This window comes from Rhineura floridana, chromosome 3 (genome assembly GCF_030035675.1).
Source record: "Rhineura floridana isolate rRhiFlo1 chromosome 3, rRhiFlo1.hap2, whole genome shotgun sequence".
NCBI lineage: Eukaryota > Metazoa > Chordata > Lepidosauria > Squamata > Rhineuridae > Rhineura > Rhineura floridana.
In genome coordinates, this window is record NC_084482.1 from 58,772,461 (window position 1) to 59,049,585 (window position 277,125).

The 277,125-nt window shown below is 43.5% G+C and overlaps 5 protein-coding genes across 17 annotated transcripts; 4 read left to right on the forward strand and 1 right to left on the reverse strand.

Annotated features, from left to right (window-relative positions):
- The first annotated feature begins 8,624 nt into the window (after positions 1-8,624).
- RAB37 (RAB37, member RAS oncogene family) lies at positions 8,625-100,082 on the forward strand. Of its 10 annotated transcripts, none has more exons than XR_009761304.1 (11): positions 8,770-8,811; positions 50,889-50,999; positions 73,777-73,887; positions 83,772-83,813; positions 85,500-85,566; positions 86,075-86,127; positions 87,334-87,399; positions 90,585-90,641; positions 90,825-90,901; positions 92,451-93,603; positions 93,711-100,082. XR_009761304.1 is itself a non-coding variant. In XM_061616074.1 (11 exons), the coding sequence occupies exons 2-11, from the start codon at positions 36,954-36,956 to the stop codon at positions 92,554-92,556; spliced, it is 693 nt and encodes a 230-aa protein (XP_061472058.1). In that variant the 5' UTR covers positions 23,757-23,927; positions 36,862-36,953; the 3' UTR covers positions 92,557-93,694. The 10 variants fall into 10 exon arrangements, 9 of the variants coding, with proteins under 9 accessions (XP_061472057.1, XP_061472056.1, XP_061472055.1 ...); XM_061616074.1 differs by lacking the exons at positions 8,770-8,811; positions 93,711-100,082 and adding exons at positions 23,757-23,927; positions 36,862-36,956 and having other exon boundaries at positions 92,451-93,694; XM_061616071.1 differs by lacking the exon at positions 93,711-100,082 and having other exon boundaries at positions 92,451-93,694.
- CD300LF (CD300 molecule like family member f) lies at positions 23,746-41,741 on the reverse strand. 3 transcript variants are annotated; one of them, XM_061616068.1, is made up of 8 exons: positions 41,640-41,702; positions 40,731-40,791; positions 37,660-37,992; positions 32,960-33,038; positions 31,980-32,086; positions 28,092-28,126; positions 26,389-26,544; positions 23,746-25,017 (listed from the first exon to the last, which is right to left on the reverse strand). In XM_061616068.1, the coding sequence occupies exons 2-8, from the start codon at positions 40,732-40,734 to the stop codon at positions 24,931-24,933; spliced, it is 801 nt and encodes a 266-aa protein (XP_061472052.1). In that variant the 5' UTR covers positions 40,735-40,791; positions 41,640-41,702; the 3' UTR covers positions 23,746-24,930. The 3 variants fall into 3 exon arrangements, with proteins under 3 accessions (XP_061472052.1, XP_061472053.1, XP_061472051.1); XM_061616069.1 differs by lacking the exon at positions 40,731-40,791 and having other exon boundaries at positions 32,960-32,990; positions 41,640-41,741; XM_061616067.1 differs by lacking the exon at positions 40,731-40,791 and having other exon boundaries at positions 41,640-41,741.
- A 10,591-nt stretch (positions 100,083-110,673) lies between the features above and the next one.
- NHERF1 (NHERF family PDZ scaffold protein 1) lies at positions 110,674-172,585 on the forward strand. Of its 2 annotated transcripts, XM_061616080.1 has the most exons (6): positions 110,677-111,461; positions 150,325-150,486; positions 158,778-158,931; positions 162,211-162,251; positions 166,695-166,793; positions 171,061-172,585. In XM_061616080.1, the coding sequence occupies exons 1-6, from the start codon at positions 110,994-110,996 to the stop codon at positions 171,226-171,228; spliced, it is 1,092 nt and encodes a 363-aa protein (XP_061472064.1). In that variant the 5' UTR covers positions 110,677-110,993; the 3' UTR covers positions 171,229-172,585. The 2 variants fall into 2 exon arrangements, with proteins under 2 accessions (XP_061472065.1, XP_061472064.1); XM_061616081.1 differs by lacking the exon at positions 166,695-166,793 and having other exon boundaries at positions 110,674-111,461.
- A 24,110-nt stretch (positions 172,586-196,695) lies between these two features.
- On the forward strand, positions 196,696-231,426 carry LOC133378744 (polycystin-1-like). The gene is made up of 16 exons (XM_061613371.1): positions 196,696-196,707; positions 197,842-197,983; positions 202,584-202,764; positions 204,627-204,853; positions 205,949-206,067; positions 207,044-207,191; positions 209,103-209,377; positions 210,740-211,501; positions 212,585-212,716; positions 213,474-213,649; positions 218,326-218,462; positions 219,407-223,071; positions 224,334-224,489; positions 227,450-227,587; positions 230,511-230,793; positions 231,197-231,426. The coding sequence occupies exons 1-16, from the start codon at positions 196,696-196,698 to the stop codon at positions 231,424-231,426; spliced, it is 6,783 nt and encodes a 2,260-aa protein (XP_061469355.1).
- Positions 231,427-236,910: 5,484 nt separating this feature from the next.
- LOC133378746 (polycystin-1-like) lies at positions 236,911-272,136 on the forward strand. Its single transcript, XM_061613372.1, has 19 exons — positions 236,911-237,253; positions 239,345-239,504; positions 239,960-240,218; positions 242,153-242,348; positions 243,870-244,037; positions 247,754-247,897; positions 248,686-248,896; positions 249,188-249,311; positions 249,650-249,793; positions 250,637-250,701; positions 252,155-252,339; positions 253,398-253,512; positions 254,384-254,556; positions 255,924-256,126; positions 258,035-258,226; positions 260,590-260,744; positions 269,429-269,559; positions 270,079-270,226; positions 271,944-272,136. The coding sequence occupies exons 1-19, from the start codon at positions 236,911-236,913 to the stop codon at positions 272,134-272,136; spliced, it is 3,309 nt and encodes a 1,102-aa protein (XP_061469356.1).
- The last annotated feature ends 4,989 nt before the right edge of the window (positions 272,137-277,125 follow it).

Below are 277,125 nucleotides of genomic sequence, written 5' to 3' on the forward strand. Positions count from 1 at the left end.
AATACTTTAAAAATCCTCACCTGAAGTGGCACAGTCCAGAATGCTACCTCCTCATTCTGTATAATGCATAGAATGATTCTTTTTATGCCTATTTTATTATCTTGGTATTGCTCAAATCTGTGTTGAAGCTGAACTACCAAGACTGGTTATTAAATAGTGTTTTGCCAAATGCCTAGCCCTGGCCAAGCACAAGACAAATTAGTTTGAAATTTCAGAAGGCAATGAACACTTCTGGTGGTGAAGAAATTAAACGGTTTATTAAGAAAGCTGTTTACATGGAGCTGTCATCTGCAAGCAATAAAGCACTAAAATGAAACTAATGGCTAGCAGGTCTCTGCCTACCCCCACACCCCACCTGTGCTCCTATCTTATGTTTCTCACTGGCTGGAAACCTCACAAACAGCAGCAGTGAGGATCTCTTGTCTGGGAGGAGTTACAGCTCTTGAGTCTTCTTGATGGTACCTTGAGGCTTAATCTAGTTGTTACTTTGAGGCTTAATTTAACCAATCTAGGGGCCCTTTGTTTATACCCAAAAGACCCTCTGGGAGGGAGCACCTTATACCTATGAGATCATTATCTTCCCAGCACCTAGATTGCTGGGTCTCCCCCTCAGGTGACTTTGCTGATCTCTCCTGACCCTATATTTGTGACACCTTGGACTGGGAGTGCAGTTGCACTCTCAGCTTTCCCTTCATAGGGATAACTGCTTGTTTTGACTATCGAGAGTTTTGTTTACATAAGCAGAGTGAGAACATTCGTAAACCAATTACACTCACTGTCCCTTCTGAGCTTGAGAAAGCCACAAACAAGCCCACTTGGCAGAGCAGGAATGTGGGACAAGCTGGATTGTTTTGGTTAACTGAACAACTTTCCCAGGTGCTGTTTTTGAACACAGACAGAGTGAAAACTTCTTTCTTAGCTTATTATCAGAAAGTCTGTGCTTCAAGCTCTCCAGATTCCAATACATTGCAATTACAGTGTGCAAAACAATAAGCACCCCAATAAATCAAGGGTATGAGGCATGAATTATGGCACAGGGCCATGCACATGCCATTCTAAGCCTCTACATCTAGATTCTTCTAGAGATACGTGGTGCTATAAATGGTTATGCCCTAGCATTGCATATTCCAGGATTCCAAGTTGTTAATTCTGATTTCTGGTTGATGGTTATTAGGTTTCTGTTGCTTGTCATCTCCATGCATCTTCCCCTTATGGAAGGAGACTTTATGGCAGACTCTAATGTAGCTGCTTAATCTTGGGAAATGATGGAGTCTTCCTTCTTCCCTCCTTGCTAACATTGTTTTATTATTTTGTGCTGCATTCACTGGTGAGACCACTCATATGAACCAAGCAGTTTATGCTATCAGAGGGAAGCAGACATAAATAACTTAGACAAGGCAGTCAGCAAACCAGCAGTTCACAAGGGTAGAAATGGTTCTGGGAATCTGTGTGAGTATGGGGGGGAGGTGTCTTATAAAGAGCCCTTTATAAATAAAGTATAAACCAAACACTGTCATATATTAGTGTGCTTTAATTTTTTAAAAGATTAATTCATATTAAGGTAATCTATTACTTTTTCAAAAGAAGCCATTCATAAACTTATTTGCCTTAATCACTAAGGGAAATTCCCTTGCCACATCTGGAATTGTGCATGCAAGTTGCAATAGGAACGCTGCATTGTGATGCCCTTGGCTTTCATGAGGCTTCCAAATGCAGTTTCCATATGTACTACATCATGTGGTGTGTGTGTTTCCCTCTGCACTGCATCACTGATGACAATACACACACCCCCGACTACTGATTTCAGCTGCCATTGTTGTGTGACTGTACTGACTCAGGGCCAGCCCTACCATCAGGCAGGGTGAAGCGGCTGCTTCATGTAGCAGATGCTGGTGTGTGTGTGTTGTGTGTGGGCAGCAGCCTCCCTGCCATTCCTCATGAGACCCCCTAGCTTTCACCTCTGTTGGAGGAAGGAGCTGGGTGTGCCACTACCCAGTCTGCTCTGTGCCCCCAGAGCTAGCCTGCTGCCCTCAGATGTGGTGATGAACATTGTCCCATCTCCAGTGCTGAAGTATGTGAACATTTTGTTCTTCACTTTGGGCCGCAAAATATTTTGGGCTGGCTCTGCTGAGATTGAGACAATTGTCATAGAAAACAAAAGCTGAAAGAGAAAGTATTGTATTTTCATTATAGACAAGATCCTCTTTGTGGTACAACATAACTTCTGTTATCTGGATCTCAGGAGCCTCAATCTGATATGCAGGGTAACATTCACCAGTGCAACTATAGCTGTACCCTAGACTTGGCATGTGGAAAAGTTCAGTTTTGTTAATTTGGCCTGTGCTCCTGCCATTATAGCTACTGTGAAGTACTGGAGCAAACTGGACAGGGTTTAAAAAGCTACAAAAGTAACTAAGTGCAACAAAGTCCCAGCCCTTTCTGCATATGAAAATAAAAGTGGCATGCCCGACAGAATGGAAACATAAGTGATAGAAGAGCTAATTTCCCATGGCCTTAGCTCCCCTCTTGTGACTCATTTGCAGTTTCGCTTTAAGTCCTTGTTCATGAAAACAAATTAGAAACCGGAGAGAGTTAATGTTTTATCACAAGATAACTGGTTTTCAAATAGGATATGGGAAGCCACATTCATGCTTGTACAGACTTCTGACTAGCCAATTAGGATAAATTATGTAGGGCTGTGTAAATAAGTAACTGAAATAATTCCATATCCTCAAGGAATGAATAAGGCCTTGACCACCTAATCTCTGTTCACCAGAAGCAGGAAGCAGAGCAGAAGTCCGGGAGATGTTAGCAGACAGAGACATTTTAAGCGAGGGCTATTGCACTAGATCAGCTTTTGTCAGCCTGGTGCCCTGCATATGTTTTGGACTATAAAATCCACACACACTTTGCATTCAGAAGGTCCCAAGTTCAATCTTTGACATATCCGGGTACAGGGAGGAGAGACTCCTGAGTCTGAAACCCTAGAGAGCCACTGCCAGTCAGTGCAGACAATACTGAACTAGATGAACCATTGGCCTGACTCAGTATAAGTCCTATGTTCCTAAGTCTGCTGGCTGGGACTGATGGAAGATGTAGTCCAAAACATGGTGAGGGCACCAGGATGATGAAGGCTCCCCTATATCCAGCACCCAGTTCATTGGACTATAAGAGTTGCCTGCTTTTAAGAGGATTCCGACAGGCAGAAAGTTAACAGATGATACTTCTTGCAGATTATGTGACTGGGAGAGCTTCATCAACTTAATTTCAGTGTGCTGAGTCACTAGTAAAGGAACAGGAACGAGGTCAATATGAAGTTGGCAATCCTAGAGTACAATCTCCTACTAAAAGTTGCCACTGGTTTCACCAATAGAAACTGTAGATTGAATGTGTTGGAATATATGGGGTTCAACTCCAACTTGGGTTGAGGCTGCATGGGGTTAAAAAGGGTAGCTAGAGAGGAGACCTCTTGGTTGCTAGGCTATACCTGTCCTTTGATCTCCTGCTTGTCTCTTCCTTCCTGCTAGACTGATATGCAGAGGATGTTGATCCCAGTTCCTTCCCTCCTTCCCAGTCGTCTTCTTTCTCTTGAGAGGAGAGCAGACATATTCCTTTGTCTCTCCCTCTCCTCCAAGCATGAGGGCAAGCACTGGGCTCAGTGTTTGCTTCTCCAACTTAGCTAGTTAGCTAGATATAGGACTCTTTCCTATCAAGTATATACTTCCAGAATAAAGTAGTTATTTCTTATTTTTAAAGCTTAAAGTCTCTGTCTGACTAATTTGCAGGGAAGGTATAATCTTTAGCAAAGATTCAAACACACACACATAAGCATGCTCAGAACTCTCTGTTCCCAGCATCGCAACTCCCTGACAGAATGTGCAAAGCAAGTAGCATCAGCAATCCATAGGGTTAGAGAATACACAGATGTGGGCACTCCTACCTCTGCAATAATGTGTTTGTTCATTACTTTAGTATTGTACAAATCAGGCAAGTATTCCAGCACCATAGCTGGAAAATGGACTTAACTGGCTAACACAAGGGCACAGAACCCTGCCACAGTTGACTAAAATATCCTTTCAGTGCACTGCATTAGTCTGAAGGTCAAGTAAAGCTAAGAAAGACAGGAAAGGGATCAATTCTGTGACTGCTCTTATAGAGAACCAAGGGGAGTGTCTACACCTTGAGTAACGCATGCAGTTCTAGATACCCTAGAGCAAAACTAATAAAAACTAGAGCACTTTTTCTTTAGTTCAGCAGGCCATATAAAATCTCAGGAGGAAGCAGCCTGACCAAAATGAAGGCTATTCTTGACTGTAACAAACACTTTCAGACTCAGCTGAATTTCAGACCAGTATTCCTGTTTTCAGCAGGCCGTTGGTGTCTTTCTGGGCTCCTGGACTAGGGAGGGCAGCTATGAGAGAACTAGAAAAGGTTCTCAAATGCAACAGTGTATCACTGAAAGTCAGGATCATTCAGACCATGGTATTCCCAATCTCTATGTATGGATGTGAAAATTGAACAGTGAAAAAAGTGGGTAAGAGAAAAATCAACTCATTTGAAATGTGGTGTTGGAGGAGAGCTTTGCGCATGCCATGGACTGCGAAAAAGACAAATAATTGGGTGTCAGAACAAATTAAACCAGAACTATCACTAGAAGCTAAAATGATGAAACTGAGGTTATCCTACTTTGGACACGTAATGAGAAGACATGATTCACTAGAAAAGATAATAATGCTAGGAAAAACAGAAGGGAGCAGAAAAAGAGGAAGGCCAAACAAGAGATGGATTGATTCCGTAAAGGAACCACAGACCTGAACTTACAAGATCTGAACAGGGTGGTTCACAACAGATGCTCTTGGAGGTTGCTAATTCATAGGGTCACCATAAGTCATAATCGACTTGAAGGCACATAACAACAACAGTGCATATGTCCCTTGTTGTTGGTTCCTTTCCCTGGTACAGCTAATCCACCCTTATTCTGGCTGTTCTGACAAATCTATAAACAAAGGATGGTCCCATTTTGTTTCAGTCTCTCAGATAGTATAATGAAATCCTGCAGAAGTAGAGATGATTGCCAGGGAGAAATGTTGTTTTGAGCATAGGCTAGCAAGGTGGGAATTAGACATGCTTTGTTCCTCAAGAGAACTGAAATTCTGCAAATCAAATCTGAACAGTTTGCAATGAGACAGCTGTGTGTGGGATAGGAACAAATTATGCATTGTGCAACTGGTCATGATGATGTGAGCTTTAAAGTAAGTGGAAGCACAATTCATATGTATTGGGATGTGCCACACAGAGAATGAATAGGAAATTTGGATAACTAACATTTTGAAATAAAGGGTTCTGCTGTGTGTTAAAATCACAGGAGTAGTTGTCTTTGGAGTCCTTTTATTTGCTGCCTTGGGCTCTTTCAGGAGGAAGAGTGGAACCTTTAGTGTTGTGGCACCGTCCCTTTATAATTCCCTCCCCTTAAATATTAGACAGGAGCATCTTTGTTACCTTTTCAGCTCCTACTGAAGACCTTCCTCTTTCAACAAGCCTTTTAAGTAGAGACCTTATGCCAGTCTGCATCTGTGTTGGAATTGCTTTTAAGATTTTTTTAAAAAAAATCTTTAAATATGTGTTGTTTTAATATGTTTTAAAGTCTTTTGTTTTTAAAGATGTTTTAAAGTGCTTTTAGTGTTTTGTTTGCCACCCTGGGCTCCTTCTGGGAGGAAGAATGGGATAAAAATAAAATAAAATAAATAATATAAATCTAATTAATACTAATAATACTGAATATAATGTTGAAAATGATTGTGCCTTCCAAAAAAGTCTATGCTTCTGGATTCTTGTCATACCTTTATCTGTCTTAGGAATGGCTACGAATACTATTAAAAGCTTGACTGACCTATGAATGAGCCTATCACTATGGTTTTACATCAGGGCTGGGGAACCTGTAACCGTCCAGATGTTGTTGGACTCCATCTCCCATCAACCCCAGCTAGCATGGAAAATGGTTAGGAATGATGGGAACTGCAATTCAACAATGCTTTGAGGACCAAAGGACAAAGAAGGGAGAACCCACACTTGTTTTACTTGAACAGATACCTGATAATAGATAAAGAATGCTGAATGGCTGGATATTTCTCTCCATCTCTTCAGTGTATACCCATCAGAGATTGGGAGAGGAAACATGCAATGTAAGCAGGAAATAGAGGGCTATAGCTTTAATCTCCAAGCAGGACTAGAAAAGAGCCCTGTCCAGAACCCTGAAGAGCCAGTACCAGTCAGTATATACAGTACTGAGTCAGACAGACCATGAGAGATAGAGAGGGAAGCTGTTTGAATTTGAGCAGAGAACAACAGAGTGATGAAGCTTAGCTGGGGTGCAGCTGCAGGAACCATCTTGTTGCTCAGTGAGAAACTAGTACAGGATTAGTAGCTGTACCATCTGCTTACTTCCAGTGTGCTCTGCTTGTGTGTTTGTTAAAAAAGTACAAATACAAAGGCTCCATAAGTCTTCAGTATTCAATCTAATTAGGAAATAGATCCTGTAAAAGGTCAGCTCTGGAGCTTCCCCTTTTTTGTTACAACTTCCCTCCAGAACCAGATATATGGGTAAACTCTTCTGTTTTGCTATAAACTGGCATGAACACTCCCATAATCTAATAACATAATTCAGAAAGATAATCAAGATCTGGATACGTTTGATGCTCTGGTCCATGCATTTAGGAATAGTCGCTGATTGCCTCAAACATGAAGCCATACTGCCCCTTTCAGGGTAGAGAGAATGACTAACTGTGTGTAAAGAAAGTTGCTGCCTTAAGTCATGCTCAGAAGGAAATCTCAACTGCAGAAATCAAATCCCATTTGCAGGGCTACTCCTATCTTCTAAAGAGGAATTACATTTATGTGTCAAATTATGTCTTCCCAGACTCATATTGTGTATATGCTGTTTAATGCATCTTACATCTTACCCATTATTTTATTTATTTTATTATTACATTTATATCACACTGTTCCTCAAAAGAGCTCAACGTGCAATGTGTGGTTCTCTCCTCCCCTCACTTTATTCTCACAACAACCCTGAAAGGAAGATTAGGCTGAGAGACAGTGACTAGCCCAAGATCACCCAGCAACCTTATGGCCAAGTAGGCATTTGAACCTTGGTCACCCCAGCCATAGTCCAACACTATAACCACTACACCATGCTGTCTCTTACCATTACTCATCAGGCAGGGATCTGATGGCAACAAGCCTCTTTTTGTAAGGACTGTCAGTTATTGTTTAGGAGTTTCCTGGTTATATGAAGTCTGGAAAATGTCAACTTTTTGCATTTGTTTAATTAGAATAATGATGATACTTTCCTCAAAATTTTGCTCCAGGTTCTTTCTAACTTTTTCTAAAACAATGAATTTTTGAAAACTTCTTTACATTTAAAGATGGCACTGAGCATTCCAACCTTAGAATTTAGAATCCCCAATGAAACTGCTCTTATTATCCACTGTTTCTGAAAGCTAAATGGATCCTTCAAGGCTGTAAACACACTAGTAGCCAAATCAAAGTGTTTCCATTTGCCACACCTGGAGGGGAAAGAGGTTGATCTGCCGATCAGTTGCAAAATCTCTTTGAAGCTGATTTAAAAAATAATTTTAAAAAAGCACTCAAACTGATCCCACCAGGTTTTACAGTAAAAAGAGGCAGGGTTTGAGTAGCGTCGTGGGCCCCGTTTTCAGAAGAGAGAGGTGCAGAGTCACTGGAACCGTTTCTACCCTAAGTCTCTACCTTAAGATTCTACCTTTCGCTTTGAAATGCAAATAGAGGAACTAGAGAAAAAGCTCCAAGTGCCTTCTTGGTGAATAATGGTTGCTTCCAGCAGTTCCCTTTTATTCGGGAATAGCTGATAACTTTTCCTTTCTGAACTGCTGGCATGAATTTAAAAAAAACGGCCTCCGTTGAGAATCTGACAACGACGAAGAGGCTCCCACCCACACCCTACACCCCGGACACTAAAGAAACACTCTAGCTGCACATTCTGACACTCACTGACACTGTGGAATCTGCGGTGATAAGTTCGAAAGTTGCTGGTAGTGCCGGAAAAGGAACCGGGGGGCAGTGTGATGTAACAGGGAAAGCAGAGTGTTTATTTAAGTTTGGACAATTGAACGGCCACTGTCAGAAGCTTTATTACAATGCATTAAAAAATAATAACCTGAGGGTTGGGTGGGGCTGTCATACGATGAAGCCGCCTTCCTCGCCTCGCAGGTATTGCCGGAGCTGTCCTTGGTGCTGATCCATGACAGACGAGCAGCGGTCACGGCGGGATACCGTGGAGAGGTCTCCGTGGTGCTCCTTTGCTGCGTGCAAGAGGGTCTTCTTGGGCGATCGGAGCTAGCCTTAGTGCTGAAAACCAGCCAGGCGCTGCAGCCTTGTATGGATCTGTAAAAAGCTCCTTCGCTCAGCACTTTGCGGCCCCAGGAAACCGAACCGCCCCCCACCCCCGCTCTCGCTCACACACCTCTAACCTAGCTCACTTCAGGTCGAGCTCTCTTTAGATGCGTTCCGTTCTCACCTTTGCCTCTTCCAGGAGAGGAAGAAAATGTAGCAGGCTTGAGCAGGGGAAACTGCTGCGCTCCCTTGCTGCATTGAGGCCTGGCCCGGAGCCGGAACTTTTAGCACTGACGCAAGAAAATCAGTCTGGAGACAGAAATGGAGACTCACTGGGGATATCAAAGCGGGGCTGGCAGCTATTGTGCCTACTCGGGGATGGGTGCCAGTGGGACGGGCATCCAAAGCAGCATTTCCTACAATGAGGACCTTCTGCACAAGGTACAGATGTGCTCTGTGAGTGTGTGTGTGACGGGGGAGCGGTTGTTTGTGGCATGTAAGACTGAGCTGAACAAGAGTTTAAACGAGAAACACTGCATGAAAGAACATAAACGTGGGGACAGAGCCCTTGTCGTAAAAAGGGGAGGGATGGAGGCTTATTCGGGGTGATATTTGTCCTTTGTACATGGTGCTTTACAAGTTGGATATATGGGAGAAGGAGCTCCTGCAAGTGTTGCTGTGCTCAGGTCCTGCTCAGGCGTCTGGCTGGCCACTATGAGCCAGAATGCATTGCCGGACAAGATGGGCCTTTGGTCTGATCCTGATCTTCTTATGTTCTTTTTAAAAGTTTACAAATAAAGCAAATTAAAAAGGGGGGAGGGAAAGTACTGGTGTTACATGTCAAATTAAGATTCGTTGCAATTGCACATGCTTTTATCTTATTGGGAAGAGAAGGAAAATTTAAACAAGATTTATCAGAGGACAATCAGCTGTGGAAGAATTTTTCACTGCCTTTCTAAAAAGGACCTCAACTTTCATCTTTTCATATATACTAGTTCTTCTGAATTCCCTCTTAACCATAGAAATAAATATCTGCAATGTTCCGAGAGCCCATAAGATGGCGAGAATGAGTCCTCAACGTGATGGGACATTAATGCCAGGCTGTGGCTTATTTATAGAATCCCATGAAGAACAGCACTGCAAGAAACTTTCAATTTGCCAGCAAATTAGGGGGAATGGGTCTGTTTTTGTCTAGCGTGTTGTTAACACAACACAGCTGTTGAACAACTGCTAGTTACACCCCTTGTTTATTTCCAAGTACTAATGAGGATAATTTGGAAAGGAGATGCAAACATTCAATGAATTTAAAGAGCTATGTGGCATGTTTACTAAAACAGACATTAATGGGAGTTTTTGGGAACTTGCCATATAAACTATGTTATTCCATCCTGCAATCAGAGTCTTTTGGGGGAAAGTACTCTCTGACAGTGCTAGGGCAGCTTTTATTCTGGTTGACAGAATTTTTGTTTCTCTCTGTCATCTTTCTATTCTCCATCTTTCTGTATTCTTTCTCTCTAGCAATCATGCAATCCTCAAGCCACTTATTCCAAACCACTCTACTAGTTCCTGAATTTAATAAGATTTCACCTGTATTAACCCAGCTCAATTAGTTTGATGGATGCAGATTGCAGCCATGCAAGGTTCTTTGTGTGTATTAAGTTCTAAATGCATCCATTTGTACCAATTCCCATTATTCATTCCTATTTACTTCAGAGGTGTGGCTGTGGCTTCCATATGATCAGCTCTTGGGGAGGATTGATGCTGATATTGAGCCATTTAATGCTTTGTGTGGTGTGGATGTCTGTGCGCAAGGTGGATTCCCAAATTGCCTTGCTTCCATCTTCCTGTCCCAAGGGTTTGATTTTTTTTTTTAAATCAAACTTCCAGGCAAGCAAACTTCCAACTTCTAAAAAGATCTCCATGATATTGCTGCTGGTGTGGGAAGCAATTGCCACATCAGCATCATGCACACCCATGGTGCCTAGTTCTAGGTGGTACTGACACAGTGGAGTTCTGACTTGACAGAAGCAGCAAACATTAGGGAAGGCCCATAGTGGACCTGTTTTGCTTGCATAAGGTTCCAAGTGATATTTACATGGTGATATTCCTGGCAACATCAGATTCCTTGGATTTTCATTAGCAGTGACTGCAGGGATGGGTCACCTGTGGCCCCTCCAGACACCTATCAGCCCCGGCCAGCATGGCGCAATGCCCATCTTTGTCTTACTGAGTTGGCTCTTCTTAAAAACAAAGAGTTCAGATTGTTATTATTCAGTGAGTTTTCCTTCACACAGAAACATTACCATATATGGACCAGATCAAAGTGGAGGGTCCAATGGCAAGATATTAATTAGTTGATCAGTTGTTGGTGATGCCCTCTCTGGGGGGAAACCCATATAAAACAAATGATTTTTTTAAATATAAAAATTATTTCTGTAACATTTTACTGAGTTTTATATATTTTAAATCTTGCCTTGTGAAAACTAGTGTTGGGACAGTTCTGTGATGTGTGAAAATACTGAGTCATATCCCATGTTAGTCATACTCAAAGTAAACCCACTGAAATGAATGAACATGACTAACAGGTCCATTAATTCAAATGGGCTCACTCATTAGTAGATCTTAGTTGGAGACAACATACTATTAATATGCATTTACTGGTGATGGTGTCTGTTTCCTGGCCCCTTGCTGTTTGGTCAACAATTACATCCCTTGAAATTTACACATTAATGTGTCTGCTGTGTGATATGATCAGTTGCTTTTCCCTAGGACAAAGACATCAGTTCGGCTTAATCCTTTATTTGGAAGTAACTAATAAAAGCAGGGTTATACAGCACATTCATTTCTTTTTTGCTTTTGGAGAGCTATTCAAGGTGATTATATATAATCAGAAGAGGATGGAGCTCTTGTGCAACAGCAAAAGTGAAACCCCAAGCAGACAAGTTTATGTTTAATTACCTGGACTTCTTTGGAAACTGGTTATTGTCTCAAAATTAAATTGCTTCCTTTCATTGTCTGGCTTATCTTCTCTACTCTGTCTACATCAGCCCTATAAGTCTTGCTATAAATGAGTTATTAAAGTCTGTACCTTGTCAGAAGCTTGCCAGACCAATTACAGAAGAACCAAACTTTGAAGGCTTCATTCAACCCTCCACACCCCAAACCTTTCTGAGGCTTCTACTGACTGGGGGGGAGGACCAGCTGTCAACTCATTACAATGTTGGCCTAATTCTCTGGAAAATCCATGATCAGATTTCCTGTGATTTTTTTCTAAAGTGGTAAATGCAGCCATCTGGTTGAGAATGGTATTTAGACTTCCCCCTTTGTGCTGATTTCCCAGTTTGACTTGTTAATCTGCTATTTGCTGCATCAGAGAGGGGAAATTACAGGTATCCATATGGTCCCTGTATGCCCCCCCACAAATATTAACTGTGGGGGCAGACAATTCATATCAGTAAAATGGTATGGGGGGAGGTTAAAAATGTTCACCCTGTGCTACAACCAACATTCCCAATAGAAATCTAGTTCCCTTGTGGCTCTTTGGCATGTTAAAAATTGGGAGAGATCCATTCACAGATTACATATGTAGTCTGGCTGTCACTGAGAGGGTAAACTCATGTCTGGATCATGCCACTTCAAATTGCAGATGGAGGCCTACATGTCTTGAATGCTCCAGCCTACATACAAAAATGAATAAACAAATGTATCCACATATTAAGGTAGCATTGCAGTGATGTAAGGGAGAAAAAGCTAGGGTAGAAATTGTTATGTTATGTTACGTTTTATTTCTAGGCCGCCTTTTGGCCAAATAGGCCCCCAAGGCGGCTAACACACAAATAAAAATACAAAACACAAATAAAAACAATACAATTTACCCCAAAAAAATCAAACTAACAAAATGCTAACATTTCTAAAAAAAACAAGAACAGCAAACCAAAAGCATTCATTGTTGGAAGTGGGGCAAGAGCAACTCCTGTTTTGTTCTTTTATGTTTGTGCTCTGAAAGGGAGATAGAGTTAGGGTCCTCCAGATGGACAGGCTTGTTTACCTTTACCTGTGATGCTCTGATTGACTTCCTTCTGTCGCTAGACTGTTACATCTTTAGGGAAGCTTACCTGCCCCTCCTCCTTCCGCCCTTTCCACTCCTTTGTCCTCTGACTGTCCGGGAGAGAGGAGACATTCCTTTGTCTCTCTCTCTCTCTCTCTCCAAGCCATGAGGCTGACTCCCACACCTGGGCGTTATTCCTCCAACTTAGCTAGTTAGTTAGAACTAGGTATGCTTTTCTATCTACTATGTATTTCTATAAATAAAGTAGCTTTTCCTATTTTACTAAGTCTCAAGTCTCAGTGATGCTGATGCAGGGTAAAAGCTTGCTTTCTTAGGTAAACGCACACACACGCTGGCACACTTGCATTTCAACATCTGTTGTCACTCTCTGCTGCTGTTGTGTTGCTTTAAACGAAATTAAGCACACAAACTACACACAGCGCAACAAGGGTTATGGGCCCAGCAAACTAAGTTGAATGCAAGTTGTAGCTGAAGCGAAAAGTACTTGTGTGTAATTTACAAGGGAGACTTTAAGTTAGAAAGAAAAGCAGAACAGAGATAGAAAGGATGGCTGAAGTATCTTTGCTCGAGATTGTTGCACAAGCTGAAACGCGTTGGGCTTTGAGCTTCTAAGAGCATCTTGTAATATAATTTCTAGCTTTTGCAATTAGTTTTCAAAAAAAAATTTTTGCAAATACTTTTCCAATATATTTTTAATAGTACCTTTGTACAGAACAATAAATATCTTTTCAGCATTCTGGTTTTTTACCTCTTTCTCTTACAGATAAGCCTGGCCACAGTAGGAGATGACAGTTTTTTTCATGCCCCTCGAAATCTCTTAATTCCTGTTATTTTTTCTCCCCTCCTACAAAATCTCATTCTTGCAGGGGAAAAGACTTCATGCTGTAACTTGCTTAGCAAGTTCAGTTAATATCCATGGCACTAAGAGAGTATTTGGATTAAAGGACTACAGCATACAGACGTTAGCAGAATTTTCCCACAGACTTAGGCCTTTAAATACCCCTTCCATCTCAGTATCTGTCCAAATTGATTAGGCTGTGGATTGAATCGTGGTATAGAATGAATGAAATTTTTTTTGTAGTCTGTGGATCTTAATGCAAGATTCTAATGATCTTCTGAAATGCAGATTACAAGTGAGAACACCCATCTGCCTTCTAAACAGCTAAAGGGATTATTGGAGACACCAATATGGGGAGCAGTAACATGGGTGCAGTGTGCAGTCCTGGTGTTGTAACTCTGCTGCATTATTTGTTTGTAGTAACTTAATGCTAGTGTAAAATTGGCACATTGATGCCTTTTGTGTAGGCATCTGCCACTCAACAATAGCAATGAGCAACCTATTAATATAGTTGTCCCCTCCCAAGGCTGGAACTGATCTGGAATGTAGTGGGGGCACTTTCTAAGGTGGAGGCCTCCTGGACTATAGTGCTTTCATGGGAGTCTCTTATGGGCTAGCAGATTAAAGCATGTATGTAGCAGCAGACATGGTTTGAATTGTGCCTTTTATTTGGGATAGTTGGTGCCATAAAACAGCTCTCTCATCCCTACAAATGTGACTTTTAGATAGTGCAGGCAAGAAGGCGTTGTTATGTGCCTTCAAGTCGATTATGACTTACGGCGACCCTATGAATCAGCGACCTCCAAGAGCATCTGTCATGAACCACCCTGTCCAGATCTCGTAAGTTCAGGTCTGTGGCTTCCTTTATGGAATCAATCCATCTCTTGTATGACCTTCCTTTTTTTCTATGCCCTTTTGTTTCTCCCAGCATTACTGTCTTTTCTAGTGAATCATGTCTTCTCGTTATGTGCTCAAAGTATGATAACCTCAGTTTCATCATTTTAGCTTCTAGTGATAGTTCTGGTTTAATTTGTTTAACATGGCTGCAACCATATCTACTCAGAAGTAAGTCCTATTGAGTTCTATGGGGCTTAGTTCCTTAATAAGCATGTTTACAGTTGCTGCCTTCAGGGGCATCCATCTGTGCTCCCATCTAACATCTCTGCAACACTAAGCTCCTTTCTTCCAATAATGGCCTGGCCTGAGGGCACGTAAACCCTTCTTGCCAGAAGCAAGTAAACTAGATTAAATGTTCCCTAAAGGTGTTGAACTGTGACCTGGCAGACCAGGGTTTGAATCTCCACACAGCCATGAAGCTCACTGGGTGACCTTGGGCCAGTCACTGCCTCTCAGACTCAGAGGAAGGCAATAGTAAACCACCTCTGTCTGAATACTGCTTACCATGAAGACCCTATTTGGGATCAACTTGAAGGCAGTCCATTTCCATTTTGCATCACCCTAAGCTTGTGAGAAAGAATGACCTTGTCACTTCAGATGGACCTAGGAACACCCTATTTTAGGTAAGATTTCTATTTTAATCTCCAATCAGAGAAATTTTTTTTGAATGGTATGCTCCAAGCAACTGTGGTTGATACAATGTATCATGTTTAATGATGTCACTAGGGCTGGCCCCGTGACGTCACTAGGGCCCGCCCCGTGACGTCACTAGGGCCGGCCCCGTGACGTCACTAGGGCCCGCCCCATGACATCACTAGGGCCCGCCCCCATTTTCTCAGGTTTTTGGATGGTTCCAACCTGGCAACCCTACTCCAGACGCTTTCACGAAGGCACTGGGCAAAGTCAAACATTGCAAGGTGCTAGACAAGATGAATCTCATAGGCTGAACCAAACACTCGTTGAGAAGGGGTGTTGGAAGTGGGGCAAGAGCAACTCCTGTTTTGATCTTTTTTGTTTGTGCTCCAGAAGGGAGATAGAGCTAGGGTCTTTCAGATGGATGGCTTGTTTACCTTTACCTGTGATGCTCTGACTGACTTCCTTCTGTCGCTAGGCTGTGACGTCTTTAGGGAAGCTTACCTGCCCCTCCTCCTTCCGCCCTTTCCACCTCTTCCTTCTCCAACTGTCTGGGAGAGAGGAGACATTCCTTTGTCTCTCTCTCTCTCCAAGCCATGAGACTGACTCCCACACCTGGGCATTATGCCTCCAACTTAGCTAGTTAGTTAGAACTAGGTATGCTTTTATATCTACTATGTATTTCTATAAATAAAGTAGCTTTTCTTATTTTACTAAATCTCAAGTCTCAGTGATGCTGATGCAGGGTAAAAGCCTGCTTTCTTAGGTAAATGCACACACACGCTGGCACACTTGCATTTCAACATCTGTTGTCACTCTCTGCTGCTGTTGTGTTGCTTTAAACGAAATTAAGCACACAAACTACACACAGCGCAATATTCATCTCCTGGTAAAGGGCAGTCCCCAGAAAAATGTCACTAAAAGCAGGGGTGGGGGGCAAGGCAGGTGGACAAGCTTGCCCCTGATGGTCCCAGCACAGTCTCACCCCTGTAGCAAATTGTTTTTGTTTTTGAATGGTGGGGTCATGCAAGTCCCAACTTGAAGCCAGAGCTTGGAAAAGTCACTTTTTTGAACTACAACTCCCATCAGCCCAATCCAGTGGCCGTGATGTCTGGGGCTGATGGGAGTTGTAGTTCAAAAAAGTAACTTTTCCGACTTCCGGGAAGGGTGACTTAGCCTGTGCCTGCTTTTGAGACGGGCTCCTGCCTCAAAAGAAGCTTATTCAGATATATCAGTCAGGTTTTTTTTTTTTTTTGACTGATTAAACTTCTCCCGGGTAGGGAGAAACGAAGAGATTAACCTCAAAGCCTATTTTTGTTGGGACGACCAGATCTCATTAATTTATGGGACGAGGTCCAGCCGACGAAGGTGGGACGGATTTTCAACAACAAGCTCTATCTGATAAAGCGAACGTTCATCTTATCTTCTAAGAGAGAACGCACTAACAGGCAAGCACCCTTCTTTCTATATTTTTCTTTTATTTGACTTAAATTGTTGCTGTTTAAAAGAGATTTGCCAGATTGATCGGTTTTTGACATCTCACTGGGGAGCCATAACTTCTCTCTGCTACTCACTAATTAATAGCTTATCTCTGTTTTTGTTGCAAAAAGCTGTCCTGGATTTGCATTCTAAAGATATACACAGAAGAGGGATTTCTATTCCAGATTTTTATTTTGAAGAATATTATATTGTCTGAGACTACTCTCTTTTTGGTCTATTTTATTTTGACGAATCTGTTTCCTGACGACCGCCATTAATTGTTTCGATCCTGGGAACTGCATTTTGTTTACTTAAGCATGGAGAGATAAGGCTGTCTGCTCTGTTTATACTGTGATGTCACCAAGTTTGGAGTATTAACCCAATTGTTGCTGAAATAAGAAGTGGTTTTCCTATATTTTTCTTTTAAAATGGCAATTAAGAAAGTGGCTGAGAATCTGGAAATAACTATGTTTCAGAAAATAATGGATGAGATTGAGATAACGAAACAAAACCTGCGACAGGGTTGTAAGGAGCTGAAAATTGAATTGAGTAAAATGAAGCAGGAGATTAAAGATATAGGGGTCCCTGTGAGAGAGGTGACCCTGGAAGGGGTCCCTGTGAGAGAGGAGACCCCGGAGATTGGAACAAACGTGGAACAGGAAAAAGATTTGGAGTCTATGGACTTTAGAAACAAAATCTATTGTTTGGAGACACAGGAGATTAAAGACATAGGGGTCCTTGTGAGAGAGGAGACCCTGGAGACTGGAACAGGGGTCCCTGTGAGAGAGGAGACCCTGGAGACTGGAACAGGGGTCCCTGTGAGAGAGGAGATCCCGGAGATTGGAACAAACGTGGAACAGGAACAAGATTTGGAGTCTATGGACTTTAGAAATAAAATCTATTGTTTGGAACTCAATGTTATCTCTGAAGAAATTAATGAAGATTCTAGAGATAAAGTTATCAATGGCATGGATAATCTTCTGGACTGGAATGATGTGATGGAGCCCAATATAGAGAAAATCTATGGAATTAACTGCAGCCATGTGACAATGGAAAAACTTTCAAGAGATGACCCAGTGTATTTTGAAAAAAAGAACAGAGATATGATTTTACAGCAGTATTTCAGCAACCTATTCAGAATGGATGGCAAGAAAATATTTGGGATAGAGGTAATTCCCATCAGACTCTTACTATATGACTATGGCTTTGACAGCAAGATTATTATGGAATACTGATAATGGAAGATTGGATATTGAAATTACTGGACTTAACAAGACTACTGAAGATGGAAGATGGAAAATGGAACTAATAGGGATAATAGAACAATGGCTACTGAAATTACTGAACCTAACAGATTCTGATGTGATGGATTAATTGAAATGTTTATTTTGACTATGGTTATGACAATAAGATTATCATAATTAGTAATGAGATGGATTAATCGATATGCTTATCTGGAAAAAAAAATTGATAGATATATTTCTTAAAGAATTGAAACCTCTCTTTGACTTTTTGTGGAAAGAATAAAGTAATGTTTATGAGATTTGATGATTAAGTAAGATAACTACTGGAGGAAAGTGATTTTATAATATGACTTAAGAGACAGGATTGTTATATATTATAGACTTATAACTGATTTGATCTTTGACAAATGGGAAGTCAATATTTTACTCTTTATTCTTTATTTTTTTTTTTTTTTTTTTGTTTAACTATTTTTGATTTTGTTTTTTGTCTTTGAATGTTTTATGATTTCGTCTTGTATGTTTTATGAAAATCTGAATAAAAATTATTGAGAAAAAAAAAAAAAGTAACTTTTCCAAGCTCTGCTTGAAGCCTATAGCTGAAGCCTGTACACAACTAGGTTGGCCATTGTTTTCCTTATGTTTGTCTCCAGATATTCTTCTGGGTCACCCAAAATGTTTTTCTCACTCAGAACTACTGATAGGCAAGTGATATTAAGCCACCGTTTTTTTTTAATTTGGGTCTTAGGCAAGTAGAAGCCACCACCAAACCATTTTTGAATATCTGACACTGTAGGGTTTCCTGGAGATTTCCACATGCCTTGTGCAAGTGGCAACCATTGCTTGGAAAAGTGGTTAACACCTATATGGAAGGGTACTAAAAGAAGTCATCCCCCCCCCAACACCACTTCCATCACTGGAATATAAAGGGAGACCATAGGGGGAAATAGCAAGAGTTGCTTTAGTCCTTTCATAACTACTTAATGTATTTTGAAGACAAGCAGGGTGGAGATACGAAAACCAAGGGTGAGAACCTTGTTTGCAGGGATGTGAAACCTGAGGCCCTACAGATGTTGTTGGACTCTTAACTCCCAGCAACCCCAACCAAGATGGCCATTGGTTAATGATAGGAGGTACAATCCAAGAACATCTGGAGGGACATAGATTTGCCATCCTGGTTTGTGTTCATTCAGTTGATATGTGAAAGAGTCAGAGAGCAGAAACAGGACAGACTAGACAAGCAAACCATATGCCATGCTCTACAGGCAAAGCAAATATGAAAATGTTCTGAGTCATCAGCAAATCCTTCCTAATACTCAATTTGGTAAACAGATTCTGAACAGGAAGAACCTGATTTCAGTTGCTTTACCCTTGGGATATTTTCTTAGCGTTTGGCACCAGTCCATTATCCTTTCAATAGTGCTGGCAATCCTTGAGGCCCTATTGAGTAGCTGGGATTTCAAACAATGGGCAAAGGAGAACATCTGAGATGGAAAATCCTTTTAAGTATCTCTCTCTTGCCTTCCCTCTTTGAATGGTTTTCACATTTGATAATTAACAGGATATTCTGTTTTTAAACTGCCACTGAATATTTCTTTAAGCAAAACTTATATAGCACTGATTGTGGTGTTTTTGCCCCTTAACTAGTTCCAGTGCTGTAGGCTGCTTGTTTAACTCCCCCCCCCAAAGCTCACAAAATGGCTGAGTGAAATGCCCTATTTTACAGGTCAAGTGAGATTTGACACACTTCAGGAAAGCAGTCCCCTAGCAATGGTGATGCCAAACAGGAAATGGAGCAGGAATTATATACTGCTAGGAGATTGTTGCCAGTATTACTGTCCTGCTTGAGGCTAGGGAAAACCTAGCAGTGTGCTATCAATGATCTGGGCCAGGAATTCAAGGCACCTGCAGGACCTTGGAGAGTTCCTGCTGTAGCAGCTATACAAAGTGATGTCTCTGCAAGCATAAACCTTAGATAACGTTACTCTTAACTTAGTGTTATGTGAGAACCCAGAACTCTTCTTAACTATTGTTAAGGAGCTGTCACTGCCCAAAAGCTACAGAGCCATGAGTGAAGAGCAACAAAAAAATCACACTGCTCCCAAGGTTTTGCTGTTCTCTGATGTTATAAACCTAGTGATTAACTGCCAGATACCTCAGCTTTAACTATGGTTGATGTTAATTATGGTTAATGTTGACCATGGCTTAGCATTATGTGAGAACCAGGCCAGTGTGATACACTCATTAGCACAGGGATGGGGAACACTGCATGGCCAGTGTTCAGGGATGATTGGTGTTGTGCTTCAGGAACAGTTGGAGGGCCACAGGCTCCCCATCCCTGCACTAGTGGCTTTAAATAACCCATTACTGATTTAATCATCTATGAGTGGGGATAATACTGGCCTACCTCCCAGGGTTTCCAATGAAACATTTGGAGCTCTTTGAATGCCATTTAACTCATTAGCCTTAGCTAGTGATGGTGCCCATTCATATGAAATGTGAATTGTGCATAAAAACCCTAATGGGAAGAATAGCCTTATATGGACAGCATCCTGAACATTTTTTTAAATGGAATTCCTAGAGCTTCATAATCGACTATGCTCTATCCTGGCTAGAGTTGCCAGGCTCAGGGCCTGAGAATGATTCTGTATCTTTAAGAGAAGAGAAAATTCAGCCAAGTGCAGGTTTTCTTGCAACACTATAATGGGAAAGGCTGGGTCTGGCAACCAAGAGGTCTTCTGTATCTTTAAAAGTTGTGCAGTGGGAAGGGAGAATTTCACCTTGTGATTTTTCCCATTGCAGGGTTGCAAGAAAACCTGCACTTGGCTGAATTTTCTCTTCTCTTAAAGATACAGAATCATTCTCAGGCCCTGAGCCTGGCAACCCTAATCCTGGCATAATTTCTTTCACCTTGGGGCAATCATGTGCCCTGCTGGGAGACTACAGGCAGGGTTTTTTATGATGGCAACATTCTGCAGATGGGGAATTTCCAAAATAGAAGTATGTACACATTATACCTTTAAAGCACATCAGCACATTTCCCCCCTCAAAGAATTCTGGGCACTGTAGTTTATCCCTCACAGAGTTTTAATTCCCACCAACCCTTAACAAACTACAGTGCCCAGAATTCTTTGACAGGGGAAAAATGTGATTGAAATGTGCTTTAAAGGAGAAAAACAATTTGCTTTAATTTACATCAGAAGCTGATAGATCTGAATCACAGCCTTTCTATTCTGCCTTTGGCTATGGTCAGTTTCCCAGCCCCAGGTTTCCAGCCATTAAATTTATACCTTCTGAGAACATGCTATCACAGAGGTGATAATTCTTTGACATGCAAACTCAGAATTTGTTTCAAGTAAGGGAGAAAGCCTAAAACTGGCTCATACAAATTCCTTATGTCTCATTTTTGTCAATTGTTCAGTATTAAGCCAAACAAGAGTGTGAGTGCCACAGTTATTCCACTGCAATATATCTGAGACCTGCCATCTGCCTGACCATCTTTTCTGTTCAGAGTAACTGTATTGGATGTTATGTCAATATCAGTATTACAAATCTTCTGCTCTAGTCATTGTGCCTGCTAACAGAAAATGTATGGGCCAAATATATATATATTATTGATGTCCAGGAATAAGTTTCTCATCTGTTCCAGAGAATTTATGGCTCCTGTGTGCATGTCATTTCCATTCTTTTGAGAGTTAATGGTATTGATTGATATTTAGGTAGCAGAACATTGAAAGCCTACCTAGTGATTTGGCTTATTTAAGGGAACTACAGGTAAATGATGTGGAACTGACCCCACACCATTCACCATAGCTGTGCAATATTTCCATCTCTTAGTGGTATCACAGCTGGAGACTGGCATGTTGATTTTCATCAGTCCTACTGAATATGCAACATGTTGCACAAGGGAACATGCAAATATCAAGTCCCTCCTGTCACGATTCCTTTCTTAGGAACTGCATAGCTGGAAAATCATCAAATGTTTGGGTAGTCAATAATAGGTAGAATGAAAAGGAGGCCAGGCTGTGGTTTGCCACTTTCTCATCTCGATCTTCCTCTTCTCTTGGAGGCCTTGGCACCAAGGAAAGACACACACCCCAACACACACACATTATCATCCTGGTACCATGCATTACTTTCCAGAGGTCTTTGCCTATTCCAGTGCTTGGGAACCTGTGGCCCTCCAGATGTTGTCCCATCAGCCCCAGCCAGGATAGCCAATGGTCAGGGATGGTGGGAGCTGTAGTCCAGCAACATCTGGAGAGCCACAGGTTCCCCACCCCAGCCTATTTCTCTTCATTACAGTTAAGGATGGAAGGATCTGTCAGTTTTGGTTTTCTCAGTTTCTCATTTTCCCAGTCTTAAATTAAGTTCTCCACATTTCTGCAGCAATTTCCAAATTAATTTTGTTTTTAAAAATCCTCACAGAAATCTTCAACATTTTGTTGTGAATTTCTCCTAATAAACATATTTTGTATGCAGTTTTGACTAATGTACTGCATTAGCAATTAGAAATTAGCAATTTCTCCTAATATAATGTGTTTTAATGTTATTTTCAAAATATATCCATTTTCTTGCGTGCTTTCTCCTAATCTATGAAATTTGTAAATGTTAGTTGGAGAACTGCATCACAAAGTTTAGACGTATGGATTTCAAAACATGGCTGTGCTTTGCTTCTCACGTTGTTTCAGAACATGCAAATCTGATAGATTTGACTTTAAATGTGAACTGAATTGACTTTCTCCCCTATCCCTATTAGTAGTTCAAAACTCTATTTCCTGGCCTGTCTACCTTCTCCAATCAGCTTGTTGTACTAAACATTCCTCCAGCACTTTGTGCACAAGAATGTTTCTGCCTTGGGCTGTTTCTGGACTGTTGCTATTTTGAAGGTGGGATTCAATTTCATACGAGGAAATTAGGTTGGGCAATCAAAGTGGATCTGTTGCTTTTGTGCAACAAACCTGCTTCCAAAAAGCAAAACAAAAAAAGTCCAGACTTTTTCCAGTAAGAGCTGGGAAAATACACTGGAAAGTGTGCCATAACAGTTTCGCCACACAATGTCATATAACCTCCACACAAACAAATCAGAACAAATACTCGATAAACAGTGGATATAAAACCTCCTCACAAGCTTTGTGAAAACAAATTAAGATGAATGCTCAATAAACAGGTTGTCTGGAAGGGCCCTTGGAGTAGAAATATGCCCCACTGGGGTTTTTTTCCTTGTAGAAAGAAATATGGTGGACAAAAAGGGCTAAGGAAATAAGCCAGTGTGATGTTTCTAATGCATTTGAGGACTTAAGAGTTTAGTTTTCAGCTCCAGCTGCTTGCAACATATATATTAATTTATGTAGAGAAACAGACAGCTATGCAAGGCAATCCATTACAAGTCTACTCCTCATCTGTGCTGGAATTGCTTTTTAAGATATTTTTAAAGATATTTTTAAGAGATGTTTCTAAAGATGTTTTGTTTTAATATATTTTAAAGTCTGTTTTATGATGTTTTAGAGTGTTTTTAGTGTTTTTGTTTGCCGCCCTAGGCTCCTACTGGTAGGAAGGATGGGATATATATTAAATAAATAAATACTCAGAAGTAAGCCACATGGAGGTCAGTGAAACTTACAGGTATAAGGCAGGGTTGAAGCTGTAATCTTGATTTTCTCTGTGATTAGGAAACTGTGAGAGTGAGCTGAGTATTGCAGTGCAGGCTGTGTGCTCAAATGGACCAAGTCCTGAAGGTCCAAAGCCCAGCTTGTCAAGGGGTAGCAGCTTTGAGCTGGTCATTGTCTGCCAGAATCAGACTGGAATCCTAACACACTTACTAGGTCAGGGATAGCTAATATGGTGCCCTCCAGATGTTATTGGATTCCAACTCCCATCAGCCTCAGGCGGCAATGATCAGGATGATGGGAATTGTAGTCCAACAATATCTGGAGGCCAGCACATTGGCTACCCCTGTACTAGGGAGTAAGCACTAGTGAACACAAAGAGGACGGCACTATCAGTGCCTCATATGTTAAATGGCAATAACAGATAAATGCTTTTAGTAAGCAAGATAAGAATATGTTATCACTGGATTTGAACCTTAGGGTGTTTTTAAAAGTTAATAAGCGCAAATGATATGCACAAGCAAAGAGTTTGCTAGAAAGAGTGTCATAGAATTGCCTGAGCAGGAGTCTTGGCCCTTTAAGAACTGCAGTACTCAGCTGGTTCAGTTCCACATGCTTTAATGAGGACTTCTGGGGCCATTCATAAGATCTAGTGTCCTCTTCAAGTAAGGAACAACTTAACAGAATTCTGTTCCCAATTACAAAAGGAAATTCAAGCCCATACAGTGAATATTTCCAAACAGCCTCTTGAGCAATAGTGCCTGGATGCTTCCACTTTTTCAGCAGAACAGGTCAGTCCCCCCAGCCACTGAGCACGAAACAGTGAAAAGTGTTATGAGGAGGGGAAAGCCTCCAGGCTGAGTTCTTCCTCTTTCTTTTTTCTTTCTTTTTTTCAAGCTGCAGTTCTTGATTGGTTCTCACCATCAGAAGCCACTGGCATCCTGTTTCTTAATTTCCCAAACAGCAATTCTAAATTTCTGATAAGGCCTGCAGTAACAATCCCACACAAATGCACAAAGATTACAAACAGCTTTCATACTTCATTGACTCTTAATCTAAAAGGTACCTTACAAAAACAATGGGTTCACAGGAGGACAAAGGCAAGGACTTGGGGAAGCACATAACAGCAGGAGTACGTTATTGCACAACGTAATATTCCTGATATAAAGAAACAGTGCATGGAGTTAGGAGTGCTTGAGACAATTTGATCCCTGTGAATTCCAGCATGACCTGAGCTGATCTGCCCCATCCAGACTAATATGCAGACTGGAATGTGACTGGATTTTTAGTTAAGTTTAGAAATGTGTACGTTGAGCTACAATATGTATCTTGTAATTAAATATTTAAATATGATTTTCTGCCAACTTTTTAAATTGCAGATAAATGTGGAAACAGTATGAAGTGGATTTATGAATGAATATGTGCAAGGTGGGCATGGACTGGAAATAAACTGGCCACCCCTCCCTAGCAGAGACCCGTAAAAACACCACACAGCTGATTAGACAGCTGTTTACATAAGCAGAAAGCCAGGTTTAGTTTAAGATAGCTTCTTGACCATAGCTTTCTCTTTGGGTTCCTACAAATGGTATAGAAAATAAGCTACATCTCATCATCGCAGACCCACTGCCTGGAGCTGGCATCAGGTGGAGGGTACACCTCTATGAGTGATGAGGTGTTACAATGGCCCCTTAGAGGAGGAGGGGCAAAAGGAAAGTGTCCCATTGAGAAGGTTCCAACTATGTTTCCTTTTCGATTCACAGTGCTCTATTGTCGTCAGGATTTTTGACTGGATGCCTACTGCACATTGGCATAAGTAGCTTCCTCATGTAGGGCAGTAAAATTTAAGGAAGCGTAAGAAATGTCTTCTGTAGTTGTAGGAACCTAGAAAGGGAGAACACAGCGCTCGTCAGTGGTCAGTAAGAAAAAAACGACAGCAGGAAAAGGCATTACTGAGAGCCGGGGAGCGGGGGATAGCATGGTTTTGTGCAGGGATAGGGAACTTCGGGCCCAGGGGCCAAATGTGGCCCTCCATCTGGCCCTTGAGACCATCCCCAGGCCACCCACCCCCACTAGCCCTGCTCTGCACCCTCCTTGATAGTTTTTGCCTGGCTGGAATATGTCCATGAACTGTGACAATGCCTCCTGCTTGACGGGATGCAGGAGAGAGTATACAAGCTAGCCTACTGTACAAAGGTAAAATTCACAATTATTGTTCTGCCCACCATTGTCTCTCGTCCTGCCCACCACTGGTATCCAGCCTCTGGAAGGTTGCCCAGAAGGGAATGTGCCCCTCAAGCTAAAAGAGGCTCCCCACTCCTGGTCTAGTGGGTGGTATGTTAAACCTGGACAGAGGAGAGCTGGTCCTGAGGTCCCCAGCAGACAGGCAGGATAAGCATGTGAGAATTGAGAAATATGTAACCAAAGTGCACATGCCCTTAGTTTGTATAACTTATTGCAAGATTTGGACCTTGGCAGAATTTGATGGTAGTGGCTTGAAGGATCTAGATATGACCGCTGTGGTGCAGAGTCACACTGTAGGATCTTTCTGCCATGAGGATAAGACAATGTGTAGTGTTATTCCCATGGAAGTTCATTCCATTTGGTATCCCAGTTCTAGCTATGGCCAGACTGATGCCTCAGAAGGAGAGAAGACCCAAAGGGATGGTGGGGATTTTCTACTGTTATAAAGTGCAATGAACTGCCATCAAAATGAGCTCTGGCCCATTGTTGTAGGAGCTTGCTACATCTTGAAAAAAACCCTCAGCACCATATTGTGGCTTGAAGATGCAACATGAATGTGCCTTCATGACACCACAAGTCCAAAACCATTGGCAGACACATTTTAGAGCACATGCGTAGTATTTTACCTACTTTTGCACTGGACTAAAGGGAGACCGTACCTTTCCCATTATGTGTGCACTCCTGGCACTGCTAAACATCATGTGGACCAAAATGAACTAAGACCCACTTTGCACTCCTAACAGAGGCATCTCTTTGAGAAGCCCATCACTACTGGGGGGTGGGGGGACTGAGCTGTAATTTATGGTGCATACATTTCCCCAGACCTCTTTGTGAGAAGTGTTTCCCCAACCCAGTAAATCCGTTACATAAAGCAAGAAGGTCAACTTTCCAAAACTACCTTCTTTGCAATGTGCTCAATAAGCATAACGCTTTTAGGCATTGCTCTTAATGAGCATGGAGATGAAAGGCAGAGTATAGAAAGCACTGGCAAATCCTACTAGTGAAGAGAACCTGTGACTGAGTGAAAGTTGGAGCTTCAATCATGGATGCGTATTCCACTTCTGTGTTGTTTGTGGCTGGAGGACTGGGTGGAGCAGTCTTGTTGTGCGATCTCTGCTTTGGCTTCACAGTTGTACTGGAAATATTGCCTTCTGTCTGATTAGGAGCCTGTAATTAAACCATAACAATCTAGTGTCCAGTTTGGTGTATTTGAACAGACCCCAGTATCCTATATATCTGTAGCATTATCTCAGGATATGTTTCCTCAAGAATTGAGGACCAGGATATCTGCACATGACAGAAAGAGGAAGCTATTATCTGGAATCCTAATTCATACCAGGCAGAACTGCCTGAGTATAGTACCACCATCTGGTACCTGAAATGGAACCAGAACACAGACTGACCATCATAAATGGCCCCCTATAGCAATATGGAGCAATGATGTCAATAGAGGCTGTAAGGGAATGTTCTGGGACTGGATTGGAGGTAGATCAAGGGAAGGAATGGATCCAAAGGATCCATACCTTTTTCTGTCCCTCGATATACCTCCCAAACCAGAAAGAAAACTGCGAGTCCAGGAACTGGCATAACTTATTTCCCTCCCATTATTTCCTATGGGAGAGAAACTATTTAAATACATACACACACATATACAAAGAGAGAGAGAGTTTAAGTATACACACACAAGCTCTTACTTCTGCCCTACTGGCAAGAACTAGACAGGGCATTGGATTAGGTGGATCAACCACCATTGTCTGCCTTTAGGTTTGCATCCTTAACTTCCTTTGCACATCTTCCTTTGGGTTAAGCTATTTTATATATATATATTTCTCATTAATTTTAATCAGTTTTTTTTTTAAAAAAAATTGATTGTACACCCATCCTGGACTGTATTTATTTTTCTTGAAGAACAGGATACACACAAGAGCAGGATAAAATTATATGTCTGTCTCAGGCTAAAGCTCTGTAGCTATTGTATATGAGAACAGTTGCTGTTTTTGTCATGACAATTAAGGTGGAAGGTGCATGCAGCCAATCAGAAGCATAGTGTGGGTAACTCAGGATTCAAGGTACGGGATGGAAATAAAAATGGGCCATTGCATGTGTCCCCCAAAGCAAGAAGGGAGAGCAGTCAGGGCACCTTACTCAGGACACTGCTGTATTACGCAGTTCTTATATAGTTCACTCCGTCAGGCACATTCCTGGCATCCAACAGCCTTCCATTGATTTTCTTTCCAAGGTTATTTTATTTTTAATCACCTTTACCAAACTCACAACTCCATTTATCCATTGACTTCTAAGTACTTAGGAATGTGTCCAGATAACTAGAAACTGAGATGCAAAGATGTGAAATTATGTCTCTGTAACTTACCGGTGGATCTAGGAGTCCTGACCACACGGTCAGCCCCACCACCTATGGCCCATCCTTTCCCTTTCGTACCCCTGGTCTGTGGCTGTTGCTTGCTGCTGACTACATCAGTGGCTATGTTTGCTCATGTGATTGTGTACATAGGGAAGACTGGATTGCTTGTGTGGATGAGAAATATTTTGTGAGTTGGCGCAAGTGGCTTTTAAAAGTGATTTTTCTTTGGTAGCCACTCTTGGCATTTTGTCAAAGGCAGTAAGAATCAGTCCTTTGGCTTTGCAAGCCTGCTGTTGGAGGCATACCTGTGAATTCTTCAAGAGGGGAGGGGAGCAGTCCTTTTGTCACTTACCATAGACAATGGAATATCCCCACTTGCTTTGGCAGCTGAAAAGACAGCAAAGAGTGTTAAGGTACTAATGCAAAATGGCAGCACATCCATCTATAAACATATAATATTTTTGTAAGCCATCACGCAGCATGACGGTAGCCTTCCATGGGGGTGGGGGCGGAGAGGTGCTGGCTATGAGGCAGTATGCCAAGGGCATGTGGCTCGCATGGTGACATGTTGGGGGGGTAGGAGAAGAGGACGCTTGGTGAATCATTTGGGGGCCAACATGTTTGGGAGTGCGTGTGTGTGTGTGTGTGACAGAGAGAGAGAGAGAGAGAGTCCGTCCTTGGGGGCAGTCTGTATGCATGCATTTGATAGCCCCTGGCTGTATGTGTTTGGGAGTCTCTGTGTGTGTTTGGGAATTCCTGGGAGGTTGGGTGTCCTTGTGTGTTTAGTAGCTCCAGGTGTGTATTTGGGGGTCCCTCAGTGTGTGTGTGCACGTGCGTGCATCTCTCTCTGTCTGGGAGCCCCTCTGTGTGGGTGCCTGAGAGTCCAGGGGGAAGGGTTGAGAATGCCTGTGCGTGTGTCTGTTTGGGAGTCCCGGGGTGGGGGGTGGGAATCCCTGTATGTGTGTGTATAAAGCATAGGTCAGGGAAATAGGAAAATAAGCATTTGGAAAGGAAAAAGCCCATCAAGAATCTCCATAGTTTAGTTCACAGAGCAGGAAGGAAGTCTCTTAAAGAGATGTGGCTGCTATGGAAAGTGGGTGCAATTCTTCTCATTCCTCCCAACCCAACTCCTGTATCGGTCTGGATTGAGCCAGATTGGCAGATGTTCGGCACATAGCTATGTTCTTTCAACTCCTTCCTCTGCCCCAGCATAACCATCATTCCCCAGCTACCAATGTTCTTTCAAAATCAGGTTTATCTTTCAGGAAGCTGCACTTCTGCTATCTATGCTTCCACGGAACTCCTCCATTTTTAAAGCCCAGTAAGTAGCTAGTGGGTGAGATAAGAATGAACATAGATGCACTGAGTGGCTGTATTTGTAGAAATGTGTCACCTATCACTATACAGTAGAGCCCCGCTTTTCGGCAGTCTGCTTTTCCACGTTCCGCTAATATGGCTGCTTTCAATTAGAGTAAGGCCCCACTCATATGGCTCTTGTTCCACTTTTACGGCGTTTTTCGGGCATTGGGCGCCATTCTATTGAATGAGTTCAGCTTTTTGGCAGGTTTTGCATTTAGGCAGGGGTCTGGAACATAACACACTGTATGAGTGGGGCCCTACTGTAGCTGTGTCTGTAGTGCACACATGTTCAACCACAAAACACGTGTATTTATTTAGTTAAAATATTTTGAACGTGCCCTTCATCATAGTCAATGCCAGCATGGGCTACAAATGACAATATAATAGTGGATTCAAACTTCAAATTCCATACAACCTGGTTAGGTTAAGTTGTATATGCAATTTATACACTGCCCACTAAAGAAGTCCCAAATGGTTTTACAGCCAAGGCTGCGTACACACACCATATATTGAAAGCCCACTCAAAGCACATGGATTCCTTCCAGAGAATCCCAGGAACTGTTGTTTACCCCTCACAGAACAACAATTCCCAGCACCCTTAACAAATGACCATTTCCAGGATTCTTTGGGGAAAGCCATGTGCTTGAAATGTATGGTGTGCAGCCAAGTAAAAAAGGGTGGGAAATGGTGACACCCCACTCCGATGCCAATCCAGTAGGGTAGCTCACTAGCAATGAGTGGCTTGTTCTGCTTATCTCTTCCTGCCACCAGCCGCTTCTTTGTCACCTAAGGCAAAGAGCATGGGACGCCCACCACCTTATGATGGTCTACTCTGGAGTAGGATGGCTGCCAGCAGAATTCCACATCTCCTCCCTGGCAACTTCAGCCCATTATCCCTCCTGCTCTTCCAGGCACTTTAAACTAGTAGCATAGCTCAGAGGGTCTAAGCAATGTCTTTGTGTGCATGCATGTGTGTGTGCGGGAGATGAGCAGTTCCTCAGTGTGCCTAGAAAATAGTACAGCTCAGAAATCCAATTCATTTTATTTAAGTGGAATATTACAAAAAAGGGGGAAATGGGAGGAACAGGGAATAGGTGCAATCAAAGGCAAAACAAAACACTAAATCAGAATATTGGTCTATCTACTCCTATATGAGAAAACCTATCACAGCAAGAACTTACTGTTATGGCACCTCTGCCCTCAGAAGTTTCTGGAGTTGGTTGTAGGACGAGGGACAAAGAAATACAGGGACCACATTGGATATTTATGGTCTTTTGTGCCCAGGTGGCTTTGCGTGCCAGTTGGAGGATGGGCACTTGAAGTAAGGAAGCTTAACATAAATTTGGGAAGTTTGGAGATGTGGCTGTCAAAGTGCTAACTACTGCCAAAGTTGTTCAACTTCCCTACTAGACAGCAAGCGTCCTTCCGCTTGTGTATTAGAGGGGAGACATGTCCTCTCTGTTTTGACATGATGAAGGACTAGAGAACTTGGAGTTAGACTAAGGCAGGTCAGACTTTTGGGACACTATGATCACCACCAGGAATAAAAACATGATCCACGCAATAAACAAACAGCAGCCAGTTTTAAAAACTGGCTGTTAATGCTTGGACTGCCCAATGTAACAAGGGCGGGCTTGTTTGTTTGTTTGCTTACAAAGTCTGGTTATGATTTGGGAACCACTATGAAAACTGATATAATAGTAAAATACAGTAAAAAAACCAAAAAGAAGCCACCTCTGAATCTGTTACCCCTAGGTGGGTTTCTGTTGGTTGAAGCAGCACTGCTGAGCAAGCAGTGGACCAGAAAGTGGCAAGCAAGTATTTCAGAGATGACAAAAACAATTGGATGGATCAGTATATCCTCAAAACACTTGAAGATGCATGAGCAGTTTTTAAACCCTTCAAAATGCAAGCCTGTACATATATGCAAGATTAAATTTCCAAAACAATAACTAACTCTCCAGATATTTTAATGGCATTTATTATGATTTTTTTATGCCTTGTATATAAAGTATTTTACTATATTGTAAACAGCCCAGAGAGCTTTGGCTATGGGGCCGTATATAAATACAATAAATAAATAAATAATAAGAGACAAACAATCACCTTCTTTAGAACCAAACTGAACTAGTGCATCAGCTCCTTTATTTGCTTATGGCAATATTCATTCAATGCACAATACCAGTGAGCTTGCCAGAAATATAGAACATCCTGAGGAATAATCACCCCTTTCTGTGAGAGACAGCTGTCTGTTAGCTACTCCTACAGCATGCTATCTTTAACTCCATTCAAGATTATCCTTTTGTGAGGATTGTAATGATTCCTCTATTTTTAAAAAGCTGTGAATTGATCAAGCCCATACAAGGAATCAGTGGCAGAGTCAGGAGTGGCATTGCATTCTACAATATAATGGATCACCAACAAGACTGTTCTTTAATCCTGGTGTAGATTATATGTCTTGCTGTACCCTAAAAGATCTTAGAAATAATAATTCTAATATTGAACCATATAGGAGTAACTGTGGCTAAATTTCTTCAATGGATTTTCTGATGCATAATTTTTTTGGGGGAGACTCCTTGATCCTTACTGAGCCAAAGCTGCAATCTAGTACGCACATACCTGGAGGTTATTCCCATTTAATTCAGTGGGGCTTACTTCTGAACAGACGTGTACAAGATTGCAGTGTAGATCTCGTTAGGTTTTCAAGAGAAGCCTAACCAGATTTCAGGAGTCTGGGGTCACACAAAGGTCAAATGACTTAGGAATATGGAGGAAACCGGAAATAGTTATGGAGAGACATGGGTGATAGAGAGGTGAGGACAGCTAGAAAGGATGAGACATGGGGAAAAAATGTAGGGATTTCCTGCCAACATCCACTCACCTTTTTGCTTCTTTAGTCTCCACATTAGCAGTAAAGCTGCTACCAAAAGGATCACCAGCACCAGAAACACAACTGGTAGCAGGATTGTGGTGACAAACGGAGGAATTCTGGGACAAAAAAGGGCAAAGTATGTGAGACACAGCTTAGTGGTGCTTTGCTTGCAGCTTGTTCATTGGCATATAACTTGGCAATGTGAATGAATTGGACTTTACTGGACAGAACTGGGAAGCTCAGGTTGTTCCTCCACAGGAGAGAAATCCCTTTGGCCTGTAAAAAGGGGGAATGATAAATGCCGCTCCCTACTTGTGCTGCTGCATGTCTGGGTGCTGCACCTCCACCGCCCCCTTTCCCTTCTACCTGCAGATCCCCTTCCCTCTACATCAGGTGGTGGTGGCCCTCCAGATGTTGTTGGACTCTGGCTTCTGTTGGCCAGCATCGGCAGTGACTGGGGATTATTTATTTATGTATTACATTTATATCCCACCTTTCCTTCAAGGAGCTAAGGTGGCATACGTGGTTCTCCCCCTCCCAACTTTAATCCCACAAGAACCCAGTGAATTAGGTTAGGTGAAGAGTCTGTGACTGGCCTAAAGTCACCCAGTGAGCTTCACAGCTGAATGAGGATTTCAGTCCTGGTCTCCATGGTCCCTAGTCCAACACTCTGACCTATACACCACACTAGACTTCATTGTAGTCCAGCAACATCTGGAAAGCCACAGGTTCCTCACCACGGCTCTACATGTACCCCGCCCAAATTCCCAATTTGCATTTAGGAGAAATGCTAGAATTAGGGTGACATGAAACACTTCACACTGACTAGTTGGTGCTTTTGCTCCTTGCACAGAGCAGCATTATGTCGCAGACAGCAAAAGCTCACGGAAGTTGGAAACCACAAATGGAAATGACGACCTGCACGTCTCAGATTGCCCTACATTAGCATTTCAACATACAGTTATTGTTATGTATGTGTTCATTCTTACCTTGTTGGTCTTAGGGTAGAGGAGTTTGGAACTGTGGAAAAATATCCAGTAGTTATTGCTATTGTTGTAGTGGGAGGCTCTAAAACAGAAACCAAAAAGTACAGGCAACTGAGGACTTTTGGGTTACTCTTCTATATACCTGTATACTGTTAAATCACATTTTAAAAAGCACAGGTGCGAATGTTTCATGAGTCCACCAATTGATGACTCGTGCATCTGTCATCACTGAAACCAAGCCTCATGCAGCTTTTAAGAGCTAGGTCACTGTTTATTGAACATTCATCCTGATTTGTTTGCACAAAGCGAGCACTGTGTTTATACAATGCCAGCTGTTTACTGAACCTTCATTCTGATATTTTTTGCACAGAGGTTATATGATGCTGAGCCAAGCGATTGCTATCCCACACGGTCCAGTGCGTTTTCCTGTCAGTATCCTTATCACAAAAAGTCCAGTTTGGGGGGGAGGGGAGGGCTTGTTGCACAAAAACACCAAATCTATTTTCATTGCACAACATCATTTGTTGTATGTGTTTGAATCCCACTCACAAAATAGCACAGTCTGGAAGTGATCCTAGTTTGAGGATGTATCAGTCTGCTTACAAGAATGGTTTACCTATGTGAGCAGTGTAATGCCTCAGGTTAGGGACTAGCATGAGTTTTTTTGTTCCTGAACTGCATCTTGTGATCTTTCTGTTCACAGAGCAGAAACTGCAATCTTGTGAAAGCTCCCTTCTCTGTTGTTATACATGGACAGCTGCTTGCCCAAGTAAAGCAGTAGCCAATAGATTGCCTGAAGCAGATCTCTGCCTCAAGATAATACAGAGTTGAATAACCTACAATCTGGCCAGGTCTGGCACCAGAGGGTGGCTAGGTTAGACACTGGACAAGGGCCCTGTGATTGACTGAGGGTCCCTGCCGCTAGCCTGGGCCCCTGAAGCTGGGAGAGTGGAGCTCCCACTCTGCGATCCCCACCAGCTTTCCCAGCTGATGTCATCTCCTGGTGATGGCAGGCATATACACTGATGTATGAGGTGAAGCGACCAGGCCCACACAGGGGCGGTGGAGTCTGTGGCGGGTTGGTGCCGACCCTCAATCTGGCAGCAGCTTCAGAGTATCAGGACAGAAGCTTGAGAAACTCTGTGTAATCCATTCCCTGCCCATCACAGGGCCTACCTCTTGCAGTGTTTGAAGTCAGAATCAACAAAGTACAATTTACACAAAGTTATACATGCAAGCTGAGTATTATTATTCCATACAGAAGTGAGGTAAAGGAAGGGTCAGATTAGAACAGCATTAGCAATTGTCCTCATCAATATGGATCCAAGTATGACAAGTAGACAAAAGGAATATGCCAACAAGATTTCCTGATTCTGGTACACTGTATGTTGATTGGGTCACTGTATCCCTACCCCTGCATCCCCCTGGCAATCTGTTGGCAAGAACTGTTTATTCACATATAAGTACATATATTAACTTAGCCTAGCTTACTTCACAGGGCTGTTGACTAGGTAAAAGGGGGGAGAGGAGGATAATGTACACAAACCTGAGCTCCTGGGTGGAAAAGCAAGATAGAAATATATAATGTCATTCACAGATCATATAATGAAATCCAGAAAAGTGCCCCCCTTGCTTTAACTACAACATTTCATTGTCCTGGTATTTAAAGCAAAATACCACCACAAAAAAGTTTGCCAACCCTGGTAAATAACAACAAGCAAAAAATACTCTGATTATACTGTATTCTGATTTCATAACTTTGGTGTCTGAGCTACCAACTCTCAACCTAGCCTACCTCACAGGGCTGTTGTGAAGATAAAAGGGGGAAAGCAAGGCAATCTACACAGTCCTGAGCTTCAGGGAGGAAAATCAAGATACAAATATACAACAACAAGCAACAAATGTGCAGTCTCACAACTCTCAGCAAACCTCACACACACAAAACATTTGATAAAAAAGTATACTTCTGTTAAAATACAGTCTATAGGAATTTTAATCTGCGGCAGCTGTAAGGTGTTGATCATTTTATGGTTGTATTTGCTGGTTCATTTTGTATTTTATATTTTTGTTTTATGGTTACTGCATATGAATAAATAAAAGCCCAGTGATGACAAATAAACCAGTAATGGCTGTGTAGGAGATATGGAAAATGGGTTTGAGGGAATGCTGCAACATCACTTTTTTTCTGGGTAGGAAGGAAACCTCATTTATTTCAAAGGAGTTACTTCTGAGTAAAACACACCAAAGCCAGCCTATTATGTTTTATTCTGGAAAAGCAGCACACTTGAGAAGTGAAAGAAATGATGTGGACATGGACCTAAGTGCTTAAAAAAATACCCCAGTATAGTCCAGCATCAGGCTAGCAGCAGCAGCAGCAGCAGCAACAACAACAAGCTTCTGCTGCTCTGGGGGTTGCCATAAGAGTTGTATTCATGTTTTGCTTTCTAAATTACTTCAGAAATGTCCAATTGACTTGTGTGTTTTTAAATGAAAGCTAAGGGACTGGGGCCCCTGCTGGTTTTGGGCCTGGTACATGTGTACCACCTGTTGGCAGCCCTTGGTAAGTGTGAATAGGATTGCACTATTAATGTCTTTTAGTGCCCGAGTTCAGTAAGGCCTGCTCCTCAGTAACTGTCCATAGGATTGCAGCCTTAATGTCTTTTCATGTGCTGTCCTTGTTGTTGCTGTGAAGCATGCTTCAGGAGCTTTGACCATTTTGGCCTGTTTACAATATACAGATGTTCTCCTTCCCCATCAGCTGCTCCCACCAGATTTTACAATAAAAAGGGCGAGGTTTGGCTAGCATCATGTGCCCGTTTTCAGAAGAGAGAGATAGAGATGCACTGGAACCAGCAGAACAGTGAGTGCATTTCTATCCTAGATGGCATTGGCTATTTGATGAGCATTCTTTCTGATTTGTTTGCAGAGAGGGCATGTGACCTAGTGTCAAAGCAAGTGCTATCCCACACTGTCCACTGCATTTTCCTATCACTTTCCTTACAAATGTAATTCAACTAGACATTTCTGAAGTAAGTTAGAAAGCAAAACATGAACACAACTCTAAGGCTAGGGCTTTTGGAAGACAGCACCATTGCTACGGATGCTTAATCAGTGTTGCTAAGCAATCAGATGAAGGAATACTGACCAGCAGGAGAAGCTCCTCCTTGTTACTTCCGCTAGTCTGATGCTGGAGGATACTGGGGTATTTTTGAGCACTTGTACCTGTGTCCACATATGTGTGTGTGTGTATACTATTTTATGTATTTTAATTGTATTTTATGTAGTTTAATGTTTTTGTGATTTTACTGCTTACAATTTTATTATGTACATGTCTGATTTTATTTTTGTAAGCCGCCCTGAGTGCCCTATTATAGGGTAGAAGGGAGGGATAGAAATATTTTAAATAAAATAAATAAAATAAAATTTCAGCCTCAAAAGAGATTTCACAACTGATCAGCAGTTGTAAAGGCTGCTCAGAGTTATTAGGAGACCCCTATTCCCCTCACAGAGCTACAGTTCCCAGAGTTCCCTGGGATGAGGGACTGACTGTTAAACCACTCTAGCAATTGTAGTTCTGTGAGGGGAATAAGCATTTCCTAAGAACTCTCAGCACCCTTCACAAACTACACTTCCGAGGATTCTTCGGGGGAAACCATGACTGTTTAAAGTGGAATAAATGTGTGGTGTGAATGTGGCCTAAGTATTGCGTTGGACTGGGGTGACTTAGCATCTTGCGGGCCTATTCTTTAGTCCAGGTGTGGAATCAATCATAAGGGGTATAAATATGTCTACCCTTGAGCATGGATTCAGAGTAGCACAGAACTGAGAGTCATTGGTGAGTAAAAAGTAAATAAATAAAAATTGTAATTATTGCTTTTTAACAATTTTTTAAATGTTTTGTATAGTAATAACCTGGATGGAATATTGTCCATCGAAGCTTGGGTATTGCTGTATTGCAGAAGAGCCTTAGAAAATCTGCAGCAGCATACTATATCACATGGTGAGCCCAAGCTTTACTGAAGAACAATTTGAATTACTGAGTTTTTTTAGAACATGATATATATGAAAAAGCATTCTTTTTAAAACATGTTTTTAGCAATTTGCCTCCTGAGCTCATTAATAAGGAGATGCCCCTTTCCAGCTATATGCCACTGAAAAAGACTCTAAAAGCTGTAATGTGCCATCTAGCATATTTTCAGAAATACATCTGTTGTATCTCCAGGATATGAAGGGTTTGGGCAAAGATATCTTTGTATTTCATTGCTGTGTTGCAGTCAGCACTTGACAGATACATCCAGTCACCACAGCTAATTTTTACAGCACACTGATGTGATATACACACTATCTGCTTTTCAGTGTTGTGAAATCACAAAAGACTTGGTTATTACTGTATACTCTATAGGCTGTAGGCAATAGACTTATTGTATATAAAGTTTTAAAATCCTTTCATATTTATGTTACAAATGTTACAAATGCATGATGTCACAAAAAACATCATGTTCAAATGCATGATGTTCAAATGCATAATGTACTTTGACGTTATTTATTCTTTTGCATCTATTGATTAGTCAGGGAATATATTCTCTTGGTTTGTTTTTTCACTCCATAAAGGTGCATAGGATCAAGTTTAGCCCCTGACGTTTTCTTACCTTTTTGCCCTATTTAGCTCTGAGTTTCCTGTAGAGTTTGGAAAAGAGACTCACCTAGGAGAACAGTAATATCTACAGAGAACCCGGGATCAACACCTGCTTTTCTTATGCCACACCAGTAACCCCCAGCGTCTTGCTGGGTGAGGTTCTTCAGGCTCACTGTGAATTCCAAACGAGTCTGATTGTCCTTGATAGAAGTTCTGCCAGCCTTCACTTCTGCCTCTGATCCTCTGGTCTCAACAACTATGTGACAATCACTCCAAAAGGTTCCTTTGCACCAATATTTATGATAGTCCAGATACCCAGCATCATACTGACACATCACAGACAGCGACCTGCCAAGAAATCCACTCAGTGCTTTAGGACCTGTCAGAACAGATGCACAACCTGAAAAAATAGAATGAACCTGAAGTCAGGCATTAGCTCCAACTATTATCCTGTCTTTATAACAGAAAAATATCAAATTCCACATGCCCTCTACATGGCTGGTTCCGAACCCGAGGCCTTAGCAATAGAGATGCACAGCTGGAGATTTCTATACAGCTGTTCACATGACAAATTCCTGCTGGTAATAATCACTTAGTAGAACCAGAAAATGAAACATATGTGAACATGAGAAGTCATTTTTTCCTTATTTTCACACATGAAACTGCTTCTCCTGCTGAAGTCTCCAGTCAAAATATGGGGATTCTGATCAGGTCAGAGAAGGTGGAGTGACTAAGTCATTCATACTGAGGTCTCTGATTAATGAATAGATGGCATACATGTATGATACAGCTCCAGTCACTTTAAATCAAATTACTGGTTCATATAGCGAGATATGTTGTAAATGTAAAGAAGAAAAGGCATCTGTTTTCACATGTGGCAGAGTATGGTGATCATATGAATTAACAGAACTTTTGGGCAATTCTTAATATACAATTTGAAAAGATGAGGTGGTAATTAATGCTAATCCTACTCAGAGTAGACCCATTGAAATTAATGGGCATTTCTTAGGTTCATTAATTACTCTTGAGTAGGACTTAGCTGAATACAACCAAATGAATGCTAAACTTCTTTTAGATCAGGGGTGGCTAACCCTTGTTAGCTTGGGGGATGCATTGATGGTCACTCAGTCTTCCAAAGGCCACATGCCAGAGGTAAGGATGGCCAATGTAAGTGCACATGCACATATGTACACACATACTACACATACAGATCACACACACATATACACTCACCACACATTCACATTTAGCACACATAATCACCAGACATGCAGCCACACAGCACTCTCTGTCTCATACACACACTGACATGCACAAGCAGACACAGGGTTGGGCCCTTCTTCTCTACTCTGCTTGCCGGGCCAAGTCTTCATCCTGCTTGGTGGTGGCAGCATAAGGTGCAATGGGGAAGGTCTAAGGGGTTAGTGGTGGAATAGGGAGGTTGGCAAGGTCTAAGCAGGGGGGTTGGTGAGATCTGGGGGGTGTAGGAGGTTGGCAAGCACAATATAATATATAATATTTGCAGTATAGCTATGCTATGCAAGATACCAGAAATTATCAAAAATATTCAAATTGAATAGGAAAATAAGTTGCATGAAAATGTGATAATGTCACAACGAATAAATTATCTGTGTGTACTAAGAAGGAGAAAGGCATACAATACTTTCATTCAAAATTTGTTGATGTTTTATCAATTGCTGGAAAAACAATCCATAAGATTCTTTGTTCTTCAAATAATGTGGTTTGTGCTTTTTATTATAAATTGTTCATTGTACATTCAATTTTTAAAAAAATAATAATTAGAGTCTTTGGTCTGGTGAATTGGATCATCCCATTTCTGATATTTTCCCCATTTTCTGTTGACCCAAAGATTGACTAAGTATTATGCCAGAGAACCTAATGATGTTGCTATTCTGTGTGAACCGAGCAACGTGTACACACATAGAACTTAAAACCCAATATGATATAAGAACCAAATCATGTTTCTTCTGTGTTTGACCTTTATCCAGGGTTTAAAGAATGGCAAAGTTCTGTCCTTTCACATTACAAAGAAATTAATAAGAATACATCAAAAGAACTACAATCTAATTACAGTATTTTGCATGCCATGCCAATTGGTACTGATGTGAAGTTTGTTGTTACTGTTTCCAGAGAAAAAGGAGCTATAAAATGGATACTTTCTAAGGCCAACTTCTTTGACTGTAGGGGATGTCAAGTTTCCCAGACCCACAGAATTTTTCAGTGAGAAACATGAAGGCAATCATTAACGGTCATAATCTGATTATGCCTTGTGAAAAAGCTTGTGTCACTGATGCTCCCTCTACACCAGGGTTGGGCACCTTGCAAGTTTATGTGGACCTCAGCCTCATTTCAAATGCCCTTTGCATGTGATCAGTTCCGACTTCTGGCAAGAGTGGCCTACCCCTCCCTTGGCAGCTGCTGGGTGGGAGGAAGAGGGAGAGAGAAAAGGGGGTTGGCAGATGGGAGTTGGAGTCCAGCAACATCAGGAGGCCAGAAGTTCATCATTCCTGGCCCAAACGGTGACCAAGCCTACAAGAAGCAAAGGCTCTGAAAAAGCAAAGTGATGTGAAACCAGCAGAGAAAGGAAGCTGGGGCCACAACTCACCCAGCCCCCATCTCTACAGCCACATTTCAATATTTGTTCCAAACATTTGGTGGCTGTCTTGCTAACACGGCCGTAAGCAAGGACCACTGAATAGGGCTGAGAAGGGGAAGGAGACAAGCACCACAAGTAACAGTGTGGATGAGGCAGTGGGCAGAGGCAACATTGCCAAGAGATGGAGAGAGGCAAAAGGCAGGGTCTGAGGGAAATAAAGATGGCGAGCACCACCAGCGGCAGATCCTTTATTACTCTATCGCAAATGCCAAGGGGCGATCCATTGCTGGTTTTTAAGTAACATCCCTTTAGGTAAGAATTCAGATTGTATGCTGACAAAAGTTAAATCTGATACATAACTTTCAAACAGAGGAATAGCTTTAAAATGTTTGAGCTACACAGAACACATCTGGACCAATGTACAGTTGGGAGATCAATTGAACAGCAATATCCCTCCCAATGCAGCAATAGGAGAGTGTGAATTTGTCTGGAGCAGCAACAGGAAGAAGGGGACACTTAACCCATTTCCTGCAGGTCTGTTTTCCAAGCAAAATTGTCCTCTCCCCAAGCAGCTCTTTTCACCTGCAAGTGAAAAGATATGGGGATGCTTAGCCTGAAGAATGCTTAAAGGTCCCTTCTCAGTAGTAGAGAATCCTCACTGATAAATTGGATTGTTTGCTCTAATCAACTATACATTTGCAAGAAAAAGCTACATTCTTTTGTTGCTCCATAGAACAAAGAGCAAGTTAACTACCCCAACATTTTCTGAACATTTTCTTTCTTTTTAATCTCTGAAAGGTGTGTGCTTCTCTTATCAAGATTTTTTTTTTTAAAGGGAGGTTTCCTTGGGAGTGGAATCAAATGGAGCCCAATTGCTTGCGATCTGGTCTAGTTGATTTTTTTTCACCCTGTCGCCTCTTATAGGAGATGGGGAAGTGGCTACAATTAGGAAATAAGGGTGGGGTGGGGGGAAAGGAGAGTCTGTCCTGAAGTGAAGCTTTCTCTGCCTCTGGCAGTTACACAGATGCCGTTATCAAGTGACAGTTGCTACTGCATCAGGACTTATGCCATTGTGATAAGTGAGGACTTGCTTACATTATGCTACAGAAATTCTTGTCAGTGGCAGCATCAATTCCTTTCTAATGGATCTCCTATGCTGTCCTGACATTGTCAGAATGTGTCAAAATTCTCAAAATTCCCCGCAGTAAATGAAAGGTATGAAGTCAGTGCAAAAATGGTTCATTTGCATTGTTGCAGAATATGTAAACACAAACTCCTTGCATCTTGATAGAAAAATAGTCACTGTGATTTTTAAACTGAAGGCACATGCTATGGGCTAGGCTGCATCTAAATGGCAAGGAGTCTCCCCTTCTTAGTGCCCCAAATTCCCATTTCATTTTAGGGTAAACAGCCAAATATAAACCACTCACCTTTGAGGAGGAGAAAGAACATTCCCACAGTGAAGTGCCATTGCAGCATGCTGACTATCAGCACAGGCTTACATGATCCCGTTTCTACTATTCCTGCTCTTCTGAATGCCATCAGAGAAATCTACTTCCCTTTTAGAGGGCTGCGTTTCCCCCCTCTAATATTTGCATATTATTGGCTTACGATATGTAACTTCTTCTGCTTCCTCCCCTTCCCCCCCCCCAATTGCAGCAGTTTCTCTTCCTCATTACTTTGGGGGAAGAAAAAAACAGAAGTGTCAGTGTTGCCCAAATCCTGTACTCTTTGTCTGCAATTTTTCAAGCTTAGTAGAATAATGAAATATTGGGGGAAGGTTGTTATAACTCAGTGGAAGAGCATCTGCTTTGCATGCAGAAGATCCCAGGTTCAATCTTCGGGATCTCCAGGTAGAGATGGGAGAGATGCCTGCCTGAAACCCTGGAGAGACACTGCCAGTTAGTGCAGACAGTACTGAGCTAGATAGACTAACAGTCTGATTTGGCATGAGGCGGCTTCCTATGTTCCTAGCGTAGAAGGCAGAGACTATTGGCAATATGAAGGTATAGGGAGGCAGGGAAGGAAAAAATGGAAATGGACTGCCTTCAAGTCAATCCCAGCTTATGGTGACCCTATGATAGGGTTTTCACGGCAAGCGGTATTCAGAGGTGGTTTACCATTGCCTCCCTCTGAGGCTGAGAGGCAGTGCCTGGCCCAAGGTCACCCAGTGAGCTTCATGGCTGTGTGGGGATTCAAACCCTGGTCTCCCAGGTCATAGTCCAACACCAGAGAAAAGGCCAAGGGATCAGTGTGCTGACTGCTGAAACTGACCCTGAGAGAATTGTGCTGGGAACGAATGAGGGAACGAATGAGGGAACGAATGAGGGAACGAATGAGGGAACGAATGAGGGAACGAATGAGGGAACGAATGAGGGAACAGCCCCCTCCCCCCCTTTTTTGGTCACATAAGTAGAATTGCTGCATCTTCCTGGAAGAAAATCCAGTAAATGAATGTAAAACTGAGCTGCGTAATTTAGAAAAGAAACAGGTTGGGGCAATTTAAAAAACTAAACGGGTGGGCAGTATTAACCACCGCTGTGCAACCGGTCATTTCCACACCCAAGGCAGGCTTCCTACTGAAAAGCTCTTTACCATCCCATGTTAAGAACCACTTTAGAACTTTACTGCTCATATAGACTGTTCCGTCTTAGAAGCTGTTCATTTATTTCAATTATTTCTATTCCACTCACCTGTTGTTTAATTAACAAGGTGGCTGCACTTGCAAGCTCAAGGCAGGATGTTAAATTTCCTGCTTGTAGTTTAAAGGTAGGAGGCTGCCTTATTCTCAGGATGGTGATGATGGTTTTAATATACCACTTAATTGTCAAAGCGGCTTCTAAGCAGTTTACAGGTATCAAGACAGCTACAAAAAAATAGAAACATGTATAATTAAAATAGCAACAATTCTTTCAAAACATTGAAATCAATAGATTAGAACCAGACTAGGCTCTCCAAGACCTCAGGCAGTGGTCCTTCCCCACCCCTGCTGCTTGGGATCTTTTTGACTGGAGAGGCCAGGGACTGAACCCGCAACCTTCTGCAGGCAAACTATAGCCCCACCCCTTATGTTAGGGAAGTTGCTGAGGAATAGACGTTTACAGGGTCTTGGATAATGTGGGAACAACCTGACATGAGTTTCAGATAACCATTTGGCACAACCCATGGGGCCTCTCCCCACTACTCACATGCTTCAGACCCATGGAAACCTGGGGGAGGACTGTGATGTTCCTATATTAATGTATATATGGTAAGTGTTAGTTGTTTAGAAGATACATGGTAAGTGGAGTGAAAGAGGGGGAGTGAATGGGCAGTAGAATGCGAGGTGATTGGCTGAGTGTTTAAAATGGCTGAATGTATAAAAGGAAGAGTGAGAGTGGAATCTAGGGGGGAGAAGAGAATTGAGTGGGTTGCTTGGTGGGGTTTAGAGAGTTGTTTACCAGGAGGGAGGTGGAGTTCGGATTAGTATTGAGTAAAACCATATGCTTATGTGCCTTAAGAAGAAATCTTGTTAATCTTGTTGGCTTTGTTATCTGTAATAAATACTTAATTTGGTTTACCAAAGGCCTGATCCTTGGCTGGGGTTTCACAGACCAGAAGGGAGGGTAAGGTAATGACCAAGGCTGAAGGGGAACTGTAACAAATGGTGGCAGCGGTGAAGAGAATAACAATACCAGTATTCAGAGTCTCTGGGAATACTAGTATTGGGACGTTACTGGTGGTTGCCTAGCAGGGGGATCTGTTGAGATCTGTGCTAGAGCGGGGAGAGAAACCATAAGAGAGAGCGGTCCGGACTGGTGGAGTCCCTGGTGGTGCCTAGTGACAGGCAGTAGCCACGCGCAGGTAGGAACCTGACAGGGAGAGCCAGGGAAGGATGCCTCACACGTGGTGGCAGTAGCGGTGGGATACGAACAACAGAGAATCCAGATACGAACCTTGTGAGAGTGTCTGGCAAAGAGTGTGTGGCAAAGAGTGAGTGAACTCAAACACCATGGCTGAATACATAAAAATGAAAAGAGAGGAGCTGGTGGAGAAGAGCATAACATTCAATTAACCTCACGAGGGTAAAGGGGTAGATGAATTGAGGGTAGCACTTATAGGATTTGCAACTGCCCAGCAAAAACAACCTGTCAGGGAAGAGATCCCAGAAGGATACTTAAGCAATCCCACTTATATAGAGTATTTGAGAGAGAAGTTAAGATGGGAGGCTGAGGAAAAAGACAAGCAGAGGGAGTTGGAAGCTGAGAGATTGAGGATGGAAGCTGATGGGAAAGACAAGCAGAGGGAGTTGGAAGCTGAGAGATTGAGGATGGAAGCTGAGAAGTTGAAGATGGAGAGAATGAGAATGGGGTTTGAGAAGAGGGAGAAGCAACGAGCAGTGGATGCCGAATTACAAGTAGAAAAGTTAAAATTTGAAAGAGAGAAGTTTCATTCTGACGAAACAAGAAAGGACAGAGATGGAGCAAAAATAAAAATTACTCCAAAGGACTTTGCTGTCTATGAGCCTGGTCAAGATCCTCAAATTTACCTCAGCACCTTTGAAAAAGCAGCTCAGTTGTGGGGGCTACCTGAAGATAAATACATGCAGTATTTATCAAACCTGATTAAAGGGGAATTGGCTGAGGTATACCAATATTTCCCCTCAGACAGGCCCGTCACCTATGCTGAATTCAAAGAAGCAGTGTTTAAAAGATTCAGATTGGGGCCTGATTATTTTAGAAAGCTTTTCAGAAACTGCCAGATACAGACAGGGAGGTCTTTCGTGGAGCTGGGGGCAAAACTGATGGACATATTTGGGAAATGGCTGACAAGTGCAAAAGCTCAGTCTGTGGAGGAGGTGAAAAACCTCATGATACTGGATCAATTATACCATCAGTTACCACCAGAAATAAGGCTCCTGGTCAAAGACCGTTCCCCTACATCGGTGCAGGAGGCCGCAGAGATGGCGGATCACTTCGCCTCCAACAGAACTGGCTGGGTGGGGAAAACATCAAGAGATTTTAAACCCAGACCATATAATGCTGGCAGAAGGGATGTGGTACCACAGAGAGTGAGTCCTCCAGTAAAATCTGAAGGGCACAGGACACCCCAGAGTGGATCTGTGTACCCTGAAAGTGAGGAGAAATTATGCTACAAATGTGGTAGACCGGGGCACCTACGTTTTCAATGTGAGGTTGCCAACCCCATTAGTAATCCTGCTCAGACAAGGACAGTGAAAACAGAGCCCAAGGCTTTAGAAACAGCGAAAAAGGTTCAGTTCTGCCAGATAAACTGGACAGAAGTAACAGACCTTGATTCAAGTCTGAGAGAGGAAGTGAGTGTACAAGGGGCAAATTATTGGGCATTGCTTGATATTGGTGCCACTCAGACATTACTGAGGCCAGATTTAATAAAATCTGAGGTAATATTACCAAAGGAAACTGTGACTATCCAAGGAGTGAGGGGTCAACCAGAAAGTTTGCCTGTGGCCCTGGTGGATATGACTTGGAGAGGCCGAGAGGGCCGATATAAAGTAGGCATTAATGCCCAGCAACAAGAACCAGTAATACTGGGAAGAGATGTAATGGGCGCCCAAGGAAAGATCTATGTAGTGACCAGACAGCAAATTGGCAGAGAAAAAGAAGCCATATTAAGGGGGGCTGAAACAAACAGGGTGGAATCTGTTAACCAGCCTCAGGTCACCATAGCAACCACTAGCAGGCCTGCTGAAGAAGACAAACTGTATCAAGTGGTCTCTGATAATGATGAGGCAGATCAATTCAGGGAAGAGCTGCAAAAAGATATAAGTTTGAAGCAGATAAAGGAACAAGCTCTGACCCAACAGATTCCTTTCACTGACAAACTGAGGAATCAAGTTGTGTGTGAGAATGGGATTTTATATAGACTGTGGATGCCTGCTGAGAGAAAGGATGAATGTGAACCAGTGAAGCAATTGATAGTACCTAGCAAATACAGAACCAGATTGCTAGAGGTAGCCCATGATGTCCCATGTGCAGGACATCTGGGAATAAAAAAGACCAAGAGGAGATTGGCAGCACACTATTATTGGCCAAACATCTCCAAAGATGTAAAACAACATTGTCTATCTTGTGGAATATGCCAAAAGGTGGGAAAAAGTGGAGTAAAGATTAAGGCACCCTTAAAGCCCCTTCCTATAATTGGACAACCCTTTTATAGAGTGGGAATAGATTTGATGGGCCCTTTTTCCAAACCCACAAGGCATGGCAAGAAATATCTAGTGGTAGTGGTGGATTTTGCCACCAGGTACCCAGACGCAGAAGCACTAAGATCCGTGGAAGCCCCTGTAGTGGCAGAGGCTTTATTAAAAATCTTTATGAGGCTGGGTTTCCCTCATGAAGTGCTGACGGATCAAGGCAGTGTATTCATGGGAGAAGTGATGCAATGTATGTGGAAATGTTGTGGTCTAAAACATCTAAAGACCACTACTTACCATCCCGCCACTAATGGGTTAACAGAGAGATTCAATGGCGTTTTGAAGGGCATGATCAGAAGCTATGTTCAAGATCACCCACAAGACTGGGATGAACGGTTGGGATGCTTCTTGTTTGCATACAGAGAAGTCCCTCAGGAGTCAACAGGCTTCTCACCCTTTGAACTCATGTTCACTAGAAAAGTGAGGGGACCTTTGGAACTATTAAAAAATTCATGGGAAGGAACCCTGGGAGAGTACAAAACATCTGTAGTAGATTTTGTATTGGAATTCCGCAATAAATTAACATCAATGATGGAGGTGGTGAAAAAGAATTTGAGTCAAGCACAGGAGAAGCAACGTTACTGGTATGACAGAACAGCCAGGGAACGTGTGTATGATGTGGGTGATATGGTTATGGCGTTCATACCCAGGAAACATGACAAATTACAGGCTAACTGGGAAGGACCATATACCATCAGAGAAAGGCTTGACACAGTGACGTATGTAATCACCACAGACCAATTAAACAAAAGCAAAGTGGTTCATGTAAATATGTTGAAGCCTTACCATACCAGGGATGCACAGGTGTTGCAAGTTACCTTATTCCCTGAGGGAAGTGGGCCTGAACTTCCAGATTTGGTACAGGAAAGCAAAGACAAAGGAGGGGTAGATCAAGTGGAATGGTCAGAGGAGGTGAAGGAGGAAGTAAAAGAAGAGATTCTGAGAGTTTTGAAAACCTATAGGAATCTCTTTAGCAACAAACCTGGCCGAACCAGTATAGTTATACATTCCATTGATACTGGAGATCATGCCCCAATCAGATCTGTTCCATACCGTGTGAATGGGAAAGTTTTGAATGAGATCAAAAAGGAGGTGGAAGATATGCTGGAATTAGGAGTGATCAGGGAATCCATCAGTCCCTGGGCCTCAAGTATTGTCCTGGTTCCGAAAAAAGATGGAACGACCAGGTTTTGCATTGATTATCGGCTAATCAATAAAATTACTGTCCCAGATGCATATCCTATGCCTAGGGTAGACGCAATGTTAGAGTTATTGGGGGCAGCAACCATTAACTCTACACTAGATCTCTGTAAAGGATTTTGGCAAATGGAACTAGACGAGCAATCCAGAGCCAAAACTGCCTTCAGTACACCAGATGGGTTATATGAGTTTGTGACCTTACCCATGGGACTAAGGAACTCACCAAGTTCATTTCAGAGGCTAATCAATGCTGTGTTGCGAGGCATGTCAGATTTTGCAGTGGCCTATATGGATGACGTGGCCATTTTTAGCAAGTCGGTGCCTGAGCATGTCCAACACCTGACAACAGTATTGGAGGCCTTAAGAAAAGCAGGCCTCACAATAAAAGCTAAGAAATGCCAGTTTGGACTAAAGGAAGTATCTATTTAGGACATAAGGTGGGGAGTGGGAAAATCACCCCCTTATGGAGCAAGGTGGAGGCAATACAAGCGTGGCCGATCCCCTTAACCAAAAAACAAGTAAGGGCATTTCTGGGTGTGGCTGGATTTTATAGGAAGTTTGTGAGAAATTTTGGGGAAATAGCAACCCCCTTGCATGAATTAACAAAGAAGAAGTGTTCTGAGAGTGTGGTATGGACGGATGAATGTCAGAAGGCTTTTGATCTACTGAAGCAAGCCTTGTGCCAAGGACCCATATTAATAGCACCAGACTATGAGAAACCATTAATCGTGGCTACAGATGCGTCGGACCTGGCGCTGGGAGTCGTCTTGCTACAGGAGAGAGAAGGCACCAGACATCCAGTGGCGTACCTGAGTCACAAGCTGACGCCAAGGGAGAAAAACTATTCGTCGGTCCAGAAGGAGTGCCTAGCGGTCGTGTGGGGACTGAACAAGTTGCGCCCATACGTGTGGGGACGAAGATTCACAGTGACTACGGATCATCGGGCCTTGTTATGGTTGCAGACTATGAAAAACCATAACACTATGCTGCAGAGGTGGTCCTGGGCCCTACAGGACTATCAAGTGGACTTCCAGTTCATAAAAGGCAAGGACAACGTACTGGCTGATGGACTTTCCAGGCAAGTGGCCGGGACTGCAGTGACGTGACCAGATGAAGGAACAAAAAAGACATTTTCCCCATAGAGACTTTTATTTGTTAACGCGACGTATAAATCCTGGAACAGGAATAATACTCTGCTGTTGTTTAAGGGGGGGGAAATGTGATGTTCCTATATTAATGTATATATGGTAAGTGTTAGTTGTTTAGAAGATACATGGTAAGTGGAGTGAAAGAGGGGGAGTGAATGGGCAATAGAATGCGAGGTGATTGGCTGAGTGTTTAAAATGGCTGAATGTATAAAAGGAAGAGTGAGAGTGGAATCTAGGGGGGAGAAGAGAACTGAGTGGGTTGCTTGGTGGGGTTTAGAGAGTTGTTTACCAGGAGGGAGGTGGAGTTCGGATTAGTATTGAGTAAAACCATATGCTTATGTGCCTTAAGAAGAAATCTTGTTAATCTTGTTGGCTTTGTTATCTGTAATAAATACTTAATTTGGTTTACCAAAGGCCTGATCCTTGGCTGGGGTTTCACAGACCAGAAGGGAGGGTAAGGTAATGACCAAGGCTGAAGGGGAACTGTAACAAATGGTGGCAGCGGTGAAGAGAATAACAATACCAGTATTCAGAGTCTCTGGGAATACTAGTATTGGGACGTTACTGGTGGTTGCCTAGCAGGGGGATCTGTTGAGATCTGTGCTAGAGCGGGGAGAGAAACCATAAGAGAGAGCGGTCCGGACTGGTGGAGTCCCTGGTGGTGCCTAGTGACAGGCAGTAGCTACGCGCAGGTAGGAACCTGACAGGGAGAGCCAGGGAAGGAGCGTCACAAGGACTCCCCCCCCCTCCAATGAGCCCTAATCACAAGAGCGTAAGAAGTACCATGCTGGATCAGGCCGGGGGCCCATCTAGTCCACCATCTTGTTCTCACACAGTGGCCTACCAGAGGCCTATGGGAAGCCAGGAAGCAGGACTGGAGCTTAACAGCAACTATTCTCATCTTTTTTGTAAGAAATTAGCCTATTCCTGCCTTTCAGTGTTTTTAGCCAATGAATGAATGAATGAAGTCATGGTAATGACTGACTGACAGGAAAGCACATCTGGCCAGTTGTTTAGAGAAGGAACTCCTTGGTCCATTTTTAAGGCTGTTGTTTTGGTCTTCCCTGCTGGAGGAGTGATTGCTGCCACATGGGGGGAAATCAGATACCCAGGATTTTAGTGTAGTTGCGTTTATTACGCAGTGCCCAAAACCAAAGGGTAGCAGCAAAGACAGGGGTTCTTGATCTTTCTAACTCAGGTCTCATTGCATTTTTAATGAGTTTGTAAACATTAAAAAAAATCACACTGCCAATGCAGATAAAGGTCATCATGCATTATCAGGGGGCAGGGCTGAGGCTGAGAGAGCGTGAATTATAACAGCCCTGCAAAAGGACGGAAGGCAGAGAGGCGAACAGTAGGAGCCAGAGCCAAGTAATTCTAGTTTTACCCCATCCTCCCCCCTGATGAGTTCTACAAAGGGCAACACTGAGACCAAGCAGTGCCACCCTCTGGACTAGTTGTAAGCAAGTAGGAAGTCAGGTGAGGACTAGTCAAGGGCAGACGGAGCTTGGTGGGACAGCACCACATTTGCCCTCACGGACCAGCTTCTGCTGCTGTGAAATGTAGTTCAATATTGTTATCATGGCATGTTGGGGTTTTCTTTAGGGAAAAGGAGCATGTGGGGTGAAGTTGATGGTGGATGCAGTGTCAGTAATTAAGTGATCAAACGGGTGAAGGGAGCCAAGGGAAGAATGGAGGGTTTCAGTGGTGGGTAGAAAGACATTGTCTGGATGCTAGGTCCACCTGTTGTTGGGCTTCAGGTCTGCCCACTAAGAAACAACAGTTAGATTGACTTGGAAGGAACACAGGTTTCTCAGATGTGAGGTCTATCCAGAACTCACCACTACTCAGTTACCACATCTACCGGAAATGATAGGCCTGTTCTCAGATGCTGATTATGTGTATTTATTTATTCATTTGGAGTATTTACTCCCCCCCCCGAAATATTCCTGTGGACATCATACTCACACCCACATCTAACAATTTCTCTCCATTAAAGCATTACACATTAATTCACTGCCCGCATTTGTACACTGAGAAGAGAGAGACAGGACATCAGTTTTAATTTGGATGCTAACCAAGAGATACTAACATGTCTTTTTCTCTGATTTCTGCAGACCATCCTGGTTGGAGACAGTGGAGTGGGGAAGACGTCACTGCTGGTTCAGTTTGACCAGGGCAAGTTCATACCAGGCTCTTTTTCTGCAACTGTGGGCATCGGATTTACCGTAAGGCTACTCTAGGCATATTTGGGAATTGTAACTTAAATGAGGACAGACCTTTACTTGCTACAACGCATGGTGTTCAGAGATACCGGCATTTGGCTTCACATGCAATGACTTCAGAAGATGGTGGTAGTTAAAATCGAACAGAACATCACAGGGAAATTGGCCTGAACGCTGGGGTGGTACACTTATTCTGTGGTTCCCTATATGTCTAAACCACAAGTGGGGAACCTGTGGCCTTTCAGATATTGTCACACTCCAACTCCCATCAGCTCTAGGCAGCATGGCCAATGGTAGGGATGATGGGAGCTGTATCCTAGCAACATCTGGAGGGGCAGAGGTGCCCTGACCTTGCTCTACAGCAAAAGTTCCTCCAGTTAAGGGAAAAAATCCTTCTCAGTAAACCAAATCTGTGGGTGTCCTGGATTGAAGTGCCTGGTTCTCTACACTATTCCCTACCCCACCCTGAAACTCTGTGCTGTTCCTGCTGTTTTTTTCCCCTTTTCTGCTTTTCCATCCTCTCACCTCTGTAGCCACTACTGCCATTGATGAAGATGATGCCTCATGACCATTTTGCTAAATCCTTTAGAAATATGGAGAAGTATTTTGAAGTTGCCAGCCAGTCAGAGTACACTATGACGATCCCACCTTTGGCTCCACCTGTCAGGTTCCTACCTGCTTGTGGGTACTGCCTTTCACTAGGCACCACCTCAGGACACCACCAGTCAGGATCGTTGTTTTTATTTTTTCTCACTTCGCTCTAGCACAGATCTCTCAAGATCCCACTGCTAGGCAGCACCACCAGCCACTCCCTGTAAACAATACTGCTAGAGACTTCGCCTTAGTCTCCCTATGGCTTGTTCCTTTGTGTCTGGGTGCCCTTGCCGTCCACAACCCCCCTGTATCTTTGTCTATAAAGCATACAATCCTGGGTTGCTCTGGATACTTGACGATGCTACACTTTCTTCCTTCACCGCTGCCACCATTAGATACAGTTTCCCTTCAGCCTTGGTAATTACCCTGCCCTCCCTTCTGGTCTGTATATCCCCAGCCAAGGATCAGGCTTTTGGTAAACCAATAAAAGTATTTATTTGATAACACTAGGAAATAACAAGATTACTTTAGGAAAGTTTAAGAAGCGTATGATTTCCTATAGTGTCACTCTTATGTTTCCAGTTATATATATTCTGTCCAAATATCAGCCTAATAGAATCCAAACCTCCCTCAGAACTCTGTCAACTCAATCCCAACTGCCTCCCACTTCAACTCCTTTCCAATCACTCTCCTCTCAACTTCCCCCAACCAACCTCCCCAACTCAACTGTCATCCTCTCATTTATACCTTCAGCCATTCAAACCCTCAGCCAATAATCATTCAACATTCTCCCGCATTCTAGCCCATGTACTCCCCCCTCTTACTCAATTCACTTACCATATATCCCTATATAAACCCGCACTTACCATATTTACAGTTTTTAACATATAAGGACATCACATACACAATGTACTATTATTTTCAGATCAGCCCAGTCTCAGCACAGGTGGTTGACCCAAAGAAAGGGACAGCAATAAGAATGGGAAAGCTTTTGTCCAATTCTTTCCTATCCGCTGTCAGCCCTCACAGATGAGACAGAGTCAAAAAAGAGTGGGGCATAAACAGGACCCATCCTACCAATACGCAAGGCATATATGTATGTTTGTGTGTTTGTAGGGGAAATGTACAGCACATGGTGCAGCACATAGAATCACAGAGTTGGAAGGGGCCTATAAGGCCATCGAGTCCAACCATTTGCTCAACACAGGAATCCAAATTAAAGCATACCCGACATGGTCAATTATTTTGTTTGTTATTACCATTGGGGATGGACATCAAATCAATCTTCTGTCTCAGGCACCCAAAATATCTTATTTAGTTGTTTATTTATTTGAAGTGTTTCTTTACCACCATGCATCAAAAATATCAGGACAGTTCACAATAATACAACACAATACAATTCCAGGAAAATCAACACAATAAAATGCATCACAATCCATGGTAGACGAGTCAGATACCATCCAGATAACCCACAAAATGCCTAGCGAACAGATGGACCATTAGCAAACGTCCCGAACGCACTCCGGCATCTTCTGGGTAAAGTTACAGAGAAAAAATGGAGCTCAACAAGAGCAGAGAACGTATGAAACTGCCTGATACCGAGTCAGACCACTAGCCCATGTAGCTCAATATTGCCCACACTGATTGGCCGCAGCTCTCTAGAATTTCAGGCAGGAATTATTATTATTATTATTTATTTATTTCATTAATAAACCGCCCATAGCGAGTAGCTCTCTGGGCAGTGAACAAAGCGAGATTAAAATACAATGTTACAATAAAATCAATAGCATCAATAACAAATAACAACAAGTTAAACTAGAAACATTAAATATAAGACATTGAACATTAAAATGCCTGGGAGCCCTGCCTAGAGATTGAATCTGGGATCTTCTGCATGCAAAGCAGATGCTCTGCCACTGACCTACAGCCCATCCCCTAAAAGGGGAGGTCACTATCAGGGTAGGTGACAGAGAGGCCATTTTGTTTCTGCCTAAATGGAACTTTGATGGCTGCTTCTGTGGAGAAGTGTTGGGGAGAGGCTGCTTAACCTTTTCACTGCCACCACTTTCCCCCCATAACTCCTCCCCCCCTGCTTCCCCCCCCCCATAGTGTTCCAGGTGCATGTTTACCCCTACCAACATCTATCTGGATCTCCACAAGAAAAGGAGCTCTCTGTGTGTTGGGGGAAGAGGAATGTGTACCCAATAATGTTATGGAATAACTTCCACTCATGTAGTGGGGTTCCCTCTTCTCCCCCTGCGCCTCTCCCCTAAATCTGCTCTGGGGGTTCTGTCAATACAGAGGGCACACTCTGATGCCTACTGTAGTTGTCACGGTATGAGAAAGGGACCAAGACACAGACTTCAAAAACCATCCCATAAAGCAGCTGCCAATAATGAGGTGAGGTCTTCTCCCCAGCCACTCCAAGGAGGTGAAAGGAAAGGCAGGGCTCAGCAAAGAAACAAGCTGAAGAACAACCTAAAGAACTATATTGGGTCTACTGAGAATTTTTGACCTGGGGTCTTCCACAAATCCCTGAGAATCAAAAAATATGTGGATATATTTTATCTGTACATGGAACCGACAACAGATTTTTCAGCCATCAAAAAGCAATGCTGCCTTGCACCTTTGGTTTTGCCTTCTCGTCTGCCCTCCATTACCTGCTTTCCTGTGAGCAAGGGGTAAATCAGCAGTCATGTGCATGAGCCCTTACGGCTATGCACTTTTAGGGTACACACACAACGTGCTTGTGTGGGAATGACCTTTGCTGCTGAAAAACATGTATGGTGGCCTTTTGTGTGAAGCACTGGACCCAGAAGAGGACTTAAATGAGGAGCCCAAGGCTTCCTAGGCCAAAACTAAGCTGCTTGTGCATCACCATTCGGGCCTGGTTAGGGGTTAAGAGGCCCATCCTCCTCTTCTTTCTCTGCGCCTGATTGGCTAGAGTCAGCCATGTGGAAGTCTCCCACTTCCTAGGTAGGGCTCCGCTGTTTGGGGAGTTCTGTTTAACTGCTGCTCACACCATGTGCCTGCCTTGTGATCCTGCCTTGCCTTGCCCTGCTTCACCTTGTCCATGCCTTTTGCTTACTGCCTTTCCTCCTCTTCTGACTGCATGGGTTCCACTCAGCCTTGGACTCCATCTGTTGCTTGCAAGCAAGCATCGCTCCATCACAGATGCACCCTGCACAGCACCACACCCAACCAGGTTTGTAGCATTCCTCTTCCTCACCCTGACATGGCAGCACTTCGCACGATACTCTTGGAAATACCTCATGATTGTTGGTTTTCTCGTCCCACAGCTTTATAAAGAGGGCCTCAGGGATGTATGAGTTCAATATTTTAGGGGAAACTTACCTCCAGATGTTTTGGACTACAACTCCCACGATCCTTGACCATTGGCCACGCTGGCTGAGGCTAATGGGAGCTGTAGTCCGAAACATATGGGAGTTACCACATCAGGGAAGGCCTAGCTGCCACAATCCACAATCTGTGGCACCATTTCTCATAACTGCATAAACTGTGCAAATGTTCTATGTATGCAACCTGCTTGTAGGTAGTTTCTTCAATTATAGTCATCCAGATACAGTTCCCTATATCATGCCACATGTTCTTATATGAGAGGGTCACAGGAGTCACTCCAAAAGTCTGTCAGAGCTGGCTATAAATAGTTACCTTGGAATTTTATAGTCTTACTGTTTGGTGAAAAACAAGAGCAGAAATACTATCCCCCCCCAAACCTGGCTGATTGAAAAGAATACAATTACCAAAATAACTAATAACAACCATACAATAAGATTGTTTACTGGAAGGGGCTGATGATTTTGCCAAAATATTTTTCCCCTGCGAAAGAACGATAACTTTTTTATGATGGAATGGACAAGCTGTTGTCACTATTAATTAAATTCATTACTTTTAAAAGGACTGGGGTTATACCATGAATCATTCCTGCAAAAGCACTGCTATTTGAGATAGGCAACAACCAAGTGGGATCTGGAGCAAAATGTTGCAGCATGGAGTGCCCCTGTCCAGGGTATCAGCCAGCCAGCTGTGCCCTCTTCTAGGATACCCCATTCCCTCTCTCCTCTTCCCCCTCCCCTGGGTTTTCCTTCCACCATCACCATCATCAGTCCTCATTGGGGTGTTTCTGGGACCTCCTTCCTTCTTGCCTGCTTTTCTAAAAACAACAACCAAAAACACCACTTCTGCAACCCTTGGACTTCCCTTCTTGTATGCAGATGATGCTATTTTAGTTATGATCCCTGCTCCCAGTAAGTTTGCTGTTAGTATATATTGGATAAATTCTGACAGGCTCTAAAGTGCAAGTCTGCCCCCTTGTGGCAATTGTAGGCAAAATATCTTGTCTCTTTCTGGGCAGAATTGGTGTTTCATCTTGAAGAGTGTATTTTCCATACGTTTGAGGGTATGGAGGAAAGATTGGATTCAAATATATTTATTTCATTTTTCAGTGCATACTGGGGATGGGAAAAGAAGGCTAGCAGGACATAAACTTATCCCATTGAGCATGCCTTACATAACTTTTTGATCCCCCCCATATAGCATTTTACTTATATAGATATACATTGTTAGGGGTGGAGGGAAACGACAGCATTTCTCCACATTTGTATGCAATGAAAATCATTTGTGACAATCACACAAATGTAACCTTTCCTTTATGCATACATTTTTGGAAGGTATGGAACTCATGAGAGAGTGATCTGAAGAGCCTTGCTATATAGAGGAAACAATAGTGTGGAACTTTATCAGATAGGTGCCGTCTCTGTTGTCTTTTTGGTGCCTTCTAACAACCTTAATCTTTCAACAAGCCTTGTAAGCAGAGACCTTTCCCAGTTTGCATCTGTATTGGAATTGTTTTTAGATGGTTTAATTGTTTTATCGCATGTGTGTTTGCTGCCCCAGGGTCCTTTGGGAGGAAGGATGGAATATATGTTGTTGTTGTTATTGTTGTTGTTAATATTAATATTAATAATGATGATGATGATGATGATAATAGGGTCTGAACAAAACATGACTGAGCTACTTGCTCCCCTTTAAAATGAAACAAGCTGTTCAAGGAGGAGTATTTTTTTTTACCACTCTCTGGAGGAAAGCTATCAGGTATGGAGAAGCATATGATTCACACCAGCTACTGCATGGTAGATTCTCAGGAACAGCTTAGTATTGATTGACAGCACTTCAGCTTACGTTCATTGCTGTCCAAACACATTTTTAGTTGCCTGAGTATGTTGAGACTTCGAAAACATATCGGCCTTAGGAATCTCATATATGTGAATTGTTTCACAAGACCTGGAGGCAGATCCCTATCTTGGGCTAAGTACAAGAAGCTATCTAAGTGGGAATGGGGAGCCACGTATGTGTATTCACTGTGAGCACCATCAATTTTCCTGGTTTTCTGTCTCCTGAGAGTCTCCAAGGGAATGTCCATTTGTGTACATTCCTGTCTCCAACTTCTCTTAATTGATCACTTGTCAAGAAATAAAGGGTCTTTCCTTAGCAGCGAGAAAGGTGATATTCTGGGCTAAAAAGACTCATGAGGAAAATGCAGCCCTATAGTTTTCTGATCCTTCTGAACAAAACAAAAGCCCACCCCATACATTTAAAGGGCATCCCTAGGAGAAGCCATATATAAACATAAAAACACATACAAGTGCTCAGGTGGTAGGTTTTTCAGTAGGGAACTTGGCTTTTTCAATGACAGATGCCAAACTATGCAAGAGGAAAGGGCCTACTACAGCCCTTTGGATCTGTAGAGACACTTCAGGCTTGCAGAAACTACTTTGTTGTTTTACTAGAATCTCAAGGTCCACCAGTGGGAGCCAGATGTAAAATAGTGGCTTGGGTGGGGGGAAAACATCTAATTAAGGACCAGAATGCCTCTGAGCACATGTACAGCCCATGAATTTGTTTTCAGCACCAGAACTGAGCTCATAATCCTGTCACACAAAAATCGACTCCTGGTTTCTCCCCTAAACTTTCTGCATCTCAGCAGCCTAATGCAAAAGGGGAAAGGGCCTTTTTGTTGTTGCTGTTATTTAACAATTGGGAGTCAGGCTTCTTACTGATCTACTGCAAATCACATGGAGATTTACCAGCAGATCCCATTCTACCTTCTGCCCACTCCTGTGCTACAGAATAAAGACTCTTAACGTTAGAGTGTGTATTTATTTATTTTATTTATTTGTTTATTATTTGATTTATATCCCGCCCTTCCTCCCAGCAGGAGGCCAGGGTGGCAAACAAAAGCGCTAAAAACACATCAAAACATCATAAAAACAGACCTTAAAATACACCAAAACAAAACAACTTTAAAAACATTTTTTTAAAAGCTTTAAAAACATCTTTAAAAAAGGGTTAAAAAAATACTGGTTTTTTTTTTTTAAAAAAACATATTAAAAAGCAATTCCAACACAGATGCAGACTGGGATAGGTCTCAGCTTAAAAGGCTTGTTGAAAGAGGAAAGTCTTCAAAAGGCACCGAAAAAACGGAGATGGCACCTGCCTAATATTTAAGGGGAGGGAATTCCACAGGGTAGGTGCCGCCACACTAAAGGTCCGTTTCTTATGTTGTGCAGAACGGACCTCCTGATAAGATGGTATCTGCAGGAGGCCCTCACCTGCAGAGCGCAGTGATCGACTGGGTATATAAGGGGTGAGACGGTCTTTCAGGTATCCTGCTCCCAAGCTGTATAGGGCTTTGCACACCAAAACTAGAACCTTGAACTTGGTGTTATACAGTGGCTAAGGCTGCAGCCCTGTAGCAACTTACTTTGGAATAAACCTCACTGAACTCAACAAGGTTTACTTCTGTGTAGGCAGATATAGGATTGCACTGCATGAAACTGAGCTTGTGGAACAGGAAGTCCCTGTTCAAATATTGCATCTGCCATGATATTGTCAGGAGGTAATTTTAGGCAGGCTACTAAGTCACAGCTTTCCCCAGATCTCCAGCTTTGGGATAACACTGATTTGTTATACAGGATTTGCGTCCCTTCCTATACACTGGATATCTGGTTTGGGGTGAGTGGATTCCGAATCTGACCTACAGTCAACAGATAGCTGTAAACACATCATGCAACTCAATGCAGGCAAATTCCAGAGCAGTACCTGTGTGAGTCTCTTACCCCAAACACATGAAAAGGACTCTTGAGGCATCTTAATGACTAGCAGATGTCTTGTGGCTGGGTAGGGGCCGAAAGGCCATGAAATGCAAGAGGTCTGTGCCATATCTAAGCAAAGCTCAAATGTAGACAAGATAAGGGCAGTGACCATTCACATTGTCTGCAATTGACAAGATAATGGTATACATACGTACACCAGTGAATGGTATACTTATCTTGTGCACATTTGAGCTTTACCTAGAATGCCACAGGCGGTAGTTGCAAAAATTAAGTTATGCTAAAAGATGGAAAGTGATCCAGGAATAATTTATATAGAAATTTCTGTTCTGCCCATCTACTGCCTATGCACTACTCAGGAGAGCTTAGAATAATGTAAAACTGCAGTACAGTAGGACCTCACTGCTTGGCGCTCTGCTTTTCAGCATTCCGCTAATACAGCGCCAGCGGTCGATCAGCTGGAGGGGGGGCTGGATCTCCCCATGCTCCAGCTGATCTCGGAGGAGGGGAAGATCAGCTGTAGAGCGCTACAGCTGATCTTCTCCGGCACGATCAGCGGGTTAGGTTCCAGACCCCCACGCTACAGCTGATCCGCTTTTCAGCAGTTTTCGCTTTTCGGCGGGGGTCTGGAACCTAACCTGCCATATGAGTGGGGCCCTACTATATCCATATGCAACTGTAGAAAAAGTCATTAAACATGTAACAAAGAGATCAGATAAAACATAACCTTTAAATAAAACAGCAGATACTTAGCAGGCAAAAGCCTGCTGTAGGTAGGGGGGTGGGAAATGACTTTACCAACCAGCAATAAGACAGCCAGAGAGAGGGTGACCTGTACTTCATGGGACAAGGTATTCCCCAATATTAGTGCAGCCACTGAGCAGACTCTGTCTCTTGCAGCCATCAGCCCTGCCTCCACCTTATGTGGGACACAGAAAACGGCCACCCCTTCTGATCTTAGAGAGCAGGCAGTATCCGGGCTTATCCGCATGGGAGCATTACTTCATACTAAAGATGCTGTATTTACCTCCATTTTCTATTTGCACTGTCCACGGTAAGGGCTCAATGCCAGCTGCAAACACAGTGTTTTCTATTCATACTGAGAGTAAGGATCAATCACACAGTTTCCTAATGACTACATCCTCTAATTTAACATTTCCATTCCTTCTGGTTGCTTGCCAACTGAGCTTGCTCAGTTTGTTCTACCAGTTGCAGTAAGTTCCATTTAAAAAAAAAACAACCCCAGAAATGTGATTATTTGTATTTTCACTGGTACAATACAACTGAAAAACTAGTTGTAAGGGTCTTACATGTATCTTCTGCCATGAGAAGGTAATTTCCCGTTTCGGCTGACACAGCTAGAAGACTTCCCATGTCCCACACCATTTCTTTAAGCCAAGGTTTCCCAAACTGTGATCTGCAGACCACCGGTGGTCTATGTGCTTCATTCAGGTGGTCCATAGCATGTCTGTAAAAATACAATTAAAAACCATACAGCATCTAGCACAGCACATTCCAATTGCTACAACAGACAGGAAAATCATTAAGTGGTCTGCCAGCACCCTCAGCAACTTTCAAGTGGGCCATGGTGACAAAAGGTGGGGAACCACTGTTTTAAGTGAAGAAGCTTCTTGATATTAGAGTTGGAGTAGGACGTGGGAGGCCAGGATTCAAATCAGTCATGAAGCTCAGTGGGTGCTCTGGGCCAGTCACATCCTACTTCACAGGGTTGTTGTGATGATAAGGTGAGGAGGGGAAGAAGCGGAAGAAGGTGGGATATAAATGTTAATAAATAACAACTTTGAAAACCCTGCTCTGATGACCTTTCAACAGCTAAACCAAATAAACAGTAGGGAAAGAGAGATCTTGGCGAAGTTTAAAACACTATCTGGTTATTCTCATAACATAGCCCTGGACTTCTACTGGGAGAAAGGGGAGAATATAAATCTAATAAATAAAATAAAATAAATAAAAATACATCATGGGTGGGAAATTTTTAGCCCTCTAGATGTTGCTGAACTACAACTCCCATCAGCCCTAACAAGCATGGTCAATGGCTAAGGATGATGGGAGTTATAGTTCAGCAACATCTGGAGAGCTCAAGTTTCTCTTTCATAGCATACAGAGCTGGAACCATCAAGTTCCTATGTCCAGAATTGTCATTTAATCTGTTCAAAAGCCAGGGCCAGCCCAAGATATTTTACTGCCTGAGGTGAAACAGCAAATGCCACACATACCCAGTCATGGTACATTTGGCACCTGAGGCAGAGATAAGCATCTCCCTGCCTCCCCCATGGCAGTAAAAATACAATCACAATTTGGGACCCTTTCGTGGCACCCAAAATCAACTTTCTGCAGTGGCTGCCTCACTTTGCCTAACGGTAGGGCCAGACCTGTCACAAGCACAACTAATCCACACAGCAATATTTGTCAGACTACTAATGAAGTAGCATACTGATCGGAGAGCTGTGTCCCCAGCCTATTCTGTGATGCTGCCAGACATCTTGTAGGCATAGATTGTTCGGGACAACCACAGGAGGCATCAAAATGTTGAGTTGACTTGGTATGATGATGACTCGCAGTTTGCATCATTACTTCCAGAGTTTCAAAGATTACAGTTGATGATTAATAGCTTGGAGATAACTGGTTTTAATTCATTCCTCTGACTGCATGAACACAATCAGTGTGCTATTCTCTTCCTTTGTATTTGGTCATAGAAATGCACCAAATAGTTGTACTATTGCCATTCTAAGAAATTTTGTGGAGCTTGAAAGAAAATGTATGCCAGCAGGAATAGTGCCATTATTCAAGATCAGCCTCAGATACGTACCCACCATAGACTATCATACTATCCCTTTTCTCAAAAGGCCACTGCTTTGCCATGTCTGAATGGATTTTTTTGTATGGACTGCCTTCAAGTCGATTCCGGCTTATGGAGTCCCTATGAATAGGGTTTTCATGGTAAGCGGTATTCAGATGTGGTTGACCATTGCCTTCCTCTGAGGCTGAGAGGCAGTGACTGGCCCAGGGTCACCCAGGGAGCTTCATGGCTGTGTGGGGATTCGAACCCTGGTCTTCCAGGTTGTAGTCCAACACTCTAACCACTACACCACACTGGCTCTTGGATTCTTTTGTAGGTGACAGCAAAGCAATGCTTCCTCCCTGTAGTGATAATTTATAACTTACAGACATTCCCTTATTTCAGCCCTTTCTTAAAAGCTGGTGGTTTGTGGACATGCTCTAAGGTCATATGGGCCTGCTAGAGCGAAGGAAAGCCTGAGACTGCCCCACAGCCTGTTGACTTAACCCTGCGGTTTAAACCTGTGTTTTATGCTAGTCCTAATTCTGTGATTTCATGGACTTTTAAATCATTTACATGCTCTTCCCCATGGGAAGTGCCAGGCCAGAAATAAAAAATAGCCTTTTTGCTGCCGCCCACTCAAGCCAGAAGGAAGCAAACTTCCTCATGCTATCATGTGGAATGATGGTCCCGGACATGTGCAAATGTATCTTCCTTCATATGCACTCTTCTCAAAGAAGCAATCATGTGGCCTTCAGCCATCTTGCCTTGAACTAGCAGAGAGAAGTTGTTACTCGACATCCTTTTCTTCTACCTGTATAGACAGAGTTTTGCCATGCTACATATCAGTCTTATAGGCCCTTGGGGCAAAACCCAGCACCTGTTTGACCTCACAGATGTCAGGAACAGAAAGCTACTTCTCTCATGAAAATGTAGGAAAATTATTTGCGGGCTCAGAGTGAAGGGTATAGTTTTTTTCTCTGCATCATGGACTCGTTCATCGTCGCCACTTGTGAAATATCCATTAGAAACCTTCAGTTGCTTTGGACATTTTTAAACACACCAAGCCCACCAAATGATCTAATCCACATTCAGTTTTCCTGATCTGATGCATTTACCTTTCTTGAATATTTTCTGTGGCATTGTTGCAATGGCTGGAAATACAGGTTCCTCTAGTGAAGGGTAGTGGAAAATCAGGACAAAATATGAGGTCTTGGAGACCCGGAAGAATAGCTCAGGCAAGTAAAAAAAATGCTTGAATGGAGCATATCAGTATGTGCCATCTGGCTGCCTTTGTTTGCATGCATCACTACTTTCTGGATCAGGAGCAGGACATTGCTACACACCTAGGAAACCTTAAGCTGCATTCCTGTACCCACTTACATGGGAGTAAGGCCCATTGAATTCAAGGGGACTTTCTTATGAGTAAACATATATAGGATTGCACTGTCACTTATAATTGCCCTCAGCCTGTCCCTGCTTCAATTGATTGGTTTTACTTTTGACACTTGGTCATGTAACCTAAGATCAGGAGGAAACCCAATCTGACCTTCAGTGTTGCAAGTTCCCATTTGCACAGGTATAAATAAGGAGATCTAGATCATCATTACAAGACAGATCTTCAAACAAATCTAAGATGATGTGGTTTTAGAGGTTGGGTGTTCAGTTTTAGGAGTTTAAATAAGGAGCTACTTCAGCGTGGCTATACAATACCTTGGGGCTAGTAGAAAGGCATATTCTCCATCTGCATGAACTAACATAGGTATCTATGAACACTGGAGCAGAAATGACAGGGGGCCCCAGTACAAAAAATATAGTCTGTTTGAATCTGCCTACAGCTAACTTATAGCCCTTCAGATATTGCTCCCATCGTCCCTGACCGTTGGCCATGTTGGCTGGGGCTGATGGGAGTTGGAGTCCAACAACATCTGGAGGGGTATTGGTTCACCATCCCTGACCTACTGGATGCCACATAGCCCAAAACCTAAAATGCCAAAGCTTCCATCTTAGAAGAAGGAACACCAGTAATGGAAAGAAAATGCTATCCCCTCTATATGTCCTACACAGCATTGGTCTTCCAGTGGTGGGTTGGGACCCAGGGCCAGGTCATGGCCTAATCCAAGGTGGGTCTCAACAGCAGCACTACCACCATCTAAATCAATGGTAAAAAGTTAAGAAATGGATCCCTAAATGCATGCTTTGTTTAAAGGTGGATTTCCAGGCCTGAAAATGTTGAAAACTACTATCGTACAGGAGGTTGGTGTATTTTTTTGAATTGCCATACTAGGAACTAGAATGTGAAAAGAGGTTTAGAGTTGGACCAAGGAGACTTTGGTTTATCTCTACTCGGCCAAAAAGGTGGTTGGGTGAATAAAATGGAACATCCCTGTGAAACAAAACTGACCTTCTTGGAGGAAGGGCAAGATGCAAATGTGATGAAATAGTTATGTTTAAATTCCCATGGAGAGAATATGGTCTATCATTTCATTTAAACATATGCAAATTTTAAATTACCATGTTAAATGTAAACTTTTTATTTTATAAGAAAAAAGGTCAAGCTGCACACCATTTCAGTATTTTGTATATAGCTTGTCAGCCCCGTTTACAAGAAGAGAAAAGAAACATAGGCACATGCATATCGTGAGCGAGAAATATGAAAACAGGTAAACGGGGGTTTCTTATTCGATAAAAAATCAATAGCATGCCACTGGCAAGCCACTAACCCCCTTTGATACAGGCTTTGTTACAGCACCTGAAATGACTGGCTGCAAACACTTTAAAAATTACCCATTATTGAACTACCCACAAAATTCCCAGGGAGCAGTAAATCTATTTCTTTACTTTTGAACCTATTTCAAAGAAGCCAGTAGGCACCCTTCAGTACTTTGTGACTTCACAGAGCTAAATTGTGTTTCTTTTGGTCCCATATTTATTTTATTACATTACAGACATTTTATCTTTTTTTTTCTTTTCCAAGGAACTGGAAAATGGTTTTAAAAAATTAATAAAGAATTCCATGGAGACTGCTGTTGCCCCAGAGTTTCAACTGTTGTCCCAGCCCATCTTCAGCTTCTCATTAATCCCAAGGATCTGTTGCTATGGGGCAATTTCTACATGAGGAACCTTCTACTCAGTCAGCCTGGTGGGGACCAGAAGAGAAAGGGCTGGTTCTGATCATAGAACATTGATTTCCATCAGATGCAGATTGGGTGCTATTTCAGCAGAATAAAATGCCTTTAGCATTAGCCAGAGGGCTTGTATTCCATAATTACCATGAACGTGATTTTGTACAAAGAAAAGAACCTCCCCTAAAATAGATTAGATAAGGAGATTGTTTAGGTAAGGTGATCCTTTACTGCTGTGCAAACGAGCAAAGAATTCCTGGCAGTTTCAAAAACAAACACATTCACTTTGTTCTGTTACTGGATTTTCTCAGATTAGAGAAGACTTGAATGAAATCTGAGAATTTCTGTGGAATCAAATTCACTGTCTCAGATATTGTTTGAATTTCGTGCTGCATGTAACCAAAGAATCCCCCACCCCCATCCTGAGATCAGAGGTTAAACTGAAAGAAAAGATGTGCCTCTAAGTGGATTTTAAGTTTTTTTGTGTTTTAAGTATTGGTTACTTACAAGATTTGAACAGGGTGGTTCACAACAGATGCTATAGGAGGTCACTGATTTATAGGGTCGCCGTAAGTCGTAATTGACTTGAAGGCACATAATAACAACAAAAGTATTGGTTAGTTTCTCAGAAATCAATTGATCTAGTATGGAGAATTGCCTAATACATCCAGTCTCATGGCCAGTTCTCATGAACTTTCTGTCAATTCTGGTTGTCGATTGGATTCAAAGGTGGAATGTGTATATCCCATATGACTGAAGATTCAAGCCTCTGAGTAGCTTTAAAAGTGGCGGTGGGAACTGCTGCATGATCTGAATCTGGAAGCCATTCTCCAGCTGTAAGAAATATACCTTGCCTGGATCCAAATGTGTATTCCACAGTTGAAAACCAGCCTACCGCTAACACTACCCCCTCTAATCATTTTGCCATTAGCATTTTTACAGATCAGGATGGTTTGGTCTAGTTTACTGCCAGTGATGCCTGAATACAGTTATTTTCAAGAACTCTAGTGTAAAATAGAAGAATGTGGAACTCCCTTTATTACTGATATATGTCAGTATATACTATTGTTTTGCACTGGCCACATTGCTAAACAATAGGAAGCTTCAGGGTGCAGAATGCAGCTGTCAGACTGTTGATAGGTTCAAGGCAAACAGATCACATAATACCGATTCTGTTACAACTACACTGGCTGCTGTATGCTTCTGAGCCCAATTCAAAGTGCTGTTTTTGACCTATAAGTCAGAACCCGAGTATCTTCTGGGATGCCTCTTCCGATACAATCCTTAGATCTTCTTCTGAGGCCCTTCTCCAGGTCCTTCCTCAGAAGAAAGCTCAGATGGTGGTAACAATGGAGACGGCCTTTTCACTGTGGCTCCCCGTTTGTGGAATGCTCTCCCCAGTAAGGTCTGCCTGGCCCCCTTGTTGACATCTTTTCAACCCCAGGTTAAGACATCGTTTTTTCCAGGCATTTGATAGACTGAGATGATGTTTTGGTGACTGGTGTGCAGCCAAACTTCCTGTGCCTGTTACCAAGGTTGTTTGTTCTGTTTTATAGTTTTATGGTATTATGTATTTATATTTGTTTTTAATATGTTGTAAGGTGCTTGGAGACCTTTCGGTAACACATGACTAACAAGTATATTATTATTATTAATAACAATAATAATGGGGGCAAACGTTCAATAACAATAACAATGGGGGGCAAGCATTCAATCAAGCAGTATTTGCATCATTAACCCAGCATCTCAGTATGCTGTCTGGAAGCTTCTTTTTCTACTGGTTTGGATCCAGGCAGACAGGAACCTTTTCCAGCAAGCTTCAAACATAAGACAGTTTCTTTTTTTCTCCCCTCATTTAAAGTTCCTGCTCTGGCAGGTGGAGTGTAACACAAATTGCAGCAGTTTGTGGCAGCTACAAAACCCATCCCTAAATTCACTGGGGAGAGCCAGTGTGGTGTTAAGGTGTTGGACTACGACCTGGGAGACCAGGGTTCAAATCCCCACATATAGCCATGAAGCTCACTGGGTAACCTTGGGCCAGTCACTGCCTCTCAGCCTCAGATCGGAAGGTAAGGTAAACCACCTCTGAATACTGTTTACCATGAAAACCCTGTTCATAGGGTCACCATAAATTGGGATCAACTTGAAGGCAGTCCATTTCCATTTCAAATTCACTGGTGGCAGCTCCATTTGTCTTTAGGTTTTCCTACTGCCAATACCCTACCCTAAGACGGGTGGTTTTTACACAAGCCTTAAACTGGCTTTGGTATGTCTCAGGGCAAATACGCACTTGACGCACAGCCGGATCTGTGCAAGTGTAATCGTTCCACTGTGTTCAGAGGCGTTAATCTTTATCTCGGCTACAGAGAAGCTGGAAACCAAGGGATTAATAATAGCAAGGAGTACGATCCTGTGTGCTGAAGAATCCCCGCTTACCAGCTCCGTTTGAAAACAGACCCATCTCCCTTCCAAACATAGTCAGCACCGCCTGATTATGAATGTGTACAAAAGGGTGCCTATTAAAATGTGGGCGTAAAGCGACTCCTGCACCAGCAGGGCAAGGCTGGGTGGGGTTAAGTCTTTGGCCACGTCTGCCCCGTGTTAGGGCGACAACCGATCCGAAGGGGCCCTGCCAAAGTGCTCGGGAGCGGCGGCCGCTTTGGAACTTGCACCGGCGGATCCTTCCCGAGCGCAACGGCCGCTACCGGGGCTTAGAAAGGGGCGGTTCTGCGGGGGGAGAAGAGGGAGGAGGAGCGGCAGCGGCACCATCAGCGTGGCCGGAGCTATCCAGCTTCTCCTAGGCAGTTCCTGCTCCCTGCCCGGGAGCCACCATGATCAGCAACGGAGGGGGCGCCCCTCCTGCGCGGAACGGGACCCCCGCGCCTCCGGTTTTGAAAAAAGCCACGTCTCTGGGCGGGAGTTACGATGTCGCCGGCAAGGTCTGAGGCTGCCCTCGTTCATTGGGCGCTAGGGGGCGCGAGTGTGGCGGGGGGTCGTTGTAGGGAAAGGGGGCGCTTTCTTTCACTGGCTTCACAGCGTCGTTGCCAGGGGTGATGACGACTTCAGTGGGACAAGGACACTCTCCTCTCTTCTTTGCCCTGAAGCATATGGCGTCCCCGCTGCCTGGAAGAGGGAGGGGGCATAGTTTAGTTTTCCTGCTCTCACTAGTCGCTCTTCCTGGCCAAATCTTCCCCGCCTTCCTGTTCCTTGAGGGGCATTTTTCTAGCTCTGAATCCCCCTTTTGCCATCTTCCTTGGACAAAGACCGAGGAGCCTTTCTTATTATCCCTCTCACTTTCCGAAATGAAGGGTGTTGGTGGGGCTCAGCCCTGCTTAGAAAGCCCTTCTCCATCCCAGGTAGGAGGAGGTTGCTTGTAGCCATGTGGGGAAGAGAGAAAGGAAGTCTGCACGTGCTCAGAGGCACTCTGCTTCCTCAGTTCTAGGACTAAGGGGTGGCTTTAGAATTGTTTCGCCCTCCCACCATTCTTCCCTCAGCTAGGCTCTGTCAGGGCTGGCGGGGGGGGGGCAGATGCTGGGAGTGGACAGAACTGTGAGAAGCACTGGACTTGTCTGCTGATGGAGAGTTCTTGTCCAATTGCTAGTCTTGAAGTAAAAAATCAACTGCCAGTCTAGTCCACTTTTGTATATGGAATGGGGGAGGTGCTATGTTGCTCTTTGCTTGAAATGCAAACTGAATCAGTTTTCTCCTCCATCTCTACTCAAGAGCCACCTTATTTATGACGCAATAGGCCCTGGCTCCTGTACCTCCTAATTGGCAGAAGTTCAACAGGTGCTGCTTTCCCAGCCTGGAGATGCTGAATTTCTGCCTGTCACCCAGCTTTTACAGCTCTGCCAGAAAAGATGGTAAAACTAGCGTCCAACACTGACAACAGACATGGATTGTTTTTTTTTTAAGCCTTGGTGAATTCTTGATTGCAAGCTCTGCTGGGCTCTTGCTCAAGCTATGCCCTGGCACCATAGGCATCATAACCGATTGTTATGGGGTGGGGTGGCTGCAGTTTTCTCCTGTGGCGAGATTGCTCGTTGAAATGGACCCCCCTGACACAGCAACACAGTTCTCTTTTTCTTCAACAGCTACAGCAGTTCCTATTCAAACCGCACCAGGAGGAAGCAGCTAAGAGTGGGCTTTGTGGGGAGGCTGATCAGGAGACACATCTCTCAGAATGAAAGCGGGGGCGGGAAGCGGAGGAGGACAGTTTGACAAGGCCATGGAGTCAGCTTTCTCACATTCAGAGTCAGATCATGCAGGAGTCTCCCCAAACTGGGACATGAGCTCCAGGAATCTCTCTGTCTCAGTGATGATCACAAGGAAGAGGAAGGAATATTCCTTGTCAGGTCATTAGAATCAGCTGCAGAGCCCTTCAGCTGCTGTAACAGTACTGTAGATCAGCCTTCCCCAACCGGGCGCCCTCCAGAAATCTTGGACTCCAAATCCCATTAGCCCCACACAGCACGTGCTGGTTGGGGCTGATGGAGTCCAAAACATCTGGAGGGCACCAGGTTGAGGAAAGCTGCTACAGATACAATGATAACTTCACATAATCAGAACTAGGAAGACACCTCAACAGTATCCTCCAGTAACAAATTTGGGCACCATTCGTGGCTATTCAGTTTGGTTTTTCAAGATGGCCTTGACAGGTGCAGATGTGCATGCAGCTTAATCTTTGCTAGCAATGTCACATGAACAGACAAAGCCAGCTTTGAACCAAGAAAAACTAATGGGTGAATGGAAGTACTGTCCAGTATCACTATTTTTGCCCTCCCAGAGTGCCACATACAAACCAGTCTCATGAAAACAGTAGCACTGGAAGGCTGAATAGCTTTGCCTGCACTGAGAAGCCAGGCACAGGCCTGCTCTTGTCTCAGGGATTCTGACGAGTCTCTAGCAAGCTGGAGTGGTTCTGAATGGGGGAGTCATTCCAAGGGTCAATTCACATGGCTGCTGCTCCTGGCAAACAACTTGCTCCTTGCTTGTGTCACTGCTCGCTCTCTTGGTGAACCCCCCTTGGGGGTTGGCTGCAGTCCCCGTCAGATGCCCAGCAATGTTGACCCTGACACAAACCCTGCACTTCAGTCATGCCTGACCTGTTACAGTAGAGATTGCCAACCTTTGGGGGCACATTTGCAAAGTGAAGAAACTTGTGGGCTGGGCATGCACCATGCTCTGTACTATTGACTACAACACAAAGCTTCTTTCAAGCCTAATTTCAGTGGGGGGTGGGGAGATAATCCTGTGGGTAATGGGCACATGTGCTCTGCATATGTGCTCCTGCTGTTGGTGACCCCTGTGTTACAGAGACAGGAAAAACCCACCAAACATCCTGCATGCATCTTCTCTATAGGAGGTAGTGTTCTGGGGCTTGCCTCCTTTTAAATAAGGAAGCACACCCGCCTCCAACACAAAAACGGGGTTGGGCTCTTCCACAAATAGGTGGTCCTTTCACTTACACACTCTACAATTAAAACTTTCAGGGTGTGGATGGTGAAACATGCCTCCCACTTTAACTCATGATGGAAATGTGTGCCTTAGGTCTTGGAAATTTGGGAAACTGCTGTATCCATTTGGAATAGGAGCAGTTCAGAAGACTGGGCAGATTCCCCCAAAGTCCAGCATAATGCATGGTTTTGGGGGGGCTTTGTGACTTTAGAGATGCTCCCTTGTCCTGTTCCTCTCTAAACGGCTTGACTGTTAAAAGGCTAGTGTTTGTTTTTCTGCAAGGACTGCTGACATATCTGATGGGTTTATCCCCTAGTGATAGACAGGAGATTGCTGTTATCTCAGAGCAGGCTGGCAGGACCATTCTTTATAGGTGGTTGAGTACTTGCTGATCCACATTTCTCATAGGACACATTCCAGAGGGGTAGCCTGGTTAGTCTTTTACACTGGAAACCAAAAAGAAATTTAGTGATACCTGAAAGATGTATTGTGGCAGAAATTTTAGTGAACTAGAGACCTCTGGATGAAAATAAGCTCTAGTCCATGAAAGCTTATGGTTAGAGTGTTGGACTTAGGTCTGGGAGACCAGGGTTCAGATTCCCACTTAGCTATGAAGGTGGGTGACCTTGGGCTAGTCACAGTCTCTCAGCGTTGTCAGGATAAAATGGGGAGGGGGAGAACTATATATGCTGCCTTGAGATCCTTGGAGAAAAGGTGGGATATAAATATGATGACACATAATACATGCATAATACATGTGCCCCCCCACTCCCAGTGAGCTTCGTGATTGAGTGGGGATTTGAACCCTGGTCTCCCAGGCCCCTAGTTCAATGCTCTAACCAGTATACCATACTATGCCACCTTGAGCTCCTTGAAGGAAATGTTATGATGATGATAAGTAGTCTTTGACTATATTGTGTCATCTTAAAGACTAACACATTTTATTACAGTGCAAGCTTTTGTGGACTGGAACCCACTATATCATCATAAAATTGGTTAGTCTTTAAAGGTGGCACAAGATTTTAATTAATTAATTTTCTTTGTTTTTGCTAACCTAGCTACCCTTCTGGAAATAAGTCTTTACATTGCTGCAAATAATGCCTTCCTCTCCCCAAGATAAAAATGATCCAGAGGTGCCAACAAAACCAGGACTTCTAAGCTGTGGTCTGTTTGCTTAGGAGGAGTGGATGCTGACTTGTGTGTTTGCTCTGCTATCTGGCAACCTGGGTGAGGCAGCTGGGGGGGGAGCCCAAATCAGACAAAGTTTGCTCATGACACTTAACACCTGAGTAAAGTGCTGTAATGGTACCTCTCAGACCTCTAGGAGATCCTCAAGCCAGAGAGGAGCCTGTGTGCATTTGCAGTGACTTTTAGGGGATATTGTACAGGCAAAGAAGAGAGACAGGAGTAACTATTTGTTGCAAACAGGCTTGAGATCCTAATCACAGCCAGACCATAAATCAATGACAAATCTGGCTCCAGTGGAAGAAGAACCGAGATACATACAGGTGCCGGTTCCCAGCTGTGCCAGTGGAGATTACTTGGGGGATTTATAAATGCTTGGAGCTTGCAGAGTCTTTGCTAATAATGGGATACTTGCTTGCTGATGAACCCCCAAGGTGTGGTATGAGCAGCAACTATCCTAGCAGGAAGTTTCTTACAAATCACAGGCGTCTCGGGTGATCCAGTGACTAGCCCCAAAGCTTGGCATAAAATAATAGCCGATCCTGTGCATGTTTTAATGGAAATAAGTCTCACCAAGAGGCTTACTCCCAAGTAAGTGCACACATGGGATTGCAGCCTTGCTATCCGCAATCGAAAAAAGCTCATGCAGCACATTCAGAGCCAAAGTTAAATATGCGGCAGTACACAGCTCAACTGGTAGCTCATATCAGGTTTTCTCTTTAGAAAGCCAGTTGCCTAAGGACGGTCCAGATGTGAACATTAGGAACAGAGGAAGCTGTCTTATGTTAAGGCCACTGGGCTATCCAGTTCACTATTGTCCACGCTGGCTGGCAGTGGCTCTCCAGGATTTTAGACCAAGGTCTCTCCTAGCACTACTTGGAGAAGCCAGGCATTGAACCAGGAACCTTTCTTCTACTACTGAGCAATGGCTCTTCCCCTCAGTTGGATAGACAGTTGAGCAAACGCAGGAGCTAGAGCATGTGCTTACAGCTTGAATACAATGGGAGTGGGACAGAGTGTTAGTTCTAACTGTAAGATAAGCAGCTGCATTAGCGACTGGTATCTAGAGTGGCTACAAGCCACAGCTGAATGTTGGAAGATTCAGGACAGACAAAAGAAAGTACTTCTTCACACAGTGCATAGTTAATTTTGGGAATTCTCTCCCACAAGAGGCAGTGATGGCCACCAACTTGGATGGCTTTAAAAGAGGATTAGACAACTTCATGGATAAAACTAACAATGGCTACTAGCCATGATGGCTGAGCTCTTCCTCCATAGTTGGAGGCAGCATGCTTCTGAAAGCCAGTTACCAGAAACCGCAGGAAGGGAGAGTGCTCTTGGGCTCAGGTCCTCCTTGTGGGCTTCCCATGGGCATTTGGCTGGCCACTGTGAGAGCAGGATGCTGGACTAGATGGGCCACTGGCCTGATCCAGCAGGCTCTTCTTATATTCTTCTGTTGCCCTCTCTTACTCCGGAGAAATGGTGGCAAAGAAGAGGTCATGGAATTGAGGGCAACCAATAAGGGAAGAGAGTTTATAACCTTCTTTTCCTCCTGGAAGAAGGGATGATGACAAGCCCACAAGAGAGGCCTGAAACCCCAGAGAATCAGGGCTTGGTACCCCTCAAGCTTGTTCTCCTACGTGTAGAGATCACATGTTGCTTTGGTGACACAAGTCTAAGCACAGCTTTTGAGGTAGCAGTGAAGGCAGGAAGACTTGTTAAACCCTCTCATATGAACTTAAGAAGAGCCCTATTGAATCTGGCCAAAGGTCCATTTAGTCCAGCATTTTTTCCCCACAGTGGCCAACCGGATGCCCCAGTGGGAAGCTCAAAATGAGGACCTGAGTGCAACAGCTCTCTCCCCACTTGTGATTCCCAGCAATTGGTATTCAGAGGCATCTGCCTCCAACATTAAACCAAAAGGAGCATGGATTGGTTGAAAATTCGAACCATCCTGCATAAACTTCCCATAGCACTAAAGAGGGAAATAAACAAGCAATTAACAGATAAGGAATTAACTGCACTCAGTTATATGTTTCCCATATTGAGGAATGGTCACTGTCAACATTGTACAGCTAAAGCAGAGAAGCACATGATGGGTGTCTAGCGGGGTGGGAGCTAATGTGAGAGTGAAATTTAAGCTGTTGTTTCCTCTGTTGGCTGCCCTTCTGTCTTGTTTAGATTGCCCCCTAATCTATCAAGCAGGAAAAGAAGCTTCTTTAGGAACTTAAAGTAAGTCTACAGACGATAGGACATGGGCCCATTATGTGAACATCAAGAGCCGAATAATCAGCAAGGAGGTTAACCTGACTTTGAAGTAGCAAAGAGCAGCCTGTGTTGTGCTTATTTGAGCTTGGCATCCCAGCCCAGGCCCTGGACTTCAGATTGCTTGGCTCTTCCTCTTCTTTCCTACCTTCTCCCAGTCCTACTGAAGGTATGTGCGTGTCCCTTGCACTATTAATGGGCTTTTGCACCCCATGTTGTAGGTGATGCTGCTTGGAGATTCAGGCGTGGGGAAAACCTGCTTCCTCATCCAGTTCAAAGACGGGGCCTTCCTCTCTGGGACCTTCATAGCCACTGTCGGCATAGACTTCCGGGTGAGACCACTACAGCTGCCAACAACTAAAGGGAAATACTTTGGGTACAGCATAGGGAGTGATTGTCGACATCCTGCTCTGCCCCCTCTGAGATTATGTTAATTGCAGAGATTTTTTTAAAAAAATAATCTTAGATGCAGGGTCATTTCCCATAGGGGTTGCAGCATGTGGGAAGTGGAGATTTAACTCTTTCCTCCCTGTCATCCCAATAAAATTGTGTGCGCACGCACACACGCACACACAGAACAATTAGAAAAAGCTCCCACTGGCACCAGAAGGCAGTTTTTTTCCTACCACTAATTGCAGTGCAACAAGGGGATTTCTATCAGGGTCATGACTGGGGAAGGAAAGGTTAAATGCCCTCTCCATGTATGCTGCAATCCCAACAGAAATCTGAGCCCCTGTGCCTAGGATTAAAAAATAAAATAAAATTCTCTGACATGGCTGCAGGCCACACAATTAACGCAATGTGGAGCTTGACCCTGAGATGTGCACAGTGCAGGCAAAGGATAAAGTACAGGCCAAAGCAGGCATGACATAAAAGATGTTTAATGGCTGATTTTTGTTCTTTAAATAGTGGGGTGGGGTGGGGGATCAGGACTGCTGTACATATAGAGGGGTATCTAACCCTTCCCCATGCTGCATTTGCAATTATTTATTGTTATTATTTATTTAATTTGTATCCCGCCCTTCCTCCCAACAGGAGCCCAGGGCAGCAAACAAAGTGCTAAAAACACTTTAACATATCATAAAAACAGATCTTAAAATACATTAAAACAAAACAGCGTTAAAAACATTTTAAAAAACTTTTAAAGAGGGTTAAAAACATTATTAAAAAAACATATTAAGCAATTCTAACACAGACGCAGACTGGGATAGGTCTCAACCTAAAAGGCTTGTTGAAAGAGAAAAGTCTTCAGTAGGTGCTGAAAAGATAGCAGAGATGCCGCCTGCCTAATAAGGGGAGGGAATTCCAAAGGGTAAGTGCCGCTACACTAAAGGTCTGTTTCCTATGTTGTGCAGAACGGACCTCCTGATAAGATGGTGTCTGCAGGAGGCCCTCACCTGCAGAGCGCAGTGATCGACAGGGTATATAAGGGGTAAGACGGTCTTTCAGGTATCCTGGTCCCAAGCTGTATAGGGCCTTGTACACCCAAACTAGAACCTTGAACTTGGCCAGGTAGCAAATGGGCAGCCAGTGAAAATCACATGAACACCTACACACCTGAAGCTGCTATTAGCTGATTAGCTATAGGACAGAAATGTCCTTTGTCACTCATGGAAGCTTCCATACAGTTTACAGCTGTGTGAATGTGTGTGTGTATTTGGGGTGATTTTAATTGAGACCAAGCCATGGGGAAAAGGTTAAAGCCCCCTTCCCTGTATGTTACAGTCTCAGTACTGATTCTGTCCTCCCCCTTCCCGCACACACACATGGCTGCTATTTAAACAATAAAAACCAGGCATTCTAAATGCTTACACACTTTGAATGCCATCTAGTTTGATTTAGCCCTAGGCCCTAGTGCCTTTTTGAAAGATCAGGAAAAAACAGCCATATATGGATTATTAGTAGTAGTAGTAGTATTTTATTTTTATTTTTATTTTTATCTTTATTACTATTAGATTTGGGGCGAGGTGTCAGCAGTATGCTGATGATACCCAGATCTATTTGTCTGTAACATCTGAATCGGGAGAGGCCGTACAAGCCCTGGACTGCTGCCTGGACTCAGTGGTGGGCAGGATGGGGGCCAATAAACTGAGTCTGAATCCTAGCAAGATGGAGATGCTGTGGGTTCGTGGTTCTTGAGTTCAGATAACTGGTCAGTTGCCTGCTTTGGATGGGGTCGTACTCCCTCTGAAATAGCAGGTCCGTAGTCTGGGGGTGCTCCTGGATCCATCTTTGTCTCTAGAAGCCCAGGTGGCCTCAGTGGCTAGGAGTGCCTTTTACCAGCTTCGGCTGGTAAGACAGCTGCAGCCGTTTCTGGACCAGGATAGCCTGACCACTGTTGTCCCTGCACCGGTAACCTCCAGGCTGGATTACTGTAATGTGTCCTATGTGGGGCTACCCTCGAGGTTGGTCCAGAAGGTGCAGCTGGAGCAAACTGCAGTGGTGAGACTGCTCACTGGGGCAGGGTATTGCCAACATGTCATCCCACTGCTGAAAAATTGCACAGGCTACCTATTAGCTACTGGACTAAGTTCAAGGTTCTAATTTTGGTATAAAAATGGGGATTGCCTTCAAGTCGATCCTGACTTATGGTGACCCTACGAATAGGGTTTTCATGGTAAGCAGAGTTCAGAGGTGGTTTACCATTGCCTTCCTCTGAGGCTGAGAGGCAGTGCCTGGCCCAAGGTCACCCAGTGAGCTTCATGGCTGTGTGGGGATTCGAACTCTGGTCTCCCAGGTCCTAGTCCAACACTCTAACCACTACACCACACTGGCTTGGGACCAGGATACCTGAAAGACCATCTTATCCCTTATATACCCAGTCTATCATTGCGCTCTGCAGGTGAGGGCCTCCTGCAGATACCATCTTATCAGGAGGTCCATACTGCACAATATAGGAAACGGACCTTTAGTGTAGTAGCACCTACCCTTTGGAATTCCCTTCCCTTAAATATTAGACAGGCACCATCTCAGTTATCTTTTCAGCACCTACTGAAGACCTTCCTCTTTCAACAAGCCTTTTAAGTAGAGACCTTATCTCCGCAACAATGTGGGTGTTATATGCCTAACTACTAGAGCTAGAGCAAACTCAATGAAATCATTGCCAAGTTTAAGACAACAGTTTTAGTCAGTGTTAATTTATCATTGGAACTCATAGCCACAGAACCACAAATAGGTTCTTTAAAATGTCTATTCAGATCCATTGACAATAGTTTATGGCTATTAAGCACCACTGCATTATTATTTTATCAGACTTGCTGCAGTATTAGACTGCAGTTTGATGCTGTGCTGGATTGACCATGAGTCTAACTCAGTAATGTAGGGGTGGCAGGCCTGATTGTGTTGGACTCAGCCTCCTATCAGCCCCAGCCGGCATGGCTAATAGTCAAGGGTGATGGGGTTGTAGTCCAGGAACATTTGGACTAAAATTTCTTACCCCTGACTTTGCTTACTATCCCATATAATCTATTTTTCAGGGATGGAGATAGCAACATACACGTTCCCCAGCACTTAGTTAGCAAGTAAAGATGAATTGTTGCTGTGGGGAAGATCTAGCCAGGTTTTTCAGAACTCCCCCTGGTGCCTTCCTGCTGCCCTGTTCCAAACATTCCTGTCTCTTTACTTACAGGTACCCATTCACGGAATAGCTTATCTTGCAGTCTAATACTGAAAACTTGCTCCTCTGTGGTCAGGGCTCCAGATTGCAACAGAAACATATACAAACGTCACACTGGCTTTTCGGCTGCATTATATCAGTGTTCTGATACCAGCTCTACATGTCTATTCAGTGCTTGTGACATTGGCATGGCACTGGAAAGAACCCATACAATTTGGCTGAATCAGTGCTTAAATGCATCACTGCTATAATCTGGAGCCCTAATCACATGGAAGCATTGTTGGAAGTTGTCATATTCCATATGGTATAGAATTCTTGTGCCTAATTCTTGTGCCTCTAATAGATCTGTGGGAGGGGGAAATTCAGCACATGCAATTTCTCCTTCCGCTGTAACATTATGATAGGTGAAGCTGTATTCAACATGTCTGTTCACCCCTTCTTCAGTCCTCACCATTTCACCCAGATGTTAAATTAAGGAGCAATTAAGCCCTTCAGAGGTACACTGTTTTCTGAAATGTTTTCAAAAAGTAAACAGAATCAATAAGCATATAATGTCTGGGGAAACACTATTAGAAATTTCCTATTTTTATGAGTTCAGCACTTGCAGACGTATTGTTCTGTATGTGAAGACAAGGGTATTGAGTTGAAATGTTCTCATGACAAGATAATCTTAGATGTTCTGATGTTTCTCATTCTCAGTTCTCTGAGATGAATATCATCAATTTGTATTATGACATTACCTGGATGGATAATCTAGTATGTTCTGTGGGGTTGTTGAAACGTTTTGAAGAATGAGATATTGGAATCATTTGTAGTAGTGTGTGTTTGGCATTGCAAAACAAAGAAAGGACAAGAATTTGGAAAGGTGTCTCAATTTTTCTCCATGTCTCAAACAGTATTCAGGGTCTGGTTGTGCTTAAGTGGGAGAGGTTTTTTCATACCATACCAGGGGTCTAATTTCATGTCACAGAGGATGTGTGGCACACACCTCTGTGCATTTCAGTGGGAGCATTTGATAAAAGCAATGTGAGACTTGATGTTACATTAGGGATGCAAGGAGGCAGCAGTTTCTGTTCTGTTCTGTGTTTGTTGCAGTCTGTTTCATTACAGTTTCCATTCCGCTACACTTTGGCTTCCACTGAAATGTACGTTATTTGTCTCGTTATCCGCTGTGGCCAAAACTAATGTAATTACGTGCACATTTAACTTCAATGCATTGCAATGGAAGGGAAACATTAAAAACAATGCGGAAAACAACATCATTATTTATGTAACGTTTGCCAACTAAAAACAGCAAGTAAAACAGGAGTAAAATCCTCCTCTAGTCCTGTACTCACTGAAATGGGCAACCTGTCTCTGGACTGTACCATTTTAGTTTGCAGGGGATGGCTGCCATGACAGAATGCTCCGTCTCCATGTGCAGGAGGGGAACCCTTGAAGACACCCTGACCTGCTAGTTTTCTATGTGCAGGGATTTTTTTTTCATATGGAGGAGTATTGCATTATGGCAAACCACACCTGCTGTTTAAAGTGGTATGACCAGGGCAGAGGCTGACCACCATAAAAAGACGAGCAGAAGGGTTTTTTTTTCTTCCTCTCCCATAATATGGTAAAAATAGTTTATTTTATTTTTTATTTTATAAAAGTATTTATATATCACTCTCTCATAAAATATTAATATTAGTACTGATAAGGCGTGTTTAGGAATTCAGAACGCTTCATGTGCATTGTATGATTTATCATCCTTACAACAATGCATGATTTCCATTCCTGACCTGGGTGAACATGCAAATTATGTCAATTTCCACTTCCATTTCCGATTGAATTCTCCAACATCTCTATGCCAGGTTATGTGTTTCTTTTAACAAAATTCCTGGGATGTTATGTTGGGATGCAGGGGGGATGCAGGTGTGTGGCAGCCTACATAACTTAAAGGTAGGCCCTACCTATCTAATTTGCCACTGCATTGCAGTAGCCTGTGACTATAATAAAGAAGCAAGCATGCTACAGTACAGTACTGTAGACACCGGGATCTGTGCCGTTTTAGGTCAAAACTACAGTCAGGAAGCAGACACTTAGAGGGAGAAATTAGCGGGTGGCTGCTCCTGCCTTCCATCATTGTCTGATCATTGTTAGTGTGAAAAGGAGAAAGTTGAGGACACCCTTGTGATAAAACATGTCTTACAGGAGTCGAGAACCACTTACACAGCATGTTAAGTCCTAATGGTTTGCTACTGTTATTTCCTATTAGTATGGGTAGCTGCTTTCACAAAGGTCTTCCCGTGCAGGGCCATGTTGTTCTCGGTGGCTACAGCTCATCTGGGCTAGAATGGATCTGAGTCACCCAAGGTCCCTGGGAATAATGTAGGAGTGGGTCAGGGTAGCTGTGTGAACAGCTTCCCATGCCAAACTACAGGACATTTTTCTGATAATACCTCCAGTTAAGGCAACAGTGGCAGGCAAGCAAATATGCTGTTTGTCTGCAGATAAGCTGAGCAGATACGTTCAGGGGCTTGTTTCAGTTACTCAATAATGTTTGCACTGTTGTGTATCCTCCTTGCACTGATACCAGGCACCAGGGAGTTGGGGATTCCTCTCCCCTGAATCGGTGGCCTTGACGTGGGCCATTTTGTTTATATAGCCCCTTGGAGGATGTGCTGAATGCTGTTGCCAATCAGAGGTGGTTTGTTCCACCCATCAAGCTTACAAGATACTGTTGACATGACACTCATAATGTTTTCTATCAGATCCTTCCCATGCTCAGTAGTTGCAGATAAGGACCAACAGTAGGTTTGGTTGAAGTAATCAACAGTAACTGGATGAACTTATTGGGACTTGTGTTTTCTTGTACACTTTCCCAAAGTATATAATAGGGATGGTGAACCTGTGGCCTTCCACCAAATATTGTTGGACTACAACTCCCATGGGCCCCAGCCAGCATGGCCAATGCTCAGGGATGAAGGGAAATGTTTTCCAACAACATCCAGAGGGCCACAGGTTCCCCATTCCTGAGTGTATAAAAAACGGCTACTGGTGATCATGGGACAACTGGGTAGCTATTGATGCAGTAAGGCTGTTTTTTGTGTGTGTTGGTATCTCTGCTGAGTGGGAAGAATGCAACTTGGTTACCTTATACCACAGCAAGGTCATTCAGCTAACCATTGGGTGTGTATGTGTGCCAGTGGCAAGAGATTCACCCTACCCAGGAGGGGCAGCCCTCCAGCCAATCAAAACAAGAACTGGTGGAGAGTTAGTGTGGTGTAGTGGTTAGAGTGTTGGGATAGAACTTGGTTCAAATTTCTACTCGGCCATGAAGCACACTAGGTGACCTTTGGCCAGTCACTGCTTCTCACCCTGATACACCCCACAGGGTTGTAAGGATAACATGGGGAAAGGTTGATGGCAGATCCTTCTACAGCACCTTAAGCCCCATGAAGGAAAGGTGGGATAAAAATGTAGGAATAGCAACTTTGAAAAATAAGGATCTTTCCAATAGCTGTGGTATGAAACTATACTTTGCCTCCAGACCCTTTCCTGCTTTTCTGGTACCAAACTGTTTGAGGTCAATAAGGGTGAATTATAACAATTTATTTATTTTACAATTTTAGAAACCTTTTCACAGCCTGAAGCTCTCAAAGCAGTGTACAGCATGATAAAAATGAGATAAAGTACCAAAAAAAAATCCTAAAAATCATAACACCATTTGTACAAACTCTAAAACAGTAGAAACCACTTCTACAGATGTACAATTAATATTTCCGGAATGACTGGGTCACACCTCAGGGAAAACCTTAAACAAAAATGTGTTCAGTAGGCACCCAAACATCAAGATGCAAGGCGCCTGTCTAATTTCAGCTGGTAATTGATTCCAGAGGGCTGGAGCTGCAACACAAAAAGCCTGGTTTGTAGTACAAACTAAGTGCACCTCTGGGGCATATGGTACTTTCAACAATGCCCCATTTGAGGAGTGAAGTTGCCAGGAGGGGATATATGCGGTGAGGTGGTCCCTTAGGTAAACTGATCCTAAGTTTTTTAGGGCTTTAAATTCTTAAAGCAGAACCTTGGGTTGTACTCGATAGCATATTTGCAGCCAGTGCAATTTCCTCTGAGGTGCTATATGGTATTATTGGGATTTCCTAGTCAACAACCTAGCTGTTACATTCTTCAGCTTCTGGATTAAACCCAAGGGAGGTCCCACATAAAGTGCATTACAGTAATCCAGTCTTGCAGTTACCAATGCATAATATCACAGATCCAGTAGAAGCCCCATATCAAGAAAACTTCAGAGAGAGAGGTATAGAAATGTTATCCAGTGCAAAGGAGGAGATAAAGCATATGTTATCATGGTAAGGCAGTTTTAGAAAAGAGAGAGGTTAAAATGAGAAACATTTCATCACAGACCTCTTTCTTGAATGTGACTTTTGTCTTAAGTGTTGTGGCCTGAAATGGGACTTTCCATTTAATCTTTTACTAGAAATGTATTAATCTCCTTTGACTGTTGGGGTCCAATCCTGCATAGTGGAAGACATCTTGAGGTCCCATTAATGATTGGCCATCTTTGAAGGCAATCAGCTGCCTGGAATTGGTCCCCCCCCCCGCTGCCCCTTACAGTTCTGGCAACATGCCAGCTCCTCTTGATTCTGCTTCATCAAGAAGACATAGGCCAAACCAGTAACAGGAAGATTAATACCTCTTTAAGAGAGTATTAGCTTTCACTTAGTGAAACCAGATAGCCCTAAATGAAGATAGCCCCTGGCAGGAAGTAGGATCAACTGCAGATTGTAACAGCTCATGCCATTTCCTATTATAGATTATGTGAAAATATGAGCTGGTTTTGGCATGCATTGGAAGTTCATGGGACTGTGGAAACACAGCATTATGTCCTGAATCAAAACTTCCTGCCTTCTTATGGGTCCACACTTCTTTAAGGCATCTATGACCTTCCAGTTGTTGATGGACTACAACTCCCATCATCCCTGACTAGGGATGGGGGAGGAATCAGAAAACTCAAGATTCTTAAGCAGACTCACCTGATTAAATCCGGGCAGGTCATGACCCAGATTGGATCACGAGTTCCTTTCATAATTTGCAGTCCAGCAGATTCATTTACAAGACAGTCCAAGGGCTGCATCACTGCATCTATTCCTGGAAAATATTTTTCTGACTTTTACAGTTTTGAAAATTGGTTATACAGCCACACATCCTGGAGTGACTAGTGCTTATGAGTCCTTGCCACTGTGTGCTTTGAATGCAACTCGTAGAATCATAGAATAGTTGAATTGGAAGCAGCCTATAAGGCCATAGAGTCCAACCCCCTGCTCAATGCAGGAATCCAAATTAAAGCGTACCCAAGAAGTGGCTGCCCAACTGCCTCTTGTATGCCTCCAGTGTTGGAGAGCCCACCACCTCCCTAGGTAGTTGGTTCCATCGTTGTACCACTGTTACAGTTAGGAAGTTTTTCCTGACATTCAGTCGAAATCTGGTTTTCCGTAACTTGAGCCCATTATTCCATGTCCTGCACTCTGGGATGATCAAGAAGAGATCCTGGTCCTTCTCTATTTGACAACCTTTTAAGTACTGAAGAGCGCTATCATATCTCCCTTCACTCTTCTCTTCTCAAGGCTAAACATGCCCAGTTCTTTCAGTCTCTCCTCACAGGGCTTTATTTCCAGTCCCCTGATCATCCTTGTTGCCCTCCTCTGAACCTGTTCCAGTTTGTCTGCATCCTTCTTAAAGTGTGGTGTCCAGAACTGGATGCAGTGCTCAAGATGAGGCCTAACCAGTGCCAAATAGAAGGGAACTAGGACTTTATGCGATTTGGAAACTATACTTAATGCAGCCTAAAATAGCATTTGCCTTTTTTGCAGCCACATTGCACTGTTGGCTCATATTCATCTTGTGATGAAACACAATTCCAAGATCCTTCTTGTATGTAGTATTGCTGAGCCAAGTATATTCCATCTTATAACTGTGCATTTGGTTTCTTTTTCCTAGGTACATAACTTTGCACTTATCCTGTTAAATTTCATTCTGTTGTTTTTAGCCCAATGCTCCAGCCTTTCAGGATCACTTTGAATTTTGTTTGTCACTCTCTGGAGAAATTGTACGGTGCCCATAGAAACTTCCAGGGTCTGTGTATTCCTATTCCTGACCATTGACTGGGACTGATGGGTGTTAGGAGTCCAACATCATCTGGAAGGCCCCAAGTTCCCCATCCCTGCCTTAAGGCATGTTTATACTATAAATCTAAACTGATTTAATTGCAGTAACATTTACCTTCAAAGAACCTTAGGAATGGTAGTTTTTTTGAGGAGGCTAGGATCTGTAAGAGAGACTAAATCATTGGTTTCCAGGGTTTGTGGGAAAAGGCTATGGCACATCACATTGGTATCACCTTTTAACCGGCATTACTGAACTACTCCCGATTGTCCCATTCAGATTAAAACTTCTCAGTAGCAGCTGAGTCCCTATCTGATGATGAACTTTAGATGCATTGGTAAAGGTTCCTGTGCCCAAAGGCAAAGGCATAGCTGACTTTCCAGTTCCTGTTATTTATTCCACTTTATACACTAGTGTGGTTTTATTTATTTTTTCTTACAGAACAAAGTGGTGACAATGGATGGTGTGAAGGTGAAACTGCAGGTAGGTCTGATGAACTTACACTGATGTTGTGTATCACCGGAATTCCTTCTAAGTAGATACAAGGATTGCTACATAGAATCATAGAATAGTAGAGTTGGAAGGGGCCTATAAGGCCATCAAGTCCAACCCCTGCACAATGCAAGAATCCAAATCAAAGCATTCCCAACAGATGGCTGTTCAGCTGCGTCTTGAATGCCTCCAGTGGTGGACAGCCCACTACCTCTCTAGGTAATTGGTTCCATTGTCGTATGGCTCTAACAGTTAGGAAGTTTTTCCTGATGTTCAGTCAAATTCTGGCTTCCTGTAACTTGAGCCCATTATTCCGTGTCCTGTACTCTGGGATGATCGAGAAGAGATCCCGGCCCTCCTCTGTGTGACAACCTTCCATGTACTCAAAGAGTGCTTTCATATCTCCCCTTAGTCTTCTCTTCTCCAGGCTAAACATGCCAGTCTCTCCTCATAGGGCTTTGTTTCCAGTCCCCTGATCATCCTTGTTGCCCTCCTCTGAACCTGTTCCAGTTTGTCTGCATCCTTCTTGAAGGATGATTTCTCCCTCCCCCCCCATATAGGCTTCATGCCAAGGTCACAGGGTCACACATAGGGTCACATTGCCCCTCTCCTTTTTCCAGCAAAGATCATCACATAGCATGACCAAGGTAGTTCCTGAACCATGATTGAAATAGATCCAGAAAATCAGTTTCATTGAAGAAAATTTGGAGCTGGTTGGCAGCCACACGCTTGAGCACCTTGCCCAGGAAGAGTATATGTGTATATGTATAAATTGTCCATCCTACCCTTTTGGTGCTTGTGCACTACAACAATTTAAAATCACAGTATCTTATAAAATAATGCATTTTATAAAATGCAAGAGAGGCAGAGGACCACAGAACAACTACAATTTAAAACAGAGGTGGCTAAGCTATGGCCCTCCCAGCTCTCATCAGCCCCATTAACCATGGCCAGTAGGTGGAGATGATGGGTGTTGTGGTCCAACAACATCTGGCCATAGGTTAGCCACCTCAACTTTATATACAATATGTAGGGTTGTCAGGTTCTTGGCCTGAGACTGATCCTGTATCTTTAGGAGAAGAGAAAGTCAGCCTAGTGCAGTTGTTCTTGCAACTCTGTAATGGGAAAAACCACAAGGTGGAATTCTCCCTCCCCCCTTCACAACTTTTAAAGATACAGAAGACTTCTTGGTTGCCAGGCCCGGCCTGCAAGAGGTCTTCTGTATCTTTAAAAGTTGGGGAGGGGGGAGGGAGAATTCCATCTGGTGGTTTTTCCCATTACAGAGTTGCAAGAACACCTGCACTTGGCTGACCTTCTCTTTTCCTAAAGATACAGGATCAGTCTCAGGCCATGGACCTGGCAACCCTAAATATCAGGTATTTGGCAAGGCCAATACAATATTCAAATCTTTCAGGTCCAAGGCAGTCTTAGTACCAGTCCTGTGTGTCTGAGGTTGCATGCCACTAACTTTATCACTCTCAGATGGAATTCATGGCTTTGATTCATCTGCTTGAGTGGACTTCTATAAATGGCTCTATAGTATATTTTTACCCTTTTTGCAAGGAACTACCTAGACCTTAGTCCTGAAAAGAGCTGTGTGCTGGCACTTGCTTTGCATCTGCTAATGAAACAACATGAAGATCTTCCTTTTGACTTACTGGCTTTGCCTTGTTGCAGATCTGGGACACTGCAGGCCAGGAGCGGTTCCGGAGCGTGACTCATGCATACTACCGGGATGCACAGGGTATGTCCTCCAGTTGGGTGTCTTGCTCCATCTCAGGTTGTGTCAGAGGTGGGATTCTTAGTGGAGCAGCCTTTTACTGCAAGCATCCAAGAATAAAACAAAGGGGCCATTGGCCTATGGCAGAACTCATGCTTTACCTGTAAAAAGTCCCAGCTTAAATCCCTCAATCTTCCATTAAAACAACTGCAGAAAGCAAGGCTGGGAATGTGCCCCAGCTGGTTACCTTGTTAAGCCACTAAGAATCAGAGTATACCAGGGTGGGGGAGCTGCAGCTCTCCAGATATTGTTGGATCACAGTTCCTGTAATCCTTGGCCACTGGGTCATGCTGGCTAGGGCTGATGCAAGTTGAAATCCAGTAACATATGGGGGGCAACAGGTTCTCCATCCCTGGAGCATATGATACTGGGGTTATATGGATCAATTGTATGATTTGGTATAAAGCAGCATCATAACAACTTGATCATTTTAGAAAAAAAGCAAGCACACATTTTTCTTTTTTTCTTCCAGCGCTCCTTCTCCTTTATGACATCACCAGCAAAATGTCCTTTGATAATATTAGGGTGGGTATTTAACATCTGCAGTCTAACCATGCAATCCTGCGCTAATGCATGAGGATCACACAGCCTTTGTGTACCCTACTGGCCTAGTAGACCCTTCATCATTCATCAAAGCAGCAGGAAAAAAGAAAATCCCAGGCTGGGCTGCCCTTGTATCAACCAGCAGTTTTATGTACAGAAATTAGCAGAAGCTTTTCACAGCAAGGAAATATAACATTATCGCCTGGACATCAACCAGCTGAGAAAAGCATAACTACAGGAACCAATTGAAAAGCGAGCAATTCTACAAGTGCATGATGGCAACACTAAATCTTACTGAAAATATTTCCCCCCATAAAGTTCTTATAAAAGTGCCAGATTTTCAACTGGTTCCTGTAGCTAGGAATCCAGTTATGTAACCCCATCAATGTGCATTGCATTTTACAAAAAATAAGAAGATAAGTCTCTGCCCCAGGGGGATTTCAGCCTAACATTTGTCATAGAAGAGATAAAGAAGGAGAGGGAAAAGGAAGGAGGGGCAAATAGGGCAAGAATATGCATTTCTTGCTGCTACATGTAGTTTCTGTTACTTGCAGCAGAGAACTGAGGCTAAAGCATGGGTGAGGAACCTTTTTGGATCCACAGACCAGATTCTTAGAAGGAACCAGCCTCGCAGGCTAAATTTGACAGGTGCTCATCAGGTGATTGGGCACTTTGAAGTCCCAAAGTTGGGACTTAAAAGCACCATGTGCAGCCCAGGCATCGGGTGCGCTAGGGAGTTTCCCTTGTGCATCTGATTCATCCCAAAACCTGCCTTCCCTTGCCAGTGCACAGTGAGCAGTGCAGTTTAAGGCTCCCAATTGTTCATTGGCAGCTGTACCTCTACCTGCCCCAGATCTGATGTCACATATCACGTCAGGTGTGGGGCAGGTGTGCATGGTTTGAGGGAAACAGCCTTGTGGGCTAAATATGAGCCCCTGGCAGGTGAAGTTTGGCCCATGGTCAGAGCTTCCCCATCCCTGGACTTAGGGGTCACCGGTGGGCCTTAATCCTAGGGTGGCTTTGCAACATGAGACAGTACAGTATAGCATTGGCTTTAACCATGCCTGAAGCAAGCCTTGTTTCCCTCCACCTCTCATTTATTGCACCCAGTGCCTTGTTTCACAGTTTCACACCACACTAAACTTTCCCTGTTCTCCCTCTTTCTCTTTCCCCCCTCCCATCTTGCAGGCCTGGCTCACAGAGATACATGAATATGCCCAAAAGGATGTGGTCATAATGTTGCTAGGCAATAAGGTGCGTGTCATTTCATGACAGGTGATGCAGACCTGTGCTGCTTTGCAAATACTTCCCCTTTTTCTTGGCTCTGAGCTACCTCCTTGTCAGAGACATCGTGTGCGCTGCAGAATTCTCTGCTGCAGTTGGCACATGAGATAGAAATTCTTTATCCTGGCACCTCTGCTTTTGATAACTCCCTCCAGTGATAGCTTTCCTTAAGTACATGAAGAGGCTTCTTGCTTCCACAGACAACATTAGGAGCCTTTCTGGTGCTCACCATTGCTTGCTTCGCATGCTGCACTTCTGGGCACTCTCAGTGGCTTAGATGTGACTGATTCCTTTCTCCAATCTGGTCAGAGATTAACAACAAAGAGTCCTGTAGCATCTTGAAAATGAACAAAGTTATTGTAGCAAAAGCTTGCATGGACTAGATTTGATGCCTCAGGTAGAATCTTAAATTGGCGGACATTGGCCCAGGACCAAAAAAAAACCCCTGTCGAGTTTGTAAACAACGGGGCCAAAAGGCTGTGAGATGCAAGCCCTGTTATATTTCTTATTTATACAAAATAAGATGTATACAAGATGGCTCTGGATTATATTTTGAATAAAGATTTAGATGGTTTCAGGAATAGTTTTTGCATGGAATGGGGACGGATCTTCTAGCCCTTAGACTGTTTGGATGTAGAGCTGATATTTGGGTTCTTTTAAAGTGTCCTAGCTGGATTTTTATTTTCATTTTATTTTGCTTAGCTTTTATGCTACTCAGTGGGCAATTTTGCATATATTCAAATGAAGTTAGGCAAACAAGTTAGGTGATTATCATCTATTTTGTTCTTTTGAAAGAGGTGACAGTTCCATTTTGATGTCTGTCACTGGCATGAATCCCAAGAGATGCTATCAAGGGCACTTCACAGAACCATTCTGTCATGTCACAACATGGGGTCAATGACTTGTATATATTAGTCCATTTTCTACGCAAAAGTTCGCAAGGTGACATTTAGGAGTTAAGGTATAAAGCAATCACAATTTTAATAGAATAAAACCACCAAGACATGATAAATGCATTCTAGAGCCAGTGTGATGTAGTGGTCAAGGTGTTGGACTACGACCTGGGAGACCAGGATTCGAATCCCCACATAGCCATGAAGCTCACTGGGTGACCTTGGGCCAGTCACTGCCTCTCAGCCTCATGAAACCCTATTCATAGGGTCGCCATAAGTTGGAATCAACTTGAAGGCAGTACATTTACATTTTAGTTAGGCAAAAATTAAGAAGGTATAGCTCTGTTGTCTGTATTCCTGGTAAAACAAGCAGGCAATGTCTTCAGGGCAGATTGAAGAATCACTGCAGGAACAATAAACCACATGATAACATGCCAACATTATTTTGTGAATTGGACTCAAAAGTATGTTTCCAAAATGTAATGTGAGAAGCATTCCTGAAAACATTAGACAGAATTGGTTATTCAGTGTTCTTCAACCTTGCGTCCCCAGATGTTGCTGAACTACAACTCCCGGAATTCCTGATCATCGCCTACGCTGGCTGGGGATGGTGTGGGAGTTGGAGTGCAAGAATATCTGGGGACCCAAGGTTGAAGAATGCTCGGTTAGATGAAATAACCAACAGATGGAAGATTGCAGATATTTTAGTAGTGTCTTTCCTCTTCTCCCAGGCATTTTAGCATGTGTTTTTAAATTGCTTTTTTTTAAAAATGTGTTTTTAAATTTGTATATTTGTTTTTAATGTTTTTAATTGTAAACCGCCCAGAGAGCTTCAGCTATGGGTCGGTATACAAATGCAATAAATAAATAAATAAATTTAGTGGAATATTGGACTGGATACACAACCTCTTTTTATGATGAAGTTAAAGCATACAGTTAGGTGTAGAGAGGGTGGGGGGGAACAAGAAATGAAACAAATGTGAGACTTCTTGGCATATTACCGTTTGTATTTTATGTTAAAGAAAAAGGACATGCTTCTGGACCCTTGCTGGCCAGGTCCAGCCAGCAGAGGGCATCCAACACCTGAGCTTTCAGCCCATTCAGGCCATTGCATACTTTACTTCTGAAAGATACCGGGAACATTTTGGACATCTGAAGTTCCGTGAAAATGCCGTGTCTGAATATCTGGATCTGCCACAGAGAATCTGAAAGTGGCTCTGGATACTGTGTGTCATATAGCTGAGATGGTGACCAGTTACATACTGTTAGCTATAGTTATCAGTTAATCTTTTTACAAATGTGATTTTGAAAATGTGCCTGTAGCTTTCAAAATTAATGTAAGAACCAGCCCTCAGTTCAGCATCACCTTCTGCTGGTGGAGTCAGCATTAGGCCCATTTTTCTTAGAGTGTCAGGTGGGCTTGCCAGATGCCAGGAGCAGTCGGGGGGCAGTGAGTAGTGTCACTGCTGGGTACTGGGATGGGGCAGGGCAGCACTGAGTTTGGGGCAGTTTGGACATGGTGGCGGGAGCAACAGATTGGCTCTGCCAGTGCACCTGCACCAGCCTGACCTCACCACCACCCTGTCTTGCACCATCCCAGTATCCAGCGTTGACACTGCTGCCAGGAGGTCAGGTCCACAACAGCTCCTCTCCCCACAGGCTGCTCCTGCTAGATGTTGCTGCAGCGGCACAGGAAGTGGCTCCTTCCCTTGCAACAGGAACTGTGTGTGATCACAGGAGTTCTTCACAGGTTTCTTTCCCTCCCACCTCTCTTTTGTCTCAGCCGGGTGGTGGAGACCTGTGTAATTGTCTTTGCTCATGGAATCTAAACTTCCCTGCTGTGCTATGGGAAGAAGCCGTTGGGAAATGACCCCTGGTCTGTGGTTGTGAAAATTGTATCAAAAGGCGGCTTGGGTTTTCTTGTGCATCATAGACATATAGTTTCAAGCAGCTGCGGAAGATCAGAGAAAACAGTTCTGCTGGAGCCAAGACCTACTCGGATGAAGAAGGTGCTAAGATAACTCCGGGGTGGCCATGTGAAATGGATATTATTATTATTATTTTTAAAAAGTGGAATCCATCAGGATGGCAGGCTGAGCTGCTTCCCAGCGAATGATCCCAAGGAGCATTGCTTTCCTAGAGATTAAAAATGTTTCATCTCTCAGGGACTCTTCTGATCCCAAAGGATGGAAATGCCTCAGGGTAGTTGTATTGAGCTGCGTGAGCCTCAGCAACTCTTCTCTTCCTTCTCTTTGTTTGCAGGCTGACATGAGCAATGAGAGAGTCATCAGGACAGAAGATGGGGAGTCGCTAGCCAGGGTGAGTGAGCAAATGCAAGCCCCACTAGCACCTCATCCCACAGAGTGGATAGTGTCCTGAACCACCTTCTATAGCGAAGGTTTGTAGTATTCGAAGGCTCCATTGCCGATGTGCCAGCACAATAACACAGCAAGGATTCCCTGGGTTTGCTGGCAAGTTCTACCTGCTGTGTTTTCTCCTCAGGAATATGGAGTGCCTTTCATGGAGACCAGCGCCAAGACTGGTATGAACGTGGAGCTGGCATTTCTGGCCATTGCAAAGTGAGTAACAGGCTCTAGTCAGTTTGCTTCTGCTTCCTGGCATTATGAGGTAGCACTGAGAGATACTGAACCATCCTGGTGTCAGATTATCACATTCTCTTATGAGATGTGCTGGGCAACTGGGATGACATGACATTCATGGCTTGAAGCAGCATTCCTCAACCTGGTGCCCCCCACCAGATGTGATTGGATTCCAACTCCCATTAGCCCTGGCAGTGTGGCTAATGGTCAGGAATGATGGGAGTTGTAGTCCAACAACATCTGGAGGGCACTAGACTGGGGAAGGCTGGCTTAAAGTATCCAAGCGACAGGAGCAGCCAGCAAGGAGAGGCATTGCTTTAGACCTGGCCTCCCAGCAATGGCTTCACTGCTGGGTACTGGGAACAAGGGTGGGAAGGGCAAAGACCACTGGAGCCAATCTGACACTCCCCCTGGTGTGCCCAAACCATCTGGACCTCACCACTGCCCTACTCTACCCTGACACTCTCTCGGTATGTGGCAGTGATGCCGTTGCCAGGAGGCAAGATCTGTGGCAGCACCCCTGTATGCCAGCTGCCCCTGCCAAGTGATGTGGCAGTCACTCCATTAGATTGCTGTTGGCTTCCATATTGCAATTGGCCATAACTCAATGGTAGATCATCTGGGTTGAATCCAACTAAGTCTTCCTCAGAGCAGGGCCGGATTATCCATTAGGCTTAGTAGGCTGAAGCCTAGGGGCCCGGAGCTCTTGGGGGCCCGTGGAAGAGCTTCCAAACTGCCCGCCATCCCTCCGCTTCACTTACCTTTTTCTCCACTGTTTTCTGTGGTTTGCCATCAATCAAGGTGGCAGCCGAGGTTTCCTTAAGGGGCTGAAGCCTCTGCCACCATCTTGGTTGATGGCACGCATGCATGCTACACGCGCACATTGCTGCCATCAACCAAGATGGCGGCAGAGGCTTCAGCCCCTTAGGGAAACCTTGGCCACCATCTTGATTGATGGCAAACCTGTGCACACAGTGTGCACAGCCACAAAAAAAGTGGAAAGGTAGGCAAAGCAGGGGGGATGGGACGGGACGGCAGGCAGCTCAGAAGCTCCTGTCCTGCGATCCCTCCTGTGGCTGTTTCTGCAGATCTGCCTAAGAGGAGAAGGGCCCCCCAAACACCAATCAGCCTATGGGCCCTCCTCAGCTTAATCCGGCCCTGCCTCAGAGGAGAGCCACTGAAATTAAGGACTCTTAGTCATGGCCATTAACAGCAATGGGCCTACTCTAAGTAGGACTAACATGGGATACAGCCCTCTGTTTTACATGCCGATGCTCCCAGATCCAATCCCTGGCATCTCCAGCTAGGCCTGGGAGAGACCCCTGCCTGAACCTCTGGGGAGCCGCTGCCAGTCAGTTGGTATAGAACCGAGCTAGAGGGACCGTCGGCCGGCCTCAGGATAAGGCAACGTCCTCTGTGCCTGTCTGATGTGAGGCTGCTACAAGCCAAGCCGTGCGTTCCGATGGGAAAGCAGGGAGCCTTCTGCAGAAACAGCTCCTGAGTGGTGTTTTCACTCTCATGCTTCCAGGGACCTCAAGCAGCGAGCCGTCAAGCAGCCAGAGGAGCCCCGGTTCCAAATCCATGACTATATAGAGTCAGAAAAGAAGAGGGCCAGCTGCTGTGCCTACCTTTGAGGGAGGAGGATGCGGGGAAGCCTGGAGGAGCTCGAGCCAAGGAAAGAAATTGAGAAGCAGGCTGGCACACTGGGAACGCCGGCTAGGGGCTGTGTGGGGAATCCTCTCCAAAGACAATACCCCTTAGAGAATATTGTTCATAGGTTATAACTAAGAAGTAGCACATGCCTAGCGTTGCGCTGTGTGTACGTCTGCAGGCATGTAAGAGTGTGTGTGTGTGTGTGTGTGTGCGTTAGCTGTTCCTTTAAAGGCCAAATACTCTCAAATTCATGATTTGCCAATCTATGCTTAAAACAAAGCCTGGTCAGGATCTGTAATTTAGTACCCAGACCGAGCCTTTGTGAAGCAGGAGGAAAGGAATGGGCCTGAACTCAGATTCCTAGAGCATGACTCCGTGCCACCTACTTAGGCAGGGCCACCTCTCCAAGGCTGGTAGGACTGGACTAGGTTGGCCTCAGCTGCAGAAGCAGGATCTACACAGCGGAATGTGTCCTTTGGTAGAGCCCATAGGAGCATTTTGGATGAGATCTGATCAAGCTAAAGGGTTAATTTAACATCAGTAACACCACGGGGGGGGGGGCAAAGAAAGAAAAAGATGCCATAGCCCATTTTCTTCTCCTAAAAGATGATGCTTTATATGCTGAATGAAATTAGCAGGAATGTCCAGCAGAGAAAAAGTAGGTCACATTTCCTTTGACCTCTGGCTCTTTCCTGCTTTCCACACCCAAAGCTCCTGCAGTCAGGGCTGCCTTCCTTCTCCTCCCTTCCTCCCTCTGCCCCAAGGAAAGGTCTGAAGGATCCAAGTATTATTCCTAGTGTGCCTGTTACATCAGGAAAATGCTGCCGACTGCACTTAGCTTGGAGATAAATCATTTGTGTATATATAAATATATCTTTCTCTGACTATAAACAAAGCAAAGTTTAAGAAAGTTGACTCTGCTTTTCATTTAGATCAAACTAAATGAAAGGGAAAGCCCAGCAAGTTGAAGTACAACAGGCTGGGAAGAAAAGTTGGCTCAGGGTATCCCATCCCTCCAAAAAGCACTTGTCACCCTCTATTCCAGCCTTGGCCAACCTGGTGCCCTCCAGATGTTTTGGACGACAGCTCCCATCAGCCCCAGCCAATATGGAGTTGTCATCCAAAACATCTGGAGGGCACCAGGTTGACCAAGGATGCTCCATTCAGATTCACAACTGGCACTTTTGCATTTGTCTGCTTCAGAAATTGCTGGAGTATTATAAAGTGACTGCCTTCCCTGTACTTCTTCAGTCTTTCCTGGAGTTCCTGGAGAAGAACCAAGCTCCCGTTTACATCAGCTGAGCAGCATGGCTGAAAAATAAGCCCTGGGACATAGTACAATACTTGTCCACATTACCATCTTTTAGAAACTCCCACCATTCCATGAGGGTGAATGTCACAAGGCCCCACTGGAGTGATCTAGAAGTGTTTTCAGGAATCATGCCATATATCATTCATATAAAAATGCTGCTCTTGTGTCTTCTTGATAATACAGAATTAGCAAATCCACTCAAAGCAATAGTTGATATCCAAAGGAGCAGCTGTGCACATCTGCCTTATCATATGCATGCTTATTTTGAAGTATGTCCCACTGGGTTCAATGGAATATATTCCTAAGTAAGTGGATTGCAGCCTTAATTGATTTCAATAGGATTTTAGTATGCTTAGCTTTCCCCGGATGGCACTTTTGCCATAAACTATGCAGTGCAGCCTAGACTGTCTTTTTGTTGCATATGTCATGCTCATATTTCCTTAGCTCTGCTTCCTGGAAATACATAGCTGGTGTGAATTATGCTTAGATTGACGTGATGCAGATTGGGTGGTGGCCCTTAGGTTGATGAAAAATTTCCTGTGTCAGGGTTCTCAGTTGTTAATTTCTGCATATAGAAAGTGGCAGTCATTCTTACTGACCACCCTTAAAGGTAACATAGAAGTTGATATCCCCATCCCACATCCCCTGTGGATTTTCTTTTATAAAACATGAGTTCCTAAATCAGTGTGGATTGCCACTGGACCAGGCAAGCATTCTCCATGGCCTGCCATGCTGGTTACATGCTGCTGGAGGTAGATGCAGTCAGCACCTTGGCAATTATAAATGAGACTCTTGGAGGCATAAGAGAGCTTCCTCCGTGCAAAGCCCTTTTATTTATTGCCTGAGTGGCATGCATTGCATCGCAGCAATACCGACTGTGCTAGTGCCAGGATTTGGGGGGGGGGGACATTGAGGAAGGTACCTTGAGTAATTTCCCTTTAAGTTGGAAGGAGTGGGGCATTTTTACACAATGGCTTCATGTAAAGTAAAAAATACTGGTGCTGTTGGGGCAATGAGCCCTTTGCCAGTCCTGGAGCTCTTGCACAGCCTGTGCTATCGTTTGGAGCCCAACCCATCCTTCAATTAAGCACTGTGTCTGGTAAAATGGATTTTACATTGAAATGCTTCAAAGTAATAACTGTAAATATGTCAAGGGAAAAAGCACAATTAAGCCACTAGAAAAAAGACAGGATTATCATCACCCGCCTTAGGGTTGCTCATGCATATATTTTTTTCTTCCAAGTAGAGATTGATCTTTGTGTATAATATGTGCAAGACAGTGTGAGTGCCTTTTTTGCTGGGTGTACGCTGATCAGCAGCTACCTAATCAAGGTATACTGAACCCGCATAACTTACAATGTGCAAAATGCAGCCCATAAATATTGTGGCATGCTAGGTGCTTGACAAAGTAAGTAGTAAAAACAGATGTTATGCCTGCAGTAGGCTGTGTTTGGCCCTGAAATGTCACAAGCTGTACACACCTGTTGCATCCACACAACCATAAATACACCTCAGTTGTGATGCATGTGATACAACAGAAACCTCATTCCTGTGTAAAAAAAAAAGCAAGCAAAGGGTTGTATCCAGCTATGTTTTACTTAGAGTAGACCCATCAAATGTAATGGACCTAAATTAGTCATGTCTATTAATTTCAGTGGGTCTACTCTGAGTAGGGCTAGCTGGACAATTGCCTTTACAGTGATGGTCGGACTGGAGTATAAAGTCTACCCTAAACTGAATCTTCTTGGGAAGTTTCTAGCTCAGTCTGTATTTATTCAGGAATAGTGGAAAGTCCCTGCTTTAAGACATGCAATACCCTTTATGACGTGATGTCACATCATTCCATAAGGGATGAACCAGACACAGTAATTTGTAAATGGAGGCTAGCTTGCATCCAACAGATGTGATAAGCTATTTCTTAATTGTAGCAGAACCTAAATCAGAAGAATCCTCCAAATTTAAAAATTCTGGCTACCTCCCATTCTATCAGGGAAGGGGCCATAGAAAACATGGTTTACAGGCAAAAACTCTTAGGTGCAATCTCTAGTACAGGGGTGACTAACCTGTGGTCCTCCAGATGTTGTTGGACTCCATCATTTTTAATTTTTAACATTTATTTCAAAATTTTATATTCCATCCTTTATTGTGAAAACAATTTCAGGATGGATTCTGCACCATCTTCAAGGCCAGCCCCATGTAAAGCACATTATAGTTGTCTATTGGGAGGTTACTCATGCACAGATTATTGTGGCTAAACTGTCCTTATCCAGGAATGGCCATAGTTGGTGAACCTGCCAGAGCTCAAAATGGATTCTCTCTGCTACTGTGGCCACTTGAGCCTATAGTGGTAAGATGGAATCAAGGAATACCACCAGATTATGTAGTTGGGATGCAAGCCCCTGCAGAACAAGTCAGTAACCCAACCCAACCCAGGAACATCCAACCTGTAGCACTCAAACCGTAGCACCTCTTGAACACTGCCCATGCTGGCTGGGGCTGATGGGAGTTTAACAACATCTGGAGGGCCACAGGTTAGCCACCACTGGTCTAACATATCCAGTTGAACAATTTCTGGTAGCAGGGTTAGGAAAGACCCTTGCCTGAGACGTGGAAGAACCACTGTTGTCGTTGAAATAGACAATATTGGGTTAGGTGACCAATGCTCTGATTTCAGCAGCATGTGTTCATAATAACTTCATAATTTGATTTTTTTAAATGTACTTGTCTTCTAGAACAGTATTCATCATCTACCACTGGGCCCAATTTAGGGCAGAAAAGGGAAAGCAGGAAGAAATAAAGGCTTGGATCCAGATGACATTAGTTGGATTTGGGTCCCATAACTTCAGTTCAATTGGTTTCAATAGGAACTGTTCTATCAGTGTAGTCTGGATCCAACCCAGTATTTTGAGACAGTTGAAATTACTCATGCATACAATTCTTATTCTTTGTAACTTGCTTTTATGTTAATAAAAAGTCTACTGTCTAAATGGGTACATTCATAGTAAAATTTGTGGTTGTAAGCTGGAGCAGAGTGCATAACATAAGATCCCTGTTTTGTGTTTTGTGTGTTTCTGTGTGCTGCATTTCCTTTGTGTATCTATACATAATCCAGATCTTTCTACTTTCTCTTCCCAATATCAGAGTCATCAGCCTTCCAAAGAATTAAAACGGAAAGCCAAAAACATATAAAAGAGCATTTGATTGTTCATTATGCTCTAGCCAAATAAATCCACATTTTTATATCATGGGGATTTTTAAAAACAAACCAGAAAACACCCATAATTGCATTGCAGATAATGGTGTATAGCTTCTAACACACAATCTAATATATCCTGGTAAATCTTAACCATATTGGCTCTTGTTTTTTAAAATAAACAATATTCAGGTCCTCATGATTATTCAGAAAAGGCTTTAAAACTTGTAAGCAGTTGGACCTAAAGGCTCAGCCACCACAGTAAATGTTAGATGGTGCTTCATGCACTTCTGCATTTAACAGTCAAGCCCTAGTCTTCTCTGTGGCTGCCTGGACCCTGTGGTCAGGGCTAGTCCAGGATCAAATGGCACCCCAGGTGAGCATCATCTTCAGCAAACATACCCTCCATTTGTTGAGAATGACATAAATACCCTTTCACAATTACATAATAAAACACGGCTGAGAAGTGAGAACATTGCAGGAGGCTTAAAAGGAAGTTCTAAGAAAGTCTGTACATCTCCACAAGATTCTACAAAGATTCAGAACATTTTAGAAGATTAGTGACATACGAATCACATACAGAAGACCTAAAATGTTTTGCTCCAAGCATTCTATTCCTCTTTTGTTGCTCAGTTGCCTGGGTTACCTCCCCACCCCCCCCAAAAAACCCAGCCCTGCCTGTTGTTATAATGTCTTGTTCCTACATTCCTATAGACCCACAGGATCCCATGAATCTCGGCTGTCTTTCTTCACAGTTTCTGTTGTAGGCTAAGAAAAAAATGGGGAAGGTCTAGATATTTGTAAAAAGCAGAACAAGATATGCAAATGATTTATACAATGTTACTTAATTTGCACAGTTCACTCCTATTGCAAACTTTAATCTTTCTGATTATAGAATGTGAGTTTTAGTACAAAGTATGAGATCAGGAATTCTTCATTATAAATTCAGTGGAGTGACACCTTTTCAAGCAAGTACAAGCTTAAGGCTGCAACAATCCTATGCCGGCTTATTCAGTGATGCTTACTTCTGAATAAACATGCATAGGATCACACTAAAAGTGATTGTCTTGATCAGACCAGAGCATGTTTCAGGCTCAAGCTCACCTGTTGCAATTGATCTGATCATCCTTGAGGAAAGTGGCAAGGGTTTTGCTTAATAATCTATGTAACATTAGAAGTGATGGCCATTTCCCACAATCAGTGAAACATGGATTGGCTCAATGTGCATTGCAGAAGTTTAGCCCACAAAGAAGCAATTGTGTAACTGATTCACTATATAGTCATGGTGCAGCTCATTGCATACACACACGCACACAGCATTGCCACAGTCAGCCCATGTTTAGAAACTTTAATATGGTACACAAAAGTGCAGCAATCTGGCTACACAGTGAAGCAGTCACTGAACAGCTTCGTCTCAAGCTGAATTACAGGGCAGATTGAATCATCTCACAATTGGGTGTGCATGGTTGTGTGAATTTGCCCTTAGTTCTCTGCAAAGGGTTTTTTTGTATTACTATTTTAAAAGTGGCTATGATTTTAAAAATAGGATATATAACCCTAAGTCACAGCACATATTTAAATGTTACACTACTTCATTTATGTTTAATCATAGCCTGTTTGATAATCATCTTACTCAGCTATATAACACCTATGCAAATACCCATTTCACATTATTACACAGCTGTGCTACATTTTTGCCCATAACACTTTGGAGACAAGGACAAGTTTCATTACCTCTTCCTTTCTTACCCTTCATGCTTATTGTTCACAGTTACTTCTTTCTATGATCACTAGCTATAGTGCATTTTTTTAAAACAACAACAACACAGGCTTATTACTATGGCAGTCCTTACCAAATAGAGATCATATAGGCAACTTGATGACCTATAATCATGTACCCGCTCAGATTTGGCTACATAACTGTGATCAAGCTAAATCAGAGTGAGGACATGTAGCACTGACCTAACTCTGAATGGATTTTCTAACAAAGCTAGTTAGCCAATCAGGTTTTATTTTAGAAAATGTCTATTCTACCATTCCACAGTAAGAATAGTGCTCTGTTCACCTATGTGATGACATCACGAAGTAAAATCTGAGTGGGGCAGTGCTTCCTGACCTCACTCTGAAAGGGCAAACATTTTCACCCCATTTTGCAGCCCCGCTTCCTGAACAACAGCAGAAAAAGGATGTGTGATTGATAAAATATTATTTCCCCCCTATGAAATGCCCATCCCTGTTTCAGTTCAGTCCTATGTTATTATACATAACTTCCCTATTCTCATTTTATAGCTGGCTGAGAAATAAAGGTGTGCAGCACAATCCTAAGTGTGTTTACTAAGTCACACTGTGTTCAGAGGACTTTACACCCAAGAAAGTGCGCATAGCATTGTAGCCTAAGTCAGGGACTTTCTCTGAGGCTACCATGTAAGGGTTTTAGTCCAATCCAGTGCATGCTGACTTACAAGTAAATGTCATAGAGTTAACTGGGGCTTATTTCTATGTAACTGTGTTTAGAGCTGCAGCCTGAGACTGTGATTAAATTTTAACCAGGTCCTTAAATAAAAAGCTGACGCTCCATCTAGTGCTGTACTATACTTTTCTTCTCTCCAGATTCACTTTTTCTTTCTCTGTTGTTGACAGTCAAAGTTCCATCAGTACATTACATCTGGACATGAAACCCTTGTTAACAATCAAAACTACTCTGGCTTGCCCCATTATCATGTCAGCTAGCAATAAACAGCCAGAAAATTATATGTTTTTGCTTATTTATTCCTTCCGTATAGAGTTCCAGAATGGTTGCCATAATTATTTCTGGAGTTAAACATCTCCAGGACTGACTGTGATACCGTAGCAGCTTTTCCAGTGTATATGTGGGGCTTACTCTGCTGCTGCAACAATATTTGCATTCAGAGTATTTCCTGTTCTTGAGCATTTGGTTTGACACACAGTGACACCTTTTGTCTTTGCTGCTACTTATGGATTTCTGGTTGCAAGTTTACTGAATTAAACCTCACTATGTTGGAGAGCAAGTGTGTTTGTCTGATTTTTCAAAGTAACATTTTTGAACTCTGCACCTACTGGGTACTAACAGAAAATACAATGCAGTATCCCATGGAATTCAGTAAGAGTACACAGGTGAATACACACGCAGTGTATCCTCAGCTCTTGATAACACTATTCTGGTTCAGGTTTCCATCCTACCAGCCAGCCATGTCCTACAAGGGTGTAGTCGTCCAGGTCCTCCTGGGGTCTTAAACCCCTTACTTTTTGGGGAGCTAGGTCCCAGCAGGGTCCCTATGTCTCCAGTGTCCTATGAACCAATCAGCATGAAAGGGGATTGTGTTAGTACTGAGAAGAATCTTCTAACTTGCTTCTTTGTCCTTTCCTGCTGACTGGGACCAGAGTGGAAGGAGTTGCTATTAATTCCTTGTTCAAAAAGCCATAGTTGTGAAGAGTCAGAATTTGGTAATTGCAGAAGAAGAGACCATGAATCCTGATGATAGTATCCCATCTATACCAACAGGTAACTTGGTAGCAGCAGGAGATTAATTCAGTAATTCAGACACTGAATTCAGTAATTCAAGCAATATCTCTGACAGTAAGAAAGGACATTCAACTGGTGACAGTGATAGAGAAGTAGAAAGCAGTATTCAAGACTGTCCAGATTATTTTATGGTCTTAGAAGGTTGTATAATCTTAGGAGGGGGCATGGCTGTGGCTGTTATGAAGGGACCCTGCACTTCTGAATATGCAATTACACGATTGTCTTCCAGGATACTCTATTCCAACCCCCAACCCCAGTTTCTAGTCTTTTTGAACTGACAACATTCTACGGTCATCCGGAGCTTTGGAGTGCATTGCCATCAGTATGCTGATGACACGCAGCTCTATTTATCCTTTTCATCTTCTTCAGGTGAGGCTGTCAATGTGCTGAACCGGGGCCTGGCTGCAACAATGGACTGGATGAGGGCTAATAAACTGAGGCTCAATCCAGACAAGACTGAGATGCTGCTAGTGGGTGGTTCTTCTGACCGGATGGTAGATGTCCAACCTGTCCTGGATGGGGTTGCACTCCCCCTGAAGGAGCAGGTTCGTAGCTTGGGGGTTCTCCTAGAACCATCTCTGTCACTTGAGGCTCAGGTAGCCTCAGTGGCACGGAGTGCCTTCTACCAGCTTTGGTTGGTGGCCCAGCTATGCCCCTATCTGGACAGGGATAACCTGGCTTCAGTTGTCCGTGTTCTGGTAACCTCCAAGTTAGATTACTGCAATGCACTCTATGTGGGGCTGCCTTTGAAGATGGTTTGAAAACTGCAGCTCATGTAAAATGCAGCGGCCAGATTGGTAACAGGGACCAGATGGTTCAAACATATAAAACCGATTCTGGCCCGGTTGCATTGTCTGCCTGTATGTTTGCAATGATGTCCCTGACGATGTCCCTGACGAGGTGTGCCTGGTGCCAACACTTATACTTTCTGCGCCAGGTCAAGACTTTCCTCTTCTCCCAGGCATTTTAGCATGTGTTTTTAAATTGCTTTTTAAAAATGTGTTTTTAAATTTGTATATTTGTTTTTAATTGTTGTAAACTGCCCAGAGAGCTTTGGCTAAGGGGCGACATACAGATACAATGAATAAATAAAGACGGTGCCTGAGCATCCTCAGGTGTCACTGGACTGCTTTTTTGACATTTTAGTTTTAAAATAATGCATTTTAGACTTCTTCAAATCTCAGGGTTCAATATCTCCCTCCTGTTACTCAGTGGCCCTGTCTGGGCTACAGTGCTGTCGGTGCCACTCATCACTTGTGTTTGCTGTTAGCAGGAGTGATAGGAATGCCTTTTATGGCTCTAGTTCTATGCATGCTGGAATACGTCCCCTTGAACTCAGTGAGGCTTGCTTCCAAGTAACCATGTATGCGACTGAGCTACATGTATCATCAAACTCATAGGAGCCACTTCTGAGTAAGAATGCATAGAACAGTACTAGTAAGGGAGAGACTATTCCTTATTGGAATTTGTGTTGCCAGAGTCAGTGGGTGTACGAGAGGTTGGGTGCTCAATGCATCTTCTTAAGTAACAAACACCCAGAATTTCGCTACATGTTGCATAGTCCAAAGGTGATGCGGAGGAGGGGGGGAGTAAATATGATCTGTTAAATTAAAACCTACCATTTCCTCCTCCTCCTGTTCTTATATTGCACACTCCAGCATTCTCTAAATACCTTTATCATCCCACTAAGAGAACTGCTGCAGTTGCTACTGGACTGATACTGGGGTGAGGTGGGGGAGATGCAATGTGTCATTCTTCAAAAATGTGTTTCTATTATATAGCTGAAACGCTGGTCCTTCTTAACCTTATCAACAGTTACCATACTGAGGTAGTATGGTAGAATCATATAAAATGATTCCGGTTGGTCTGGAAGCTGCAGCTGGTGCAAAATGCGGCGGTGAGACTGCTCACTGGGGCAGGGTATCGCCAACATGTCACTCCACTGCTGAAAGAATAGCACTGGCTGCTCATTTGCTACCGGGCCAAATTCAAGGTTTTAGTCTTGGTATACAAAGCCAAATACAGCTTGGGACCAGGATACCTGAAAGACCGTCTTACTCCTTATATACCCGGTCAATCACTGCACTCTGCAGGTGAGGGCCTTCTGCAGATACCATCTTATCAGGAGGTCCGTTCTGCACAACATAGGAAATGGATCTTTAGTGTGGCGGCACCTACCCTGTGGAATTCCCTTCCCTTAAATATTAGACAGACGCCATCTCTGTCATCTTTTCAGCACCTATTGAAGACCTTCCTCTTTCAACAAGCCTTTTAAGTTGAGACCTTTTCCCAGTCTGCGTCTGTGTTCAAATTGCTTTTTAATATGTTTTTAAATCTTTTTTTTAAAAAAACTATGTTTTTAACCTTTTTTTATGATGTCTTGAAAGCTTTTAAAAAAATGTTTTTAAAGATGTTTTGTTTTAATGTATTTTAAAGTCTGTTTTTATGATGTTTTAAAGTGCTTTTGTTTTCCGCCCTGGGCTCCTGCTGGGAGGAAGGGCGGGATATAAATACATACATACATACATACATGCAGCCCACCCACCCCGGGAGAATGTTAGTTTCCAAGTTGCACTTGGCGATTACTGAAGAAAATGTGTTGAGCGTTTCCTGTGCTTTGGCTCTCAGTGAATGTCATTCCTCTTTGCTACAGCCACTGTGCTTGCCTGCACATTCATTTCCTCACTCAGAGAGGAAATTAATGTTTCTGACTAAATCCCCACTTTCAAACACATTCACATCACACTTTATGGTCCAAGATACTAAAAATATTACTCTTCCTTCAGCATGCATATCACTTGCTGGTATGTGCTGAAGAAAAGCAAAGTACCTATTCAAAGATGTTCCTGCAAAAAGGCACTGACATTCAAGCCCCATCTCTGACTAGAAGGAAGCCTTGCCCCCCTAATCCCTGGTAACAAAGGCCCGCCATGATTATTCATTGATGATGGGAGGGCATTCTACATGCGTGCCAAGAAACACCACATCAGCAGCACTTCATATCACACAGAAGTAATATTTGATTAGCTCTAGGCACCTCTCCCCCATTAGCTCTCTCACCGGCATGGAATTCCTGGTCACCTATGGCTACCAGGTGAGCTGTTACATATAAAGCTGCTTTAAAGGTCTGGATTGGTCTGTAAGCTGATGTAGTGTGCTGCAGCCAGGTTGCTGAGTAGCAGAGTCCCCAGTCTGAGGACGTTGCAGTGGCTGCCAATGAGCTACTGAGCTGTGTTCATGGTCTTATTACTAATCTAGCAGTCCTGAACAATTAGGACCAGGTTACTTGAAGGACTACCTGCCCCTACATAGAGCTGTAACATCACTTAGATCATCTGGTGCAATTTTACTAATGGAACCACACCCTACAGAATATCACAGTATGGTAACCTGGCAACAGGTATTTCCCACGACTGCCTCTAAACTCTGGAGTGCCCTTCCCTCTGCCATACGTGAAGCATCATCCATCAGTTGCTTCAGATGTCTTGAAAAGACATATCTATTTGCCCAGGCTTTTCCTGACCCATAAGACTGCGACCCTATTATGAAATGTTTGTTTTTAGTTACGTTTGTATAATACTGTCTTACATATTTTATGCTTGTATTTTTATACACCACTTGGAGATTTTAAATATTATGCTGTTTAGGAATGCTTTTAAATGAATAAATGTAAACCCTCTGAGATGTTGAGAGTTGCGTCCTATCCAGAAAACCCGCAATACAGTCAGGTCTGCTATTGTGCCATTTAAACGCGACTTGATGTGCAGAAATCAAGAAGTGAAGCATTTCCCAGTTTGAAGATAAGCATTCAGCTTATGTCGTGAACCAACCTGCTGTTGAACACACAGCTCCGGGATCCAGTTGAAAAGTTAGCAACTGGAAAAGTATTTCAAATTAATTCAGGAGAAAAAAAAGTGCCTTTGCAGATACACACATTTGTTATATTACAGTCTTATGGTACATATAAAATGTTTTGCATATGACCACAAAAATGTAATGTGTGAAGCCACCCTGGTGGTTGAAAGGACCACAGGGTCTCTTTAGAGAGACCTCCCTTCAATCAAGCAGTTCTTGCATTTGAATTCTACATGGTTTCCATTTATACTCAGCTGCAACATTTCCCCCTATGTCCAGCAGATGTTGCTCTTAAAATACAAGGAAAGTTATGAAGAGTGATAGGATCCCAGAGACCTGGAGACAAGCTAGAATAATTGTCATCCCTAAACCTCATAAAGATATGTGTTCTCTGGGGTCCTAACGCCCAATAGCTCTTCTGAATCAAGATGCTAATCTACTTACCTCGATAATGGGTCAGAGACAAAATGTCTTTATTTCTAGATACATTTGCACTGACCAGGCGGGTTTTATCCCTAAGCAGCAACTTTCAGGTGCTGTATGACAGGTTCTTAATATTGTTCATCATAGTCTATGAACAGGCATTCCTCTTGCATTTCTTTCCCTAGATGCTTTCAAAGCCTTTGACTGTCTCGAATGCCCTTTCCTACTCCGCTTATTAACTAAGTTAAAGTTTGGTCCTTACTTCCTCAATGTCATTCATCAATTTTATTCTGGTTCCCAAGTGACAATTTGTATTAACGGATTTGATTCCCCTTTTATTAAATTAACAAGAGGCACCAAACAGGGATGCCCTTTATATCCTATATTATTTGCAATTGCAATAGAAGTATTGGCTGATCAGCCTAGAGCAGACCCTGATATCAAAGGTTTGGTTATTAATGGCCAAGAGCCATTAATCAACCTCTTCACAAACAATGTACTTCTGTTTTTATGAGACCATCATGACGCATTCCCACGACTGCTAACCCATTTAGCTAATTTTAAATAAGTGGCTGGGTTAGAAATCAACTACAGGAAGTCAGAACCTTTTTGCATCAATTTTCCCCTACAAGCACAGGCTCACTTGAGTGATGTATTTGGTCTCCCACTGGTGTTCGGTGGCTTTAAATATCTAGGAGTTACTATTACCAAAGACTCAAAACAATTTAAAAAGTGTAACTTTGATCCATTAATACAAGCTATCAAAATTGAGCTTTATTCTTGGACAAACCTTTCTTTTTCCTGGCTTGGCAGAGTGGCTGCAGTGAAAATGGTCATTCTGCCCAAATTCCTCTTCCGCTTCCAAACTCTCCCAATTTATCTTCCTGAGACACTCCTACAAAAATGGCAGCAAATGCTTAACTCTTACTGTAACAGAGGTAAACACTCAAGCTTAAAGAAAGCAGTTTTTATCCCTCAAGTAATACAGGAGGTATCAACTCCTCCCCGTCCCCCTTCTATGCTGGAGGGAAGGCCAGATCCGTGGCTCTTCCCTACATTTATGGTGGGACTGTAGTAAAGCAAGACAATTCTGGAGTGATGTTTTTCAAGTAAGGTCCTTAAAGCTACAATTATCCCGGATCCAGCCTTGACACTTCTTTTCCTTAAAGGGGATTCCAGTGTTCCTAAAACTCAAATGTCTCTCCTATTCAGATTCCTACTTGCAGTAAGGCTTGAAACAGCCAAAAATTGGAAGGGGGCAGAACATCTATCGATAAAAAATTGGCTTACTAGACTTTGGCAACTTTCCCTAGATGACAAATTATCTCAAAAGCAGAAAAAAGCTGGGAGGGAGACGTCCTCCAAGAAATTCACTTCAATATGGTATCCCTTTATGTTATGCTACAAAGATGGAGCAGAAGTGAGACCGCTCTCATCATTAGCTTCCTTTTGGTGGGATGTGTACTCTGCTTTTTAATTCTATTATTCTTCTTTCTGGTATTCTTTCTATTTTTATATAAAGCTGCTGTTGCTGAATGTACCGGTTTTCTTTTTTATATAGAGTGACATGTTTGTTGTATTTGATTGTTGTTATGCTTGTTGTTACATTTACTGGAAATCTCAATAAAACATTATTCATTAAAAAAAGAAGAACTGGAGCAGGAATAAGGGTAGGGGGTGACCCAATTTCCCTGACCATTTCAACCCAACATGGCATTTTTAAACAGAAGTCACAAGCCTTATTTCTTATGATATGCACAATTATCTCGCAATGAGTGGCAATCATGTTCTATTCACTGTACATACAGGAGTTTCAGCAGGTGGAAGTTTACTCAATTTTGCATGACAAGCTACATCTGTCATGATTTTTAAAAAAACACCCTCCTTTTGCACAAGTACTATAGGAGGGGTGGGGAACCTGTGGCCCTCCAGACTTTACAGCACCACACCTCCCACCATCCCAGAGTGTTGGTCATGCTGCCTGGGGCTGATGGGAGTTGGCAGTTCAACAGCACCTAGAGACCACAGGTTCCCCATTCCATGCTCTATTTGCATCTGGTTTCCCTACACATACCCACCCCATGAGTCATAAGTGATCTATTTGTGTTTCATATAGGATATATGTAAAAATATTACTTGATTAACTAAATTAGTAGCACTTTTAATTGATTGTTTAATTCATATTTCAATAAAATATTAATTCTGGAGAAACAGGCCTACTTTTTAATTTTTAGATGATGTCCACATGTGCTGCATTAGATTCTGTTTTAGAAAAGGCAACCTCACCTGTATAGAAGGGGCAATGTCTCTTCTCAGGTGATGCTTCCCAAATATGGGTTTTGTAAGAACTCACATTAGAAATCATTAATTTTTTTAAAAAAAATTGGTGGTCTGTTTAACCAGGGACTCCTTTTTAATTGAATAACTAATTAGTCTAACCAACTGATTAGTACAGAGACAGGGAAACGTAGGTCTCTCTATTTGGCCTTTGGAACACTCCTGGCCATACCCCTCCCCAGCCACGCCCCCTTCCCAAAGCCACACTCCCTTCCCAAAGCCACGCCCTTCACTGGCCATGCTTTGCACCCTTTTGGGTGTTTTTACCTGGCTGAAATGTGTCTGTGGGCCTGGATAATGCCTTTTGCTTGCTGGGATGAAGGGGGGGGGCTGAGTGCATGCAGAAACTAGCCTACTGTGCAAAGGCAAAGTTCACATTAATTGCTGTGAGCACTTTTGCCTCTGCTCCTGCCCACCACTGGCCCCTAGAAGGTTACCCAGAAGAGAATGTGGTCCTCGGGCTGAAAAAGGTCCCCCATTCCTGAATTAGTCTAACCTATTCATCAACTAAATTTTATAGCTCTGGTTCGTAAGATCTGTTTTGCCCTCTCCGCCCCATCCAACCCTATGGAATTCTTTGGAACTTTTAGCATAGTTACAATGGAGTCCTATGTACATCTAGTAAATTCAGCAGGACTTACTCTTAAACGACTGTGTTTAGGAATGCAGCCTTAAGAACTGTTATTATGCTTCCCTGTTTAAATCCAGCAGGATCCTTGGACTCCAGCCACAAATTGTTATATAGAATTGTTCGGTCTCTCTTCCTTTGTGCACACTCTCTCTTTTCTTTTCCCCTCTCTACACACACTTGCCTTTTGTTTGCTGCTTAGTCAGCTTTATAATGTAGTGTGTGGCAGCTATTGTAAATTCTTTCTCCTACAGCCTAGAGAAACAAGCATGCATGGTCAACAAAATAACAAATTAAGATACATACAAACTCCTGGCAAGTATGCAAAGTAAACAAACAGGCTTCTTAAGGAAAATCCATTGTCTGTATGCAAAATTTCTGTGAGTACCTCCTGCCTCTCCCTTTCCCTTAGAGGGAAATTAAAACATACAGACAGGACACCATATGCATGATACAATGGAGTTATTGGCTTTTATTTTACACCAGTTCCATCCAAAATTTGCACAAATCTTTTATACCAAATGTGTGGCTGTGAGATTATTTTCTGGAGCCTAAAAAGGGAGTGTCATAAATTTGCTACACAAATGCAATGTGGGAGGAACCAAGGCCTGTTTCATAGAGAATATGCTAAAATGTGGTCTGAACCAGGTTGCCTCCAGATTGTCAGTATTTTGTGGGCGGGATTCAAGCCCATACCAGAAATTTAGTTTGCACAGTTAAAGTGGATCAAAGTGCTCTGTAGTCCTAGAGCAACATATCTATTTTTTAAAAAAGCAGATTTTTTTATGGTTAGGAAAATGCTGGGGCAATGCACTGAAAAGTGGGGGATGAATTAATGATTAATGGGAAGATGTATAAATGCAAGCAAATCAATACAAAATCAGGTTGAATGTTCACTGGCGTATAACATCCCCGCAAAGAAATCACAACAAATACTCAATGAAGACTGGATACAGTCTAACCTCCACATGTGCTTTGCGCAAGCCAGTCTCATTGAATGATCATTAACTAGGACATCTGGACCATGCTGCTCCCTAGCCTATGGTGAAATTGTTAAATGAGTAAGCTGGCTTGTTGCAAAGGCACTCAGGGATCCTGGAAGTATAATTTGCCATGTAGGAAGGAACCAGGTACAGTGGTTGTGACACCCACAAACCATATCCTAGAGGGACTATGCAGCAGATCCTGTCCTAATGCTGCTAGACCAAAATGACTGAGCAGGAGCAGCACCAAAGGCACCGGCGATAATGGTGCCAAACTCTTCTGCTAGGAAGGACATCCACTTTGAGCAACACTTCCTGTGTTGATCATTAGCTGGAGAAATTGCTATCTGACAGCAGCCTTGGAGGTTGGCTGTGCCCATTTCCCTTCCTTGTACTCCCCAGTGTGTTGCTTATGACTTGGCTCCTTGGTAAAACAGGCCTTGGTTATTCTTCCCAATTCAATTCGGTGGTAGCCACAGGGTAGGACTTTGGGGCAGAGACTTATGGCCTCACTTAGAAAAATGAGCAGGAAGGCTACCCCAACACAGTAGGGCTAATTCAGCACATTTGGACATGAGATAATACACAGCACTATCTAAAGCCCCTCCCCCATTGTAAGACTATTAAGTCCAAAATCTAAAATTATGGAAGTGCATCACTGGCCCAGCCTTGCAGGAAGAGACTGCCTTTACTTTCCATGCCAGATTAATGAGAACCAATTTGTGCAACCATTTTAAAAAAATTGTTTAGTCAACATGATCCCTTTCCCAGTGATTTTGCCTGCAACCCATCCTGCTCTGTATTCTTGAAAATATGGGTCAACCCAAGATGTGTCAAGCATGACCCTGGAACTTGGTCAGAAATCCATTGAAAAAAGCAACGAGGTTAACTGGGATCCACACCGTTGATCAACAAGAGGTGGCATCAACGAGAGGTGTCAGCGACAGAATCAGGGCTCCTTCACATATTAAACCAGGGACTAGGTACTTGTGGCCCTTCAAATGTTGGACTACAACTTCCATCATCCCCAACTATGGGCTGTGCTGACTGGGGCTGATTGTTATAGGAATCCAACAACTCTAGGAGGACCACAGGTTTCCCAACCCAGCATTAGATGTTTAAGTGCACACCAGATACAAGTCTGTGTTTGCAAACACATCTTTATTCACCAGGGATTGCTGAACTGGGAGGCAGGCCAGGGTTTCAGCTGCATCATGTGTGAAACAACCTTATGCATGTCTCATTATTTTAAAGTTTGGAGGTACTAGACTACTTCATTTGCTTCCTGCTATGAAAGAAAAGAAAAAAAAGCAGGTACTGGCTTGCTAATGGCCACCCAGCTCGTCAGCGACTGAGCAAATAACACCAACCTGCAATCGAAAGGCAATTGGGCCAGAAAATGGGGGTGTGTGCTCAGGGATGCATATGACTCCCCCTATGAATTAACTCCCTGACATGTGTCTCTCCCTGGTACAGGAACCTCCGTTTCCTACAAGTCTGTGGAGAAAACGAGCATGTCACGATCATGTATTTGAAGTTTTGATTATTCATAGGGCCCCAGCCTTTCCCTTTAATTCAGGCCCACCGCCTTCTCCTAGAAGGAAGCGCCCAACCCTGCAGAAGTTTAGTTTTTGTTTCTTCGTAAACTTCCGTCTTCCAGGCCGAGAAAAACTTTCTTTGTACACTCAAGATAACTAATGAAGAAGGACGGCCTCTTCTCCTATTTACATATTCCCGCCTCCGCTCCGCTTTCCGATTCTATATTTGCCTTTGAGGGGCGTGCTCAAGGCATCTCAGCAACTCCCTGCCCCGAATCTCATTGGCTCAACGATACTCTTCGGGGAATTGTGCCCACCCCTTTGATAAAATCTCAATGACAGGTTCTGGAACGCTCACACATTGAGTAAAGCTGCGATTGGCGGAGCGGCGGCTATTAGTTACATTCGTAAGCAGCATCCTGTTGCTCTCGGATCGTTCCGGGACCGCCCTGGGAACACCTGCAATTGCTGCAAAGCCGCGCAGTCCTAGCTCTCCAGGCCCGTCCTTTGGGATCTCCTGCTGGGACTTTGCATCCTTCCAGCATCTCCAAACTCCTTGACTGCCGTCGAGCTTCCCGGGGCGTTTGAGCAGTCCGAGAGAGAACATGGACAACGGGGGAGGGAGCGAGCAGCAGTTTTTGCCCCGGTTGTGCTGCCCGGAGAAGGGGCCGAACGGCTACGGCTTTCATTTGCACGGGGAGAAAGGCAAGGCGGGCCAGTTCATCCGGTTAGTGGAGCCCGATTCCCCGGCTGAGAAGTCCGGGCTGCGGGCCGGGGACCGGTTGGTGGAAGTGAACGGAGAGAACGTGGAGAACGAGAATCACCTGCAAGTAGTGAACCGCATCCGAGGTTCACTAGGCTCCGTACGTTTGCTGGTGGTGGACGCCGAGACTGACGAGAGGCTGCAGAAACTGGGCCTTGAATGCAGCGAAGATCTCATCCGTGGGCTGCCCGAGGAAAAGTTGGAAGGGAAGAATGATGGCCGGGAACCGAGGGAGGTTGCCCCGCAGGAGCCGGAGGAACAGGAAAAGAAGAAAGCGGACGGGGAAGAAAAGAACCGCGCTGCCCAGCGGGTAAAAATCTAGGTCACTCCCGGGAAAGAGAGATTGAGAAAGCCCCAGGGGGTTGGGGAAGGAGGCGGGGGAAACAAGCTGAAGAAGAAGCCGCGGATATGATGAGGGATAATTTTAAAACCACAGAGCCTCCGTTTTCACAACGGTGTTGGCAGGCAGGCATCCAGCCGGTAAGGCCTCTCCATTAATGCATTCGCAAGAAAGTTAACTGGTTTGAATTTCTCCTCTCCTCGCTTAGGCGAGGCTTCTCCCATGGTAGCAACGCAGTCGTCGGGAAACCTGCTACACCTGCTGAATTTCTGTCTGTAACTTCACTCTGATAGGCATAGGATCTCATAGGTGGGGCGGGGATACCCTAACCCCTCCAACGACCTGAGCTGGGTGACTGCTGTATTCGAGGAGAAGAAGGTTAGGCAACAAGAGAGGAAAAGCTCAGTTAGAGTCCACCGTACAGCGCCAAGCATTTGCCATTAGGGCTGCAATCCTAACCATGTCTACTCAGAAGTACGTCCCATTGAAGTAAATTCCCAGGTAAATGGGGTTAGGATTGCAGCCTAGATGTAACTACTAGGAGCTGCATACTTGCTTCTTAACTTGTTTATCATTGCATGTTTTCTGATGGGTAAATAGTCAGAAACAGCAGAGCTATTTTACTCTCACCTCCTAGCTAGAGGTTTCTTTGGTGTGATTCAGCTATGGCTTTCTTTGGGAGCTGATGAATAACCTGAATCTGCTTTCTTTCTCTCTCTCATTATGAAATGTGACCTCTTGAAAGCTGGGTCGCTTCCTGTGTGTGAGAGCTGAATGCAGCCCTGCTGGCACCCACATGAGTGGGGAGTGCCACCAAGTCTTGGCTTGCAAAGACTTCTTTTTATTTATTTATTGAATTGATTAGTCGCCCATCTGGCTGGTTATCCAGCCACTCTGGGCGACGTACAAAATAAAACATCCAAATACATATACATTAAAACATTTAAAATCTCAAACCAGAATAATAAAACCTAACCCACCCCAAAAGCCTGCCTGAAGAGTCAGGTTTTTAAGGCCCGGCGGAAACCCATTATAGAGGGGTCATGATGGAGATAATTTGGTAAGGAGTTAAAGGAGAGCTAAAGAGATAGCTGGGTTTTTAAAAAAAGGGAGAGGCTCTGCAGTCTGTCCCCTGCCAGAGGCAATACAATCAGTCCCTTGCTGTGGGGGATTGTAGTCAGAAAGATTCTGGTGGTATCCAGTGGGGAGGAAAGGGCATGCTCCTGTCATCCAGTGCAGTAGGGCAAGATCAGGGTGTACCTTTAAGAGGCAGTGCCAGGCTTTGTGGGGTGGGGCTGTCATGTTTCTTCATGTTCTGTTCCAGCATTAGATCGGTGAAGCAGAAAGAACTTTCCAAGCATTTGCTGGTACTCCCCTACTTGATCAAATTTGTTTTCTGGTATAAACTGTGGCGTTTCTCTTGGTAGAGGAACAAAAATATCACCTCCCCAGCATTTGTAGAGCTTTGCAGCAGACTAAATCTTGAGTTAAAATGAAACCTTTACTTTTTTCAAAATCCTCTTAGAGCGGCCTTCCCCAACCTGGTGCTTTCCGGATATTTTGGACTACAACTGCCATCAGACACTGTGGCCAGTTGTCAGTCCATCGACATGTGGAGGGCACCAGGTCGGGAAAGGGAATTTGGGTATTGCCTTACACAATTTTTTTTGCTTGTGGTTTACAGCGCAATCCAGGATTTGTCTACTCTGAAGTAAGTCCCACTGTATTCAATAGGACTTACTCCCAGATAATGAGGTGCAGCCTGTATCTCATGTGTGCTGCTTTCTCTCACCCCTCTCCCCTATTCTAAAGGAGGACTCTGATCCCTTTTGATCAAGATGACTAAACTTCCAGCAGTGCGATACAACTGATAACTTGTTATACCCGTCCTGAACCTTCAGTGTAGGATGGGGATATCAGTTTGTTTAATTTATTCATTTAATAGATTTTTATCCCTTTTCGTAAGGGGAATCTCATAAAGCAGCAAACATAGTGTATATAACGATACAGAACACCCATTAAAAATGTTAAACTTTGAAACACCCCCCAAACTTAATTAGCAGCACATTAAAAACAGACGTCTGCTCAGCACAGCCATAACAAAATTAATAAGATCAAGTAATAGCTGTGATCCAACAGTGCCATCCTGACAATATCTACTTGGAAGTACATCCTATTGAACTGGGTGGGCATTACTCCCTGGTAATAGGGGTTAAGATTGTGGCCTAAGCCATTAACAACTTTCATTTAAGGTCTGATCAGTGAATTTTCAATTGTGTAATGCTTTGAGTGCCAGCTGGTGTGGGAAACTATAGCAAGGACAGAGAGTTCATCTGTGCCATCTTACTTTGTCCCCTGTTGTCACTTCTTGGATATCAAACCTACACATGCATATTTTTTTACTTTGGTTTGAGCCTGCCCTATGGTCCAGCAGCTGGAAAGGCAGACTTGGATCTGGGAGGACTCAAGTCTTGCTTCTCCTGTGGTCCCTCTTTGTGCCTGTGAGGAAGTCACTGTTTACCTGTCACCTGCAGTTCTCCATGTGTAACTTGAGAATCGTCATCATCCGACTTATTTGTTTATGATAGTAAAAATAAAGATGCAACGTTTACACCCCTAAACACACTTAACTAAGGAATAAACTCAGTAGAACTTACCGGGGCTTGCTTATGAGTTGTGCTGTTAAGCATTTTGATGTCAGATTTGCAGTGGACGAACAATAGTAGAAGGAGAGAAAAAGCCATAAAGAACTCGTGTAAATACTCCCATATATGTAAGTAGTGGGTAAACCATTTATCTGTTTTGCAGTTCTTTTAAGCAGCCTTTTTATGACAGTGGTGGAGAAATATTTCTGCACCTAGAACATCTGAAATATTTCTCGTCCAAACTTGTCCACAGCTATCAGGGGTGGGCAGAAGGTAGACTGGGATCTACTGGTGGATCTCTGGTTGAGATGCAGTATATTAGCAAGGGTTTTTCACTCCCAATTAACAATAGCAACAGGTGAAAGGCTACTGAGATCAAGAAAGCTTGAGCTGCAGGAGGAGAAACCAGGGATGGACTTTTGTGTAACAGGACTGTGAATTCTGTTCCGGTACTGAAAACACATTTCCTGGCTGAGCATGTGCTCAAAGGTGCCCTGGTCCTCCACCCTCTTTCTTGTACCTGGCTCTTGTTGGTAAATTCCAGGGTTCCAGTAAAAAACAAAAACAAAAGAAGATCCTGACAGCTACTCATCTTCTAGTGAATGCATAGCTTGAAATCTGCCCACACCAGGATCTACTGAATATGTAGCTGCTTATATATCTGTGGTGCATATTGTGTGTGTGTAAATAATTAGTTTCTTACCACGTGTGGTGAGTTCTTCAGTCAGTACTTAACTTCTCTGAAAAGAGAGGTGCTGTGTCAGGCCAGCATGGATGCCCTGCCTTGGGCCACTTGCTCTGTAAGTCTGTGGGGGTCAAAGCCCAGGGGATGGTCTGGGAAGCTAAGCAGGTATGAACCTGATCAGAAACTTGGATGGAAGACCCTTGGAAGCTTTGTGTTAGAAACAGGTTAAAAATAATAAATAATAATACTGTAGGTGAAATCCAGTGCTGCTGTTCCAGAATGGTAGACACAAGAGATTATTTTTGCTGATTCCCCCGTTCCATTGCAGACCCCTGCCAATCCGTTGCAGAAGATTGCCCCTCTCCAAACATTGAGGCAGGTGACATGGGGGTAGGGCTGCAGAGGCAAGGAGAGTCTGCAAAAATCATCTCCCCTTTTCTTCCGTTAGGGAATGTCGAGAACCATTCTGCAGTAGAAGAACAATATTGGATTTCACGCTATAACAGTGGAGGCTGGTGGCTCTGATGTCAGTAGGGCAATGAATCCACTCCAGGCTTTAATCTGAACTTTCAAGGAGCTGTCCAAGGTGTTAGTAGCCATTGATAGGCTTATCCTCCTGAATGTGTCTAATCCTTTTTTAAAGCCATCCCAGTTAGCCATCACTACCTCTTGTGGGTTCAAATTCCATTGTGTAACTATGTGTTGTATGAAGAAGTGAAATGCTTTCTTTTGTCTGTCCTGAATCTTCCAACATACAGCTTCATTGGATGTCCATGAGGTCCAGTGTTATGAGGGAGGCGAAAGAAAAATGTTGATAGGATTTGATTTATAGTGGCAGCGAACTCCTATGAAATGGAAAGTTTATTTGCTAAGAAACATTTGGAACTACTGAGCATACACTTTCAGAAAGCATGTGGGAAGTACAAACCAAGGCTTCACATAACCAATGCCTAAAAGCAGGAGTGGCTAACTTTTGGCCCTCCAGAAGGTGCTGGACTACAGCAACCATCATTTCTAGCTTGTTGGACCATGCTGGCTGGGGGCTGATGGGAACTGGAGTTCGACAAATATTGGGAGGGCTGTAGGTTCTCCCCTCTTGGCCTAAAGCACTACTGAGACATGCAGTGGCATGGTGATCCTGCCACAATTCTGTTTTGAAACACAGGCCCGGCCCAGCCCTTCCATGGAGCAGAGTCAGCAGCAACATGGAGAGGGGATAGATGAAGGCAGGAATTTGTGTTTTGGTGTGCCGCGAGCCTTTCTCAAACATTGACCTTGGCAGGGCAGGTGGAGAAGCATTATTTGGACAGCTGAGTGTTCTGGGCTGGCATTGCTGAAATGCTTAATAGATGGAAAGAGTGACTGATATGGGTCCTCATCATCTAGAGCAGAAAGGAGCAGCATGTAGTCCATACCTCTTGAGTAATCGAGGATACCGTTCTTGGTTTTGTCCTGGAATCTTAGGGCCTGTGTATAATCCATCCAACAGCCTGCCCTGTGGAAAGTTGCTCATTTTTTTTATACATGTAAATGAACTGCCTTCAAGTCGATTCCGACTTATGGCGACCCTATGAATAGGGTTTTCTTGGTCAGTGGTATTCAGAGGGGGTTTGCCATTGCCTTCCTCTGAGGCTGAGAGACAGTGACTGGCCCAAGGTCACCCAGTGAGCTTCATGGCTAACTTGGCAGATACATGTCCAGCTTCTTGTAAACCTCCGAAGGAGGAACTTTCATCACTTCCCTGAGTGTAGTTTCTTTTATTGCTACTACAGTTAAGACACTTGTCTAAATGGTAAGTTTGCTATTGTGTCATTTAAGTCCACAGCTGCTTATTTTCATGGTTTTTATGCCATCTAGGGATTAGATCTACTAAGGATAATGCGGCATAATAGCTTCTCTGACATGTGTCTAACTCTGATCCTTTTTAAAAACCATGCTGGGGGTCATCACATCATCTTGTAGCAATCGGCTTCACAGGTACATAATTTTGTTTGATTTCTGCCAGCTTCTGTGAGCTTGATTTGAGGATGGAGCTGCATGTTATCTTGGCAAACATGAGTCCCCAAAACCTGCATTTGCTAAGGTAATGCAAAGGCAGGAGCAGGGAGAATAGCAGACATCTGTGTGCCTGCTTCTTCCCCCCCCCACTTGCCTGCCCTTCCTAAGCCACTTTTTTCAGCTTGTCTTATCTCCAGTCTCCTTGGGGGCCCTACAGGGAACAACTGGTGAATCCTACTGATTTTCCCTTGCAAATCTTATTTATTTAAAAAAATTATTTATCTAAAATATTTCTATCCCGTCCTTCTACCCTACAGTAGGGCACTCAGGGTGGCTACAATAAAATAGCACACATATATAGTAAAATACACAATAAAAACACAAACATTACAGTAAATTAAAAAGCATGAAATACAATTAAAATACATAAAATGCATTATGCATATACATACACACACACACAAACATACATACATGTATATATGTGCATACGCATATAAGAGAGTGAGAATAAAAGAACTTAAAAGATAAAAATAAAAGATAAGAAACTTTAAACAGTGTCAGGCTGACCCGTCAGTCCTAACCAAAGGCTCTCCGGAACAAAATAGTTTTTACAAGTTTCTGGAAGACCATCAGGGAGGGAGCAAAGCGGGCTTCTTGGGACAGGGAGTTCCAAAGTCTGGGAGCCACAATTGAAAAGGCTATCTCCCGCGTGCTTGTCAATCTAACATCTTTCCTTCCAGGCATGCAGAGGAGACCAGAGGCAGATCTTAAATCCAGGGTAGGAACATATGGGCATAAGCGGTCCCTTAAGTACACTGGTCCAAGGCCATTTAGGGCTTTAAAAGTCAAAGCCAGCACTTTGAATTGGGCTCGGAAACAAATTGGGAGCCAGTGGAGTCGATAAAGCACAGGGGTGATAGGCTCCCTGCGCTGTGCTCCAGTTAACATTCTGGCTGCTGCATTTTGGACCAATTGTGGTTTCTGAATCGTTTTCAAAGGCAGCCCCCCCGCAGAGTGCATTACAGTAATCAAGCCTCAGTGTCACCAATGCATGTGTCACTGTGGCCAAGTCAACTGCCTCCAGGAACAGATGCAGCTGGTAGACCATTTTGAGATGGCCAAAAGCACTCCTGGCTGCTGCAGCCACCTGATATTCAAGCAGCAGAACAGGATCCAGAAGAACCCCCAAACTGCGGACCTGCTCTTTCAAGGGGAGTGCAACCCCATCCAGAACAGGTTGCAACCCTATCCCTGGGGCAGTTTCCCCCTTGGCCAGCAGCACTTCCGTCTTGTCTGGATTAAGTTTCAGTTTGTTAGCCCACATCCAGCCCTTCACAACCTCCAGGCATCAGTTTAGGATGAACACTGCCATCATGCTATCAGATGGAAAGGAGAGATAGAGTTGAGTGTCATCAGCATATTGACGCATTGCACTCCAAAGCTCTGGATGACCTCTCCTACAGTTTCATATAAATGTTAAAGAGCATGGGAAACAGAATGGAACCCTGCAGTACTCCGTAGGCCAATGGCCAGGGTGTCGAGCAGTAGTCTCCCAGCACCACTTTCTGGGTCCTGACCATGATTGATGGTATCAAAGGCCACCAAGAGGTCCAGCAGCACCAACAGGGATGCACTGCCCTGTTGCTCCTTCATTTGTGTTTCTCAAATTTATTGGAATGATTTTTAAAATGACACTTCCCGCAAAGTATAAACCCTTAGGTATGTGAGAACCTGTGCTTGCACTTTGATGGAAGATTGTCTCTCATTAAAATGGGTACAAGTGACTTCCTAAGTCATTGACCCGCTCTCTGAGGATATCAGACTGCCAGTTTTGAATCTCAACTCCAAGAAATGTTCAAATTACATCACATAGTGCCACATTTGTACCAGCACCGTAGTTAATGATGTCTATGCAACAGCTATGCTCTTTGTGTGTAAATAAAATTTGTAAATATATGTGTTCTTCTGTCTTTTGATTATATCCCACAAACTGCTTAAAGTTAAATTTTACCCACTGGTTGCTGTGCAAAGAAGTAACTAGAGCCCAACCCCAAAAGAGCAGCAAGAGATCATTCAGTGAAGTATTCAAATAAAGTATATCAAGGGGGCAGCTGCAACATATCAATAACCTTTTTCATGAGAATACTTTTCCCATGAATAATTTTCCTTCATGTGGTTGGTTCACATACAGAAGCATGAGCTGCTGATAAGAGTTGACTCCCGAGTCCTTGTCAACACATTTGTAACCACCAAACCATGGTTTAGCGCTTCATGAATGACTGATGTGTCTGTGCCTATGTTCATTCTCTCTGTGTCAGTCATACAGATGTTCACTTCTCTCTTCCCATGTAGCAACTAATCACAGCTTGCCCAGTTCTGATGTAATAGCAAATAATGATTTCCCACCACATTGGAAGCTAGTGGGAAAATCCAAGTGCACAAGGATGGGGCTTGTCCATGTAACATGAAACCATGGTTTGTATTTTTAATTGTTGTGAATCACTCTGGAATCGGTTCTTGATGAGAGGTGGTACATAAATATTCTAATTAAAAACTAAAATATAGTTTGGCACTGTGGTTGATATGCAATGTTATTCACACTCTGGATAGACCAACTGAAATCAGTGGACGTAAGTAATTTAAGTTCATTGATTTCAGTGGGTTTACCCTGAGTATGACTTGGTTGGAGATCACAGATAGTCCAGAACAGAAATGCATCTGGAGCTGAGAATCTAGATTGTAATCAATGTGTACTGCTCAGTTGTTCACAATGCCCCAATCAGGGGCATTCAGCGACCCTTGTGGGGCTCTCCCATAGGCCATCTTTGTATCGTCAAGTTACAAACATAATGCTGAATGAATGCTGCTTAACATATGCTAGCCACAAACATTGGTGCTTGTTAATTAAATTTAAGAAACTTGTTTTATTTTCTTCTAGAGGGATTTTATGATTGCTCATCCAAATATTTTGACAGAATGGGGTGGGGTGTTAATGAAGATTTCACACTTCTGGCAATGAATTGTATGCTGCTATTTGTTCCCCGTATAAAACTTGCCTTCACGCAGCTGGCCTACTTTCACACAAGAAAGCTGAGAGAAAGCATCTTTGAGAACTGTATGTTAGTGGCGAGGGCTCCATTTCTCCCCTTTTCATGTTAAAAAGGTAAAACTGGCACCTTTGCTGAGGCTCTGCAAAACCTGCATTATGCTCATGGGGCTTAGATTAGAAACTTGTCGCAGGGAAAAGTACTTGACAAACTAACTGCTCTCAGAAAGAATGGTCTGTCTGCTCAGAATCTTCCTTAAATGACATTTTCTTGAGCGGCCGTGTCAGCTGAATGTTGGAATTCAAGGGTTTATTTTTGTAAGACAAAATATTTATCAGTATTGGTGTAGGGAGAGTGATGTTCACAATGCCTCCTCAATGCAAGTTCATATATTTTCACTCGCTTTTAACCATAGTTTCTCATAAAACCTTGGATGATGATAGTAATAGTAGAAGTATAGGCTTTGGTACACAGTTTTAGACCTGGCTGTGGATGTATTCGAATCAGGCCTCAGGAATGGTTTTGCTGAAGTAACAACTTAAATAGAATAGTTTGACAATGTTGACAGTTGCGAGAACCTTCGTAATGAAGTAATGCAAGATTTAAAACATTTCTCCACTAACATGCTCTGGAACAGAGGAAGGAAATCTTTCAAGGCGTGCTCTTTAATAACCTTGAACCTTGTTAATGAATTTCTGCTAAATAACCCTGTGATTAATCTGAGATCTTCATTTACCTAAAATGTTATTTTCCTGATTCTGGAGCTCAGACCGTTGTAATGTGCTTTTGAAGTGCTAATCTTTTGTCCTGCTTCCTTTGTAAAAGCTGTCTCTGAGATTTCCAAGTGGGTAATAAGATACTTTTGAGTAATTTGCTCAAACATTTGCACTAATTAATCAACAGCAACCAGGAGATCAAGAAAAGCATAGTCCACTTGTCATCTCAGATTTCCTGGATGTAAGCCTTCTAACACTGAATGGAGGACGGTGTTCCCCCATTATTAAAAGATCAGCCGCAATGTAACAAAACAGTGAGCAAGCTTTCAAGCTCTCCAGATCTCTTCATACATAAGATGTTAAGTGCAAAAAAAGAAGAAAAGGGTGGGGGAGAAAAATATGGCAATGTTACTAAAAAGTAAAATGAAATAATAAATCATATAATAAAAAATAAATAAAATGTCCAGGTGTTAAGTGCCAAGTATGCCTCCACCTTTAATGTGGGGGTCAGGAAAAAATGCTTTGAGCCAGATGGTTGGGAAACACTGCTCTCCTCTTGCTGACAGATTGCGATTTTGTGCTGATTTGATTTGTTGGGGCAACTCAACAAGGACCATCATCTGGTAGACTCGAACAATGTTGGGTATTGATATGCCTCTGTTTCTAGCCATTATAACTGAAAGAGTGGCATTGATTTTGTGAGTGTGGACATCAAATGTGGAAGCGTGAAATATCCTGTCGCATCCTGAAGACTTCTGGCCAAAGCTCCAAAGTGTTGCTTGCAGATATCTTGTGGTTTGTTAATGCTTGGGTGAGTCCTGTAGGCAAGGTTAGGGGGATTTAGGTGTGAGGTTGTTGTGTGGCATTTTAATGAAATGCTCCAAATATGTTGGATGCTATCTGTGTTGGAGGTGATCTGAAGGGCAGTGATAGAAACGAGTTAATGGACTTTGCTGTCAGTGCTGAGCCATCGTTTCTTGTCCTTCTCTGCTTATGATTATATGCAGTTTTGTTAATCGTTCTCCTTATTGGACTTTAGCCTAGAACATTGATGGCTCCTTCTGACCTCCCTGTGAGGAGTGGCAGGGAGAGTATGTGATGGAATTTTTCAGCTATTGGGAAGAGTAGTCCTGCTCAGTTTCTGTTTGGCAGATGGAGTGATCTGCCTTACAGAGAGTGTGTGTATCTTTACTTAAAGGCTAATGAGAGCTAGAGTGAGGCAGTGGTTAGAGTGTTACACTAGGAGCAGGAAGACCCAGGTTCAAATCCCTACTTGACCAAGAAACTCTCTCCATGGTCTGGGCCAGTGGGTATTTCTCAGCCTCACCTGTCATATAGTGTGTTTGAGGATAAAATGTGGGGAGGGAGAAGAGATCATATAGGGGGAACCTTTGGACCTTCAGTTGTTGTTGGGCTTCATCTCCCATCATCCCTAACCATTGACCCAATCTGGCTGGAGCTGTTGGAAGTTGGGGTCCAACAACATGCAAGGGGCCAATAATTCCCTATCCCTGATGTATGTTGTTCTGAGCCCTTTGGAAGGAAGATAGCACAGAAATTGAATGTGTGATAATGTAGGAGAGGGGAGGTCTTCAAACTTGAATTTTGCCTTGGGAAACATCTGTTAATTTGATTGATGTGGTGTTGCATCTAGTGTTCCACTCCCTTTAGCCAATTTGTCCTTGAGTTTAAACTGTGAGCAGTATCCTTGTCAGTAGTACAGATTCTTCAGTTTTATTTGAAAAGTGGCAGTCTCCCTTTGCTGACTTTCTTTGGTTTAGAGCATGCTTAACTGGTGTAGCTGCACTATGTTATGGCAGTAGAATTGAAAAGTTATGGAGGGCTTAAATGTTAGAAAATTAATTGCAGGCTCTTTAAATAAAACAGTTCTGTCTGCACTAAATGGTGGCTGGATACAGATTTACTCTGTTCAAAATAAATTTAACTGAGGAACTGATGCTTCATCTAGCTTGTAGCCTTCAGCAGATACTGTCCCCAGTTACAACACTGGAGATGTGTATCCTTTTAATCAGGAACACGTGCAGAAGATGCATAATTAAAACCATAGAAAAGTGAGCTTCTGCATTGTGCTTTTGCTGTTATGTTGCCCAAGATCCTCTGGTGATGAGCTTTCTGTCCTGCTAGCTAGAAGGATGGCTTCCCCTAAGGACTATTAAGAGAGATTATCATAAATTACCTCTAAGTAACATGGTTCCTATCAGGCACGAGTGACTTATGATATCCTTGTTCTTCACCACACCTTTTGTGATATATCTCACATGCAGAGATATTGGGAAGTGGGTAGAATGGCTCCAGCAAAATGCTTCGATTAAGGTGCCAAGTACAAGATTCTGTTGTGAGCTAAACAAGGAGAAGCAGAATGGCTGAATTTGCACAAAATTCTTTACCAAGACCAGTTAAAAATTCTGTTAATAATTTGTGTAGCAGTTGCTGAAGATCATCTTTAATCTTCTTCTTGCAGCAATCCTAGAAGGGTAGGTCACTTATTTTTTCCTTGAGGATAAAGGAAAATGACTTCACTTATGGAAGAGACATAGAGCAGTGCAGGAATGAAAGCCCCGATGCAAGCCCATCAGTTCTCCTGTTTGTTCCTTCAGAACAGAGCAGAATTTCGTCCACCAGGGTCCAGTGCAAGCACAGAGGAAAGGAGTGGGGATTAAAGGAATTAGCTATCGCTGCAATCTTACGCATGTTTACTTGGGAAGTACCAATGAACAACAAGAAAAATATATGGGTAGATAGATAGAATTGTTGGTTGCTTGTTACCTGAAAGTCTCCAAGCGACTTACAACACTGTTAAAAACCCAAATATATTATACCAAAACAGCAACAGCCCCCATAATAGCTACAGGGAACTTTGGTACCACATGAATAATAAACAATATCATCTTAGTCTCACTTTGTGAGACTTAATTCTTGCCACATTTACTTAGACCTGAGCTACACTCTATTCACTCTGAGCTGGACCATTGACATTTTGCTTAATGTGGGATTGTGGCTGCTTGTGACAGTTGGGAATAAGCAGTCATAAGTTACAGCAGCCTTCCCTAACCTGGTGCCTTCTAGATGTTGTTGGACTCAAACTCCCATCACTGGTCATGCTGGCTGGGGCTGATGGGAGTTGGAGTCCCAACAACATTTGGAGGGCACAAGGTTGGGAAAAGCTGGCACATAGATTGAAGGGTAGGTTATGGCAGGATTGTAGAGCTTCTGCAGTGGAAACATTAAATCTGTCACTTCTTGAGTGCTAGCAAACTCTTTTTCTAGCAACAAATCTCCGCCGCCATCCCCCTGACATTTTATTCCAGCTAGGGTTGCTACTTGGCCTCTTCTTAGCCCATTTTCTGCTTTTATGTTCTGGTTGTATATTTACTTTCAATAATTTGTCCTTTAGGGCCTTTTTAAAAACAAGAACAATGAGGTAACAACTTTCATTCTGAGTTTACTGCAAACTGTTCAATATGCAAATTACCATATGATGAAAAGTTTGTTTCTTCACCCAAGGTGGCTATTAGAGCTGTTTCCTTGAAACTTGAATTAGTGAATGCTAACAAGGCTCTGGTGCCTAAAGGTAACCTAAAGTTCATGCTCTTAGTTTCTGTCCTCCCCACAAACAGGAAGGACATCTCTTTCAGGTTGCAAGACCAGGCCTCTTCTTGTGTTGTTTCAATGCATCTCTTTGGGGATTCATTTTCTAAGAATTCCACCACCACCACCCACGCTGCCAATTCAACTTTCCGCCTGTTTTGAGGTGAGATCAGTGCAATGGTCTGTTCTCATAGCACATGGTAGCTGGTGGCTTGAACTCCTCAGTTGTCATGTGAGCTGCTTGGTTTTGCACCTTTGCTGAGCTAAAACCAAATTTTGTATAGGTTCAATTTGTTTGAATTTAAAAAACTATTTGCTCTTGAAACTAGATTTTGGGCAGAGCTTGGAAAAGTTACTTTTTTGAACTACAACTCCCATCAGCCCCATGCAGCATGGCCACTGGATTGGGCTGATGGGAGTTGTAGTTGAAAAAAAGTAACTTTTCCAAGCTCTGATTTTGGGTTATTGTAGCAGTAGTAGTAAACTGTAGAGCAGCCTTTCCCAACCAGTGTGCCTCCAGATGTTGTTGGACCATAATTCCCATATTTCCTGACCATTGGCAATGCTGGCTGAGGCTGATGGGAGTTGTGGTCCAACAACATCTGGAGGCACACTGGTTGGGAAAGGCTGCTGTAGAGGATGAACCACCCAAGACTGGGTGTGGTCTCTTACATGTGAGGGATTGTTTAAGGACCTAACAAGGCCATGTAACCTGCCCCACCACCTTGGTTCATGTACATATTTTGCAGTGAGCCATTACAGCAGGCATGGGGGACTTTTAGCCCTCCAGATGTTGCTGAACTACAACTCCCATCATCCCTGGCCATTGGTCTTGCTTGCAGGTGCTGATGGGAGTTGTAGTCCAGCAGCTTCTGGAGGGCCAAAGGTTCCCCACACCTGCGTTACAGCCTGGGACTGGGAGCTTCTTGTATTCGCATCCAACCCTTTCTTCAGCCTTGGATTACATGAGCTTATTGGTCCCAGGGTGTCGGAAGGCAGAGCTGGGGTCCCAATCCCGGGGAGCTGGATCCCGGAGAGTTGGGAGAAGAGTATTCGGATGGATGGCAGAGGGAAGGGGGAGGAACTTCCCCCCTTTGGAGCGAAGACGAAACAGAGGAACTGCCAGTGATAAGGTCGCTTAGCAACGGGGAGCCTGAGCCCTCCGTGGACATTCTCACGCCTCCCCCTCTTTCAGGCTCAGAGCAAGAGGGGAAAGAGGGGAGGCAGTTTACCATCAGCCCCTCCCCTATCCCCCATCCTGGAATCGGAAACTTCAGAAGAGGAGGGGGTGATGCTTCCCCCCTCACCGCGCACACGCAGACAGCTGAAAAGACAGGAGAGAAGGGGGGAAGGCGGGCAGTACCTGAGGGGCAGTTAAGGAGGAGCGAAAGATTGCGCGCCCGTTTGGCCCCTTCTTAAAGAACAGGCGGGAAGAAGTCCCTTGCTCTGTCAACTTTCTCCCAATGCCGCAGGACCTGTATCCCTGTATTGCTTCATGAGAAAACGCAGTCTTTGTTTGGACATTACCCTAATAAAACACGAATTAACTACAGCCGTTGGTCTGGTTCCTGAGTCACATCCTGGGCCTGACACAGGGTATGGTCTGAAGGCACATGAGGCCAGCACCCTGCTGAAGCTAAGCAGGGTCAGGTCTGGCCAGTGCCTGGATGGGAGACTGCCTGGGAACCATATGTAAGCGGCCTTGGGTTTCTAGCATGGAAAGAAAGGCAGGGTATAAAAGTAATAAATAAATAATCTCAACTCATTTTTTTGATCGGGTAACGTTCCTTGTCAACTGTGGGAATGCTGTGGACATAATATATCTCTACTTCAGCAAAGCTTTTGACAAAGTGCCCCATGATATTCTGATTAGCAAGCTAGCTAGATGTGGGCTGGATGAAACAACTATCAGATGGATCCACAGAATCGTACTCAGAGAGTGCTTATCAATGGTTCCTTCTCAAACTGGGTGGAAGTAACGAGTGGGGTACCACAGGGCTCGGTCCTGGGCCCAGTGCTCTTTAACATTTTTATTAACAACTTGGATGAGGAGGTACAAAGCATGCTTATCAAATTTGCAGATGATACAAAGTTGGGGGGCATAGCTAATACCATGGAAGACAGAAACAAAATTCAAAGGGACCTCGATGGGCTGGAGCATTGGGCTGAAAACAACAGAATGAAATTCAGCAGGGATAAATGCAAAGTTCTACACTTAGGAAAAAGAAACCAAATGCACAGTTATAAGATGGGGGATACTTGGCTCAGCAGTACGACACGTGAGAAGGATTTTGGAATTGTTGTTGATCACAAGCTGAATATGAGCCAACAGTGCGATGTGGCTGCAAAAAAGGCAAATGCTATATTAGGCTGCGTTAACAGAAGTATAGTTTCCAAATTGCGTGAATTACTAGTTCCCCTCTATTCAGCACTGGTTGGGCCTCATCTTGAATACTGCGTCCAGTTCTGGTCTCTGCACTTCAAGAAGGATGCAGACAAACGAACGGGTTCAGAGGAGGGCAACAAAGATGATCAGGGGACTAGAAACAAAGCCCTATGAGGGGAGACTGAAAGAACTGGGCATGTTTAGCCTGGAGAAGAGAAGACTGAGGGGAGATATGATAGCACTCTTCAAGTACATGAAAGGTTGTCACATAGAGGAGGGCCAGGATCTCTTCTCAATCGTCCCAGAGTGCAGGACACGGAATAATGGGCTGAAGTTGCAGGAAGCCAGATTTCGACTGGACATCAGGAAAAACTTCCTAACTGTTAGAGACAATGGAACCAATTACCTAGAGACGTAGTGGGCTCTCCGACACTGGAGTCATTCAAGAGGCAGCTGGACAGCCATCTGTTGGGAATGCTTTGATTTGGATTCCTGCATTGAGCAGGGTGTTGGACTTGATGGCCTTATAGGCCCCTTCCAACTCTACTATTCTATGATTCTATAATAAATAAATTATTGGGTTAAATAGAGCTCTAGGAAGTATGCAGAGACTTAGTGATCTCTGTGGCGCGCACTTCTGAGGCCAGCAGGGAAGAACTGTTCAAGTCATGCTGTTAAATCTTAAGGCAGCCTTAAGTATCTTGTCCCACTCAATACTCTTGATTCACACTCCCTCCCATATTGTCCCACATTCCGACTTTGCCCATAATTGCAATTGAACAATTGAATCGAACAATTCTTGGAAGCAAAATCAAATGAAGAGAACTTGCTTGATGTCTCCCCCTGCCCCCACTGCAGGCAATTGGAGCTTGCAATTTCTCGATCCTTTTGGGTGGGGACTCCCAGGGTTTTGCTGCAACCTTTGGGTGTAGAGCAGGGCTGGAGTGAATTTGCTAATACTGAATTTTCACTTTCAGTATTGGCTTCAACTGGAGTAAAGTTTAGAGATGCTGTGAAGTTTGCTCCCAGCCACTCTCCAACATCTGCTATGCAGTGCAGAATGTGCCCTTTTGTAAATCCAGGCTTTCGTGTCAAAAGCTATCCCATACAATTTGGAAATGTCTGTATAGGACTCCTGATGCTGCTGCTGCCCTACATGTATTTTTCTCTATTTTTGGCTTTTTGCTCTCTTCCGTGTCCATCCAAAAGTTCCAAATTCTGCAGAAAGTATCCAGTGTTAGAACCAAATTGCCTTATGCCAAAGATGGGGAGCCTTAGGCCTAGGGGCCAAAATGGCCCTCCATGCATCTCTGTGTGGCCCTTAAGACTTTCCTCGGGCTACTCCCCCCCTTCCTTAGACCACATCTCCCACTGGCACTGCTTTGCACCCTCTGTGAGTGTTTTTCCCTGGCGGGAATGTGTTGCTGAATGCAGGTAATGCTCCTTGTTTCCTTGGATGGAGGAGACAGAGGGGTGTGTGTAGAAACTAACCTACTAGACAACTGTAAAATTCATGTTTGTTGCTCTGCTCATTTTTGCCTCTGGCCCCGCCCACCCTGGCATGCGGCTGATGATAGAAGGTTGTCCTGGGGAAGGGGCTGCAGCTCTCAGGCTGAGAATGGGTCCTCATCCATCCTCTGCTAATTTGTGAGAAATGAATAGGAGGAGAATTTGGGCTTTCTTTGGGCAGGGTATTGTAAGTGAAAGAGACACCTGAAGCTTCTGCCCATGAGGGTGCATACATGTGGATGGATCTACCCTCTTGCTAACTCTGTTAGTTGATGCTCTTGGATCCCCCAGTTAGCCATGACAGGTTATTGCTGTTGAAACGCGGCTCCAGCATTTACTAAAGGTACCCAGCTAGCTGAAAAAGCTTCTCACTTATTTGCACGATGTTGCATGTCCTGACTGTGGCTGAACTGGCCCATTTTTTGCGGGCCGTAGGCCTTAAGCTTAGTATTGGAGGTAGCAGCTCACTTGTGCTGTGCCCTTGGGCTAGGCTGTGGAGCAGAAAATTACTCCTCAGGAGTGCCAGCTGAGTAAATACCTTTGTCAGCTGCTTATCTGGGGAGCAAGACACTTTCCCTAGGCTTAAAGTCCAGTTTCCTGTTGGGGTTAATGAAGAGGCTTCAGGTCCTGCTCACCAGCTGAGAGATTTGCATGTGTCAGAGTTCTGTTTGCTTTATTGGGTTGGATGTGCCCTTTATTTGCTTAACAAGCTGGAAGCATTTTTTTTTTTAGCCTGTACGTTGTTGTAGGTGACAGGCAGCTTGGTCAGCTGGGTAACAGAGAGCAGAGCTGGAGAATGGAGGGGTTTGCATTTGTGAGTTTTGGGAGGGTCGTGTTTCTTTGTTCCCTGAAGACAGGCACACTGTTACAGTGGCAGAGAACTTTTTTTAGCCTGAGGGCCGCATTCCCTTCTGGGCAACCTTCTGGGGGCCACATGCCAATGGTGGGCAGAGCCAGAGGCAAAACTGAGCAGAGAGTTGAATGTGAATGTTACCTGTGTACATTTGGGTAGCTTCTACACCCCCCAATCTTTATCCAGGCAAGCAAGAAGCATTATCCATTCAAAGACTTGTTCTAACCAGGCACAGAAGGTTGTGAAGCAAGGCCGGGCAGGGGTGGGGCAACATCTCAAGATCAGAAAGGGAGGCATTCAACCCCTAAGCCTGAAGTTCACTATCCCTGAGCTATTGCCTAGTTCAGTGTTTCCCAAGCCTCTGGTAGGGAAGCACCCTGTGTGTGGAGCGCCAACAAAACCTTTTTGGGTACCCGAATTAACCTGCCTTCAAAGGAGCCCATCCCCTGTCGTTTCTGCTTGAGTGGCTGACCTGGAAAACAGGGAGGGGGGACTTCTCTGAGGGCAGGTTGTTCTGCAGTAACTGCATCAGCAAAGCAATTGCTTTGTGACTGAATCTTCCTGAGACGTGGGAATTGTCAGCAAGGGCTGACTGGAAGCAGGCACTGCTGGAGCAGTGAACTGGGCCGAAATGCAACAGGCCGCCACTTCCTGAGGGTGGGGTACTCGGGGGCTTAACAGCAGCATTTCATTCTAATTAACTTGTTTTCATGGCAAGCTAGTGTGTCTTGGTGCACAGCTTGGAAATGACTGGTTTTTCATCTTTTCATGCCTCTACCTCTAGGACACAAGCCACAAGCAGGAATAAACTTTTATGGGATGCAGTGGACACAGGAGGAAAGATTATGCACCACAGTTAAAAAAATAAAATCATTGTGAAGCAGCAGCTTTGCACCAGGCACTGTTTCTTTTGAAGTTGCAAAAAAAAAAAAAGGGGGGGGGAGGCTCCATCAGTGAGCCATGTAAAACTTTGTGTGAATCATCAGGATGCTCTCCAGGGCAGATAAAAACCTGTCAAGTGCATGAAAATTAAAATTATGATTTAATCAAGTGATTTAAAAGGACATTCATTATCATTAGTGCTATACTTAAAATAGAGGCCTGATTTAAAAGGAAATCTGAATCTAGTATATAAAAGCTAAATTCTACATTTTTCTTAAAACTGAATTCATGATAATCTATTCTTTGTAAAAGAAAACACACATAAGGGAAATATTTGAAGACAAACGTTATAAACACAATACCATAGGCTGTATTTGTTGTATTTATTGCCACCATTTATGACTATCAAACAGAGTTGACATTTACTTTCCATCTCATGAGGAAACATACGCTGCTTTTGCCAGTAATTATTTACCAGCATTGCTTCTGATAAGTCCTGGGAGCTGGACTGTGGGCCAATGCTGTACTAGAGTGGGGGCCCTGTCCTCAAGGGAATGATTGCCCTTAGTGCCCTTACACTAAAATATAAATCCATTAATCTCTAAGCAGATAGTACAGCATGTAAAAGCCACATGAACTACGTGCACAGAGGTTTTGGTGGTATAAAGGCTTTGTTTAGCTGCAAAACCAATATGTTCTAATTGTTACAGTAACCAGCTACTAGACCTGCTTGTTTAGGAAATTCATGATTTGCAAAATGGACAAGGGTTTAACCAGATGTTTTACATCTTTAAAAATTGCCGACTTAATTCATCTTCATTGAGCTGGCACCAGTGGATGTTGAGAATGCAGTACCAGAATATTTTAACTTCTGGGTAAGAGCTATGGTAGGTTATCGGGTTCCAAAAATTCCTTTGGGGATGTTTAATGCTAGCCCACAATTTTGTGTAAAGCAGAGCTGAAGCCTCCACTATTTATTTATTTATTCTTCCTTTTAATATTAAATATATCCCACTGTTCCTCCCAGAAGGAGCCCACTATTCATGGTATGCTTCTAATCATCATAGATCAAGGTCCCATTTGCCACTTAGATAGACTGATATAGATACTACGGTTGGACAACATCTAAGAAGCTGTGGATTCAAGTGTAAATTGTTCCTAAGTTATCAGTGCTTAAAGTGCACACACTGATAAATATGTACATACAGAGGAGCCTCTTCTTCCCTGGAAATGGTGGCAACCCTACTTTGATAATTTGGGGTGGGTAAGGAAAAAACCAGACATGTTCTGCAAGAGTTCTTATTTAATACGGTATTCCAGGTTATCTTAGCCAGATATAGTTGAACAGTATTTTTGCTACTTTGGATTCAGAACCATTTTAAAAAGGTCAGGGGCAAGACTTCTGGTTTTTAACTCCTCAGACATTTTAGGCCACAAGATAGTACGCAATTGGAGCACTTCAGAGGGCGGCATTCACTGCTGAGACACAGAGGAAACAAGGACGGAGCAAAACAGTTGGCAACTCGCTTTGGTGTACAGTCTAATTCTGAGACAATGGCTTGGTTTAGCTTTAGGAATTCCTGTTCAGTAGACAAGGCCATAATGCTGAACAAATAGAGGTCCTGAGTTTAAACCAAGGGTGGGGAGCCTTCTTCAGCCGGAGGGGCACATTCCCTCTCTGGCAACCTTCTGGGGGCTGTGTGTCAAGGGTGGGTGGAAAACAGATGCCAATTCTTACCTTTGTACAGTAGGCTACATGCCAAGTTTGCAGAAGTTATATACACGCACCATCCAGGCAAGCAAAAGGCATCATTGTTGTTCAAAGGCACAGGCAAAAAATGCACTTGAGGAAGTCCAGTGAGAGGCATGGCCTGGGGGAGAGTCCCAAGGGCCAAAGGATCATATTTGGCATTTTCTGTTCATTTGCAACATACCATATCCCTTGTTAAGAAACTCTGTACACACATTCAGGATATAGGTCTACATTTCAAGTCTGAAACATGCCTGTTCACACACTTATTCCCAAGGGTAAGAAAAATGCACACATTGATGTGGATTCACAACAAAAACCTGTGCTGCAAGAGGAGTACACTACAATTGTTACATTGATGAAGTGAGACCTGCAGAGCCCTAAGAAGCGTTAACTGCCCTACCCGCCCCTTCCCATGATCCATATTTGTTCTTACAACAGCTATTTAGGTCACCTTAAAGAACACAGCACTGAGCCATACTTCCCACAAAATCTCTCCTGAGCTTCATTTGGGACACTGTGTTCCAGATTCTCTCTGCCCAAACCCCACTGTCATTGGTCTGGGCTCTTAATAGTAGCCATTTTTTCAGGGATCAATAGAACACATCTAGTTTTCCTAGGCACCCCTTGCCCGTAGTCTGTGACAAGCCAAACCACCACAGAAACAGAGGGAGTGACTTCCAGGGTGCAGAGCCTGCAGTCCTAAGACAGAATTTAACCAGACACCAAATTGCCTTACAAATGGAAGTCTCTGTTCACCACAGATGCTGCTCTGCTATCACACTAAAATGTTATTTTGCGGAATGCAGCTCTTCTTATTCCAGTCCAATTTCCCTTGCAGCATACTGGGAAGCAAAAGCCTCATCTTCTCAATGTTGGCTCTAGTCTGACACTTATTTATATTAAAATGTTTCAGTGCCACTCTTCATCCAAGTAATACCAGAGTTGTCTACAAAAGATGAAACACACAGCTAAACAATTTGTATTAGTTTGTGTTCTTATACTACCGAAGTGGTTAACAATCAAAATTGCAATAATAAAACATTTTTTTAAAAGATCCAACAAACATTAACAACAGTTGCAAACTGAAGAACTGGTATTACTAGCTGGGGATCACCTGGGCAAAAAGGTCAAACATTTCATTGACATTAGGCCACTGTAAAATTCTTCTCACTGTGGCCAGCAGTAGATCTTATTCAAAGGCTCAGTAAGTAGTTATGGAGAGTTACTGAATTTCACTAAATATTACTGGACAGATATCTTTCCCAGCCGGGGGTGGGGGTGGGTGGGAAATCAAACCATTGAGTTTAATAGAACATGAAGTTTCAGCCTGCTCTGGAGGATTTAACAGCTTTGAAAAACCCAGGTTTAGGGGTGCATGCACAAGGAGAAACATGTAAATCAGAACCAGAAGCACGCTCAAGAATGGTGGAAAGATGCCCCTTCCTTTGCTGTCCATTTCGGTGAAGTGGGCCATAAGTGCAGTTGGTAATTCTTGCTTTGGAAAAAATTGCTCAGCAGGATGTTCTTACTCAATTGACTGCCTTCAAAGCCCTTTACTTCCAAGTCTTTATTAGCTGAGAATTTTGTGTGTTTCACACCTTTGACAAACTGAACATAAGAAGAGCCTGCTGGATCAGGCCAGTGGCCCATCTAGTCCAGCATCCTGTTCTCACAGTGGCCAACCAGGTGCCTGGGGGAAGCCCGCAAGCAGGACCCGAGTGCAAAAACACTCTCCCCTCCTGAGGCTTCCGGCAACTGGTTTTCAGAAGCATGCTGCCTCTGACTAGGGTGGCAGAGCACAGCCATCATGGCTAGTAGCCATTGATAGCCCTGTCCTCCATGAATTTGTCTAATCTTCTTTTAAAGCCATCCAAGCTGGTGGCCATTACTGCATCTTGTGGAGCAAATTCCATAGTTTAACTATGCGCTGAGTAAAGAAGTACTTCCTTTTGTCTGTCCTGAATCTTCCAACATTCAGCTTCTTTGAATGTCCATGAGTTCTAGTATTATGAGAGAGGGAGAAGAACTTTTCTCTATCCACTTTCTCAATGCCATGCATAATTTTATACACTTCTATCATGTCTCCTCTGACCCGCCTTTTCTCTAAACTAAAAAGCCCCAAATGCTGCAACCTTTCCTCGTAAGGGAGTCGCTCCATCCCCTTGATCATTCTGGCTGCCCTCTTCTGAACTGGCTGCGGAAGATCCTGCTAAATGATCCCACGAGATGGGGTTTAAAAAGGGAGTAGGCAGAACACCCTGTCCCTCTGCAAGAAAGACATCCCTTTTGCTTTTGTGTGTGTGTGTGTGGCCTCAAAGAACAGGTTACTTATTTGCATGGCATGGCAGTGTTTTTAGTTGAATTTCTGGTGACTCAGCAAAACGGAGCACAGCTGTTGCACCATGAGAATGGGGTGTTACCAATGTAAGCCTCAGCATCCGGCTACAACCTCTAGCTGTTCTTTTTTTAGTGTAAATGTCTTGAAGAAGAGGGAGAAAGCCCTTTCTTTGCTTGAAAAGTTGGGGAATGAGTCTACCGCCAGCTTTCTGGGGCGAGTCTTCTAGTTTCCAGCAGTTGCCACAATCTGTTTTTGTGAGTTTCTTAAGCACAGTTGGGGAATGAGTCTACCGCCAGCTTTCTGGGGCGAGTCTTCTAGTTTCCAGCAGTTGCCACAATCTGTTTTTGTGAGTTTCTTAAGCACATCCTTCTGGATACGTTCTGAGACCTCGGTAGGAGCTCATGTAGCTTCCTGACCAGAAAGCTGAAAGCTCCTTACCTGTCAGTGTGGTCACTGATCTTGTCACCTCTGCCAACCTGCCAACTTCCTGAGTCCCTTAATCTTTTCTCCTTGTATTTAAATTTATCTTGTCTGCAGTTGATGAGTTTCCATTGTGGGTGGAATAGCTGGGAATGGGTGGAGGAGAGAATGCATTGACTACCGACTTCCTCCCTGTCTTTGAAAATTGGGATCAGAGAGAATATAGGAAGATGAAATCCTCTCTTGGAAAAAAAAGCTTAATGCTCCTGGCCTGCTCCACCTGGGGCTAAAGGGTACAAGTAGGGAATGGGAAAGCACTTGCATGCAGATGTGGCTGAAGATACAAACATCTTGAACTGGTTTGTTCCAGTCCGTGCTGATCCAACACAATGGCTCTGCGTTGTTTTTGGGTTTTTTTAAAGGCTGCCTTATATGTTTGTTACACAAAGCAAAGTTGTGTCTGACTGACTGCTGGCCTCTATCTTTTTGGATCTTGTCCAGGGGCTGAAACTTATTAGAGCACAGGCTTATTCACCATGCTCCCAAGTTCTGGCTGAATTTCTGTGCTTAAAGCGTGGTGCACCCTCTGCCAAGAAATACATATTCTGTAACTAGAATAAATTTCAAAACTCTGGATATGTGGTTATGTAATATACATGCTTTTTGCTTGCATGGTTTTTTAATATTTCAAAATATCACCCTGAATCAGTGTACAATCTAGAGGAGAGGCACAGTTTAGGGGCTTCATTCTTCTTGAATAAGGGTGGGTTTTTTAAAAAAAGGGAGCCAGTGTGGCATAGTGGTTAGAGCAGCCTTTCCCAACCAGTGTGCTTCCAGATGTTGTTGGACCACAACTCCCATCAGCCTCAGCCAGCATTGCCAATGGTCAGGAAAGATGGAAGTTGTGGTCCAACAACATCTGGAGGCACACTGGTTGGGAAAGGCTGGGTTAGAGTGTTGGACTACGACCTGGGAGACCAGGGTTCAAATCCCCATGCAGCCATGAAGCTCACTGGGTGACCTTGGGCCAGGCACTGCCTCTCAGCCTCAGAGGAAGGCAATGGTAAACCCCCTCTGAATACCGCTTACCATGAAAACCCTATTCATAGGGTCACCATAAGTTAGAATCGGCTTGAAGGCAGTTCATCATCATCACCATCATTTAAAAAACACACACCACTTAAATGCCTTCTTAGGAAATCTAACTTGGTGGAGTTGCAACTTGAACATTTCCAAACATTTTTAAATGTCCGAGTCCCAGCATGAGCAGGCATGAAGCTTATCCTTTTGTTCCCTACTGCAGTCTGTGTGTAATTGATCCTCGGTTATACACAATGAAAGTGATACTTCCACGTAAGCACTTTTCTGAGCCTGCTTACATGATAAGGAGTCCCAGGGTCATTGGAGAGACTAGCTAACTGGGAGTTATCTCAGATCAACTGCTTCACCTCTGGCTGTGTGTTTACAGAGATGGCACATTCTAACATGACCATCCAGCTAAGGTGATAAACTGGCCTGGCATCAGCATCCTTTGACATGTGTGCAGGCAACCCTGCCAACACCAACCCTCTGCTTGCTGGCTATTTGCCTCCATTTTAATTTCCCCATAATAACCTGGACACTGCTAAGTGTTCCAAGGCATTATGGGAAATTTAAAATGGCTGCTTGAGGCTACTCGCTTTTGCTGCAAGATGAGCTCATAGCCGAGTGGGCCCTTGGACCTGGAGCTAACCCTAGTAATAAATCATTGTTTCCTTGGGTTTCTGTGTGAGTTCCTGAGAGTCTTTACATCTGGATAAAGTGAGGCGACTGCATTGTTTTGATTGCTCTACTTGTGCAGATGTTGCAGCTCTTTTATCCTTCCTGTAGGAGTTACCATCTTTTGTGCCTGTTCCTCCTCTTGCCTGCCTTTCCCCCTGATCTCAAGCACAGCTTTCAGTGGGAAGTCATACAGTTGATGTTAGCAGTTCTGCTCTTCTCAACATCAGTAACAGTCTTTGAGTTTGGTGTTTGCAAAGCTTGGCACAGATCCCAGGATGGTTGAATAAGCAACTTATGTCGAAGCAGGTTAGTTCTTGCTCTCTAATCAGGGATGCAAAATGTGGTGTGTGTGTTGTACATTGTTTAGGATGTTCTTATAAATAACATCTCCTTGGGCTTGTTTGCATGGGTTGCATTCACAGGGTGAGTTAAGCCACACTCACAGGCTCAGATTCTTGGGTCAGTGTGTACTTACAATGAACTATTAATGCTGCTTAACTATAAGCAGGATTGAGAGGCCGAGGCCTGGAAGTTCAGCCTGTTGTTTTAAGAGCTCAATGGTTGGGTACAGTATACAGTAGTGGTGCCCCCTTTCCCAGTTATGGTACTCAGTCCATTCACATGCTTTCCTCTCTCACCTACTCCAACAAGTTAGTTGTGGTTCTGCACAGGTGGGAGAAGAAGGTGGTTCTTTGAGCACTCAGATTGGGAGAGCCTGTAGTACTTTCTCCATGTCCCACACTTTATCAATATGTGGACAGTCTCTCTGGGTCTGAGATGGGCAGCCCTGAATGCGGGCAATTCTTATTCAAAGGGGGCTCCTTGCAGATGTTGTTGGACTCCATCTCCCATCAGCCCTAGCCAGCAGGGCCAATGGATGTGCTCAAATTTTGCCCAATTTGGATTTGGCACAGAATTTTCCATTAATTTGCTTATTCTCTATAGTTGTGGATCAGATTTTTATGTAAGATTTTCCATGGCAATTTTGAAAACTGATTTTGTTTTTTTTAAAAAAACCACCTCTAAAATATTAATATAAATGAAAATTTTGTCAATATTTTCTTTGAAAATTGTGACATTAATATCAATATTTTTGTGAGGGGAGGAAAACAGATTGGATAAAACGGGCTAGTGGACAAAGAACAAACTCAAATAAATACCGGCCTGTTAGGTCGACAGAATGCTTTCAAACTGGCACCAGCCAATGGATCCCATCCTTACACAATGGTCAGGGATGATGGGAATTGTAGTCACAGCCACATCTGGAGAGCATCTGTTAAAACAAAAGGTAAGGTGAAAGAATGCAGATATCTTTTAAGCATGAGGTTATTCTTGTTCTTGTTTGTTGGTTTTGCATAATCTATTCTAGTGCAGCAGATTTGCTATTGTAGTGAGGAAACAGGCAGAAGACTCAATGAAGCCTTTTTTGCAAAATTATTTTTTAAAACTGAAACGGCACAGAGCCTATTGAGATTCCTGGGGAGGTTTGGGGGGGGCGGGGAGGCTGGTTACAGAAAAAGCACTGACATCTTGCAGAGCCTGATGTTCCTGCTTTCAATGCAAAGGAATTTTTGGATGTGAACCTCCCCAGCCTCTGAACTTGTAGTGACTGAAGATGGAGGGTGTCGTGGCAAAAGGGCTGAAGCTGAGCCAGAGCACCTGGGATCCTCTTGAGAAAGTTGTATGACTGCAGAGCAGAGAGAACGGAGCCCTCTGTGCTGAAAAGGCCCTTTTCTGTAGGAACTTGACTGGCTTAGCTGTTCTCATGGCCTCATGCATTACTCAGAGATCCACCTTATTATGGTGAGCTTAGTGCAACAGGCAACAAGCCAACTTGGTTTACTGCCACTCTAAAGATCCTGAATGGGAGTTAAGGGCCCCTCCAGACTGGTGTCCTTTGTTTTTGTTTATTGCGGATGTTTTCTGCCACATGTTTTTAACACAATAACAGCGCATTAGTGGTGGATATATTTTGCTTTATTAGCTCTGCAATGCATCTCCAATGCTACAGCATTATTGCTGTTTGGAGGGGCCATAGCACAACAAAAGCAGGACAAAAAACCCCTGCTAGGACATCTATGGTATGAAAAGCTATAGGATTTCAGCTGGAAATTACAGGACAGGCACTGATTGGAAACAAAGCAGTATGTCCACCTCAAAACTTTTGGAGGTGCAAACAGTATGGATCACAGATAGCATTGTGGGTGCAAATCATCATGAATGCACAATCAGATGAGCAATGGGGGGGGTCCCTAAGAGGTTATCTTCCTGGCAGGGTGTTGTGATAGCCTGCTGTGCTTTATCTTCTATCTCAAGCACCCCATATGTCATTCAAGACACAAGGATCCTATAAACAATTATTACTGTAATAAAACCAAACAAAATAATTGGCCTGTACACTTAGGGTAAAAGTAGTAAGGTAAAGGTGTCCCCGCACTTGTAGTGCGAGTCGTTTCCGACTCTTAGGGTGACATCTTGCGAGGTTTACTTGGCAGACCGTATATATGGGGTGGGATTGCCAGTTCCTTCCCCAGCCTTTCTTTACCCCCCAGCGTATGCCGGGTACTCATTTTACCGACCACGGGTGGATGGAAGGCTGAGTGGACCTCGGCCCCTTTTACCGGAGATTCGACTTCCTCCTTCCGTTGGAATCGAACTCCGGCCTTGAGCAGAGCTTCGGCTGCATTACCGCCGCTTACCACTCTGCGCCACGGAGGATCTTCACTTAGGGTAAGGTCTGACAATCCAAACATTTTTCTCATGAATTCTTATTTGGATACATATGCTCAGAGGAGCCCCCTTCAGGCTCTACATATAACCTAAATGTGTGCAAGGGGATAGGAGGAACGGCACACTCTGAGTGGGAGATCTGAAAAGGAGCATGTACAGCTTGTATATGCATGAGTGATCCATGGATCCTGCATGACTGGGATTCCTGATCACGTGGAGTGCCCATACACAAAACAGCTGTACATGTGGTCCCTTCTGTATGTGCACCTCTCTGGACAGTGTTGCTTTATACCCAGGTCTTTCAACAAGTTACCAGGGTGGCCTACAATAAAATATTACAATACAATAATCTAACAATAAAGAAGCGTAAAAGCAGTTTATAAATAATATTTACAAGCCAAAATAAAGCAGATCAGCAAAAGTCTAGAACCCTGGGAAAGAAGGTTTTTGTCTACCACTGGAAAAATGTTGGAGTACATACATATAGGCAAGCCTCTTTGTAGAGAGTGTTCCAAAGTAGGGGTATCGCATCTAAAAAGGCCCTTCCTCCAGAAACCATCCCCTGTGCCGCAGATGTTAAGGGAACCTGGAGAAGTATTGCTTAGGGCAGAGGGTATCCAAACGTTCTGAGCCCAGGAGCACACTTGGAATTCTAAGAAACTATCATGGACACCACATAATACCCATTTCACAGAAGAGAAATGGGCAATGCTCAGAATGCCTCCTCCCAAAAAATAACAGTCAAATGCCCATGGGTGCCACATTGGGAATCTCAAACGTCGGGTTTTTCATAATGAAGGAAAGGTTCTTGTACATGAAATGTTACTTTGCATCTAGATTTGAAATAGACGTTACACTCTTCCAGAGAATTGAAGTTTTGACTGCTGCAATGATTTATTTCCCTCAGAATCCTTGTCGGAAGCTCAGCCCTGTCAACAAGGCCTCTCTTGGAGAGCTCAAGCTTTTTCAAAAAGCCCTTTAATCAAAAGTCAATATGTACCAGGAATTAAAAAGGGAAGGACAGAAGAGGAAGTGGAATCGGCAACGGAAGGTCAAATGGGTCATCCATTCTCTTGTTGACATGTTAGAAAACATTCTAGCAAACCCAGTACACAGAGATCAAATGAAAGGAAATCCAGATAGAGAGAGGCACTGTGCATTTGCTGGGAATTCTGGCTAGGATAAAAGAGTATTTGTCTCACCTTGGATGGGGCTGCGCTGCCCTTGTAGGAGCAAGGGGCATATTCTTGGTCCCACACTTTCCCTGGTTGCTCAGGTAGCAGTGGTTGTCAAGAGTGTTTTTTATCAGCTTTGGTTGATTCATCAGCTTAGTCCTCTTTTAAAGGCACACTGAGCATCAGTTATCTATTTTTTATTTATTTCCAGACTAGACTATTGCAATGTACTCTTTGCGTGGCTGCCCTTTAAATGCTTGGAAACTTCATTTGATCCCAATATGAACATGAGACCTGGAGCCCAACCATCGGAGCATGTTAGTTTGGTCTTGTTCCAGCTTCGTTTGGTCACCTGTCTATTTCTGGGCTCAGTTTATATAGAAGTCTTGGCTTTTAAATCCCTGACTGGACTCAGACATGGTTACCTCAAAGGCCCCCTGCTCTTATATCAGCCTGCCTGGACTTCCAGGTCTGCTTTGGAGGCGTTGCTCTCTGTGTCATCATCTTTGCATGGCCAAGCAAGTGGGCATTGGAGACACAGGGCTGCTTTGATGGTGGCACCAAGGCTTTGGGAACACCTTCTCTGTGGAGATCTGCCAGGCTCCCTTCCTGCTGTCTTTCAGAAAGAAACCAACAACTTGATAAAATCTATATATGCAGCTAGTTAAGGAGACGACTACATTGACTATAGCAGGGCTGGAGAACCTCAGGCCCAGTGGTCAAATGTGACCCTCCAGGCTTCTGTTTGGTCCTTGGGACTCTGCCCAGGCCACCCCCTCATTGTGTGCTTTTTCCTGGTTGGATTGTTTACTTAAATTATGATAATGACTCTAGCTTGCCTGGATGGAGAGTGGTATGTGTCTTGGTGTAGAAACTTCTAACTTTTGCATGGCTGCAATGTAACTTACTGTACAAAAATGAGAGTCGCATCCATTGCTCTGCCCACTTTTGCATCTGGCCCCATCCACCACTGGTATGCGGCCCACAAACGGTTATCTGCAATGCATCCCTTGAGCTTAAATCCACTCATAGATTACCGCAAAACACTCAAAAATTAACAAAACTTTGTGTGTGTTAGGAATTGGATCTCTGGAATAGAACAAGATAACTGTAATACATCATAAGTGTTGATCATTTCAATGTTGGTGTGGCTGTGCTGATTCTTAACTATTGCTGTTGACACATTTATTTAGATTTCAGTAAGCTTCAAGGCAGAAGCTGGCCAATTCCCTTCTTCAGTTGTTCCATAGAAACTAGAAAATTAAGGCCGATGCCACATAAACATTCTGTTTGAAATTCCACTGTGTATATTGGTCTTTGCCCATGGGCCTGCCATTTGTATGTGGCCACTGCCATGAGCAATTTTAAGTCTTGCACATCACTGCAAGAATGTTTAAAAGCTGAAACTTGTAGTAGGGTGCATCAAAAGTATTATAGTGCAGTGGCTTTGTATAATCAGTGATGGACAGGATGCAGGCATGCTCATTGATGCCAGATGGCTGCCACAAGTCAAAAGGTTGCATGAATTGGTCCTTTGCTTTTCTACAGTTTTTGGCAGCTGGAAAACTAAGTGGGTAAATACAATTACCATAGCATTCTGCACTACCACTGATAGCCTGCCCACTGGTGGAAGTTGCCTTACAGTCTCTCTTTTAGCAAGCAACCACAATGCAAGTTTATGTTGCTTTCCTTCCTGTAATAACTTTGTGTGTGCATACAAATACATTCCTAACCCAAATGATGTTTCATGCCACCTGCGTAGAACAGCACAGAGTCTGACTCTCTGTGCCATCATTATTTGGGAGTCAGCCTCATTGACCTCAGTGGTGTTTGCCTCATGGATGGGATTGCACTGTCTGTGCTGTAATGTGCTTGGGGAATGGAACATGTTAGATTGGGCCTTAGCTAGATAAAGGCATTGCTGTGAACTAGGGACATTTTGATGCTTTATTCTTCCACTGAAGAATCTGTGGGTAGAAATGGGATACTGAGTTGGACAGATCTCCCACCCGTACCCCATTACATGCAAAATGGCATTTCACAAACTTAATAGCTGTATTTATAAATAGTTTAAAGTCTCATTGTTTCAAAGAAATGTTTAATCTGGAGGTACTGGCTGGTAAATGCTCTAGATGAAATTGGGCAGAAGGGTTGCTGTGTTCCAAGTTCAAAGGTAACTTACCCTGCTGACCTTCCCATCTTTACAGCCTGCATCCTTCCCTTTCGCTCCAGTTGATTCCAGAATCCTGAATAAATTGTATGGCAATGGAACACCTGCCACCCTGTTCTGGTCACTGTTCTACTTATAACTGAGGGTGACATGGGGTACAGGGCACCAACCAAAAATGAAGATCAAGCCGAAAGCTGCCCACAAAGCTGTTTTTCTGGTTTAGTATTTTTAGCCTTTAGTACTTCCAGTTTCAAACTGCCAGGAGTTTCTTGTCCTAGCTGGGTCTTGAACAGTTTTGGCTTGGATAATCCAACCCCAGACTCCACATGCCTGCAAGTGCTGGCAACTGTCTGCTTGCCTTCCTCATGAAACAATGGCTCTAAAGAGGGTAAACGGAGATCACATGGAGCCAGGTTCTAACTGCAAACATTCTTCCTCGTGGCCTGGTGACTTCTTCCTTTTTCTATGTGACCATAGCTCTGCTTTTAGTGATTCCTCACCTTTTTCATTTGTATAAAGACTATTTATATAAATTGAGGTAATAGGCAATTTATAGCTGCACTGTTAAGTTTCTGCTTGTTTTGATAAATACTTGAAACTTGGCCAAAAGGGCACAGACCCGGAAGGAGCTGGGAAGGTGACTTGAAAACATGCCCACTGTGTCGAGCAGAGTAATGGCAGCTGGGATGGCCCAGACCAATAGAGCACATTTAAATCCCAGCCCCCTGTAGCAGGCTTCTTGCCTCAGTTCCTCATTTAGAAAACTGGAAAAGAAGAGGCATTGCAGCCTACATAACACAGCTGAGAATGAACCAGTACTACTGTAAATAATTTTACAGACAAGAGAAGGGCTGTAGCCCAGTGGCAGAGCACATGTTTCTCATGCCAAAGGTCTCTGTTTCAAGCCACGGCATGTCTGAAAACCTGGGGAGCTGCTGCCAGTCAGTGCAGGCCAATCTTCCTTAACGTGGCACCCTCCAGATGTTGCTGGACTCCAACGCCCATCAGCCCCAACCAGCATGGCTAATGGTCAGGTATAATGGGATCTGTAGCCCAGGAGCATCTGATACGGAGGCCCTTAGATTGGGGAAGGCTGGTGGAAGAAGGCCTGGCTTGGAACAAGGCCATTTCCTATGTTGCTGTGTGCAGTTCAAGTGGGTGAAGACAAAAAGGTTGCCTTGGCATTTGCTAAAACTGTTCTGAGGAACAGTGTTTATTTTTTTGCTTTGGGAATCTTGAGCTTCCCTTTTCTTTTCATGAAAGCAATAGAGATGCTCTAGAAGTGCAACATAAGAAAGGGGTGTGGTGAATGCTAATGTAAACTTGGCACTGTCTAGCTGCTAGCACAGCCTATGGCGCAAGGGTGGGGGTGGGGAGAGGACAGTTGGGTAACTGCCCCCCCCAGCTTTCCCTGCCCGCACTCCAAATTCCTTTATACGGCATCTGATAAGCCAACTCCCTGCTGTGCAGGAGTATTGTGAGGGCTGAGGTGGTAATGAGGGATCCTGTGATTCAGCGGCTGCAATGGAGTAAGTTCCTTTAAGAAACTGCATGCAGGCCATTCATTTTCCATTCCTTTTTGGAAAGTTCCTTCTCTTCCTCCTTTACATTTCCAAGGCTATTACTTATTTTTGTTTGCTTTGCTTCATTTTTGTCCCCTCCATGGAGCTCAAGACATGCCCTCCCCAGTTTTTGCCCATATAAGAACCCTGTAAAGCAGGTGTGGAGAACCTCTGGCTCTCCAGATGTTGCTGAACTACAACTTCCATCTGCCCCAGCAAGCAAGGCAAAAAACCAGGAATGATGGGAGTTGTAGTTCAGCAACATGTGGAGGGCCAGAGGTTCCCCACACCTGCTGTAATGTTATATTGGGCTGAACGACCCAATTTGGTCCAGTGTTGCCCTAGTGAGCTTTGTGGCCAAATGGGTATTTCAACCTGGGTCTCTTTCATCCTTGTCTGACACTCTAAGCCGGAGGGAGGGGACTTTTTTGGCTCAAAGGGCCAGATTTTTCTCTGTCCCTATCCCCATGGGGGAGCTTTGACAGGTGGGCAGGACAATTATGACATCAAGTGAGTTGTCATGCCACCTGGCAAAGTCCCTTGCATAATGCTTTCCAAGTGCCCTACAGCCAGCTGGTTGTCCGGTGCTTGGGAACCACAGCACAAGAGGCGTTGCCAGTCCTATGCTCAGTGCTTGGCATGTGCTTTGTGCACCTGAGAGCCATTTCTCTGTTGGGTGTTTGGGAAGCACTGTGCACAGTGCTTTGCAAGCTCACTGCACAGGGCTCGCAAAGCTACTTTCTGCAGGGACTGGCTGTGTGACCGAGTTCCCTACAAGGAGCTTGATTGCACAGCCAACCCAGCTGTTTCTCTACCCTGCCCCACCCCTGGCATCACATATGATGTCAAGTGTGGAGCAGGTATGCATGGTTTGAGGGAAGCAGCCTTGCCGGCCAAATGGGGACCCATACCAGGCCACCGCTGTCGTAAGCCCTGCAGTACAGTGCGTCTACATTGCTGTATGATGTGTATTCAGTTTGTGTTTGGATTGTTTTGCATGCTTGGCTCTGAGATTCCAGATTGGAAATAAAGGGATAACTTCTGTCAACAGAACTGTGTACATGCACGCTTTGGTGCCCTTACATGCTGACTGGCCTATGTGTATGTCCTCAGAGCCATTATACAGAACTGGGTAGTAGAGTCCTGGAATGGTGGTGGTGCAGGTGAGGGATAGGATAGGGCTCTTCCTGCTTACAACACTAATTTTCAGAGCTCTGTTTTTTGGGGGGAGGGGTTATCCCAAAGGAACCATGTTTCATGTGTGCATGCCTACGCTTTTGTTGGTTTTTGTACTATATGCCTGACTGTGCCAGCAAAACCTGAAGACCTGGGAGCAGGCATCATAAAGGAAATGCCTGCCAAATTTTTATAAAACCCTCTGATTCGTTTCCTTATGACGGGGCCAAAAACTACAATTGGTTACATAACTAAAATTCTAGCTTTAACCAGCATAGATGGCATGTTGCATAGGACGCATTCTGTTCAATGCAAATATTGATTCACTTTCCTCGGAAGTCTCTTCCCAAGTGCTTTAGTGATAAATGCAAATCAGGTGCTTTCTTATTGGCTCATTTTCTCTGTTCCCGAGACTGTGAGAAGTGGTGGGCTCTTCGACACGGGAGGTCTTCAAGAGGCAGCTGGACAGCCACCTGTCAGGTGTGCTTTCATTTGGATTCCTGCATTGAGCAGGGGGTTGGACTCGATAGCCTTATAGGCCCCTTCCAACTCTACAATTCTATGAAGAAGTGGAGAACAGAATGCAAGAGAGTGGCTTGACTGTAGAAGCAAGGAAGGGAAAAAGCCAATTGCAGCCACAACTAAACTTTTTTGGGTGTATGTGTGGAGGGTAGAAGGGATACAGGCAAGGGAAGTGGCTCATTCACCTGCCCCAACCCCCACTCCCTTCATGCATCTAAAGAGCATAAAAGACACACAGTCAAAATGAAAGTGTCTTCCACTGAGCTGTTAGAAAGGTTTTTTGAGTTAGGCAGTGATGTTGAAAAGAGGGAAGAAAGCAGGAGTGATTTGGAGGTATAGTTCAGAAGTGTGGGTTTGGTCCTCATACTGAAATCCATGGGGCTGAGCAAGCGCATGGAGACAACCTGCTCCTGCATTCTGAGTGTGCCAGAAGATGGCACTCTGTCCATGCTTAAGTGGTACTCTGCAAACCCAGGGCAGAATCCTGGAATATGTGGAGTGGATAGACTTCTGGGTTCAGCTCTGGTGAGTCTTGGTACCCAAACTGAGTATGAGTGGGGACGAAAGGGACAGAGGCCTTGCATTCAACGAGGAGGAGGAAAGTTATGAGAAGAATGTTTTTGGTGAGGAGTTTCTGGAACGATAATTAGGGGAAGTGCTAGCACGATGTGCTCTCTGGCTTTAGAGTTTAGTTCTTTATTTTCTAAGAGAGGCTCTGGGAGATAGGCCCCCGGTTTGTAAATCTTGCTTAATTCTAACTGTGTGGGGAGGGGCTCAAACTGCAACATGCTCAGAGGCATTCAAACCATTTCTGCCTAAGGATTCTTTGCCATGAGTTCTCTACAAAGGGAGTTGTAGTCTAAAACATCTGGAGGGCACCAAGTTGGCAAAGGCTTGTGTAATAAATGAGTGGGATTTTACTGGGGGCGGAGGGAACAAACCGTACAAGGCTTTCAGTGATTAAAAGGAATTATAGCCTGCACATCCATAACTGAAAATAGTAAAACTGTTCAGTATCTGTTTCTGAGACTCCCTAGTGCCTACCATCTCATTGCAAGGACCATTTTAAATGTGTCTGTTCTCTGCACAGAGAGCACTTTGGATATTTCAGCAGGTGAAGAGTTCTTGTAACAAAAATTGAGGAATGTTTGAGGAAAATAGCTTGAAATGCATCTTAATAGAATTTTGTTTCCACACCATCCAGACCTTTGCTTTCAAGTAAAACTAGAGTCCCAGAGATTGATCCAGAGATGTCAGCCATCCTTGATGGCTGTCCAAATTACAGTATTCCCCCAAGACAGTCTGGATGAAAGCAATAAAAAAGTGTGTCTGGTATATGTAAAGTGAAGCCAATACCCTGCTTTCCTCAGCACTTTGATTTAACAGAAGGAAAAGCTGTGGGAGGTGTTAGTATCTTGGAGAAAACCTCACTGTGGAGCTGGGTGTTGCTTGGCTTGTTTTAAAAAGTGCTTGTAACATTTTCTCTATCCAACAGATTTTTATTTTTTTTTAGAAATTGCACATAAGCATTGGGAATGTACAATTTGGGGTTCTAGAGGCAACTGACTGCCAACTAAAATGGCTGGCCTATTGACATAATAGCGATAGCATACTGTCTTCTATGGTTTTCAGTGAATCACAAGCCTTGATCTCTATGAGGATTCCACTCACCCTTTGTATGGTGCCAACATGGAACTCCAAGTACACTTCTCCATCTTTCTGTCTGATGGATGATGTTTATTTCTTGCGCTCAGTTTGAGACCTGTCATCATGTGTTGATGCAGTGACCTTCTACTTGCTGTCTATTCGTTCTTGCATCAGACTCTCTTGAACTATTGCCCTTATCTATGCATTCTTTGATGAAACATTTTCGAAGACTATTGGTTTGAGCCATAATTAGCAAGCTAGGTCAGGCTGGCTTTTTTCCATTGGGTCATTTCATTCCCTTTCCCCAAACCCACTCCTCATCATCTGAGTCTTTCCAACGGGAGGACACACAGGATGACTTCTTGTGTCCCAAGTCCATAGGGAGAACTTGGAGGGTAAGGTAGGAGAGAGGCTGCAGATCTCACCGTAGCTATAACTCATGCTGCCTCCTTGCATACCAAACAAGCTGTTCTGGCAAGTGGCACAAAGCAGGTGTAAACGTTGGGTCTCGTTCAAAACCCCAGCATGCATTATAGGCTGTAGTATAATTTGATGTATACTTGTACATTCTGCAACCTAGCAAGCTGTACATGAGAAAGATTCACTCTTGGCAAAGCCCATGGAGGACATGTGTCGGTAGCGTTGCCAGGTCTGTGCCTTTATTTCTAAAGCTTCAGGGCTGAGGTCGTGCTCGGCAAAGAGGTGAGCAACTGGGTGTTTCCAAAGGGAGGCCCATCCACTTATATTCTGTGAATCCCTGAGGTTCTGGAGCATAGGTGAGGAATCTGTGGCCCTCCAGATGTTGCTGGACTCCATGGTTGCATGCTGGCTGAGGCTGATGGGGTCTGGGGTCTGGCAACATGAGGGCCATAGGTTCCCCGGCCCTGTTCTGGAATAAGGGGCAGCTGTTTAATTTAAAGTCTGCCCAAACCCTTATACCACATGTTAAACATGATGGTACACATGTGTTTTCCAGCACTGAAAAAAATCTACCTGAAGTAGCCTCCCACCTCCCATAGGATTTGGTATAGGGCTCTCACAGCCTTGAATCTGATGATGAGGAGCTGCTTTGGTTGGTCCCCCCAATATAAAATATCAAAGCTGAACATGGAAGAAATTCTAGCATTGATCCTTGAAACTTCTCATGGGGACAGTTCCTACCTTCCACCCCCCCAAGGGTCTAGTGGGCTTTGCTTTCTGTTCCTTTGTAGGAGGGTCATTGCCATGTAGGACTGCCAGATGAACATCTAGAGGGGGCGTCTCTTTTTCAAGACCTCCATAATTGGGATAAACTTTATATCAGCATGAGCAGGGGAGGAAAGTGGGTTTCAGTAGTGCTCAGGAAACCTGAGAAGTGGGTGGTAGATCCCCGGGGCTTTTTCCTAAAAGAGGCATCATGGTCAAGAGAGCATCTGACACACTTATTGACCTCATTCTTTAAGTCATCTGGGAGGCACCACATCAGTTGCAGGAGTTGGTGTTCTCTGAGCACACGCACCATCTTGATGAGTGAGAAGGTGGCTTTGGACTCAGCCCTGTATGTCAGTGGGATATGCTGCAGTTACTGTGTTTGTTTCCCTAAGGAAACTCATGTGCTGTGTCATTGGCTTGGCTTCCTTATCTGTGGAGGATGAAGTTGGGAAGGCTGCTGGGTGTGCCAGCTCCTCCTCTACCCTAGAAGCCTTCAGTGTGGCAATGACTGCTAATGATGGGTTCCACTGCCCAGCTGTTCTATCCCCATTTTAGGGAGGAAACATGAGGCAGGGTGGCCCAATGGGTGAAAGAAAGGCAAGAAGGGGAGGTCTTTTACAGTGTCTGCTGTTGCGGAGGTTATCAAAGCTCCCAGTAAACACTCAGTTTGAGTGCTAATCCTTGGCAAATGGAGCTGGATATACATGTGAAATGACAGATTATTTAATTCATTTTCTATTTTTCACACACACCCCAAGCTTCCAGAGCAGTTATAAATGTCAGTTACACTTACGATCTAACAAACATGACACAAAAGGAAAAAGGTTTGGAGGGAAGAGGAGAAAACAAATTCAATTTCTTAGCTATTCGGTTAGGGAGTTCTTGTAATGAGTAGCTGCATAGAAAGATTTTCAGGAGAGGAAAAACCAAAAGTTGCTGGTCTTTCAGCAGAGCTGATGGAGAGGCCCTGTAGAGTTGTGCATAGAAAGAAAGGGGAACGAGAAATTTTAACTTCTAACTTGCTTGAGAAATTTTAACTTCTAACTTGCTTGCCTTGGCATTTACACATTTGCATGTCAGAATTGTAAAAAAAAACCCTTACTTGCTTGTTGCATCGTCTTTGTGTAGGATAAGACTAATTGTGAAAGTTCTTCCAGTGCATGCTGGGGGCTGAATGGTCTGGTTATATTCTATCCCCAAAACAATTCCAGACTTTTGGGTTGAATGATCCAGATTATATGCCAAGAAAAGCCCAATTACTGTATGTGGCCTGTATATTATGCAAATTGTCATGCTGCTTGTTCTCTACAGTTCTGAAATGTTTGCTGTTCTCCATAATTTAGTCTGGTTTTGCTAATCATGGGAGGAGCAAGAGCATCACAGGTTCTACTCTTTTCTCCCATCTCTCTCTTCCCAGTCCAATTCACTTGTTGGCAGGTGCCTACAGACTTATAAGCCTACCTTCATGGCCATAAGGGCTAGAAACTTGCTTTTAAAAATGAAAACTTTCTTACCTAAATCCAACGTGTTTTTATTCTTGTGGACAAACGTGACCTATGTATAGCCATGTCTACTTGAGAGCAAAGTATGTGAGATGGCAAGAGCAATTCTAGCACATAAGGATTTTTTTCCTTCTCATACCTATCAACATGTGCTGATAAGAGGTATATTATAAAGTAGCAGGATATTGCCCATTTCTGTACTGATGGGTTTCTACTTCCCTTCCCTAGATCTCCTGTTGTTTTTATGTGGGTATTCAGCAAACACAAATAGGTGAGGAGTGCAGTGTTCATCAGAAGTACTTCTGTCATTATACTTTCGTGAGTATTAGGATCAGGATGCAAAGGCCAGGCTATCCAGTGCTGGTAATCCTCTGCAGACCCAGAGTAGTACTGCAGGGTGATTGAAGGCAAGTCATACCTCAAGAATTAGCATTTGTATCTACAGAGATACTGGCTCCATGTGGTTCTGGCTGTACTATTTGAAAAGAAATTGACAGAGACACCTGACTAGATGGTGAAATAATGAGAAGCATCTTATGTGTCTCCCCTTTAGAAAGAGTTGCGGCCTCGTCTCTGCCAAATGAAGAAGGGTCCCAACGGGTATGGATTCAATCTCCATAGTGACAAGACCAAGCCGGGCCAGTATGTCCGTGCCGTGGATCCAGACTCACCAGCTGAAGCCTCAGGACTGCTGCCTCAAGACCGTATCATTGAGGTATAGATTGTGGGATGCACTGTGAGGGGCTGTGAGGGTGGGCGTGCGTGAGTATGAAACAAGATCACTCAAAGTGGTGGTGTGAAAATAGGTCACCTACCGTCAAGACTACAGAGACTGATATTATTGGGGTGACTTCCTGTGACGTGCAACTCTGTGGCTGTGTTCAGACATAACAAGCCTTGGTTTGCTACAAAAGTGAACCGCGGTGAGCTGCTGGCTTGCATACTTCCCCTTCTTTCTCCTCCTCCTCTTCAGTTCACTTTTCAGTGCCTGCTTTTAAATAAACTACAGCTTCCTTTTATCTCCCAACACAGCAGTGTGGTTAGTAAAAACAAAACCAGGATGTCAAAACAAGGTATAGCTTTCTTTGTGGATAGGCCACTGTTTCCTGAGACTTGGTTCACCTGGAAACTGCAGATGCTTCTGCAATCTTTTCCTCTCACAGACAAAAGAGAAAGAGAGAGGAGCATGCAAACCGGCTGATAGGGCTGGTGCTCCTGTCGAAACCCTGGTTGAACTGTGGAATACAGAAATGACCCGGGCGGTTGACACAATTGCTCCTGAGCGCCCTCTCCTGTGTAGAGCTCATGCGGCTCCATGGTATACCCCAGAGCTGAGAGCGATGAAACAATATCGGAGACGGCTTGAGTGCAGATGGAGACGAACTCCTAGTGGATGCAATTATACACTGGTAAGTGCCTATGGTAAGCTGTATTTAGGGGCAGTGAGGGCAGCAAAAAAACCAATATTTTGCTGCCGCTATCAAATCATCAATCTGCTGCCCAGCGGAGCTCTTCAGAATTGTCTGGGGGCTATTACACGTTGGCACCAGGGACATGGTAGAACCATCTGAGGCCCACTGTAATGAATTTGCTAGGCACTTCCAGGATAAAATCTTTAGCATCCGCTAGGACTTAGACTCCAGTGTTATAGCAGGTGAATCAAGCGAGGTGTCCAGAGCACAGCCTTGTCCCGATTCCTTGGATGAGTTTCAGTTGGTACAGCTTCAGAACGCTGACAAGGTGCTTGGACAGGTTTTTGCAACCACTTCTGTGCTGGATCTTTGCCCTTCTTGGCTAATAAAAGCTAGCAGGGATGGAACAGCTGACTGGGCCAGGGAAGTGATTAATGCTTCTCTGCGAGAGGGAGTGATCCCTGGCTGCCTGAAAGAGGCAGTAGTGAGACCACTCCTGAAGAGACCCTCCCTGGACCCAGAAAATCTTAATAACTACAGGCCAGTAGCAAATGTTCCATTCCTGGGCAAGGTCCTTGAACAAGTGGTGGCAGGCCAGCTCCAGACATTCTTGGATGAGACTGATTATCTGGATCCATTTCAGTCGGGTTTCAGGCCTGGTTTTGGCACTGAAACAGCCTTGGTCGCCCTGTATGATGACCTCTGTTGGGAGAGAGACAAGGGGGAGTGTGACTCCGTTGATTCTCCATGATCTCTCAGCGGCTTTCGATACCATCAACCATGAGAAGACTGGCTGAGTTGGGAGTGGGAGGGATTGCATGGCGGTGGTTCCGCTCCTACTTGGCGGGTCGGCTCCAGAAGGTGGTACTTGGGGAACATTGCTGGGCACCCTGTACTCTCCAGTATGGGGTTCCGCAGGGGTCAGTTCTGTCCCCCATGCTGTTCAACATCTACATGAAACCGTTGGGTGCAGTCATCTGGAGCTTTGGAGTGCGTTGCCATCAGTATGCTGATGACACGCAGCTCTGTTTCTCCTTTTCATCTTCTTCAGGTGAGGCTGTCAATGTGCTGAACCGGTGCCTGGCTGCGACAATGGACTGGATGAGGGCTAATAAACTGAGGCTCAATCCAGACAAGACTGAGATGCTGCTAGTGGGTGGTTCTTCTGACCGGATGGTGGATGTCCAACCTGTTCTGGATGGGGTTGCACTCCCCCTGAAGGAGCAGGTTCGTAGCTTGGAGATTCTCCTAAACCATCTCTGTCACTTGAGGCTCAGGTAGCCTCGGTGGCATGGAGTGCCTTCTACCAACTTCAGTTAGTGGCCCAACTACGCCCCTATCTGGACACGGATAACCTGGCTTCAGTTGTCCATGCTCTGGTAACCTCCAAGTTAGATTACTGCAATGCACTCTACGTGGGGCTGCCTTTGAAGACGGTTTGGAAACTGCAGCTCGTGCAAAATGCAGCGGCCAGATTGGTGACATGGACCAGACAGTCCAAACACATAAAACCGATTCTGGCCCGCCTGCACTGGCTGCCTGTATGTTTCTGAGCTCGATTCAAGGTGCTGGTTTTAACCTATAAAGCCTTACATGGCTTAGGACCACAATACATGATGGAACGCCTCTCCGGACACGAACCCACCTGTACACTCCACTCCACATCCAAGGCCCTCCTCCGGGTGCCTACTTGGAGGGAAGCTGGGAGTCTGGCCACAAGGGAGAAGGCCTTCTCAGTGGTGGCCCCCAAATTATGGAATGATCTGTTTGACGAGGTGCGCTTGGCACCAACACTGTTATCTTTTTGGCACCAGGTCAAGACTTCCTTTTCTCCCAGGCATTTTAGCATGTGTTTTTAAATTGCTTTTTAAAAATGTGTTTTTTAATTGTTGTAAACTGCCCAGAGAGCTTCGGCTATGGGGCATTATACTAATGCAATAAATAAATAAATAAACCACAGGCTCATGCATGGAACAACAAACAATGGCTTCGCTTGTTGCATCTGAACTGGGCCTGTTTCATTTTGCATGTGTGGCTATTGCAACCAGGCCCTGTGTCACCCTTCCCTGTGGTGTTGTGCCACAGAGTTTCCCTCCTTCCTTGTTCAGCAAACCAAAGAGTGAATGGGTAACAGAGTTTCATGGGGACGCCAAAGGTGAGTTAACAAAATTAGAGTAACCTAGCTGTTTGCTCATCTCTTAGTGAACTGGTTAAATGTAGCTTGTGATCCAGGTTAACATAGTAACAGTGAAGACAGGCTCTGCCCGTGTTCTTCAAAATCTTTAAGAACATAAGAACATAAGAAGAGCCTGCTGGATCAGGCCAGTGGCCCATCTAGTCCAGCATCCTGTTCTCACAGTGGCCAGCCAGGTGCCTGGGGGAAGCCCACAAGCAGGACCCGAGTGCAAGAACACTCTCCCCTCCTGAGGCTTCCGGCAACTGGTTTTCAGAAACATGCTGCCTCTGATTAGGGCATTTCATTTTACAATGAAAATTAACTGTCAGTGAAATTTGTGGGAGTTCAGTTCCCATTTCCTAACTTGAAAGTAACTTTTGTTTTACAGCTTTTCCCACTTTTGTTCCAGCCACCTAAGCTGGTAGTCTGATTTACCTTAAGTGTGTGTAATTCTTGTGTCTCTTTCTCAGGTGCCTTGACTTGGGCATTGGATTGGTGGTTGTGGGGAGGGTTTTACAGCTACTTTTTCTTCTGGGACCCCAACCTGTGGAGAATTCTTATGGGCAGCAATGCTGCAGTGTGGGTTGATGCAAAGGGATTATTTTAGCATGATTGATCCCCTCTTTCCCGCCCCCAATTATTACTCTGTTGCCTGGCAACAGGGCCCATCTGGCTCTTCTTGGCTAGGCATTTCCGGGAAAGATCAGAACTCAGCAGCTCTAACTTCATGTTCCTTGCTCAGAGTCTGAGAGAGACTTCCCAGCTGATTATATTAAAGCACCATCAGACAAAAGGTACCTGCCCTGAAGAGCTTACACATTTAGAATGTGCTATGGAGAGGGGCACCAACAGGAGGGAAGGTACAAAAGTAACTAGGGAATTGTAGGCATCCGTTTTTGTTCACTCCTCTACCAATGCAAATGACTCTCGGCATTGAAACCACAACGGTATCCATTTGGATAGTGGCAATTTGGGCTCAAATCCAACAGGACAGAACCTTTACGGAGCAGAGGAGAGGTTTCCCGAGTAATGCAATGTGTTGAGAACTGGTGAATGATTCTTCAGATCAATTTGTGGAACTGTGGCTCTTGAATATAAGCAGAATTCCATTATTGGGTCATTTCACTGAAAGGCTTGTGAACTGCCGAACCAGAGGAAGATTAGTTGCCCTGGCACCAATTACAGCCAGATCTTTAATGCTGGAGCCATTCAGGGATTAGCAGAGAAGCCAGCAAAACCTCATTAAAATCAGATTTTCCTGAAGCGATTAGCACAGGATTGCACAAACAAAGCTGCCAGGTGTGTCTGGCCAGACATGCACACAGGCTACATGACAGGCCTGCACCAAGCATGTGACCTTGTGTACGAACTGATAGTAAAACTACCTGGCAAACCTGTGTGCGCAGACGGTGAAGAGGCCTGATGATACTGCTTCCTGCTGGCAGACTTGTTATTGTAAGTTCAGGATGCCCGTCTTACCTCTTCCGTAGCTCCACTGTTCTGTCCAAGGGTAAAACCAGCATTACCTGCTATGCCAGAAGATTGGGCAGACAGTGTTTGGGCTAGTAAATACAGAATCATAGAATTGTAGAATTGGAAGGGGCCTATAAGGCCCCTGAGTCCAACTCCCTACTCAATGCAGGAATCCAAATGAAAGCGTACCCGACAGGTGGCCGTCCAGCTGCCTCTTGAGTGCCTCCCATGTTGGGGAGCCCCCCACCCCCCTAGGCATCAACACAGGCTGTTGATTTATGGTGGGCAGTTCTCCCTTCCTGTCTTACTCATTGCTGCTCCAGTTAATTCTTTGATGATGGGAACCGTCAGGTTGGGAGCAAGTGCTCACCTTAAAAAAAAAAGTGTGAGCTTGGCACTCATAAGAACATAAGAGCCCTGCTGAATCAGGCCAACAGCCCATCCAGTCCAGCACTTGGTTCTCACTGTGGCCAACGAGATGCTTATGGGATGCTTCCAAGCAAGACCTGAGCTCAACAGCACCCTTTGTGGTTCTCAACAACTGGTGTTCAGAGGCATTCTGCCTCCAACAGTGGAGGAGGAACACAATGATGTCCAATTGCATGGATGCCTTGCTTGTGTGACTTCTACTAGCACCCTTCAGGGGTGCCGGCATCACCTGGGCTAGCACCTTCATGAAGGTGGAAGATAGAGGGCACCTGTCTCTGCTTGCCAGTGCATGAACCAGAACTTATTCTCTATGCTCCTGTCCCATCTGTCTCTCCCACCTTCTTCTTTCTAGTACACATGCTGTTCTGTCATAAGTTTAACCACCACAAATGAGATAAAGTATACCTTTTTTCCATGGGCATATGCATAAGTGATTCCTCTGCCTACGAAACCTTGTGAAGCTGCCAGTGTAAGGCCAATGATCCATCTAGCCTAGTATGCTCTCCTCTGGCAGCAGCTTTTCAAGCTCTCGGGAGCAATCTTTCCCCTAGATCTGTTGCCCAGGTCCTTTTAACTGGGCATGCTGAGGACTAATCCTGGGACCTTAGGTACAAAAAGCATGTTCTTTGTCTCTGAGTTGCAGTCTCAAAAATATAGCCTGTTGTCTGTTACCCAGAGGCTACTTGGATTTTCTGAAGAATGAGCGGACAACAGCTACTAGGTGTTCATGGTCATGGTTCACTCCTCTCCCCTCACCCCCCGGAAGTAGATATTGCATCCAAATTGTGTCATCAGCATATTTCGAAGTATTTCAGCACTTGTGAAGGTCTCAACCAGAGGTGTCAATGTGATGCCCTCCAGAGGTTGTTCAACCACAACTCCCATCATCCCTCACCATTGGCCACACTGGCTGGGGTTGATGGAGTAGAACATCATCTGCAGGGCACCACATTGGCTTTCTCCAGTCTAAGCAATTGCACAAGCCCCAAGAGTCTGCAAGACCGTGCCTATGTAGAAAAACAAGCTCACTTGCAAACTGTCCTTGAACTCGAGCAACTGGACTACCATGTCATTGTTTTAAACCATGGAATGCAACTCTGCTTCCAGTTCTGAAAACTGATCACAGCCCGGTTTCTGGTGAAGCTCATAACAAATTAGAAATCAATTATCTCTTGAGTTGCACTTGATGTAAGAGGCCACAGAAACTGGCATCCAAGAAATGAAACTATTTTGAGCCTTCCCTTAAACTAGAACTGCTTCTGCAGTGCTTTATTTTGTTAAAGTCAATGATGCTGGCACTTGAAAATAGATGCAAATGCTTGGGATGTTGCTAATATGAGCAAGAGTAATGGGATCTGCAGAAGGTCAAATCTGGAGATACCCAACACCCACCTAGAAAGAATTCTGGTTTCCTTTCATTTCTGTGCAGTGGCAGGTCTACCTTGTTCCTGCTGCTGCTGTAGTCCAGCCATACACTGTCTCTCTCTTGACCCAACTGCTGTGTCATGGCAAGGTGCTGCTCTCCTAAGATAACAAAAATGTGGTTCTGGTTGGCTTTGTGCTCTGCATCAAAATGATCTCAGGGCAACTTTTCCAAGAAGCGCAGAACTCTGACCCATAGTGGTTTTGAATGATAAAATAATCCGCACCAGACTGTTGTAGCCACATTTCCTATCTTTTTCCTTGAAACTTGAATCAGTGGTACATGCTCTGGTGACCTCGCGTTTGGATTACTGCAATGCGCTCTACGTAGGGCTACCTCTGAAGACAGTTCGGAAGCTACAGCTAGTGCAAAATGCGGCAGCCAGACTGCTAACAAGGACCAAGCGGTCCGAGCTTATAACACCTGTTCTGGCCCGCTTGCACTGGCGGCCAATATGTTTCCGGGCCAGATTCAAAGTGTTGGTATTAACCTATAAAGCCTTATACGGTGCGGGACCACGATATCTTGCGGAACGCCTCTTCCGATATGAACCGGCCCGTAGACTACGTTCTACTACGAAGGCCCTCCTCCGGGTTCCAACTCATAGGGAGGCCCGGTGGGTGGTGACAAGATCTAGGGCCTTCTCAGTGGTGGCCCCCGAACTATGGAACAGTCTCCCCGAGGAAGTCCGCCTGGCGCCGACTCTGCTTTCTTTCCGGCGCCAGGTTAAAACCTTCCTATTCTCTGAAGCATTTTAATTTAAATTGATTTAATTTTAAAAATGTTACTGTATTGATTTTAGATTGTATTATTTTGTATTATATTGTGTCATTTATTGTATTTCCTATGTTATTGTATTTCTATGTTCACCGCCCAGAGAGCTATTGCTAGTCGGGCGGTATATAAATTTAATAAATAAATAAATAAACTGCTGGTGATGGGGTAATGGTATAGAGTTACTGCAGACCAGTGCTGAGCTTTGGCCAGGGCCAAAATGTCAGAGGTTCTGAGGTCCTGATCAGTAGGCTACTTAAAGTGCTCAGGAAACTCCTTAATTTTCTAGTGGCATCCCTTCAGTCATGGAGGTGATCCAGATATTTTCTGGCTCGATAGTCCCTGCCAAAGGGTTTACCACTGAAGGTGTCTGTCTCCATCCTGGAAGGCTCAGAGTGGTCATGGAAACACACCGCAATGAAGCCAGGGATGACTGCTGTATATTCTACAGTGGTGGTTCTCAAACTGTTCTGGGAAGCCCTGGGCATTGCAGGATACACTGTCAGTATTTTGCAGGAGGGATTGAAGCACATGCCAGGATATTTAGGTTTGCCATACTCAGGCCTGGCGCCAGCAGATGGCCAAGTTAGGCCCTGGGCAAGGGCCCCTCCTTGGGGTGGGAGAGTGAAGCTCCCACACAGTGATCCGCAGCAGTATTAGGCTGCGGGACTCAGCGACCCAACATTGCTGTGGATCACAAAACAGGAGCTCCTAGGTACCCCCCCGATACAAGTAAAATAAGCCCACCCGCGCCACCTACCTATTGTGTCAGCGTACACCCCCCACATGATGTGCGTACATGTCTGCCATCATTCAAGATGGCAGTGGGGGCATCCCTAAGGGGTTGACCCCCCCCCCACTGCTATCTTGGGTGATGGCAGGTGTGTGTGCACAGCATGCAGGGCATTCGTGGTGGTGCAATTGGTAGGTGGGGCTGGTGGGCTTATTTAAGCCCCGTGCCGCCTGTATTGGGTGGGTGTGTTTGGCCTTACAGTGCTGCAGGCTGACTTTCTGTAGTTGGGAAAGTGAAGGGGAGATAGATTGAAAACTGTGGAATGAATGATTAACACTCTGCAAGCAAATCAGGATGAATGCTCATTGTTGTATAACCTCCCGGCAAACAAATCAGAACAAATGCTCAATAAAGACAGACATAATCTAACCTCCAAGTAAGTTTTGTGCAAGCACCCAGTGCTGCATGTGTCCCTCGGCTTTGAAAAGTTTGCCCACTCTTGGTCTAGAGTGACAGCTTTTCTTGGCACCTGCCTGAACGTCTGCTGTTTTTTTCTGATCTCAAAAACGTGTTGCTCTCCTGGCAGGTGAATGGAGTGTGCATGGAAGGCAAGCAGCACTCGGATGTTGTTTCGGCCATAAGATCTGGTGGAGATGACACCAAGCTATTGGTGGTGGATAGCTTAACAGATGAATTTTTCAAGAAGTGCAACGTCATCCCTTCTGAAGCGCATCTGAAAGGTGAGGCATCCATTCGGACAAGAATAATTGTAGAGATGGGTGGGATAGAATAATCTCTTTCAATTATGTTTTGGATAGGGATGTTGTGGGCATTTGCATACAGGTGCTTGTAAAAGTGAGCACCCCTGTTTGAATATCCCCAGCAAGACTGAGGTGAGCAGGGCTGTTTCCAGCTCAATCCTGTCAGAGCCACGGCGTCCTTCTCCTGTCCCAAGGGCCCAATACCTTACCTTGGGATGGCAGGTGGAGGTAGGGAACTCCTTACGTTTTGGTTGAGTGTCTCTTCCCAATGGGGTTGGGATTGGTATTACCAGTGTCATAATCCTCAGCAGGAAACTGACTTTAGGCACATCATTTCTGCTGGGGGAACTGGCTTTGCAAGGGTCCTCAAACCCTTTGGTGAGTGTTCAATGCAAACACTTGTGCACTTTCTTTCTTGCTGGTATTAGCCATGGTTTAGGGTTGCACATGCATAGATATTCAGTAGAATGTATTTGTAAACCAGACTTTGAAACCATGATTTCAACAGGGCCTTTTCTGTGGCAGCACCTGACTGTGGAACTTCCTGCCGAGAGAGGTTAGACTGGCCCCATCTCTGCTTACTTTTAGGGAGGCCGTGAAAACATTTCTATTCCACATGGCTTTTCATGTGGTTTTACAGAGCAATCCAACACAGTTAAGAGAATGAGAATGGCCCATCTACTTTCAGAAACCCTTCCAGGCTTGCACTGGCTGGCCGGAAGATGGGGAGCACACAACATTGCATCTTTACACACACACGCACACACACACCCTCTGCCTTTTCTTGGCAGTTTTTCAAGATTCTTCCTCCCATTGGTCAAACAATACTGCTACAGACAGAGGTAGCATTTGCTAAATGTTAGGGGCTAACGCATCTTCAGATGGGTGGCTTATTTTGCTTAAAATAAAATGAATATAAATGAAATAAAATAAAACTCCTATCTTTCTGTTTAAATGTCCAGGGCATCTTACAGCAGTTCTTAAAAGCAATTAAATATGACTGACCTGAATAACAATAGAATTAGCACTTAAGTAAGGTCAGTGCTATCATACTGCCACAAATCAAAGGCTCAGCGTCAATCTGACTGGATAGAGTTATATGTGCATAGCCATTCCCTTCACATGGCAGTGGACATTAGCTCTGGACAAGAGGAGGTTTTAGGAAGGACTGTAGCTCAATGATAGAGCAGCTGTTTTGCATGTAGAAGGTCCCAGGATCAATCCCTGGCATCTCCAGTTTAAAGCTGCCAGTCAGTGCAGAAAACACTGAGTTAGATGGACTGGTCAGTATAAGGTGAGCTTCCTATGTTGAGAATCCACATTAGGGAATGTTCACAAAATATTGTCTTGCCAGTCTTGGCCTAAGTATTAGGATCTAACTATTGGTTGCTTCACTGGATCTGAACCTGACTTCTGCTGCTTAGTTTTGCACGTTCAACTGTGAAATGAAATTGAAGTTTGCAAGAGCTTGAAAAGCCTGATCATAACCTCTCTTCCTGTGGTGTGTCACCAGCTGAGCATTTATTATGCAACATGCTCAAACCTCCATAGCCTATTGTGGGATCCCCTGTGGGTGTGTCTGAATGTAGGAAGTGTTGCTTGAATGATTAATTTGCTCGTACTCTGATGAGCTGCACAACAAGGAAGTGGGAGGGACCTCTCTGGAATCTCTTAATTAACTCTATTAGCCTCCCATATTTTCCACCAAAATAGCCTATTGTTGGTGCTATAGTTAGTTCTTCAGCAGGTGTACATATATATCTATATCTGTAAATGGCTCCTCAGAATAGTAAAAGTGCCAGGAGAATGAGAAGGTTCTTCAAGGAGGGTTGGGAGGTTAAAGGAACAAAGAGTTTCTTCGGCTTTCTGAACCCATACAGTGTGGCACAAAATGGGCTCGTTCCACCTTTAAAACTGCACCTCTGTCATTCTGCTCCAGTTCTGAGTTTTCGCTCTTGTGTGATCTGCAAAAAAACCACAAAAAAACCAAAAGCAAACAAACCTTTCCATAAAGTTCTTCTTATCACAGATAGTACAGTCAGGGCATTTTGTATTTTCACAAGAGCATAGAATTTGAAACTGGGCGCCAAGATAGCAAGCCTAAAAAGACCTCCCTGTGTTTCACTTTTTAAAAAATCAAAATTTTATATAGGAAAAAGTAAAGGGGTCTGGATGGACCTCTCCTGAGGTTCTAGGGTGGTAGTTGGTTTTTTTAAAATCATCTTGCCAGTGGCTTTGCTTGAACTTTAATCTCCCTGGCTCTGGTACAACCTCACCTGCCTCGTTGTTCCTCCCACCGTCAAAAACCCTCTTCCAGCCAGCACTTGAACTATGCCAAACGGTTCTATAAGTGCTGGTTGGCTCCTTCTCCTGCCTCCAACTCTCTTGGAAGACCCCAGTGATTGAACCCAGAACTTTGGACATGCAAATCTTCTTACAACCCCCCACCCTCCCAGCACACCCATCAGCGTTGCTCCTCTCCAAGCAGAGCCACAGTCATCAGTCGGAACTGAGCTCCTGAAGACGGATGGGCGTGAGTGAGTGGTGCTGTCACAGTCCTTTCAAAAGGTCATCTACCGATGTATTTTAGTATTTCACTCACCTGCTGCCATGTGAAAGCAGCTTCCCCATGGTGCCATCCTATGTAGCTGCAGTATGTGCGTGTGAATACCACTGAGAGTTGTGGTTTAGTGGACACAGTGTTGGACCAGGACTGGGGAGACTCAGATTTAAATTCCACTGAGCCATGAAGCTCACTGGGCCACCTTGGCCCATTCACTCACTCGCGCTTCCCTTTCTCTCTTGGTCTAGCCTACCTCACAGGGTTGTTGTGAGGGGAGAATAGGGGTGGTACTGTGTTCCACCCTGAGCTCCCTCGAGGAAGGCCAAGATAAAAAAGCAGATAATAATTCTGTGGGCAGGAGCAATTGTGTTTGTTTCCCGCCGCTCCACCCGGTTGCCACCCTGTCAGGTGAGAGCAAAACAGCGGCATGGCTGACGGTTTTGGTATTCATGTCCATCCATACAGCAGCCAGGTGGAATAAAGCCATGGGGAAGTGGCTCCTGCAGCTGTTGGGGGTGGGTTGCTGTGGCAGAACTGGGAGATCACAGGAGAAGCTGCCAGTCTCAGGCTGCTGGCAGCCATACAAGGGATATGCCAGCTCTCAAAGGGAACATTATTGCGTTAGAGAAACCCAGTTAAAAGAAGCAAAGTTTGCTAACTGCATGTGTTTTTTGTTCTGGTTTTTCCCCTTTCAGGTCCCTTGCCAGAACCAGTTGCCAATGGTGATGTGGAGAAGGTAAAGATTCTGCCAAGTGCATAGTTCATTGATGGCCTCTTATGTTGTGTTAAGGCCCCTTTCAACATTACAGGTTTGCTGTGCACAGACATATTTCCATGTTGGAAAAAAGCATGAGAACTGTGTGTACAGATTCCCCTGATCACTATTGGGCCCGCTAGGTTTACATGTGCTATGAAGCTGTAACTAGCTGTAGTTTCCCAATACATGTACACCAAGGAAGAGCAGACTTGCAGGATCCACTCTGGGTTTTTGTTTTCACTGGAACCCTCAGGAACCCCCACCGGAGAGAGGTGCAAAATAGTGGCGCATCCAAGGGGATGTGTGCTAAGATGCAAAGAACAGGATGCCTCTGATATCAGCCTAGGAATCCTGTGAGTAGCACCACAACCAAGCGTATAAATCCTCTTACACAAAAACCTAGCTCTGGTTTCACTTTCTCTCCCTCTCCCCCAATTCTTTTTCAGCAATCTAATTTAAAGAGGGGGAAAGCTTTTGAGTTGCTCCTTTTGTTAAACAGTTGGAAGCCAGAGACTCTTGCCGGTCTCCTGCAAAGGTCAGTGGCAGAGCATCTACCCTGCCTGCAAAAGCTCCCAGGTTCAATCCCTGCCACCTCCAAGTAGGGCTGGCTGGGATTTCTGCCTGAAGCCCCAAAGGGCCGCTGCCTGTTGGTGTGGACAATGCTGAGCTAGATAGACCAACAGCCTGATTCTGTATAAGGCAGCTTCCTGTGTTCCACCCAGAGATCTACCAGTGGGTCCCAGTCTCTTTCTCCTCATCCCATACAATGTGCACAAGAAAAAACATACATGAGAGTTGCATGTGGTAAGAGATGCTTCATGCAGTTTCAATGTTTTTCTGTGTCTCCCTGCATATAACTCCTTTTCCTGTAGGAAATGTTTAGAGCAGCCCTTGGCTGTGTGCTGTAGCACAAGTATAGTAATTCCCCCATAAGGAAGACTTTTGAGTGTCTTGCAGCCTTTCTGGTTCTTGATTTTTGTGCTGCAGAGCTGACCTCATGGCAGAGGAGAGGAGGGTAAAGCCCTTGAAGGCATGTCACTCATTTTCTGGGCCTGCGTCTTGTCACAGAACAGAATGGCCCATTCTTCGCCCTGTGGGTGGAATCTCTTGCAGTCGGGGCTGCTGTTTCAAAAGGCCACATTACTTCCAGTCTGCTTTGAAAAAACAAAGCCTAATTAAACACAGAGCGGAAGGGAAGCCTCATTAGGATCCTCAAAAGCAGAGGGCAGGGGGCATGGATTTTAAATATACATTAAGGGACCGGGTGAGGATGTTTCCAGAGTAAAACTAAACTGGATAGAGAGATGACTTGCAACTTTTGTATCCGCTAGCTGTGAACAGTAATCAGTAAGAAATAGTGTGGCTGTTTTGCACCATAAATTGATGAATCCTACTTCCATGGGATATAATACAGTGGTTATTTTTAGAATTATTAATTGTTTAGGTTTTTGTGCAAACAGACATAGAAACTTATTTTTTAAAACCCTGAAAGTGGCAACTATAACAGGATCTGAAGCACAAGTGAATCTGGCTTTCAGTAATGTGGGCAGCATTTTTTTCTCTGCCTTTCTTCAAGCATGAGTCTGTCCTGTGTGCCTGTCTGCTGGGGTAATGCAAAACTTATCAGAATATCTACTTTCACCTTACTCAAATCAGGCTGGTTTGGATATAACGCTAAGCCACAACTTGGGGTTAATAAACAAGAACAAACCTAGCTTTTCCCCTGCTCTGGCTTGAATGCCCCCCTCTCCTCTAGCATGGCCATGCAGAGGAGTTCAGAAGCTTTTACTTCTTTCTTGATTGACTGCAACTTGCTGTGTCATTCAAACCAAGGCAAACTATGGTTAAGCTAAGACAAGCTATGGTTAGTGAAAATAAGCCCGTTTCAAACCATAGTTCATGAAGCTAGCTTGTTTCCAGTTACCATAAATTAATGTTGACTACAACTTAGATTAAATATGGTTAATCTAAAATGGAAGCAGAAGCGGGGGAAGCATGTGATCCAGAGGGAAGGCTAGCTTTGTTTAGCATTATGAGAACCACGATTTAGGGTTGCATCTGAATAGGGACATCGAGTAGCAGTTCTTTCAATTTGTTGCAAAGAACTTTCATAGGTCTGGGAAGTAGGAAGGACCAATCCACCTCCTTGCTCCCTGAAGTCACTTTCCAGTCCTGCTTATCTGGCTTTAAGGTCCTCCTCCTCCTCCTTCACACTTAAGTCAGCCTTTAATTGATAATTCAGAGATGTTTCATACAAAACCACTTTCCCACACAGCTATCATAATTTTTCTCTTTATCTCATCTTTGCTTGGCATACACATGAAAGGAAACCTGCTCTTCCGGTGCTGGCATAACTAAATGGCAACTTTGCCTTAGAATAAGCTGGTTATCAGCTTTCCCTGTTGGGTGGCTAATGTGGGGGGGGTCATCTGTATCATTGGGTAGCCATGGGGTATCATATGTAGATACCCCTCAATTTGCTGACCTGCAGGCAATCAGTCAACTGGCACTAACGGGCATGCACCCATAACTTAGGAGAAAAGTAGGTTTCCAGCTTCATTACCTAGCTGCCGCTTTTGTAGAAGGTTTACTCTTTGTTTCAGCTGTATCTCAAAATATGGGTTCCCAACAGCATCTTCATGTCTTTTTTCCCCCTTCAGTAGAAAATACCCAAATCACTGTCTGTCCATGGGTCTTTCCCTATGGGATGTTTTGGTGCATGAAGTGCACTTTGTGCATTCCATTTTATGAATGAGGGTCTTGCACCTCCTCTCAAATTAACACTTTTGTTGCAGAGATATCTCAGAAAGCGGGAGGAGGGAGAGCTCCCCCCAATGTCTTATATGCAGATGGGTCACTCTACGGTTGCCATTGAAAATTCACTTGAGGGAGTGATGGTGAAATTGCTTAAACTGTTGATGTGATAAAGGCTCTTTTAAGACAGTACCCAACTTGGAACATAGCTGAAGTGTTGTTGCTATAAAATGCCAGAGCCCTGTTTTATGTTCTCACGTTGATGGAGAAGTACATGATATTCCACTCTGGGCTCCAATAGTGCAGATGTTGTTGCCTTTATCACTATAGCTTGAAAGCAGCCACAAGTTCAGCTTTCCCTTCAGTTTTTGCCTTTTGTTCCTGTGCCTCTTTGTCCTTTTTTCTTTTTAAATTCTCACTTGGAATTTCCAGCAAGCTGCTGCCCCTTCTTCCTCCTCCTCCTCATGGGAGAAGAGCTGGAAGTATAGTGGTCTCTGGTGGACTCAAGTATCTTGAATAGTCTTAAAGTATAATGTAGTTCATGTCTGAAAAGCTACAGAGAACATAAGAAGAGCCTGCTGGATCAGACCAAAGGCCCATCTAGTCCAGCCTCCTGTTCTCACAGTGGCCAACCAGATGCCTCTGGGGAAGCCTGCAAGCAGGACCTGAGGGCAACAGTGCTCTCTCCCCACTTGGGATTCTCAGCAACTGGTGTTCAGAAGCATGCTGCCTCTGACAGTGGATAAGGGAATATCTTAACTTGGTCTCTTCTTCATGACCAACCCCCCTCTTGTCAGGGAGAGAGAGAAGGGGGAGTAGGAGAGAGATGGAGCACAGCTGGTATTTAATCATTCTGGGGGATGAAGAGACTGGAGGGTGCCCAGAGCGTGCTTTATCAGCCTGTGGTCTGTCAACAGATTATGGGCTTAGGAGTATGGGAAAACCCAGGTCTATTTTTCTGGTTTTCCTGAAGAGGCTGGCTTGGATAAATGAAAACTTTTCTGTCCTAGTCTCTGGCCTCTGAGGAGAATGCTTTAACTTGGATTCCTGCATTGAGGTGGGAGTTGGACTCAATGTCCTTATAGGCCCCTTCCAACTCTACTGTTCTATAATTCTGTGAGAACAGGCCATTTCTGAGTCTCCCTGGGAACATTTGGGCCTCTCCAGTTTTATGAGGCCTCCTCCCTGGTTTCTTTTGTTGGGTGCTCTTGATAGTTGTGACACTCTGGATAATCCTGTCACACAGCGTTTGGGCCTTCTTCCCTAAAAATGGAGCTGCTCCCCACTGCCCTTTATTAATGCTCTGAAAAATGCAGCAGATGCATTAGCGGAAAGAGACGAAAAGAGCCGGTTGTGATCATATCTGTATCCATCAGCCCAGGGGACATTTAAGAGCCAGTCAAGAAGCCTGAGCTGTGAAACAGCCCTGTAGAAAAGTTTATGATGGCGTTTCTGAAATCTTGCCAAAGGGGTAGGAGGAGGAAGAATGTTTTCTTCCTCACAAAAATGTCTGGAACTGGCTAGAATGGAAAACAAATTCAGGGAAATAATGCATTGGGTTCCATTGTCTTTGATTTGCAAAATAAACAAATGTTTGTTATTTATATAGCACTTCTTTCCCCCACCTGCTTTAGTTTTAAGTTTCTCTTCTTTCCCCCTCCTCCCTAGGAGAACAACAGAGATGACCAGCTTGAGCCTGTCTCTGAAAGTCCTTCAAGCCCTGAGCTTGTGTCTCCTTCCCCAACTCTGAATGAACCTCACAATGAGGTATGAAAGCAGCCTGGGCACAAAGGGGGAAGCAAGGGGTGAGGAGTCCTAAGTTTGGTACCGATATCAGGGCCCTTCCAGATGACCTGTTTGTTGAGCATTCATCCTCATTTGCTTACATGGAGCTTTAGGTTACATTAGGTCTTTATTGAGCATTTGTCCTGCATTCGCCCTGATTTGCTTGGGGGGTGTTGTTGCACATCTTGCCATTAGTAACTCATTCATCCCACACTTTTCAGTGCATTTCCCATCACTTTCCAAACCACAAAGAATCTGGGGTTTTTAAAAAGGGCATTTGTTGTGATAGGAGGGCAGAGCCCTTTAATCTACTTTAAATGCTGAAACCTAAAGTTCTGGCTTGCACTTGAATCCCTCCTGCAAAATAGTGACAGTCTGGAGACACATCCTTGATACTGCTTGGAGCTACAAGTAAACTCTGCTAAAGGTCTGCAAAAATGCACCCTATTTTCTAACAATGAGAAAGCAGGCTCCAGCTTATCTGTTGGAAGCACCTCCCCTTTGTAACAATGGAAACTAGTCAACGTTTTGCCATTTCTTTGGTGCCCTATGGGGCCAACTGTTGCCAGGTTTTTGTACCGCTGAAGTCTAGTTTGACGGACATTAGCAGCAACATTGGGTCTTCAGCGTGCCCATTTTCAGATGGGCCAGAAGTCTCTATTTCTACAAAGGAAGTCATTAGTATTCTCTGGTTGGATTAGTACCTCTCATTGGAGCTGTGTCCAGTTTTTAATTAAAAGGCTGAATTTTAATCCAGGTGCCCTGCATCAAATTTGCTTTAGGGCCAAACTACATTTCATTCATTCATGCTTTTTAAAATGCGTACTTAATGCTGCCACTTCTTTATTTTGAAAGAGAAAGCTATGCAGAGCCGCAATCCAAATCAGGACCCTGCACTGGTTTCCTGATGAAAACTCTTTCTGCCAGAGTTGCATCTTTCTCCCAAAGGTGGCAAACAGCTGTCAGGGAGAATGATTTTTTGTAGGAAACTGGTGGGGTGGGGCAGTCCAGTTCAGACGCATGGTACCAGATTAGGGCTCTGCATGGCTGCCTTCACCTTAAATATAAAAGATGATACCCAACAATGTCATACTCAAAGTAGACGCATTGAAATCAATGTACTTAAGTCCATTGATTTTTTTCAATTATTCTCCTTGAGTATGACTAACACTGGATATCTCCCCAAAAGTGACAGCATTAAGCATGTTTTTTTTAAAGTGTGAATAACATACAGTTTGACCTTGAATCAAACTTGATTCTGGATGCCTGGAGGAAATTTCAGTCTCTTAATTAAAACGAAACCTGCACCAGACATGGTTCTAGTCAGAGATGCTCAATTTGCTCTAGTCAGAGAACCTACCTTTGTAGGAATGGAGATGCCCAGTCCATTTGCAAATGGGTATACTGAAGAACCTGAAGAATGGGGCATGTTGCTGCTAATACCAGGCAAACTAGACTTCATTAGTGGCACAAAAGGCTGATGATGATTTTCCTTTGATCTTGTGAATGCTTCAGGATGTGATTTATGCAGCCCAATCCTACAGATCTTCTATGCAAGACAAAAAGCAGAAAGGGCTGATGCAAGTGTATGTGGGCCAAAAAGTAGATAGGGCTTTATGTGCCAAGGACCTGTGTTTCAAGCCATGCGTTCTGCTGGTCTCCTAGAAAAGTGCCCAGGACATGGTATTGCTGCAGCAACAGCATACCTGAGGCAGGTGTATGGAGAGGTGAGGGTAAGGAAGGAGTAGAAAGGGAGTGACTGCATGATGCATGTTAATGGGTCCTGGAGATACCCCACTGCATTTGCACTTGTGCAATGCTGCAGCCTTAAGTGTTTGCTTGTGTAGGAGGACTGTCTGTCAACAGCCTTCCACTGGGTGTCACTCTTCCTGTTAGTTATGTTATTGTTTTAGGCCTGTGGTTTTTAATTTTATGATTTTAATGACTGTTGAGTTGTGTGTGGTTTAAATGATCTGTGTAACCCGCCCTGGGACCTTTTGGTGAAGGGTGGGCTTATAAGCACAATAAATAAATAAATAGAAATAGGTCGTGTAGACCTGCTACAGAATGCCAGTTAACAGGAGTGAATGATCCCACCACACAGATACCTATAGGCACCTTATAGGATCAAACTCCTTGTCTAACCATGTTAGGGCCTATACTTTTGTACAGAGATAAAAGGAGAAAATACTAGCTTAACACTGTCCTGAGCATTCATAGATGTCAACAAGTCGGCAAAAAAAATTACAGATTGTTAATTTCAATGGGATTTAGGCATAGGAAACTGCAGAGTTAAATGCAAAAGTCCCATTGGTTTCCATGATGGTTGAGTGTGCTTCCTTGTGCTGGATTGCTCCTGTTGTGTATGTGTGCACTGTACAGTGTGGAATCTGGGTAGTCTTCTATCCAAGCCAGGGGTGTAGTCATCAAAGGTCTCGGGGGGGTCTTAGACCCTTTACTTTTTGGGGAGCAGGGTCCCAGCAGGGTCTCCATGTCTTCAGCATCCTATGAGGATGAAAGGGGTGTGTGTTAACCACTGAGAAGAGTCTTCTAACATGCTTTCCTGTCCTTTTCTGCTGATTGGAGCCAACCAGAGTGAAAGGAGGTGAATCAGCCATTGAGAAGAGTCTTCTCAGCAGCTAACAGTCTCCCCTTTCCTGCTTATTGGCTCCTAGGGATATCTGTTGTTTTGGGAGAAGGCGGTAACAAGGATCTCATTCTCAGCCCAGCAGCAAAATGGGGGGGGGCATTGCTGTGACTAACATGAAGGGACCCTGCACTTCTGAATTTGCCACTATGCTACTGATCCAAGCAAAGCGCAGATAACATGAGCTTGAAGTCTGAGAAAAGAAGTAAGGCCACAAACTGCTTTTCCAACCCTGCCTAGCTCCCTGTTGTTATTGCCAAGGGCTCCCTGAGCACTGCCACTTTTGCTGCTGCATGTACATCCCATTCTTCCCCTGTCTAGCCCAGTAGTCTGTGAAAATGCAAGCTTTCCAACTCGAATAAATTCTGCAAAATTATTTACACAGCTTGCATGATTTATTAACAGCATCTTTGGTCCTTGTCACAGAGATTTTTTTTATGGGCTTCTTTGGGACATCGCAGAGGTTTGCCCAAGCCTGGCTGCAGTACTTCAGACAGTAACATGTATTGGTGTACCTTTATTTGTTCATAAGAATATTTATACACCATCAACTCGTAAAAAGAATATCAAGGCAGTATACAATAAAACTGTTAAAACACTGTGAAACAATAAAATCATAGCATCATAAAATAAAGAACTAAATGATCAACACTGAACCACATCAGTTTCTTCTCTGGAACAGTGCTATGGTCTCTTCTTGGGAATTTGTGTGACCCTAAATGTACACTCCACACAATCATCTGCACGTGTCCTCCTAGGCTATATATCCTCAGCCTTGAAAACTACACTTGTAGCCAGGCACTTGGTACCGCCATAATGGAAGGACATAGACAAGTCCTGAAGCTGATCAATGGCTCAGAGGTTTTCTGGTTCCTGCAATTTTTCCTAGATCTAGGTTGAGTGAGAGAGCCTTGAAAAGCTTCACAACATCCAAGATTTCCTGGGCCTCTTTGGTGACTAGAGGAGAATATGCATGGCTGATCCACTTTTAATTAATTCTGTCTGGCAACCAAATATAAAGACATGGACCTACTTATTTGAACACGCGCATGTTTTTTCTTCTTAATCTAGCTTTTATTCTAGATTTTAACGGGTACAGTTTTCCTTTCTGATATGGATGTATGGGTATGTGGGGGAGGGACATGGAGACTGGTGGGGAGGGGTTGTTGGGATGGCTAGAGAGGAAGATGCATATGTTTGATAATCTGATCCTTATTGGCTTAATATGCCTTATATTTAATATGTTGCACTTCAGTCTCCACTCTTGGAAGCAGTATACCTCTGAATATCAGTTGCTAGGAATCGCAAATGGGGAGAGTGCCGTTGTGCTCATGTCCTGCTTGTGGGTTTTCCATGGGCATTTGGTTGGCCACTGTGAGAACAGGATGCTAGACGTGATGGGCTGCTTTTTATATTCTTAATTTAACAACAACAACAAAACCCTGTGACGATAGCAGTACAAACAGTGACATGTGAAATGTGTTTTGTGCCTTGAGAGCTATGTGTAGAGGTGGGCAAACAAAGGGGGGTTGGGTAGGTCACCTGGAATTCATATTTGCTGACCCCTCTTATTCTCTCACTGTCCTGCCTATACCCTTACAGCTCAACTCTCAAGAGAAAGAAGAGACGCGCAGCTCCATATCCGACCCCATTCTTGACTTGGACATCCCGCTGGCTGTGGCCAAGGAGCGTGCTCACCAAAAACGCACCAGCAAAAGGGCACCACAGATGGACTGGAGCAAGAAAAATGAACTATTCAGCAACCTCTGAAGTATCCCATCCCCCAAGCAGGGAGGAGATGCAAGGGCAAGACCCAGCAAATCTGGCCAGATCATCTACCTTGGCTTCCTCCTAGCCCACATACATACACACACACACATATTCCCCCAGATGGTTTTTTTCCCATTTACCCCTTTCTTTACCTGGGGAATGGGGATGTGAGATCTTGTGTTGTCCTCTGTAATCTGAAGGAAAACAAACGGCATGATGACTACTCTTGCACATTCTGGAGAAAGCAATTATATTTTAAAAAGAGAATGACGAGACATTTTTATACACTGTCTATAAAATAGCTTTGTAGGTTTCATGTGAGCTTGTGGTGAGGGGATTGGTTGATCTGTGAATCTGAAACCAATGTGGTGTCCATATTGAGCCCATGGAATGTGGGGGGGGGAGGGAAACTACTACTGGCCAAGTTACTTCTCTGAGGAGAAACATGCTGATCTTTTTTCTTCCCCCCCCCCCCAATTCAACAAGATCTTTAGTGGAAAACGTATGTTCAGAACAAGGTTTTGAGATGCCAGGGTTGACAACTTTAGGGAAAAGGTTGTGATGCTTAGCCCTTTCTAAAAGTCCTTGGCTCTAAGGATGTCTGAAGCTAGACACCTAAACCATTAGCTCATGTAGATTCTCAAGTGACTCACTGCAGAGGAATCCTATTAGATGCAGACTTGAACTATTCCAGAGCAAGTAATTTCAAGACTCTAGCCTTAGATTAGAATGGAGTTCTTTAAAATCCTAATTTGACTTCCATCAGCCATCCCTCTTATGAGCCACTATCCTCTCCTCTCCACAAGGAGCCATTTTCCTTTGACTGGAGATGTCTACCCCTGACACTCCATCCCTTTTCTTTTTTAAAAAGAATTTCCTATATTGCGACTGATAGTGAAAGTGTCTATGGGGCAAGACCTATGAACTTGTTGCATCACCTCATGCGTGTGCTTTGAAGCTTTTTGAAGGTGGGAGGGAATTCCCGGAAACGGCTCTGGCTGTAAACCCATGGGGTGGAATGGTTCTTGTTTTGGCAGAGTTGGGGGTGGGTGGATCTTCGGATTTAACACAGCAACTGAAAGCAGCCAAGTATAAAATCTTGTGTTCACTTTACTCCTGGAGGTGGAATCAATCAGGGTTTTTCAATAATAATGCTTAATTAACAGTTTATATATAAACTGTTCATTTTCTGAAACGTTTTCCAATTATAGCTCTCTTTCTCCTATGTTTGTGCATGTTATGGAAATTTTTCCTCCTCCATGAATGTGTTTTGGGTTTTTTTATTTTCTTTGATTGTTTGTAATGAAAAATGCAAGAGAAGAAAAATCAGTTTACTGAAAAGAAAAAGCCACCTTGATTTTTGCGTGCTGATTTTTATGTGTAAAACCTTTGCCAAGTCCCATATGAGAACACTCAGCCCAGCGTGTGACCAGGCAATCCCTCTTAGTCTTACTGCCTAGCTGTGCCCTGGAAGAGACTTGGAAATTCATTACCAGAAGCTGGCTTATGTCAGCTGAATGGGTTCCCACATAATTCCACCATCCCTCCCTCCAGTACAGTCTTTCAGCTATGTATGAACTATGACATGTGCACATGTCAGGGTGGAGATGAGAGTGGGATGTGTGCAAAGGAAACCTATTGGAGGTAGGTGGGAATTTATACTGTTCCCCAAGCGCAGGCATCACGTTTTGGGGCACATTTCCCACCTGCAAAGGCAGTTTCATTTTTGCAATAGCCATACGATTGCTCGTTTTGCTGACTGAAGAAGGTGTATGGAACTGCAATTACGGATACCCTTGGCAAAGCAGTAGCTGTCTTCTCTCCCTGCCCTGGCCTCCCATTTTCTCTCTCTGTCACCGGAGCAGGGAGTTATTTAGTGTGGAGGGGGGATGCATTCTGGGAACATCTAATTGTTTAAAACTAGTGGGTTTGCTGAGAACAATGGTGGCTACTGAATCTCTGTGGTAGGGAGGCCTTAACGCTGCTACTCTTTTGTTGCAGCTAAGCACAGGCAGAGCCTGATTGTTACTGTGCGTGCAGGAACCAGCAGCTTCTTTAGAACTTGACTGGTTTTCTTTACCAAAAAAAAAAAAATTGTACAGAGACGCATGTGGCTATAAAATGTCATGCATTGGTATCCGAGAACTGCTGTTAGCCAGAAAGATCAGGCAAGAACTAAAATGGATATTTAGTCAACCGAAATAGATGCAATTGCTGGGATCTGGAGCAGGCTGTACCCTTCCTCTTTCCTGTGTACAACTCTAGAGTTGCTGCCTGGTTATTTTGCGTGCAATGATGCAGAGGAGTTGACTGGTATGCATTCACACTTGTCTCTGCAGTGATGAGGACTATCCATAAATGCAAAATACAGCATTTGCTAACTATGCCCTCAAGTTAATATAACAGAACACAAAGCCTAAAACTACGAACTGCCTAAATGTGAAATAGAACAATAGTGGTAGGTTCAACAGGAAAAATAGCAACCTACCTGTGCCTTGTTCTGTGGCTCTCCAGATGTTGCTGAACTACAGCTTCTGTCAGCCCCAGGCAGCATGGCCAATGGCTAGGAATAATGGGAGTTGCAGTCCAGCAACACCACACGTACCCCATCCTCTGCTTTTTAACTAATCCTTCTACAAGGCTGTCCTGTCCTAATACTCTCCCTGTGTAATCTATCGCTCCAGCACCTGCTCTGAACTCCCCCCATTTTCACAAGCATGAAATACTTGCAATTGTAAACGTGTGTGTGTGTGCGTTTGCTTTTTTATGGTAAACATGAGGTCAGTACTATATCAGTACTACAAAAAGTATTGTGGGTTCTAGCACTAAAATGACTGCCAGGGGCAGCAAAAAAAGAGATGTCAAGACTCGGAACCAGTGAGTACTGTCACAAAAAAAGCCCTGTATATATAATTTACTTATCTCAGGTTCCCAAATCTTGTTCTTGAATCTGCTAGGCTCTGTATTTGAGAGATCTGGTTCACTGGGAAATTAAGTGAAGGCAAAGGGAGATAGGGAAAAATAGGGCAGCTCGGTCCAATTACTGGGCTTTCCCAAAATATTTTTTGCAAAGGTCATAGGGGAAACAAGTGGCCGGAGGTCAAAAGGGCAGATTGGCACAAGCTCATCTATTTCAACCCATTTCTTGGCTTACCATCATAAGAACATAAGAAGAGCCTGCTGGATCAGGCCAGTGGCCCATCTAGTCCAGCATCCTGTTCTCACAGCGGCCAACCAGGTGCCTGGGGGAAGCCCGCAAGCAGGACCCGAGTTTGTTAGGTTTGTTAGGAGAGAAATAAACCATGAGGGTTGGCTCCTATGTAACAGCAAGCCAACCTCTGGTTTGTTTCCACTTCTGCCTGGGAAGGAGGAGCCCATAAAGGTCACAGCTCAGAGGCAGAGCATTTGGTTTGCAGTCAGGTGGCCTGTGGTTTAATCCCTGGTATTTGAGGGATGAAAAGATAACTTTCTGAAAATCTGCAGAACCATTACCAAAATAGACAATACTAAGCAAGATAGTCTGACTCTGTATAAGGCAGCTTCCTATAACGGTTGAGCAGTGTGTACTAGCATGCTGTGTGTTTTTGCTAAACTGAGAAAATGTAACTATGGTTTAGGTGCAGATTAAGCCAGTGAAGAGCTCCAAAAAGGTCTCTTCCAACAGGCAGGTTTGAACAGTTCAGGGGGGGGTGGTAAGAAAAGAAATTACTATGGGGCATAATAGATACAAGATAGTGTGATTTTCAAGTATCAGTCCAGGCTCCAGATTGGGAGCGGCAATTCCTTCATGCCCCACACTAACCCTGGTTCAAGTGTGTGAAAATGCAATGGAACCTATCACAGCTCACAAAACCAGGTCTTTTTTGTTATACCTGGAGGCAAGGAATGGAGAATATTCCAGGTATAAAGTGTTGATCCAGCAATTTCTCGCAATACATGATGAGGCTGGTGCACAAGTGCATCCTTGGTTCCTTTGTTCCCTTGGCCAGAAGTGGAGAACAATGTGATGTACAGGAAGGATGCTGGGAAGTCATTTCCTGCAGTGCCATTGCATTTTACTGTGGCTGGTCTGCAGAAACTGTTAGTGTTGCACCTGCGAAGGCCTATTTCTGATTATATACGAGAGTGGCACTGTTTAAAATATTGCTATACTGCCCTTCAGTGAAAAATGTCCAGGGTGGTTTAAAAGTTTTCAAAGAATGCACTAAAACATCTACAAAGCACTTGATGACAACAAAAGGCAGTGTTAAATATACATACATACACACACCAAAAAAAAAATGGGGAGGGAGTTAGAGCAGCCTTCCTTGTCTGTTACTTAAACCTGGCATGGGGAAGCTTTGGCCCTCCAGTTGTTGCTGAACTGCAACTTCTATCATCCTTGGCCATTGGCCATGCTTGCTGGGGCTGATGGGAGCTGTCATTTAGCAAAATCCAGAGGGCCAATGGTTCCCCACACCTGTCTTAAAAAGCTCCAGATCCATTCAAAGCACTGGTATCCTACCTTGGGTATCCTGGAGAACACTTTCTTTTCACACCAACCTGCTAATTCATTAAGATCTTCCTGAGGTCCTTTTTTGCATGCCCCCATTATTGGCAAGTCGCAACAGGAAGATGGGCTTGTTGGCTGTGGCATTTCCTTTCACTTTCAAAGGAATTTTTATTCTCTAAAAGTGTCCTCCAGGTCTTTGGGTTATTACAGCATGGCCATGCTGGCTGAGGTTGATGGGAGTTGTCATCCAAAACATCTGGATGCCAGAAGGCTTGTGAAGGCTGCTCACCTTCGAGCCACAGGTTGGAACAGCCCTTTAGTAAGCTGCAAAGTTTAAATACCTGGGTGGAAGGCAGAAGCCAACAAATACTCAGCAACTGGCCCAGATGATAGAATCATAGAGTCGGAAGGGGCCTTGTAGGCCATCGAGTCCAATCCCCTGCTCACAGCAGGAAATCCACAGCTAGAGCATCTCCCGCAGATAGCTGTCCAGCCTCTGCTTGAAGACATCCAGCGAAGGGGATCCCACCACCTCCCTAGGCAGTCGGTTCCATTGCCGAACTGCCCTTACTGTCAAGAAGTTCCTTCTAATGTCCAATCTGAATCTACGCTCCTGCAACTTAAAACTTAAAATGATAAAAACTCTCAATCTGCTACCCCTTTCTGCATTACATAGACACATAGGATGCTCCCTTGTATGAGTCAGGATGTGTACATGTCATACATGTCAAGCACATGACTCCCCCCCCCAATAATCCTGGGAACTGTAGTTAAGGGTGCTGGGAATGGTAGCTCTTTGAGGGGGTAAACTACAGTTCCCGGGATTCTTTGGGAAAGTTGTGCTTTACGTGTGTGGTTATACAGCCTGAGACTGCTAGGGAAACGGCTGTAGCTCACTGATAGAGCATCTGCCTTGCATGCAGAAGGCTGCAGGTTCAGTCCCAGCATCTCCAGTAGGCCTGGGAGAGATCCTTGCCTGAAACCTGGAGAGTTGTTGCCTGTCAATGTAGACCAGACTAAGCTAGCTGGATCGATGGACTGACTCTGTAAAAGACAGCATTGTATGTGTGCCATTGGTCTCTCTAGCTCAATATGGTCTGTACTGACTGGCAGCAGCACTCCAACATTCAGACAGGAGTAGAAAACAGCACACTTGTGTCAATTGCTGACTGAACAGGAGGAGAATCTTAATCTTTCTGCCTTTGCTTTTGTAGACTAAATTTCTGTGGGATTTAGAATGATTACTTGCGAATGCTAATCACAGAACAATTAGCTTCTGTCTCAAAACTCAGCAGGGGCTAGAGAGGTCTCAGCCAGCTCTCCATGGGTTAATAATGTCTTTGGATTATTAAAGTGCTGTAATCCCTATGGATAGGAAAGGGGGGGCTGTGGGGAGCGAGTGCAGCATGTATATCAGTTCTATAATCTCTCCCTGGCAGGAGAGGCTCTCCAGAGAACAGTTCTCACAAGCTAGTGATCATTTTAGTGCTTACTGACCTGATTTGAAGGCAGCCCTGAGTGCTGGCTTGCTCTCCTGCAGCATGAAAGACATTTCAGAGTAAGATGTCTGCTCTAAGCTGTCAAAACCCTTTGGGCATCAGATAAATACAACAATACGCTGAAAAAGGGCTGACATGTGGCATAATAGGAGAATCTGTGGTACGTAGGTATTACTCCACTTGCGGCATGACTTACAGCTCAGTGTAAAAAGAAAAGGGGGGGGGATTTGATTGTCCTCTTTGTGGCCAAAGCAGATGTGACAATAATCACACATTTGGTCATTGTGCGGTTTTTACCATGACTCATTGTAATTCCTAATATAAGTTATTAATTATAACTGTTGATATAATTTTAATAACTAAGTAATTTATAATTTGTAATGGTAGGATTTTAAAATAACAAAATTGTGTGTGTCCGTGTCTGTGTCCAGCTTAGAATTGCAGCAGGGAAGAGGGGTTTTAACCATTGACTCCTACCATGGTCCCAATCCAGATTCCCACCTCACCTCACCTGGCGTTGCTGCTACTTTTATCAGGAGAAAAATTCATGAGCACCAATTTTTTTAAAGAGTAGCCAGACACTGCTTTTCAGGAAGCATTTGATCTCTAGCTGTGGATGCACACATGTTCAGGATTTTATATACGTTGGGGCTGAAAGTACATTTCTGCCAGATTAAGTGCATCAAGACAGATGGCTTTCAAAGCGTGCAAATAAACCTTAAGATAAAAAAGCACAAAGATCCTTTAAGGATCTGAATGAACAGGTACAGAACTCTGCCTTTAGAAACCAGGTCAGGGAATACAGAGAGCGATCCCAGCAAAGGTTACAACAGTCCTGTGCATGCTTACCTGTGTGTAAGCCCCACTGAACCCAGTAGGACTTATTTTTTGAGTAATTAAACATGCATAGGATTGTGCTGTAATTTGCAAAATTTGTAGGGAACACATATGGGGGCATGTTCCTCAGATTAGTGGAAACACATCACCACCAGTATAATCCAAGGGTTAGGAACGATGTCGTTTTTCACTGTGTTAAACCGCAAGCACAATGCATTGGTTTGCATTGGTTTGGACCAAACAATTTGTATTCTTGCTGTATTGATCTTCTGATGGCTCTGGCTACACAATGAAGCTTGATTGGTTGGGTGACTGAAATCTTGTGGATGAGCTGGGCATTCCTGGACACCTCAGTCTTTTGTAGCAAAAACATCCAAGGGTTTTGTGGCACTTTAAGATGAAGGGCCCCTTCAGACATCCTTTTTATTGGGCATTCATGATGGTTTGTGTTCATGACAGTATTTGGGTGGTTATAGTTGATCCCACTTTCAATATAGTTTGTGTCTGCAAAAGTTTTGGGGCACCAGTCTGGAGGAGTCCTATCACATTTATTATGAGAACTTGGGTTACTTTGCACAAATTCCACTTTGTCAAATGAGAGAAGATATTTTATGTTCCATTAGCAGGTGCATGGTTACAGAATTACTACTTTTTTTGGAAATAGTGGGTCCAAAAGGCCAAGAAATGCAAACAGCAGCAGCAGAGCTCCCTTTTCTATATAAAGTCAAATACACAAGATAAGAACAGTTTTTGTTCAGTATAAGCAGCTTCTCATCATAGTTGTTTGAACGTTGTTTGCTTTGAAATTGTAATGCCGCCTTGAGGATACTGTGGATGCTTGAAAGCATAATTTGTAGCCACGATGGACAACTGGTGACCTACAGGTTGAATCCAAGCAGTTTTATTCATCCCTGATAGATGTTAATGAAGACAGGTAAAAAGATTGTCCACTGTTTCATTCATAAGGAAAAGAAAAAATGCTTACAGATGGTACATAATAAAAATATTCCATGCCTGGAATGACATATGAAATCAGAACTAGATGCAGCACATGTGTTAGAGGTATACCTTTATATGGAATGCTGTGCCTGAGCAGATACAATCTGCATCACTAGAAAGCTCTTGCTGCTGGCATGCACCATCTTCATTATGGAGCCTTTTTAGCCCTGAGGGATTCCAGTTTGTGCAGCCAAATGCATTTCTGGCCTGCAAACTGCTATATGGAGAATAGAATAGCTTCTAAATACCGAAGTTAGGGATCCTTGAATTACACAATGGGTTTCTATAGGTGTTTGAATGAAGCTGTTCTGAAGGAGAGATATTGTGGATAAACAGGGCTTGGGCTTTTCTGTGGTTTGTTACAGTCATTGGAAGCTTGTGGTCTTCTAGATGTTGCTAAACTACAACTCCCATCATCCCTGGAAGGTCACAGGTTAGCCACTCCTGGTTTATTATGATACTAATGTATTAGAAGCCTACCAGGTCAGATGATTACTGGGATGGATTATCAGCATTTATCTTTTGAACTATAAAGCTGGAGAAACTTTATGGTAAAGATGATGAAGGCAACAGCAAAACATCATTTGAATAAGAAACAGCCGATACTGTGGATTAAATTGGTGAATATGAAACAGCTAGCCCTGCCTGTTGAATTGGATGCCATCATATCTACCTTTAGTTTTGTATACTACCTATAGAAATACAGTACATGGTGCTTCCAGCTGTGATGATCTAGCAACAACCAAACATTGCTGTTCTGCTTTAAGATGCAAGTACAATAGCAATTCTGCTTCCAAATCTCTGGAATCCAAACAACATTCTGCAGCCAGGTGGGCAATGCCCCTCTCCCCATCCCCAAATATAGTTTGTGTGTGTGTATGTATAGGGGGGATGATTTTCATTGGGATAAGTGGGGGGGGAGCAAAATATTTCCTCCCATTATACTCTTGTTCTTCCCCTACACATTGCTATTTTTTGGTGGCGGTGGGGTTCTAATTGCTGGCTTATGTTGGTCATAGGCACTGAGCCACCACTGGCTAAGATGCTAGATGGATTGGTTTGAGTGGAAGAAGGAGACCAAGAGAATCTATTTCTAGCATGAATAGAACTCAAGATTGAGTTATACAGATTAAGGGATTGAGTGACATGCTTTGATTCTTAACGTCTTCTACCATCAAGCAAATTATTGTTGTTGTGCTTGTTGTTGTTGTTGTTAACAACAACAGAACCACCACCACCCACCACGACAAACAACAACAACAACAACAAACAACATGTATCCTACCCTTCCTCCAAAAGGAGTTTGAGACACAGTGTGTGTGTGTGGGGATACTTCCCAAGGATGCAAGACTGGAGACACTTCTTATGTAAGTGCATGGCTGCCATTCACATTCCTTGTTCCTCCACATGTATTGTGGCCATCAAAATTATGGCTATTTTTCATTACCAATAAAAGATAGTTTGCAAACTGCAAATCATCCCTTTAAGTAAGATTTTGTGGAAGGGAATTTGGAGATGCATCCTGCTCCGTTGCTGCCACCTTGTGGCATGCCCTTGGGCCAAATGGCTACAGCATATTTATAGATTCGCTAATAGGCAAAAAAACCCTCTTGTGGTTTAAGAACGTACCTATTTCTAACCAACCAGGTCCAGGCTATTTGTCAGACCGTATCTTCCTATACGAGCCTGCCAGGGCCCTGAGATCTTCAGGAGAGGCCCTTCTCTCAGTCCCAACACCCTCGCAAGTGCGATTGGTGGGGACGCGAGATAGGGCCTTCTCGGTGGCTGCTTCTAGGTTCTGGAACTCCTGTCCTAGGGAGGCACGAATGGCCCCCTCCTTGCCATCCTTCCATCAGCAAGTAATTATTATTTGTATTATTTTAAATTGTTTTTAGATTTTAACTGCCTTTTACGGTTTTAAGGTTGTGCATAGTTTAATTGTATTTTAATTGTATGTTTTTCTATGTTTTTAACTACATGTAGTTCTATTTGTAAGCCGCCCTGAGTTCCAGTTTGGAAAAAGGGCGGGGTAAAAATAAAGTTTCAATTCAATTCAACTTAAAAAAGCAGGGAAATTGGGCAGCTACAGTGAATGCACCAGGGGAGCAGGAGACCTGACCTCCTCTCTGAGATATTGTACTGCTCTACAAATTTGTAAAAATGCAAACACAATTTGGGTTGGTCTTTCACAGTCCAATCCACTTCCTGTGTAGCTTGGAAGAATTTGGTAACGTGCCTCTGAGCATATGGTGAGTGGTGAGTTTGCATTTAAAGACAAACCTACATAGTTCAACTTTCCAAAACAATACACAAACAGAAACGCAAGTATCCTTTGAAATTTGTGCTTGTCCAAATTTTGCAAGACTGTTTGCCAGCCAGATAATGTTGCATACGATCATGTGTATGATAGCAGAGATTTGCACTAAACTGCTCATAAATATTGATGAGGACTCCTTTTTTAAAACAACCTCAAACTGATGCAGAAATATGAAGAACTGAACTTAAGATTGGAAGAATGAGGAACTGAAAGAATCCAAAATGGACAGATTTGCTCATCCCTCCTTGCAGGAGCATAACAGGTGGGCTGCATAGGCTGCCAACTGTGGGGTAAGAGTAGAGTTTTTTACGGTCACTTCTGGATCAGAAGATGGAGTCAACAAGTGAGCCTATTCAGTCTGGCACAAAAAGATTACTCCCTGCTGTCCCTGCAAATCTGTTTCTCACCTGGTTTTGCTTCTTCACACAACTTGTGTGAAATCTGTTTCTGGAATCTGCTGCTTCAGTTTAGTAGTCTAGAGCAAGCCCAGTTTAGAGGGAATGTTCTGAGTCTTCTGTCAGCATCGCTCTAGCCAGTATCCCACTAATTTCATCACCTCCAGCTCCCCTGAAAGCAGGGAGTTCATTGGGCTCTACATAGCTACAGAGGGTGCACAGGGTGAGTGTGTAACTTCCCTGGGGCTGTTTCCCCATTCGAAAGGTCAACCAAGACTTCAACAGAATTTCTTTCTGCAACACAGTCCGCAACAGCAGAAACACTTGTGTATGTTTGTGATGTTAATGTTCTGACATCAGCCCAGTCCCTGTGGGGGTGTGCAAGTGTCTGGTGCAATGAAAGTGACTTGGTGTGCCTGACATTTCTCAAAAAAATCCTGCATGTGGAAGTATTTTTATGCTATGCACACTTCCTTTGGAGTAAGTCCCACTGAAATCAGTGAGGCTTAATTTGAAGCTGACATGTATATTTTTAGGGTTTTAGAGAATGGTTGTGAAGTCAATCCCAGTGCAATCCCAGGCATATCAAATTAGAAAACAAGTCCCTTTGAATTCAGTGAGGTTTACTCCCCAGTAAGTATGTTTAAGACTAAACTTTACATACAGAGAACTTTCCCATTCTATGAACCTCAAATTTCCCAGCCTTTTCTCTTATTTTCTTGTCCAGCTCTACATGTTGAAAGCGATTTCTCTGCTTGTTATCGAGGGAGAGATGCTAAGTAGGGAAGGGAATGTGCTATGATTCTCTTGGAACTTATTGCCATCTGGCCGAAAGTAGTTGGTGGACGAAGCATGTGGGAGTTTCTCAGAGGCCCCTGCTGAGTGTGGATGTGGTGAGATGAAGAGGGAGGGCTGATGATGGAAAAAGAGAGCAGCCACCAGTTGTGTTAGAAACGGCTTTTGGCTCATCAGGCACCACACAACTTAAGCCTGGACACAAAAGGCACATCAGAAACACCTTCTTAAGGAATTGCTGACCTCCCCTAGGAACAGCTGCAAGCCCCAAAGCAACCAGGCCACCTCCACTGAAGTGGCTAAGCCAATTCTGGAGTGAGAATTCAGAGGCATGCTTTTAATTCTTGGGAGGCTCTTTTCATTTCTTTTTTTAAAGCTAGAGTGTCAGGACAACTCCTCAAAGGAATGCAATATATTTTCTGGACTTCACTGTAGGATGGCGATGGTGCTGCCGTGTAAACCAGGGACAACAGAGGAGAGCAGCTGGGGAACGGAAGTGATGAGAAAGGAGAAGGCTTTCTAAGAAGGGTCCTTGAGAAGCTGCAAAAGTTCCAAATTTTCCAAACACACAAGGGAAAGAGGAAACAGTTAGTGTGATAGCTGAGGCACCCATGGATAACGTTGTGGGTGTGAGCATACCCTCAGGACCTCCTTAACCTAAACTCATGAGTTTATGGAAAGTCAACAAACAGTGTTAGCAGTTGTCTTCCCCCTTTGCGGTGGATAAATGAATGAGTGCTTTTAGATAACCATCCCCCCCACTTTGCCCCCCCCCCAAGTAAATGGAAGAGTAAAGCAAGATCATGGCTTCATCTCTCCTTGCTCTTATGATCTGAACAGTGTAAACAGGTTGGAAGAGAGTCTCCATTAATTCACTTTGTGTGTAGGTGATGTATAGATTGTAGTGTTTGTCCTTCATTTGTCCGATACTTCCTTGTTTGATGCAGGTTATTTGGCGTTGCAGGTGGCGCAAAATCCGCTGAAGTAGATTACTTCCTGCTACACAGTCTGTGTTGCTCAGTCTTTTGCAGAAAAGGCCTGGGGTATGAAACTGCTGGCTGTATGCTAACCGCAATCCTTTTTGCAGACAACAGGAAGCCAGATGGATGAGGGTATGATGAAGTGGCTGTTCCAAGGCGCCTGCTATGCTTTGGACACAACTCATTGTATTTATAGTGAATTCATTGTGACATGGTTGACTTCCTCCTCTGTCTCTTACCTTCTGTTTCTGTTGTAAATTCTTCAAAGCAGAGAGTGATATTAAATGCATTTGTGCAGTGGAGGGGAGTGGAAAATCCACCTAGCAGAAATTTGAACAGCATAAAGGAGCAAACTGCATTTGAGCCCAACAGTAAGGTAGTGAGTCCATATTGTAAATCTAATAGCCTTCCCCATAGGGATTCCTGGCACATCAGAAATCTATTGCTGGTTTTTGCCATTCTGCTTTGTTAAGTCATCCAGTGTTACCCTACCTGAGAAACAGGATAGAGAACTAGGTAGACCATTGGTCTAAGGATCTAAGGCTTTTTGTTTGCATTGTGAATTAAGCCAGAAGATCACACAACACTTTGGAAACAGTAGCTTTGCCAGGGCATTGTGTTCCTTTTTGTTTTGTTTTGCTCACTATGGGTTTGCTCTGCTTTTCCAAACAAAGTACTCTCTGGCCATCCAAAGGAACATTCACTGACTACAGGGGCATCTTCTGTCATTCCAGTGCTTTCCCCTGTGGAGCATTGTTGCTTTGCAACTTCAGCACGGGTGAAATGTCAAAGTTGGCAGGGGACAGGCCTGTAAAATCAGCAGCGGCGGCGGCTGGAGAAACAGGACTGAAGGCAAAACTACTTAAGCAATAGAGCTCTGGGAGGTGCAAGATAGATTCATGGAAGGGCAGGGGTCAGGGGCTGCTAGAAAAGGAAAGGCACCAAGCCTCAGAAGGGCCTTGGAGGAATGAAGAGAATGCCCTTGCTGATCAGAGCAAGATGCCAACAGGAGAAGGAAGAAACCTTGGTGTTCCTGTGCCCAGCAAGTTTGCACATTCACTGTGGTGAACTCCTCTCATTTGGGGCTGGTGGAAATCCCCATGGAAGATCCCTGCTCACTGAACAAAACAGTCCTGTAAGTAAGCTGTTGGGGTGCTTTCTTTTCTGAGAGGTCCAGTCCTGGGGAGTGGGGAGGGATGCTGCTTTCAGGCTTATTGCAGTTACCCTCCTCCCACCCACATCCACCCCTGGAGAAGGATGTGATGATGCAAGGAGGAACATGAGAGTGGTGCCATCCCATGGGGAGGAAGCATTGCTAGGATGTTTGGATCAGATTTAGCTGACACTGGGAGTTTGCCAAAGAATGCTCACTCCTCTGATTGCATGTAGTCACCCCTGACCTCTTGGCTACAGGCACAGAGAACTCAGAGGAATAGACGAGAAAGAAAACAGCATTTAAAAAAAAATTACCACCAAGTGCCTATCCTTGAAAGAGTGTACAAAGCTTCAGTATCTACCCTACTGGGAATTCCATACATACAATGTCCAAGTGAAAGTCAAGGGAGGGTCTCTGTAGAGTGATAATATTGTGATTATCTAGGGTGCTGCATGATTTGCAACTAGGGCTACCACAAGAATTCATTAAAAAGAGAATTTTGAGTCAAAGTCTAAAGTTACGGTAAGGCAGGGCTATTTGTTGAAATTGCAGGGCTGCTTCACATGCCAACATTGTTTCAATTAATTCTTTTTTGTCCTGTTTGGGTTACCACCACTTCCTATCCTAAGAACATAAGAAGAGCCTGCTGGATCAGGCCAGCAGCCCCTCTAGTCCAACATCCTGTTCTCACAGTAGCCAACCAAATGCTATGGGAAGCCTGTAAGCGGCACCTGAATGCAAAGAGCACTCTCCCTTCCTGCGCTTTCAGCAAATGGTATCTGGGAACATTCTGCCTCTATGGTGGCAGAGCACAGCCAGTATAGCTAGTAGCCTTTGATAGTCTTATCCTCTGTGAATTTGTCTAATCTTCTTTGAAAGCCATCCAAGCTGGTGGCCATTACTGCCTCTTGTGGGAGCAGATTCCCTAGTTTAACTATGCTCTGCATGAAGAAGTACTTTCCTTTGTCTGTCCTGAATCTTCCAACATTCAGCTTCATTGAATGTCCACAAGTTCTAGTATTAGGAGACAGGGAGAAAAACTTTTTTCTATCCATTCTTTCCATGCCATGCATAATTTTATACATTTCTATCATGTCACCTCTGACTTGCCTTTTCTCTAAATGAAAAAGCCCCAAATGCTGCAACCTTTCCTCATAGAGGAGTTGCTCCATCCCCTTGATCATGCCGATTGCCCTTTTCTGAACCATTTCCAACTCCACGGTATCCTTATAAAATCAATCTTTAATACGATACTGATAGTATGATTCTCACACATCCATCCATAGTGCTAGGTGTCTTTTTTCATCAAGAGTTTTGTAATCTACATACATATAGGGGAATGTGCATGGGAATCTGACACCCATAGCACATTTGTGTCTGCAAACGGGAGCAGACAGAATTTGATGGGCTGAGCAAAATTCCCATCGAGATTTGTGGCCCTTGAAAAGTCAAGTGGATTTCACATCAGAATTCCATCTGGAACTTCACACCTCCTTATTTATAATCCTTATATTTTTCATCCTGATGTCAACCTTGCAACTTAAGCCTTTATATTTTATTCTCATTTTGCAGATGGTTAAATAAGGACAAGACACATGGACATTTTATCCCTGGCTGAAGTGGCATAGGAATCCTGACCTCAAAGTACTGTATCTAAATACTCTAGACACTGAGGTGCACTAGTACTTTCTCAGCCAGTGTTTATCAGCCTTTATGAATCACATACCCATTCCACATAATCTACACCATACATTTAAGGCACTATTATACCACTGAGATTGTGAGATTGATGTGTGTCACAGTGTCTCAGTGGTGATGGAAAAGCACTCTGCAACTGTTCAGACACTTTGTTGATCTAGTCCTACTTCCTTTGCTCTAGGGTTAAGCCCTGGCAGTGAACACAAATGCTGATGCTGAGTCCCTGTGAGCCCTGGAACCAATTAAGCCCTGCACTGCAGGGTGGTTCTGTGAAAGAATGAGATAAAGCAAGTCACTTTAGAAGCATAATGTTATGCATTGTTCCCCAGAAGTGTCCTATTGTGAGGAACATGTGTACTAAGTTTGCATTACAATAAGATCTGATGAAACTTCACATTGCAGATGTTCACATTTTGCATTAAATGAGTGTAGCATCTACATACTTTTGTACACAATAGAAGAGCTGCACAAATCAACAAATGTACACTCTTTTACACAACACTTGTACATGTGTAGAGATACTTCAGCCGGATAGTGGACACTATCCTGGTTCAGAAACAGCTGAAGTTAGTAAAAGGCACACCTAGCCACTGAGGTCACCTGGGCCTCTAGCGACAAAGATAGATCCAGGAGCACCCCCAGACTACGGACCTGCTCTTTCAGAGTGAGTACGACCCCATCCAAAGCAGGCAACTGGCCAATTATCTAAACTCGGGAACCACCAACCCACAGCACCTCCATCTTGCTAGGATTCAGACTCAGTTTATTGGCCCTCATGCATCCCACCACTGACTCCAGGCACTGGACCAGAGCTTACATGGCCTCTCCCTATTCAGATGTTACAGAGAAATAGAGCTGGGTATTGTCACCATACTGTTGACACCTCACCCCAAATCTCCTGATGACCACTCCCAAGGACTTCATATAGATATTAAACAACATGGGAGACAAAATGGTATCCTGTGGCACCCCACAGCACAACTGCCAGGGGCCCGAAAGACAATCGCCCAATGCTATTCTCTGAAAATGACCCTGCAAAACAGTGCCTCCAATGCCCATCTCACCAAGTCAGCCCAGAAGGATACTATGGTCAATGGTATCAAAAGCTGCTGAGAGATCAAGTAAGAATAACAGGGTCGCACTCCCCCTGTCCTTCTCCCGATAAAGGTCATCCATCAGGGCAACCAAGGCTGATTCAGTCCCATAACTAGGCCTGAACCCAGATTGGAATAGGTCAAGATAATTTGTTTCAACCAAGAGTACTTGCAATTGCTGTGCCACAACCCTCTCCATCATCTTCCCTAAGAAAGAGATATTTGCAAGTGCGTGGTAGTTGTCGCAAACCAATGGATCCAAGGTGGGATTTTTCAGGAGCAGTCAAATCACTGCCTCTTTTAGGGCAGCTGGAACCACTCCCTTCTGCAACAATGTGTTGACCACACCCTGGATCCACTCAGTCAACCCCCCTCGGCAAGCTTTAATAAGCCAAGAAGGGCAAGGGTCGAGAGGACATGGTGCTAGCCCCATCATCACAAGCACCTTGTCCATATCATCAGTCCGCAACTGAAACTATTCCCAAGAAGTTGCAGCAGACATTGCACTGGATACCTCACTGGGGACTACAGTAGATGTGGGTGAGGCATCAAGATTGCTACGGAGGCCTAGCAACTTTACCCTCAAAGTGCATTGCAAACAATTCACAGTGGGCCTCCAAAGGGTCTAAAACTCCATTTCCTGGAGTTAATGTCAACAGACCCCTGACAATACAGAAAAACTCCACTGGATGGTTACTTGAGGATGCAATGGTGGTAGAGAAGTGGTCCTTTTTCGCCGCCCTCACAGCTGTACAGTAGGCATAGTTATGATGTCTTACTCATGCCCGATCAGCCTCATAGCACATCTTTCACCACTTGCACCCTAGCTGTTGTTCAGCCTGTTTCATTGCCCTTAGCTTACTGGAGTACCAAGGTGTAAACCAGGCTCCACAATGCCAGAGAGGGTGCTCGGGGGCAACCATGTCAAGAGCCTGACGTGCCTCGCTGTTCCACAGCATGACAAGGGCTTCAGCAGGGTCACCTGCTCAATCTACTGGGAACTCCCCCAGGGCATTCAGGAATCCTGTGGATTAGTCTCTGAGGGCGGACCATCTTAATCTGTCCATCAAGTTGACAAGTTCACGAGCAGAGCTTTGGCCGTGAAAGCCAGTTCCAGGGCTAATGCCTTGCTAAGATTAGGCCCTTCCCAGCAACCACTTTGTATCATGAACTGATCACTATGGAGACCAGTACTGCATCTTGAACCAAACTGTTTTTTGATAGACACTGCTTGTGAGACGCTATTAACAAATGTCAATCTTTGTTTTGAATACAGTGATCTCTCCCATAACCACCTGAGCATCGTCCAAAGAGAGGCGCTTGCTGGGTACTCCAACATTCAAGTGCAGTAAGTACGTCCCTGCACTCAACTCCTCCAGCAGAGTGCTGTTAATCACTTGCCACCCCATCCCTAGTGACGTCAAGAGGTTAGGCGAATGCGGCTATCCCATGAAATTCTAAGATGACTGTCCTTATCCTGACTGTGAGAATGAGGGGATTATAAATACCCAAGCGGTGTTGACATTGCACAAGGAACTCCACTTTTCTTTCCAGCTTCTGTAATCCAGGGGTGGGTAGCCTGTGGCTCTCCAGATGTTGTTTGACTATCATCTCTGACCACTGGTCATGCTGGCTAGGGCTCAGGATCAGCTGGCAGGGAAATTCACGTGGTGCAGGTCCCCTGGCAGAGCCAATCTGGCACGCCTGTAGGCATGTTCACACTGTGCTGACCTCCCTGCTGCTTCATCCTTCCCCCTCTTCCTCCTGCAGTGATGCCTGTGCTGGGAGGTCAGGTAAGTGCTACCTCCCCACCCCACTAGCTGCTCCTGCTGGGGCTGATGCAAGTTAGAGTCCAACAGCATCTGAGGGCCACAGGCTCGCCACCCTTTCTATAATCATCAAGTCCAAAATATATAATCTGAATTAAACAAGATAAGCTTGCAATGATGTAAACAATTTTTGAATTTATTCTTATTTCAAAATCTGGAGGCTTCCAGAATTTCTAAAACTATAGTAGACTAGGATAATAGATGGGAAGGGATGGATAATAATGGTATGGGGACATATAGAAGGGTAGCAGGGGGCATTCTGAGTGCAATCCTAGGCATGTTTAGTCAAATGTAAGTCCCACTGCATTCAATGGGGCTTACTCCCAAGTAAGTGTGCATGGGGTTACAGTTGCCCCAACCCACATAAGTTTACTTGAAGGTCTGAAGGGTATCTGCTTGCATTCAAATGCATGCATATATGGATCTCTCTGTGTGATTAGGGACTCTCTTGTTTAAAAATAAAAAACAAATATTGAATTGTTTTTCTCATTCATAAATTATATTAGAACACATATCTCTTGTGCCCTCCTCCCCCATGACACTTACAGCAATAATGCAACAACAGAACAGTAACAGCTCTCTAGGAGCTTACTGCACTAAGAGACTGGCCTTGAAGCTTTCTGATTATCCTTCCATTACCACTGTGGTTATTCTCACTGATGGACCCTTGGCATGAACCTTGCATTTTCTGTCTAAACTTCTAAGGGCTGGTTCACATATGAGCCAAGATCCGCATTAAAATTGCTGCTTTTTCCATCGTGATTGATCATGACAGTTCACATACTTCTGCCCTCGCTACGAATAAATTGGCTGTTTTTCTTTTTAGCATTCACACGTGTGTGCGTTTATTGCTATCAGCGTTTCCTTGTTGCCGTGCCCACACATTAGAATGTTAACTGCGGAGGTGGGGAAGGGGCAGTGTTTCCCTAAACGAAGGGAGGAATAGGCGCTCGAAAGAACGGGAATCACCTACAGCTGCCCCCCTTCCCTGCGGTGCAGGCTTTCTCCCGTCCCCCTTGCTCCCACCCGTGGCTGTTAGGCTGTCCCTGCATGAGATTGGTGTGCCTTTAGCACCCTGGGACAAGCCTCAGCATGCATTCTGGGAAACATAAAAAAACCCCAAACAATTATCTTTAGAGAGACATTAAAAGCAGCTACTAATGGAAGCATCGACCATTTAATATTATCTCTCTCCGTGAGTGGGATGAGTGGAGCAGATGCTGGGATGAGACGCCAAGGCAGCTCCCCTTTCCCCTGCGCTTTTGGGCGCTTACAAATTACTCCAGTGGCGCCTTTGCCAGCCTCCTCTCACAGTGGCTGCGCACGCTCCTAGCCTGGGTGTAGCTCCAGCGAGCAGCGCATAGTGTCTTGTGGACACCCCCCCACACAGCTTAAGCAAGAGAGCTGGCCAAGGCTGAAGGGGAGTCTCCCTCTCTGGCGGCCAGGAAGGAATTTCCTGAGCTCCAGCTCTTCCCTGCTACCCTCGGGGAGTTGTTGGTGTCGCTGCAGAAGAGAGAGAATGAAGGGGTGGGGGAAAAACCCACTCACATCACATGCAGAGAGATTTCACAGAATTAGATATTCTAGGGTGAATAATTTGGATGAATGTGATTTTGTTTAAAGAAGCGGGGGAGGAAATATATTGGGGGGAAGCGGGAGAAAGGAAGGCAGGAGCGACAGGAAGTTGCTACGTCAACTGCAGGAAACAAAATGACGCCCAGAGACAGTTAAAGGGGCGGAGAAAAGGGAGGATCTAATGGCGAAGAAACTGCGCAGCCAAAAAAAGGCGCTTAAAAGGTAATATACGGTAGAAGCGCACCGAAGCAGGTGCAGATTTTAAAAGTAATTTGGGGGGTTTGTCGCATCGATTTAATCCGGAGTTAAAGGCAAAAGCAGCTGAATGTACTTGCATTGGCAAAAACGTCATGCAAACGATCCAAATTAAAAGGATCTGCAAAAAACATCAGATCCACATTATACCAGCATGTGATCAGGCCCTTAGTGGTCTCAGTTTTACAGGGACTTGAGCTTCAGCTGCATCCACACCATTGAGCAGGGAGCCGTTCATTACCTGGGCAAATTGAGGACTCTAGACGTTTACCATGTATCTCCATACCACCCACAGGCATTATTTCCTCTGTGTATCTGTCATCTTCATCCAGACCTTACACCCTATATATAGAGCATGAGTGTCATTATTGAAAGATGTCAAGGAGATTTGTTCCCTCCAAATTAAGTAGCTGCATTGATAAGTTTAGCTCAGTGATGAGGAACCTGTGGATGTTGCTGGACTCCAGCTCCCTTCAGCCCCAGCCAGCATGGCTATTGGACAGGGATGATGGGAGCGGTAGTCCAACAACACCAGGCAAACACCAGGTTCTCCACCCCTGAAGCTTGTTCCCTTTCATCTTGGAGAGGCAGCCAGCTGTGAGTCACTTTCTTTGCTAAAAAATAGTTCCCAGGGGTAGTGATGGTGGCCTCATATCTTTGAATCAATTGATTTTAAAATATGAACATCATCCTATATACTAATAGCAAACTCATTTCTGAGTGTGGCTCCTTATGCAGCCAAATGGCTCAATTCATACACAAGAGGGTGGTATCTGCAGGCTCAGGGGAACACCAAGATTTGTAGATGTACAAAGGTGCTGCCCTGGGCCCCTTTTGGGAGGAAGGGCAGGAGAATGAATGAATGAATGAAGTACAAAAATATTGGGAAAATAGCCCAATGAGGTCTGTACATGTTCAGTGGCCATGGAATGCTGATTGATTGTTGAAGTGAATACAAAATATTGGGGGGGGGGATGAATGGAATATTCTGGAAACAGACAGGGCTGCCTGGAATCTTGAATAGGTGCACTCCATGCTGCCACATTTTGCTTGCAGGTCTCACTTGTACTTCCGGAATAATAACCGTGTCTTAATCTTGATATTGCCCATTGTTCAAATAGTTTATCAATGAGGCTTGGTATATCCCTGTTTAGAGGTGGAAATTTTGCTTATTTTCAGAGTGGAGGATTTCTGTCTCTCCTAGCATTTAGTCCAAAGTGGAGAACATACTCAAAAAGAATGTCAGCAAATGGCAAACTGATCTGTTAAAGATAAATCTACAAATATGGTGGGCTTATTGCAGATTTAGGACTTGTGTACAAACATGATCATTTGTCCTAGGAAAGCAGCCCCTGAATGCATTTCACCTACTGAGTTGTTTATATATACAAGACAGTGTGTGTGAATTGGAGGTTAAGGAATGCCAAAGGTTAGCAAAGACAAGCAAGGTTGTGGCCTTAGCATACAGATTTTTTTAATAGTTTAAAATAATATGGTGAAATGGTATTGAGGTTAAAGGTGCAGCATAATTAATAAACTGGCCACTGGTGTTTTTTGGGGGGGACGAATGCATGTTTTCCATACATCCTGAAGGAGCTGCCTAACCTTCTTGCGTAAATTCCTCCCTGCTCCTCCCAACAGCAACCTCATCGCCAACAGCTTCACATACGACTGTTCCTTGCACTGGCTGGTGGCTTCAGCACAAGAGAGGTGAATTCTCACAAGCAATACAGAATTGCTCCAATGCATCTCAACAGCCACCACTAGCATCATCAAATGACTAAACGTGGTCTCGTATCACTGACCCGTGGTGAGTGAAGTATTTTTGGGCCAGCCAGATGAGCCCAGGAGAAGAGAATGTCTCTAGTTTGTGGACACCTTCAAAGCTTATGTCTTCTCCTTTTGCTCTGGGACCCGGTGGAGTGTTTCAAGTGTGTCGTGTGGATGGAGATGATGGAGGAATTCATCTAATATGTGGTTTTTGGGGGTACCCCCATTGCTAGCCAAGAGAGTTTATTTTCATCCATTACTGGCTAAGGGAGCTAATTTTATCCAAAGCCCTGTGCGTCACTGGCTTTCTTCTTGTCCTCTGTAAAACTGACACTGTGGTCTCATCCACACCATACATTTAAAGCACTTATACCACTTTAACAGTCATGGCTTTGCCCTGGGAACTGTAGTTTGTTAAGGGTGCTGGGAATTGTAGCTCTCAGCACTTTCAAAGACTCTCAGTACCCTTAACAAACTACAGTTTGTAGTTCAGCAACATCTGGAGGGCCACAGCACCCTTAATAAACTACAGTTCCCAGAATTCTTTGTGGGAAGCCATGACTGTTAAAGTGGTATAAAAGTGCTTTAAATGTATGGCAAGGATGTGGCCCATATTTCATAGAAAGACTCAGAATTTTCATTCTAAAGTATCAGGGCACGTTTGCAGTAGCACAAGTTTGCAGGTTAGTTGCACCGTGGATGTGCAATTGTGCATCAGACTACTCTCACCAAATCTGCATGGCAAAAAATAAAATAAAATCAGCTACTGATAAAAGCTGCAGTGCTGGTGTCATATTGTATTGCACATATGGGGAATCTTTGACCCTCCAGATGTTGTTGAACTACAACCCCCATCATTAGGGCAGGCTCCAGAGGGTGGCCAGGTTGGGCCCTGGGCAAGGGCCCCTGCAGCCCAGATGGGCCCTGACGGGGCCCTCCTTAGGGTGGGAGGATGGCACTCCCATTCCTGTAACCCGACCCTGCCATGGATTGCGGAGAGGGAACTCCTAGGCATCCCCCCTATACAGATAGTTGAGGCTTCAGTAAGCCTACCCGCATGGCCCACCTACCTCTCCCATCAGTGTGAATGTCGTGCGTGCTGTGTGCACATGCTTGCCATCACCCAAGATGGTGGTGGGGGCATCCCTAAGGGGCTAATGCCCCTGTCACCATCTTGGTTGATGGCAGGCATGTGTGCTTTGTGTGCACGTCATTCACACAACACGAGAGGTAGGTGGGATGCATGGGTGGGCTTATTATCCCTACACCATCTGTATGGGGAGGTGTTGTGCTATGGTGCCGCAGGCCCAGGGCAGGCTGGTGCCCAAGGGCCCAGTCATGCCTGGCGCCAGCCCTGCCCATCATCCCTGGCCATTGACCATGCTGGCTGGGGCAGATGGGAGTTGTAGTTCAGCAACAGGTGGAGGGCTAAAGGCTCTCCACTTCTGCTCTATAGATGCTTATTGATAATGCTGTATCTACTCTGCTAATTTATATCAGTTTCATGTCATTTCAACTGTCAGATTTTCCCCCAAAGAATCCTGGGAGTTGTAGTTTGGTTGAAGGTACTGACAGAATCCTAGCCTTCTGCTTGAAGACAGAAAAAGAGCTCGGTAGTAGAGCACACTAGTGTTAAAGACAGTTTGCCTCAATAGGATTTTTTGGCAGTCATCATGAACAGACGTGTGCTATTGTGTTTGGGTCCCATGTGTAGCTTCCCATTGGCATCTGGTTGGCCAGTGCGAGAACAGGATGCTGGGCCATATAGACCTCTGGATAGATCCAGCAGGGCTCTTCTTATGTCTGTCTCAGTGTTCTCTCTGCAAAATAGGAACAACTTTCTTGCCTGTTTTGCTGGAATGATTTGGGAATAGATTGTCAAGTGCACCACAAATAAACAGAATTGTGCAGAGCCCTAAGGGAAACAGAAGGAACTCCTTCAAGCATCTGCCCATAAGTGGTTCAATCAAGTGTTTATACCAAGAGTTTTCCCCTCTTCCCTTCCCAGTGTTGATTTTATCTCCTATGCAAAGGACACCCTGACAACAATGAGTGATGTAGTCCTGCACTACTCTGACCTTGCCACTTGACACTCCGGAGTCCTGCCTCACATTCTGCTACAGCAGAGGATATACTTTTTGGATCCCTGCCTGTGTGGGTCTCTAGCAGTGAAGTAGAGGTGGACTGTGGGAAGGTGTGCTCTAATGAAATTCAGAGCCAGGTGTGCAATAAAACAGTGTTCCATGATGTGTATGCAATCCAGGTAACTGAATTTGTTCTAATAGCATTTCTGCCTGGTTTTGTGTTCAGGGTTGGTGGTTAGGAAATCTGACTCATTGTTTTCTTTACTACAGAGATGGGGGACCCTGAGGCCCTCCAGATGTTGTTGGACACCAACTCCCCTTAGCCCCAGCCAGGATGGCCCAGTGGTCAGGGGCTGATGGGACCTGTAGTCCAACAACATCCGGAGGGCCACAGGTTAGTAGTCACCCCTGCCTTACTAAGTGATAGGAATGAGTGAATTCTTGGTAGAGCACATGCTTCGTCAGCAAGAACTCCCAAGTTCAACCCATATCATCTGTAGCAAATAGAGGATCCCAGGTAAGAGGAATGGGACTTTGGTGAGTTGCTGCTAACCAAAGGTAACAAACCTGGGCTAGATGGACCAGTGGTCATGCTCAGCATAAGGCAACTTCACATGTTGACATCAGATGATGACAGGACTTCTAGAGGTTTAGGAATATGGAAGCAGTCCCTGCCAGTGATAGAAAATAAAAAACAATCAGTGGTGAGGAGCAAAGACAATTTAAAATTGACAGCACAACCTCAAGTTCTAAAACAGTTCCCTGCCCTTGATCGCAATAAAGATAAGCTGGACATCTCATCTCCCCCAACCTCAATCACTGATTTCAGAGGCTGGAGGATTTGCCTGATATTCCAGTCCTTTTTATCCCTCTGATTCACTGTGTCCTGCCTTCCTTACCTCTTTAATTTTGGTTTAATTTAATGAGAATAATTTCTAAAATGAATTCTGGCACTGGAGTTATAGTGTGCTTCAGCTTTTGGTTCCATCAGCTCACTTGCATCTCTTCCTCCACCTTCCCTTGTTACCATTGTAAGAGGCTGATAAAACACTGCAAAAAGCAGTCTTTGTGTGATTATACGTATGACTGTGTCAAGATTCTTTTCAGTACAGTGTGCAGATGTATTCTTGTGCACTGGTAAAATGCCGCACCAAGAGATCTTCAGGGAACCATATCAAGACTGCTCTTCCTACTATCCCATAACTGTGAATGTTATCTTTTCATGACCTCTAGGGGAGGGCTGTGGAAGCTGCAGGAATAAGGAATAACATAAAGTTCTTAAGGGGTGAGGAACATTATCTCTTCTCTTGAAATTATGTCCATTCCCTATTTGGACTGGAGGAAGGGCAATGAGATCTGAGTCAAGTCTTCCTTCCTGTCTGCTCTTTCTGTTTAGGCAAGGCTCTCAGTCACCACATGGCAGCACAGTGGCCAACTTGTTGAGTCCACTGCTGAAGTCTCGCTGCCTGGCACTTTGTACATCTGGGACTTTGGAGATGGAGGGAAAAGAGTCAACACTACAAGTCCAAGAGAGCTGCATGTGTATCTTCCTGGTATCTATATGATGATGGTTGAGGCTCTGACACCTGGAAAGAGTCTGTTTCACAGATGTGGTCTTGCCCTTGAAAGCAGTACATCTTGGATGTCCCAAAGTTGTGGTAAGACAGCATAGCAACTTTGACATCTGGATCCATGCCCAAGAAGGTACTGACCTGCCTGTAATCTGGAGAGTGAAGGATCCAAGAAGACAGGATGTTCTTGGTGAGATGTGGAGTGCCATAGCAATGTCTTTCTGTATGTACCTGGGTGAGTGGGTGGAGAAATGGGCCATTATTTTCTTTGAGACAAGGGTAGCATTAAGTACCGTGGCATCCCGTCCATGCTTAATTCTGGCAGGCTGGATCCTGGATCCCCCCCCTCACTGGACCATTATGACAGGTGGGTGGGGTCTGTCCACCTATCAGTCATCTGATGTTACTACTTGACATCAGGTGTGAGGCAGGAGGGCATGGTTTGGGGAAATTGACCTCATAGGTCAATCTGGGACCTATGCCAAGCCCAATTCTGCCTGCAGGCTGGAGTTTCTCACTCTAGGATAGGGAAGACAGTGGTAAGTTTATCAAGGGTATATTTGGAAGAAAGTTTCAAAGGGATTACAAAATTGTGGTACCATCCTCAAGGAAAGTGCTCTGGTACAAGTTCCTCAAGCTTTGAAGCTGTCAAAATGGAGATCAGAGAAAAGAAATGGCATCCAGCCTCTAACCTGGATATAGAAATTATGGTGGAGACAATCTGAAGTGAAACAGTTTTTTGGGGGGTGCGTGGCTAAGGGAGGAGCTGGCTATCTGGAAGACTAAAGCAGGAGAGATTTAGCTTAGTGGCTACCTCAAATGTCTGGAGCCATGCACAAATCTAGGATCTGATGCATGTCTGTAAGATAAAGTGATGTGGTGGAAAGAGAAGCAATGCGAGGAGGATGGTGATACACCAACATCATGTTAGTGTATTAGGAATATGGAGGGCAGAGGGACAAGGCAACAGGGCAGAAGCTCTAAAGAAAGCCAACTGGCTTGTCACTGTGAGGAAAGCTGAAGAGAAGCAGCAGCTATGTAACCAGGGAGACTTGGGGCAGCCAGAAAAATGGCCTTTTTTTCTGAGAGAGAGAGTGTGCTGAAGAGCAGCAGAGCCCTTATAAAAGGCATGAGAGGCAGGAAGCCAGGGTAGGGAGAAGTAGCCAGCAATATCAGCCATAGATTTCTGAAGGCGCAGAACACTGTCTTGTCCCTCTGATGGGGTGAATGTGAGACAATGTCACTTCTAGGTTTGCCATTTTCTTAGCCTGGGTGCGGTGATGAGAAGCTAACCCTCATCCAGAGCTACAGCATCCCTTTCCCCAAGACGCTGCTGAGGTGGAGGATGGCAACCCAGGGATTTCCACCATGGTGGCTACTGCTCATACTGCTGGCCAAAGGGAATGCAGGTAGGTGAGGGAGCGTTTCTAAATAGGGGGGATTCTATGTTGAAAAGGCATAGCTACAACTTGGACAAGAGGGTGTATTGTTGACTAGCTCTCTTAACACAGATGAGTGACTTGCAAACATAATTTAACCACCCTATAATTCACAAGATCTGGATGCTTGGAAAGGGCCATTTAGGTTAGAAAGGATGGACTTCCTTCCTGCTTCCAGAACATATTTAAAGCAACAATCATCCCTTTTGACTATGGAATTGCTCCAGGTGAATTATTCTGAAATAAAAGAGAAGGATTCAAATAGAGCACATGTACACTCATTCCCATCAAGGGGCACTGAAAGAGAGTGGGGAAGCCACCATTAAAACACTCAGAGAATGGTTAATTCAAGTGGCTGTTTTGTACACATCTTAGAGATCATGCTCTAAAGTGTGGAATGGTGAAGCCGATCTTTGTTAGTAATTGTTAGAACAGAGTGAGGAGGTGGTATTTTCCTCATGGATTAATTATCCCTGAATAAAAAAAAATATATTATCCCTGTGTATGCTCCTAGAGTAGTGAGGGAAAGACTGGGCATCCTTGTCTGACAGGCCCCAGACTCTGCTTTCAGTGTGTACTGTGCACCCTTAAGAAGCTCCCTTGACACAGTGCAGGCATAACACTCATGATCTCTTAACCATAGTTAAGAAAGTGGGAGCTGGCCACATGTCTGTGTGCTCCTTCCCTTTGCCACACTTAACCATGAGTCAGCATTACATCTGCACTGATGCTAGCCCTAGTTTATAGCACTGCCAGGGTTCCCTCTTAACCAGGGCTCGTAAACTAGTTTCAAACCCTAATTTCAAAACTTGATCAAAACTGACACGGGTATACAACCGTTGTCAGCATAAGACAATCAAGTTCTTACTCTGGTCTTTAAAGCAAAAAATATTTGTGTCTTTGACACAAACAGTATTAAAATCACGATGACATTTTGGTGAATAGTGATATAGAAATATTTTAAGTATTTAAAATTAAATAAATTTGGCACTCATCCCTAGTACAATGCTTAGTTTTTATTATCAACAACAACATTGTTCCCAAGAAGACAGACCCTCCAAGGAAGGAGAGAGTACAGGACACATAAAAATCAATCAATAAACCAAGAACACAAATTCAGATTGGAAGCCACTGAGATGCTATCTAGAGATATGATGCTTTAGTGGAATTAAATAGAAACAGGAGAATTTAGGGGGGCACAATAATTCTTTGTTTGTTTTCCCCCCGTAAGAATTCTGCCTCAGCAGGGCATGGATCATAAGCAGTTTTGAATTTTAATCTGCTTTTTAATTCATGTTTTTACTGGTGCGTGGGCGGGCTACTAATTTGGAAAGCTATATTCACCTTTTCTTTTTTTAGTCTGAGCCTTTTTCACCTCAATCCAAATGTCAGGGTTTGTACATGGCAGAGAGGCTTCCACATGCAAGCCATTTGAATGATAAAATAGACACCCAGTAACAATTCCTTAAAAATGCTCTGAGAAGAGACAGCATGGAACAGATTTTGCATGTAGCAGTGATTCTGTAGACAAAGAGGAACCATTCCAGCTTTTTAAATAATTAATTTGGATGGCTTTCAAAGAGAATTAGAAAAATATATGGAGGAAAACTGTGATAGCTGCTGATTGCCTGCAGCATCATTTAAATCATGCAAATTAAACGGGGATGCAAGTAGCACCAATCTCACAGTAAGTCACCATGTGAACGAGCCCATAAGCTTCCTTTAGGCATCTGGCTGGCATATGTGAGAACAGGACATAGGACTAGATGGGCCTTTGGTCTCACTCAGCAAGGCCTTTCTTACATTCTTATGTAAGGGGGATATTTTGAATGGGTTGGGAGTTTGTTAGTGAGTCGCCAGACTGACAACATTAGTATATGAGAGGGTTGAAATCTGATACTTATTTCTTAGAGAGGCCCTCAGATATGAATGAAAGTTTAGGCAGCACTTTTGTAGAAGCCTGAAATGTTGAGGAACTGCCAGGAAGATAAGCTGTTAGGCTGCAATCTATACACTTACCTGGGACTTAAGTCTCATTAAAAGTAATAGGACATTTCTGGCACATGTAGGATTGTGTGGTTAATCCCTGTTCTTTCAGGCAGCCACTCACTATAGAATACCTGTTTCTAAACCACACTTGTCATGTTCCCCTTCTTTTTTCGGAAAGGATGGCAGAAACTGAAAGCCAGGCTGCTCCATAGAAACAGTAACAAAGTTTGCTGAATAGTGTTTGGGAGGTCTGGAAAACTCAAAAAGCCCTTCCAGGGACACCGGAATGCCAGCACCTAAAGGAGGACTGGGGGAGCCCCCTGAAGTGATTTGTATAGTTGGAAGGATTTATGGGGTCGGTAACATTTCAGACTTTGTTTAGGGTTGTTATGACAATGAATGTTTCTAGCTGCTTCAGAATAGCCTCCCGTTGTTGCCAGGATAGCTAGGAGTGTTAGGCAGAGCATTTGTCTGTTATACAAAAACAATCCTTAACACAGGGTTGTAACTTCTTTAATTTGTCTTATCTTTCTACATTCTTGTGGATGGGGTAGTGGTGTTCAGACTTCGTGTGCCAGATCTGCTTTCTGTAGGGTTGCCAGGTCCATGGCCTGAGACTGATCCTGCAACTTTAGGAGAAGGTCAGCCAAGTGCAGGTGTTCTTGCAACTCTGTAATAGGAAAAACCACAAGGTGGAATTCTTCCTCCCCCCTCCACAACTTTTAAAGATACAGAAGACCTCTTGGAGGCTGGGCCTGGCAACCAAGAGGTCTTCTGTATTGTTAAAAGTTGTGGAGGGGGGAGGGAGAATTCCACGTGATTTTTCCCATTACAGAGTTGCAAGAACACCTGCACTTGGCTGACTTTCTCTTCTCCTAAAGATACAGGATCAGTCAGGCCAAGAACCTGGCAACCCTAGCTTTCTGCTGCCTTTATTTCCAGACTCTGGGCTCTATCAGAAGCTCAGTAGGTTCTTAAGGATCTGCTGCAACACTTTAATAACAAGCAAGTCCAAATTGTTTTCCTCCATTGTACATGTGACCCCTTTCCACACACATCCTCTGATACTGAGGCAGCTACGCACTGAGGCTGCAATCCAATGCACTCTTACCTGGGAGTTAGTCCCATTGAACTCAGTGGCCTGGTTTACACATCATGCTAAGCCAAACTATGGCTTAGTACAAATGTGCAAGCTTCCAGGTTCCTGGAGAAGAGATAATAGCTGCCTTGTTCCTCCCTGATTGTTTTGCTGCTGTACCATGCTGAGCTAAGTCATCGCTTGGCTTAGCATGTCATCTGAACCAGGGCTCATGGTTTAGCTCTCCTAGACAAACCACAAGCTGTAAACCTTAGGACAAACCTTGTTTTCAGCTCTTGGTTAGAGAGCTAAACCATGAGCCCAGGTTAAGAAGAGGCATTAAGTTAAGCCATGGCTCAGCTCAACATAGCAACAGAACAACTGGGGAGGAGCAAAGTGGCTGTGATCTCTCCTGGAGCCTGGACACTCATGTGTTTGTACTAAGCCATGGTTCAGCTTAGCATGATGTGCAAACCAGGCAAATAGAGATTAACGCTGAACAGACACACATAGGATTGCATTGTAATAAGGATGCAATTCAATGCATATTTACCTGGGAATAAGTCCCAATGAGCTCAGTGAGACTTAGTTCTGCATTAAGTAGTTTTAGATAGTACTGCATTGTAAATATATGTTTCTATCATTTGTTTGCCATGTTTTTCAGTATCATCCTGCTGTCTCGCATTTTGCCACACTCAGTGTTCTTCTGCATGAGCTTTAACATGGTAGAGATAGTAATGACTTTTTGACTTTTAAAGGGAGTGGGCTTGTGTCACTGCCATGCTGAAAAGGCTAATGGGGGATTTCAGATGTTATAAGACATTGACTCACTCCATCATTGTCCATGGAGGTACTCCAGGTCTATTCCAATATGCCTTAAACAACCTTTTCATTAATAAGGAAACAATCCTTTTATAATATTATGATTTCTTGGAAGCCCTGTCAATAATAAATATAAGACATTTGGGACTGAGTTTGTCCCATTTTTCTTATTAATGTTGTGAGTCATTTCCTTCAATAAATGAAATTTTAGTTGAAAATTGCACATTTCTCATGCATAATGACTCACTAATGATATGGCTTCTACTTGGATTGAATTAATTGCTGTGATCACAATCAGGCTAAAGTTGTTTGTGGATAAGTTGCATTGGTAGCAATGAGACTTAAATCAGAGATGACGAATTTGTTCTGTTTTCAGTGGGATTTAGTTGTAACTTACTTTAACAGTTTTGGGGGCCTGTGTGTGTTATCAATATGGTCACATTAGACACCTCTGTTCCAGTTTTGTATATAATGTTAAAACAATGGAGCTAGATGGCCATGTTTATACTGTCTAAGATGTTCCTGACAAATTGAAAGAAACAGGCCTACATATGTTTTAAAAGCTTCATGGCATAAAGGCATGTGAAGCTGCTGGGATTCAAGACAATATTAAAAATCTTGTAATGGTGGGAGACAACTGATGTTCTCTTAATTGTATGTGGTTTGTTTTTTTTAAATCAGATACTTCCTCTTGCCCACGAGGTGGACAAATCAATTTGCAGAACCTGAACTGCTACTGGCTTGGGGAAACAAAGGAGATATGGCAGGATGCCAGGAAGCTCTGCCAGGGAGTGCCTGGAGGAGACCTGGTGGTGGTGAGATCCCTGGAGGTACAGAACTACCTTCAGAAATCTTTCTCTAGGTAAGTAAGTGACTGAAAAGTATCTCAACTCCATGCATCATAATGAATTTTTAAAATCTATAGCCCACCCTGTCCAAAGGACTCACAGTTGGTTGCATTGGGATGTAGTATCATCTAGGTTCCTGAAATATTATACTTGTACCTGGAGATTAGAGTGTGCAACACAACAAACCAGTAGTGCAGTGGCAAATTCAGAAGAGCAGGGTCCCTTCATAATAGTCGCAACCACACCCCTCCCCCCTTTTTTCTTTTACTGCTGGGTTAAGAATGAGATCCTTGTTAATACCTTCTCCCACAACAACAGAAATCCCTAGGAGTCCATCAGCATGAAAGGGGAGATATTTAGCTACTGAAAAGACTCTTCTCATGCTCATTCTCTCATCCCCTTTCATGCTAATTGGCTCATAGGGCACTGGAGACACTGGGACCCTGCTCCTAAAAAGCAACGGGTCTAAGGCCCCGGAAGACCTGGATGATTACACTCATACAACAAGCTATACTTTCCCTGTACATCTCTACAGCAGTAACTGAACTTAAATCTTCATTATTTATTCATTTATTAAATTTATATCCCGCCCTTCCTCCCAGACGGAGCGCTGGGCAGCAAACAAAAACACTAAAAGTACTCTAAAACGTTTTAAAAACAAAAGACTTTAAAACATATTCAAACAAAATATCTTTAAAAGCATATTAAAAAGCAATTTCAGCACAAATGAAGACTAGGATAAGGTCTCTACCTAAAAGGCTTATTGAAAGAGGATTGTCTTCAGCAGGCGCAGAAAAGATAGCAGAGATGGCTCCTGCCTAATATTTAAGGGGAGGGAATTCCAAAGGGTAGGTGCCACAACACTTAAGGTCCGTTTCCTATGTTATGTGGAACAAACCTCCTGATAAGATGGTATCTGCAGGAGACTCACCTGCAGAATGCAGTGATCGACTGGGTATATAAGGGTAAAACAATCTTTCAGGTATCTTGGTCCCAAGTTGCATAGGGCTTTGTACATCAAAACCAGAACCTTGAACTGGCTGTCAGGGCTGGTGACAGGTTTGAGGGGGGCCTGGACAAGATGCTTTCTGCCTTCCCTGCCCCCAGCACACCACCCTGATACCACTCCAAGAAATGAAGATGGTGGCAACTGCCGCAGCTGCTTTGCCCAGATTGAGCACTGCCCCCCTGAACGTTTAGGAGGGCAGTGGTGCAGACAGATGGTGTCCAGAGCTGGTCTTAGTGATGAGCACGCTGGGCCATGCATATTTCTCCAAATTTTGTAATGCAGTTCTCCAGCCAACTACAGCACACAAAAATGTGTATTTTAGGGTAGTATGTATATAAATGCATATATTAGTGAAAATAACATACAGAAAGGTATATTGGTAGGGAAAATTGCTTGAAAAACGTGTATATTTGTCAAAACTGCCTACAGAAATGTATTTATTAGGAGAAATTCGCACTAAAATGCTGGCAAATATTTGTTAAAAAATGTGAATTGCTACAAAAAATGTGTAGAACTGAATTTACAAGTGGGAAATGAGAAACTGAGAGCACCAAAATGGACATGTTCACCCATCCATGGCTGTATGTGCTCGTTATCTGAACCCAGTACATCCTCCTGCATATTAATCATATGGTTCAGCTGCTTTCAAATAGTAAGAGTGTTATGTAAACCAGCCATTGCTTGTTTGTTTAAGGTATTCTTATCCTGCCTTAGCATAAAAAGTGCCTAATGTAATCAAGTTAAACAGTAAAATACAGTATCAAGCAGCAAGACAGTTATCAATACATTCGTCCTCTTCTTTCCCCAAATATTTGCCCAGTCCATGGTATTGTCACTGTTGCTTTGTTTCCCTCTCTGTCTTATCAGCAGTGCTGGGATGGTTTGGATTGGACTGAGTGACCTTGGCTCCTTTGGATCATTACGCTGGGTAGATGGAGGCATGGTTGATACATTCCAGAACTGGGTGTCCTCAGGCAGTCCTGAGAGAGAGAAGGAAATGTGTGTGCAGATGCTTCTCTTGGATTCAAAAGGTCACTGGAGGTGTAACGCATGTTCTGAGAAATTATTATTCATCTGTGAAAAGACAGCTGGAGGTATTTTAATTAGATGTTTGTGCTCTGTTTTAATGGATTTTTCTATTCTGTATTTTAATTATGAATACCTGTATTTTAATGTCTTAATGGGGTTATTTTATTGAGTACTTTAATTATGGATGCCTGTATTTTATTGTCTGTGTAACAGGTTTTTATACTTTGTAAACCACTTGGAAGCTTTTTGAGGCATGAAAAAAGTCAAATAAGATTTTGATAAGAGGCTGATCTTGAGTACTCACCAAATGATACTGCCAGAAGGAGTTTTCCTCCCAAAATGAGGTGATGAATTAAAAGGAAGCTGAGAAAGTCAACCAGTCAGGTCTAATCCATTCAGGAAGCTTGGAACAAACATGCAATCTTGTTAATGTTATAGATGGGGACTTTTGAAAACCATGTGACAAAGTCTCTCCTCAAAGGCTGAGAGGAAAACTTAGCCATCATGGGACAACAGAGTTGGTAACTTAGCAGAGAAAACCAAGAAGCAGAGAATAGGGATAGACGGGCAACGTAGTTGACACACGGAATAGATGCAGGACCCATTGCAAATGCATTGATTGCAAACTCTAGCGTCTAGAGGATGACGATTCATCTTGCTTGAACAGAATAATTCTTCCTGCCAGGGGCTGAAAACCAGCCATTGGAGTCGGGAGGCTGATGAAACTGAACGCAAGCTAAAAGTCAGTCATAAGCCAACCCACTTTAAGTCCCACTGACTTCCTATGTGTGTGACAAATGTGCTCTGGATCCAATCCATTATTCTCCTAATTTCTAAGCCTTCTTGGGCATGATGCAGGTAGGGCAGTGAGCTCGTGCCTGTTGGCCTCCCCACAACATCCCTATATGTGCCAAGTGCACCCACCCCACCCATGACCTTCTTCTCATATAAAGTGGGGCGATCAGGAAAGGTCTGAAGGGAGCTTCTAAGAATATTTGGCTGAGTGCAGTTAGAAGTCTCCTCACAGTCGGGAGCCCTGATAATGCCTATGCACACCTTCCTGAGAGGAGTAAGTCTCATTGACTGCAGTGGGGCTTGCTTCTGAGTTGACATTATAGAACCAGATTGTACATTACTTATCATGTGCTCTATTCTTACAGCTGCTCTTCCAAGCCCAAACGTATTGCTAACAGGAATGCCAGTGTTTAGCAGTATCTACAAAGTGAAGAACATCAGCACCAGAAAAGCAACTCCTTCCGTAGGAGGCAGCAACATTGAGGTAACATTCTTATATCCAGGGCCAATTTATTTCCATACTATACAAGAGTCAGTTTAAATGTTTCCTTTGTTCCACAATATGTTGTTCAGAAAGCTTGAGATTTTGCTGCCTGGGCAGAGCAGCAAATGGAGTGCCCTCACTCTGCAAGGCATGGTACATCGTTACCAAGGCTGGCCACACTGTTTTGGTGCCTAATGCAGTTTTTGTGGCACAAGCACCTCTCCCTCTGCCAATAAAATGCAATAATAATACATTAAATACCTAACAATATGCTGCTCCTTTCATGACACTTAAAATCAGCTGTCTGAGTTGGCTGCTTCAGTCTATCTAATGATAGGGCTGGCCCTGGGAAGAGACAAATGGACAGGAGCACAGCCAGATCATTCTTCAAGGAAGGGCACAGACTGGCCTTTTCACTGAGGCATTTCCCGATATTTAGGACTTTAGTATATCACTGTTTTTCCAAACTCTTGTCAGTAACAATGAAGTCGGCATGTTCAGAGATGATGGAAGTTGTAGTTCAGCAACATCTGAAAGGCCAAAGGTCAGCCACCCCTGCTGTGCAGACTTACTTGGTGGTGGTGGTGGTGGGGTGTCAGTGTCATAAACTCAAAGGGTCTTACTTCTTAGTAAATGTGTACAGTAATGGAACCTTGATTTAATACTGAGTGGTGCAGCACAGAATCTAATTAGAGATGAAGTGCTGCCAATCTGCTTTTTAACAGTGACCACAGCACTATCAAATTCAACATCGATGTAAGCACGCAGTCATCTGTACCCCAGAGGATATTGGATGATTATGGGAAACCCTGATTTCATTTTTCCAAATCTGATGTGTCACTCATGCCTAACTCCTCACGTGAACATAAAAAAACAAAACTGTAGTGCGATTGTTGCTCAGTATCTTCACCATGGACCCTATTCCTTCTACACATCCTTCTCTTTCTCTTGTCCTTAACTTGTTTTTGTCTTAAAGCTGATGCTCTTTCCTGGCCTCTGGTTCAGCCACAATGGAACAGTCACCTCCATAGACTTTGCTGTGCAAGCAACAAAGAAGCCAGCCCAGGCCCATTTCCAGATTTTCCGCCCTTACTGCAGCCCCAGCCAACATTTGATTCCACCTGGTAAGAAACATTAACCCCTTCTGCTCCCTTTCTTGCAGTCTCTGGGTTGTTCAGCCAGCATCAACCTGTGCCATTTGCCCTTTCTGCTTCACTTGGTAGTTTGGCTCTGCATGATGATTTCAGGCTGCCAGAAGGGATCCTATAGTCAATAGCCTCATGACGTGCAGTCTCTAAAAATATGGCAACATTCTGCCAGACATTAAAATGACATTCTATATAAGGTTTTGTTGCTATTCATCCATTGTACAACTTTTTTTTACAGGGAAGGTGCTTTCTCTTGTTGATCTAAATCTATAGATCTTGAAACTTACATCTGTTGCCCTTTTCCCTTCCCTTGGAGGCAGAGAATAATAGTTTTTGTCTGTATTCTTCATAGCAGCTTAAAATAAAAAGTTGCCATTTCTCCCCAACAGCATCTTTTGTCAGCTGAAGAAAATGGTTTTGCTTCAGATATTTCAGTTTCTCTATTTTATTTATTTTTGTAATTGGTCTTGCCTTCCATTTGCATTCATCTCTTGTAAGATGTGGTGCTTAAATTAGTTCCTATGCATATAAATGTAATATGTGTGTGCATGGACCCCAAGAGTCATCTTGTATCTGTATCTGCATGATTTTTAAAATTCTGATCTGTTTCTGAGTCACTCTGTGCTCTCTCTGCATCGACTTGCAATTTGGATCTGAACCACTCTGTTTTTAAAAAGCTCTGTGTTCCCTATTTCCTATAGATAATATACACAGAATATAAAAACAGTTATAACTTTCCCCCCTCTTTGCCAAACTAGATGAAATTTACAAGCATAGTAGCCCCTCCAGAGTGGATTTACAGCAATCTGGGCGGTTTACAGCAATCAAAAACATTAAAACAAATATACAATTTAAAACACATATTTTAAAAACAATTTAAAACACAATTTTAAAATTTTGTTCTGTGCCAAAACCAGGCCTGAAACCCCACTGATTGACTCTGCCAAATTGAAGGCAAATAGGTCAAGGGGCTTTTTGTGGGGGAAGCAAAGGGGATTCACTCCCTCCCTCCCACAGTCTCTTATTATGGGGGAGAAGGAGGGTTTGCCTCTTGCTCTTTCTCACCTTAAACTAATTAAGAGGTGGCAGTGTGTACTCTTGCTTGTACATTTAAAAAAAAAATCCAGCTTTGCATTGTGACCCTTTCTTTCTGGTGATTGACTGACAGGCCTTGCAGGCCTCTGATAGGTCAATGTTAAGCCATCTAAAATACTGCCTGCAGAGTTCTAAAGGTTTTTGTGTGAAAGCAGAGCAATATAGATTTTTAAAAAAATTAAATGAAGCTCTTGACTTTTTAAAAGCATTATGCTTTAACAAAAAAAAATTCAGAGTTTTCAGTGCACCACAGCCAAAAGGTTGGACAGCCTCACTTCTTGGGTAGCATTCAACGCTAGTCCTAGTCAGAGTAGACCCACTGAAGTTAGTAGGCATGGCTAATTTAGGCTCATTAATTTCAGTGGGTCTGCTCTGATTAGGACTTAGCTGAATTCTTCATCGACCTAGAGAAACAGAGATATAGGAAAACAAAGAGCTATACGACAGAAAAGTGCAGAAAAAGAGTAGCAGAGCAACACAAGATTTTGTGGGGCCCTAATCTGACTCGGGGGGCGGGTGGGTTGTAACATTGCACTTCAACTTGGAAAGGGGAAAGACTCCCAAATCACCCCAATTTGCCTCATTAATTGGCCCACACACAAAACTGATGCACAACCCCAAAATATAAATGACGTTTTCTGGATACTCTGGAGATTTTTCACATAATTCTTTGAAAAAACAAATGCAGAATATTGAGCAATCATAGTATTTCAGGTTTCCCTTCCTGAATATTGCAGTTATTGTTTGTATGTATCTTTTGTGTAACTCAGTGCACATGTTCTTGTTCCTCAGGGTGTGGACTGTATCGTACACCTTTTGCCTGCTGTCACTCTGAGCCAGTGTGCAACACTATGGGTAGATGCCCAAGTGGGCAGCAGTGGTGCCCCTTGAAGGGTCACTGCCTGAACATCTCAAGTCCTTGCAGCTCATATGCCTTTGAGGACACAGCTGCTCCCATCCAGCCATTCCCATACCCTCCACGGTACAAAGGGGCTTCACCATTCTACTCCGTAGTGGCTGATCTTCCTTTAATGCTCACTCCCAGCAGCGAAAACACCTACATCCATGTAAGTGTATCTTGGGGTTGCAAACAGGCCCTCCCTGGTCTATGGTTTTTCAGTTTTTGCTCTGTGCCTTGAGGTTTTTCACATATCTTATTTTTTTCTTAGGTATACAGTAAGTGGTTCTGTAAAGAAAAGCAGTAGCCATGTTACTGCTTTGCAGCAAAACTCAGAATGTGCCTTGAATGACAACAGAGCAATTTGTGGCCCTCTAGATAATGTTGGACTCCAGCTCCAATCAGTGCCAGCCAACATGGCCAATGGGATGATGGGAGCTGTAGTCCAAAACTTCTGGAGGACATCAGGCTGGCGAGGGCTGCCTTAGGGACTAAAGGTGGTAGCCATAATTAGTCAAACTCAGAGGAGACCCATTTGAAATCATTGCGCTTAGTTGGCTTTCACCCTAACAAAAATATTGTGGCATGTGTTTTGTAGGCAAGAGCCTATTTTATCTGATGTGTGCACAAGTTGCCATGTCAGGCTCTTATCTGTAGAGCTCATGCCACAATGCATTTGTTATTTTTTAGGGAGTTACTGGGCAATTTTAGCAACACTATGGTAAGGCATATTTTCTACTGCAGCACAAGAGAAATGTAAAATGATGAGAGAATACAGTACTCTTCCATTGTCCCATGTTCTCTATTCCATAGCTGTCTACTGACTTTTAGATTAGTTCCCCTGCCTTCAGAATATTTGTTGCTGTATGTAGGTGAGTGGAAGAATTCCCTTTGCAAGTTTGACAAGGAGAAAAGAATGTGTCACAGTTATTTGTTCTGTGGGCACAGGTGGTGTTTTGCGTTATGCTACTCTACCACTCTGCAGACTCCCTGGTTAGGCAGATGAGAGTGGCGGAGATGCGTTTCTTGTCTGAGGGCATTTGAGCTACGGCCCTTTCCCTGGATCTGCCTAGCAAAACTTCTCTGGTTGATGAGTTGAGATCCACTGGGACACCCTCTTGAAAATAGCATCTCTGTGCCAAGTGAGAAGAAGCACTTGCTGTGATAGCTCCCAGGTCATGGAACCTCTTCATCTTGGAAGCCTGTTTGTAGCCTGTCCCCCCCTTGCTGTTTCAACAGCAATGCAAAATGTTTTTGTTTAGACTTGCGTTTACTAATGAGTGATGAGGGAAAGATACACGGCGACTCTGATTCTCGTTAGCTGTGTGCTGCTCATAGCTTGGTGACATTGTGATGTTTTATACGGATTAGCATTATATACTGGAGGTTTCTTCTGCTTCTTGTGCATTGCTTTGAGCCATAACTGCAGGTACTGCATAGCTGCATGAAGGCCTAAGACCAAGTATCTTTATTTTAAAGGGAGTCTGTCTCTAAATGTTTCTGATTAGGCTCAGCTTTCTATACCCTTTAGGTTCTTCTGCCAAAGGAAGAGATCTTTGTCCACCCAGGTGACATCATAGGGATACAGCACAATACTGGCCTGGGCTTGTTCCTGCAGTGCCAGCCCCATGCAGATTCCCCTTGGCGACAGAGTTATATCAGCCTCATGAAGGACAGCTGGTGGGAAGGAGGCATTTCTGGGCTACTCAACCCCACCTGGGTGGACAGCATACTTTGTGATCTTCGGGTGACCTTTGCACAAGAGATGAAGAGCGTGGCAAGCACTCCACTGTTGGGACAACAGCTGGACCCTGGCATGTACACTTACATGGCAACAATGAGAAATGATGTCAGCAGCACACAGGCAAGCTGCTTGGTGCAGGTGCAGTCGAAGGTCAGTGATCTGCAGCTTATCTATCCCATGCCTCTCAGTGGAAAGCTCAACATAGTCACAAAGCAGGAGGCTTTACTTGTTGTCAAGATCACCTCTGGCTGCAAAGCTGTAGCTCACTGGATGTCCCCAGTGGACAAGGCTGGGGTGCCATTTGTGGCCACTTGCCCAGCAGGAATTGTGACACATGTCCCTGCCTGCTACAGAGAAACCACAGACACCTGGTTCTCCTCAGTGAAGCTTGTCATGGATAAACCAAGAAATGAGGAGATCTTGAACATCCTTGTCTCCAATGAGGTCAGTGCCCAAAAGTTATCGGTGAAGATCCAACCGTATGATGCCATTGATGGACTTCAGGTGGTGCCCCCTGGACCATGTTGGATGCTAGTGGATGTGACTCAGGTGGGTTATGATGTTGCTTTCATGGTTATCTCAGCTGCTGCACCAACATGTACACTCTGGTGCTATGTTTAAAGATAGAGGTCCACGGACTTACTGGTGCTCTGGCCATTCTACTAAACCAAACAGGTCGCAGCCACTAAATCTTAAGAAGGAAAACTGTAAATGGAAGATACTTCTTTCCAACAGTAAACTACAGAATAACTGCTTGCCCTTGTTTTTGGAATGAACTTGGGTCCAGCCAGCTAGATTTACGTGGGAAAATGTCTTATACGTATCTATATATATACAGCTTTACTGACTACAGTCTTTTGTGGCTTTGCAGAACTTGACAAAGGCTGAGTAGCTTTGGGTTCGGGAAGAATGCAGACATGGTCATGAGGGGGCAGAAGGGTCAAAGAAAAAGGAGTGGCAGGCAGTGCATAGGCCCCCTCACTCTCAGAATACTGAAAGATCATATCCAAATGTGACACTTTGTTTGTTCTCTGAGTTTTCAGTGGCCAATAACATTTTCTCTCCAAGCATCTCTGCAGTCATAGTGACTGCCAACTTGGTTTCTTTTTTGTTTTTTGAAGAAAATATGTTCTGGATGCCAAATTCTATTCGTTCTATCAAACAAAGTCATCCCATAAGCACAAGGACTTGTGCAGTGGGACTTTCTCTCCTCCTACTCTCCTCATAAGGTTTTGGGGGAAACCCAAAACAGATTTGGGGGTGCACAGAGTGCACATGAGGAGAGGAAGATCTGTTATGCAGGTGGAAGTCCTTGTGCTAAGGGGACAATGTTGTTGGATACAACCCTATATTAGGTTCCAGGTTGTATGTTGTTCTATATGCATATATGGATGCTCAGCATGTAGGACAATTTTGTTATGTGTGTTCCTCAGCTAGTAGGAGATGGGGAAGTGCTCTTGTCAATGCTTCATGCTGATATACTGCTCCCTAACACCTAGCCCAAAATTCAGCCGGCAGAACTGAACCAACCTTCAGATATTTCTATTGTTGTTGTTAGATTTATATCCCTCCCTTCCTCCCAGTAGGAGCCCAGTAGGAGTTCTAATCATGTGATTTCCTTGCTTTCAGCAGGTGTTTACAGCTGAGATCAGTCAGGGCTCCTCTGTCACTTACACCTGGGTGATAGATAACATGGACATGTTTGCCTACAATGGTCAGAGCTACAGTGTCAAATTTAAGAGACCTGCCACATATCAGCTAAAGGTGAAAAACCAAAGTCATTTACATATATGTATATATATACACATTATCTCATTATTCCTCACAACAGCCCTGAAAGGTAAACCAATATTATTCTAACCATTTTATTGATGGTGGAGCACTAAGAAGCTTATTCAGTTTGCATTTTAAATACAGAAACCAAAATAAAATATTAGTAAAAATAACATAACAAAAGAAATCATTGCATTAGGGAAAATTGCTTGTGAGAAAGTGAAAATTGTATACAAAAAATAGTATATGCAATGAAAATGTGTAACAAATTTTGTGTGGACTTTTTTTTAAAAAAAATCACAAACTGATGCAGAAATGGAGTGAACTGAATCAAGACTAGAAAAACAAGGAACTGAGAGAAACCCAGACTGACAGATTTGTCCTTCTTGTAACTCACTTTTCTTCAACCTTGGGTCCCCAGATGTTGTTGGACTGTAACTTCCATCATCCCCAGACAGTATGGTCAATGATCAGCAATTATGGGAGTTGTAGTCCATCAACATCTGGGGAGCGAAGGTTGAAGAAAACTGCCATAACTGACAGAGTGGCTTGCCTAAAGCTTCTCAGCGAGTTCCTTTGAACCTGTTACTTCCTCCTGACTCAGCTCATTGACTATTGTTGCTCTCTGCAGAAGAGAATAGACAGCTGAGTTGCTATGTATGTTATTAGAAGATACTTCAGTGACTTGTGTGGCCTTGGGGAGGGTTTAGAATCAAAGGTTTATTTATGGCTTTCTCTTTGTCCATAGTTGACAGTCCAAAATGCTGTGAGCTTAAAATCTTTGGAGATGATGCTCATCGCTGAACCAATGAACCCCTTGGCTAACCCTGAGCTGCTGGGGCTCTCTGGAGCTGTGGAAGTCAATGTTCTCCAGACTATGACATTCAAGGTGGAAGTAGACACTGCCATGGATGTCACAGTGCGGTAAGAAGCAAGACATGGATATCTGGAGCAGTCCTTTGTAAGTGATTGCCCATCACAGCAGTCCAAGCTGCAAGAGATATTTTGAAAATACAATCTTAGGAAAGAACACTTTAAAACAAGATGAATTCACATAACCATTTTCCACGCCTGTGCAGAAAAATCTCATCTGAGCTGACTTAAAACCACTTCTTTCCATGCTGAGTTGGTCAGGGACATTCACCACCCTAAGCTGAATTCATTTCAATTTAGCTTTTAGCATACTTCCCCTAATAATAATAATAATAATAATAATATTTTATTTATTGGTCGCCTATCTGTCCAGGTTAGTGGACACTCTAGGCGACTTACAATAACAAAAAGCTATACATAATATACATATACAAAAACAAACCACAGTCCTAAACAATTTAAAACCAATTTCCAATTAAAACATCATAAAATTAATCCTCCTTAATCCCCCACCCCCCAAAAAATCAGCACACAAAAAACAAACAAACACCCAGGCCACCCCAGCCAGCCGGCTTATGTATCCCTCCAAAGAGGGACAGGTGGTAGCAATCAGTCCCAGCTGGCTGGGTACCTGGGGCCTGGTCCTGCAGGATGCAGGTCTGCCAGGCAGAAGTCCCACAGGGAAGGGTGGTGGAGGTGGTGATCCCACAGCAGCAGCAGCAGCAGCAGCAGCCTCTCCTTCCCTGGGCAGCGATGTTCTCTTCCTGCAGGCCCTGGGTCTCCCAGGCCACCCCAGCCAGCCGGCTTATGTATCCCTCCAAAGAGGGACAGGTGGTAGCAATCAGTCCCAGCTAGCTGGGTACCTGGGGCCTGGTCCTGCAGGATGCAGGTCTGCCAGGCAGAAGTCCCACAGGGAAGGGTGGTGGAGGTGGTGATCCCACAGCAGCAGCAGCAGACTCTCCTTCCCTAGGCGGCGATGTTCTCTTCCTGCAGGCCCTGGGTCTCCCAGGCCACCCCAGCCAGCCGGCTTATGTATCCCTCCAAAGAGGGACAGGTGGTAGCAATCAGTCCCAGCTGGCTGGGTACCTGGGGCCTGGTCCTGCAGGATGCAGGTCTGCCAGGCAGAAGTCCCACAGCGAAGGGTGGTGGAGGTGGTGATCCCACAGCAGCAGCAGCAGCAGCAGCAGCCGCCGCCTCTCCTTCTCTGGGCGGCGATGTTCTCTTCCTGCAGGCCCTGGGTCTCATGTGATGACTCGTTTAGTTACCATTAACACGGTCTGATCTGTCAGGAATTGCTCTCTATTGAGATGCGTAGCAAAGTTGTGTATGCGCTGCGGAATGGAGAGTATTGAGCGAGCTTAGTGTGTGTGTTTGAATCTTTGCTAAAATTCTACCTTCCCTGCAAATTAGTCAGACAGAGACTTTAAGCTTTAAAATAAGAAACAACTACTTTATTCTGGAAGTACATGCTTGATAGGAAAGAGTTCTATATCTAGCTTAACTGGCTATGCTGGAGAAGCGAGCACTGGTCCCAGTATTCGCCCTCATCCTGGTTGAGAGGAGAGACAAAGAGAAGATGTCTGCTCCCCTCACGAGAGAAGAGAAAAACTGAGAAAGGCGGGAAGGAACTGAGATTAACTTACCTTTGCTTATCAGCCTAGCAGGAAGGGAAGAGACAGCAGGATCAAAGGGATAGGTATAGCCTCAACCAGCAAGAGGTCTAGCTCTCTAGCTACCCTTATTAACCCCATGCAGCCTCAACCCACCAAGTTGGAGTTGAACCTCATACATTCCAACATGATCTTACACATGACTTTCAGAAGTTCAATGGGACTTCAGTGATTTCACTGAGTCCGTAGTAAATGCTTATAAGATTGTAACCACATGATGGAGTGCCAAAGTTGAATTCAGACCAGGGTGTCAGCTGAATCACTGACAACAATCAACTTTCGCTAGGGTTTTCCCATGAGTGTCGTGCACTAAACTAACCATGTGAAACAACACTTAGGGGTTGTGATTCACACGGGGTAGTGACTGGAATGGGAGACCAAGTGAATAATTGAGAGTCTGTCTTTTGATATTTATTTGTTAATTTATATACTAAATTATTCTACATTGTTTCTCACAAAAGAGGGACTTTAAATAACAAAGATGTAACAAACAATTTTTCAAACAACAAAGATGTCACAAACAATTTCTCAAATGAACAAACAAATGAATGAATGGATCCTTTTTCTTCTGGGGTGTGTGGGGTAAGGACAGAAAGAATTGTCTGTTTTAGTTCTCTCAGTTTCTCATTTTTCCAATGTTAAATTTATTTATTTATTTATTTTTATTATTTGATTTATATCCCACCCTTCCTTCCAGCAGGAGCCCAGGGGGGCAAACAAAAGCACTAAAAACACTTTAAAACATCATAAAAACAGACTTTAAAATACGTTAAAACAAAACATCTTTAGAAACATTTTTCTAAAAAAATTCAGTTCTCTACATTTCTACAGTGATCTGTAAAAACTTTTTTAAAAAATCCTCATGAAAATTCTCCACCATTTTAATGTGAATTTCTCCAAATAAACACATTTTTGTAGGCAGTTTTGACAAAGGTACACATTTTTGCAAGCCATTTCTCATCATATCACGCCTTTTTGCATGTTATTTTCACTCATTTATTCATTTTTATGCACACTTTCCCCTAATATATGCATTTTTGTAAATGTTGTTTAGTTGGTGAACTGCATCCCAAAATTCTAATAAATGCAAATTTTGAAGGATGGCTGTGTTTTGATTCTCATATTGTTTGGGAAATTGCAAGTTTGATAAATTCTGCTTGAAATGTGAACTGAATCGAAATTCTCACCCATCCCTAGTGTGCGGGGTGGTGGCCTCAGTAGTTGCAGCTCGTGAGGCATATGGGTTCTGCCAGAAAGGACACATAGAGAATCAAGACAGGATAGGAGGAAATTGGTCAAACCTGGGAGAAATGCAATAGTAAGACGTTGCCAAGCATGACATTAACTCCCTGCCTTTTTGCCTGGCAAGCCCCATTGTATACAGAAGGTCCCAGGTTCAATCCTTGGCATCTCCATTTAAAAAGACTAGGCAGGTAAAGGGGCAAACCTCTCCCTGAGACTCTGGAGAGCTGCTGCTAGTCAGAATAGCTAATAGTGGGCTAGATGGGCAAATAATCTGATCTGGCGTAAGGCAGCTTCTTATGCTCCCCTAAATCCATAACAGTTCCCAGTACGCTCAGCTCCCCTCCTTTTTTTGCACATTCAGTGGAGTTCCTGGGGTGTGGTCAGCTGTATCTGTGGTTTTCCATGTGCATGAAGCAGCACTGGCCAAGTAGAACATGAACCATAAAGGGATAGAAGGGATGGAAGAGCCGTTCAGCCCACTCTTGTAAGATTGTACACAAACCAGCCCCCGACAGTCCAACTGATGCAATCCTGATCAGGCTGTGATGGGAGACATATAGGGGTCAGCACAGCAAATGGCATCAAATAAAATAAGCAAGACAAACATTTCAGGGAAAGGCAAACGAACATCTGAATAACCAGTTAATCTAATCTAGAGAAAGCTCCTTTCTGAGACTTCCTGGGCACTCATTGAGCTTTTATTTATTTTTTTTAATTGTCACCCAGTTGAGAGGCAGGCTCTTCTATAGCAGGTTGGGGTCCCCCCCCAATTCTATATCTCTCTCAACATACTCCGGAACTATTTGTTCTACTGGCACACCCATAACATCTCCATCATAGTGTACCACAACAAGCAAGAAGCACCATGCCAGAGATGCCTCTCGGAAGAAGAGTACATTTAGCAAAAAGACATTGGGGTTGCTGCAGTAACAACTTGGGTAAACCAGACTTACAATGCAAATTGTTGAGCTGTTGCTTGATTTCCAGATTTTTAGCAGCAGACATTGTATCCACCTTGCAGAAACCATAATTTCTGGCAGGGGCCAAAAGTAGCAATAGTGTGGGAGCAGTAGTAAGGGGCATAGAAGGAACTCTGAGAAGGAACTTATTGCTGTTGCTTATCCCAATCCATTCTCGGACAGAGAGTGGTTGAACTTTCTTGTTTTTGATACTCCAGAATCAGCAAAGCCAACACAGAGTCTTGTGGCACCTTAAAGACTAACAAATGCATTATGGTTTTATGGACCAGAATCCAGTTCATCATACAGCCTTGGGTGGGGTGTGGGAATGGAAAAGAGTGAGGTCAGAAGGAAACAAAATGCGAAAAGAACAAAGTAATAATCTCATAAAACCCAAATAGTTAAAGGGGCAGTTAACAAAGCTGTGTTGGTGATAACACAAACGTCCGAGCACTGGTAAACTAACACATGCAGTCCCTATATGTGTGTGTGTGTGTATAATAAATAAATAATACAAATCTATAATCTTGATTCAAGCTACAGGTGATAGAATTGAATTTCCTGATAAAATGCAATTCAGCAGTTTTGCACTGGTATCTCCCTTTGAAGTTCATTTGTTTGTGGATCTTTTTTTTCTTGTAGAAATTCTGTGCCACATTGTCAAATTTTGCAAATGCATTTCTAGGTCCCTGTCTAAATGTAGTCATCTCAACTTTCTGCAAGATCCACAGAGGAAATTAAAATCAATCCTCTGAACGAAGGAAGCATGGCCAGTGTCATTCTCAATGTGACCTCTGCTGGTTGCCTGCAGTATATCCAATACATTCTTTGTCATCTGTTTTTCTGATTGCAGGTGGAACTTTGGTGACAGCAGCCCAGAGGTAGAGAACAGGCTGGCTCCCCCTTATGATGCTCAGCTGTCACGTCCAGATCCACAGACAGAACGAGTTCAAGTGTCAGTCAGAGTGACCCATGTATTCCTTCAGCCAGGTGGGACAATTGGTTTGATACTAGAAGTTTAGTGATATGGAGGAGCCAGAGCTTGGAAGATTACTTTTTAAAAGTAATAAATTACAGTTACAGTTACATGACCCAAAAAAGTAGTAATTACCGTTACAATTACAACTGCTCTGAAGGTAACTGATTACTTTACTTTTTCTCAAAAGTAATCACTACAGTTACATTTCAGTTACTTTTTAAAAAAAACGCCTACAGGGTGCTGGCCTTGGCTGCTGCACATCTAAGTAGCCTAAAACAACATTAAAAATAAACACACACATACAGAGGTAGTAGAAAAATTCTTTTTATCCATGATAGCAATGATGGTCTCTCCTCTGGTAAGGGAGGTGGGGAGGGAGGCAGAGGCCAGTACACAGATCTTTGCACATCAAACCAAGTGCAATCCCCCCAGCCAGCCAGCCAGCGTAATCTCTCTCACTTAACCACCTCCCAGACCCTGCCCTGCCACCAACTAAGGGACACTCACCCAAGCAAACATTTTCCCCTGAGATGCAAAAAAGTTAAAATACTGCAAATGGAGCACAGTAGCCAGAGAGGGTGGTGGAGGCCACTTTGTGTGCCAAGTGCAAGCACACACATGTTGTCATCTTTCACCTCCACCGTTCTTTATAGACCCATTGGGACCCATTGGGAAATAGACCCATTGGGATTAATGGACATGACTAACAGGTCCATTAATTTCAGTGGTCTGCTCTGAATTAATTGTTGTAAACCGCCCAGAGAGCTTCGGCTATGGGGCGGTATACAAATGCAATAAATAAATAAATAAATATGACTAACTTGGATGCAACCCTTAATTAACACATAAATAAATAAATAAGAAACATTGCTCTGAGTAATAAATATCAAAAAACTCCAGCTCCTGAAAGTTATCATTCCATCCTGAGTGACGCTACTCATCTTTATTTCTGTAGGTGACTACACTGTCAGAGCTGAAGCCTTCAACAAGTATGAGCAAGTCCACCAGGTGGCCAGAGTCCGTGCTGTCATCCCTGTAACCATGGTGACAATACTGGCTAATCCAGTCTCTCCTTTGGTTAATGAGGTTACTTGCTTTGAGGCCTTGGTTTCTCCTTCACTCCATGGCATTTTGTATTCCTGGAACTTCGGTGATGGGCCATCTGTACAGGAGGGATCAAATTCTACTGTGTACCATTCCTTCAAAAAGAGTGGGATTTATAATGTGACCCTAACAGTCAATAACAATCTTACTGCCGTAACCTCAGGGGTATCTGTGTCTGTCAGTGAAGGAATTATGGGTCTGCACATAGTGTGTAGTGAGCCCAGTGAACTAGGTTCAGTCACCATTGTCAATGCCACTGTTATCTCTAGCACAGATGTCAGATGGTCTTTTGACATGGGGGATGGATCCATCTACAGAAATCTGTCACATGGTGTCATTTCTCATATTTTTGCCACAGAAGGGAAATACACGATAACAGTGACAGTTCACAGTGGTGCTTCCTCTACCAATGCTTCCACCATAGCTGACATTTATAAACTTCACATTACCACCATCCTGGCTCCTAGTTGTCTCTCCAGTGGGGAGCTGACCCTGCTCCAAGCTGTTGTGACAGGGCCAGTTAAAGGGATTATGTTCTGCTGGGATTTCCAAGATGGTAGCCCTCCTTCTGTTCGTCATGGAGATCCCACAGTCTTTCACAGCTACATGGCAGCTGGGAATTACCAGGTGAATCTGACTGTCTATGGCACAGTGAGCAGTACCTCCTGCCAGCTAGCCATTTGTGTAGAGGATGAAATCAGGTCAGTCAAGCTATTGGCTCCAATGTCTGCTATAGCTTTGGGGGAGCCACTTTCCTTCTTGGCTGAAGTGGATCCAGTACCAGACCCTCAGCACCAGTACAAGTACCATTGGGATTTTGGCATTGGTGAAGACCCGGTGGCTTCTAAATCTCCAGAAATCACCTTTGTGTACCTGGAGGCTGGGTTGTATATGGTATCAGTGACTGTGTGGAACACGGTCAGCCAACAAAATGCCTCAGTAACTGTCACAGCTCAGCAGGCAATTAATACCATCTCCATTCACCACAGTGGTGAAACAGGCATCTTTCTAGCAGTGGGCACTCCTTACTTCTTTGTGGCTGAAGTTAGCTGGGACATTACAGGTACATTTCGGTGGGACTTTGGAGATACCTCACCTCATCAGGTGGGTCAAAGAGCCTCCCACACCTATAAGAGAGCAGGAGAGGTTACCATTAGGGTTGTGGGTGAGAATCTAGTCAGTCACAGAACAGCTACGCTCACCATGATGGTGGTTACTCCAGTTAAGCTATTGACACTACACGCTGAGCAACCAGTGGGAGAGGCTGGACAGGAAGTCACCTTCAGAGCTTCTTTAGCTGCGGGGGATCGCGTTCGCTATCGCTGGGCTGTTGGTGAAATGACTGGATTCCAAGAGGGATTGGCCATTTTCACTCATACTTTCTCCACCCATGGCACCTTTGTGGTATTTGCCATAGCTGAGAATGCTGTGAACATGGAGAAGGCAAACATCACCATGGAGGTCCAGGAGAGAGTCCAAGGAGTGCAAATTCACAGTGAACATGTAGTGCAAGACAAGTATGTGGCGGCTGATGAACTCTTCTCTCTCTTCAGCAAGGTTGCTCAGGGCTCCAATGTCACCTTCCACTGGTCTGCTTTGCTAGGAAAGCATCAGTTGTTTACTTCTGAAGGACAGTCATTTTTATTCTGCCCCAATAAAAGTGGGGACCTCCAGGTGGAGGTGAAAGCTGGCAATGCACTGGGTGAAGTTGCCACCAATCTTACCCTGAAGGTCTTGGAGACAGTTCGTGGTGTGAAGGTTCAGTCAGCCGCTGATAGTGTACCAGTAGGGAAGCCAGTGAACCTGAATATTTCTGTGATGTCTGGGACCGATCTCCTTTATTTGTGGGAGATGGAGGAGGATGCACAGCTCCTGCTTACCACCACACCCTCCCTTTTATACATCTATACCACTCTAGGCTCCAAGCTTGTTTTTGCCACTGTCTACAATGCTCTAGGATCTGGCAACTGTTCCACAGAACTCAGAGTGCAAGAACCTGTTTCTGGGGCAAATTTCAGCATAACGGGGACCATGCGCCCTTTCATCCTGGAATCAGGCACCTCTGTAGAGCTTCTGGGTGTGGTGATTGCAGGCTCTGACATTGCATGGGAATGGCAGTTGCAGAGACGGGAAGGGGAGAAGCTGATCTTCTATGGGCAGAATATCTCATATGAATTTGAGCAGTTTGGAGACTACAAAGTGTTTCTACGAGTCTGGAATGACATTAGTGAGAGTACAGCTGTGGATACCATCTCCATCCAAGACCCTGTAATTGGACTGGCTGTGACGCTGGACAAGCAAGTGTTGTGCACAGATGATGAGGTTACTTTTATGCTGCAGGTGTTGAAAGGATCACAAGTGACATTTGTCCTCTACTTCTCATCACTGGGGATTCACATGGATAACCCTGGAGGAATCTTTCACTCTTCTTTTCCAGTGACAGGTGACCACCAGGTGCTAGCGTCTGCTTACAACAACATTAATAATCAGACAGCCACTGTCATGGTGAAGGTCCTGGAGAAAGTGAGGGGACTGCACCTCTGGAATCCATTGCCATCCATCCTGGAAGCTAACAAAGAACTTACACTCAAAGCAGCAGTGCAGAGTGGAGAGAATGTTATTTTCTCCTGGGCATTTCGGCTCCCTGGACTGCCTGACTATAATGTCACAGGCCAGCAGGTTATGTATATCCCCTCTGGCAAAGACAATTTGACCATTCTGATAGAGGCCAGCAATCCTTCCTGCACAGACACTCTTCTGGTGAAAAGAACATTACAGGCACCAGTAGTGGCTGCTACCCTGTCCAGTAACGGCTTTAGGACATTTGTCAATCAAACAGTAGCATTTGATGTGATGGTGGTTGGTGGAAGCAATCTTCATATGGAGTGGAAATTTGGGGATTCAACTGAAACTTTTGCCAGTGAAGGAGATCAGCGAGTATTTCACAAGTATCATCAAGATGGTGACTTCTTGGTAGAAGTGAAAGTCTACAATAACATCAGTTTTGTCCTGGCACAAACAAAAGTAACTGTGCAGCATCTGAGCTGTGAAAGCCCTGTTGTGAAACTGGTGGATCCTCTTTTTATGATCTCCAAATCCTACACCAGCTACTTTGAGGCTGATGTGGACTTGAAAAGATGTACAGCTTACCGGGCCTTGTATCAGTGGGAGATATTCCATAGTTCCAGCTGTGATTGTCTGTCCAAGACCAATGCAGTCTCCTTATCTTCTGTAGATATGCTAACACCACGCCTTGTGCTCCCCAAGCGCTCTTTGGATGTTGGCCCTCACTGCCTTCTCTTCACTGTCTCTCTGGAGAACACTCCCCTGGCCCAGAGCATTTACAGTAATTTCACCGTGCTTTCCAGCAAACTAGTTCCAGTCATCCAAGGAGGATCCTGGAGGAGATGGACAGCTAAACTGGATTTGGTTCTAGATGGAAGCAAATCATATGATCCTGATGTGGAGACGGATGGAGGCTCCTCTCTGATGTACCACTGGGACTGTGAACTGGAGGTAAATAAGTAAATCTGAAATGGCAGCTATAAGGCACATTGTTTGGACAGTCAAAGTAATTGAGTAATGAGATGCATCACTTGAAAAGGTGCTCTCTCTTTTATATATGAAGCTTTAACACCAGGTGACAAAGTGGATCCAGCTGTGGGGACCAGATCCAGAAGTGGCCAGCCCTCCACAGGCCACTTTGACAGGTAGGCAGAGCTGCCCACCTGTCAATCACCTGACATCATAGTTGTTAAATGATTAGGTGTTCTAGGTTGTTAGGTGATTCAAATTTCAAGCCACTGCTGCAAAGGATTCATCTTTTGCAGTCATGGCCTGAATTCACAAGAATTCAAACCATGACTGCAAAGATGCTTCCTTTGCAGACATGGCTTGAATTCAGCACTTTTTGAATTTCATGCCTTTTTCTGTCACCATGCAGGATGAACCAAATTCAAGCAGCGACTGGGAAGGAAGAATTGGCAGTACACCTTGAGTGTGCTCCTGATTCTTTGTTTTGAACTTGGTGCTGCAGTTTTACCTGCCCAGTACCTGATGTTATATGACTTCAGACAATGGGCATGTGGGTGTGGCTCAGCCAAAACAGCCTGTGAGGCCTGATGGGTCTAGTTAGACCCATGGGCTGAAGTTTAACCATTGTTTTCAGTTGCTGCAAACCTTTGTGACTCTCAGCTCTATGCATGCTATCAATGTGCCCTATTTCTTAGTTTCTGCCCCCAACAAAAAATCCAGCAGAAAACATTAAAAAGGTTAATTGTCTCTGATATTCCCAGGGAAAGAGGCAGGGAGTGGCACACCTATGCTCTCCTCTCTTTCTGGTAGATGCTTACAACAAAAATTGCTGTAGGAATTGCTGGTATAATTCTACATCATCAAGATATGTGTATAAGACACACACTTGATTCTAATTTTTTGCCTTCTGTTATACCAGGAGAGTGTTCCCCGCCTTGTTCAGACATACTCCTCATTTGTATATGAGAGAAGATTGAACCTCTCTTGTAGAACAATCCTATCTTTTGGGGAAGTGCAGGAAAATGACTTTTACACTGAGGATGAACCCCCAGGCTCTTCCTAACTTACATCCAGGCTCAGCTTTCACACCTTAATACTTTTATTGTATACTTGCTTTTAAAGGACGGTTGGCTCATAAAATAAGAAAGAGACCTTACACTGTCTCCTCTCCCCGTCCTCCCTTCAGCATCAGAACAGAAATAGGTAACCCCAAAAGCCATTAACTGGATTTCTCTCTGTCACAGGCACTTAATGTGTCCACAACTCTATGTGGCTTTCCTACTATGGTAGGCATGGACAGAGTGATTGTGCCACACTCCATGCTGAATCCTGGATCAACTTATTGCTTCAACCTTACTGTGAGGAAACCTGGTAAAAATCCTGCTTGGGTGACGCAGATGGTGAGCTTGGCTTTATTACCTTCTCTATTCTAATATTGCCATTCTAACTCTTCACATATAGATTCACACACACACATGCACTACTTTAGCCCGGTTGTCCTAAAATATCCCCTCTTGGGCAGGTAGCATGTTGCCTGCCTTGATCCTAGTTTAACCAATGGGCCATGCTCACTGAGCCTGATTTGGTCTGCCTCTAACCCATGTATGCCATACTTATACTTTTTAACAATACCTAAGTATAGAAGAGCTGTTCTGCTGCTACGTTTTAACATTTTACCTTCACAGATATTAGAGGGCAGATTTGCTGAAGTTCCCATCAAGGACAGGTGGTGCCCGTCTAATCAATTGGAACTTGAAACAGTTTCCCATGTTTTTTTTACTGTAGATTTTAACAAGAGGTCAGAGAACATATAATAACCCCCTTATGAGGCAGTTTCCCAGTCGATCTTTAGCAACTCTTCTGAGTATTTTCCTTGGGGAATATATTCATTACTGAACAGGTAGCAATATTTCTGAAAGTAGTAATATCTCTTAGACATTCAATGACTGTTAGCTCTTAACCTTCATCTTTGCTCTTTTGATTTTGTGATTATGCATTTATACAGTTGTATATTCTTTAATGGTTGGTTAACCACAGTATATATGTTATTGTTGAAAAGTGGGTGGGGCCACCTATTAATGACCTTACGTCATAATGATGTTAGGTGACTGACACCTATCAAAGTTTAAGGGAGGTTCCTGTAACTGATCAGCTGATGGGTAGTTACAGCAACCTCCTTTGAAGACATGCTTTCAGTGTCAGTCAACTGATTGCCTCTGGGAGCACGCCTTCAAAGAGGCTCCCTGTAACCATCAGTCAGCTGATTGCCAGTTGCAGGGGGCCTTTGAAGTCTGCAGAGGAGAAAATGTTCCTAAAAGTGAAGTGTTTTCCCCTCTGCAGAAAAAGTGCACTGTATTCAAAGCTCTTCCTCCAGTGCTTTGAATAGAAACTGCTTCTTCTGGAAAGAAAAAAAATACGCATTTTTTTCTTTGCACAGAAGACATTTTTTATTCAAAGCACTGTATGAAGCACTTTGAATAAAAGCCACTCCTCCAGCTCCCTCGGCTGCAGTAAGGAGTTCCCAAACAAGAATGATCCCAGCTGACTGGGAAAGGTAGATCCCATAATGACTTGGACAGCTAGTTCCTGGACCAAAGGCATAGATCAAGGACTGCCTTGCTGAATGACCTCTTCTATTCTCTGTGACAAAGAAACACAATGTATGTAGGAATGCCAAATGACCATTAAAGCACTGTGCCCTGCAGTAGCAATCAAGTGCACATATGCATGCTATGAAGGTGGCAAGACCCACCAAGACCAAGTGTTAGGATTTAACATATGAGCATAAGAGCTTACTGGATCAGGCCAGTGACCCATCTAGTCCAGCATTCAATCAGGTGCCTATGGGAAGACTTCAAGCAGGACCTGAGTGCAACAGCACTCTCCCCTTCTGTGGTTTTCAGCAACTGGTATTCAGAAGCATACTGCCTCCAACCACGGAGGTAGAGCATAGCCACCAGGGCTAGTAGGCACTGACAGACTTATCTGCCATAAATTTGCCTGATCCTCTTTTAAAGCTATCCGGATTAGTGCTCAAGGAAAAGCGCAGTATGGGCAAACCCCTAGATTACCCCATTGGCTTTTGTTCACTTTTATTCACTGGGAAAGGTCTGAGGGACTCCTGTATTGCTGGACATCTTGCTCTTTTTATTATTATTATTATTATTATTATTATTATTATTATTATTATTATTATTATTATTATTATTATTATTATTATTATTTCCATTTGTAGACCGCTTACTATCTAAAAGATCTCAAAGCGGTTTACAATAGAATATACAAGGTACAATTAAAAAAATCAAATTAACTTACAAAGCAAAATACATGAACAATATCCATAAACATATACATAAACACAGTATAAAAGTCAGAATTCACCAAGTGAAGCCTGTAAGCCGCCTTCCCCACTCTATGAAAGTGTCAGAAAACTGAAATTATGTTGACCGTGGAGGAGGGCGACAAGCAGGTAAAAGGTTATCGCTCCCCTGGTGCGGCTTGCCCCCATTTCTCCTGCCTCTCCTGCCTCCTGGGGGGACGGGCGGTGGGAGTGCCCGCCGGCTGTGAGGCTCCAGGACTCAAACTTCGGCAGGCCTGTGCGTCCAATGTTCTGAAGGTAGAGCATCTGTCTGGTAGGCAGGTTGTGATTGGAGAGCAGGACGGGCTTTAGCTGGGGGCTAAAGAGGGTAGCCGTTGTTGTGTTGATGTTGATGAGGGACTGCATGTGACTCCCACAATAGGGAAAATCAGAGCCCCCCTCTGCCTTGTCTGCACAGCTCCAGTGACTGGTCCCGTGGCCAGGAGGACCTGCCTCCAAGGGGGCTCCCTCCGAATCTTCCTCACCAGCGTCTCCGTCTGCACCGGCTAGCTGGGCGGCCAGCAGCAGCAGCAAGAGGAGGAGGTGGTGGTGGTGGGAGAAGTCAAACCTCAGCCTCTCCCAGGCACACATCCTCATCATGGCTCTACATGGGGTCTCTCTAAGCCTGTCAGAGCGTGGGAGCATCATTTTGTGCTGTGTCTCGAGCAGCTCCTCCAGCTCCGCTTCCTACGGGTGTTCCCACACACTAAACAATGTGTGATGGACAGATCCATAATTCTTCCCTTTGGTTGATGTTTGCAATCCACTACTCCTTTTGGTAGCTTCTCCCTGAATTCATTCTCTAGATCAGAGCTGCGGAACCACTGGCTGAATGCAGCCCATGGTACTTCCTCCACACAGCCTGCAGCCTCCCATCCTGCATGTCCCATTTGGTGACCTGAAGACTCTTTTGTAGGTCAATGTCATTCCATTTATACTAACTAGCCTGCAGTGTCTTGATTTGGGGCTGACTTTAACATTGACGCTGGTGTCCACCTGCAGGTTTCGATTGCATCTAGCCAAATCCTTCCTGTGACCTTGGAGTGCCGTTCCTGCAGTGCTTTGTCAAGTTATGAGGTCAGCAGCAGCATCCATGTCACATTGTCTGGACAGTGCAACAGCTGTGATAGTGGAACACTGGTGAGACACTCTCTTCTGATTCCAGGGCTATAGGGCAGCAAGGATGTAGTTGTACTTGGCACACACAACAGTTTCTAGTCATTTAAAAGAAGGGAATAGCTGAACAAGTATGATCTTCTTTAATACATTTGGAGAAGTATCATCGCTGCTAAATGCACCAACTCTTTCCATTTTTTTTTGCCACTTTCAATTTGCCATCTTTGGATTGCCCAGGTCAATGCTTTTTGCCCAGATGTGGATTCATGTCCACTGGGCACCCTGAAGATGTGAAAAACTTCAAAACATACCCTCAATTTAAAGAATGCCCTGAATTTGGCTTCATTGTTTTCGTTTATAAATGTTCACTATGTATTTTTAAATTGTCGACAAGTGCTCCTCATCTGTTGGGTTGCTCTAATTGGTTTGATCTTTGCTTAGTGCTGCATTATCCGAACTGGAGATTTTGAGAGGCACAGTTGGAGTAAACTTGATTACCAGCCATCTTTATTCTTTGGGTTTAGCAGAAATTAATGGAGATTCTGTGGCAATATATTAACCCTCATATTTCACTGAAACTTTCTTTTTGTATGTAACACCTTTCCCCCTTCTGTGGCTCTGATCTTTTACACCAGGAGTGTTTAACTCGTCACTCTCAAGATGTTGCTGGACTAGAGCTCCCATCTTCCCTGGCTATTGGCCATGCGACATCTGCAAAGTCATAGGTTAGCCACCGTTGTTTTGACAAGCTCTAAACTGGAGACATTCTGCTATTTCCCTATATCACGATCATTTCTTGCAGAAGTGGACTCCCAAAGTACTTCTTTGTGGCCTGCGAGTCAAGTATCTATACTCTTAGGGCTGAACTATATATTACATGCAAATATGTGTAATAAAACCCTAGCCACGGCTTTTTCTAAGGAAAAGTACCTTCAGGAGGGGAGCAATTTGAAGTAGAAAAGCAGTGTGTGGGATCTTTAACCCTTTACCTACCTACCATTTTTCTACTATAGCTCTCCTCCAGCCATTTCCTCCTTTGTTCAGACACATACTTGTGAGAGTAAATGGGCATCTTGTGCTTGAGAGGATGAAGCAACTAAGAGGGAGGACTGTGATGGAAAAGCAGAAGGCAGGGAAAGGGTTAGGCATCCACTCTGGCCCAACAGCTTTTCAATTCCAAGTCACCCTCTTTAAAAGTTGCTTTTCTTTAGAAAAAGTGACTGTGGAGGTTTGTTCCATTAATGTATCTATAAGATATAGTAATGTATTGATAAGATATAGTTTAGCTCCTATTGATTAAAAGAAACAAGGTAACATCGTAGGCTACCATTTGATGTATTTCATTTCTACTTGCTGGGGATGAGGGAGAAATTTGGTTATGATTTTAATGCTGAACATACCTAATTCACACTTCCTGTGAATTATGAGACCAAATTAGGGATGGAAGGGTCTGTCAGTTTTGGTTCTCTCCATTTCTCATTTTTCTAATCTTAAATTCAGTTCTCCACATTTCTGCAGCAATTTGCATTTTAAAAAAAAATCCTCATGAAATTTAGTGTGAATTTCTTCTGATAAACACATTTTTGTATACAGTTTTGACTAATGTACACATTTTTGCTAGCAATTTTCCCTAATATAAGGTATTTTTATGTTATTTTCACAAATATATTCATTTTGTGCACACTTTCCCTTAATATGTGCATTTTTGTAAAACATTGCTTGGGTGGAGAACTATATCACAAAATTTGTGTAAGTGTGAATTTCAAAGGATGGCTATGTTTTGGTTCCCATATTGTTTTGGAAAGTACAAAGTTGATAAATTCGGCTTTAAATGTGAACTTAATTGAATTCCGCACCCATCCTTAGCTCAAACACAGCTATCTTTCAAAATATGAACTTCTCCCAATTTTGCAATGCAGTCCTACAACAACAACAACAACAAAGTATACAAAATGTGCCTATTAGGGGAAAGTGTCCACAAAAATGCATATATTGATGAAAATGACATAGAAAAATGTATTCTATTCAGGGAGATTGCTGCAAAAATGTTCCTATTAAGAGAAATGAAAACTAAAATGCTAATGAATTTTAATGAAAATAATTTTTTAATGGTAAACTAATGTGGTGAATGGGAGATCAGAAAAATGAAGATGGAAAGAAACCCAGATTTGTTCATCCGTACTACTTGCAGACCTTACTTTTCCTATCAAATAGGTAGGTTAAATTGACTTCCATTCAGTCTATTGAGATGGTAGGGACGAGCAACATGAGAAGGGGAAGGCCATGGCTGCCATGCCTTGCATGTGAGTGCTGAGACTAGGCAGATGTGGCTGGCTGACCACAGCTGGAAACAGAATCATGAACTAAATGGGTCTTAGGGCCAAATTACATGTTATATTAAACATGCAGTTTGGCACTAAATCATTTTTACAACCTTAAATAGTAGTCAGGCTGCAGTGGGGGCATGACTGGGATTATGGCATGTATGTGTCCGCATGTGTGTGTGTGGGGGTACCATTTCCTTCTGTGCTATAATTCTGATGAAAATCATCCCCAAAACTGTAATTTGGCATAGAAGGCAAACTGTTTTTGGGACCAGTGGGAGCTTCCCTCCTTTGCCAAGTAGCAGTTCTGGGGGCGGGATTTATATCAGGATCATAGAATGGTGTTTGTGTGTGTGTTTTTAAAATCTCCTCCCTTCCATGGTCTCAATCCTAACTGGGCCCTCCCCTGGCTATTGTTTAAACTTTAAAAAAGAATTGTGCAATACCAGACTACACATTTAACATAACGTTAGTTGTCCCCATCAGGAAGGCAATTCTCCATGTTCATGCTGCCCTTCCAGTCTCCTTCCTAGAACTCAGCCAATGGTAGTATTGTGCAGAAAAAGGTGTAATTCTGCTATCAAGATCTGTGCTCACAACAAACACCCCTTTGATCCTTGCAGTACAAGTGGAAGGCTCAGAGTTCTGATGGCCAACTGTTGACCTTGGACAATGTGACTACTTCCACTGGGGACTCCAATCGTGACTTGGTGATTAGGCAGGGGGTCCTGCAGGATGGAGTAAAATACACTTTCACCGTGTTGGTCACTCAGCCTAGAGGACAACTCCAGGGAGAATCCAGCATCACTCTCACCCCAAACCACCCACCCAGGGGAGGGGTCTGCATCCTGAGACCACAAAATGATATCTATATCTTGGAGATGCCAGTTAGATTTCAGTGCATGGGTAAGTAATTCAACAGATCCCCCACACACACACTATTAGAGTAGTCCTCTGTAGAAAGCTCAGTGCCATTAAAGAATTGGGACAGTCCTAGCTCAGTGAGCTATTCTCTGGAAACCATTGTAATTTGTAAAATTTAGGTTCCATAGGGACAATCTACACAGATTTGGGTCATATGTGTAATTTGGATTGCCGCACTACTGGTCAGGAAGTAAAAAAAAGTTGCTTTGCATTGCATAAGATTTGTTCTTGGCTAAGGCACCTAGAACCATATTGAAAGGAAAGGTCAGAGCCATAAGGAGAGGTGGATGGATCCCTATGTTCATGTGATTGAGCTGAAAGGGTGTATACCTTTACACCTCCTCTATCTGATCACTTTCTGTATCTCCTGCCCTTTCTCTTTCAGGTTGGATGGATGAGGACAGCAGCCCTACGCAGCAGCTAATCTATACCCTGACTGCTGAAATGTGCTCCCCTCACAGCAACCACTGTTGGCACTCCTGCCTTTATCGAGGGATCAAGTCATCATTTAGTAGCTTCTTGCCAGCAGGCACTCGTAGCAGTCAATCCGGCATCAACATCCTGGTTGAGGTGGAAGATTCACAAGGGGCAAAGACCTTAGCATTGAACCAGTAAATGTGGGACCTCTTTGGGATGGGCCTAGTAGTAGATCTAGTAGTAGATCTACTACTATTAGTAGTAAATGTGGGATTTTGGAATGGGCCTAGTATTTATTTATTTATTTATTTATTACATTTATATACCACCCCATCGCTGAACCTCTCTGGGCGGTTTACAGCAAATAAAAACAAATATACAAATTTTAAAACATAAAAAACAATTTAAAAACACAATTTAAATGTTTTTAAAAAACAATTTAAAAACACATGCTAGTAGTAGATCTCTGCAGTAGAGTTGCTCCTTGTTCTTTCAGGGAGTTACAACAAAAATGAAAAGGCAGACATTAGGAGCAGACAGTGCTGTTTTGCCACCCTCTTGGCAATCACTGCTTGCTTGCCAGGACAGTACAGGACCAGAGCTGCAAGGTCTGGGTTGTGTGGACACAGAAGCAGAGCCAATCTGGCACTCCCTCTGGGGCACCCACACAACCCTAACCTTGCCGCCACCCTGCCCTGCCCTGGCATTGCTTTACTGTGTCAGCTGCTCCTGGCAGACAGTGTTGCTTTTTCAAGACTCATTTCTAACTGGAGAGAAGTTAAAGCTGCAGTCATAATGTTACTTCTTTGGGGATACCTCTGTTCACGGTGATGGGATTACTATGGCATCGATTACTTAAGGATTGTTGTAAAACTTTCTCTTTCCAAGTGCGACTTGCCTTTGCGCACTGGCAAGGAGGAAGGAGAGGAGTATATTTACATCTGACTAAACAAGAACAGGATTTGGGCTGTAAGTGTGAACCCCATTGATATAAAGTGACATTTATTTCTAGGCAACTATGTGTAGGACTACCATCTTCAAACTATTTGTTGTAGTTCCATTGACTTCAGTGAAGTTCCATTGTAGTTCCACTGACCTCAGTGAAGAAGACCAAGGAATCTGCCTTATACCAAGGAAGACACTTGCCCATTAGCACCGTATTGTCTGCACACTGACTGACACCAGAGTTTCAGACAGGAATATTTCCCAGCACTTCTTGGAGATGGCAGAATTGGCCTCTGAGAACTTCTGCGTGCAAAGTGCATGCTTCACCATGGGCAGAGCAATCCAAACTATGAGAATCTGCCATTTGGATGGCTGCTGCCAATCCTCCGTTGCCAAAAATGCAAAAAAAACCCCCATTCTGGTAGCAGCTGGGAGAGGTTCAGCTGATGAAAAGGGCTTGCGCCCAGCTGAGGCCATAAACCATAGTGTCCATAGCAACGCCACTGCCACAAGCCAATCTCAATACAACGCCCACCAGCTACGCATGTTCTGCTTCCTCCCCCCCACCAGCCAATCAGAGACGTACATGCCCAAGTGCAATACCGTAAGCACATGCACGAAGACACACCAGCATCCCAAGTGCATGGCGATCTACCTTGGAAGTCTGAGCACATGCACGGATCACTAATAAAGTAGCAGCTCTCACTGACAAGGTTACAAACATCTTTTGTTCAACTACACATATGTTCACCTATTTGAGACCCACAATGAGTTTGTCCTTATTCTGGAGTTCACTAACCATTGCTTCTAAATTATATAACTGTCTGCTTTCCCTTTCAGAACCTTGACTCTCGCTGTGCCTGAACTTCCTTCAGGATTCAAGACCATAACCAGCTGGTTGAAGAACAAGAGCCAGTCAGAGCTGTGGGGTGTGGTCCAGCAAGGAAACCCACAGGAGGTGATTCCATACTCCCTGGCTCTCATAAGTCTGCTGAATAAAGTAAGCACTTGGTGGTGGTGGAGAATCCTTTACATCTGTATGTATGCTAATAATGCCCGCTGACCTGGGCCTTGAGATCCATGAGGGAGGGCCCTTCACATGAGTAGTATACTAAGACCACCTCCTGTCAAGCTGCTATGCCCTGCCCTTTTGTACTACTCACATGGTCTCAGGAACAGCTAGAGTCTTTTATGTAGTGATATGAGACAGGGTCTTTTCCATTGTGGCACCCCAACTGTGGAATTTCTTACCCTTGCAACTACGCTTGTCCCTGTTGTTAACACTTAGGTGCTAACTGAAGATGCACTTGTTCACCCTAGCTTTTGGGGGGATGAAACGGATTTAGTGCCCAAAAGTTACTGAGGTCATGATATTGTATTATAGAAATTGGCTGAATATGTGTTTTTTAAAAAAACATTTAGATGTATTTTATATATTTTAACCATGTTGATGTTTTATCAGATTATGTTCTACATTGTCCTAATCTCCTTTGATAATAAATAAAATATGCATTATTCTTGTTTGGGCAGTATTTTTTTTTGCAGTACTCTATCCCAGAATAGTGATTCATATGAGTTTTTCAGGATTTGGGAAGAGGGGATAACATGATGGAGTTGGGGGACCGGATCTCCATCCGCAGCAACGTCACTGTGGCCCTGGCCTCCCTGAATATCTCTAACGTGAAGGATGTTGCTCAGCTCAGTGCAGCACTGAGAGCATGTGTGGTAGGTCTCCTTTTCTGACCGAGGCAGGAAATCTAATGGCACCCCTATAGTAGTAAAAGTAAAATAAACTGAATAGCTGACTATTTGCTGCCCTTTCATAGTACCTCCTCCTTCCCCCCCCCCCAACAAAATCTGTGCTAGTGCTGGTCTGTTGGTTTTGACATCTCATTGCCCATCTCAGGAGCTTTCTCTCTTTCCTTAAACAGAAGACAAAGTATTCCATTGTGAGTTAGTGAGCAAGAACAACCATGTGCCTCCTGCAGTACCTTATTTTTCTGGGTTGTATCCAACGCTGCTATTCTGCTTGAGCAGCAGACTTCTGCTTGTGCCACGGAATGTTCCCCTCCTCTCCTCTCCCCTGCACACACCCCTGGTGCACCTTCCAGACCTGCTCCAGAGAGTTAGGGGACCCTCTGGAGCAGATTTTATGGGCTTGAGGGGAAAGGAGAGGAAGAGGAAATCCCGTTGGATACAATATGGACTATTTTTGTGTTATCTGACAAACTAAGAAATCATTGTGAATGATGAAAGAAAAGTAAGATGGGGTCTGGGAAGTAGAGGGGTGTTTCTTGATGCATTCTTTCAATGAGGACAATTGTCTTTGGGCAAACAGTAAATAAGGCCTCTTTTTCCCAACATCAGACATTCCCAGAAGAGCTCAGCCTTGGATCTCGTACCCAGGTGCTGGAAGCTGCCAAGAGAATGATCCAAGTCATCAACAACGAAACAGAAGAAGGTCATGAAACCCCTTCATCCACTGGCAACAGCATCTTGGCAATCCTTGGTAGGCAACAAGGGCAGACAGCTGCTATAGTGGAGGCCGTAGGGCTGTACTTGTGAATCTGGAGCCATGATTAATTTGGTCTTCCCCCCTCTCCACCCCTGTACACTAACCTAGAGCTGCTGTAGGGAAAGCCATAGAACAGCAGGGTTTCTAGCCCACAGAAGCAAAACTACTTGTTGTCTTCCTTCCTTCCTTTATTTATTTATTTTATTTATTTGTTACATTTATATACCGCCCCATAGCCGAATCTCTCTGAGCGGTTTACAGCAATTAAAAACATTTATTTAGATTTTTTTAATGCCACCACAATCCAGCAGTGCCTAATGGCTCCATATCAGTGGGGTAGTGAAATGTGCTCCAGGTTTTAGTCTGAGGAGCTGTCCAAGGGCCTGAAACCTATTCCCAAAAGTTCACACTAAAACCCAGAGTGGATTCCATTGCCCCACTGACATGGAGCAACCAGCCACCACTGCCACAATCCTAAGGGGTTAGGATGGGCATTATAGGCTAACAAAAACTCAGGACCAAACTATGTTACATTCAGATAGCCATGTTACATTAAGGGAGCTCAATGGCCTTTCTTCCCACTCTTTCCCTCCTTCTCTCCCTCCCTCCTCCTCCTCCTCCTTTGCTTCTAGAGGAGGAGTGGATAGTGATGAGCTGGAGGTGGGGCGAAGGGAATGACCAGTTCTTTCTGCCTGCCTTCCTCCATTTCAAATCGTTCCCCATACCTTTTTGTCCTATTGAATTTCAAGTGCATGTTTGCACAATAGATAACCAATGGCAACAAGACATTAGGGATGCAGTCCTGTGCCTGCTTACCTGGGAGCAAGTCCTATGCAACTCAGTGGAACATAGGGTGTGATCCTGTAGAATGTACAGGATTGTGCTGTTAGTGAATAGGTACTGTATGTGTACAAGAAAAGACTCAGGAGGTATGAGTTAAGCAAATGATCCTGCTGGCTTTAGAGAATAAAACATATACAGCCTTCCTACGTTATGCATTTTGTTGGACAAAAACATATTTGCATTGGATTTTCCCCAATCCCTGATTGTAATCCTTTCAGGATAGTTAGCTAATTTTATTGTGAAGGTATGGTTCTCAGGTAGCAGTGCCACAGACATTCAAATTACAATATTCTGCAACCCTCATTAGTGAATGTATTGTTCATGGTGTTCAGGTTGTGTTATAAGAGAGTAGGCTCTCTTGAACAACTGAAATGTTTGCACTAATGAGTTATGCTACTGGCAATAAAGCCGAGGATTGACTACTTTTCACTTCTGTGTAGCAAGAGTTTTGTGTAACTCAAAAGTCTGCCTACTCTTTTGCCATGAAAAGAGTATCCAAAAAGACAGATTTTTTTAAAAAATTGCATCACATACTTTGTAATTGTGTGGAATAAAAAGTAGACAGAACTTCCTCCTGGCATAGCTTCTTCCCAAATTGTAGAAATCATCCAAACAATTTATTTTCCTATTAATTTTAATAATAGATACCTCCCATAGCTTCCTTTCTCCTTTGCCTTTGTTCTTATGTTGCCCCTAAAAAAGAAAAAAGAATCAATGTCAGTTTTCATTATCAGTGCCAAGGGTTGACTCCAAAAAGTCAAATACCTAAGTTACTTTATTACATTACATAGCAACAGTGAACAATGGACAAGACACACGTGCCAAGCAAAGGTCTTATGTACTACAGGCACATGTATTTCTGGGAGTTGGTCAAATAATTTTGGCCTTTTTGGTTTCTTTTCTTTTCTTTTCTATGCACAGATGGCATGAAAGAAAAGCTGTCCTTTCTGGCAGATTTGTCAGAGAAGACAGAATGAAAGCCCTCACTGAGTGGGCTGTGTGCTCAGGTCATTAAGCAAAACTAATCCCTTAAATGGAGGTGATGAAAATAGGTATAGGAGTGAGTGGCTAAATGACTGTGTCCCCTGATATGTATAATGTTGTTCTCAGGAAGAATGTTAACTACTGAAGATACGAGACCACACACAGTTGTGAATACACACAGTGGCTTGTCAAGGGAACCAGATCTCGGGAATCAGGTCCCATCAGCTTTCAATCTCACTCATGCTCTAATGAAGTCCTTGATGAAGTCTCGTGTGCTGAATGAGGAGACTCTGTCACTGTCTGTCTCTGAGATCCATGTTCAGGGGAAGAGGGCAGACACCAGCAACTTGCTGTGCATGATCCCCTCTGATAAGTGTCTCTTCCATGTGCCCAGGATGCTTGCTGAACAGCTGGTAGAAAGTCAGGAGGTTGTGCAGGTCATCATGGACTTGGCTGTCAACCCCTTCCCTTTCAACTACTATACCAACTCCACTATTTCCACCTGCCTTGGACTTCTGGAGTTCACCACTCCAGCTGGGACTCCAATCTCAGTTGCCAACTTACCCAAGGAGAACTCTATCAGCCTTCGATTGCCAGTTGGACAGCAGAAGCCACAAGACTTGCCCCAGACACTAATTGTCATCCCACCAGAAGGCTCAGTTAACCTTACGGTGACAGTGGCATCAGGCAGCAATGCTACAGGGATACACATTCATGTCAGTTTCACTGTGATGGAGGGTAAGTGTGGCAGAAAAGAAAGGGGAGCTGAACAGTGGAGAAAGCTCAAGGAGGCTAAGACCAGGAGTTCTTTTCATTATGTCCTTTGATAGGGTATTCCCCATGGATGAGCAGCAAGCATGATCAGGCCTCTCCAAAACGATAGTCCTCTGCTTAGAGCAAGAGATCATCCATTCTAACATTTACTAGTAGTTATTTTTTCAACCTTTCTTTTGTTCATTCATGTTAAATTGCCGGTGTGAACAGGGGCACACTTGGTTCCCATTTTGGTGAATGGCTCATCAGTAGCTCTCATGAATACAGAGGAAGTTACTAACAATGTTAATACATAAATGTACTGATACAGATGCACAGGAAAATGTCCAAATAAATATATCTTAGACATGCATGACCTCACTTGGAGGTGCACGGGTGCTTTGTATTTTTCTGACTTTACTACACATCTCTCTGTGATGGTAAACCTCTGCCTGGGCTATACCACTTCAGACTAGAGATGGCAAACATGATTGAATGCTTCTCCATTAAAAAATGATCTTAGCCTCTCCCTGACATGCTGTTGCCTATGTGTAGAAAATATTTTTGCATGTCAGTCACATGAGACCCCATGACCTCGTTTGTATATAACAGTATGGTTAACTGTGAAAGAGCAAGCTTGCTGGTATCAAGAGAGAAAACTGTGGCTGCTTCACTCCTCCTTTAGTTCTGCTGCTGCCAAGCTGCCCAGGGCTCAGTTAGCATTACATGCAAGCCCAAACTCATGGTTTGTCTCCACCAAACAAACCATGACTGGTAAATCAAAAACAAACCTTGGTTATAGCTTGTGGTTTGTTTGGAGTGAAGGCCCCCAAGTTTTGGCGGCAAGGCCCCCAAGTTTTGCACATAAAGCTAAGCCAAAACATGGCTTGGCTCTAGGTAGGGGTGGCAGTAGCAAGAAAGGAGCAGGAACAAAGAGGCTGCAATTTTCTCTCCAGGAACCAGCCTGCTTGCTCATTTATGCTAAGGCATAGCTGGCCATTATGGGCAAACCAGGCCATAGCCTGAAGTGGTACAGCCCAGACACAGGTTTGCTACCTGAATGAGAGCTAGGCCTAAGACTGGATTGTTAACGTTCAGTTTTCATGTGGTAAAGTCAACACATGGTGATCTTAACTTACATCTACATGTGGCAAAAGCTGGGATATTAGGGATAGATAAATCTGCCAGTTTTGGTTTCTCTCAGTTTCTGGTTTTTCCAATCCTAAATTCAGTTTTCCACATTTCTGTGGCAATTTGTTTTCATTCTTTAAAAATCTCACAAAAATGTGTCAGCATTTTAGTGAAAATTTCTCCTAATATACAAATTTTTGAATGCAGTTTTGACTAATATACACATTTTGGCAAGCAAATTCCCCTAAATAAAACATTTTTTAATGTTATATTCATGAATGTATGCATTTTTATGCATACTTTCCCCAATATATGCATTTTTGTCCATACTGTTTGGATGGAGAACTGCATTGCAAAATTCAGAGAAGTGCAAATTTCAAAGGATAATTACGTTTTGGCTTGCGTATTGGTTCAAAAACTGCAAATTAGGTTCTCATTAAATGCAGATCTTATGATCAACAGACTGGGATTCATAGATTTTAGAGAAGAGACATGTTCATGCACCTTAAGACCATATCTTAGATGTGAATCTGTAAAAAGTGATATGAGAAGTGATTCTTTTAAAAAACAGTGGAGGAGTGAAGGGACAAAGAAAACTGGAAAACTGTGTTTATAAAAAGTGACGTCAAGCACGCATGCATGGAAGGAAGTAATATTAGAGGAGAATATCAGTTTGAAATAAAGTTTGAACAGATTCTAAGAGGCAATGCCATTCAAAACCTATAGCCAGCAATAGGAAGTGAACACCTTTACTAGGTAGTGCAAAGAGAGATGGTGGTATGAGATGTAACACCATGATTCATCAGTTCATCCACAGGACTAGGATCATTAATCATTTCAGTCTTCTCAGCCAAAATGGTACTGCTTCATCCCTCTCTTTTTTTCATTCTTTATTTTCTGTAGCTGTTGCAAACATACTAAAACTGACCTCTCTTCTCTTTCTAGGGTTGGACTCCAGCCGGGAGAATGATCCCTCACTTTATCTTTATGGACATAATGCTCCATCTCCCAATGAGTTCCACTGTACGTTGAAGGAGGAAATTGTCTTTTCTAATGGTCTGGAAGAAAGCCGCAGCAGGGAGGTCACCCTCTTAATTTCACCTCTGTAAGTGATGGTCAATCTTTTTATCTCTGAATCTCTCTGAGACTATGTCTGACCTTGAATTTGTGCCCATTGCCAACTCCTTGTGCTATTGTCACTGTGAACCATACAGCCAAAGTGGGAATCCCAGTTCTGCACAGGTAAAAGGCTAACCGCCACTACCCAGTCATGGCATGTATCCAGCACAGATATATGCTAGCTGAGCATAGCATGGCATATGATTGTAAATGTCAGATCACTTCTGAGCAGAACACAGCAAGTGTTCAAAAGATATGGAGGCATGTTGTCCTTGGTTTAGTGCTCCTCCTTCACTCTGATCAAAACTTGGCTGCAGTGATTATTTATGTTCCCTGGAATGTTGACAGTGCAGCATCCTTCATGGATGGGTGACATTATTGTATGTTTGTCATTTGCACTAAACTCAAGCTAATTTGTGGCTGTCAACTTCTTCCATTCAGTCACCATCTCAATGACACTCATCAGGAATACTACATCAACATCACCAGTCACTTCTGCTGCTCTCCTGTTGGTGCCCACATCTCTGTTTTTGCCAGTCTTTGCCAGTATTTCCATTTTCCTAGCAAGCAGTGGGGTGCAGATGGAGTGACCCCAACAGCCGCCACCAGTCCCAAGGAGATTGTGTGCCTGACGGAGCATCTCACAATCTTTGGCGGTAGTCTCTTTGTGCCTCCTCACAGTGTTGTCTTCTTGCCACCGGTGAGTTAAGAACTTCTGTTTCAGTTAGGCAAGTGAAAGGAAGGGAACTGAGCAAGACTCCTGTCAGTCACTGGGCACCATCCTGCTAACATTAATCTCCTTGAGGTACTACATGACCCAAACAATGAGGTTATTCCAGGCCTACTCAATCTGTGACCCACCTTACTGAAGATAACACTCCAGCTATGTATAGAGATCCATCAAATGCTTGACAGTTACTTATTTTTTGCAGTCCCAGGCAAGCAAGCCAAAGCACCCGGAATTTTATATATGCCCTTATGATGAGTTACCATATATGGCTGGTGTGTATGTGTGCATGCGCGTTTGGCTTCATGTTGTGTCACAAGGTGGTAAAAACACATTCTGTTTTAATCAATTTTTCCGGAATACAACAAACTTCACATGTCAAGCATGAAGACACATGCCATCTATTGGGCATACAGCAACAACATACAACAGATATCCACACCAAATGAAAATAGCAATTAAATAAAACAGCTGAAGGATAAATTTATAATAAAATAATGGAACTTGGATGATCAAACAAATGTACAGCCTATAAAAGTTATAAAAATAAATGGTTAAGTTTCAACTTTTGTGGCTTGGCATATTCTGATATACAGTCCATAATGACTTAGCAACAGCCTTCTCTCCTTTAGGGAGTAAGGAAGGAGCATTATTGACTTGGCTTTAATGTGAGATCAGTTGGGCAAGGGATGGGGTTGGGGAGGGTGAGGTATGATGACACTGTGCATATCCCTCCTTCTGAATTGCATTATGTGCAATATAAATATAAATATAAATATAAATAAATATAAATATAAATATAATTTAGGACTTCTCCACAATGAAGTTTACTGTGTTTTTGCAATTGTTTGCATTTCCATTTAATTTGCATAGTCCACATGATGTTACCCTCAAACAACACAGTCTCAATGCTTTTCCCCTGTAATTTTTGATTTACCCAGTACAGGAATAATCCAATACATTGTGAGAAAAATGGGAGGCAAACTGATCCACTCAGGGTTGCAGACAATTTGTTTTGGTGTTTGGGGGTGGGTGGATTGTCACTTTCTGCTATTTCCCTTTCCGTGCCCACTACTTTCTCAGTGCTTTCATGTCTGTTCTGGCTGTGCTTGAAACTATTTCAGTGCACTCCTGAAATGATATTTTTTCTTTTGATTGCTCAGATTTGCACAAAAACAGAAAACTGCACAAGCAAACCACATCAAACATTTCTACACCAGATATAGTGGCCAGCAATCTGGAAAGTGTGTGCTGAGAATTTACAATTGCTTTCCTTTCTTTTCCAGCCTGCTAGTAAAGGGGTGTCAGGAACTTAGCCTTCCCCCTCCCCTTTTGATCCCTCAGATTTGCATAAAGCCAGAAAACTGCAGAGACAAATTTACAATTGCCTGTGTGTTTTTGCACACTTCTTGGGAGGAGAATTTAAAAAAAACAAACCAAGGTGAGAGTGCAGCTATCTGTGGACAAGCATGCCCTGTCAGTACTTCATCAGCATAATAAAATCAACAAATTAGAAGGCAGGGTCAGACATAAAAGGGATAGTTTGTTGCAATGAATGGGAAAGACAAAAGTGGCTCCTCACATACACAGATTCAAATACGTGCAGTTGTAGCCAGCTCAGGTCTAATTCAAATGGTGAAAACATGAACAGCTAAATAATGCTCAAATGCCCTATGGTACAAACTACTTAGAATTTGAAAATAAGTGGTCTATAAATTGTCCAAATAAACAATGGAGAACCACTCTTCATGATTCTTTTGTGACTCAGGGATGAAAATGCTGACCACCGCATCTTGTTAGAGTTTCTCCACAGGTGCCCCACTGGTTGGTTAGCCTGTAGCCCTCCTCTTCTACCCTGCCACCCCCTATCAGTCCTGGTCTGGGTTATGATTATTCTTTTTTTTCAGAGGAAGCATTCCTGGCAGAGTCCATTGGCAGTGATCACCTGCTGTGTTCTTTTCTCCATCTACGTGGGGATAGCACTGATATCCCACAAGCTGGACGATATTGACATCACTCGGGTAGGGATCATCCCACGGTGTGGCCAGCCTGGACGGTACAAGTACTGGGTGATGGTGAAGACTGGTTGGAAAAGAGGCTCAGGTATGGGGAACAGTCAGGGTATTGCCTGACAATCCATTCTGCAGTTTAAAATACTTTCAGTTTTCCTTTTCCTCCTGGTGTTCACATCTTCTGCTCACTTCTGAGAAACTATTTCTCCCAAATGTTGCATTCTTCTTCTTCTTCTGCTGCTGCTGCTGCTGCTTTTTAATGACTGAGTGTATGGATTTTGGAGACTTCACCACAACTACCTGAGCAATCATGTGATCTGAAATGACATAGTTTGTCTGGTTTGGAGGCGTGGTTGGTGAGAGCTTGTAACTTTGACTCTTTTCTTTTATCTGCCCCACCTCCACGATTTCCAATTCTGCAGTGACATCCCTACCACTTGGCATTTCTTGTTGAGACACCCTTCATCAGCTTCACATTTTGCTTTGAAACTATTATTGGACTTGCTTCAGAGGGGGAGGAAGCATTGTCAATGCCAACAAACAAATAATAATTAAAATATACACTGTGAAATGCCTCACTTCAGTCAGGGTGGTGTGTGAATGCATGCTTTTGGAAGAATTGGGTTTTATGTATGTGGAGACCTTTAGTTAACAAGTGGGTTTTGTGCATGTGTATACATTTGGGATAATGAGATCTGACAGCAGGCCATTCTCTTTAGCGTCACTAAGGAAGTGATATCATCAGACATATATGGCTCTTGTATAGGAAAGTACTATTGTGGTATGAAAAGAGAGTCACCAGCCAGTCTTTTCCAAAAATGACTCAAGTGTGGAATTCTGTAATATGAGTGCAATGGCAAAGTGGCTCTGTATTGAGAGAGACCTGTAGGATGGAGGGCTAGAGATGGAAGCCTTGAGAGGCTGGGGAAGCTGTCCGCTTCAGATGGTGATGGTGGGTAGGTGACTTCTGAAACCAGAACTTTGGAAGATGCCTCAAAGATGTATGCGACTGGGCAGGCACCACTATTAGAAAAATGCTACCTTTTATATTAGCTGACCCACCATCATGATTACATTTGGGCATAGAAATGTCATGGTTATGAGTGACTGACTAGCCAAGTGGCTACATTTTCTGTGACAAGCTCTATATTAAAAAAAACTTTTGACCACAGAGAAAGACCCACACGTTTGAAACACATTTGGTCTTAGGCATAATTTATTAATTATTTGCCACAATAGTTTGTTGATCAGTCATTGACCTGGATTGATTATTTCATTTCCGATGGCATTTTAGCGATTTTATTTATACCCTTATTATGTCTGAAAATTCTTTTGTGAAATTAAAGTTGTATTTCATTTTCTCATACCATTCAGCAGTACTTAGTATCATTTTTCTCTCTCACACCCAACTCAGTGTTTGAGTTCAGCTTTGGAGGCTGGAGGCTGGAGGCTGTCTCTCAATCCCTTTTTTGCTTGTGTTGGTTCACAAAAGCATATGCCGTAATACATTTGTCAATTTCTAAGGTGCCACAAGACTCTTTGTTATAAAGAGCTAATGATTCGCAAGAGTTTAACTGAATATTACCTTATGCTATCTATGTATCTTTTGAAGGTACCACAGCCCATATAGGCATCAGATTATATGGGCTGAACAAAAGTGGCTATCGCCACCTGGACAAGGGCTGGGCCTTCCAGAGAAATAACCAGGATATTTTCCAAATAGAAACAGATACAAACCTAGGAGAGATCTGGAAGATCCACATCTGGCATGATAACACCGGTATGACTCATGATCTTTGTTCAATTTTTAAATTTTAATAAATTTATATTCTGCCTTTTGTCCAAGGAGCTCAAGGCAAGGTACACATTTTCCCTGCCTCCTGTTTCATCCTGAGGCTGAGATATAGTAAGCCTGGCTGAGTGAGGATCTGAAGCAAGGTCTCCCTGGTTCTGGTTAAACACTCTAACCACTACACAATGCTGCAAAGCAAAAAGCAAAGTGACCACAGTTAATAAATTCTGGTCTTGCAATTTGCCATGAGCAGAATGAATTATCCAACTTTAGGTAGCCAGACACTTCTGAGTTTTCACAAGCAGCCTGTGATGGTGCTAGCCTTCCCTGATTATTTGTCCTGGAATCTGGCATTTTGCTTCATTTAGCTATTCTGACTAATAGCCCTTAATACAGCTACCCTCCGTGAATTTGTCAAGTTTAGTTTCCATCACCTGATTACACACTGACTGAGTTCACATGACACACTAAGCCAGGCCGTGAGAACATGCAGGCTCCTGGAGAGGAGTTTGCCGCTGCTTTGTTCTTCTCTGTCCGTTTAGCTGCTGTGCTGAGCCAAGGGTTGGCTTAGTGTGTCATCTGAACCGGGACTCATGATTAAGCTCTCTCCTCACTAAGGATGGAAGGATTTGTCAGTTTTGATTCTCTTGGTTTTACATTTTTCCAATATGAAATTCAGTTCTCTGCATTTCAACAACAATTTGCAATTTTTTTTAGAAAATTCATCAGCTTTTGTAGGCAGTATATATTTTCATAAGCAATTTCCCCTCTTATAATGCTTTTTTGTATGCTATTTTCACTAATATATTATTTTATGCACAATTTCCCTTATATATGTATTTTGTTTTCAACTGTAATGAATATTGTATTTTATACTGTTGTGTCCCACCCTGGGATCTTTCGGTGAAGGGTGGATAATAAACTGATTATATTATTAGTATTATAACATTATTACAATTATTATGATTATGATCACTGTAAACATTGCTTGTTTCGAGAACTGCATTGTAATATCCAGATAACCAATTTTCTTTTTTTATCATTAATTTTTATTCAAATTTTCAAAAACATAACAAAACAAAACAAAAATAATTAAACAATAAAATAAAATGTTGACTTCCGATTTGTCGCAGATCAGTTATAGGTCTACAATATATAACAATCCTGTCTCTTAAATTATATTACAAAATCACTTTCCTCCAGTAGTTATCTTAATTAATCATCAAATCTCATAGACATTACTTTATTCTTTACACAAAAAGTCAAAGAGAGGTTTCACTTCCTTGAGAAATATATCTATCAATTTTTCTCCAAATAAACATATCGATTAATCCATCTCATCAAATCTGTTAGGTCCAATAATTTCAATAGCCATTCTTCCATTATCAGTATCCCATAATAAACTTGCTGTCATAGCCATAGTCATATAATAAGAGTCTAATGGGAATTTCCTTTCTCACAAATATTTAATCCACCTCATCAAATCTGTTAGGTCCAATAATTTCAATAGCCATTCTTCCATTATCAATGTTAATTCCATCTTCCATCTTCAATAATCCTGTTAAGTCCAGTAATTTCAGTAGCCATTCTTCCATCGTCAGTATCCCATAATAATCTTGCTATCATAGCCATAGTCATATAATAAAAGTCTAATGGGAATTTCCTTTCTCACAAATATTTCCTTGCCATCAATTCTGAATATGTTGCTGAAATATTGTTGCAAGGTCATATCTTTTTTTTTACAAAATGCACTGGCACATCTCTTGAGAGTTTGTCCATTGTCACATATCTGTAGTTAATTCCATAGATTTTTTCTATGTCAAGCTCCATCACATCATTCCAGTCCAGAAATTTATCCAAGACATTAATATCTCTAATATCTTCATTAATTTCTTCAGAGACAACGTTGAATTCCAAACAGTAAACTTTATCTCTAATATCCATAAAGTCCAGGTCTTTTTCCAATTCCACATTTGTTCCAATCTCCAGGGCTTGCATCTTCCCTTTAATTTTTCTTTTCTCATCTCTGATCTCATCAATCTCCTCTCTCACAAGATCCCCTATTTCTTTAAGCTCCTGGTTCATTTTGCCAAATTCATCTCCATTCTACCCTGTCTCAGGGTTTGTTTCGTTATCTCAATCTCATCCATTATTTTCTGAAACATAATTACTTCCAGATTCTCAGCCACTTTCTTGATTGCCATTCTTAAAACCATGAAGAAAAAAACAACAACCACTTCTTATTTCAGCAACAATTGTGTTAATAATTCAAGCCTGATGACATCACAGTGTAGACAATACAGCCTGCCTTATCTCTTATATGTTCAGGAATGCAAAACAAATTTAGTTCACAGCATCAGAACAGTTAGTGGCATCGTGAACAAGCAGATTCGTCAAAATGAAATAGACCAAAAAAAAAAAAATAGTCCCAGACATATAATATTCCAAAGTTCATAAATCAAATTTATTTATTTATCTCCTCGGAATAGAAATCCCTCATCCGTTTGTATCTTTAAAATTCACAATTCCAGGTCAGCTTTTTGCAATCAAAATAAAGATAAGCTTTTTCAATTTCTTTCCTCCTTAATTTCGTGAATGAAAGAGAAGAGTGTTAACTCACCCAGGAATTCTTTATAGCTGATTCATTGACAAATCTCTTTTTGCTGCAACAATTTAAACCAGATGAAAAAAATAGAAAGAAGAATGCTTGCCTGTTAGAATCCGTTTTTCTTTGAAGAAAAGATAAACGTGTCGCTTTATCAGTTAGAGCTTGTTTGAAAATCCGTCCGGCATTGCTGGCTGAACCTTCTCTCATAAATTAATGAAATCCAGTCCTCCCAACTAACACAGGCTTTTGTGGTTAATCTCTACGTTTCTCCCTGCCCGGGAGAAAATCTTTACCAGTCAAAAAGAATGTTCTGACTGATTTTAAAACTGAAAAAGCTTCTTCTGAGACGAGAGCTCGTCTCAAAAGCAGGCACAGGCGAAGTCACCCTTCCCGGAAGTCCCAGATAACCAAATTTCAAAGAACAGCTGTGTTTTGGTTCTTATATTTTTGGGGAGAGTTGGAATTTGAGATTTGCCTTTAAATGAAAATGGAATCAAACTTCTGCCCCATCCTTACACCTCACTAGGGATGGGTAAGAATGTCGATTCAGTTCACATTTCAAGCCAAATCTATCAAATTCCCACTTTCTAAAACAAAATGAGAACTGAAACACAGCCATCCTTAAAAAATCACAGTTATTTTAATTTTGCAGTGCAGTTTGCCAATCAAACAATGTTTATGAGAATGCATATATTAGGGGAACGTGTGCATAAAAATGAATATATGAGTGAAAATAACATGCACAAATGCATTAAATGATGAGAAATGGCTTGCAAAATGTGTACATCAGTCAAAACTACCTACAAAAATGTGTTTATATGGAGAAATCCGCAGTAAAATGTTTGAAGATTTTCATGAGGACTTTTTTTTAATTGCAAATTACCACAGAAATGTTGAGAACTGAATTTAGGATTGGAAAAGGAGGAACTGAGAGTACTGAAACGGACAGATCTTTCCATCCCTACTCCTCATTAACTACAAGCTGTAGCCAAGAATAAACAAAAGGGACCAGGGAAGAGCAAAATGGCTGTGAGCTCCTCTACAGGAGCTTGTTTTTTTTGGAGATGTTTGCTTCACCATCTTTCTTTATGACCAGGCCTGGACCCCTCTTGGTACCTGCAGCATGTTATTGTATGGGACAAGCAGACAGACAATATGTATTTCTTCCTGGTGGAGGACTGGCTGTCTGTGGAAAATGAAAAGAATGAAGGAATGGTGGAAAAGGAAGTCCTTGCAGCATGTGAGTTATAGCCTGATGGAACCTTGACCTGAAAGCCATAGTTTTCATTGCTATTATTACTTATGAGCACTCCCCAATTAAAATAGGACAAGAAGCTTGTAGCCTAAAATTAGCTGGTTAGTTCAAATCAGTATGTGAAATCAAGTCTCTGGTATCCCACCCTTCTTGGCCCTCATTGCCACCTTATTGTTGCCAGACCAAAGTGCTATACATAGCATAGATCTGACCTTGAGCATTGTGCAGTTTCTTTAGATTAAGCCTGCATCAGCACCCTCGGGCAGCTGCTGGGACCCAAGTGCCCAGGCAGGACTTACTGATGCAGACACCTGTTTTGGTCCACTCACTCACCTAGCTGCAGCTGGGTCTGGAAATCTGGTCCCTATTTTAAATTTCCCACAATGCTCCAGGGGACCAAGCGTTGCATCACCCAGAGGCATGGGGAAGTTTAAAATGGGGACCAGATTCGCAGACCCAGCTGCAGCTAGGTGAGTGGGTGGACCAAAACAGGTGTCAGCATCAGTAAGTTCTACCTGGGCACTTGGGTCCCAGCACCTGCCCAAGGGTGCTGATGTGGGCTTAATCTAAAGAAACTGCACAATGCACAATTGCTAACGACATAACTGATACTCTAAGGTAGTGATGAGTCTAAGTATTAAATAATTAGGACGGTGATATTGATTAGAGGAAAAGGTGATGGTTAAACAGCAAGAAGATGCTGTTGGTAGCAACTAGGAAGCACGAGGAGGAGGGCAGGAGGCATTGACACTCATTTCCATTATTGTCTTCAGGTCCACCAGAACTGAGATGCTTTCCCCGAATTTTCCCTGCACAGATGCGCCTCGGGTTTTCTGACTGGCATATTTGGCTTTCTGTTTGGAGCCGTCCTCCTAATAGCCGCTTTACCCGGGTACAGAGGCTCACTTGCTGCATGCTCATGGTTCACCTTTTCTTAGCTACATGTGCCATCTGGTATGGTGCAATTGGAGTTAAGGGTCACAGGTGAGCATCTTGTTCACAGGAGCACATGGGGGAGCAAGAGAGGGAATGCACAGAAGGTAGCAAGAGAGACTAAGGATGAGCTCAGTGGAATGGTAATGCCGAGGAGAGTTAGGCTCTGAGAGTTGAGATGCTAAAGCATATTGCTCCTCTGAAGCTCCCAGTCCATCTGATGCACACATATCTGATTTGTGTCTGTTCTAAAACCCGGGGTCCACATGAAATATGACACTAACTGATCCTAGGTTCTGGGATTAGTTATCCAATAGCTAAATCAACTTTTTTCTTCTACAGCAATCCTGTAGGAAGCCACACATCTGTTACAGCAGAGAACATTGTGGTTGGAGTGATTGTGGCTGTTGTGGTTTACCCAATACAACTGCTCTTCAGTTTTTTCTTCAGGAAAACACGCAGTAAGGTACAAATGTTAACCCAGTGCAAGTTCTGGTGCACCTCACTCAATCACAAAAGTGATGCAAGAGAGAAACCTAACCAGCAGCCAAGGAAGGGAAGCCACAAAAACAGACAAAACTGCTCAGCATAAGAATAGAAAGAATGTAATAGCAAATAATACCGCTGCTATAACTGAATCATCCATGTTTCCTCTAATTGTGAAATGAATTGGAAAATGTCAAGCTTTTCTCACAATAAAGAATCAAATGCTCAGTGGAGTGCTAACCTTTTCAATGCGTGGCAGGACAGGTACCCTGCTGAACATTTGATTAGGCTGTATGAACATGTCCCCTGTTCCAACAGATTGTAATAGAAGATCCTGACCCACCTGCTCAGGACTGCCAGACTGTGGAGATGGATGTGTCTCTTGACTGCTCTAACTTCGGTAGCTCTTCCTTCTTGTCTGTCTCTGGAAAAATTGACTCCATCGTGGATTCTGTTGGCAGTGTGAGTAAAACTATTATGTGGCCTGGTGTTATGGTAAATATAGACTTTGCATGAGTTCCTGTAACCAACCAACAAACCCTCACCTCCCCATCAGGCTTGGGTTATTGTTTTTAAAGCATTTGTATCACTATATAATGTTCAAAGTGCTATACATATATTATTTTGGTTGTCTTTACAACAGCCCTGTAATGTAGGTTATCATTATCATCATCCACATGTTGGAAATGCAGGAGGTGAGTCTGAGGAAACAGTGTCTTGCCTAAGGCCAGCTAGTGAATTTGCAGCTGAGACAAGGTTTGGACTTCCTTCCTGGTTCAAAGTCCTCTCAGTTTTAGCTCCTGCACTGCCTCAAGTCTCTCTTGTTCCACAACCCTCCACCCCCACCTTTGTATGTCATCGCAAGGGATTGGCTACCAAGGACATCCAGAAGAAATCTTGTATTTCTTTTTTTTGTACAAAATGGAATTCTTTGTTGTGAAGGCTCTGTAAGCCACCTCTATCTTAAAAGAGTTGCTTTGCTGGAATAAATTCTGCAGGTGCAGCTTGTCATGTGACATGTTTGCAGGGTAAGGAGAAATGGTCTTTGCCTTTATTCTGTCTTTGTGCAATTACAAAAGGTTGAGCCCTGTCAACTATTGCATCTAGACACCCTGAATTTGACTTCACTTCATTATGACACAGTAGCAGAAATATTGCTTTACATCTCTTCCTTCAATGGTACTTGGAATGAAAATGGCAGATTAGGTTCCTTCAAGGTTTACGTTGCTTGATTTTATGTGGCATCCATGCTTCACATTTTCTCCCTGTTAGACCATTTATATTTTATTTTGTTGGCTTTTACAGAAGTCCCCTTTTAGCAGAAAACCAGCTTCCAACCAGAAGAATGTCATCGGAGCAGGCAATGACAGGTATTGTAACAATAGACAGAGCTTTTGGAGGCAAAAAGTTATGCAAGTCATCCAATAAGATTCCTTTAAGATAAGATAAAATAAGAGCAGGAGCATCCAACATGGTGCCCTCCAGACGTTGTTGGACATCAGCCCCAATTAGCTTGGTCAGGATCAGGAATGAGGAGGATTGTAGTCCAACAACATATGGAGGGCACCACATTGGCTACCCCTACTTTAGAGAGACTGCAACCAACAAGAGGATTGCCAGTGGGCTATGTGGTCCAATGATGTGATTACAGAAAGCCAGGATCTTTTTGCTGAGCCAGTTTTAGCAAGCAGACTCCTAGAAAACAGAGAACAGCCCTTGTCCTTTTTGTGTGCCAATGGGAGCATTCCTCCCATTGCAAATAGCAGGGATGTGTGTGTGTTCCAGTCTGGACTGTGGCAGGGTTAGGGTTGAAGTCCCCCTCCCTCTATGCTGGTGGTTCCAAAACTTTTTTCTCCATGGACCTCTTAAAAATTGCTGATGGTCTTGGCAGACTACTTAATGATTTTTCTACCTGCTGCAGCAATTGTAATGTGCTGTGCTAGATGCGATATGGTTTTAAATGGTATTTTAGTTTATTTATTTTACCTAACAGAATTTATATACCACTTGATTGTAGAAAACCTCTAGATTTATTTTTATATGTTGTATTTTATTGTATTACAATTTGAATTCCATATAATTCAGATTGTAACACGATAAAATGCAATAAAAGAAATAAAAGCAGCAATAAAATGCAATTAAAATCAGGATGAATATTTAATGGAGATATGCCACAGACCACCTGAATGAAGCGAACCACTGGTGGCCTATGGACCACAATTTGGGAACGTCTGCTCTATGGCACAGTCCCAATTAAGCATGCCAAGGCAAACCATGTGGCAAATGTCACATCTAGTTTGTCCCTCAGAGTGGCCTATTAGCCACACAACAATCCTGGGCTGAGAAACTGACTTGCTCAAAACTATCCAGTGATTTTCTTAGTTGAGTGGAATTTGAACCTTGGCTTTGTATAGGTTCCTTCTTGCCACCCTGGGCTCCTTCTGGGAGGAAGGGGGGATATCAATTTAATAAAATAAATAAATGAACAGGCACACCCAGCTATTTAGTGGCAGCAACACACTAGCCTTTCTAGTCTTATCCAAGTGGACTGTTGAGCCATGAGAACTTTTTGTTACTCTTTACCAGTCTTCCCCAACGAGGTGCTCTCCAGATACTGTTGGACTCCAACTCCCATCAGGCCCAGTCAAGGGCCAATGGTCAAGGGTGATGGGAGCTATAGTCCAGCAACATTTAGAGGGCACCAGATTGTGGAAAGCTGTTCCAGATTATCTGTGTATAGTTGAATTATCTGTGTATAGTTGTGTGAACTTCCTTATGTGCCCGGATTCAGACCTTATTCACATGGCACTAAAAAATCTGCAGGACTGTCTATCAGCGGCCTTCATGTGACAGCATCTTTGATATCCCTGACCTTTTGAATTCTGATCCCCTGATGAATCAGAGTCGGATTCTCAAGAGGAAGAAAGCTATGGCAAAGTTGGGAATTGAATCCATTTCCAGTTCTGATGACGACCCCCTCTCCTTTTCGTTCAGAGATTCTGAGGAAAGTAGGAGATCCAGCTGTGGCCATCACTCTGGTAATCACCAATCAGATTTTTCTTACTATGTCTCCCTCTGTGTTCAGTCTCCCTCATGCATACATTTTTTCGTCACTCCAGTTTATTAGTAAGAGTTTGGTGGTGGTTAAAAAAAAATGGATGAAAGATAGAGCTACAAGGTTTAATTGATACATTAATCAACCTAGGCTGCAATCCTAAGCATACTTACTAGGGGAGTAAGTCCCTCTTAACACAACAGGGCTTACTCTTGGGTAAACATGCATAAGATTACACTGCACACCTTTCACTGAAAGATTAGGGGCAAGCATCAGCAGATTTGTTTTCATTGAGTTGCCTAATAGTAATCAGTTCAAAGTGATTCAGTGGGATTCTGCTGACCTCAGTTCATGAATTGCCCTTGAAATGGAACATTATGAGTAGAATCCAACATAGCACTAAGGAAATTGTTCCATTAGTGCAAGGATTCCTGCTTGCGCAATAGAACATTCTTCCCCTCTCCTCCCCTGCCCCCCAAAATCTGTTTTAAGGGTTCTTCCAACCTTCTGGAGCACATTCAGAAAGGGGGAAAGGTGCACACAGGGGGAGGAAGAGAGGGGGAACATCTCATTGCACAAGTAGAAATCCTTAGTGACAGGATGCAGTAGTTGAATACTGCCCTATGAGTTATATGTAACCAAGTTCATACATTACCACAAGGACTTCCACTTGCATAATGGAAATCCTTGTGGAAACAGGACAACTTCCTTGAGTACAACTCTACAGCTTTTTCCCTAGCAGAAAAATAATAGTTTGATGGAAAAAAATATGAACAACCAGTTGTTGGTGTTCGTTAACAAGAACAAATTGTTTGTCATAGGCAAAGGGAGCAGCAATTTTAAAAAACAGCCACCATGAACAGGGCAATGTTATGCATTGACTTCATTGGTATAGTTCTGCCTCCCCCTGCTCTCTTTCCATCATTGGTATATCTGTTGCCATAGTGACAGCACAGACAGGCCTAGCACTGGGGCCTACTTTATAATTTCAGTTTTTCTTTTTGTCCCTAGAGGAAGGATTGTTCAGTTGTGGCATTGATAAAGCTCAGGAGAACATTTCTGACTGTGTCACATCTGACAGTGGCAGATTTTCACCCCAGGCTGAAGCAGATCTCATCTATGACAGGTGTGTTGGCAGATTTGCTGTTGCCCTGAGCAATTTAACTTGCAGTGGGAATTGGGATAGTGGGCAGATGACACAGTAGGACAAGGCCTTTAAGAAAACAAATGGATGGGCAGCCCAAATTCAGAAACAATCATTAGTATCTTAATCAATTCTAGTGCAATTAATAACTATAGTTATTCATTCTCACTTGGGTTGTTTTTAGTCAAAGTACATATTGGTTAATGTTCAAGGCCTTAACTATCGAGAAAGATGAAGACAAACATGTGCTTAAAGTGGTTTGATGCATTTGTTTTCTGGGGAGAGAAGGTGTGTTCCATCTGTTTCTGTCACACTTGGGCTGTGAACACACTAGTCGCCAGATCAAAGTGTTTCCATTAACCACACCTGGAGGAGGAATGGGTTGATTGTGAAATCTCTTGGAAGCGGATTTTTTTTTTTTAAATGCAGTCTAGCTGATCCCACCAGATTTTATAGTAAAAAGAGTCAGGGTTTGACTAGCGTTGTGTGCCCCCATTTTCAGAAGAGAGAGATGGAGATGCGCTGCAACCAGTGTATTTCTACAATGAGTGTATTTCTACCCTTAGAATGCATATCCATCTTCATTCCAAGCATAATATATATCATCTGGTGAGTTCCAAAGAAGCCAAGCCTGATTTTATTTTCTCTTTTACATTGGCCCCAAGTTCAAACTTAACTGGTACAACAACTGCTAGCCAGCATTGGCCTGAAAATCAGACCTGCCTGTGCCTGGCCCAGCCTTACTTAGCCTGGACATAGTACCCTATTTCTGGAATGGCTACCATACCTTGGTGGCTCTGATGCATCTCTTGCCTCTAATTCTGGCACATTCTTTTTGTTCCCTGGCTGGAAGTATGGAGAGTTCCAGTAGTGGCTGGTCTGATGGGATTGTGCAGCATGGAAGCAGCTGGGGCTTTCTGCGGAAGTCATTCTCTTATGTCTCTGCTATGACAACCATTGGGACTGCTTTCTTTTCTGATCTGGAATCTCCTCCTGCATCGGTTTCCTCACTTTCTACTCGGATTGGTATGTGTGAATACTAATGTGACATGTTCTCATCGTTTTGTATCATAGGAGCCCCAATGCTGAGACCGAGTGCATACCAGATATGACTTAATACAGGGATTTGTTTTCCCTTAGCATACTTTAACTTCTGTTTTGTACACATAATCAAGGTGGCTAAAGGAGTGGATGTTCTTTTCTCACTTTGCGTGTCTGCTTAAGGGCAGAGTGAAGATTCTAATCTTTGCTGAGGGAGTAGGAACATAAAAAGAGCCAACTGGATCAGGCCAATGGCCTATCCAGTCCAGCATCCTGTTGTCACAGTGGCCAACCAGTTGCCCATGGGAAACCCACAAGCGGGACCTGAGTGCAAAAAGCACTCTCCCCTTTCTAGCAGCCCGTATTTGGGAGCATACTGCCTCCACCTGTGGAGGCAGAGCATAGCCATCAGTGCTGGTAACCACTGATAAGCTTTTCCCCCATTAATTTGTCTAGTAATTATTCTGAATTAGTAATTATCTTGGATTAACTGATTAACTAAAAGATCTGAGCCTGTTTTTCTTCTCATATAAATAATTACCTGTGGGAAGATAAGGTCTGGACCTCTGTGCCATAAAAAGAAGACACACTACTTGCATGGCACTCTTAAGAAATGACAAAGGATAAGGTGGTGCCGGACCATAGAACCTTTTCTGTTGTGGCATCTAGACTTTAGACAGAGAAGATCATTTGGTCCCTTCCATCATTTCTTTCAGTGAAAACAATTTTACTAAAGGCATGCTGTTACAGTAAAAGGCAGTTAAATGTGTGTAGGAAGTTTCCTTGAGTTCCTGTAATTAGAAAAGATGGTGTTTTTCAAGGTGGTATATACTTTTTTCTTTTGTGATTTTACATGATTTTATTGTCTGGAATTCATTTTCTTTTGCATACACTGGAATCAATATTATTGAGTTCTATGTTCTTATGCTGCAATGTTGTTTTGGAATATTATTTATTTCTTATAATAAAAATTTTAAATAAAAAAATTGTTTGGCACATTTCACTGGAAATGTAGAATATAGAAAATAAGAAATAGTCTTACTTAAATGGTCTGCCCTTGTGGACCATGAGGCATTAATAAAGGAAGAGGTTGCTTTCTTAAATGGGGCAAGGTTGTATTTCTGGATGGGAGGCAGAACATCCAGGGTTAGAAGTACATGGGGGCAGGTTAATTTTATCCTGTCCAGGCAGGCTGATGTCATAGGTTACTGCCTTGTCTACCGAATGAAGACAGAAATGCCCAAGGCTACTTTTATAGAAGTGAAACTGTAGCTCTTGGGAGGAGGAAGGATCCTGGGATTATTCTAAATAAAAGGGATGTGACCTTAGGTACTTGGTTGTCTTTATTTCAGGGGTGCCCCGAAGATGTCAGGAATGGCTCTTCCCTCCATGGATGCTGCTAGTAACCTACATATCCATTTTCTTGCTGCTCGCTGGCTGTTTCTCCATCAGTATCTTATATGGCTCCTACTTCCTTGACCACACTGCCTTGGTGTGGCTGATCTCTTCTGCCTTTGCCTTCATCACATCTTTCTTCTTCCTGGAGCCAATGAAGGTAGTAGTATAACAGAGTCCTTGGCATTTTCTCAGTAGTCACAACATCCATCTATGTACAAAATGTTTTAAAATACAACAGGGGACAGACATTTTACAAATAACCCTGTAACAAACCTCTAAGCTGTAAGTTCTTTATAGTGAGGGTCAAACTATGCATGATATGGGAGCCCTGATTATTTCTTTTTTATGAGATGATCCTTGGGGTCTACCATTTTGATTGAGTGGCAATACTGGGACCAATAAGTGATCCTTCCCCTTCCATTGTCCTGGCCAAAATTCCCCTTTCTTAGTGGGGAGGATAGAGATACCAATCATGGGAGATGTAATCCTGGCTTTCCTACATAATGTGTAGTTTGGCTCTAAACCAGAGAAAGGGCTATTCTTACAAAAAAACCTGCTTATGAAGGGCTGGGAAGAGAAATTAGTGAAAGAAAAAATCAGTGAGAAGACTGCCCATTATGTCTATCCTTTATTAGAGTCAAGAAGCGCCATGACAGGAATTCATAGGCCTGAAGAGAACCCCAATGAAATCTTGAAAGAACAGCTTTATGCATTGAATTAGCAAACACATTCTGCAACAAAAAGGAGGAGGGTTGTAGCTCAGGGGTAGAGGACATATATGCTTCATATGCACAAGGTTCCAGATTCAATCCTTGACATCACCAGGTAGGGATAGAAAGACTCTTGTCTTGGGGGAAAAAACATTGGAGAGCTGGTGCCAATTAGTGTCAACAATAGTGAGCTAGATGGACCAATGGGCTGACATGATATAAGACAGCTTCCTCAGTTGCTAAGCCCACCCCCAAGTAATGTTATGAGAATAAATGCCAGCCCCCTGGTCAATCGGGAGGGGGGTAGCACCCTCTGTCTCCTCTTACTCTTGCAGTATTCCTGGCTTTGGGTTACCACAAAGAAGACACCTCTCTGGCCCACAGTGCTTCTTCACACTTTCTAACAAGTATTGTGTGATGGTAGGTAATGGAATGCAAGACAGGTATGGAAATTAGATGGCTGATAGCCACAAAGCAGTAACCAAGGGACGGGGAAAGGAAGCTTTATCAAGATCCCTTAGCGCTTTTGTATTGCTACCATACCCTTCTCTCTGTAACCTTACATGCTACAACAAAATGCTTGCAAAACAAAACAAAAACATGAAAACCGAGCTTCAAATCTTATCCTAGCTACCAGATTCCATATTTGTGTGAATTAATAAGCCATGGTTGTAAAAACAAACAAACCACAGTCCTGCTTGTGCTCTTGATCCAAAGTAAAGAACTGAAGTCTAAAAAAAAGCAAGAGTTGCAGTAATCCAAGAGTCTTTATTGTTATGTGTGCCCCAATTCTCCATGTGGGGAGAGTTTTCAGGGCAGCAGGTCTACCCAGGTTAGGTCCCTTTGGAAAGAGGCCACTGGATGCTTATTGACATTTTGTAATACTTGTGTTTATTTACAAATATACAGGTAGCATATAGATGGCAGTACAACATTAAACAACCCAAGAGACCCTCAGAATTCACTCTACATAGACCAAGTCTTCTAAGTGGAATCACCAGCACTTTCAGAGTCCCAAAAATCCAAGCACTGTCCTTTTTTCATTCTAACTCTGCTTCAAAACTGCCAGTTTGTTCTTTTTGTTTCCTGCTTCCACACAGACCTGGATTACCACATTCCTTATTTAGAAGGGGGGGAGTAGAGAGAAGAAACACACACACACCTCTCCAGAACAGTGTCTCTTCCCATTCCATTGTCCTTGTGGGCCAGGTATTGAAAGCTATCAGCTAATCTCCCTGACAAAGCCAAAACTATTAAGAAGCCCAAGACTCTGACCTGGTGTGCAATCTACTGAGTTATGTGGAGCAATAGTCTGACTTAATATAAGGCAGCTTCCTATGTACCTGTTCTCTCAGGTGGTTTTTGGAGCTCTGCATGCTGCTCTCATCAGCAAGCCAGTGGAGAGCGAAGTTGATGGACTGGTGGAGGAGCCCTTGGTGAAGCAGATGCCTGAACAAGTGGGGAAGGTGCGAGTGCCCTGTGGTTATGGGCTGCTGCAGGCCAAGGAGGAGGCCAAGAAAGTCCGTGCTCTCAAGGGGTTGATGCGGGTAAGTAGTATCTTTTCTCATGTAAAATGTTGGCATGTGTATCCAGACATGGGAAGTGCTTCTGAAAGTCACCTTGAAAAAGGCACAATGGGCAAAGTGGATGATTCAAGGAACCACACAATTGAGAGGAGGGGAAAATGAAGCATGTAAGTAGGGATGATGCAACTGGTGTAAGATACAGTCAGGCCCTAAGCGACAGACCACTGAATAGAGTTGACTAGAAAGGAGAAGGTACTTAACGTAAAGACGTAAGCAGAGTCCTCCTGGATCAGGCCAAGGGCCCATCTAGTCCAGCGTCCTGTTCTCGCAGTGGCCAGAAATATTGGTAATCAAGAGATAGCATGAGTGCAATCCAAAGTTTTGCAGGGAGGAGCAGAAAGGGAGTTGGGTTTAAAGGTTATGCATTGGTTGTAGTTGCATACTTTATTCTGACTGCACAGTTTCATAGATTGCTATGATCATAGGACTTGTAGGGGTCTGAGGCCTTTTTTGTGATGAGTTCACTAAAGTTAGGTATGTGGAGTGAAACATTCTGTTCCTTGACTGCAGGAAACAAGCCACCCCCCCCATCACTTTATCAATCTGGGAAGAAACTTTGATTAAGGGTGCAGTCCACACATACTTTCCTATGAATAAGTGCCTCTGAACTCAATGGGACTTACTTCTGAGTAGCCATGCATAGGATTGCACTGTATGAACCAGTTCATACATTATGGCTGTTGCATAATTGCCGCCAAGAAGACATGTCTGAAAAACAGGAGCTCCAACATTTGCAAGCAATGGTTACTTTCTAAAACAGCAGTGGCCTTGAATGAGATTCTGTCAGGAAGCAATCATACAATCTGGCAGATCCAAGAGTTTGCTACGTGTCTAAGTTATAGCTGAAAGAAGCCATGCAGAAGCAATTTTCAGCAGCAACTATGCTGGAACAGTAGCACCAGATTTCAATAAGCTCAAACTTATTTACACCCATGTTAAGGGGTATTTTTTTAATGAATGATTACAGTAGTTTTCATCCTTTTCAGACCCAAGACCCAACTTTTGCCCAAACAGGCATTGGTGGACACACTACACTACTGAATTAAAAAAAACCCATATATTTGCATGGGGGTAATGCTGCTGTTGCAATCCACTTTAGGTCAGGCTACAACCAAACAGTGGTCCTTGACCCACCAGTTGTTGATGTTCAGTGAATTAGAAGATGGCATTACAGTGTAAGGACTTTCTCTGCCCACTAGATGTCAGAACAGATTTAGATTTTAACTTTATTGACAAAGTAGCTAAGGCTAAAGGCAAGTGAGTATCTGAAGTTGAAGATAGTATGATTGTGTACATCATGGGCATCACTGACTCTTATCTGCGTTCAAATAGGTATGCAGGTTTTTGTGGTGCCCCCAAGCCCTGCAAAACCACCTTGACCAGAGACAATAACAGGGCAGAAGTAATAACTGTACACCTCAATAACAATAATGGCTCTAAATCAACCTTCACCAACATGGGGCCTTCCAGATGTTTTGGACTACAACTCCCTCCAGCCCTAGCATTACACAGCCATGCTGGCTGGGGCTGATGGGAGTTGTAGTCCAGAACATCTGGAAGACATGAGGTAGGCAAAGGCTGCTCTAATGTAGCACCTTCAACTCTTTTAAAACCTATTACCTATCTTCAGTGAGAGCCAGTGTGGTGTAATGGTTACGTTGTTGGACTACGACCTGGGAGACCAGAGTTTGAATCCCCACATGAAGCTCACTGGGTGACCTTGGGCCAGTCACTGCCTCTCAGCCTCATGAAAACCCTATTCATAGGGTCGTCATAAGTCGGAATTGACTTGGGCAGTACGTTTACATTTTTTACCTGTCTTCAGCCTAAGAAGACTGTGGCATTGAGGTAAGAAGATTGGGCTAAATATTAGCAACTTATGCAAAGGCAGGGCCGTGTGGCTGAACCAGGAGTTAAATACAAATTTCTCTCCCTCTCTCATTCTCAGCTGGCTTTCTAGGACAGGGTGCTTCATTTTTCTCCCCAAGGATTGCCACTTACCTAGTTTTGAACTGATCTGACCAATGCGGTTTTGCACTTTGACACCCTGGAATCAAATTACAGGGTAGTATAAAGAAGTTATAAATAAATAAATAAATAGAATAAACATTAGCGCTACATTAACTTTCTTTTGTCATCCCAATAGCAATAGCAAAACATTACATCTCTCTCTGTTTAAATTAATTAATTAGTGCTCATTAGTGATTGCTGTGGTTTTCCCCTCTCTGCAGTCAGATTTTTTATCTCTCTCTTATTGGTAGTACTTCACATTCTTATTGGTGCTGCATCATTTTTGTTGCTTTCTTCTCCCCCCTCCCCCCCAGAACTGCCTCACCCGTATGCTGTTCCTTCTGGTGGTACTGACCATCAATTACCAGAGATGCTTCCATGACAACAATGTCCACCTTCTGCATGCTGCTGTCAAACAGGAGATATCTGTGACAAATGGCAAAGGGCTGAACTTCACATCTGTGTGCAGGTGAACTGTCCAGAGGGAAGGGTTATGGACAAGCAGTTGGCCATCTCTAAAGTCACATAAGGGCTCCTGCTGGGAGGAAGGGCGGGATATAAACCAAATAATAAATAAATAAATAAGAATTATATTACACGGAGACGCAGCATGATCAGATATTCAGGCATGTCCAAGAACAAGTAAGTTGTCTTCAAACAAAGTCATAAATACAGTCAGAAATGGTCCACCTGCTTGCCCATCTTGCCAGGCTTCTATCTGTATCAGTTATTGTTCCCAGATGCTACAGAGAGTACATTCATACTAGAGCAGTCATTGCATGTAAATGGTTTTGCTGTAATGGGTACTATTTTCTAAAGTGCTTAAAGGCATTCTAACATAAAGCAGGTTACATTTTTAAAAAGTTCTTCACATTCTAAAATGCTATACCCCCTCTCACACTTTAAATACATCCTGGAAGCGGAGAAAAAGAAAAGAAGAATAATGCAGGTATCCATGCCTAGTAGTCACAGAGCTAGAGCTGACTTTGTAGGCCAGCTAATCCAATCCTTGCTCAGTGCAGGAAATCCAGACCTAGAACATCCCCAAGAGATGGCCATCCAATTTCTGCTCGAAGGCCTCCTGAGAGAAAGAGTCACTGAATTCCTGACTGTCTACAGAGGGGTTGCACACACCTGTTTCTGGGGGGAGACTGTAAACAGTGAAGTCAGAAAGAACAAAGATAGTGATAGGGAGGAAGGGCCGGATATAAATCCCAGCCTGCTGGGATGAAGGGCGGGATATAAATCAAATAATAAATAAATAAATAAAATAATTACATAATAGTGGTATATGCACAAAATAGTTGTTGTTCATAAAAAAGACATCCTAGCATTGGTTAGCCAGTTTACACATGCAGTGTGATAAACATTATTTGTCCCAATTCAGTCAACAAGTTGTAATTCTGTGCTTTCATGCGCATTCTCCCTTTGTAATTCTGTTGCTTGAGTATGGCCACTTTTAAGTCATACTTGTTTGATGTCCTGTGACTGGGCTGTCTATTTCTGTGTCCTCCACCATGGTTATATAATATTAAAGTCTGTCAAGATGCACTCCACTTTAAGGACTTTTAAGTTTCTTAAGTTTAAGTTATTCAGATCACCATTGCTAAGTCCTCCTTCCTCTGTGACATTACTGCATGAAAAATTGGAGAATCTCTAAAACAGGCAGTTCTCAGCTGATTTTATAAAATTTATATTTAGACCTGCCAATCCCCCCAAATCCTCCAGTTCTTTTTGAAGGTGTGGCAGAGCTTCTTTTGGATTGGATAGCATAAACAACATATCATCAGCATATAAGCTGATAAGATGTTCTTCTTGAGCCACTCTAATTCCAGCTATTTTGTTATTCTCCCTAAGTTTACAAGCCAGAAATTCTATCACAAGAGTAAAAAGCAAAGGAGACAGTGGGCAGCCTTGTTTTGTACCTGCTTATAACCTGGTTAGCAAAGCATGACCCAAAAATAGCTTGGAAGGATGCGGTCGTCTGATTCACTTCTCAGTACTGTCAAGAGAACTGCCAGCCAGAGAAAACCGTAAAAGCCTTGGCAGGAGCGGTACAGGAGGCCAAAGAAGTGGTACTTCCCTTGAAATATGTGGATTTTGAAGATGTGTTTAACGAAAAGGAAGCTGAGGCGTTACCCCCCCATCGCCCTTATGACTGCGCTATTGATTTAGTGCCAGGAGCAAGCATTCCAGCTGGGAAAATTTACTCCCTCACAGGGGCAGAGAGAACCGCTCTGAGAGAGTTTCTGGACAAAAACCTGAAGCGAGGATTTATCCGTCCCTCACAATCCCCTGCAGGGGCCCCCTTGCTGTTTGTGAAGAAGAAAGGAGGTGAACTCAGACCCTGTAATGATTACCGCGCCTTAAATCAAATCACCATTCCTAACAGTTACCCCTTGCCCTTAATTCCGGAGTTGTTAGACCGACTGCGTTCTGCAACAATCTTCACAAAATTGGACTTAAGAGGGGCGTATAATCTAATTCGAACGAAGGAGGGGGATGAATGGAAAACCGGGTTCAACACCTCTTATGGTCAATTCGAATACCTAGTGATGCCTTTCGGGCTATGTGGAAGTCCAGGAGTGTTTCAGAAGTTTATGAACGAAGTGTTTAGAGACCTCTTGGATCAATATGTGATTTGTTATCTGGATGATATTCTGGTGTTTTCAAAGAATCAGGAAGAGCATGATCAACACATGAAAACTGTGTTGAAAAGACTGAGAGAGAATCACTTGTATGCCAAGTTGGAGAAATGTGGGTTTGACTTGTCAACTTCGGACTTCCTTGGGTACAGAATCTCAGCAGGAGGAGTAGAGATGGATCTAGGAAAAGTAAGTTGTGTATTGGAGTAGGGCCAACCGACCACCAAGAAGGATGTACAGCGTTTTTTGGGATTTGCCAATTACTACAGAAAATTCATCCCAGGCTTTTCCAAGCTAACAGCCCCCCTTACTGACTGTTTAAGGGGAAAAGGAAAGTTTCAATGGACAGAGGATGCAACAAGAGCTTTCGAGGAACTGAAAAGGAAATTCGCATCTGAGCCTATTCTGCGTTTTGCTGACCCTACCTGCCCTTTCGTCGTGGAAGCGGATGCTTCGGACCTAGCCATAGGGGGGGTTCTTTTGCAGACAGGCATGGATGGAAAAGAATTGTATCCCTGTGCGTATTTCTCCAGAAAATTAAAGGATGCCGAAAGAAATTATACAGTGTGGGAAAAAGAGCTGTTAGCCATCAAGGACTCATTTGAGAACTGGAGACAGTATTTGGAGGGAGCCCAGCAGCAGATAGAAGTACGTTCTGATCATAAGAACTTGGAAAGTCTACAAACAGCAAGGAAACTGAACCAAAGACAGATACGTTGGTTGCAGGTTTTCGCCAGGTTTAACTTCAGGATTACTTACCATGCCCATGCAAAAAACCAGAGAGCTGATGCTCTATCTAGACAACCGCAATACACAAGGAGATGAAGGTGGTAGCCCTCCCCAGTACATTGTTCCGCCGGAGAAACTGATGTTGGGTTTATGCCAGCCTTCGTGGGAAGAGGAGCTCAGGAAGGCACAGCAGGGGGTCCATGCATGCAACAATATATCCAGGAAAGTGAACAGGACCAGGATGAAGAAGTAAGTTTCCATTGGAAGGATGGTCTGTTGTGGTTTAAAGCTGCCAGGTACGTGCCAAAGGGGGGGCCTAAGACTTAGAATATTGCGTCAATGTCATGACTCTATCACGGCTGGGCACTTTGGAATCTTTAAGACCATTCAGAATGTGGCTAAGGATTTTTGGTGGCCTCAAATGCGCCGAGACATTGAGAACTATGTAAAATCCTGCTCTGTCTGTATGCGCGCGAAAACAGACATGGGAAAACCGGCAGGTTTGCTCAACCCTCTACCCACGCCGACTGAACCCTGGAAGGACCTTTCCATGGATTTTATAACTGATCTACTGAAGTCACAAGGAATGATGGCGATATTGGTGATCGTGGATTCCTTGACCAAAATGGCACATTTCCTTCCTTGCTCAGGGGCCTTAGAAGCTAGAGAAACAGCAAAGCTGTTTATAAAGGATATCTATCGATTGCATGGATTGCCAAATAGCCTAATCTCGGATCGGGGAACTCAGTTTACAGCCAAATTTTGGAGAGCTGTTTGGAAACAGCTGCAGATGGAGTTAAAACTTTCTTCAGCGCATCACCCCCAGACAGACGGGCAGACTGAGAGACTTAATGCGGTTCTGGAAAGGTATTTACGTTGTTATGTGTCTTACCAACAGACTGACTGGGTCTCATATTTGCATTTTGCAGAATTTGCTTATAATAACTCTTTGCATACCAGTACTGGGCAGACACCTTTTTTTGCTAATTATGGATTCCACCCCAAAGCTTTCCCTAGCAGTACAGGGAGCATGCCTGTGCCGGCTGCAGGGGAATTTCTGCAGGAACTTCAGGCGGTGCAGCAAGTCCTGAAAAAACAACTAGATGAAGCCAAAACGGAGTATAAGCGAATTGCTGATCAACATCGACGGGAGGGGCCCCCCCTTCAAATAGGAGACAAAGTATGGTTGTCTACCTGCTTCCTCCAGATGCCGGGCAAATGCAGGAAGCTACAGGACAAGAGAGTGGGGCCCTTTGAAATAGAGGCGCAAATCAATCCAGTGGCTTATCGTCTGAAATTGCCAGATACTTTTAAAATACACCCTGTGTTCCATCGCTCCTTGTTAACGAAAGCAGCCCCTCCCAGTGAGTTAAGGCCAGTGGAATCTCCAGGAGCGCCGTTAATAGTGAATGAACAATCTGAGTTTGAAGTAGCAGAAATCCTGGACTCCAGGAGAAGGCGGAATAAACTACAATATTTGATTCGCTGGAAGGGTTATGGACCAGCCGACAGGTCATGGGAAAATGAGAGCGACGTCCATGCCCCGGACTTAGTAAAAAACTTTCATCAACGGTTTCCCCTGAGTCCCAAGCCGACAGGCTGCGGGGAAGCACAGCATGGGAGGGGGGATGGTGTCGGGATGCAGGATTGGGGCCCTGATGTTTCTGAGGACGAAGAGAGGGAGGGGGTCATTTGGCCAGGGCCGTGTGAAGAAAGCGAAGAGGAGGGGGAGGGAGTCTCAGAGATAGAACTGTCTGGCAGAGAAGACCTTGAAGTTCCCACAGACACATATCCTTCCCAGGAGCTTCCCACACCTCCTCCCCCTTCGAGCTCAGAGCAGTTAGAGAAAGAGGGAGGGCAAGGGGGAATCCAACCTCCTCCTGCCTCAGGGAAAAGCAAAGAGAAACGGCCCGACGATTCAGGCCTGGCCCCCCCGCTTTCCCCAATACCTGAATCAGAGCCCTCAGAAGGGGAGGGGGCAGTGCTTCCCCCTTCACCACGGACAAGGAGACAGCAAAAGAGGGCAAGGGGGAGAGAGAGGAGGGGTGTGGATGAGAGCACTTTGAGGTGGAGTGAGAGAATTCGCGCCAGAAAGCCCCTTTTTTAAGGGACAGGGGGAATAGGGATTCCTTGTTCTGTCAACTTTCTTTAAAGTCGCAGGTTATGTTTTGTAGTGAAACTTCATGAGAATACGTAGTTTTTGTCTGGATATTACGTTAATAAAAACTGAATTGCTTTCACCAACTGGTCTGGTTCCTGAGTCCCAACCTGGATATGACAATTGGGTCCTGGTGCTTTGTTTACTTTTAATGTCTTTATTGCTGCCCCTACCTCTTCTTCTGAGATTGGATCTTCAAGCATTACTCTGTCTGTCTCTGTTAATGTTGGAAGTCTGACCGTGTCCATATAGTCTTGTATAGTATGCTCCTCCACTTTTTTTTTTTTGCTATATAGCTCCTCGTAGAATTTAGCTAGTTCCTCTCCTATTTGTGTATTATTATTTGTTAGGGCATTAGATTTTCTTAATTTTAAACTCTCTTAGGTAAATGTTTTGTTCCTTTGCCTTCATGTTCGTAATATTTTTGTTTACAATTAATCATGTTTACCATTGTTTTATCTATTTCAGCTAAATGAATCTCTGATCGTTTCTTTTCCATCTCTTGTCTGATTTTTTGTGAACCCGTTGCTTTATAACGAGCCACTAAATCTTGTAGTTCCCTCTGTAATCTCTTTTTTTGTTCTTTGCATTGAATAAACCCCCACTCACTTATATACTGCCCCTGATTACTGCTTTCATTGCTTCCCATCTAGTTTCTTCCCTGATTCCTTCATCCATATTATCTTTAAAATAGTTCTCCAGCCCTTCTTGAATTTTAGTTCTACTTTGAAGACAGGAGAGAAGTGTTGGGTGCAACTTCTATCTTGGACAGATTTGTTTTTCAGATTTGTTACTCATGATTTCCACCGTTACTGGAGCGTGGTCAGTGACTTTAATTGTTCCTATCTCTATTTGCTGTACTAGTGGTAGTACTTCTTCTGAGACTATAATGGCATCCAACCTGGAAAAAGTTCCGTGTGGTCTGGAGTAAAATGAATGGCTAAAATCTTCTGGATGAGTCTCTGACCATACTTCTCTTAAGCCTGCTTTATGTATCAGAGTATAGAAATTTACAACCTGCTTTAAATTGAGGGTCGTTTTTCTCCCTGTCATTAAGTTTTTGGAAATTCTTAAAGCGTCCTGTCCTTTTATCAGTATATTTGGATTAAACCCCTGCATGTTTAAATTCAAGTCTCCTCCTAGGATTATATGATTATGTCAAGTCTCCTCCTAGGATTATGGCCTCTGTGAATTTGTGTAGTTTTCTCAACAATTTTTGGAAGAATTGTGTTTGTCCTTTGTTTGGGGCATAGCATGTCACAAATGTAGTTTTCATGCCCCCTTCCAATATTCCTTCTACAAAGATAAATCTACCCTGAGGGTCTAGCATTTGTCTACTGGGTTCAAAATCAAGACTTTCATGAAAAAGAAGCGCTCCTCCTCTGGCCTTGCTGATACCTTTTGCCAGGAATTTATGTTTCCATTGAGTACCTTTTAAAAATCCATCTGCCAATTTGGCCTTATGTGTCTCTTGTAACATCAGTACATTAGGTTGTAAGACTCTTATTAGCTTGGTAATCTATTTCTTTTAATGCCCATTCCTTTAATATTAAGTGTTGAGATTCTCATGTTACAATACTAATCTTGAATATAACCTCACCTATTCCTTCTAATTTAACTCTCTCTTTTCACTAAACTATAACTTAACTATATAACTCCTTCCCCTGCCTTCCTTCTCTTATCTCCCCCCTCCCGTCCCCCCTTCTTTTTCTATTCCCCCTTTCCCTTCCCTTTCCCTTAAGACCTAATTCTCTCCCCCTCAGGTGCACGTGTCTGTGTTACCCAGTGAATTAATTTCTACTTCCAGTTTTTGAAGTATTTGAAAAATAATTATACCTCTCAGGGATTCGACCTATTACCTCATAGGACGATAACGTGGGACAAGACCTCATCCCAGCCCTTAGTTTCATTATTATTTTTATATGTCCTTAAAAAAAAAAGGGAGGGAAGGGGGAAGGGGAGTAAACTAAACTAAACTAAACTAATATTAATGAGGGGGAATGGTTCACATTCACACAAACCAACCTGGACCTTTAGTTTACATTTTGCCCTAACTCAACTTAGATATAACTCTACTTGAAACTATTATGATGATCTGATGCTCCTTCTCATTTGCGTCTGTTTGGAAGATTTCGAAGACTGCGTTGCAGATTCGAATTCTCAAATAGGGGGAGCATTTCTTTTCCACTGTTTTCCACTCTCCCTCTGTTCTGCCTTCTTTGTCTGATCAGTTCAAAATCCTCATTGTCCTCTTCTAATTCTGCTTCTCCAACCTCATCCCCTTTTTCTGATTCTCTTTCTCCTTCTGGTTGTTCCAACTGTAATATTTTGAATATATTTGCTACCTCTTTTTCTGTTGAAGCCATGTGTGTAATCCCTTTGTAGGGAACTATAAGTTTAAATGGGAACCCCCAGTGGTATTTTAGCCCCGCCTTTTGCGATATAAGTGTATAAGGTCTCAGATTTCTTCTTCTCTCTAATGTTTCTGGAGCAAGATCTTGAAGTACCATAATTGTGGAGTCTTTATAGAGCATACCCCATAAAGGGAGTTGGTTTAATAAATAAATGAACTGTTTTTTTTCTGTGCTTAAGGGCATTAATGCTGTATCAGGCTGGGGAGCTCTCACCCTATGCCGCCATCTTTCTTGGCATCCAAGCCCCACCCCCGAAATTGAACAGTTTTGATGTGTGATGTTTAGCCTCAAACCTGTCTTGTCTGTGATCCCCTCCTTTTCTGCTTGACCCCCTATTTGGGCTCCTAGGTGGCAGTTGGGATGTTCCTCATCACTTTGTACCTATTCTTTATCTCTCATGGCTACCTCCACCCACCTTACAAGGCCAAACTACATGTGACTTGGAATTGTGTTTGCATTTCAAGGGAAGCCTCCATAACAACCCCCCCCCCATAAATTGCATTCATACCATTATGCCATATTTAGTTTGGTTTTCCTTGTCAACTAGCAGGGCTAGCCAGTAAGGTGCCCTCCAGTTGTTGCTGGACAACAATCCCCATCAGCCCCAGCCAGCATGGTCAATGGTCATTGTATTTTTATAGTCTACGACATGGATTGTCTTTCAGAAACATCTGAAGGGCACCATGTTGACTACCCATGGGATATACTTTTGTAACAGTTGCCATAAGGGCTTGTACAGATTAGGTATTTCACCTGGATCTCTGTCTTGCTTCCCACTCCTACCTTTGTTCATATAAGGCTTTCAGATATCAAAGGAACCTGAAATCCCTGACAGTAGAAGCCCAGGGGAGAGTCCATGGGTTGGTCTCAGGATTACTCTGGGTCCTGTGCCAGACACTTCCTTGTAATACAAGTGGAGCTGGCTGGCTTCACACCCAGATGGATTCCTTGGTCCACCAATGGGTGAAGTCTTCATATATGGGTGACAATAAACTTTCTTTGCTATATGGTAACTTTCCTATGGAAATTCATTTGCAGTCAAAAGGTTTGTTTGGTCTCATCCACATTTCTGCATCAGGGTATGAATTTCACTATTGCAAAATTTTAGGATTATGAAGAGGTTCTTTACTATGCTTTGCTTTAATAACATGTCACTTGGTTGAAGAACTGCACCAGTTCATTTTCTCCCCCTCTATTTATTTTGTAGTTACTCTGACACATTGGAATGGATAGACACTGTGCTGCTGAACTACCTTTATGACAACCCAAAGCTAAGACTAGTAGGAGTGCCTCAACTCCATCTACAAAGCTCCACTGCAAGCCTAATTATGGATCCAGGTATGACTTCAGCTGGAATCACTGTCCTTCTTTGGCTGGCAAAGTGAGAAAGCTCAGGAAAAGCTCAGGCAATAGAAGATTGTATCTAGCCAACAAGAAAAGAAAAGGACCCTGGAAAAGAGACGTTGCCTTGACATGTCAGACAGCGTTGAGACTTTCGAAACACTGATGTAGTCAGGCTTGGTTTTATGAAAATGAAAGTGACAATGGAAAAAGAGGAAATGTAATCTGAATTAGAGAAGTCCCAAGGTGGCATGCACATTAACCCTAGTGAGCTGAATTAGTGGGAGAGGCTCTTCTGAGACTGTGGTAACATGTCACATGTGCCTGGGGTTTTAAAGGTGGATGAGGATGAACACAGGCTCGATTACCAAGGCGGAGAGTGTGGGTGGTGGTAATATGTGTAGTGCACAAAATCCCTTGTACATATTGAAAGGTATATAATCTAGCAAGTGGCAACTGAGGTTCTTTAAAACAAAAAAATAATGCTTTGCCTGCTCCCTTTTCTGTACCTTTTAGGACTTTCCCAACCTGGGATGTACCACTTCAGTACTGCCAGCCGCACCTGTCCTCTGTGCCACTTGTCTGGGTCCAGATCAGAGACTTCTTGGAGCAGTGAAACAAATAAAAACACATGCTCTGACCCAACTCAGCACAGTTCTGTTAGGTATGAATTGAAGTTATGGGGTGCTTACTTCTGAGTTGCTTCCTTTTAGTTCTGTATTATTTTTCTTCAAATGCCTCATTCTCACAACACTTTCAACATTCGGTATCTTTCAATCAATGTTAACATCCAGACATGTTGCTATGTGGTGATCCAATTGTGTGAATGCCAACATCACATTCTGAAGTCATTGTGAAATGGCTTGTAGCATGGGCTTGCGACCATTCTCAAAGCTGTGGTTGCAAACGTATGCTAAAAACCCATCCATACTAACTCCATTATGTAGCATCTGCATCCATTATTGCATGGCAGTGCAGTTGTACTTCAGCTCAGATTGACTGCTCCACATGCAAGGATGTGGTGTGGAGGCTGCTCCAAAGGGAATCAGAACTAAGGCGGTGGGAGAAAGGGATAAGGTTATATGCAAACTTAGATTTATATTGCTCCCAAGGCATTCTGACAGTCTCTTGTTTTCATGCTCCTTAAATGCAATTTTGTCAGCAGGTTTTGGATCTGGGGTCGCGCAGGATTTTACTACATGAATGATGGCTGTTCAAAGGAGCTTGGGAACACCTCTGCAAAAGCCCAGAGGATACTGCATGACCTACAAGCAAGCAACTGGATGCACAAAAGGCAAGCTGCCCAAGACATTTATTTTTATTTGAAACTCAGTCTTCAAGTGGAAACAAAAATTAGTGCTCTGTGGGATGTTTGCTCTTGCTGTGCAAAAGAAGGAATGGTTTTTCCCCCAGGTAGTTTCTGCTGTGTTTGTTCAGTCTGCTGATCTATGAGGGCATAGTAATATATATTACCGGTGTCTTGGACTTTGCTACTTTGGCCATCTGTCTGCTAAACTTATATTAAGGGCACATGTCCTTAAACCCAGGGCTGTGGAGTCGGTACGCCAGACCTTCGACTCCGACTCCTCTATTTTTCTACTGTCCAACTCTGACTCCTTCATAAATGGCAAATGTATATTAACTAGTAATAACAAATTTACTGTAGTAAAATGGTAGCACAAGGCATTTCATCACCACCACGTGAATCCAGAGCTTGGAAAAGTTACTTTTTTAAACTACAACTCCCACGAGCCCAATCCCTGGGGCCATATGGAACTTTGTAAGCTACTGGCATGGTCTGATCTTCATGAACTGAAAGCTCTGAAACAGCACATACATTTCTGGAATTAGAGCCCCATGGAAGTGTTTGAATGGCACATCTAGCATGGTGCTCTTTAAACTAGTTTGAAACTGGTTTAACTGCCATGGCTTCCCTTAGAGAAATCGGGAATGAGAATTAAATGTGGAGGTTATTAGCCTATCAATTGGGACTCAGTTGGGACCCATGGCACTTAACCAGGTCTAAAACTGGATCAAATATGTAATGTAGACTTGTTCTAAATGTAGAGGAGTGTGAGATGTAGAATATCTGATGTTACTGTTATAATTTCATCTTACCTGTAGGATAATGATTGCTCAGGGCAGGCAGTGTCACAAAGAGAAAAGGCAAAAAGTCTCATAATTTCCAGACCCTGAGAATGCAAGCAGAGTCTGCCTGTCAAACCCTTGGAGTGCGGGGGAAGAGGAACCAGCAAATTTTATATCGGCATACTCCAAGATCCAATCTCTATCTGCCAGAAAAACATTTCTATAAAGCTTGTTCTTCAAACGGTTATTCATAGACCCCTCTTTCTCCCTCTTCCTCCTCCCTTTTGTGATAGGAACAAAGCTCTGTTTGTCGAGTTCACCCAGTACAATGCTGATGTAAATCTGTACGTAACTGTGATGCTCCTGTTCGAGTTTCCATTAGATGGGCGAGCAACTGTTTCACTGTCCATTTTCCCCTTCCAAATGTTAAATTCAAGTGAAAGTCTGGACCTCCACCTTGCCATGGTGGTACGTATCCTGCACTGATAAGTGCACTCTGGGGCTACCTTGCAGCACAAGGGAACTTTGTAGGCACTGGCTCACAAGCAGTGTGGTCTGGCAGAAACGTTTATTTATTTATTTAAGACATGTATATACTGCTTAATCACTAGAATTTCTAAGTGGTATACATAAGTATAAAACCACACAGGAAACCCCCCCCCCCATAAAACCAAACCAAACAGCAGCTTAAAAGGCCTGCTGGAACAAAATGTCTGTCATGTGCCTGAAGTTTAGCAAGGTGTATGTGTGTGTGCGCACACGTATGTGTAATCTCTCTCTCTCTCTTTTTCTTTCTCACTCACACACACACAAGTTCAGCAATATTGCACCCTCCTATCCTTTAGTTTTAGGTTTGCTGTTTATTTATTTCAATGTATTTATTACATTTATAGTCTTCGTTTCCTTCAGTAAGGTCTCAGCAGTGGACATGGTTTCCCACTCACACAGCAACCCTGTGAGGTAGGTTATGCTGAGAGAGAGTGATTGGCCAAGATCACTCAGTGAGCTTTGTGGCTGAGCAACGATTTGAACTTAGAACTCCATAGCCCTAGTCTGAAACACATTAACTACTATGCCACACAAGTTCATAGAGCTGGACTTCCAACACCTAAATCAAGCACTATTATAAGAATATCCTCTAGGTATCCTTTTAAATCATAACTGATGGACACCAACTTTCCTTTAAGATCTCCAAAAGAAGAAGAAGAATTCCTCAGTGGCAGCCACTTTAGGTAGTGGGTCATACAACAAGGCTTCAGAAGAAGATAATCTATGGGCAGGTCCGTATGGAAGGAGGTGGTCAGGATTCAAAGGAATATACTGTACTGGAACAAGTCAATTTTGGCAATAGCATTGACTTCCTGCTTATCTAGAGGCACTGTAAATTCATCCAACAATTTGCAAAAACCTGGTACAAATAAGCCAGGAAATAATACAGGATATAGTTCCAAGTGCTCCACAGACTTTGCAGTTAAACCTTTTGGGGAACATGGTAAAGGAGGATAACAAGGCATACCGTCAGGCCTGTCTGTTAGCAAGAGCAAGAATACTGCCTGCAAAAAAACCTTGAAAAAAATCTCTGTTTGATTGGTGTAAGAAATACAATAAAGTTTGATATGCAATGATCACGTCAGAATGAGCTGCAGTCCTAAAAGTATGGGTAGTACATGCTGGCACACCGATTTCTTTTAGGAGACACTGTGAAGAATTTGTTAGGCTATGAACTGTGAATATACTGAAGAAAACGCTCAGATTTTGTGGCTACAAGCTCCATCATGGTTATGCTCTGCCTCCACAGTCAGAGGCAATGTGCTTCTGAATACCAGTTGCTGGAAACCGCAGGAGGAGAGGAGAGGGCTCTAGGGCTCAGGTCGTGCTTGCAGGTTTCCCATGAGCAACTGGTTGGCCTCTGTGAGAACAGGTGGGCCACTGGCCTGATCCAGCAGGGCTCTTTATGTTCTTATGGATGAAAACCTTGACAAAACTTTAAACTGAGTATTGTGGAGTTAAGCAAAAATCTTTACTTGATGTTTGTTTATATAGTAAATTGTATTTTATTATTATTTTTATTATATTGCTAGCTGAATTGAGCACCGTTTGGTGGAAAGGCACAATCCAAATTGAACCAGTGAACAAACACATATTGTTTGTAAATGTAAATGTGCATACAGACTTATCTGGGATCCAGTGGAGCATAAACATGCATAAGTAAAGTAAACATGCATAAGATTCCACTGTTAATATCTAAGTCTGCAAGTAGAATCAAGATAACGAGAGAGAGGACTTTGCCATTAACTTTGGGCTTCCCTTCCTCACTGCAGATATGCCTGCTTCTCTTCAGTGGAGCCTTTGTACTACCAAAAGTGTCTTTCACACTTCAGGAAAGGGTGCCTTGTCTATGGCAGAACTACAGTTGCTTCCAGCTGTTCCTGGCCCTGATTTCTGTAACTATTGCTGCCTTGCACTTTGCTAACAACCGTTTAGCAAATGTACGGTTGGTGCATTCCCAGAAGCACCGTCAGGCTTTCACCAGCTTCTATGAAGTGGCAGTGCTGGCTCACACAGAAGCCATCCTCTGTGCCCTGCTGCTGACTGTTACCATGCTAAAGGTGAGAAAAAGCTGGGGAACAGAAATCATTCTAAAGCCAACTCCATCTGGTAAACTTGTGAAGACCACACCTGAAGTTATCTTTACTACATTTCTGAGCAGGAATGAGACTAGTTAAGAATCTGTCAAGTTGAAGCAGAGTCTCACCAAAAGAGTAAAATCCAGCTACGGAAATTATCAGTGCAAGGACTTCCACTTCCGCTTGCACAGTGGAACATTCTCCCTCTTGTCTCCCACTTGCCCCCTAAATCTGTTCTAGGAGTTCCCCCAACTCTCTGGAGCAGATTGTGGGCATGAGGTGAGCGGGGTGAAGTCCCATTATGCAAGCAGAAATCATTGTACTGAGAGAATACAATAGTTGAATACCGCCCAGAGTCCCTGCTGTTTAGTTGCAATTGTAGGTACTGATTTTTCAGCAGGTACCGATTCTGTCTCCTGAACAGGTGAGACTAAAGCTCCAGTTCTATGTGTTTCTTTTAATTATTTCACTAGCACTATGGCCATTGTTATTTTGGGAAATGTGGACTTTGTATACTGCCAGGAGGCCTCTGTGGGTTGGAGGAAAGAGGAATGTGTCTCAGTAGCCCACCAGATATGGGGAATCTCAGGGCCGGGGGCCAAATGTTGCCCCTTCAGGCCTCTCTTTCTGTCCCTTGGTTGGAACCCTACCCAGGCCGCACCATCCCCAGGGCCGCATCCCTCACTGCCCCTGCTCTGCACCTGCCTCAAGTCCTTCTGCCTGACTGGAATGTATCTTTGAACTGTAATAATACCTCTTGCTTGCCTGGGTGGAGTTCCAAAAGGCAGCATTTTAGTTTTCCTTATAGCTGAAAAATGGCATTCCTTTGCTTACATGGGAGGAAATCAGGAGTTCATCCAGGGACACCATTGGGATTGGGATTAATATGTCCCTGGTGATTTTGCCTGTTGAGAATTGATCCTGCTCCTTTAACTGCAAAGACCTACTCTGGGTTCTGTTTCTTAATAATGCCAGAGTGGAATGGAAAGGAGTTGGATTATTATGTAGATTGTTGGGAGAAAATTAACCAACCAACCAGGCGGACTGGTTGTCAGTTCTGACTGCAGTCCTGTAATGTAGATCCTGATGACCCATTTTAAGTCAGAGGGACAATCCCTAAATACCTATTTCCAGGAATGCAGACAGGAACAATGGTAGGTACTTAAAGGCTTTGGGCACATGCCAACCCAAATTTACATATACTAATTCATATGTATAGATAGCTCTGGCAGTTACCAATACTGTGCTTTGCAGTATGTCCAACCTCCCTACAAATGAAGTAAAAGTTTTTTTTAAGTATAAAGACGTGGGGAAAAGGTTTTAAAAAGTGGGACAGGAGATCTGGAGCCTGCCACAAAGACTTGGGGCTCATGCCTCTAACAACATCTCTGATTACAGCCTTTTAATCTTAACACCTGGACAAAGTTGATCCTTTGTAACACTTTCCTCCCTCCCAGTCTTGGCCAAAACCATCTGCTTACTTGTGCCAGAATACATTTTCCATCCCTTATAAAAGAGAAGATTTTTTTAAAAACGACACCCTGGGTGCATAGCAAACAAATCTGTTTTGGAAGGCACTGTGTCTGACTTATTAATAACCACAATGATGCATAAGTTCTTGTTAACATGATGCTGTAACTTCCTTATAATTGTCATTGAAGTTGCTACCGAGGGACAATCTTGGTGTCATTCCTTTCCATGTGCTGCCTAATGAATCTGCACAAGGAGGCTCATCTACTGCATTGAAGGTTGGATGTATTAGAATTAGAACTTTGTTACTGCCTCTTGTTTCGTTAATGAACAGACAATGAAGGAGCAAACTGAGCAGATAAAGGCTGTTCAAACTTCAGCTGTGGAGTCAGCAGGGAGACAGTGGGGTCACTGATAATTTGGTAGATTGGAGTTTCCAATAAAAAGTATTGCTATTTCTCTGGAGAAGCTTGAAATAAACACAAACTTAATGTCCTTAAATCAGGGTAGCCAGCTTCCTTAGGCCCTTCTCAGACCCAAGAACCTCTGACAGCTGCATCCACATTTCAAATATAAGGCTCTCACTCTAACTACAGATGTGATGGTGTTCAACATTTATATTCCAAACCAACAGCCAGGCCTTATTAGCTAAAACTGTTTCCTAACACAGAATTTTGAGAAGCTTTGAGGTTCTCATTTAAAGATTTGAAAAAGATTGCACCATGACACCAAGTGTTGTTGCTGCTTCCCTTGACTCACTTATGGTTGTGGTGATGGCTGTCCTTTGTTACCTTGACCTAGCCGTGCAATATTCTTACACTGTCTTCCTATGATAGAGGGATAGAGCAAGTGTTCTTAATGGCTTCTTCTTTTCAAAAAGACAAGTCTGAACTATCATCTTTCTCGTTCTAGATTGTACAACAGCTGCGCTTTGTCCGGAAATGGTCTGTCTTTGGGAAAACCTTCCAGCATGCCCTGAGGGAACAAGTGGCTATCATGTTCATCTTCCTCTTGTTTCTTCTCATCTGTGCCCAGTGTGGCTGTTTAGTAGGTTATACAAGGATGGGTGGGCGAAATGACTAGTAGGTGAATAGGGATGATGATGGGTAGGAAAAGAGCTGTGCAGCCATGACAGAGTACAGGTAAGCAACACTATGAAATCCAATAGTAATTGTAGGCATTACCTATTTTAGGAACAGATAGTGGCTTGTCTGCCTTCAGCAATCCTGCAGTGTTCCATTGTAATTTGAGACAAGGTGCCCAAAGGGACAGTGTTATGCCATGATATAACCTTATTCCCTTCCCAGAGGCATCCGTTGCAGTGGCGGGAAGAGGCAGTGCTACCTTAGAATGTCAAAATTCTGGGCTCCTGCTGGAA

What these genes read in the sequence shown, in the direction of transcription:
- RAB37 (XM_061616072.1), top strand. Translation starts at nt 8,692, where the DNA reads ATGGAGACTCACTGGGGATATCAAAGCGGGGCTGGCAGCTATTGTGCC. An exon ending in CTGTGGGCATCGGATTTACC is followed by an intron (nt 51,000 to 73,776) that starts GTAAGGCTACTC and finishes CCCATGTTGTAG; the next exon opens with GTGATGCTGCTTGGAGATTC. An exon ending in TGTCCTTTGATAATATTAGG is followed by an intron (nt 86,128 to 90,584) that starts GTGGGTATTTAA and finishes CTTTGTTTGCAG; the next exon opens with GCTGACATGAGCAATGAGAG.
- CD300LF (XM_061616067.1), bottom strand. Translation starts at nt 41,688, where the DNA reads ATGCTGCAATGGCACTTCACTGTGGGAATGTTCTTTCTCCTCCTCAAA. An exon ending in TCTACCCTAAGACCAACAAG is followed by an intron (nt 32,087 to 32,959) that starts GTAAGAATGAAC and finishes TTTTTGTCCCAG; the next exon opens with AATTCCTCCGTTTGTCACCA. An exon ending in CAACTTTCACTCAGTCACAG is followed by an intron (nt 25,018 to 26,388) that starts GTTCTCTTCACT and finishes CTCCCTTTCTAG; the next exon opens with GTTCCTACAACTACAGAAGA.
- NHERF1 (XM_061616080.1), top strand. Translation starts at nt 110,994, where the DNA reads ATGGACAACGGGGGAGGGAGCGAGCAGCAGTTTTTGCCCCGGTTGTGC. An exon ending in AGAACCGCGCTGCCCAGCGG is followed by an intron (nt 111,462 to 150,324) that starts GTAAAAATCTAG and finishes TCTCCCCTTTAG; the next exon opens with AAAGAGTTGCGGCCTCGTCT. An exon ending in CCAATGGTGATGTGGAGAAG is followed by an intron (nt 162,252 to 166,694) that starts GTAAAGATTCTG and finishes CCTCCTCCCTAG; the next exon opens with GAGAACAACAGAGATGACCA.
- LOC133378744 (XM_061613371.1), top strand. An exon ending in CCATGTATTCCTTCAGCCAG is followed by an intron (nt 218,463 to 219,406) that starts GTGGGACAATTG and finishes TTATTTCTGTAG; the next exon opens with GTGACTACACTGTCAGAGCT. An exon ending in GCTGTGATAGTGGAACACTG is followed by an intron (nt 227,588 to 230,510) that starts GTGAGACACTCT and finishes TGATCCTTGCAG; the next exon opens with TACAAGTGGAAGGCTCAGAG.
- LOC133378746 (XM_061613372.1), top strand. Translation starts at nt 236,911, where the DNA reads ATGCTTGCTGAACAGCTGGTAGAAAGTCAGGAGGTTGTGCAGGTCATC. An exon ending in CATCTGGCATGATAACACCG is followed by an intron (nt 244,038 to 247,753) that starts GTATGACTCATG and finishes CTTTATGACCAG; the next exon opens with GCCTGGACCCCTCTTGGTAC. An exon ending in CTCACTTTCTACTCGGATTG is followed by an intron (nt 254,557 to 255,923) that starts GTATGTGTGAAT and finishes TCTTTATTTCAG; the next exon opens with GGGTGCCCCGAAGATGTCAG.